The sequence below is a fragment of the Leguminivora glycinivorella genome, chromosome 18, assembly GCF_023078275.1.
Source record: "Leguminivora glycinivorella isolate SPB_JAAS2020 chromosome 18, LegGlyc_1.1, whole genome shotgun sequence".
Classification (NCBI taxonomy): domain Eukaryota; kingdom Metazoa; phylum Arthropoda; class Insecta; order Lepidoptera; family Tortricidae; genus Leguminivora; species Leguminivora glycinivorella.
Window position 1 is genome coordinate 7,095,644 of NC_062988.1, and position 288,358 is coordinate 7,384,001.

General features: G+C 37.7%; 1 protein-coding gene across 1 annotated transcript; it reads right to left on the reverse strand.

Annotated features, from left to right (window-relative positions):
- Positions 1-52,421: 52,421 nt before the first annotated feature.
- On the reverse strand, positions 52,422-217,313 carry LOC125235749 (head-specific guanylate cyclase). The gene is made up of 14 exons (XM_048142332.1): positions 217,096-217,313; positions 163,614-163,687; positions 150,750-150,832; positions 146,672-146,832; positions 144,445-144,656; positions 143,875-144,059; positions 130,106-130,284; positions 105,724-105,903; positions 101,649-101,787; positions 84,999-85,165; positions 82,375-82,518; positions 81,250-81,404; positions 54,315-54,456; positions 52,422-52,749 (listed from the first exon to the last, which is right to left on the reverse strand). Exons 1-14 carry the CDS (start codon positions 217,282-217,284, stop codon positions 52,675-52,677), a joined length of 2,085 nt encoding a protein of 694 aa, XP_047998289.1. The 5' UTR covers positions 217,285-217,313; the 3' UTR covers positions 52,422-52,674.
- Positions 217,314-288,358: the final 71,045 nt, after the last annotated feature.

Here is a 288,358-nt window from a genome sequence, read left to right on the forward strand (position 1 = left end):
CCAACCCGAAGGGTAACTAGACCTTATTGGAATTAGTCCGGTTTCCTTACGATGTTTTCCTTCATCGAAAAGCGACTGGCAAATATAAAATGACATTTCACACATATCTTCCGAAAAACTCATTGGTGCGAGCCGGGGTTCGAACCTGCGACCTCCGGAACGAAAGTCGCACGCACTTACCGCACGGCCACCAGCGCTTCTTCCGAGAACATGCAACTACCTAAATACAAATATCGTCTTCGCAACCAAAATCGCGATCCGGGTGCAGTGTATCGTAGCTAAAGATTGCTTTACTTTGTACGGCTATACAGTTTGCCAAATGGCCTGTACTGTATTTCGTAATCTACCATCGAATGGTTTTGTATGCATTAAATGGTGTCTCAGTAACTTGGCTTACAGAACTGCCGTATCTGTGCAACATAGAATTTTACGACGTATCGTTTCGTTAACATGTGTACTTTATTTGAAACGAGGTAGTTCGCTGTAACTGTGGAACTAACTATAGCTAGCGATAGGTCTAGAAAAATACAACTTTCAAAACGGGAAAAAGAGCGTAAGGTATATATGTACGGTACGGTAAGTATTTTACCTTTGACGAGTCATCTTGAACTACATAAATAGATATACTATATTATGGCGTCTATACACATCTTCCATTTTATCACGCATGGGGCTCCGAGGTCAAGTGCGTAGATGAAAGCGAACATATTTTTACAAAAGAAGCATAACAACATTACTTCGAATCAAAAGAGATATGAGTTTCTGATTCACTTCAGTTCAGTTCAGTTTTTAAAATTAAATGGCTTCAGTCCATTGGGACTATTTCGCCAGTGTCAAGGTGATATGAGCTAATATTAGTAATTTTTGTACAGTAAGTACGACATTGTACGGTGACTTAGCACTTGTAAATTGATAGCTAGATTTTACAAGAGCACGTGGACTACCGGCCGTTTACGACAAAAAAGAGGCTAAACGCGTTTCGAGAACAATTCTTCATCAGCTTCTCACTACACCATTAGTTTACTGCATAATAAGCTATCAATATTACACTTTAAACAACATTAATGAGTAAAAGAAAAATAAATTATTCACGACACGAAACCGCTAAGATGGCGTCCCAACCGGAAGTCCTTCTGATTCACTTATTTCTTCTATTGTTTTTTGTACTTGTAACATTTGACGCAATATCACTTTGTGACACAGGATTCCATTGCGTAGTTCATCATCTACCTACTTTCCCACACTTTTATTAAAATCAGAAGTCTTAGGTATCTAAACAGTAACGCGTCTACATTAAAAATAGTATTTCGAAAATAGTATATTACCCTCCTCTGCAGTGACGGGTCAAAAATTTTACCACCCCCTTTCTTATCATGAGTATCGTAGTCAACTGTGAGATATGGTGTGGGCGAGCTGCAATATCACAGTTTCTTTTACTTTCAACCCCTTAATTGCTAAGTGGGGCACTGAAATTTGAGAAGTTCCACGATTATTATTACCTAAACATATAATATTATCTTGCCCCACTTCTTATAGTATTCACGGCCAGGCCAAGTGCACGCCCGAAATATCTTCCTATCGATTTTGGAAGCGTGTCATCTGGCGAAAATACTAGAAGCCCCTAATTTCCTAACCGAGGGTGCCTAGTCAACGTCCCAATCACTTCCGCTTTATAGCTAGTTCTCTCTATCGCTCTTATGTAACGCAACAGAGCCAGACTGCGTTCCGATTGTCACGTAGCGTCAAGGATTCTCACTTAGGCTTGGCCGGTAAAATTCTTCGTAAAATAAATTTGAACTCTTGCATACTTCATTTAAGGTTCCTTCTTCGTCCCACTTGTAGATTGAGATATGGAGATGAGAGAGCAATGTAAAAATGGCGAAGACAGTGAGTGACGGGGACACGACGTCTTAATTAAGTTGTGGCGATGTTGTAACGCTATGTTTTTGCGTTATATTTTAAGAGGGTCTCTTGTGATGTTGGCTAGTAAACTATGGGTCCAAATTGGCTTTTGTTTTGTAAAAACTTTTGTTAAAATAAACCTAAACACTGGCATATGCATTTATGGAATCACCTCAGATTTATTATGGTATTCTAACAAGTGGTCATTTTAATATTATATATTTCTTTATAACTTTCAGTCATTTTGCTCATATTTATGTTTTACCTCGAATATTTATATAAAAAACTAGTGCTATTGAATGTCTCTCTAGCTCAGACTAAAAATAAAAACAAACCGACAAAAAATAAAAACAAAATTGCACCCTATGCAACGAAGCTGCATTTTTTCCGATCGTCGAATTCAATTCTAAAATAAAATATCTCTTTTCATAAATCATGTATGAATAGGTATTCTACCATTCTGCTGCAGAATTCTAATTTCAAATAACACACATTTCTCGGAAAGAACCTCCTATTACTTCGCTTTGGCATCGTGCCAGTTATTTTGAGATGCATCAATATACGGAAAATATGTTTCATTTTACGAAAAATATGGCACAAGGTTACCTGGCTGTAAGCCAATAAAGTTCTTGGATTTCAATAAAAATGTCAATCTTGTTCAAGAAAACATAAAACTACTGGCACTTGCTCTGTAAGATAAGATCTAGACTTCGCGCAATGTTTATATTGCTTAACTTATAAGTAAAGACATGCACAACTTAGAAATTCTCGTTAGTTGCAATAGGTATAACTATAAGTAAATATCAGTAGGTATGTTATGATAAATACTACTTAGTTATGTGTCTGGACAAGTGATGTCGCAAATAAAATATAACGATTTAAGAAAATCTTCAATAAAATCTTGATAAATGTTTGAAACAAATCTAAGAATTTGGAAGAAGGTTACGTAATATTTATTCCAAAATTACTTTCCAGCGCCCTTCTCCAGAAAACGGGTCCACGGTATACGGGTACCATAATATTGCAAGTTTTCAGTTTGATAAAATATTATCAAATAATGGGAACCAACGTGATGGAAATAAATAAAATCTCGCAAAAAGATACAGCAAAGTGTGAGCAGTGAGCGAGATTTTTCTTATTCTATTCTACTTTGTAGTGCTTCAGTACAATAAGTAATAACTATTTGTTGTTTTAATAACTTTACTGGATTTCGAAATCTAAAGAACCAAAGTTTTTTTATTAAAACTTTTCCAGTTTCAATTTATGTTTACAACTTGAAGAGATTTTAGCATTTTTAAGTGCTTGTTGGAGACTGACTAATCTGTTAGAAAAGTACTGAATTGTATAATTATTAAGACTTGCTCTGCAATGCAGACGGATTCACTGCAAACATGCGTGGATCCAGGGGGGGTGTCATTGGTGTCATGACCCCCCCCTGGAGCCTAAGTTTGCCATACAAATAGACCACGTGACCCCCCCTGGGGCCCCGGGCCTTTACCACGTGACCCCCCCTGGGCACGAAGCTGGATCCGCGCTTGACTGCAAAGATAACTATGGATAGTTGAGCGACTTTCGATGTCTGTCAATTTAATTAGTTTAATAAGGCCCACTTGCACCAACTAAACTCAGGGTTAGTGAGCTGTCAACTGTCAAATTCCATATAAAATGGCGGGTTAACCCTCGGGTTAGCCTTCCATTTTCATTACTGCAAGTGGTCCTAATATGTAGTACTTAGAATAAGTTGAGTAATACTTAAACACATTTAAATGACACTTCCTATAAGCAAGTACCTATAGCATGTATGTAATTATGTAAATAGGTTAAGATATACAATTTAAGATTGTTTAAAAAATGAGCGCATCTTGCCATTAAACGTAACAGTTTGGCAAGTTTTTTAATGTAAAAAATTAGTTTAAGTTAATTTTTCAAAATAAATTTTAAAAAAAAGAGTGAAGTTTGACAGCAATTCAGGTTCGAGTCGTGTTATCCCTTTCTAATGCATGTCACTATCTCTTTCAGTTAATTGTGTCGCTCAATTTCAAACTTGGGTAAATACATTCTCCTGTAAGGTTGATTGTAGCCATATGGGGGCCTTGGTCACTTTTTCTTTGTATATGACATTTATTTTAATGTTTTTAGGTTGATTATCTTTCAGATCATAATATTTTTTATATAGTCAACCTTGAAGCAAAATGCATGGGACCCAAGTTTGAAGTTAAGCTACACAATATAATTATTGTTCTATAAAAATATTTTTTCAAAAATAACTCACTTACAGTCAAACAATACTAATCCTAGTCGTCTGTAGAGCCTTTTCACAGTAAACGTGACAAAATTACTTCTATGGCAAAAAAAGTACGGCGTCAAAATGACAGGGTTCTAGAGTGGCCTAGGATTCGACGGGACGTTGCCAATAGCTAAAGTCGCCAAGTGTTCTATGTCGTAAATAATTGGAATGTTTTAAGGCCGAACTTTGTTGCTCTGTGGAAGTAAAATGAAACATATCATTTTCGAGATCGGACGTCATAAAAACACAATAAAATGTATTTTTAAGACAATAAATAGAGATTGCTGTACCGATTAATCCTGAGTCGACTTTGTGCCGAGGAATCGTGTTGTTAAAATAATAGTGACCAATATACATTGGCGCTGTAAAGTCTGTAAACCTGCCGCGAGGTTCTTAAAAAATGTAACAAAGCAGTCAAGTCACAATCGATGGTCTTAAGCCAAATATTCGCTTCTTATACTTCTATAGTCGTTCCTTCAATGCTGAGGATCGTGGCATCATGTCATTCTGTTGAAGACTAGGTCCCTCCATAGGCGTCTGTTCCTCGCCAAGCGCATGGCTTCGTGCAGTTTTAATCGCATGGGTGCAGTAATTTGAGCACACCATCTATCTAGTAGGGGGAGGTGCCTGAGGTCTCGTGCCTTCAACTTTGCCCGTCATAATTATTCTCTACAGGCTATCTGGCGGACGACGCCGACGTGAAATGTGACCGAAATAATGAACTAGAGTATGGTCCTGGCATATTGTTGACAGCCGGCGCTTTATGCGTAGCTCCTCAAGAATGGACTGATATATTCGCTATTGCCGCCATAAGTCCTTTATGGAAATTTCTACAATCGGAAAAAAAATCAGAAACTGGTCCGCCGAAACTTACGCTATCGCTCCGATCAATTAACAATCAAATGAACACTTTGTAGCAATAAAGAAATTGAATAATTTTAACAGCAGATTCCTTATCACATTTAGAGACTAAAATATCACATAAACTTTTCTGGATTTCGCTTTAATATAATTAATTTCGATTCGAAAAATAAAATACTCCTTATTTTATTTCTGTTGATAAATTTTGTTTGCATCAAGCGGAATTCAGTATTTAGAAAATGTTCTAGTGAGATAAAGTTTTGCTCTAAAACAGTAAATATCTGTCAGGTAGGTACTTAGCTTATTTATTGCGCAGTAAATCTTTTATCAGTGTATCCCCTCGAGCGAAAGCTTAGTGAAAGTTCAGAGCTAAGTAGTTCTAATACTTTTTTTTTTTAAATAAAAACTATCCGAATTTATTGAATAACGTAAGTAAAACAAATAACATAGGTAATCAATAATTTAAAAAAACCTGTTAGAAACACAAACGCTGTTTGTTTTAGTGCGCCTTGACTGGTAATGTTATATTCTTAAATGATTTAAGTAATTGACAATTCCCATTTGGTGACGGGTCATAAATATCACCACCTTTCTTCCCGTGGGTGTCGTAGAAGCTGACTGTGGGACATAGGTTCAACTGAGGTGTGGGAGGCCAGAAACCTGGAACTTTACAGCAATATGACAATTTGTTTTTCAACCCTTTCATTGCGTTTCTGCGACGCGGAACGCCGCTGAAATGCAGTCCATATGCAGTCTGCCTCTGTCGCGCCAATACGCAACAGCGATAGAGATAGATCGCATTTCAGAAATGTCATTCGGCTACAGGGCCAAAGCTCGAACATTTAGAATAGAATAGAATAGAATAGAATATTTTTATTCGAAAGCACACAGATAACAAACAATTTTACACTGATATAGAATAGTAATAAAGTGCCATGAAATGGCCTCACCTCAGCATATTGCTGGCGATTTCCAGCGCTGGTCTTCCGGTGAGACCATTAGGTGAGAAAAAAAAAATTGTATGCCATCTTGCACACAGGATGATCTAGTAAAGAAAATAAGATACTTAATAATAAGGCCAACAGCATAAAAAGGCCTACCTATATCATGTCATTATTTACAAGCCTTGCAAAAATAATACAATTGAAAGCTAGTAGCATATGTATGTATAGTATATTTAGGTTTATTTTATTTCCTATTTATGTATGTTTATTAGTATTAAGATAATTTGACGTTTTCTATCGCTCACTGCATCACCTACTCAAATCAGTAGTTTTTTGTGTCTTGTCTCCACTACCCAAAGGTTGTCTGGAAGAGATCACTCTTTAGCGATAAGACCGCCTGTTGCCTACCATAGTTAATTAAAGTTATGTGCTTATTTTTTTAATGTCATCTTGTTATATTGGTGAGCAACAAAGAATATTTGTATTGTTTGTGTATTGTAGTAGTAGTGTATAAATTACTGTAAATTTACAAAGTTAGACAAAATTGGCAATATAAATATTTATAATCTGATTTCAAATAGTTTTTTTTAAACAAATTGTTACTTTGTTGTAATAAAATAATTTTCATTTAGGCCTTATTTTATGAATACCTCTACTTGGGCCTTATTATCTCCACGTACCTCACTTCGCTTACCTGATCATCCTACAAATTTTCAAAGTGGTTGATTTGTTGTTAGTCTATTCATTTTCAAGTAGGCCTTATTTATAATATAGGCCTTATTACCTCGTAGTACGTCATTTCATATACAAGATCAGCCTGTGTGCTAAAACGACGTCATTTTTACGACCGCATTACTAGCCAAAGTCACAATCGTTTACGATTTGTCAGCGTACTCATCGCGTGGCTATATAGCTTTATCGCTCTTCTGTAGTGGCAGGACAGAGCCAGACTGCGTTTCCATCTACTTACTTACTTCAGCTAAGTCGGCAGTCAGGATATTTGCTACATAAATTCATCACTGCAAGAAGGGACGAATTAGTGTCACAAGAAAATATTTTTCGTGTAAAGTAAAATTAAGGCCCGCTTTGTGACTTTCATTCCAGAGTGAGACTCGGGAATCTGGCCTACTACTATGAATATTTGACGACAAGATTTGATTATATTTTGCATTCTGAGTGAATAATCAGGACCAAGTGCGGGTAGTTCGAAAAGTTCGTGCTAGAATCTTATACTCGAGCAATTCTTGTATATTTATTTATTTATTTATATATACCGACGATCTCGGAAACCGCTCTAACGATTTCGCTGAAATTTGTTATGTAGGGGTTTTAGGGGGTGAAAAATCGATCTTAGATCTATCCCGGAAAACGCGAATTTTCGAGTTTTCATGAGTTTTTCTTCCGCGTTTGTAAACGTAAAATATGGTCCTTAATTTCGCCGTGCGCGCATCGATTCCGCTTAGCTCAGTCGTACGAGGTCGGTCTAATGTACGCAGATAGATCGTAGGTGTCAGGGTTTCGAATCCCGGCCAGAAATTAAGTTTTTGTTTTTTGTATTTTTTTTTTGTTTTTGTATTTATAAGTTTTTTTTTATCTAAAGACGTGATATATTAAAATAGAACCCCAGATATTAATTAATTATTTTAGTTATACGCGATTTAGTCCCGTTTTTAAATTTTAAGCAGTTTTTGGACGCTTGAAAATAAACGATGAACCTGTGTTGTATAAATAAATTATTTTTACTATTATTTCTTCACAAATATTTTTTCTTCACATTCTTCATAGAATTAATGTAATTTTCCGTGACGTTTACGATATCTACTAACGTACAGTCAATCAATTGGAGCCTTGGAAGGAACCAATCAATTGGAAGATTTCTTACAATCTGATTTATAACATCACTTTGACATAGTTCTACAGTGGCCTAGTAGAACTATGTCAAAGTGACGTTATAAATCAGATTGTAAGAAATCTCTCACTGCTTGTCATTTTGACATGGTTCTAGAGCCTAGAGAGAGTGGCCTAGGGTTCCAATTGGTTGACTGTACCTATTCTAAAACGTCGTCATTCTTTGGCCCATCGGCGGAAAATTGACAGTCTGTCGGTGTTTTACAGGTTGCACTTCGGGGAGTGTGCTCAAGAGCTACACGGGCTTATTCCACCATCCCCATTCTACTATCAGACTCTTAGACGCACGACCAGTTTCCATCCTTACTTGGTAGATATTTCGCGAATTCGCACGAAGCGCTTTCCTTCTTCTTTTCTTATGCGCACTGCCAAGGGAACGTACCCAAACTACGTGACCATATTTGTGCCGTTTTTTGACCCCCTCTCCCCCCCTGCGTGACCAAGCGTAGTATATGCCAAGATCCCCCCCCTCCTCCTGTAGTTTTCACGTAGTATTTATAAATTAAGTTTTAGATAAATTTTTGCAGAAAGTTGGTAATAGATATTCGTGTGCCTATATCAAATTTAATATGTATTTGTTTAATAATAATAATAATAAAGTGTGTTTGGATAAATTTTCACAATTTTATTTATTTTTATAGTATTTTTATCGCCGTTCTTGGTTTTTGTGGTTCAGTTTTTGTGTATTTCTTACGCTACATTAAATCATGTACAACAATGAACATGCAACGGTACAATTATCAAAATACACGGATATCAGCATGAACTGTCAAACGGCGATAAGTGCATTGTGAAATTTGTGAAAATGATAACAAGGTCACGCACCAAAGCGGCACAAAGAAACGCACGCCCACCATCCCCGCCCGCCTCGTCCAGCTCCCCGTCCGCATCGTCGTCGGGCGACGAGTTCGCCACGGCGCCCGACACCGACGGGTCCAGCGACGAGAGCGGGCCGCCGCCGCCGCCGCCGCCACCACCTGCGCGACGAGGGCGGCCACCGCTGCCGGCACGCTTGGGGCCTGCGGGACATCCTGCCCCGCCCACGGCTCCCGCTGCCGGTGGTGTAGTGCGTCGCATGACATGGACTCGAGAAATAAACGAGAATGTCATGCGCGCCTATTACGGGGCCACAGAGGGGGGAACCCGGCTATCCGCGTACCGTTCGAGAATGCTGCCTCTGTTTCAGGCACTCGAGCCATCCACCACCGTATCGGAGCAGCGGCTATCGGATCAGGTGCGCGTCATTCAGCGGTCAAAGCGGTTGGATGACGCCACACTTGATCGGCTCCGCCAGGAGGCTCTCGCTACTCGCGCGGACCCTGCCTCGGGGCGGGATTTGCCCGCCATGTCGCCGGACCCGGTGCCCGAACGCGACCTGGCACCGGAGGCGCCGCGGGTTGATTCCGGTAACGACGGCGGGGACTTCGCGAGTCAGAGCGAGAGTGAGCCTGCCAATGAGCAACTGAGGAGGTCTTTGGAAGAGGCGATTACGCAGTATCGCTCCACAAGCAATCCTAGGCCACGATTACCACGTCTGCCTATGAATAGACGCAATCTAGCGCTAATAGGAGCCTTAAATGCTTTACTAGATCCATATATGCGGACTAGTAAAGATCTAGATGATACACACTCGATCATGTACTGCGGGGCCATCGCGGCGTGCCGTGTTGCTCGAGTCAAGTTTCCGGACGCTGACCGTGCAACTAGGACCGCCGAAGGTGTCCCTGCATGGCAAGTACGGATCGAGCGTCGTATCAACTCGTTTAGGACTCTCATTGCAAAGCTGATCTGCTTCAAAGGGGGTAATAATCGCCCCCGAGTAATGCGCTTTGTGAACCAGGCGTTCGCGGGGACGGACATCAGGCCCCGCGACTATTTGGCCAATGTCACAGAGCGCATCGACTTCCTGAAGCAGAAAGTCTATGCATGGGCAAGCCGTATTCGCCGCTACAGAAAGCGTGTGGACCGATTCCAGCAGAATCGTCTTTTTCAAAGCGACCAAAGGAAAGTATACCGAAGATGGGAGGAAACCGACCCTCGTGTGTCTGACGTGCGGCTGCCGGATGCTACTGCCATGTCTGATTTCTGGCGTAGCATCTGGTCGGTGCCCGTCGAACACACGGAGGGTGAGTGGATGACCGTTGTCGAACGCGAGTGCGAGAGCATCGAGCCTATGGGGGCTATCACCATCAGCCCCGACGACGTAAGTTGTGCTACCCGTACGGCCCAGAACTGGAAAAGTCCTGGACCGGACGGATTGCACAACTTCTGGCTAAAATGGTTTCGATGCTCGCACTCGCGTTTGGCAACGCAATTTCAACAAGCCCTCGATCTTGGTTCTCTCCCACCTTCCCTAACAACTGGTGTTACTTTCCTGCTCTATAAGTCCGGTAGTACCACGGAAGCAAAAAACTACAGACCCATCACGTGCTTGCCTACACTTTACAAGCTCCTTACATCCATTTTGAGAGCAAAAATTAACGCGCATATTGTCGCTAACAACATTCTGGCTCCCGCACAAAATGGATGTAGGGTTGGGTCCCGTGGTACTAAAGAGCTCCTCCTCATAGACATGACCATCTGCCAACAAGTTCGGCGGAACAAGGGGGCCATTTCGGCCGCTTGGATTGACTATAAGAAGGCCTATGATTCGGTGCCTCATTCATGGCTGAGAAGGGTATTGGAGCTGTATAAACTTGATGCAGCTTTAATATCCTTCCTGGCTGCATGTATGAGGCAGTGGACCACAGTCCTTCGTCAACCAGGAGGCAGGGATGGCCCCCCTGGCCCGCAGGACTTCATAAGGATTGAGCGAGGAATATTCCAGGGTGACAGTTTGAGTCCATTATGGTTCTGCCTAGCTCTGAATCCCCTCAGCACGCTGCTGAAGGATTCTGGGCTAGGTTGCCGGCTTCGGAGAGAGGGTGAAGTCATCTCTCACCTTCTGTACATGGACGATCTCAAACTATTTGCACCGAACACCCAAGACCTGATGGTGCTATTGAAAACCACAGAAGTTTTCAGTACCGCCATCAGAATGGAGTTTGGTGTCGATAAGTGTGCGGTCATGCATGTGCAGCGGGGGAGGTTGTAAATTCAGAAAATTTACAACTTTCTGAGACGATGTCGTTCAGATCTATCTCTGAATCAGAAACCTATAAGTACCTTGGTATGTCACAGTCGTTGGGTATTGAGGATGTTGGCATTAGACGGTCGGTGAAGGAGCGCTTTTTCAGTCGGCTGACAAAAGTCCTTAACAGTCTTTTGTCAGGAGGCAACAAAGTGCGCGCCTTTAACGCCTGGGTAATGCCTCTACTCATATACTCCTTTGGCATACTACGGTGGACCCAGACTGAGCTGGACGCCCTGGATCGGAGGGTCCGCTCACTGCTTACCACACACCGTATGTTACACCCGCGCTCGTCTGTTATGAGATTGTACATCCCACGGAAGTGCGGAGGTCGAGGCTTCCTAAACGCCAAAGATCTCCACAACCGTGAGGTGTACAATCTCAGGAATTACTTCCTTAACAACGAGTGCGGGATGCATCGTGATGTGGTGGCAGTGGACGGAAACCTCACGCCGCTCTCCTTGGCGAAACAGAACTGGCGCAAACCTGTGGTACTAAGTACTGCGGACCGCAAGGCGGTATGGGAGAGCAAGCAGCTACACGGGCGGTTCTACAAGGCCCTCACGGGACCCGATGTAGATCTGCTCGCATCGGTGAACTGGTTACGATTCGGGGACCTCTTCGGAGAAACCGAGGGTTTTGCCTGTGCAATTGCGGACGAAGTTATGATGACGAACAACTACCGGAAATATATCCTGAAGGACGGTACGGTCGACATTTGTCGGGCATGCCGCCGTCCCGGAGAGTCACTCAGGCATATTATTTCCGGTTGTTCTCATCTTGCTAACGGCGAGTACTTGCACAGACATAATCTCGTAGCCAGGATTATTCACCAGCAACTTGCTCTTCAATACGGCCTTGTGGACCGCGAAGTACCGTACTACAAGTACTTACCTGCGCCAGTTCTCGAAAATGGTCGTGCCACGCTCTATTGGGATCGATCTATTATCACTGACAGGACTATTGTAGCCAATAAACCTGACATTGTGATAATAGATCGACTGCAACGCCGGGCAGTGCTCGTTGACATCACCATCCCCCATGATGAGAATCTCGTGAAAGCCGAGAAGGACAAGTCCAGTAAGTACCTAGACTTGGCTCACGAGATAACCGCCATGTGGGATGTTGAATCAACGATCATTGTTCCGATAGTCGTTTCAGCGAACGGTCTCATAGCGAAGAGTCTCGACCAACATCTTAAGAGACTCTCGCTAGGTGGCTGGATCAAGGGCCAGATGCAGAAGGCGGTGATCTTGGACACAGCACGGATAGTTCGACGGTTCCTCTCTCTGCAGCCCTAACCACCGGCAGCTTGGGCCCTGCCCCGCTGCTGGCGGCACCCTAGGTTAGGTTTTTTATAATGTGTTTATATGTGTTTTATATTGTTTTGTATGTGTTTTTGTATTTTACTTTTATATTCATATTATAAACAGCCTAGCCTAAGAAAGAAAATAAATAAAGAGAATAATAATAATAAATCCGTTTATTTCAGACAACATATGGTCCAATTAAAATAACAGTACAATTAAAATAAATAAATCACAGTTCAAAATAAAAATACATAATTTACCAGTAATTTCAAAAATTAAAATTATACTTGCGACAATACTGACATTTTTTTCTGTTTATATTATAGCATTTTAAAAGATAAAATCATAAAAACTCACAGATTAAATTAGAATTACATATAGTCCTAGGCTATTTAAAATTCAAATAAATATATTATAATTATAAGTCAATGTATAAAAATGTCAGAAATGTCAGCAATAAATAAAATAAAATTAAAATTTATAAAATTACATTTGATTTCAATTATAAAATTAAATTTAAATTTAATTACAAAAATTAAAGCTAAATTAAATTCAATATACATTTACATTTCTACCCCTATTTTACATTTCTACTTAGATGTAAGGACAAGCAATTATTTATGTAAGGGCAATCAAACCTGTTGGATATCATGCTCAGGATGGTGTTGGGGCTAGCACGCACTCTGCTTAGCAAGGACGCGCACCGCCTGCGCAGAGTGGTATAGAAGCACGCGGTGCGCGCCTCCGCAAACATGCCCGATGCACTGCAGTAGCGCGGCAACCCCAGCATCACCCTGAATGCATCATTATATTGGACGCGTAGGGCGCTGATAGACCTGCGCGTATGATGAGCCCAAAGGGTGCACGTATATAGCGAGGTACAGTAAGCTCGGAATAGAGTCACTTTGACCTCTCTCGTACATCGCGCAAATCTACGAGCCAGCATATTCGCCCTGACTGCCAGCGCCCTACGTTCCCTCTCGATGTCAGCGTTATCCGACAAGTCTTCAGTGAGCAGATGACCTAGATATTTAAACTGCCTTACACGACTAAGTTCGATCCCGTTCAACCTAATTGGAGGCACATTTTCTGGTAACCGAGTCCCAGACCTAAAAACCATTACTTCACTCTTTTTCGAATTATATTTCCTCGCTTCATTGTTCGATATAATTATTAAGTTTACATTATTGTAGTTTATTTAATCTACTGGCAACATATTGCACGCTTATTTTAGAGATTTATAAAAAATAAGTATTTCAATTGGCTCTAAACCTTCCCCCACCCTCAGGTCGGTGTCAACCGGCGGTGGGATCCTCATTATTTTTTCGTGCACGGCAACAGACGCACGCGTCCACTGCACTATCTTTTGATACTAAGTTTATCTTGGTTGTTGGCAATGCCAAAGCGTAAAACGCACTAACCAAGAAAAACAGTGGACTAGTATTTTTATCATCATCTACGGATGATCACACAACGCGTACTTTTAACAAGACGCGAGCCTGGGGGTTGACCGTGAGTCAACACGAAGGCAGCCGGGGGTTGACCGTGAGTCAACACGAAGGCATAACTCATGTAAGACATGGTGATTCTATTACGAACACATGTTGATATGAACATTAGTTACTGAATGTTATCCGCGAGATAACACTAAGTAAGACGCGCATTCGCGCATATGGGTGAAATCTACACTGAGAGAAATTTGCATTGTGAATTTAACAAGTTCGACTTGTTGCGGTTTATCCGTTTGAATCAGCCAAACGTATGTTTAAAACAATATGTGTCAGGTTGTTTTTATAAAATCGACTTGTTGATTCAAATGACAAGTAGCTTGTTAATCGATGGAATCAGGCGTTACTTTGCGGAAATCCATGTTAATCGTAAACTAGAACTTTCCTTTGCTAATCCGCGAATAGATAACGTGCAAGTCAATCAGTGCTAACCTGTTATAATTACTTGCGTATTTTTTACATGCAATTAATTTTCCCACCCTCCCACCGCAAAAATAAAAATAAATACGCAAATAAATATAACAACCCACCACCAAAAATACAAAACTCGACACGTGTTTCGCCTCTCTACGAGGCATCCTCAGGAGCTGATGTTGACGGTCCGAAGTCCCGCAACTGACTGATCGTCCCCAGAATGGTCGGCCATATTTATACTTTGTCCACCCCCCCTACCAAGCAAGTTAGATGGAAAAATTCGTAATAACGGCGATGACGCAACATTCAACTGCTCATTAAGGATTAACCCCCTATTGTTGTACCTAATTATCTCCAACTGTTCTAGAACCCCCAAACGCAGGCCTTTCTCACATACATGTAAAACATCAAAAGAATGATTCTCTGATACAGTATGGTCACTCTCTATCAAATGCTTTGCAAAATTGGATCTCTCTGGATGGTTGTGCCTGTATGATGCCATATGCTCCTTATACCTAGTAGTCCAAACCCTACCCTGTCCTTATACCTAGTAGTGGGCCAAACGGGCCGCAATTTCACTACTAGGTATAAGGAGCATATGGCATCATACAGGCACAACCATCCAGAGAGATCCAATTTTGCAAAGCATTTGATAGAGAGTGACCATACTGTATCAGAGAATCATTCTTTTGATGTTTTACATGTATGTGAGAAAGGCCTGCGTTTGGGGGTTCTAGAACAGTTGGAGATAATTAGGTACAACAATAGGGGTTAATCCTTAATGAGCAGTTGAATGTTGCGTCATCGCCGTTATTACGAATTTTTCCATCTAACTTGCTTGGTAGGGGGGGTGGACAAAGTATAAATATGGCCGACCATTCTGGGGACGATCAGTCAGTTGCGGGACTTCGGACCGTCAACATCAGCTCCTGAGGATGCCTCGTAGAGAGGCGAAACACGTGTCGAGTTTTGTATTTTTGGTGGTGGGTTGTTATATTTATTTGCGTATTTATTTTTATTTTTGCGGTGGGAGGGTGGGAAAATTAATTGCATGTAAAAAATACGCAAGTAATTATAACAGGTTAGCACTGATTGACTTGCACGTTATCTATTCGCGGATTAGCAAAGGAAAGTTCTAGTTTACGATTAAGTAGCTTGTTGTTTGAACCAAAAAGCACGTAGGTGCTATTTTAACCAAAAAATTTGTTGAACGAACATGAAACTGGTTGTATTTTCTCTCAGTGTACCCACAATTTTGGTACTATTTTATTTTAGTTTTTATAAAACTAAATTATGGCTTGGTTTTTTGTTCTGTTCAGAAAGCATCGTTGCTTTCTCGAACAAGAAGTCACGGAGACCGAAATGGTACATTCCGGACAACCAACTCGATTACCAGGACTCGAATTCTCCATACATCGAGAATGTTCCGGAGATCTTACCTGAAGACGCAACACCTTGCGGGTACGGCGCCAGGCTCAACTCCTGAAAATTCAGCTCCAAAAGTACCTGATTTGGACCCAGACCTGGTTACCGTGTTTAGGTGAGGCTATATACCGAACATACACCCATACTTGGGGAAAAATTCACGGTAACTTAGCCTCCCTTTGGCTATCATTAGTCCGCAAGGGTTTACCAAATATTTGAAGGATAAGATATTAAAAGAATACCTTATCTCCGAAAATTGTACGCATTTAGATGCTTCATGCAGAAATTTCTGCGGCCATTACAGCCATGCTGTTTGTGGCAGCTGCCAGTTGGGTGTAGGCATTACAGCCATAAACCGAGCTATTACTGTTCTATTGACGTCTGATGATATATAAGATCACTGCTATCAAGCTGTTAAGCGACAGTTGTCGCATCTTATCAGACTTGCATTATTGCAAAACCCAAGCACGTACAAGGCTTGTCACACCCAGGTTATAAAAACCCTTCTTGACCATAATTCAAGATGCGGGCGATTTACTCTATGGAAGTAAACTCCCGGAAAACATAAAAGCCTCAAAAGTAATTGAGAAACAATGGCTACAGATAAAAAGTCTGTATATTCGGGAAAGAGCAACACGGCTCTATCAACTTCGACAACAACGTCGGCGCGCAACCAATACCAGTTTCAGGGAAACGGGTCAGGCCCTCCTCGTTACCAGTCGAAAGGCGGGGGGGCCCAGAGAAAGGACAGCAGTCAACCAACCCCGAACCCTCCAGCTAGACCAGCGGGCCAGGGCAAGCCCCGTGCCACTCCTCAACAATGAGTCAGTTACCTCACGCTGGTAAAATAAAATATTTTTTATGATTGCTGGTCAAAAATAACATCAAATGAAGTTATTTTAGATTCGCTTAAAAACGGTTGCTCTGTAACTTTTGAACGTCCGGTTTTTCAAGACGTTGTACCCCAAAAATAAATTGGAGTAGTGGAAAAGCCGTTATGGAGGTACGTCCAAAATTTAATTCAGCTGGATGCAGTTGTCCCTTGCATCCCACAGCATGACCAGTTTATTTCGAGAACGTTTTTGTCACAAAAATCTATGACACCAAACGTTTTATTCCAAATCTCGAAAAGCTGAACAAATTTATTCCTAGAGAACATTTCAAAATGGAAAACCACAGACCAACTGTTAAGCTTATACTTACCAACAGGTAGCTTCATGGCTACAGTTGATTTGAAGGAAGCTTACCCACTGATTCTTATTGCGAGATATTGCCGCAAATATCTGAGCGTCCATTTTGAAGATGAAAACCCTAGTTTATTAACTTAAATGAATTTACGGCTTTGTCTTATGGTCTTTTTTAGCGCGGTATTTTATGTGTCGGTACTCTTATGTAGAGTGTTTACGAAACGTAAACGTTAACCTACTAGAATGCTTGTGCTTTGTCATAAACTATACTAATAGGACATTAAAACCACGACAGGTTTGTCGAGACTTAGGTTTTATGTTCAAACTCAGTCGATTTTTTTACCTACGGGAAAAACGAAAGAAAATCAACGTGATGGTTAGAAAATCTCTGTCACTACACTCTTGTTCCGTTAGAGAATTATCTCAACTGATCGGAGTACTTATTAACGCATGCCCTGCAGCTAAATTTGGGTGGCTATATACTAAAATTCTAGAACGCCAAAAATTTCTAGCCTTGCAACGCGACCCAAACTATAGTAAGAAAATTAAATTACCGAAACTAATATTAAATGATCCGAACTGGGGGATGAATATTATATTCTCTTGCACACGGAGCGTCGAGATCCGAGGAAAAAGCTTTCCACATAAACCATTTGGAAATGTTAGCAGTATGTTTACCTCTTAATATTTCTCAAATGACCGTCGTTGTGACTGTTTTATATTAATTCGTATAGACAATACGAAAGCTATAACTGATATAAGCGATGAAAATCGCATGGGCAGCGTTCAATTTCGAAATTTGAACGACCCTTTCAGACGGATTTGGCAGTGGTGCGAAGAAGCGAAACCTTTGGTTCTTTTGCATCGTATATAAATATTAAATATACGAAAGACAATATAGAAGTAGACCGGGTATCACGAAATGTGAATCTCGATACTGAATGGTAACTATCTCATGAAGCGTTTATACTGCTACGCATAATGTATACTGCTGGTGAGCCTGATATTGATCTTTTCTCTTCTCGCTCCAATGCCAAATGTACACTTACTTATCATGGTGGAAATACCCAGATGCATCAGCTGTAGATGCTTTTACACTAGACTTTTATAGTTTCCCTCCATTGCCGATCATTTTAAAATCTTTAAAAAAGATAATTTATGACAAAGTAACAGGAAGTTTAGCTTCCCCGTCTGGCAATCCCAAGCGTAGTTTCCTTTGTTAATGTCACTAGTAAAATCCGATATTATTTACATGAGCCCCGAAGAACATAAGGTCTGTTCTGATCACAGCACCAGGAATCCGTTCCACGAGCGCCTTTTCCTGGGTGCAGCGGTGCTCTCCGGTAAAGGTTATCTGAGGAAACTTCATGTGATCGCATCTATTTCTAAAAATACCATTCAGCAATATAACGTTTCGTTTAAACGTGATTTAAACTATGGTGGACATTTTGATCACAGCAGGATCGTCATATTATGGATCCATAAACAATCATAAGGTCAGCATTATCCCTGTTTCTCAGGACCAAAAAAAAAAAAAAAAAAAAAACAGAACATGTTAAACGTTTGTTAAAACGCATATTTAAAATGAGACCTAATTTTCCAAAATATACTTACTCACTCTTGGGATCCAAAAATAGTATTGGATTACATTGATGAATGGTATCCAAATACGACTATATCTTTAGAGCAGATTACCTAGGTACTAAAAAGCTTGTCGTATTATTGGCATTATGCACTGCCCATCGCGTGCCAACATTCTTACTGATTACATGAGTGAATATACACTACCCAAATGGGGTAAAAATTATCGTGTCAGATATAACCATCTGCCCCGACATACTTATACTGTTCCTTTCGTACCTTAAAGAAACGTGTCGCGCGACTTCGGTCCTTCGCGAGTATCTCACTCTAACAAGCGATAAAAGGCCTCCGAACTCAGAACACCTCTTATTAACTGCGAAGCGCCCTCACAGGGACGCGATGGCACAGTCAATAAGCAGGTGGATAAAACAAGTACTAGCGGAGATCGGGATGGACGTGGCAACATTTAGTGCACACAGGCACTCGCCATACTACCACGTCTACTGCCGTTTCGGCATGGGTCAATGTTTGACATTATCAGAAAAACTGCGGGTTGGACCTCAACCTCGCAAATATTTCCTAAATTCTGCCATCGTCAAATAGTTGACGAAGACCTATTTGCAAGATCAGTTTGCTATAATTAATTATGAACTGTGTTACTGAATAAGACTGATCTTGTGTATAAATTACATAATTATGTAATTGCTAGTTGTTTAGTAATAATTATGTAACAAAATTTAATGATAAATATTTAATTTTGTTTTCACAATTGGCATCCGCAAAACTTTGTCTCTAAACAACTACAATAATGTAAACTTAATAATTATATCGAACAATGAAGCGAGGAAATATAATATATGATCAAACGAGCTTCGCAAGCGAAGTTCGATCGATATTATATGACTCGCTTCATTGGAAGATATAATTACCCTCCCCCCCGATACACCCAGATTCCAAAGTTTTGCTTAGAATAATCTCTGAAAATAATGAGGATCCCACCGCCGGTTGACACCGACCTGAGGGTGGGGGGGAAGGTTTAGAGCCAATTGAAATACTTATTTTTTATAAATCTCTAAAATAAGCGTGCAATATGTTGCCAGTAGATTAAATAAACTACAATAATGTAAACTTAATAATTATATCTTCCAATGAAGCGAGTCATATAATATCGATCGAACTTCGCTTGCGAAGCTCGTTTGATCATATATTATACATCAGACCGTGACTGGATGCATAGTCTTCACATGTCCGAAGCAACCTACTCAACCCGCAGACCGACGCGCTCAGCAGCGCCATGCCGTCTGCGTAACTCAGATTGTTCACACATACCCCATCTATGTGGCAGCCGACATGCTGGTTGCTGAGCGCGATGATCAGCGCGTTCACATACACATTGAACAATTTCGGTGAGGTCAAACCACCCTGTCTGACTCCACACTGTAACTTGTAAGGCTCAGAGAGCCTATCGGCCCACCGAACATTATTAATTTGGTTGTTATACCAATATTTAAAAATATTAATAACTCCGACCGGCACGTTAAGCTCTCCCAGCTTCTTCCACAGCAGATCATAACTCACTAAGTCAAACGCCTTAGATAAGTCGAGAAAACAGGCGTAGACAGGTGTTTTCCGTGTGGTATAATACTTAATGACGTGTGTTTATCATCTTTTTTTTCCGGCCTTTAAACAATGATTTTCATCCCATCACCTTCATCATCACCAGCTTATATAAACGTTCCTCTGCTGACCACGGCTGGGCCAATATTCCACAGGTTACGTGACAAGAAGTTAGACCCCCCCTCCCCTCTGTGACCAAGCGTAGTATTTTGACGACCCCCTCCCCCCCCTAAACGTGTCACGTAGTTTGGATACGTTCCCCAAGGAGTGGAATTCCTTGCCGGCGTCTGTATTTCCGAGCTGATATAACCCGGCAACCTTCAAATCAAGAGTGAACAGGCATCTTCTAGGCGAGCTCACTCCATCGTAGGCTACGATTTTGCCTTTGGCTAGTCTGTGGCCAAGAGTAAGCCCATTTATGATCTCGTGGTAGGGGCTCTGGGCAGCGAGTCTCTTAATCGCATCAACTTCCTTCTGCTTACTGTGGATTTATTTATTTGGCAATTTTCTACGCTATGCAGTAAATAAAGACGTATAATGAAAATGTTTGATTTTAAGACATTACAAACTGTCAAAAGGGATTTCATTATATTAATTATCTTCCTATCCGTCTTCGTCGTAACTTTCACATTTTGTCTCTTCTTTATTCTATCCTATTTAACCCTGCTACTCCCCGCTATCTTAAAAATCGCTTTAGTTATCTCTGTTCTACTAGGTGCGCCCAGAATTTAATTCTTTCTGTCCCCTCCTCTACTTCAAAATTCTATAATCATTCTTTTACTTTTCAAGCTGTGCGACTTTGGAATTCCCTACCTCATGACATAAGACGTGCTCAGTCTCCTAACTCTTTCAAGAGACTACTTAAACTCCATTTTTTATCTCTTCCGTAATATTTTTGTCTGATTTCTCCTTCTAAATAACCTGGTACTGTTATATGTGTATTTATTTATATATATTTTATTTATATATTTATGCATTTAGTTATTTATCTTTTTATATGAATGTTTATGTATGATAATTTTTTTTGTCTATATTGTGCGATAAGTTTATTTCTTCGAATTTGCTGACACCTACTGACATTATGTAAATTTATCAATTTCCGCTACCTTAAGGTTGTCTGGAAGAAATCGCTCTTTAGCGATAAGACCGCCTGTTGTTTACCTTTGTTCGTGTTGCTTCCTTGTTTTGTATTGTTGTATTTTATCAAGGTGTGCAATAAAGAGTATATTGTATTGTAATTATATTTCACAAATAATAAGCTGCCGGCCTAGCCAAAATGGCAATCGTTGACGCTAGAGGCCGATGAAAACGCAGCCAGGCTCTGTCGCGCCGATAGGGAAGGAAGAGCGAGCTATTATCGTAACCGTTTGTGCATTTGGCTACGTACCCTGAACTGAAACTGACGACATGAACATGACGCGTTAATGTATAAGTACTATCAGCTGCGTAAGTGCATGGCGAATTTATCAATGAATTCATTCATAATTGAGCATTTCTTTATTTACCAATAAAAATTTTGATTGTTTTAGGGAATTTTAGGTCAATTGCACTCAGAATCACGAGTACTTTCAATTTCACTGGGAGAAAAAAAGTGTCCCAGAATTTCCATACATTTTTGTTACTTTCCTCTTTTGTTACCCTATACAACATGTACGGAAAATGGTAACAAAATAAGAAAAAATCGTATGGGACAATTTTTTTAACTCTAGTAGTTAAAAATATTGAATAAGCTAGTAATTCTGAGTAGAAATAGCATTTTTTTTTTCAAAAATATCACATTTCATAAAAGTGGCAAAAAAAGGAAATGCTCAATTTCTCCTTGCACTTTTGCAGCTGATAGTACCTGAATGTTGTGTACATTACTACGTAAGATTATTAACTCCTTTTAATAAATTTGAAATACAAATATGTAATATTGAATTCCTTCCTTCAAAATTGTTATCATCTGCGAACCAATAAAGTCAAAAGCTTCAATAATCTGACTAACTCTAATCCTCGCCTTATCTCCGAGTTGACGACTTAAGATTTGAGCTTATAAATTTCTGATATTTCGCTATTCTTAGAGCCCTTTCACATTTGTCAATCAAAACGGATGGTATCATTTAGTCCGTTTTCACATTATCCGATCCGATATCGGATGTCGGAAGGATTTCAGTGAAAAAAATCCAAGATGGCGCCTGTAATGTATGGGATATCGGTCCGACATCCGATATCGGATCGGATAATGTGAAAACGCACTTAGGCTCATTGAGACGATGTGTGAATTCGCACGCGATTTTAGTTACATTGCGGACTAGTAAGGTTACATAATTTTATTCAGCACGCCAATGTAATTAAATTCGCATGCGAGTCCTCGCACCGTGTAAATGGGCTCTTAAAAACTTATAAGCGTGTGGTAGAGTAGACCGGTTCTACCTAACATAAGTAAAGTTTTTAGTAGACTTGTGCCGTTTCGTTCGTTGATCGGAGCGCTCCGATCTCGTTCAATCGCTCCCACGAACTAGTTCGCTCTTTTAGGTCTTTTGCTCATTTAGTTCAGACAGATCAGTGACCACTGCGGTGATGCGGTCGGAAAGATCAGAACGAATGGGACCAAATAGTGTCAAAATGATATGAATAGTCAACAGATAGTAACATTCCGGGCCGAAAGGTTGTAAGTAACCGAAGTTTAATATGAAAACTTGACTTTTTTTTGTTGCTCTGCTAAGTAGCTCTCGCTCTCGGTCGGCGCAGTCACACACTCGTTCTTGATCCAAACCGCTCGCGTTCGCCGATCCTATACTGAACTAAATGAGCAAAGACCGATTCTCAGAGCACGGAAAGATTCAGTTCATTTCGGTCATTGATGGGATTTTATTCCTAACAGTTCACAGTTCGTGAACGACACAAGCCTAGTTTTTAGAGGCTTCATCCCCTGCATTAGCAAAATGTTTGTTATACATAACAAACATTTTTTTGTTGATCACATACCTACCCACAACCACGTAATCGTTAGGCTGTGCCTTAGCAATCACGCTCACTAATTTTAAGTAAACTTGAATCATATTATGGCTACACATCCTCACCACAAAGAAAATGGTATCGGTTCCAATGCGGAAGCTGGCGTCAAATATCGGATGTCAGCTTATAGAAAAAAAATAGCTGCAAGAGGATGCCTTATACCCTAAATAAGCGTAATCCAATCTGCCTTATATCAAAGAGGATCAAGTATTATAGAGAGTTACTGTCAAAGTAAAATATGTAATCACAGTTTATAGACTGCCATCTCTCGACACAAACTTAAAACTTTTAAACGTCAGTTTGACAATTTGGCCCATATTCTTAGATATGTGTTAAAATGTCAAATATTAATATTAGCGCCATCTAGCCGAGCGTCCCCCAAAGGTGTAACGCCAGGTCACCGTAAATTTTCCTATATGGTTCTGAGGTACGTTTTTTTCTTAGACTGTAGCTGTCTATACGGAGTTACATATGTCTTTGCTTATATTAACACAGAAACATTTGTCTTAGTACCTCCGCCTTACAGAAGACCGCAGCCAAATAGCACTAGACCCTACTCATAGTGTTGTGTTCCTGCCGGTGAGTAAGGCTGCCAGAGCTCAACGAGGGTGCGGTCCTGATGACGGGAGGACTTACGGAACCCGAACCCTACTTGGAACTTGTACATCCTTTTTGCTGTGTACTTAACACAGAAAAAGGGAATGTACAAGTTTCTAATGGGGTGGCAACGCGCATGTGACACTGTTTGCGTTGCATGCGTTCATAGGTTACGGTGACCGCTTTCCATCAGGCGGACCGTATGCTTGTTTGCCACCGACGTAGTATAAAAAAAAAAAAGTTTTTACTTCCATCCGACATCCGACCGGATCGGGCAATGTGAAAGCACTCTTACTCAACAAAGCTCATTATTGGAATGACAATGTCTTTGTTTCAGCATTAAAATCAACTTTGCAGCCATAACAATGAGAAAAGCTTCCCCACGGTTGAATTATATTTTAGTATTCTATAAAATAATTCGAAACCGGGTTTGAAGGTACTGTACATTAGATATATTGATTTAGACTAACACGATTTGCACTCATAATTTTAGAACAAAACGGGACTTAATCGCGTAAACACTTACATTTATATTAGGCCCGACGTTTCGAACATCACATTATGTTCGTGGTCACGGGTGGCGAGGAATTGCATCAACATCTTCTAGCCGCGCGAGTTTCTCGATCTACCCGCACTTGTTCTTGCCTAATATAAATGTAAGTGTTTACGCGATTAAGTCCCGTTTTGTTCTAAAATTATTTCTGTACATTAGATGTTTTTAACCGACTTCAAAAAAAGGAGGTGGTTCTCAATTCGACTGAATGTTTTTTTTTTTTAGAAGACAAATTGTTTAATCCGGGAAATGGAATGAGAACTTTGTATGCGTGTTGGTTCGAGGCCATGAGGACAACGCTGTACTTGAAACGTCGGAGTTTAGTTCAAAATAATAAGTTATACGCGATTATGTCCCGTTTTTAGGGTTGCGTAGTCAACTAGGAACCCTTATAGTTTCGCCATGTCTGTCTGTCCGTCCGTCCGTCCGCGAATAATCTCAGTAACCGTGAGCACTAGAAAGCTGGTACCAATATGTATATCGATCACGCCGACAAAGTGGTAAAATAAAAATGGAAAAAAATATTTTGTTAGGGTACCCCCCCTACATGTAAAGTGGGGACTGATTTTTTTTTCATCCCAACCCCAACGTGTGATATATTGTTGGATAGGTATTTAAAAATGAATAAGGGTTTACTAAAATCGTTTTTTGATAATATTCATATTTTCAGAAATAATCGCTCCTACACGAAAAAAAGTGTGTCCCCCCCCCCTCTAACTTTTGAACCATATGTTTAAAAAATATGAAAAAAAATCACAAAAGTAGAACTTTATAAAAACTTTCTAGGAAAATTGTTTTGAACTTGATAGGTTTAGTAGTTTTTGAGAAAAATACGGAAAACTACGGAACCCTACACTGAGCGTGGCCCGACACGCTCTTGGCCGGTTTTTATGTATTTCAAAGAAGTCTGTGTGGATTCTGACAAAAGAGAAGTCATGAAAAGTATGGAATCCCATACATTCAACAACTAATATCTTTCCGTACAGATTCTATCCGTAAGGTTAAAAAAATCCATTTTCTTGAACAAGTTTGTACATGCGCATGTATTCCCAAAAGGATTTGGCAGAGCACATAATACTGCTCTTTTAAATAAACAACATAATGTACGAAAAGAACAACTTAATGTACGAAAGGCGAACTTAATGCCTTGAGGCATTCTCTACCAGTCAACCTTTGGGCATAGCAGAGAAGATTGTAGGCGGTGCATTAAGAGACCAATTTTGACCAAAACCTTAGACACAAAATACCCTTATTTATATTGTAAATAGGAAAGTGAGTGTCTGTTTGTTTGTCCGTCTTTCACGAAAAAACGGAGACACGAATTGACTTGATTTTTTAAGTGGAGATAGTTGAAGGGATGGAGAGTGACATAGGTTACTTTTGTCTCTTTCTAACGCGAGCAAAGCCGCGGGCAAAAGCTAGTATTTATATAACATAGGTACTGCTCTATTACATTTATTATTAACAGCCTCTTTCCCCCTATAGAAGCCTCAGGCGTGCGGTACGACTACAGCCCCAAAACATGATAAGCCCCTGATTACCCTTAATTAATGAGAAAATAGAAATAGTAATGTAATTAGAATTACGTCTATTCGAACTTAAAATATTTAAAATATTAGATTTTGATACGATTTGGTTCGGATTATGTGAGTTAAAAATTTAATTTGAACAAAGACCTTAACTTCGTAAAGACCGATAAAGTCTAAGAAAAAAACGTACCCCAAAACCATACAGAAAAAAGTAACGGTGAGCTAGATGGCGATACACCTTTGGGGTACGCTCGGCTAGATGGCGCTAATATTAATATTTGACATTTTAAAACATATCAAGCTAAGAATATGGGCCAAATTGTCAAAACTGAGGTTCAAAAGTTTGAAGCTTGTGTCGAGAGATGGCAGTCTATGCACTGTGATTACACATTTTACTTTGACAGTCATTCTCTATAATACTCGATCCTCTTTGAATTTGAAGAAACGTTACTCTTGACATATTAGATACCCATCGTATCTAGAGTTAATTTTTGGTGTATAATAATGTTCGAATCAGGTAAATAGTTCATGCTATATGGTTTCAGTGGCGGACGAAAAGGTAGGCGTGAAATATTTAAATCTATACAGATTAATTTGAGGAACTCAATTCTTACAAACAATTTTCAATAATATATTTTTTTAAGTAACGGAAAAACATGATTCAGCCCCGTTATCAAATTATAGCACTTTTTGCTACTGGTTCTAAAAAAGCGCTAGTGGCCTAGCGGTAAGCGCGCGTAATTTTCAATCCGAAGTTCGCGGGTTCGAACCTCGGCTAAGGAAGGAGGAAGGAAGGAAGGAAGGAGGAAGCCGGACTAATTCCAATAAGGTCTAGTTATCCTTTGGGTTGGTCGCTTTCGTAAAAACTAGTGCCCACGCCAAATTTTGGGATCAGTTATCACAGCGGACCCTAGGCTCCGGCCAGGCTCAGGGGATGTCGTGACAAATGCCGAGGTAACGCAAGGAGGATGATGATGATCTGGGTTCTATGTATGTATACATAGATAGTTCTACAGAGTAGGGCCTGTAACAAAGGCGAAGAATTGAATTCTAGGCTATTCTCCTTATACTAATCAACATTTGTTTGGCGACTTTTAAAAATAACTTGTATTTTGATTTTTATCACCCTTGAAAGTTTTTTCTAAGAGGTAATGTATTGCGAATTCTGTTAAGTCTAAAGTGTGACAGACAACGTCAATGACAACAATAATGGCGTACATTGAAGCTAATATTTATTTTGTATGAAAAATTAAAAATTTAAAGACTTCATGATTTTTAAAAGTCACTGAACAAATGTTGATCAGTATAAGGAGAATAGCCTGCAGTTCAATTCTTCGCCTTTGTTACAGGCCCCACTCTATAGATAAGTTCAAAAACAAAAGTTCATTTTGATAAATGAAGAGAATGTAAAGCAATAACTTTAAGGCGTTGATAGACCGCTTATTAGGGATCCGTGGACAGTGATAAAGTAACCATTATCAATTCTGATAGCGGGAACCCATAAGCGGTTAGGTACAGATAAATAACGCCATGCTTTTATTAAGGCACTTTAAAACATATTGAATATTTATGAAGCTGGTTATACCGTGAGTTAATGCGTTAGCTAACATTTTACGCTGAAAATTATACGAGAATAATGCTTTACGAGTATTCGTAATAGATAAATTGAAATAATTTATAATATAAATAAAGTCTTAGAAGAAAAATTAGGAAAGAATATCAAGAAAAAATATGCTCATTATTTATGTCTCTGTGCACCTAAAACAAAATTTTTAACCCGTCACCAGGGTGTTATTAAGCTTGTGTTATGTTATTTCCATACCTTACCCGCATAGTCTGTCACTCAACACGAAGAGATCCCAGAACGTAAGAGTATAATAAGTAAAGAAAATTATGAAATATATACACATTTATAATTACTTATCCAAATTACATTGAATAAATAACTAAAATTTGTTCAATAGATTTGGCTGTCAGACGTTCACGTCAATTAGAAAAAATCCATTTTAAATAACTAAATGACCTTTCTACGTTGACAGAAGTTACAGGAAGGTTGTTATAAAATCTAGGTATTGTGTCATATCCATACTGGGATTATTCGTGCACTTTGTTACACTCCTCCGTGCACTGCTTTTGACTTAAACTACTTGAATAACAATTCTAGATAATCGTATTTAGAGTACATTTGATTATTTGGATTAAAATAATATACACTTTGCGTAATGTATTTTTATAACATACATAATTAATGTCATTTGACGTATATTGTTTTAAAAATATAAAGTTGGTCGGAAAAGGCTTTGTACCGTACCTAGAGGTGTAATCCTAAGAAGGTAAGTATTTATTTTGTAGTTAAGAACAAAGTTAATATTTAAATATATTTGTTTTTTTTTTTGCCAACCGTACCATCTGCCACGAAAAATGCACCTTGATAACGATCTTTAATAATAAGTGATGATGGGAACCACAATTGTACTCGAAACGAGTTCATAATATTTCCTGCTAAAAGCGAATATAAAATAAACAAACATTATACTAAATAAATCATGTCGAGGTGATTTGTTAATCGCTATCGGCAATTCCCGTTTATTTCTTTTCCCGTTTTATAAACGGTTTAACATTATCCAAGTTAGAATGGAATATATGCCTTTTTTATACGCTACGTTAATGCTACACATGTTTTATGGTATAATGATGAACGGGGTTCCACGGTGGTTTTGCCTCTTTTGGCTAAGTATTTTATAGCTGTTACTTTTTTGCTTTTCAGCGATCGTTTATTTTACGCTCAATATTAGACATATGTTTTTAAATTTCTTTTAAATGAAGATTAAGGTCACCACTAGTTTAGGTAGGCAATAATTATCATTAAGTATTATTTTATTGTTATTTTTATTTATATTTTAGAGATTATTCATAGATTTCCATTTGCTACAATCTTGTCAAACAACTTTCGCTTCACTCACTTTCATATGTACTCCTATAATACTTTAATATGGACTGTTTGTCTGAAATAAATGAATACAATACAATACAATAACGTTTCTTGCACATGTTCGCCGTATCTAAATATTAATAATAAGAACCATTGAACTGCGTGGAATCGAATTTCAGTGTAATTTAAGTATTTCGTCACGCTTTAAACAAAGCATAATTCGCAATAAGTACCTAACCTACATTCAAGTTTTTATAATAAAGGAAAAAATTAAAAAAAAAAAAAATACGCTTCCGCCGGGACTCGAACCAGCGACAGCCGCAATCTAGGCGGCCGCTCCTAATCAATTGAGCTATGGAAGCCACGCTTGCAAATCTTTCCATTCCTTTCCTTATTAGCTTATCTTTTCTTAGTCAGCTGCAGAGAAAAGGATAGGATAAGAGAAAAGGATAAGGATATATGCATACAAATATCTATGTAGGGGGTATACTTTTCTCTGCAGTTGACTGTACACACACCATTTGGGTGGGTTTCTATTCCTACCTACATTGTTTCTTACAATAAACGTTGACATTTGCTAAAATTATAAACAAGTTCTATTTAAGTCGCTGATAAATGTTAGTTTGAGGAACACAGCCTACAGTTTATTTTCTGCTCGTGTCACAGCACCCCGATATAATCTCAAAGATGATGATGATTTTACAGAAATGTGTGGCCCTGAAGCTTTAGTAGTTTCATGTGCTCTGCCTACCCCTTTATGGGATACAGGCGTGATTGTATGTATGTTGTATGTATGTATGGCAAAAACTCAACGCACCGTACCCCATGATCGACTGCGCCGACGCTATCATTTCCTCTTAAAGATAAGACATGTTAACTTGTAGCAAAAGAGGTGATCTATAAAACGCGTCACTCCGGAGAACTCAGTCAAGCGGGAAAAACAGTACCAAGGGTTGCATTGAGAAACGATTTTTTATAGCAACATAATATAAATTTGATGAATTCCAATAAGGCAAGTTACTCTTCGGGTTGGAAGGTCAGGTGGCAGTTGCTTTCGTAAAACTAGTGCCTACGCCTAATCTTGGGATTAGTTGTCAAAAACAGTTGTCATGGGCTGAGGCAAATGCCGGGACAACACAAGGAGAATGATGATGATAATATCAATTTGATGGTCACGCTTTAGGTACATATTATCTTCCAAAAGATTTTGATCGAAGTTTTCATTTGTGCATTTTGCATCACTATATTCAAACATGTTTAGTTTTTATAAAATTTTGAATAAAGTATTATTATGTAGAATCGTATCAGGGTGCGTAGCCGAATGGCATAAACTCTCACGAAACGCTCACGAAACGAAACGATAGTATTGGGTTGGTAAGAAAGTAATGAGCGAATCATAACCAATATTGTAATTTTTATTTAATTTATTATTTTAATCATTTATCAAAAATATAACGGCCTTCGTTATCTACTACTTGTCTCCATCGTTCTGGTAAAGAATGAATAGCATCGGCGACGAAGTTCTTAGGTTTAGATTAAAAAAACTCAGCTATGTACTGTCGTAGATGGGCTTGATCATCGAACTTTTTTTCATTCAAGGTATTGCTTAGCGATCTGAACAATGCGTAATCCGTAGGTGCCAAGTCTGGAGAGGACGGTGGATGAGGTATCACTTACCAACCTAGCTCTAATAGCTTTAGCCGAGTCACTTTTGCAATGTGTGGGCGAGCATTGTCGTGTAAGAAAAAAACTTTAGCATGCTGTGGACGATTCTGACAGATTTTTTGGTTTAAATTTCCAAGCTGATTACAGTATACTGATGCGGTAACAGTCATTCCACTTGGTAGGAGTTCCCAGTGAATAATACCATGAATATCCCACCAAACGGACAGCATAACTTTTTTCGGGTGAGGCTCTGTTTTTGGTGCCTCTATTCCTTTTTCGTTTGGAGCTAGCCACTGACGTTTGCGTGTGTGATTTATATATAAGACCCATTTTTCATCTCCAGTGATAAGATGGTCCAACCAGTTGAATGTGCGGCGAAAAGATAGAAGTTGTATGCAGATATCGGCACGGCGGTTTAGTTGATCTCTATCAAGTTCGTGCGGTATCCAAACACTGTATTTGTAGTTTTTTCCCAACTCGTGTAAATGTGTTTCTATGGTGACATGAGAGCAGCCTAACTCGGTAGCAAGAGTACGACTCGTTAGCCTCGGATCTCCTTCAATTAAGGTTTTTAATTTGGCTACATCAATCTTCACCGGTCGACCAGACTTAGGTTGATCTGATAATGAAAAGTCGCCACTACGAAACCGCTGGAACCATCGTTTCGCCGTGGCCTCAGACACAACTTCAGGAGCAACACGCTGACATATATTACGCACTGCTTCGGCGGCTGAATGGCCAGACTGAAATTCATATAGTAAGCAATTCCTTACATGCACTTTTAATTCGTCCATTTTCTTCCTTATATTAGCTCGGCGACAGCTAGTGAATGACTGACGAGAAACTGTGCGACTCGCCCTTTATATACTTTCGACCATAGAAGATTCTAGAACTCTCTCAAAAATTTTATGTGGAATTCAATCGATCGCTCATTACTTTCTTACCAACCCAATACATACGTCGGAGAAATGCCATTCGGCTACGGGGCCAGGTTCCCGCCTTAATTAGATTATTTTTTAGTATAGATAGTCTGAATAAGGCATTAAAATAGGTGAGGGCGATGGAGTGACAGCGTGCACTGAACGGAACATAGCGCTTATTAAATCACAGTTTTCAGAAAATGATCCATTTCTTTCGATATACACCATTTCGTAAAAAAAAAATCCAAATCTCTCTTAGAATTAATATTTTCAGTTGTTAATATTTCTATTAATTTATAATATCTGTAATGTTGACATGTAAAAGTGCCCCTGCTGCTTGCTGAATAAATGATTTATTTTTGTATTTTTTTTCAGACTTTTTTTAATTGCACCCACTAGCCTATAGTGTCCATAAGTTGTAAATATTGCAGTATTTCTAGTATGTTGTAAAAGCAGTATTTCTTATGTGCTACCAGTCGTTCGTCCAAACTTACGATACTAGTCTACCCAGGGGTCCTCTTCGGCAAGAGTACGCTAAAATAAGTGAAACTTGTATACTCCCCACAGACTCGTAAATAGCTCGGACTGTTTCAGATATATTTAGTTTTTCTTTTGAAACAAATCGTAACACGTACTTTGAAGTTTTGGTTAAGGGATAAGAGGGGTTAAAGTGAAGCAAATGGATTTCACTAGACTGGACCGTTCAAAAATCTTTTCTGTTTTAAATATTGAGCGAGTTACAAAATTGAATATTTTTTACTAAAAAAATATTCATTCGACTTTCCAGCGTTTTCAGCTTGCGTTTAAAATGGCTACTAACATACAGTCGACTAAAAAGAGATGTATCCACTTTTTCACCTTATTGCATTGTAATAAGGTGAAAAACTGGATACATACCTTTGTAGTCGACTGTACATAGGTGGTTAGTAGTAGTAGCAGTACTACTACTTATTGTGTATTTCTATCGACAAAAATAGAAAAAAAAAATATTAAAAATATTAAATATTAAAAAATATCAAATGTTAATGTAATGTTATTAATGTGTGTGGGATACAGGCGTGATTATATGTATGTATGTATGTATGTATGTATGTATGTGTGTATGTAAATGTTATGAGTGTAACTTGCTCGAAATAAATGATTTATTATAATATATAAAACTCAAAATCATACTATAAAAAATGGAATGGTTACAATTGCCCCCCAGTCGAGAATTGCCCCGCTGTACCTTAATCGAATCACCGTTCAAACTGCCAATGCTTGAAACAGAAACACCAGACAGTTTCACGCGAATCGTCCCGACGAATTTTATCCAAATGGACTTTTTTTGTTATTGCATGTTACCTAATAATATTGTCTACCTACAATATAATTTGACCCATCTGTTACTCGCCCCGTGCATATTAAAGTGCCTTCAGACAGCCCAAATAGGGAGACATCCAAAACAGCTTAGCACTAACGATTCCAGACACTTCAAGTATCATTACCCTAATTCTACTTAATGTCTAGTGCTCAATGTGAATCCATTTTTGCGCCGGTGAACGAAACGACCTAGGCACGGGTATGGTTTCAGACACGTTCAGCATCATTCGAATTCAATTTAAATTCTAACTGTAAAATTATGTTTGTCACTATGTATGAGTAATTCCCGAAAAGTTTGTACATTTGGATCACGTTTCCAAAAAAAAAAGGAAGGTTTCATACAAACTATCTAGGACATTTTGGGAAACCTAGTGGATCTTGTTCAGCATCATGGACTCTATCAGCCTACCAATTTTTATTGAAATCGGAGACGTGATCCAAATGTACAAATTTTTCGGGAATTGGTGGTATTTGAAATCTACTCCTCTATTGAAGCTTAGATAAAGAGAAACTACGAGTTTTGTAGATTCACGGTTTTTTTTAATGGCTTTTGCTCCTCGGTCTTTTTTCCATGGTGGATTTTGCCAATGACGACGTTTCTCAACATACAACACACGTAAAAAATGTTCGGTGATCTGGAAAATGTCTGGAAATTTTGATTTTGGGAAGGAATGGGGTCTTGAAATGAACATGAAAATATTGTTATTTAGACATCACAGAAACAACATTTAATTATGAAGGGCATTGGAAGAGGATAGATTCAAAAGTTATAGACATGAAAGGAAGATTTAAAATCTAATTTTTGTTTTATTTTTTATAGAGCAATTATTATAGACCAGTATAATTTACCATATACTATAGACAACGAGAAAGCATGCGGTAGATACGCAAAAGAAACGAAACGTAAGATGCAAGATGGAGGTAAAGAAAAAAAGGTAGAGTCAGTTTCACTAGGCATGTATATATTGACTGAGACGCGCACGAATGAGGGTAGGCCGCGCGCTGTCTATGTAACTTTGACATGTACCCGCTATCTTCACTATTTTCAGTAATCAGTGTCTTTTTACCACACTGTCGCAAGTCGCAACTGAGATAATGGGAGCAACTGCTGCTCTCTCTAGGTATAAGTTCGACATTTTGCCGAAATTGACAGTATTGTGATATTCGTAATACTTATACAGATTAAGCTGCATCGACCACTCTTACTGGACCACTTACGTGAAATGCAGCGATAGATGAAACATACAGGAGACCTGTGAAAATACCTATGAGAACAATGACTCACAGGACAATTCGAACCTACAGAAATAGAATTACGTATGGCATCTAAAGAGTATCATTCAAATAGGTATCGTGCATTTGACGACCGGTCTGGCTCAGTCAGTAGTGACACTGCCTGCTAAGCCGCGGTCCTGCGTTCGAATCCCGGTAAGGGCATTTATTTGAGTGATGAGCAGAGATATTTGTTCCTGAGTCATGGATGTTTTCTATGTATATACCTATAAGTATGTATTTATCTATCTAAGTACCTATGTATATCGTTGCTTAGCACCCATAGTACAAGCTTTGCTTAGTTTGGGGCTAAGTTGATCTGTGTAAGGTGTCCCCAATATTTATTTATTTTGCTCGTGCTTGCGTTCGTTTATCCAATAGGTACAGCTACGGAGCTGGGGATCGAGTTTTGAATTTCGCCGTTCGAAAGTCTGTGGAAAACGGCGTAATGCTATTTTTGAAAAGGACGGCTAGTCATTTTAAAACAATGGCCACTCGTTTTCGATTCTGTTAGCAGAATTTAAATCGCTAGTAGTGGAGATATGTATTATTGAACGAATTTCACAAAGTCGAATTACAAAAATCGGCCCCCTGCTGTATGTACCTATTGGCGCCAAATGAAATCACTCGAATAACGTTCTGATCTCATAGTTCGTTCGAATGCACACACTTTTACTTTACATCTCATTGGGTATACATAAACTTATTTGTATTCACACATTTAATAACTCTCTAAACGACATATTATATCGTAAAAGCGTATAAGCACTTTGAATTTATGGTGGAGCAAGTTTATTACCTGTGGCTTATTGAATTTGCTGAATTTAGGCGTATCTGGCTTGTATTACATGTTGATTAGCCTCGTTATTGGAAGGATACAAGTTACACACTGTGTAACATGAGTGAACCTAATAATTTTAACCCTTAATCGGATAGACAGGTGGTCAAAATTATTGAAATTAGAACCATGCAAATTGTATGACAGAGTGCAAATGGTGGTGGGAAATATATTCCCCTTGTTTGATTAAGGGTTAACAGCGTCTTCTTCATCATATTTCAAGACAAAAACTCTCGGTAAGAGCATGAAACATATTTCCTATCATAGGTTAGTAACAATGTCAGAACAAAGTGACACCCTCGTCCCCTATACAAATAGCGGGTAAAAATGCATTTTATCCACTAGTAGATAAAGTAATTTGACCTTGAATATAGTCAAATGTTTGCTTTAAAATTGATAAAAGTGGGTGAATCTAGTGATAAAGATGATTTACCACCTGTGGAACTACTGGAAGCAGTGATAAACGCGTTTTTTGCGTTGTACTTTCCTCGCTATAGTCAGAGGAAAAAAATAGTTTTGTGTTGCAGGCGGGTGCAAATGTATTTTACTTCTCGTGTGTTGAAGAACTTGCCAAGTTCAGGATTCTATTTTAGAACCATTTAACTATATAATCCTTTCCCTTGCACGTTTTAAAATTCCACACTCGGTGTTAAAATACAACTTTGCACCCTTGTAAAACAAATAACTATTCTTCTATCTAAATATCATAGTTATGCATGTCCAAAGTATACCAAATTTTGTTGGTTCCTCGTTAACATCGCCGGAATAGTACATTACATCAGAAGCCGGGAAAATGAGGATTTCCGGCCAAGTGGGTATATATAGCCGGATAGGGATACGAGGCCGGGAATCTGTTTTCACGCCGAGGCATGTATAGTGCTTTTCTCAAACATACAAAGAAATAAAAAAAAATGTTCTAAAGGACAATATTTTATAAAAAAAAGTTACCTAAAAAATAATATGAAATCCCTTTACAGTCCTCTCGAGTTGTTGCGCCCAAAAAGCGATACTTCCCAGACCATTTTAAGGAACGTAAAGACAATATTTCATTGCATGTTTGAGAAAATGTTATTTTAATAACAGGTACCCAATTTATCTCAAAGTTTGGGGATTGATCCAAAATGGCCGTGTTTACAAGCCTGCTCGTTAGGGAATATATTTTTGAACGAGACTAGGGACGATGTTCCCGCAGAATCACGGAGAGATGAAAGATTCGGGAAACCAGATATTAAGCTATTTTTTAAAAATCTTTATTAATACGGAAAAAAATATAAAGTGGCATAAAGGAGATTTAATGCTGTCATCGACGTGATTTTCTAATACCTACATAAAGTGTTTATGGTTTTCGATGTATTTACTTACTTTTTCTATCTTTCGACCCTTGAATTGGCGTAGTCGTAGTCCAACTCCAGCTCATTTCAACGTCTGATAAGTGACATATCTTCCTATAACTTTGTACCAGCAGGAAACTACAGCACCCCAACTGAAAAATTATAAGGCGTAGGTCGTTCTGGCCCGCCGCGTGCAACGGCGCGTCATTCTGCGCAGACACATATTATCACAAATTTTGGGGAGAGCGGAGAGAACGACCACCCTTGAACATCTCAGACACAGATGTCGTATATAAGTATATACCATAGATCAAGCAAACGTATCTACTTAGCGTGTCAAATGAACTCCACTCCACTGTAGAGTTGTGCCTGCTCGTTCACTGAAAAGATCTTTCCCAACTAGTACGATCTCCGAAGTGTACTAGTTCGTTCTTTTAGGACATTTAGTACAGTAGTACACCGAGAGAGCGAGAGACAAATTGTGCATATGGATACCTGAATAGGTTAAGAATATCGAAATATACTGGTTTCAACCTTTTCGTTTCGCCAAAGCTTTGTAAGCATGAGGAATTTATAAAAAAAACAATGAATTAATTAAACATCGTTAACATGATATTCCTCCGCAGATTAATTGTTGAAACTTTTTTGGTCCGTGGTTCTATTAAACTATCGCTATTAACCATTTTAATAATATTTGCTTTTTACTTAACCACTGTTCAGAATCATACAGCGCACTTTCATAGGTTTAAACAAATCTGTTTATATTAAAAAAAAGTATATTATATGCCTCTGTAAGTAAGCAGTTAAAGTTGTAGAATAATCACCGAAAAATGTGTGGCCAGTTAACAGTGTGGTTACTTATTAAAAGCATTTTTTTTATTACAATTTAATTTATTTTTATAATGTTTAGTACAATGCAACATTTTTTTTAATTATCGTGAAAAATATAGACTGATAAATATATTGAATACTGCAAATTTTTTCTGTCAAGAGGTGGACCTTTATTATACCTAATTATGTACAAAAACTCCGGCATAGCCAAATCATTCCAAATAAAAATATTCCTTTTTTCCAAGTTGGCAATGGCTGGAATACCCCAAGGATGTGTAAACAAACAACATTGTACGAAAGAAACATTTTATTTTTATAGTTTTATCACTAATAGTGCATCGTATCGACTGCAAGGAACTTATAAACAAAGTACATAGCGTGATACAAAGAGCTTACATAGAAGACTGGCTCAATATACCCCTACTCTAAAAGTGACTATCACATACATACAATAATTAGAAGGCCGTGGTCTTAGGCATTAAAGACAACAATAAAATATTACATTTGGGGCGGAAAGGACCCCCTAACGACACAAGAGTATTTGGGTTCCCGTTTGGTATGTAAAGGTAACCCAAACGTTGATATTATACAATTTAGTGTTATCGAATTGGTGAATAATTATTTGGTATTCTGGTGGTATGTGTCACATAAACCATTGTTGGGATACTTTTTTACATTGAGAAAGACACAAGCATACTAAGAAGTCGAACTTTATGTCAAAAAGCAGAAACGTTGTTATGATCACGATTTGAGACATTTACGGCGTGTTAGTTTTAGTTACAATGTAGCACTTCAGGAACCATTACATAACTTTCTCCACATTGAATGCAGACCCGCAGGATGCATATTGCATACTATCGCGATGTGCACAACCTGAATTACACAAACCTGCAATGATCTAAACGCTCATTTATTTTACCCGTTTAATTTTGCAGAATAAAAAATGTTGATGGGTTGAACTTTTTTTATGATTGCTTAAGATGTTTTCGTTCGAAAGAAGCACGTATCGTACTTTTTATATATGATAACTTGCTCATTTTGGTTGCCTCATATTTCGATTACCCGCACTAGTCTCGGTCTTATTCTATTTGATAATCCAGGTTCTGTCGTACATACCATTGAAAACACATATAGGATCAGTTTAGTCGGTTTTGGTATTCATGTTACCTTACACACTCTTAAATTACATTTCGAAGTAACATGTATTAGGTATTTACATTTTTATTTATACTATATATTAATATACCTACTAATGAAGAAAATCTATAACAATGATTATGAGTATTACATTTTCTCACTTGAAAGGCATTCTATATTTATTTTTTTGATGTTGTGCACATGCCTATTTTAAATTTTATAGTTAGGACATGAAATTGCTTGTATCTGTAGTACTATGTAAAATAAAACTTGATGACTAAAATAATATTGTGCATGAAGTTGATGATAAATTCAAGTGTTATTATACTAGCCAGTACCTATAAGCAACTATAACTAATTTAATGAACGTCAATTGTGGGACAAATTTTGCAAATAATATTTATCAAAATCAAGTAGATTTTTAATCAAAAAAAAAGACATATTTTAAATCTTTTTCGTACTTTCTGATGTCAAACGTCATTCAAACGCTTGAAGGAATGTTCAAAAATATACAGAAAAGAAAAATTGTCTACGAATTTTGGATACACCATGGCTATTAAAACGATCTAGCTCTAAGTTTGACTTTGAAACTCGGTCAAATAAAGAAAATATCATGTCTAAATGACCAAAAAAATATTACAGTCAAAATACACAACAAAACGTAACTCAAGTGCTTCTAAATTCACAATATGCATAAACTATATAATATTTTTTTTTACTTTTCATTCTTTTTCGGCTAAATATTTAAGCAATTAGCCCAATATTTAATACATTTTATTGTCTATTATAATAGTTAATAATGTGTATTACTTTTACTTAGTGACTATTTAGATGACTAAGATCTGACTAAAATAGATTACAGAAATTAAATAAAAATACTAACTTTGCAATAAAAAGGACTTAAGCTTAAAATAATTGGAAACAGCAATATTTATTTCTAAAACTCTATATGTTAAGCTATTTAATGACTAGATGGGACCTAACCTAGGCGATATGTGCTGTAAACGCTTTAGACATAGCATATTGAAACTTATTCTAACAATAATAGGCTTTGTAATGCTAAATCACAACACTGCAAAACTTTAAACAGAGTTTTATCGGAATATAACAAAAGTTTATCAAACTGATTTTCAAAGGGAAAAGTAAAACTAATGAAAATTATATAAGGTACAGCGGGGTAATTTCGACTGGGGGACAATTGCAACTGATCCATTTTTTTTTCATGTTTCACAATGTTTGCATTATTAATTAGAGTGTCCACTGGTTTGGCACGCGTGTTCAGTGGATACATGTTGAATTCAACCTAATAGTGTAATAATGGAATAAATGGATCAGTTACAATTGCCTCCCAGTCGGGATTTGCCCCGCTGTACCTTACTGAAATCAATACCGTACACCAAAAGCTATCTAATACACTGCCTGTTAAAAAAACCAAAACAGATCAAGTAACTAATAAAGTAAATGAAAATTATCCACAGAAAAAATAATCCCTAAAATGTTTTATGTCCTTAACAAATTACTTGAGAAAACAACATGTTTCTCAAGAACTCATATTACATTAAGAACACATTTACACCAAGAGAAATGTGAAATTATTTAAGAGAATGAGGGGACCCGATTACTTCTGGAACTTTCTCAGGGAACTTTGATGGAGTTTCCAAATTTCTTCATTTGAATATTACCATTCCAAAGTTAGTATTTAAAATTTCTTTACGACAGGTCTAATGATCTGGGGTGGGTGTTTGAATTTCGGTTGCTGGGTATCGTTAAATGTAATCCCCAGTAAGGTATTTAAGACCTAATAACGGACTGAAAACGAGCGATGACTACTTGACTACTGCTATATACCTAAATACACATAACACGTCGCCTTTTCACACAGATTTTCGAGAGATGACGTCGAACGTTAAAAAATATAAATATTGGCCTGATGATGAAAAAATATTCTAATAGACCCTGCACAGACTATACCACTACTACTGGCCTTAAGACGATACGGTAGGGGTCAATTCTCCATACAAACGCTCTCGACTGTTTCCTCCCTGGTTTTTGAAGATAGAGCAATGATTTTTTCAACACAGATTGTTATTATTTTTATCTGTGTCGGACCGTTTTGATGTTTTTGATATTCTGCTTTTTAAAGACTCTAGAGCCAATCAAAAATTTCCAAAAACGGCCTTTTTCATTGTGGCGCTGTATATTTAGCTCCCAAGGCCACACATGCGAGTTTTGATAGCGTAGGCAGAGCGGTAGCGGAGCGTCAGCGGAGCGCAACGATAGCGGTGCGCCGAACGAACGCTGGCGTTGCGCCCAGCGGACGCCGGCGGGAACTATCAAGCGCGGATTGCGAGATCATTGCGCTCCGCTAACGCTACGCTATCAAAACGCTTTATGTATGGCGGTGGCTTTAGCGTCTATTTCAGACGATTTATGGCGCAATGTCCGAGAGAATCGCTTTTGATGATTAAAGAGACCTATGCGAGAGCGACATATTTTGCCACATAGCTGACAAGGGAAGCTTGCAACCGATTTCGACTTTTCGTTACGGTGTCTTCTGTGCACAGACTAGTATTCGAGTGCCCCATCACAAAGTACAACGAGCCCGCTGAAGATTTCAAAACCCTAACAAATAATGCGAGTTTTTATCTGCAGAATTGTAAATTTTAAATACTGTTTAATGTATAATACGATTTTTTTAACCAGTGTGTAAAAGCCATACGATAAATAAATCAAAAGTTCAAACATAAATTTAATTAAGTTTATGTAATTGAGAGACATCCCACTTCGTTCTGTTCCAATTTTGTGGGACTATATGTTAGATATGAGTTTGTCACTGTACTTTTATAAAAAAAAAATAAAAAAACTAATAGAGATTACAATAATCAGTAACTATTTTAATAAATATGAAAACATTCATTTCAAGTAAAATAGGTATGTTTAAGCCGTGTCGTATGAGCTAATGTCAAAATGTGTCAAAAGCTGGAATAAATTCTTCGTTTATCATGGAAAATGACATTCAGGTAATTTTTAATATTTCATTTGTTCCATATGTTACTTTATTGAAAATAGTGAATTTAAAACACACTAAAAATCAGGAATAATGTATTTGAAAAACATAACATGACCTTCATACATATATAATATAATATCATTAGGAAATCAACAATATCTGAAGCAGTAATTGGTAAGACTAATATTGACCGGAATATAGACCGTGATTACCTTTTTTGTGAAGTCAGAATTGAACAAACGTAGTGACACTGTGAGTGTGTTTGGACACACCATCGTTGAAAGTGAACGAAACCGACGCGCGCGAAGGAGGGTAGATCGCGCGCTGTCTACACAACTTTGACATCCACCCACCTTCGTCAGCTTTCCGTGATCATGATGCATGCGACTACGTCGAAATATCGACAAAAATCAAAAAGGTAATCACGGTCTATATCCTGGTCAATATAAGTCTAATGAAAATAACCGTGAATCATTCAAAACTCTCACAGTAATTGGATTTTATTTAACATAGTTGTGAGTATCAAAGTTTGCTGAAAGCATATTAACTACTTTAGAACGTACGCTTTTTCATACAAACCTACATAGATATTATTACTAATTATACTAATATATGTATAGATTAAAACTAAAGGCTTATGTCAACGAAATAAAATATTTTACTAGTAAATAACAATGGAATGTCTTTTATAACTGAATTATTAACAAATGATATAAATAACGATTAAAATCACTTAAGCCATAAATCATTTTTTCTACTCCCGTACTGTTATTCGTGAGTTACAAGGTCGTACATAGAACTTTAAAACCCTACATAAAAGATGTCAGGACAAGTCTCTCTAGTCTATACCCTGAAAACATTTAGTAGCAGTAGCACGATATAGCTGTTAAAGTTCTATAAAAACATTGCTACCAACTTAACAAACCACTCACTTCATCGTAGAAAATTAAAATATTGTATGAAATCGAATTCAAATGTATGAGAACTCGATTCGACGCGGCTCGATTCGTCTTAGTGGCCAGTATTTAGAGAACCATAACATAGACAGTTTTATTTTCATGTTTGCACTCAAACTGCATATTCAAAATGGTAGGTGGTGTGGTCCACTAGATAGCTAAGATGACTGAAAGTAGGTATTTGTTGAATTTATAATTTTCTTTCAAAGTAAGTGCTGGGTCGTAGAAAAAGTATTGTATGCAACGGTGTTTAACTTCAAAAAATGCTCGTGGCGTCTTTATTAACAATTTTCGGCTTCGCCTCAAATTGTTACCCACGCCACTCATCTTTTTTGACCTCTTTTAACCACCAGTTGCATAAAATACTATTAATTTCCTTGTAAAGTAACTTTATAAGTTTAATATCCAACAAAAACGTCTAACATTAAGAGGGGGTAGAGCAGGGAGAATTTTCAGAATCTGTCAAATTACCCCATTACACACACAAACACCCTTCACTCACACTACCTCAATTTACTGTGAAAGGTCAGTGACCCTTAATTTTTTTCAAGAGTGTTATTTTGAGTTTGTAGTCAACTACTGACCTCCTTTGAGAAATTAAAACTGTAAAAAAGGTAGCATACAAGAAGACAGAGAAAAAATACGCATCATCTAGCTTTCCTTCTCTGTTCATGTCTCATGTGACTTAAATTTACCTAAATATGTAGATAACGTTCCTTATTCAATTGATTGTTTATCTAGGTGTATTTCAAATTACTTTGCACTTCATTTTGCGTTACTTTTCTATACTTAGATTAAAAATCGTCAGCCTGCCTATCCCCGCAAACATTATTCAAAGACGTGTGTGAAGGGCTAAAGGCCGATACCTCCAGGCAGACAATTATGGTCGCGTGATAAATGATAAACCATCAGCCCTATCACACTATTTGTAAGTGCGATAGGGACGGCCCGATGTTATACCATTTATCGCGCGACCATGATTGCCCTGCCGGTCTTCGGAGGCCTGTGCTGTGCATTACGTATATGCGGGGTGTATTAAAGACTAACAGATAGGTACTTTATTCTTTTTGGTCGTTAGGTTTTTTATCAATTTATCATTTATTTTGATACAAAAATAAAGTATGTGTATAAAATAAAAACCTAATGAATAGAGTACAGCTAGCAGCAGTCATGTCAGAGACACAAAGAAAGACAGGGAATATCGACGCATATCTTATCTTATCCAATACTGCCATCGGCATCTGCATCAGACTCTTGATCTTACCCAATTTCCGAGTCCCTTCTCTTAATTTCAGTTCCTTGAGTTGAAAATGTTGAAACTCATACTTAGTATTAAATAAACCACAAATACATATAAAAATCACAATATAATTTTAAATTATGGCTTAGGCCCTGTACCAGTTGCAGTCGCCACGTCTGTAAAGCCCCTTGTAGTTTCTTTTAAATGGAAAAATACCTAGATGTCATGTCATACACATCTGTGATGTAACTGAAAATTAAAAAACATCGCTTAGAGATAAGGTTCAAATTAGCATGGCAAAAAATACAGTGCAGTCAAAATACCATCAAAATACGAAAAAGCATATGTCAATGTCAATATCACTGCCGTATGCCGTATTTCAGGCCATAAGGGCTGTTTTCTCAAATATGAAAAAATCTCAAAAGCAGAACTTTAAATAGTATTTTATGCAACAGGCGTTTAAAGGAGATCAAAAAAGACGAGTGGCGTGGGTAACAATTTGAGGCGAAGTCGAAAATTGTTATTAAGACGCCACGAGTATTTTTTGACTCAGTTAAACACCGTTGCATACAATACTTTTTCTACGACCATGCACTTAGTTGTTAATAGGTTTCTGAATAACTTTCGTGAAATTCACACTGTTTCCTGTATTTTGACGCAAAGGTTTGCACTGTCAGCTCAGCTGCCCAAAGCCTTCCCGCGCACGCGCGCCGTATCGTTATAAGGCGTTGCCATGGTTACAGAGCCAAACAATGCGTTTTCAGTTTTTTCGATACTGCGCGCATGCGCGGAAAGCCGGCGGACACTGGCTTTGGGGAATAGACTTTTATGTAGGGTTTTAAAGATCTATGCACGACCCTGTAAATGACGAATAATAGTTCGGGAGTAGAAAAAAGACTTTCTAGGAAAATTATTTTGAACTTGATAGGTAGAACAATTTATAAAAGTTGTACAAAAAAAATCTGAACTAAGTTTGTAACTATATGAAAAGCATTTTTTATCTTAGATTGCATATTTTATATACATATTATCGTAACGAATTTTCTTTCAAATAAAAAGAGAATTATTAGAATAGGTTGACGGTGTCTACCGTAAACTGGGGTTACATTGACCAATTTGGGAATTTAAACGTAACGTAACTAAGGAAGAAAAAAAATGGGACCATCAACTTTTTCAGTCTTTTCCTGCTAAAAAGCTAACAAGGTAACAAAATAAGTGATATCAGGATTATTGTTTTCTGTCACAATGCCTGCACGTATGAAATGTTTCTTTTTAACCCAGTGGTTGACTGGTAGAGAATGCCTTAAGGCATTATGTCCACCATTTGTACTTATTTTTTTATGTGCAATAAGAAATAAATAAATAAATAAAATAATGTACGCAGAAAAAAAACGATGTGATCAAACATAAACTGACATTGGGGTTACTTTGATACACTATATATTTTTTTTAATGATAATCGAATGTAATCCCTTACAAAAGTATTTTATGTCAAGAAAAGATAAAAAAAAATGGTTCGCAGTCAAATATTACAACTCTTGAACGCTATTTTGGGGTTACTTTGATCAAGAATAAAAATTAACATCTTCGAAAAACCAACTTTTTTTGCAATTATTTCAATATTTATCACAAGAAGCGATCAAATTATCAGCCTCAACAAGTACCGTGACAAAATCAGACAATAATTAACTATGTGTCATTATGGTCAATGTTACCCCATGCAAGTGATCAAAGACACCCCACAGAGTAAATCATTACTTAGTAGTAAATACCTAGTTTGACTTTATGATACAAAATTCAATACAATGGTATAGCTAAACACATTTCTGGCAACCTAATATTCACTGTGAACCTTTTACTTTAATACCCACTACGTTAGTTTATAAGTTTATTTAAACATGAAAAATAGCAATAAACTATGCTTATATTTTGACACGTTATCCGCACTGCCCACGACCATACTTACTTATTCACCGCGTCAGAGTACCATCTAACTATAAAGGTTGGTTAAGGGTTATCATAATATGTGTAGATTTCATTACCGACCACTCATAACATATTTAATCCTTATTTTTTGGTAAAATAAATATAATACGCTCGTGACAGGTCATATTTTGTTCGCAATCCGAAAGAGTCAACCCTTTTCCCTATTCACCCCCTTCCCGACCCTATTCACTCCAACGTTAAGGTGAGCGAAAATTACTAAATAAAACGACATATTTTCAAAGACAAACCGAAGTTCACACTGCCGGAAGATTTTTTTGTGTAAAAAATTAGCATGGCACATATAAAAAAACGGCTATCGACGTTCAAAAGTCGGTTTTGGCCCAATTCACCATAAATTACGTTAGTTATACCCGTTCCGACCCCATGAACCCAAAATCTTCAGAAAACGATGTACTATGTAGCCCAATTTTATTTGGTATTTTGGAGGTAACTAGTAAAAATAATTTAGTTTTACAATTGTGCGAAAATAAATTCTCATCTGGCCGGTTTTTTTAACCTGGCCTGGTGGCCTAGTGGTAATAACGTTAGCTGTGTAAGCTGAAGACCCGGATTCGATTCCCGGCTCAGCCACCGTGGGCCTTGTCGTTTTTTCTTTCGTGTATGATATCTATTTCAATATATGTATGTATGTATGTGAACACTTTATTGTACATAAGACAAGTTAGGGCATAAAAATACAGTATAGTTATGATGTACAAAGGCGAACTTATCCCTATAAGGGATCTCTTCCAACCTTTGAGCGAATTGAAAATGTATTATTTATATAAACTTGAAAAAGAACAAATCAAAAATGATTCAATAAAATAATTTTATTTCTTCCCTAGTTGTATAGTTTCATACTTATGATCTTTATTTTAAAGTAATCCGTCTATATTATAGCAACCATGGGTGATTTTTGCGGACTTAAGTAGAAACGTGGAGGTAGACAGAAGTGTGATTAACATTTCTAAGTGTTAATTTCTTGTATCTAGTCTAACTACGAAGCAATACATTGACGTATAAATTGCGTCCATATACAGAGAGGTCATTCATAAAAATACCACTTTAGGTAAGTTATTGTATACAATGTGACAAGCATTGACCACACATCCCAATTCACCCCTCTTCCGACCATAATCAGCCCCTTCGTAAACCTATTCACCCCTTTTGCGACCCGATTCCCCCCATTCCTGATCCCATTCACCCCTCAGGCCGCGGATATTTATTCATCCCGTTAAAATTCCCCAACACAGTTGCATTGCTTTCTTCATGAAAACCATTATAAAAATGAAAATATGTCTTATGATTTTCTGTTATACATAAACTTTAGAAGTGTATACACATTCAAAAGGATAATGAACGATTAAAATGAGTAAAAATCCAATAAATTTGAACGTCAACTTTGACAGACATGAAACTGTAAATAAAAATGTGTGGCTTGCACATTTTCACTGTAATTTTAAATATGTAACACATTTTTTTTTAGTAACATATTGTGTATAATACTTTTCATTCAACAGATAACTGTTATTGGCCTAAGACTATGTAAAAATACCTATGTAAGTTGAATATTTACGGCTGTTGTCCTAAATACCAATAATAATAATAAAAAAAAAACATAATATATTATTTTCCTACTTTGATTGCGGAATTACTATGACATGGGGTTCTTCAAGAAGCAGGTATTTAGGGTTCTTAAAGGTCGGCAACGCATAGGTGACTCCCCTGATGTTGCTTATGTCCATGGGCGGCGATGACTGCTTTCCATCAGGCGGCTCGTCTGCTCGTTTGCTGCCTATTTCATAAAAAAAAAAAAAAAAAAAAAAAATAGAAGGAATATGTCAAGAAATATAATAACATTATATACCCCCGGAACCCTTTTCACCCCAAATTACGGTATTTATTAAATTGTCAAGAGTGAACAGGCATCTTCTGGGCGAGCTCACTCCATCGTAGGCCACGTCTTTGCCTTTGGCTAGTCTGTGGTCAAGAGTAAGCCCATTTATAATAAAAAAAAAAAAAAACCGGCCAAGAGCGTGTCGGGCCACGCTCAGTGTAGGGTTCCGTAGTTTTCCGTATTTTTCTCAAAAACTACTGAACCTATCAAGTTCAAAACAATTTTCCTAGAAAGTTTTTATAAAGTTCTACTATTGTGATTTTTTTCATATTTTTTGAACGTAGGGTTCAAAAGTTAGAGGGGGGGGACGCACTTTTTTTTCCTTTACAAGCGATTATTTCCGAAACTATTAATATTATCAAAAAACGATCTTAGTAAACCCTTTTTCATTTTTAAATACCTATCCAACAATATATCACACGTTGGGGTTGGAATTAAAAAAAATCTCAGCCCCCACCCTAATAAAACATTTTTTTTCATTTTTTATTTTTGCACTTTGTTGGCGTGATTGATATACATATTGGTACCAAATTTCAGCTTTCTAGTGCTTACGGTTACTGAGATTATCCGCGGACGGACGGACGGACGGACGGACGGACGGACGGACAGACAGACATGGCGAAACTATAAGGGTTCCTAGTTGACTACGGAACCCTAAAAATTGTCATTATGTAAAATGTCGGAAACTACGAAACCCTACATTGACGCGCTCTTGGTCGATTTTTCGTCTTAATGCTATGTAAGAGATAATAAAAAATTACACCTCCCAATTTATAATAAGTTTTTTTTGCAAAAAAAATATTTATTGCTCTCCGAGACATTTTTAAAAACCCCTGACTCAATGGGTATACGACGTTTCATAACAGAGTTCCTATGATCACCTTTCTGCTCCATCATCAGATTAGCTCCATGATACCATAATATTGCATTGTCACTTGATTTACATAGGTGTGCAAAATTTCAGCTCAATTGGAAACCGGAAAGTGGGTCAAATTTAGCTTCTACGTTTTGACTCAAACTAACATACCTACTAACAAGGCAAGTTGAATAAAAGCTTGTATAAAGGCTCGTTTTCGTGAACTGTCAAATCACCTCATACAATTTACGGCTGTAAGACAACCAGGTAGGGTTTATTATTGCACTTTAATTACATATTAATGATTTCTAGCCCGTAAGATATATATTTGCTTTAACAATGGATAGATATTTATGCGGGTGAAAGTGTAATTTAGGTTTTTATAAAGAATCAAATATTTTTAAGCGACCCGATCAGATATGTATGCGGATAAGGACCCTCCCACATCTACCGTCTTGCGATCGTAGCGTCGGGCCAACTGTATGGCTAAGCCGCGCTGACGCGGCGTCTTTTTCCATACAGTTGGCCCGACGCTATACGCTCGCGAGACGCTAGAAAGAGAGACGATGTTTTTGCCGGTCACGGAGCATCACAAATTTTTGCCGGGAACATGTCGTCATATACTTATGTTATGGCCCACTATAGAAAATCAGATATTTTTGCACGGCTGTTCATAGTCATTTATGCTGGTCACCAGCTGGTGTTCCATGAATATTTGGTTTAGTTGAGTGGAGAAGTGCCATTCAAAACAAGCGCTTTGTAAACAACGATGTATTTAGGTGATTTATAATTATTATTGTTTTCAACTTACGGTTACGTGTTCGCGGTATGCACAGAGTAAATCTTTAATGAAATTGAGTCATTTTTTTATATATACAATTAAATTTGAACCAGAAGCACTATACCTATACCCGCTCGCATTCCCCTTTTTTCTATTCTAAGTAAGAATCGATTAATACGTATCTGAATATGTATGAATAAATTAAATTGTAATTGTTTACATACAACCTGTGAAGTTTGGTTGACAAAATTTGACGTAGGTACTGTCATATATATTTTTAAAATGACGTACTGTTAATACCAGCGTAATGAAAATGTATTCCAATGAGTAAAACAAAACATTAAACTTTTTTCAATTTAACCGAACTAGAATGAAATCATTTATACTCATTCGGTTGTGTTCGTTATTTTCTTTGATAATGTGATATATTTTTATTTATTTTTTATGCACAAGCCATGCACCTTTAAATTTTAAATGAGATTGGATCTCCACCTGACATATTTGATTTACCCTATTTATTTTGAGCACAGTTTTACACTGGTATGGTTTTTCGTGTACGTACACTATTTTCTGTCAAAATATTTGTCAAATTTAATTGTCAACGCGGAGCGACCGGCGACACGTCTGCCTCCGACGAGCCGCTCACGGCATCTAATCGAAAGGAGAATTCTGACAGCAATGGCGAATGTATGGAAATTTTACGATAGTTTAAATTTAAGGTAAAATTTCTTTGTTGCCTTTGAGAGGAAAAATATAAAAAACCTCAAAACTTCTAGTCCATTTATCTGGCTTTTAGAATCACTTAATGTTATAACTAAAGTATTGAATTTTTTTAACAAAGTTTACTAAACGGCGACATACGTTTTTCTCATTTTAGGTCAACTTTGCGTGGGTTTATTTATTATACCTTTAATAATTAGAGATTCTGAATAGTCAAAAGTTGTAGACACACTCTTTAAGATAATAACTCCATTTATTTTATTTCATTTAATTTAGAAATGTGAGCAGCATTTGTTAAACGCCGAATGCATTTTTCGAGGATTTCGTACGACCCCCTCTTAAATGTATGTAACATGTAGAAGAGGTGTAAGCTTTAGAAATATTTATAATGTAACATCTAATTTACTTAATAGCTTAAAATAATTTTGATATTTATCTTATTCAAGTAAGAAGATTTTTATTTTATTTTGATCCTCATTCTTATTTGAAATTATCACTCAAGATACTTCAAGAAAAAGACATTAAGAGTTCATATATTTGTTTTTCACGATTTTTCAAGAATTTATTGACTTCACCGAAGCGTCCTAGTTTGTATTTTAAGCAAAGAAGATAATACCATTTTTGCAAAATGTCTAAAATAACAGGCTTTGAACGTGTGCTGTTATGCGTTACTGTTTTTCCGCGAAAATATTAGCCAAGACGCTAAACATCTACCTGATCATTTTGATATCAAATTATAATCCGCGAATAGATCAATTGCTAGCCAATCAGTGATAAACCGTTATACTTACTTAGTTTGCGTATTTTATACATGCAATGTAACCGATAGACCAGGGCCCATTTCTCGAAACTACAAGTTACAATTTTATTTACAAGTGGTTGTCAATGTTTAATATGACAAGTTGGAAACAGACTTTCGCTTGTAAATTGTAACTTTCATTTACAAATTAATTTTATAGAATTTGATTGTCATTTTCCGTAAAGTAACGCCTGAATTTTTTGTAGAATCATTCTATATATTAGTGAACGTTCAAGTGTCAATGCTGAGTACACTTCAAAAGATGAATATCAAAATTATCATAATTCTATGCAATAATTATGCCTACGACCAAATGCATTAAAACTATGTAAGTCGTATTATCCCAGGTTCAATTTTATGTACAATTATAAATATACGAGATTGTAAAGCTTCACATAGATCACTATATCTTGAAATACAATTATATTTTTACATTTTGGTACTTTTATAAACACATGTAGATTTTACTCGGTTATAGGCTTTAATAGCTATTAATTATAAAAAGAGAGTCTAAAAGAGTATTTTTATTAAATTTGCTAGAAGTCTTATGAAAAGCTTCATGCTGGTATTTTGTTTTTAAAATTACATTAACTTTAACACTAAATAAATTATACAGCATCGTAAAACCAGTTGTTTACATAACAGGTACAACTTAGCGAATACGTTTAATTTTTCTTTATAAAATGTCATTTCATATAATTCTTTTTGAAACCTCATTTGTGAAATGTGACACAATTTTGAACAGTTCATCTAAGTATGAGTCTGATTGAAATTTTAAATTATAAGAGCGTTTACGCAATGTAAACAAAAATGTATAGATTCGCAACTGTACATTATTTTGTAACTCGTTGGGTGTTCTACAAATATAAATAGAAAATCAGACTAAACGCTTTCCAGGGGCCAAATTTTGAATGTTCAAAGCTTAAGTGTACTTTTTCAATCAATAATTTCTTAACTGGTAGATAATTAAATTAGACTAATATAATAAAAAAAATAAAGGTTCAAATGTATATCGCTCGATTTTACACAGATTTTAAAGCGCCAAAATCAAGCACTTGAAATTCAAATATCGGCCCCTTAGTTTTTAGACCCTCAGAGCCAGAACTAAGAAGAACCAAAACTAAATTTTGACAAAACCGTACATATACTATAATGGTACTGTTCGTTTCTATTGTAGCCGATAAATAATCCTAACTATATTTCCAGTCTACTTAGCAGTATCATAATATCTAATACACAGAACTGCCAAGGCTAAAAATATTAACAATAACTCTGGCGATATAACAAGCAGAAAATATCAACAAACAAACCAAAGGAAAGTACTTACTAATATCAAACTTTAGAGAATCTTGACATAGAAACGTTTGATCCGCAAATTTAAACATTTACAGTTACTGTAGGTATTTACACTGTTTGGAATATTCGAGAAATCTTGCTTACTTAGAAATGTGATACAGCTATTTTACCACAGATTATATACGGTGTTATAACCATTAAAAAAAAATAGGACTTCTTACACAGATTGATGAGTCTCACGGTAAGCTCAAGAAGGCTTGTGTTTAAAACGTACCTAGATTGTACTTCTCAAGTGATTATTTTGTTCTACTGAACAAATAGTTAATAAAAGTGAAATCTTTAAATGTGTTTTTTATACTAATATAAAATATTTTTTCAATGTAGTTATCATCAATGTAACTGACGTTGCTTGTCAGTCTTGTCATGCTCATAACTTACCGATATTTGAAATATATTGCTTGATAACCTTTACCAAAAATACACTCAAAATAATTTTTATAGATCGCTGATGTTGGTTTAAGAAGTACAGTCTACAGCTTAATCTGTTGCTTATGCCCAAGCCAGTGTTATTCTGCATGAAACCCGCTTTGAAGCTCAAAAGTAATAGGTATATTATTATTACTTAGCAACTACATCGCTGAAGGCTAAATTTTCCTAAGATTTTTATTCATTTAATAAAAAAACGCTTCATTTTGGGCGCGGCGCTGCGTGTGTTCAACATTATTTTTTAATCTGTGCTGTAACGCGCCTTTTCATGCAAATTTCTTTTGATGTAGATTCCCTGAATACTGAAATTAAATATTCTTTAGATACTTATTGCATTAATTAAGCGAAAATGGTTAGCCAATGGCAGTAGCGATTTTGCGTTTATTCCATTTTATTAAACAATTTAAAGTAATTTTATTTTTGCTACGGGCAATGAAGTTTCGTACTAGCTAAATGAACAGGTATTTTATGTTTTTCATGTTTTCGTTTTTTACACAATATGCTAGTTTGTCTGACTAAAAATGTATACTGAATCCACGTACTATAAACATGAATATACAGTGACATAATTAAACTCCTAAATCCTTGTTGTTCAGTTTACCTCGACTAAGTAGGCTCCTCGGTGACATCTTTCGTTTGCGCAATCCCGAAATCTTTCAATGCGTCCTCTATATGTTTGACCTGTCAAAGAAAACAAATTACTCAACTTCCAAAGTTACAAAGAATGGTTTTAACTTAGCAGCTCTTGGGAACGAGCCGAGGTTTTTGGGCGATTTTCTGACGTGATTTAGGTTCGGGACATTAGCAGAACAATGGGCAAGGAAAACTTAGATAATTTCAATGGCGACCCTAAAGTTTGATATTGACTTTATTCAGCCACAGATTAAATATATTTAAGGGCGGAAATTAGCCCATAAAATAAAACATCTCTTTCCCATCACGGGACAATGGTGTTCCGGACCTTTGGAGAGGCATGCGCGGAGCCGAAGCCAACACGTAGATACACTTTTGACACTTTAATTAAATGTACACTGAGCGGATGCTGCCCTTGCCCATGTTATGAGACGCACGCAGAGGCAGCACCCGCCAGGGTGTAAGGAATAAATACTATATTAGCTAAAATAATAACATATACTCTGTCAAACAAGTCTGTCACGTAAGAACAAAGAAAACTATAGGTATCCTTTTCTCTAGCACCCTACAGAAAAGGATGCATATAGTTTTCTTTGTTCTTATTTACTGACAGACTTGTTTGACAGAGTATAAATCAAATCACACGGGCAATTTCACAAAATGTTGTATGTGTTTACGTAAATGGTAAACGCTCGATTAATTTGTATGAATAAATAATTTTGTACTCCCATAGAGCTTTTCGTGAAAAATGTAATTGATCAAAGCCAAAATTTTACAGTTTCTGTATAAGTTTTTCACGGCAAATATTATTAATGAAATAGTACATTACATCAGAGGCCGGGAAAATGAGGATTTCCGGCCAAGTGGGTATATACGGCCGAGCGAGCGTGCGAGCGAGGTCGGTTAGGGATACGAGGCCGGGAATCCGTTTTCACGCCGAGGCATGTATAGTGCTTTTCTCAAACATACAATGAAATAAAAAAAATGCTCTAAAGGACAATATTTTATAAAAAAAAGTTACTTTGAAGGCCTAGGCCTGAAAAATAATATGAAATCCCTTTACAGTCCTCTCGAGTTGTTGCGCCCAAAAAGCGATACTTCCCAGCCCATTTTAAGGAACGTAAAGACAATATTTCATTGCATGTTTGAGAAAATCGTGTTTATTTAAATGAAAATAGAGTAAGAGTAAAAGCATCTTAACAAACAGCCAAACATACAGGGTGACTTAGGAGACGTCAGTAGGATCAACTCAATGGATTCAGCAAGTTATAAACTACATCTAGTTTTTTTTCGATATTAAAATCTGTTTATTATTAGTTGGGTAAAAGTTATTGTTTTATTTTTTTCTAACAAAGAGTTCCAAACAGAATAAAAGTCTGATTAATTTACGTAAATATGACCAAGAATGATCTTCTAAATTTTAGTGAGCACATAGACTCCTTTATCCCATTTATTTAAGTTACAAATTACAAGAAGAAGGTAACTTGTCATATTAGACAGGCATTACCAACCTAATTTGTAACTTGCAACTTTGAAAAATGTGTCAAGTGTCATAAATCAACCTGTATGTCAACATCACAAAAAGTCAATTCAAAAGCGAAAAAGCGAGTTACCTGCGGCGCGGCCGGGTCTGTTCCAGGGTGGTTGTACTTGTGTAGGAAATAACACGTTCCCGGGATGTCCTTGGGGAACGAATTGGGGAGACACGACCGTTCCCGGGGCTCCATCTCGAAGCCCGGGAATTTAATCAGCCACCTGCGAAAAGTTTAGTTGAGAATATGTTCTTATGGTTTATCGTTTTGACTTCAATTGCTTTTATATTCCTACTTGCTTTTTCCGCGTACTAATCTAATCTTGTTTTCCCATACAAACTTTGGACCCCCATTTCACCCCCTTAGGAGGTGAATTTTAAAAATCCTTTCTAAGTGCTCCTCTACACCTTATAAGGAACCTAAGTGCCAAATTTGGAATCTCAAGAACCAGCGGTCTCGGCTGTGCTGTTGATATGTCAGTCAGTCAGTCAGTCAGTTTCTTCTTTTATATATTTAGATTGGAAGGCAAAGCAGAGTGACATGTAGAGTTTGGTGAGTATACCGGGCGTTTCCTGTAATATTAGTTCAGCATTAAAAATATAACTATTTTTTTAATGCTTAATTTAAAAGAAATAATTTACTTTGAATTAGAAAATATGAAATCTAAAAGACTTCGTTATGTCTAATCAGTTACTGAACAATTTATTTTTCAAAGTTAAAGCCTGACCAGAAATATATGGACTACGCGCCATCTTGCGGAATTTCATTACAACTATTTTCTTCATTTTAAACTGAACTGTCACCGCATACATCAGAATAACGGCGCCCTCCTGCCGGCGTATCATGCTGCCAATTTATCACTTATCCACGTGGATAAGACATCAGTCACTCTCACACTGACATACTTGCTAAAGCGTGACGGATGCTTTATCCACGTGGATAAGTGATAAAATTGGCAGCATGATACGCCGGCTGATATGTTTCTGGTGAGGCTTTACTGAAAATAAGTTTTAATTATTTACGTGTTATAAGGAACACCCGGTATTTCCAATCAGACAGTGCGTTATGCACTGATTATGGTAGTAGTAGTAGTAGTAGTAGTAGTAAACACTTTATTATACAGAACAAATTACATGTACAGACAATTATTATAACGGTTAAATTATGTACAAAGGCGAGCTTATCCTTTTAAGGGATGTCTTCCAGCTATGGTTTTAATAGACCTTGTTTTGGAGTTGCCTATTACTCTGTAAGTGATGTAATGGTAGGTATGAGTATAAAAGTTTTTTTTTATGAGGAACAGGTAAATTCTTTGACCACAATCTCACCAGATGGACAGTGGCGATGCAGTCTAGGATGAAGCATGTTTACCCAAAGAATGTCTATTCACTCTTGATTTTAAAAAACATACATTTCTTTAATCCTATCGTCTCAAGTGATCCAGTAAAAGTATGATCTTCATTCAGCTTTACTTTTCATAGATATTGAGGAGGCCTACTTCTACTATCGATGATCAAAGTCAAGACAGAATGCGAGTAAGAACTAATAACGGAGCAAGAACCACTACAGCGAGTTTTTAGAATACGTTTCTCGACAGCGAGAATGTTACGGAAATACAGGGTGAAAATATTTAGAAACGAGTATTTTTCTTTTTTTTTACCGTTTTTTTGTGGTTAATCTTTGATTTCGTTGTAGTTTTAGTATAGTATAACATTTTTTAAAGATATTTAAAATAGTAAATGTTACAAATTTTAGTTTTAACAGTAAGCCTATTTATAATTTAAAAAAAAATAACTATTACAATTTAAAAAAAATACTAATTTATTTTTCTGATTATCTTTAAAAGATGTTAATAATATTATTATAAAATCAAAAAGAAATCAAAAATTAAGCACAAAAACCCGTAAAAAAATGTCTCTTTTGTCGCTTACACCAGGGACATTCAATCGTCAATTGTTGATAAAGAAAGAAAAACGTTTCAGTTAACGATTTAATTTCATCCTATATTTGTAATTTTTGGTGCTAGTAAGTATACAATGTATACATACATATAACCGTCTGGGGCAAGGAGGATGTAATACGGGCAAGAAGAAAAGCCCATACAAAAAAGAGTACCCCTGAAATGTATGGACCTTTTAGGCTTAAAACTAGATGGCGCTGTTTCGCAGCCTGGAAGTGACCAAAATCATATTTACCCCAAATATTTTTGCGTGTTTTTATTTATTATAAGAACAAATGATATGCTTCTTTATTTTAATATCATGATATGACGTCAATACACATTAAAAAAAATTATAGGCATCATCAGTGTAGTTATGATAGTACCTATTTAATAGGTGGCGCTAAAAATTCGAGGTACGATTCTTTGTACATTGTAAATCCATACTAATATTATAAATGGGAAAGTACCCGTGTTTGTATGTTTGTCCGTCTTTCACGGCAAAACGGACCGACAAATTGACGTGATGTTTTAAGTGGAGATAGTTGAAGGGATGGAGAGTGACATAGGCTACTTTTTGTCTCTTTCTAAAGCGTGCGAAGCCGCGGGCAAAAGCTAGTCCTATATAAATTATCCTTGATCTGGGGGCACCGTTCACTGTCTGTACGAGTAGTAAAATGAATGTCGTTTTCCCTGAAGTTTTCACTAAAGCAAAGTCACATGGTAGGGGCTCAGGTATGCTGGAGTTAGATTGAACTTTTTGTTCGGCAGTGATACGCAATCTAGTTCGATGCGTGGGTTTCTTTGTTTTGAAGTCTTTGTTATTGCCTTTGGGAGTGTTTTGTACGGAGTTGTGTCTCGATATATTTATTCGTAGTATGTTGTATTAACGCGATTCTGGTTTTAGGGTGTACGGAGAAATCAATTAATTATTGAATTTGTTTTGGAAGGTCGAAATAGTTGTAGAAAAACATCCGTTTAAGTATAAATTTATTTACACGTTAGGTACACTTAAGTAGGCTAACTCCTCGTAGGTAGTAGTAATAGGCTTAGATACGGGGCCGTGCGTGGGAGTTTTAATCTATTGTTTTTGGGACTACCTCTACATTCCTAATGACGTTTGTTCGAAAATCACTTGGCCTAACTCATTTGGCCGAATTATGAAATGCCTAACGCTCTTTTGGCCTAACGATCATTTGGCATAATTTAAATTTTGCCCCAAAAATGACATCACCCAGAACCGATTCGCTGTTAGAAAGGTTTAGGTTAGGTTAGAACTGTGACCTCACACAAATCCGAATCGCTTCTAAAAAAGTGGGTTTTAACGGCGTTAGGCGAAACAATATTAGGACATTTAAATTAGGCCAAATGATCATTATGCCAAAAAATATTAGGCGATCTAAAAATCGAAGAAAAAACTTTAGGAATCTAGATATACATCCATTGTTTTTAAATGTCAAGGTCACTTTTTAATAACACAAATTCAAAAGCATCATAAGAGGGGATAAATAAAGCACGCGGGCTAAAATCGTACGCACGGTTGAAATGCGCAAAAAATTACTTGATTTTTTTAAAGAAAGTCCTAAAACTGATGAAATTCCTTAACTTGCATTGACGGAAGATTAAACTCAAGCGCATTTCTACATACGAACATATTTCAAATGGCAAGAGCAATTAAACGAAACCATCGGAATCAAGAGACACTCTGTTTGAGGAGCACAGTGCACGAGTATTTGCGGTCGCTTATCGTGTCGGACTGTTTATCTTGTCACCTCATCTCGTCAACGTGTAACAGGGGGTACCATGAGTGCTCGCCTCAGCTACTATAGCTGTGATAACAGGACTATGGAGTAGTTATCTGTATAATAATTATACAATGACGTGATGGCCAGAAAAAATAGTTATTTGTTATACAAGGGGGCAAAGTTGTATTTTAACGCCGAGTGTGGAATTGAAAAACGAGCAAGCGAAAGGATTCTATAGTTGAACCACGAGCGAAGCGAGTGGTTCGAGAATAGAATCCTGAGCTTGCGAGTTTTTCAACACACGAGAAGTAAAATACATTTGCACTCGTGTGTAACACAAAACTTTTCCCCTCACTATAGCGAGGAAAGTACAACGCAAAAAACGCGTCTATCACTGCTTTCAGTAGTTCCACAGGTCGTAAAACATCTTCATCACTACATAAACCCACTTTTATCAATTTTAAAGCAGAAAATTTGCCTCTATTCAAGGTCAAATTACTTTATCCACTAGTGGATAAAATGCGTTTTTACCCGCTGGTATTAAAGGACAAAACACGTGTTTCCGAGCTAGTGAGGGGAAAATATAATTAATTCGACAACGTGTCGGATATTCAAGATATTTATGACTAATTTTGACCACGTAAGTGCGTTTTCACATTATCCGATCCGATATCTGATGTCGGAACGATATCCCATACATTACAGGCACCATCTTGGATTTTTTCCATTGAAATCCTTCCGACTTCCGATATCGGATTGGATAATGTGAAAACGGACTAAGGCTGATGTATAAGACAAAAAGGAACAAAACAATTTTATCATGATTTTAAAGACAACATATTGAGCCGTTTCGAGTAGGCTGTTACGTGGATGGTACAAAATGAAACACAGAACACTACCAATTAATCAATGGAATCAGGCGTTACTTTGTAGGAATCCATGATAGTCAAAATCCGCATACAACTTTACCAATTTTAAAGAGAAAATCAGCAAATGAATTCCTTTGTTTTAACTCAACTGTAACCTTTAAATAAAAGCACTCATCCCCTACATGAGCAGTGAGCATCCACATGACGAGAGCTTTTAAATTAAGCCATCAGAATGAAGAGGCACTCTGTTCGAGGGACCCTGAATGCACTCAGAGTATTTGCGGTGGCTCCTGGTGTTGGACTTGTAACAGACCGACCTCTACAGTCAATAATTTAACGTTTTAATTCAGTTAGATAATTTAACTTGTCAATATTGAATTTCGCGCGTTATCTTGGGATTGTAGACGAGACGCTCAATTGAACGCCATCTATGAATGGTGTAGGGAACTATTAGGTCGATTCGTTTTGATTCATTATTTGCTACCCTGCGGAATTTACGTAAACATTTAAAATAAATTATTTAATCTAATCTTTGTTCAACAAAATAATTACTGATCTGAAAATATTGGACATTTCTGTTTTACTGACTTTCTTATTAAAGTTATGCCGGGAGATCGATTAAATTGCGCGGGAAACTATAACCACCAATCTTATGTTAGCATCGAAGATATTGACCAATCAGGACACGGTATTTTGATAAGACCGATGAGGGATTGGTGAAAAACAACAGGGGGAAGCGGATGTAAGACCGAGTGAGGAATCGTTAAGAGAGAAGGCATAAAACAAAGGAAAAGGAGATTTTAGGGGCTTTTTCCGTCGGCAGAGCGTCGAGACAGTAGGGAATTCTGTGAGTGTTAGTTTGTAAGGAAAACGTGTAATAAGCTTGTTCACAGATACGAGGTCTAGCATCCGCCATCAGAAGATTCAAAGGATGAAGAAAACCAACGGCTGTGACGGGCGAGACATTGCATGCGGCATGTCGTGGCAAACTGAGCGTTGGCGCGAAAGACAGCATCATGCCGCCATGAGGTTTCAAAAGAGCTACGTTTCACTGGTTCCGGGGTTACTGTGAGTGTTCAGGTTCCTTATCTATTTCTTTTACAGCACACCATCTGTAAGATCTGGGTCACTGTTGAATAGTCTGCAGCCATGTCGGTTGAAATGTAAGTTACATAGTTAACTATGGGCGTAAATATCTACGTGCTACCTATTATCTTCGTGAGGAATTCCAAAGACAGCGTGGCTATCGAGGCAGCTTCCACAACGACTACTTATCATTAGCGTCATGATTACTGAGTATTCAGTATTCTTAAACCTGAAGGCATGCTGACCGAGACACGTCATATAGTCCTAACATGGGCGTGAGTATCTAATTGCTATCGCCTTGTGAGGGAGACTAGGACAGAGCTTGTGTCAAAGATGGACGGCACATGGTTGGGGCTTCTACATTCACGTGGGCGAGTGGAGCCACGTAAGTCTACCTACCACGAGGTGGACGTGACATTGGATAACACTGGCATGGTACGTTAATTTAAATATTTAGTTGTTGGTTGTTATTCAACTTTGTGCATACCCATAGGTTATAATGACCGCGTACTTATTAGTAAGATCATATATTGTTCGTATGGTTTCATAAGTAGAATTCGTAGTAGCATAAACAAAACATAATGGGCGTAGTGAAAACGGAACGTAATATTTGTCTTGAATGAATGGCGGGTAGTTCCATAGGTCACGTTAGCTTATACCTTGTATTTTGCAATAAATTAAATCTTGTTGATTGTTTTAGTTTGCCAGCTATGCTATAACGTTCGAAGTGAATATTCTCAGTTTAGTTAGATTTTTTAACAGTGTAACGGATACTTGTTTGTGTTTTGACGATTTATAAATAATATACGTGGGTCGGAGTTCGGGAACGATTATGAAGAGTGAACGTATTATTGGGTTAGTGCGTACAATCGGAGTTGAAAGTAAGTCTCAAAGTCATCATTATCCTCCTTGCGTTATCTCGGCATTTGCCACGGCTCATGGGAGCTTGGGGTCCGCTTTGACAAATAATCCCAAGATTTGGCGTAGGCACTAGTTTCACGGAAGTAAGTTTCAACGTCATCATTATCCTCTTTGCGTTATTTCTGCATTTGCCACGGCTCATGGGAGCTTGGGGTCCGCCTTGACAACTAATCCCAAGATTTGGCGTAGTCACTAGTTTCACGGAAGTAAGTTTCAACGTCTTCATTATCCTCTTTGCGTTATCTCGGCATTTGCCACGGCTCATGGGAGCTTGGGGTCCGCTTTGACAACTAATCTCAAGATTTGTCGTAGGCACTAGTTTCACGGAAGTAAGTTTCAACGTCATCATTATCCTCCTTGCGTTATCTCGGCATTTGCCACGGCTCATGGGAGCTTAGGGTCCGCTTTGACAACTAATCCCAAGATTTGGCGTAGGCACTGGTTTCACGGAAGTAAGTCTCAAAGTATGTATGTTTATAGTAGTCTGTCCCTTATACGCGTAGAAGCTGTAGAGGAATAGTACTATCATAAAAACCGGTCATGTATTTGCAACCTTTTTAGTATTACTAGCGATATGATTACCCGCGTGATTTTGTAATATTTACCAGGGTTTGTAGAAGTAAATTGCAATCATGTGTGTGTTATATTTGGTAATATGTTGTAGAGTAGGTGTCTATATAGTTACGTGTACAGATACGGTAGAAGTAGATAGTCTATAAATAGCGGCAGTATGCTTGCAGCTTGCAGCCTTCTGGTGCTACTAGTGATTTGTTTATCTGCGTGATTTTATAATGGTTACGACATAATTATTACATTCAATTTGATTATAGAACTGAGTAGTGGATGTATGGTTTTCGGTGGTTTACTTAAATTGTAGATGTGTCCGATAAAGTTTTAGGTATCGTTAAGTTGTTTCATTCAAACGTCCATAAATTTATCAAGTAGTTACTTTAATCGTAATATCACCTAATATAAATAAACGTAAATAAATAGTACCTATATTAGGATTTGAAATAAACGGACGTTGTAGGTAATTGCAATCCTTTATTTACTATATTATTTAAATTGTTTATTTCTCAAATTCTCGGTCCATGGGCGAGGAGAATCGACGAGCAGCTCTGTCAGTGGATTACAAGTTCTCCATTCTACCAGTTTATCGTCGAGGCCTTGAGGACCCTTCTACATGGACATGCGAGGATGTTCCTGGGCGCTCCAGCCTGCGTCACGTCATCGTCCTCTTGGCCCGCCCACAAAATACATCAGGCCAAGGTTCTCCCCGTCGGCATCTACCCAAGGCGCCGTGACTAGGACGGGCAAATGCAAAATGGAGTATTACCGAAGACAATACAAACGGTGCGTTGGTTCTGAATTGATATTTATCTTAATCATGATTGATTTGATTTCATATTTTGTGTAAAAATTGACATACTCCCCTAGGTCGTCATACTGAGCATAATCTAAGCCTGGATCGTGCTGTAAACGGTAATTTATTATTTCATTAATTAAGAGAAGTAATTTAATATTGAGGTCCCTTTTAAGGTATGATTATAATTTTAATTAAATATCGAAATGGTGATCACTCTAGGGTGTAAAGGCAATTTCCGTATTCTTAACAATCTTGAGTTTATTACAATGTGCAGTATTTATAGGATTTTCCTTTGATTTTAATCGGCACTATCAAATTATTAAACCAATAAAATAAAACAAACAAATAAATATTATGGTACACGTTTACAGGTTGACTAGTCCCAGTAAGCTGAAGGATTGCCTTGGGGGTACTCAAGACAATATATATATAAATACTTACATACATAGAAAATATCCCTGACTCAAGAACAAATATTTAGATATGTTATAAACATAATTATATTTCTATTTCCGGTTCACGAGCGGTTGCGGGTGCGAGCCTGATGCCATCGGCGACATGCAGAGTTTACTACGGCGCTACAACGGGCCTCCTCTGCCACGAGCCACGACGGGCGTCAGACGTAGGCTCCTTTACGACGAGCTACGTGCGAGTCACTCCGTCTCCATCGTCATGAGCCGTGAGATCTTCGGGCAGCCGTCAACCCGACGCTATAAGTCCATACGGTGACTTAGATGATTTGCTTACTTGCGTAATAATTATATTGCGTGTTCCCAAATTTTAGGCGTGGTAGTTTTGATGTTAGGTACGTTTTATTTACTTAAAATTATTAAATTGATTGCGGCATATTTGTTTAAGATTAAGACACGTGTTAAGCAAATTTGTATATTTCCATTATTGCGGTTCAGCCACACACGTATTTATTAATGATAATTATTGATTTACATGTCTAGTCATTGACTGTGAAAGTAGACGTTTCTCATGACAAATGAAGTTATTCCTGACTCTATTTTTGATATTACGAGACCTTTTGATTATCTGGTAAAGCCATCTGTTTGATAATTAATAATATTTGACACCTACTTAATGATCATGATAACGTATTCATTTTAGATGTAAGATGTTAGGTACCATATAGTTATGTAGGCGTTTATCCAAATATATTTTGCATCCAAGTTCTAATATAACAACTCGCATTTATTTCACTATAAGAACAATATTCAAATACACACGAGTACATACATAGCTTCAAGCTATTCATATATCTATATTTTGCACACGTTAATTCAGCTTTGGCTGGTTGCGAATCATGAATCATTTGCAGTGCATTCAATGACATCGCTAAGGTGTAATGTTATATTTATTATTAACGCATCATTCATTAAACAGATTGGCATAGATATCTATGGTCTTACGTAAAATTCAATTTCGAGTCAGCATGATTCGCAAACAGCTATTATGCTATGAAATTCAGGAGTCATGAAATGCTATTGTGGGTGTGATATTCGATCATTCGAATTTTATACGTACCCAATTCACGTGTCATTTTCAATCAAGTCATTCGTGCGGCCGTTACGTTCATTTGAAATAATATTATATTTATTTGCTAATTTGTAGTTGTTGAGACCGGTCACAGTGGCTTTATTATACATGTGGCTGTTTCGACAATGAGGTAATTTTAGTTATATCTGGAACTGTCTTCATATTGACTTATTCCAGCTATGACAAAGGTTTCGGTACTACCCAAATTTATATTCATGTAATATTAAGCTGAGCGATGGTTCTAGTCCAGGTTGAGGAAATACGAACCATGTGTTTTATTATAGGGCCCCCGTCTCTGTTTCATTGAAGAGGGCTTCTCCTCAGGTCCCATCCCCACTGAAAGTAATCCTTGAAAAGGGAGGGCTACGGTGGAGTAACACGTGTAGCGGAGCTGCTAAGTATCTTGTTTGTAGTAATCTTATGATTCATACAAAACGTTTACTGGCCTTCCCTCTAACTATAGAGACGCGTGTGATCATGGAGAATTATATGATCTTTTATCGGACTCTGGTCGGATACCACACATCAAAGCCGTCTAGAACCTATGAGAGATTATTAACCTCCCGTGGACGATAATTGTGTATTGTCGTTTACCGGTACAAGTCGTCTAAGACTCCTTTATATATTAAACAACTATATATTTTATATGGATGAGATAGTCTTGTATCGGGGCCAATGATAATATAAATTGTTGGAGGAGCGCTAACCCCTTTACCTCTTCAATAAAACTCAATTATTACTGAGTCTTGGTTTGGCCATACCTCGGTAATGAGGACAAAAATTAGTCAGTAAGATATTTAGTATGATTCAACCTGGAATTAGGCCTGTATTGAAAATGCTTGGCATTTTTGTGGTAATGGGTAATTTAATCAAATCCTTTTCCACTGGCTTTTATTTGTATTATTTCGATAATTCTAAATGATTTTCAGTACTTGTATCTGTAAAGAAATAAAGAATGGGTGGTTTCAGGACGTTGTCGGTCAGTTTTATATCATTGCTGTGTTTATAGTCTCTCTTGGACACTATTTGTCGATTAACTATCTACTGTACTCGCTACTGTATTCACATGAGGCACTTTCACGAAAAAAAAAAAAGGGTTTAGGGTTCATACTGAAACGTATTATAGCCAATTACACGTCTAAAAATACTCGGACAGTCGAGTAAATGGCGAATTCATTATGGTTGCATGATCGATATTATTACCCAAGGGTTTGCAAAATTATGCAAGTTACTATGTAACATACACCCGGGCTAGGTAGGGCCCATAATGATTGTATTTGTATGTAATATATTTCTGGTAGCGTGTGGAGTGCTTCATGTAGGACTTTGGTTGACATAGTTGTCTATAGAGGTGACGTATGCATAGTAATTTTATAAGAATCACAGCCTGGCCTTTCAGTGAATTGCAAACAACTATTCTTTGTACATAATATACAATTATAGTCTGAGTTACAAAAGCCAGATCCCTACCCAACCAACCAAGTCTAAACTATATATATATATTTTCATGATATATTTTGTTTGATCAATATAAGCGTGCTATAGATGTTAATAAAAACATCATGTCTAAATCACGTTTATAGATACTGGTCTTGTTTATCTTATGGTTAAAAAACCAGACTGAAAATCCCACAATAGCATTTTATAAGCAGGAATAATGGTTTATAATATTATTATTTTTGTCCTCGAATTTCATGAAATATCATGAAATTCCGTATTAACGTCTTATTCAACTGGCTTAATTTAATAAATAGTCGTATTTTAATTTTGCGTGATGTTACAGATGCATAATGAAATGGCTGATCTCATGATATCAAGGGCAACGCTTATATCATTGTCTTGTTTATGATCGTTTATGGGTGCTCATGTCATATACTTACTTATTTGGTCCCGGTTTCAGTACTCTTTAGTCTGAACCTTACGTGACGTAGTCCATGTAGACGACGCGGGTCTACGGTATTGCAGACGATGCGGGTCCAAGTGACTATAATACCATGCGTATGGATGCGTTCACGTAGGGGCTTGCGGCTAGACATATTTGTAGTACCCATAATAACGACTTATGCATGATAATTTTATGAGATTTCAAAGCTTGCCTGAACGTTGACTGCAACCAGCTATTTTATTTATTGATATAAATGAATATTAATTTAGTCATAAGCCAGATTTACCTGTCAGGTTTATTGATCTTATAACATAATATGTTATTTAACTTGAATCTCAACAAACATATTTTACATATCTCAATTTATCTCTAAATTTCACTATCGTTCAACAGTGTTTATAAACAAATATTTTAACCAAACACCATTAATAACTTTCATTATTATCATGGTTTTCTAATTATTAAATTATAAACAACAAAATCTTTTTATATACTTCTAGTTGCGTTAATTATGCCATTCATTTAGAAATATTTAGTTCTATATTTGTCTGTAATTAATAGATAATTTAGATCACTTTAAGGATACGAATTATGCTTGTTGGAACATATCACTGGTTGTATCACTAACATGTCTCACACACCTCAGGAGCTTTGGCTACTACTTAACATAACGTTAGTCTATATTACCCTAGATGATTTTGCCATACATTGTTTGTGTATTTTAATATGCTTTACTTCTTTATCCGTAACATATTTTATTATGCTTGTGTACAGGTTAAACTTGGGCAGTCAGGTTTTTGTTTCCGTCTACTTTTCCTGACGTAGGGACTTGGCCCTAGTAATGAAGGCGGTGTATTCAAGTAGATCCTAGTCAGATTTAATTGAATACAGAGTTATAGTAATTATTTTCTGATAAAAATATAAATGGTTATAGATACAATAAATCGAAATGTTTTAGTATCTAATCTTTTGTTTATTTTATACTCCACCCTCGTAGCTTACACCCTAATTATTATAGGTTCAACTTTTAGTTAATGGTAAGTATTAAAGCTTGAGTAGAGTCAATAATTTTATTGAAGTAGCTTTTATTATTTCTTTGAGCTTACCCTGGGTAAGACGTTACAATATGGTTTAGGCCGTGTCCAGGATAATAACATTTTATTTATTTTGTTTTCGTGCCTTTCATTAGGCACAATTTGATGTTCGTGCAATGGTCTGAGGTCTAAAGTGAGATATGTTATGTGGTTGTACTGTGTTCTAACAAGCATTTTCTTTTCAGATCTTATATCCTAATATTAATTTGGGATGAATACTGTCTTCCGTTTTGATATGTTTTGCACTGAATTTTATGTTTCCTTTTTCACAGATGGATGTTCTTCCAAGTTATTTTATAATGATATGTGTTTATTTCAGAATTCTGTTAGTTTTAGTAGAAAATTCGCCATTTTATTTATTTTATTCCGTTGATTTGCAGCATCATTTTATTGATTAATTTATCATTAAATTATTATAGAACTGGAAAAGTCGGTAGTGGAAATAAAAGGAAAGAATAACTTTTGTAACGGTTGCTAATTAGAATTCTATACATTTTTACATTTCTTTTTCAACGAGTTTCGCCTATTTACCTTAATCGTAGGATAATTATTTTAGTAGATTCCTAAATTCTTTCTTTTTTGCTCAATTCAAAGTATTTCTTTCATCGAAAAAAAAAATATTTTAATGTTATCAGTAGAATCTCCAAATAATTTGTTTTTGCTTAGTTAGTAAAAAAAAAAAAAATAAATAAAAAAAAATAAAAAAAAAAAAACTTTGTATTAGTATACTAGCGACAATTACTGAATCTGCTATTATATTGTGTGTGATAATACAATTTATTACTTTCAGCGATAATGGTTTTGTTGGTAAGTTCTTATGTTAGTTATCTTGAATGTGTAAAATTATATATTTCTTTCATTTAATTGATTATTCTGTACATAGTTTCCAACGCATTTCATTTATTGATTAATTTAAATTAATTGTTAAAATTAGTTCATGCCTCTACTCCCTTTATCGAGTTTTTAGAACAAGATATTTAACTAGTTTCTTCTAGACGGTTTATTTAAATTCATATGGGAACTTTTGTCTTTTCTATTCATATTTTTGATTAGATTTTAGTCTCATTTTACATTAAGTCAGAATTCCAAGTGTCTTCTACACGATGTCTTTTACATTCAGGAGTTCAGCATACATATGTTTTCAAACTTATCGTGTATTTATTATTATTTTGTAAAAAAAAAAGGGAGATATCTTGAGCTTCATGTTATTAATTTAAGGTCCGTATCGTGGGTTAGTTGTTATTGAATCTTAACGTGTCTACTTCTTTCTAGGTTGTTAAATTAATTCATAATATAAACTAAATAAAATTGAACGTATATTTCATATTTGTCCCACTTTCTAGGATAGTTCTGTAGGTATTTATATTATTTTGCTCCATTTTTTTTATTTTTGAGTTTGGCTCATTACAAGTTAAACTAAGAAACAAATCACTTTTTATTAATGATTTTATATTATGTATTTCATTCACGTGGCACTGCTCACTCCGCGAGCCTCTTTTAATTAGTTTTATATTTAACTGTCTATCATTATTAATTCTATATTATCTAACTGTCATTTTAATTCAATATTCTTTGGGTTCTTCATCTACGTCGGAACTTTTAACAGTTGTTACCTTATCATGTTTGTCATAGTCTAAAATTTACTATTCAAAATTAATAATGCATATATATAGACTTCTTCTTGCATTCTACATAGTTTATATCAGGACCTACATAGACGCCAATACATCTATTTTCATTGTTAATTTTGTTGTAAGTGGGGTTGTTGGTTAAATTTAGCAATTTTATTTTGTATTGGATTTTGTTGATAAAGGTAAAACAGTACTTAAGAGTCATTAGGGATAAGTCTTTTGTATCTATGCTTATAAAAAATAAAATAAAAAGTAAATTAAATTAAATCCATTACATAATATCATCAACTTAAATTGATTTCTTTCGTAAAATACGATGTTGATTCTTACTTCCAGCATTTCCAATTAAAATAGATTATATAGTATTTAAAATAGGTTGATCTATATTAATTACCAAATTATGTTCATCGTCGTACATTTTAGTTTTGTAAAATATAACAATTAGTTTCCATTTGTTCCAAATTTTAATTCTTTATTTTGCTTTGCGTTTAAAATTCTGTGTATTTTAGGTTAATTATATTCCCTTCACCAATTTTAGTTCTTAATAATATTTTGTAATGGGGTTTTTCTCTACATTATTCATTACTAATAGTCAGAATAGAGCGACATAGCGGAATCACGGTTAATTCGATTTCCTGTATAGTCCGGCTCCAGCAACTGTTTGTTTTCATATAATTGTCCTCGATTATTACGTCTCGCGTCCCATTTAAAACATCATTTAAAACTTATTGAGACTTAAACAAACAGAGTAGGTTTCATCAGATTCTATTTTATAATTAATATTTTGAAGTGATCATGTGATTTAGTGTGTTCGGTTTTAGTACCTCGTTCGGTTTAATTTCAATAAAATAAATTAAAGTGGGTTGACCTTCGTTACGTTACTAAATTTGTTTTAAAGATCTCTAGCATATATTTCTTTTATCAAGTCACATTATGTAGCTCGTTGCTATCTAGATATTACTTGCGATGTCAGTTGTTATATGAAGTTAGTATTATTACTCCGGTAAACTTCGTAAATATACTAAGGGCGATTGTAACAGACCGACCTCTACAGTCAATAATTTAACGTTTTAATTCAGTTAGATAATTTAACTTGTCAATATTGAATTTCGCGCGTTATCTTGGGATTGTAGACGAGACGCTCAATTGAACGCCATCTATGAATGGTGTAGGGAACTATTAGGTTGATTCGTTTTGATTCATTATTTGCTACCCTGCGGAATTTACGTAAACATTTAAAATAAATTATTTAATCTAATCTTTGTTCAACAAAATAATTACTGATCTGAAAATATTGGACATTTCTGTTTTACTGACTTTCTTATTAAAGTTATGCCGGGAGATCGATTAAATTGCGCGGGAAACTATAACCACCAATCTTATGTTAGCATCGAAGATATTGACCAATCAGGACACGGTATTTTGATAAGACCGATGAGGGATTGGTGAAAAACAACAGGGGAAGCGGATGTAAGACCGAGTGAGGAATCGTTAAGAGAGAAGGCATAAAACAAAGGAAAAGGAGATTTTAGGGGCTTTTTCCGTCGGCAGAGCGTCGAGACAGTAGGGAATTCTGTGAGTGTTAGTTTGTAAGGAAAACGTGTAATAAGCTTGTTCACAGATACGAGGTCTAGCATCCGCCATCAGAAGATTCAAAGGATGAAGAAAACCAACGGCTGTGACGGGCGAGACATTGCATGCGGCATGTCGTGGCAAACTGAGCGTTGGCGCGAAAGACAGCATCATGCCGCCATGAGGTTTCAAAAGAGCTACGTTTCACTGGTTCCGGGGTTACTGTGAGTGTTCAGGTTCCTTATCTATTTCTTTTACAGCACACCATCTGTAAGATCTGGGTCACTGTTGAATAGTCTGCAGCCATGTCGGTTGAAATGTAAGTTACATAGTTAACTATGGGCGTAAATATCTACGTGCTACCTATTATCTTCGTGAGGAATTCCAAAGACAGCGTGGCTATCGAGGCAGCTTCCACAACGACTACTTATCATTAGCGTCATGATTACTGAGTATTCAGTATTCTTAAACCTGAAGGCATGCTGACCGAGACACGTCATATAGTCCTAACATGGGCGTGAGTATCTAATTGCTATCGCCTTGTGAGGGAGACTAGGACAGAGCTTGTGTCAAAGATGGACGGCACATGGTTGGGGCTTCTACATTCACGTGGGCGAGTGGAGCCACGTAAGTCTACCTACCACGAGGTGGACGTGACATTGGATAACACTGGCATGGTACGTTAATTTAAATATTTAGTTGTTGGTTGTTATTCAACTTTGTGCATACCCATAGGTTATAATGACCGCGTACTTATTAGTAAGATCATATATTGTTCGTATGGTTTCATAAGTAGAATTCGTAGTAGCATAAACAAAACATAATGGGCGTAGTGAAAACGGAACGTAATATTTGTCTTGAATGAATGGCGGGTAGTTCCATAGGTCACGTTAGCTTATACCTTGTATTTTGCAATAAATTAAATCTTGTTGATTGTTTTAGTTTGCCAGCTATGCTATAACGTTCGAAGTGAATATTCTCAGTTTAGTTAGATTTTTTAACAGTGTAACGGATACTTGTTTGTGTTTTGACGATTTATAAATAATATACGTGGGTCGGAGTTCGGGAACGATTATGAAGAGTGAACGTATTATTGGGTTAGTGCGTACAATCGGAGTTGAAAGTAAGTCTCAAAGTCATCATTATCCTCCTTGCGTTATCTCGGCATTTGCCACGGCTCATGGGAGCTTGGGGTCCGCTTTGACAAATAATCCCAAGATTTGGCGTAGGCACTAGTTTCACGGAAGTAAGTTTCAACGTCATCATTATCCTCTTTGCGTTATTTCTGCATTTGCCACGGCTCATGGGAGCTTGGGGTCCGCCTTGACAACTAATCCCAAGATTTGGCGTAGTCACTAGTTTCACGGAAGTAAGTTTCAACGTCTTCATTATCCTCTTTGCGTTATCTCGGCATTTGCCACGGCTCATGGGAGCTTGGGGTCCGCTTTGACAACTAATCTCAAGATTTGTCGTAGGCACTAGTTTCACGGAAGTAAGTTTCAACGTCATCATTATCCTCCTTGCGTTATCTCGGCATTTGCCACGGCTCATGGGAGCTTAGGGTCCGCTTTGACAACTAATCCCAAGATTTGGCGTAGGCACTGGTTTCACGGAAGTAAGTCTCAAAGTATGTATGTTTATAGTAGTCTGTCCCTTATACGCGTAGAAGCTGTAGAGGAATAGTACTATCATAAAAACCGGTCATGTATTTGCAACCTTTTTAGTATTACTAGCGATATGATTACCCGCGTGATTTTGTAATATTTACCAGGGTTTGTAGAAGTAAATTGCAATCATGTGTGTGTTATATTTGGTAATATGTTGTAGAGTAGGTGTCTATATAGTTACGTGTACAGATACGGTAGAAGTAGATAGTCTATAAATAGCGGCAGTATGCTTGCAGCTTGCAGCCTTCTGGTGCTACTAGTGATTTGTTTATCTGCGTGATTTTATAATGGTTACGACATAATTATTACATTCAATTTGATTATAGAACTGAGTAGTGGATGTATGGTTTTCGGTGGTTTACTTAAATTGTAGATGTGTCCGATAAAGTTTTAGGTATCGTTAAGTTGTTTCATTCAAACGTCCATAAATTTATCAAGTAGTTACTTTAATCGTAATATCACCTAATATAAATAAACGTAAATAAATAGTACCTATATTAGGATTTGAAATAAACGGACGTTGTAGGTAATTGCAATCCTTTATTTACTATATTATTTAAATTGTTTATTTCTCAAATTCTCGGTCCATGGGCGAGGAGAATCGACGAGCAGCTCTGTCAGTGGATTACAAGTTCTCCATTCTACCAGTTTATCGTCGAGGCCTTGAGGACCCTTCTACATGGACATGCGAGGATGTTCCTGGGCGCTCCAGCCTGCGTCACGTCATCGTCCTCTTGGCCCGCCCACAAAATACATCAGGCCAAGGTTCTCCCCGTCGGCATCTACCCAAGGCGCCGTGACTAGGACGGGCAAATGCAAAATGGAGTATTACCGAAGACAATACAAACGGTGCGTTGGTTCTGAATTGATATTTATCTTAATCATGATTGATTTGATTTCATATTTTGTGTAAAAATTGACATACTCCCCTAGGTCGTCATACTGAGCATAATCTAAGCCTGGATCGTGCTGTAAACGGTAATTTATTATTTCATTAATTAAGAGAAGTAATTTAATATTGAGGTCCCTTTTAAGGTATGATTATAATTTTAATTAAATATCGAAATGGTGATCACTCTAGGGTGTAAAGGCAATTTCCGTATTCTTAACAATCTTGAGTTTATTACAATGTGCAGTATTTATAGGATTTTCCTTTGATTTTAATCGGCACTATCAAATTATTAAACCAATAAAATAAAACAAACAAATAAATATTATGGTACACGTTTACAGGTTGACTAGTCCCAGTAAGCTGAAGGATTGCCTTGGGGGTACTCAAGACAATATATATATAAATACTTACATACATAGAAAATATCCCTGACTCAAGAACAAATATTTAGATATGTTATAAACATAATTATATTTCTATTTCCGGTTCACGAGCGGTTGCGGGTGCGAGCCTGATGCCATCGGCGACATGCAGAGTTTACTACGGCGCTACAACGGGCCTCCTCTGCCACGAGCCACGACGGGCGTCAGACGTAGGCTCCTTTACGACGAGCTACGTGCGAGTCACTCCGTCTCCATCGTCATGAGCCGTGAGATCTTCGGGCAGCCGTCAACCCGACGCTATAAGTCCATACGGTGACTTAGATGATTTGCTTACTTGCGTAATAATTATATTGCGTGTTCCCAAATTTTAGGCGTGGTAGTTTTGATGTTAGGTACGTTTTATTTACTTAAAATTATTAAATTGATTGCGGCATATTTGTTTAAGATTAAGACACGTGTTAAGCAAATTTGTATATTTCCATTATTGCGGTTCAGCCACACACGTATTTATTAATGATAATTATTGATTTACATGTCTAGTCATTGACTGTGAAAGTAGACGTTTCTCATGACAAATGAAGTTATTCCTGACTCTATTTTTGATATTACGAGACCTTTTGATTATCTGGTAAAGCCATCTGTTTGATAATTAATAATATTTGACACCTACTTAATGATCATGATAACGTATTCATTTTAGATGTAAGATGTTAGGTACCATATAGTTATAGGCGTTTATCCAAATATATTTTGCATCCAAGTTCTAATATAACAACTCGCATTTATTTCACTATAAGAACAATATTCAAATACACACGAGTACATACATAGCTTCAAGCTATTCATATATCTATATTTTGCACACGTTAATTCAGCTTTGGCTGGTTGCGAATCATGAATCATTTGCAGTGCATTCAATGACATTGCTAAGGTGTAATGTTATATTTATTATTAACGCATCATTCATTAAACAGATTGGCATAGATATCTATGGTCTTACGTAAAATTCAATTTCGAGTCAGCATGATTCGCAAACAGCTATTATGCTATGAAATTCAGGAGTCATGAAATGCTATTGTGGGTGTGATATTCGATCATTCGAATTTTATACGTACCCAATTCACGTGTCATTTTCAATCAAGTCATTCGTGCGGCCGTTACGTTCATTTGAAATAATATTATATTTATTTGCTAATTTGTAGTTGTTGAGACCGGTCACAGTGGCTTTATTATACATGTGGCTGTTTCGACAATGAGGTAATTTTAGTTATATCTGGAACTGTCTTCATATTGACTTATTCCAGCTATGACAAAGGTTTCGGTACTACCCAAATTTATATTCATGTAATATTAAGCTGAGCGATGGTTCTAGTCCAGGTTGAGGAAATACGAACCATGTGTTTTATTATAGGGCCCCCGTCTCTGTTTCATTGAAGAGGGCTTCTCCTCAGGTCCCATCCCCACTGAAAGTAATCCTTGAAAAGGGAGGGCTACGGTGGAGTAACACGTGTAGCGGAGCTGCTAAGTATCTTGTTTGTAGTAATCTTATGATTCATACAAAACGTTTACTGGCCTTCCCTCTAACTATAGAGACGCGTGTGATCATGGAGAATTATATGATCTTTTATCGGACTCTGGTCGGATACCACACATCAAAGCCGTCTAGAACCTATGAGAGATTATTAACCTCCCGTGGACGATAATTGTGTATTGTCGTTTACCGGTACAAGTCGTCTAAGACTCCTTTATATATTAAACAACTATATATTTTATATGGATGAGATAGTCTTGTATCGGGGCCAATGATAATATAAATTGTTGGAGGAGCGCTAACCCCTTTACCTCTTCAATAAAACTCAATTATTACTGAGTCTTGGTTTGGCCATACCTCGGTAATGAGGACAAAAATTAGTCAGTAAGATATTTAGTATGATTCAACCTGGAATTAGGCCTGTATTGAAAATGCTTGGCATTTTTGTGGTAATGGGTAATTTAATCAAATCCTTTTCCACTGGCTTTTATTTGTATTATTTCGATAATTCTAAATGATTTTCAGTACTTGTATCTGTAAAGAAATAAAGAATGGGTGGTTTCAGGACGTTGTCGGTCAGTTTTATATCATTGCTGTGTTTATAGTCTCTCTTGGACACTATTTGTCGATTAACTATCTACTGTACTCGCTACTGTATTCACATGAGGCACTTTCACGAAAAAAAAAAAGGGTTTAGGGTTCATACTGAAACGTATTATAGCCAATTACACGTCTAAAAATACTCGGACAGTCGAGTAAATGGCGAATTCATTATGGTTGCATGATCGATATTATTACCCAAGGGTTTGCAAAATTATGCAAGTTACTATGTAACATACACCCGGGCTAGGTAGGGCCCATAATGATTGTATTTGTATGTAATATATTTCTGGTAGCGTGTGGAGTGCTTCATGTAGGACTTTGGTTGACATAGTTGTCTATAGAGGTGACGTATGCATAGTAATTTTATAAGAATCACAGCCTGGCCTTTCAGTGAATTGCAAACAACTATTCTTTGTACATAATATACAATTATAGTCTGAGTTACAAAAGCCAGATCCCTACCCAACCAACCAAGTCTAAACTATATATATATATTTTCATGATATATTTTGTTTGATCAATATAAGCGTGCTATAGATGTTAATAAAAACATCATGTCTAAATCACGTTTATAGATACTGGTCTTGTTTATCTTATGGTTAAAAAACCAGACTGAAAATCCCACAATAGCATTTTATAAGCAGGAATAATGGTTTATAATATTATTATTTTTGTCCTCGAATTTCATGAAATATCATGAAATTCCGTATTAACGTCTTATTCAACTGGCTTAATTTAATAAATAGTCGTATTTTACTTTTGCGTGATGTTACAGATGCATAATGAAATGGCTGATCTCATGATATCAAGGGCAACGCTTATATCATTGTCTTGTTTATGATCGTTTATGGGTGCTCATGTCATATACTTACTTATTTGGTCCCGGTTTCAGTACTCTTTAGTCTGAACCTTACGTGACGTAGTCCATGTAGACGGCGGGTCTACGGTATTGCAGACGATGCGGGTCCAAGTGACTATAATACCATGCGTATGGATGCGTTCACGTAGGGGCTTGCGGCTAGACATATTTGTAGTACCCATAATAACGACTTATGCATGATAATTTTATGAGATTTCAAAGCTTGCCTGAACGTTGACTGCAACCAGCTATTTTATTTATTGATATAAATGAATATTAATTTAGTCATAAGCCAGATTTACCTGTCAGGTTTATTGATCTTATAACATATTAATATGTTATTTAACTTGAATCTCAACAAACATATTTTACATATCTCAATTTATCTCTAAATTTCACTATCGTTCAACAGTGTTTATAAACAAATATTTTAACCAAACACCATTAATAACTTTCATTATTATCATGGTTTTCTAATTATTAAATTATAAACAACAAAATCTTTTTTATATACTTCTAGTTGCGTTAATTATGCCATTCATTTAGAAATATTTAGTTCTATATTTGTCTGTAATTAATAGATAATTTAGATCACTTTAAGGATACGAATTATGCTTGTTGGAACATATCACTGGTTGTATCACTAACATGTCTCACACACCTCAGGAGCTTTGGCTACTACTTAACATAACGTTAGTCTATATTACCCTAGATGATTTTGCCATACATTGTTTGTGTATTTTAATATGCTTTACTTCTTTATCCGTAACATATTTTATTATGCTTGTGTACAGGTTAAACTTGGGCAGTCAGGTTTTTGTTTCCGTCTACTTTTCCTGACGTAGGGACTTGGCCCTAGTAATGAAGGCGGTGTATTCAAGTAGATCCTAGTCAGATTTAATTGAATACAGAGTTATAGTAATTATTTTCTGATAAAAATATAAATGGTTATAGATACAATAAATCGAAATGTTTTAGTATCTAATCTTTTGTTTATTTTATACTCCACCCTCGTAGCTTACACCCTAATTATTATAGGTTCAACTTTTAGTTAATGGTAAGTATTAAAGCTTGAGTAGAGTCAATAATTTTATTGAAGTAGCTTTTATTATTTCTTTGAGCTTACCCTGGGTAAGACGTTACAGACTGGACTGTTCATCTCATTGCTTGTCGAGTGTTTGCCTCACCAATAATTAGATGGTAGTGTACTAGAGTATACCTAATAGATAAAAGTAAGATAACGGATCCACTGAAAATCAGCGGTTTGGCTTGCCGTGGCAATTAGCACGCCTAACGAAGACATTTAACTGTCCGTCGGCGGAAATAAGAAATAGTTGTAGGGAATGGTGTTCTAATCCACATACTCAAAGTACTGATGGGTAGGGGAGGAGCTAACGGGTGGAGATGGAGGGGGGTGTAAAGGTCCCTTTTTTTAGTTTTTCGCGAATAACTCTTAAACTGTGGCACATAGCAAAAAATGTTTTGAAACACAAGTAATCTTCATAAAATTCTCTACAAAAAAGTCTTATACACTTTTTATCTGGGACCAATCGTTCATGTGATATGGAAGGGAAAATATGGACAATAAAGGAATAAACTCATTTGTTTATGAACAATACGTTTACTCTTATAGAGACGCGGTAGCGTGTCAAGCCAGGTTCAAGTAACAAAAGTAGCAAGCAGCACCGTGTGTAATATTACACGAACCGTTTGGAGCCACATTTGACCCCCTTCGAACTCAAAAACTATTTCACATAAACGTGTTATAATGCAACGTAAAAAGAAACCAACGCGCGTAGTAAAAGTATGAGCTATAAGCGCTCCTCAATAAGCCCGGTACTAGCAGCCCGCCTTAGTGCGTTTTCACATTATCCAATCCGATATCGGATGTCGGAAGGATTTCAAAGGCAAAAATCCAAGACGGCGCCTTAAATGTACGGTTTCGGTCCTACTTCCGATATCGGATCGGATAATGTGAAAACGCACTTAACCCGCGCGCGCGCGCAGCCCTTTATAAGCCACCGCGCGGCCGGCGCTCGCTCATCCCAGTCGTCCTCAAAACGTCGATGTAAAACCGCCCCACAAGGATGGGGCGCGACCAGATACAGCCCTCACAGGGCGCAGGGCCCATCCTCGTGGGGCGGTCTTACGTCGACGTTTTGAGGACGACTGGGATGAGCGAGCGCCGGCCGCGCGGTGGCTTATAAAGGGCTGCGCGCGCGCGCGGGTTAAGTGCGTTTTCACATTATCCGATCCGATATCGGAAGTAGGACCGATATCCCGTACATTTAAGGCGCCGTCTTGGATTTTTGCCTTTGAAATCCTTCCGACATCCGATATCGGATCGGATAATGTGAAAACGCACTAAGGCGGGCTGCTAGTACCGGGCTTATTGAGGAGCGCTTACAGCTCATACTTTTACTACGCGCGTTGGTTTCTTTTTACGTTGCATTATAACACGTTTATGTGAAATAGTTTTTGAGTTCGAAGGGGGTCAAATGTGGCTCCAAACGGTTCGTGTAATATTACACACGGTGCTGCTTGCTACTTTTGTTACTTGAACCTGGCTTGACACGCTACCGCGTCTCTATAAGAATAAACGTATTGTTCATAAACAAATGAGTTTATTCCTTTATTGTCCATCTTTTCCCTTCCATATCTCATGAACGATTGGTCCCAGATAAAAAGTGTATAAGACTTTTTTGTAGAGAATTTTATGAAGATTACTTGTGTTTCAGAACATTTCTTGCTATGTGCCACAGTTTAAGAGTTATTCGCGAAAAACTAAAAAAACATATGGGACGCTTTTACACTCCCCTCCACCCGTTAGCTCCTCCCCATTTTTTATTTTTGCACTACCCATCAGTACTTTGAGTATGTGGATTAGAACACCATTCCCTACAACTATGCCAAAATTCGCCTATACACGAATTATTTCCCGCGAGATAGGCTTCATTGAGTGTGCTAAATATGCTGAGTGGGCTCCCAATTTAACAAATAGATTGTGTTGTATAAATAAATAAATATTATAGGACAACTAGGGAACAAATCAAATTATTTTATTGAATACTTTTTTTTTGATTTGTTCTTCTTTTCAAGTAGTCACACTACTATATATAAATTAAGGCAAGGCCGTTTTTTCTTTCGTGTATGATATCTATTTCAATTTATAATATTATAGGACAATTTTACACAGATTGACTGAGGCCCACGGTAAGCTCAAGAAGGCTTGTGTTGTGGGTACTCACACAACGATATATTTATTATACAAATACTTATATACAAAGAAAACATCAATGACTCAGGAACAAATATTTGTGCTCATCACATAAATAAATGCCCTTACCGGGATTTGAACCCGGGACCGCGATTTGTCTCTGTTATATTTGTCCAAACTGATGTTAAATAAAGAATATTCTATTATATTCTATTTTATTCTAAAAGAAAAACGGACACTGTCTCTTTTTTTACTAAAATAACATACCCATCAAAATTGAAAAGAAAGTATCAGAATAACCTGTTTAAAGTCGGATGTAATAGTTTGACAAGGTGCTATTCAAGGTACTTCGTTTGATAAGATAGCCTTTTTATAAAAGCTCTCATCGCCTACTACTACATGTTTTATTTGAAAGTGGTGGAGTATCCACATCACAAGAGCTTTTAAATTAAGCCATCAGAATCAAGAGGCACTCTGTTCGAGGACCCTGAATGCACTCAGAGTATTTGCAGTGGCTTCTGGTGTTGGACTAGACCGTTCATTTGCCTTGTAAAAATCGATTAAGGTAGTTAATGTTAGTGTAATTATTTGCCATTGAAATAAAAATACAAGTTACTTTTAAAAGTCGCTGAACAAGGAGTTTAATTTTTTGCTTTGGTTACATAGCGCACCCGGTATAAATCCATGTACCCATGTAGAAACATTTGTATTAGTCATGCTATTTCAGGCAGCAATAGGCTACTTGACCCTTTTTCAAAGTATGTCTTATTAATTACTGTCTAATTAAACGAAAAAAAATAGTATCATATTTTATTACGACTTAAAAACCTGCAAAAAAATTATTTAAAGTTTACTTTTACGCGATCAGGCAAAAACAACATCAGCCATATTAATCTATAGAATATCTATGACATGACGTCAGTATATTTAGAAAAAATATTTCACATTGTCACATCCGTCAACGACTATGAATTTTGCTTCTATGGAGATCAGATTACTACCTCTAATTTCCATAGTTGATCTGAATTATGTGACGTCACTCCATTGGCCAACACCGTTTTCGGAGTCCATAATTTAAAAAAAAACATAGACACATCTTTAATTAAAAATACGCAGTCATCACGCACTTTTAATCCCCGCAAGCTATAAATATTGATTTCATAAGTCAAATACTACAGAAAACAATAACTTGATGTGCTAAATTCGATACGAGTCTAGTAGCCTATAGTAAGTACATCTTGTACTGAGACTGACTGAAATAGCATGTGACGTTCGTACGTTTCCGCAAGAACGATTTAATACTGGACTGACAAAGCCCATACAAAAAAGCGTAGCCCTGAAATGTATGGGCCTTTTAGGCTTAAAACTAGATGGCGCTGTTTTACAGCCTGGAAGTGGCCAAAATCCTATTTTCCCCAAATATTTTTGCGTTCTTATTTTTTATAAGAACAAATGACATGCTTCTTTATTTTAATAAGTATCATGATATCACGTCAATAACATTTTGAAAAAAAAAAAAATTAAGCATCATCAGTGCAGTTTTTATTAATACTACGTCGGTAGCAAACAAGCGGTCACCGTAACCTATGTACGCCTGCAACTCAAGGAGTGTCACATGGAGTTATGGGTCCCCCATATCTAGCGTCTCGCGAGCGTAGCGTCGGGCCAACTGTATGGCAAAGCCTGACGCCGCGTCGGCGCGACGTCGACGCGGCGTCTTTTTCCATACAGTTGGCCCGATGCTACGCTCGCGAGACGCTAGATGTGGGGGGACCTTATGATAGTATTTAATAGGCGGCGCTAAAAAATCGAGGTACGATTCTTAGTATGCAGATTGTAAATCCTATAAAAATTATCCTTGGTTTCAACATTTCACCGTGTCCGACTCTAGTATTAAGTCCGCATACACACTGAGAAAAAATACAACCAGTTTTCATGTTCGTTCAACAAGTTTTTTGGTTAAAATAGCGCCTACGTGCTCTTTGGTTCAAACAACAAGCTACTTGTCATTTGAATCGGCAATATATTTGAATCAACAAGTCGATTTTATAAAAACAACCTGACACATATTGTTTTAAACATACGTTTGGCTGATTCAAACGGATAAACCGCAACAAGTCGAACTTGTTAAATTCACAATGCAAATTTCTCTCAGTGCACTATATACCCATTTACCACAGAGGTACACACAAAAGGAATACTAAAGGTACTTACTCGTAAGTGGTGGGACTGACGTTAATCTTCAAAGGTTCCGAACCGGACTCGAACTTGTTGGCCAGCGTGACGTTGTGTCCGAAGAGGCAGTATTTGAGCATGGTGCGTCCTACGACCCCGGCTAGTACGGTCCCGGTGTGGAGGCCTATGCGCATCTAGTGAGAAAAAGAAGATTCATGTCAAAAATATTGAAAATGGAACTCTAGGAAATATTATTGTAGATAATCGAAATGTTCCACAACTTTGCGATCGATTATATTTGAAAAAGGACTGAAATTTTCTTTTATAATGACCTCGCTTGTGGAGGCCTATGCGCATCTCGTGAGAAAAAGAAGATTCATGTCAAAAATATTGAAAATGGAACTCTAGGGAATATTATTGTAGATAATCGAAATGGTCCAAATCTATAGATTTTTGAAATATTTGAAAAAGGACTGTCTTTTTATAATGACCTGGCTTCGACATAAATATTATAATTATGATCATGTCACAATGGCTGGTGAATCTTAAAAATATGTATTTTTAACCCCCGACTCAAAACAACGGGGTGTTATAAGTTTGGCGTGTCTATCAATCTGTCCGTTTGTCTGTCTGTCTGTCTGTCTATCTCTGTGTGTCTGTCTGTGGCATCGTAGCTCCCGAACGGATGAACCGATTTAGTTTTTTTTTTGTTGGAAAGTTGAGTTAGTGTTCTTAGCCATGCTTCATGAAAATCGGTCCACTATGTCTGGGGTTTCTTCAAAATTTTAATTTTGTGGTTAGGTTAGTTAACGTTTTACTGTCGTAAACGGCACTTTTTGTGCCCCAAAGGTATCGAATACTGACAATGTGGGCGGTTATAAAGAAGGTCAACAAAAACAAAATGGCCGTTCAAAGAATTTGCACCACACAAATTGCACCAAACCGAAATATGATTCCATGGAAAGTTTGAAAAAAAAGAAGTTCACTGCTGATTAACGTTGTCACCAGTCTGGAAAATCTAGTATATACTCGTAGTCTGATCAAAAAGGGTAGAAATTAAAAAGTGGCAAGATCGTATTGTCGTCCCGTTTTCTCACACATATTGATTTGAAAGGGATGTTGCCACTTTTTAATTTGTACTCTTTTTGGTCAGACTTTATGCACCTTGATAGGATGCCCTTCGTGGGTGAAATGCTGCGCGCACGTCTCCACCATGCGCATGGCCATCCATGCGATCTGCGGCGCATGCGTGTCGATCTTTTTGTGCAACCCGCTTGCCACGCAGTAAGCGTCGCCTATCGTCTCCACCTGGCAAAAAAACAAAAATATACACGTGTAAAAATAAACTGTAAAAGAACATCACTACCGACGTGGAACATCCCTAATATCCCTGTGTGAGAGCAATGACGGTTATGTGGGAGAGCGGTCGTGACACGCGGACCGCTTGTCGCTCTTGAGATTTACTTTTGTTTGATCTTCTGTACTATTAACTGTATAATTTACGAGGTGATCTGGTGTTTTTACACAAACAATACACTACACACTTTACATACTTTATTACATAAATAAAAAATACGCACCCATGTAGTAGATATTCTTACAACTTAAGCCAGTCAATCAGTTTTTATATTTTAGTCAAATTACTTGGCATGTTTAATTTCGTGACTTTGATCTTGTTTGGGTCTGCTATTGACATAATGAGTTACTGGATCATTTATGGAAATTGAAAGAAAATAACATAAAAAGAATTCTGCCCAATACCTGCCCAATAACCTATATAACTCGTGAAAAGAGGCAGTAGTTTGAGATAGAGATTATCGTATAGTATCGAAAGACTCGACCACCAACGGTCATAAACTACAATGTCGTTGAAGGGGTGCTGACCTGCAGCAGTGAGTGTGGTCGCACATTCACGGCAAAAATAGGCTACATCAGTCACCTGAGAGCTGACGACCGTCGCAACCCCAGTCACCGAGGCCAAAACCGTCCGGGACAGGATGATCATGGTGATGATATTTTAGATCCGCTCCTTACAGTTATTTGTGACACAGTAAAACAACTGATTGAATATTGAAATTCTATAAAATTGTGCGAGAAAATCCTGCGGAACTCAGCAAAGCGTGGAGTGCATATCCAAGCAATTTTCCGCCTCGTCGAAATGCCAAAGCCCGCTGAAATAACAGACTTGTCTTAGCTTCGCGTGTTCGCGTCGTACAGACAAGTACAAAAGTCAGGAACACGCGCGAACATCGGTCTTAAGTTACGAAATAAAAGTAAAGTCTTTTGTTACTGTGTTCTTATTTTAGAGGTGCCGCTGTTTTATTGCGGATGACACAAAGTGTTACCTGAAGATATTTAATATTGTGTTTCGTTTTGAAATACAAATGTGATTTCTAGTGTTTTGGTGAAATGAAGCTTGTAAGCTTGACAATCGGTCTGTCCGGGGACCACCGGTTTCAGAAAGCCGCTTAACAAACCGATGGTCATTCGAAGACCGGTAGGGGAATTTATTTCTGTGATGATCACTGATCTGCGTGTAAATTGACCAACCTGTAGTAGTAGAAACGACTTAGATTAGAATTCGTTTTGCTACTTATATGTACATAATAATAATATTCACTTCGGCGAATTTAAGAAGATCATTATCTTTTATCATCCTCACTGTCTATTTCTAAATACATAACTGCGAAAGTTATACCAAAGAGGATCGAGTATTATAGAGAATGACTGTCAAAGTAAAATGTGTAATCACAGTGCATAGACTGCCATCTCTCGACACCGGCTTAAAACTTTTGAACCTCAGTTTTGACAATTTGGCCCATATTCTTAGCTTGATATGTTTTAAAATGTCAAGTATTAATATTAGCGCCATCTAGCCGAGCGTACCCCAAAGGTGTATCGCCATCTAGCTCACCGTACATTTTTCTGTATGGTTTTGAGGTACGTTTTTTTCTTAGACTTTATCGGTCTTTACGAAGTTATATAGGTCTTTGGTTATACTGAATGAGAATGTAAACAAAATACTATATATTTGTGTACTCGTACAATACGCAAATATATAGTATTTTGTTTACATTCTCAGTAGAACAATTATCATGCTTGAGCGTTTATTGTGAAGGCACCTAACGTATAGCTGAGCGAAGATTGTTCAAACACCTTTTCCAAAAGACTGGGTTTTGGCAATCAATTATTAACAAATCACATACTCCAACGCTTTCTAACCCATATCATGCTGCCTACCATCTTGCCCTGGTAAGTGTTTGAAGCAAAACTAGGTTTGGGTTCTAAGATAACTTATTGTAGACCAGGTACCTATAACATAATTATTTATATACATTGAGTCAAAAGTTTAATGATATACCCAAAATAAAAGATTGCCCAGTACCTACTCATATGGCTCGAATGAAACAGATGCCTTTTACAATTTCCAAAATCTGGGACGACAAAAAAAAAATTGAGTCATAGAATCTGGTCACAAAATTTCACACGAATCAGTTAAGAAATGCGACCTGTAGAGCGAGACATCCGGATATACAAACAAACGTAGTAGCCCTTGCTTCGCCCGAAGCCACCTGAGTGCATTCGGATAAGAATAACAAACTATGGTTCTACAATTAAGACATGGCCAGAGGACACTGTACTCTCGTAGCAAAGCGTGTTCAGCTATTTTCCGCGATCATGCATGACTTTCAACTCTGGCTTGCAATGAGAGGTCATGTTTTCTAGACGAGAAAGTGAAACTACATGTGCCGTGAGTTGGCGTTGTTATTTTTATTCATAATACTGACCTTGTAAACGTCCAGCTCCTCACAGAAGACGTCGAACACCGTGTACAGGTCTTCCAGCATATCGATGACCATCATTGGCGTGGCTGTGGCGCAAATTGATGTGAAGCCAACGATGTCGCTAAACAGCATTGTTACGTCATCGTGGCTTTTGGCCTCGATCTTTTCACCTGGGAAAGAAAAAACGATATTATGATACAGAAAAACTATAGTCATGACAATCTAGCGGGTGCTGCCGGTATGTGCGTCCCATGACACGGGCAGGGACAGCATACGCTCGGTATAATTTGATTGAAGTTTCAAAAGACGTGTCGTGTTTGCGTTCGTTCCTCGCACCTCAACTAAATAATAATAAATATGAATTAAAGAGAATATAACAAATAGTAAACGTTTATTTGTATAATTTCGATGATTTCGGAAACGGCTCTAACGACGTTGATAAGATTTGCAATATTAGAGTTTCCGACAAATAATAAATCGATCTTAAAATAAATTAATAGTTTAAAAAACACTATAAAACACGCTTTTATAAATGCACGTAAAAGCCAAAAATAAATTATGGATCGTTCAAGTTGTCTCTATTTGTGAGCTGAAGTTTAAAAACTATGTGCTTTTAATTATAATATTTGATTGTAAAAGCGTGGGGCGCTGGAACAGGAAAGACTTTTTGTTTAACTTGCTGATAAATCAAATTATGCTATGTTACGGGAAGGAGGTTACACAGATTGACGCGCTAACTGGAGTTGCAGCATGACTAGTAGGTTCTACATTAAACAGTCAAATCAATTAAAAGTCAGTGTTCAAAGTAGGTACCAGTTTGTCGAACTCAGACAAAATATGCGCTAGTAGCGAGGAGAGTCGACAGTCACCGACACTTAGAACGCCGCTTTTTTCCGGTAATCAAAGTACAAAAGGGGAAAGTGTCTACAGTGGCAGGATGCAGAGTTAAGGTTCGTGGACGAGATATCTTTGGTTCTCTTTGGTAACCCTTAGGCGGCATATGTAAACGTTATGTTCTTATGCAACTTCATTCGCCAGGAAGTTCGGATTAGTATTTGTTTACAAGAAAGTCTTTCCTGTTCCAGCGCCCCACGCTTTTACAATCAAATATTATAATTAAAAGCACATAGTTTTTAAACTTCAGCTCACAAATAGAGACAACTTGAACGATCCATAATTTATTTTTGGCTTTTACGTGCATTTATAAAAGCGTGTTTTATAGTGTTTTTTAAACTATTAATTTATTTTATACTTTTTAGTCATTAAAATGAAATACTTTTAACATTTATACATAAATTTATTTCAAGTAGGCGGATTTTACATGCCATTTGTGGCTTAACGTGTACTTATTGCTAATTGCTACTTAATAATAACTAGCGGCTACCTTCTTATTACGGTATTAACATAAAAATGTTAATACCTAGTAAGTTATACGTAAAAGATAGACAATATAGACATGTGCCATCGCGGACTTTTTGAAGACATTAGAGAGACATGGGCGTTTTCCAAATTAAATCCCGAAAATCGAATTTCACCAGATCTGGACGTGTTTGGGCTCATTCTACTCAGAATCACGAGCTGATTCGATCCCGACGATAAAAAAATGTGTCCCAAATTTTCCATACAAAATTCGAGTTTCCAATACGTCACGCTCGTAGTAAGTTCATACTAAAATCGTGACGTAAAAGGAAAAAATATTAGGACACTTATTTTTATCGTCGGGATCGAATCAGCTCGTGATTCTGAGTAGAATGAGCCCAGACACGTCCAGATCTGGTGAAATTCGATTTTCGGGATTTAATTTGGAAAACGCCCACATACTTTCGCCATACATTGTTTTGAAGCTCTCAGCTAGTGGGATTTTGTTTGACTCGATTAGAAAATATTGTCACATTTAAACTAATTCAAACAAAATTTAAGTATTTCTTTTTTGCCGAGCCCCCCTTTATTTGCTCTTAAGGGTCACAGGAAAACCATTACATAACTTATTTTAAATACAACGTTGATCTTTCTTTTGCGGGGGCTTCGCCCCCGAGCCCCCTTTTGTTTGCTCTTAAAGGTCACAAGAAAACGCTAACCCAACTTATTTTAAACACTACGTTAATCTTTCTTTTATGCGGGGGCTTCGCCCCCGAGCCCCCTTTTCGTTACTCTTAAGGGTACCAAGAAAACCCTAACCCAACTTATTTTAAATACAACGTTGATCTTTCTTTTATGCGGGGGGCTTTGCCCCCCGAGCCCCCTTTTCGTTACTCTTAAGGGTACCAAGAAAACCCTAACCCAACTTATTTTAAATACTACGTTGATCTTTCTTTTATGAGGGGGCTTCGCCCCCGAGCCCCCTTTGTTTGCTCTTAAAGGTCACAAGAAAACGCTAACTCAACTTATTTTAAACACTACGTTAATCTTTCTTTTATGCGGGGGGCTTCGCCCCCCGAGCCCCCCTTTTCGTTACTCTTAAACCAAGAAAACCCTAACCCAACTTATTTTAAATACAACGTTTATCTTTCTTTTATGCGGGGCTTCGCCCCCGAGCCCCCTTTGTTTGCTCTTAAAGGTCACAAGAAAACGCTAACCCAACTTATCTTAAATACTACGTTGATCTTTCTTTCATGCGGGGCTTCGCCCCCGAGCCCCCCTTTGTTTGCTCTTAAAGGTCACAAGAAAACCCTAACCCAACTTATTTTAAATACTACGTTGATCTTTCTTTTATGCGGGGGCTTCGCCCCCCGAGCCCCCCTTTGTTTGCTCTTAAAGGTCACAAGAAAACGCTAACTCAACTTATTTTAAACACTACGTTAATCTTTCTTTTATGCGGGGGCTTTGCCCCCGAGCCCCTTTTCGTTACTCTTAAGGGTACCAAGAAAACCCTAACCCAACTTATTTTAAATACAACGTTTATCTTTCTTTTATGCGGGGGGCTTCGCCCCCCGAGCCCCCCTTTGTTTGCTCTTAAAGGTCACAAGAAAACGCTAACCCAACTTATCTTAAATACTACGTTGATCTTTCTTTCATGCGGGGCTTCGCCCCCGAGCCCCCTTTTGTTTGCTCTTAAAGGTCACAAGAAAACCCTAACCCAACTTATTTTAAATACTACGTTGATCTTTCTTTTATGCGGGGCTTCGCCCCCGAGTCCCCCTTTGTTTGCTCTTAAAGGTCACAAGAAAACGCTAACTCAACTTATTTTAAACACTACGTTAATCTTTCTTTTATGCGGGGGGCTTCGCCCCCCGAGCCCCCCTTTTCGTTACTCTTAAACCAAGAAAACCCTAACCCAACTTATTTTAAATACAACGTTTATCTTTCTTTTATGCGGGGGCTTCGCCCCCCGAGCCCCCTTTGTTTGCTCTTAAAGGTCACAAGAAAACGCTAACCCAACTTATCTTAAATACTACGTTGATCTTTCTTTCATGCGGGGGGGCTTCGCCCCCGAGCCCCCCTTTGTTTGCTCTTAAAGGTCACAAGAAAACCCTAACCCAACTTATTTTAAATACTACGTTGATCTTTCTTTTATGCGGGGGCTTCGCCCCCCGAGCCCCCCTTTGTTTGCTCTTAAAGGTCACAAGAAAACGCTAACTCAACTTATTTAAAACACTACGTTAATCTTTCTTTTATGCGGGGGCTTCGCCCCCGAGCCCCCTTTTCGTTACTCTTAAGGGTACCAAGAAAACCCTAACCCAACTTATTTTAAATACTACGTTGATCTTTCTTTTATGAGGGGGCTTCGCCCCCGAGCCCCCTTTGTTTGCTCTTAAAGGTCACAAGAAAACGCTAACTCAACTTATTTTAAACACTACGTTAATCTTTCTTTTATGCGGGGGCTTCGCCCCCGAGCCCCCTTTTCGTTACTCTTAAGGGTACCAAAAAACCCTAACCCAACTTATTTTAAATACAACGTTTATCTTTCTTTTATGCGGGGGCTTCGCCCCCCGAGCCCCCCTTTGTTTGCTCTTAAAGGTCACAAGAAAACGCTAACCCAACTTATCTTAAATACTACGTTGATCTTTCTTTCATGCGGGGGCTTCGCCCCCGAGCCCCCTTTGTTTGCTCTTAAAGGTCACAAGAAAACCCTAACCCAACTTATTTTAAATACTACGTTGATCTTTCTTTTATGCGGGGGCTTCGCCCCCCGAGTCCCCCTTTGTTTGCTCTTAAAGGTCACAAGAAAACGCTAACTCAACTTATTTTAAACACTACGTTAATCTTTCTTTTATGCGGGGGGCTTCGCCCCCCGAGCCCCCCTTTTCGTTACTCTTAAGGGTACCAAGAAAACCCTAACCCAACTTATTTTAAATACTACGTTGATCTTTCTTTCATGCGGGGGCTTCGCCCCCGAGCCCCCTTTGTTTGCTCTTAAAGGTCACAAGAAAACGCTAACCCAACTTATTTTAAATACTACGTTGATCTTTCTTTTATGCGGGGGCTTCGCCCTCGAGCCCCCCTTTTCGTTACTCTTAAGGATCACAAGAAAACCCTAACCCAACTTATTTTAAATACTACGTTGATCTTTCTTTTATGCGGGGGGCTTCGCCCCCCGAGCCCCCCTTTTCGTTATTCTTAAGGGTCACAAGAAAACCCTAAACCAACTTATTTTAAATACTACGTTGATCTTTCTTTTATGCTGGGGGCTTCGCCCCCCGAGCCCCCCTTTGTTTGCTCTTAAAGGTCACAACAAAACCCTAACCCAACTTATTTTAAATACTACGTTGATCTTTCTTTTATGCGGGGGGCTTCGCCCCCCGAGCCCCCCTTTGTTTGCTCTTAAAGGTCACAAGAAAACGCTAACTCAACTTATTTTAAACACTACGTTAATCTTTCTTTTATGCGGGGGGCTTCGCCCCCCGAGCCCCCCTTTTCGTTACTCTTAAGGGTACCAAGAAAACCCTAACCCAACTTATTTTAAATACTACGTTGATCTTTCTTTTATGACCTTTGTTTGCTCTTAAAGGTCACAAGAAAACGCTAACTCAACTTATTTTAAACACTACGTTAATCTTTCTTTTATGCGGGGGCTTCGCCCCCCGAGCCCCCCTTTTCGTTACTCTTAAACCAAGAAAACCCTAACCCAACTTATTTTAAATACAACGTTTATCTTTCTTTTATGCGGGGGGCTTCGCCCCCCGAGCCCCCCTTTGTTTGCTCTTAAAGGTCACAAGAAAACGCTAACCCAACTTATCTTAAATACTACGTTGATCTTTCTTTCATGCGGGGGCTTCGCCCCCGAGCCCCCTTTTGTTTGCTCTTAAAGGTCACAAGAAAACCCTAACCCAACTTATTTTAAATACTACGTTGATCTTTCTTTTATGCGGGGGCTTCGCCCCCGAGCCCCCTTTGTTTGCTCTTAAAGGTCACAAGAAAACGCTAACTCAACTTATTTTAAACACTACGTTAATCTTTCTTTTATGCGGGGGCTTCGCCCCCCGAGCCCCCCTTTTCGTTACTCTTAAGGGTACCAAGAAAACCCTAACCCAACTTATTTTAAATACAACGTTTATCTTTCTTTTATGCGGGGGCTTCGCCCCCCGAGCCCCCCTTTTGCTCTTAAAGGTCACAAGAAAACGCTAACCCAACTTATTTTAAATACTACGTTGATCTTTCTTTTATGCGGGGGGGCTTCGCCCTCGAGCCCCCCTTTTCGTTACTCTTAAGGGTCACAAGAAAACCCTAAACCAACTTATTTTAAATACAACGTTGATCTTTCTTTCATGCGGGGGCTTCGCCCCCCGAGCCCCCCTTTGTTTGCTCTTAAAGGTCACAAGAAAACGCTAACCCAACTTATTTTAAATACAACGTTGATCTTTCTTTCATGCGGGGGGCTTCGCCCCCCGAGCCCCCCTTTGTTTGCTCTTAAAGGTCACAAGAAAACCCTAACCCAACTTATTTTAAATGCTACGTTGATCTTTCTTTTATGCGGGGGGCTTCGCCCCCCGAGCCCCCCTTTGTTTGCTCTTAAAGGTCACAAGAAAACGCTAACTCAGCTTATTTTAAACACTACGTTAATCTTTCTTTTATGCGGGGGGCTTCGCCCCCCGAGCCCCCCTTTTCGTTACTCTTAAGGGTACCAAGAAAACCCTAACCCAACTTATTTTAAATACAACGTTTATCTTTCTTTTATGCGGGGGCCCCCGAGCCCCCCGAAAACCCCCTTTGTTTGCTCTTAAAGGTCACAAGAAAACGCTAACCCAACTTATCTTAAATACTACGTTGATCTTTCTTTCATGCGGGGGCTTCGCCCCCCGAGCCCCCCTTTGTTTGCTCTTAAAGATCACAAGAAAACGCTAACCCAACTTATTTTAAATACAACGTTGATCTTTCTTTCATGCGGGGGGCTTCGCCCCCCGAGCCCCCCTTTGTTTGCTCTTAAAGGTCACAAGAAAACCCTAACCCAACTTATTTTAAATGCTACGTGGATCTTTCTTTTATGCGGGGGCTTCGCCCCCCGAGCCCCCCTTTGTTTGCTCTTAAAGGTCACAAGAAAACGCTAACTCAGCTTATTTTAAACACTACGTTACTCTTTCTTTTATGCGGGGGGCTTCGCCCCCCGAGCCCCCCTTTTCGTTACTCTTAAGGGTACCAAGAAAACCCTAACCCAACTTATTTTAAATACAACGTTTATCTTTCTTTTATGCGGGGGGCTTCGCCCCCCGAGCCCCCCTTTGTTTGCTCTTAAAGGTCACAAGAAAACGCTAACCCAACTTATTTTAAATACTACGTTGATCTTTCTTTCATGCTTCCCCCTCGAGCCTCCCCCCTTTTCTGTTCTTATCTTCCGGCACCATCATCAGGCCTTGAAACCTAATCATAGTGATAGTTCATTACAAGACTTTTCTAAGAAGCCCAAAAACAGCTATGATACGATGTTCCATCATGTAGTTCCAGTTCATATCTTCCGGCTCCATCATCAGACCTTGAAACCTAATCGTAGTCAAAGTTCATTACAAGACTTTTCTAAGAAGCCCAAAAACAGCTATGATACGATGTTCCATCATGTAGTTCCAGCTCATATCTTCCGGCTCCATCATCAGACCTTGAAACCTAATTGTAGTCAAAGTTCATTACAAGACTTTCCTAAGAAGCCCAAAAACAGCTATGATACGATGTTCCATCATGTAGTTCCAGTTCATATCTTTCGGCTTCATCATCAGACCTTGAAACCTAATTGTAGTCAAAGTTCATTACAAGACTTTTCTAAGAAACCCAAAAACGGCTATGATACGATGTTCCATCATGTAGTTCCAGTTCATATCTTCCGACTCCATCATCAGATCAGCTCAACAGTACCATATTATTGTATTGTCATCGGAACTACATATAGCTGCCAATTTTCATTACGCTACGACTCCTGGAAGATGGTTAAATTAGCTTCCTTAGATTCCATTACATACATAGTTACATACACGACGACCTAATAAAAGCGTGTTAATAAAAAAATATTGCATTTTATTTATTTATTGGGGACACCTTACACAGCACAGATCAACTTAGCCCCAAGCTAAGAAAAGCTTGTACTATGGGCGCTAAGCGATGATATACATACTTAAATAGATAAATACATACTTATACATAGAAATATATGTACATAGAAAACATCCATGACTCGGAAACAAATATCTATGCTCATCACACAAATAAATGCCCTTACCGGGATTCGAACCCAGGACCGCGGCTTAGCAGGCAGGGTCACTACCGACTGAGCCAGACTGGTCGTCAAATCTAACTAGGTTATACGTATCTCTGGGAAAATGCACGTTTTTAAATTTAGTAAGTAGCTACGTTTTCCGAGAAAACTTCGGTCTCCCAAATTACAGTGGGAATAGTTGCACCCGCCAAAATCTAATCAGAAACCATGTACCTACTAAACATCTTCAAACTCCGTTCTTCGACGTCGGATTATCACGCTAAGTAGCCCCGAAGCACGTAACTCAAGATGCAGATGGGATTAACTCTAAGTAAGATGAGAGGTTAGCTACGAACCGAACTTCACTAACACTTTCGAAACCGGGCTCTACGCGGCGCTACGACATTTTCGCTACATACGGGGAAACCCATGTAATCGGCTACGCTTCTACGAGCGGTGTACCCGACAGTCGGGTTCTTGGTAGCGAAAGTGCTAATTGATGCAGAAATATAGCTTTACACACAACAAGAAACGTGTCGGAAGATTTACATTATCGTTTTAACATTGGAGTCTTTAACATGACGCTTTACCTCTAGAATACGCTAGGTACTCGATAATAAAAGTCACCAAAAAATGTATGTAGTTTTTGGGTTAAGTTGGTCGCCATAAAACGTCGATCTTGTTTTAAATTGAGCATTAGAGATATCTATACACTTGTAAGTGTGATACACTTAGAAATAGAGCAATAGGGACGGCCTGAAGTTTTATCATTTATTGCGCGACTATGCTTGCCTGTCTGTTGTTAATAAAAATAATTTGAAGGCAACAATTTCGGCGGTATACGAGTATTTGTTAGTTATGTAATTTTCTCCTTTGAAAATATTTTATTGTCCTTCAGAAAATCTTGGGAACTTGAATTTTTCCTAATTATATTACAAAAAGTCTTACAAATGACAAACATAATTTAGTTTTCCCCTCACTAGCTCGGAAACACGTGTTTTGTCCTTTAATACCAGCGGGTAAAAACGCATTTTATCCACTAGTGGGTAAAGTAATTTGACCTTGAATAAAGTCAAATTAACTGCTTTAAAATTGATAAAAGTAGGTGAATCTAGTAATAAAGATGATTTACCACCTGTGGAATTACTGGAAGCAGTCATAAACGCATTTTTTGCGTTGTAGTTTCCTCGCTGTAGTGAGGGGAAAAAAATTGTGTTACACTCGGGTGCAAATGTATTTTACTTCTCGTGTGTTAAAAAACTCGCAAGTTCGGGATTCTATTCTCGAACCACTCGCTTCTCCTTTCACTTGCTCGTTTTTCAATTCCACACTCGGCGTTAAAATACAACTTTGCCCCCTTGTATAACAAATAACTATTTTCGTAACTTATAAACAAAGGTAAGGTGCAGTTGGACAAATTTCGACTGGGGGGCAATTGTAACTAATCCATTATTACACTATGATGTTGAGTTCTACATGTATCCACTGAACACCCCTACCATATAAGTATATAAACGCTACTCTATTTAATAATGCAAACACTATAAAACGTGAAAAAATGGACCAGTTACATTTGTCCCCCAGTCGAGATTTGTCTTGCTGTAACTTAAGTAAACATTTCAAAACACCAATTATCTCTTTCATAAAATATTAAAATACTGACAGACCTAGAACATAATGAATGTTTTAGTGTGATACCGTAGGGATGCCTATAAATACGGTGAACTTACGGAACCAATTTATATTAGTTAGCGTTATTAAATCGAGTCGGGAAGTAGCTTAAATTGGTGCCAAGGGACGCACGTGTTGCTGCTATATTGGGCCAGTTTACACGAAACTTTGGCCACTCCCAAAAGTTACGTGTCGTGATAATTAAATCGAATAGTAGGCATTTTTAAATTTAAAAAACCGGCCAAGAGCGTGTCGGGCCACGCTCAGTGTAGGGTTCCGTAGCTTTCCGTATTTTTCTCAAAAACTACTGAACCTATCAAGTTCAAAACAATTTTCCTAGAAAGTTTTTATAAAGATCTACTATTGTGATTTTTTTCATATTTTTTGAACATAGGGTTCAAAAGTTAGAGGGGGGAGACGCACTTTTTTTTCCTTTAGAAACGATTATTTCCGAAAATATTAATGTTATCAAAAAACGATCTTAGTAAACCCTTATTCATTTTTAAATACCTATCCAACAATATATCACACGTTGGGGTTGAAATGAAAAAAAATATCCGCCCCCACTTTACATGTAGGGGGGGTACCGTAATAAAACATTTTTTTTTCATTTTTTATTTTTTCACTTTGTTGGCGTGGTTGATATACATATTGTTACCAAATTTCAGCTTTCTAGTGCTAACGGTTACTGAGATTATCCGCGGACGGACGGACGGACGGACGGACGGACGGACGGACGGACGGACGGACGGACGGACGGACGGACGGACGGACGGACGGACGGACGGACGGACGGGCGGACGGACAGACAGACATGGCGAAACTATAAGGGTTCCTAGTTGACTACGGAACCCTAAAAAGGGCGGAGGGGAGCATTCACACCTGCGGCAGGACGGTCTTGCGGTTTTTTGAAACACCGGTCCAAATTAATGTAGGTAGGGTGTTTTTTTCCAATTTTCTTTTAATTTAAAAATACTTTCCTACCTACTATTCGATTTAACTTTTATTAAGAAGTTGTGAACATTTTCTGAGCATTTTAAGTTTACGTCCTATCTTTTTGATAGAGTTCCTTAAGCGTGTTTTTTATCGAATTGTTTTTTTAACGAAGATTTCTCAAAATGTACATTGCTTTCTACCTACTCCTGCTTTAATTTACCTTAGCCTTTTCTGTTACAGAAGGCCCCCAACTCTAAATTAAGTGTATCTACCTAATTGATAGGTATATGTACATCATAACATTCTTAACACTCAAAACCATAATAGGGTACTTGACCCTTTTTTAAAGTCTGTCTTATATGATTCAGTACTGTCCAATTAACCGAAATAAAATATGACCATATTTTTTTATGGCTTAAAAACAACTAAAAATATTTTTAAAGTATACTTTTACGTAATGAGGCGAAAATAACACAGTCATGTTAATCTATAGATTATTTGCGCATCATGTCATTCTACTCGAAAACAACATTTTCTGACTTTTTAAGTATGAAGGCATAAAGTTCCATATGTCAGTGATTGTTTTGACATTCAGTAAGGTTCGAATTCGATGACGTCACTACATCGCTGACAGCGTTTTCGGTGGTCAAAGTAAATAAAAAATTACACACAGTTTTAATCGAAAATACGTAATACCCAAAATCTATAAATATTGTTTTTTATGTCAAATACTACAGAAGACAATAATTTATTGTGCCAAATTCGATATGAGTCTAGTAGCCTATTATGTTACAAAACAAAAAAAATCTTGATTTTAACCTTACTAACGTGATAAATGTATCGTATCACAGAATATATAATAGTACAAGTACAGAAGACCCACTGCTTTGAAGTTACGAAATGCCGCCTTTTTAAATACCTACAAAAAATTTACAAAGAAACGAGCCGCACGTGCGCAGAGTCGGACGCTAGGGTATGTATTAAAAAAATAATAATACTCAGATAAAATGTTATGCTATTATATTCAAGTCTTGGGTACTTTCTAGGTATATACCAGTATTTATATATTTTTGTCTAAATCCCAACGTCACAAGCCTGATTGAACGTTTCCGTGGGCCATAAATGACATAATCAATAGTAGATCTGTGTAAGATTGTCCTATTTTATTAATAATATTTGTTAAACTAAGCGTTATTAGCCATTCCACACGTGGATATCGCGTTTGAACCTTTAAAAAAACTCGCGACGTATAGTAACAATAGAAAGTGCGAACAAGCGTTCCGTGAGAATGCGAACCACCCCTGATTGGGCCGCGAACTCGCGGCCGCCCGCATGTACTTGTAGCGCGGCGATGGAATCGCGGAGTGAGCCGCCCCTGATCGTATTTGATACAAAGGGCAGCATAATGAGCATATTAACTCCGCGACATATTATAAAAGGTCAGAGAGCACGCTTTCAACGTCGGCTAACTTCGTTATGTACCTACTCAAAAAGGGTGTGTAATGATTGGTATAACTTTTTTTGGTATAGTAACATTTGATATAACAACATTTGGTATATTTTTAAAGGATATAATCACTCATTTGACATAATTAACATTTGGTATAACCTCAAAAAATCTACTTTTATTTTGTATAATCATTATTTCATATAACAATTATTTATAATAACCGCTATATGGTATAACTATCTATTGATATACGACTAGTATAATATAACTAGCAAACAGTATACAACATTTCATGAATTAATTTTATTCTTTTTTTAAGGGATCACAGTTCTAACCTAACCTAACCTACTTTTCTGACAGTAAATGTGTTTAAGGGTCACAGTTCTAACCTAACCTAACCTATTTTTCTGGTAGCAGCGCGTTGTGTGTAGGGGTCACAGTTCTAAGCTAATCTACTTTTCTGGTAAATGATGGATCTAATTTATTGTACATTTTTATTTATTCTAACTGTGCTTTAGAAAGAATTAATTTGTGTTATACAATTTATTTATTATCGTAAATAAGCATTATACTAAAAGTATGTTATAATAAATGTTTATCGAAAAATGATCATTATATTAAATAAGAATTATACAATTTGTTAGTATATTATTTGTTGTTATATGATTCAATAATTATATCAAATGATCGTTATAACGACTAAAAATATATCAAATAAAGTTATATCGATCGATACGCACCCACTCAAAAACACCTCAGTGCACCAAAGGCTTTATTCAGTCTAAAACATGTAACTACATGATTGTGCTCGTACGCATATACTCATAGGTACCCAAAACCAAACTGGGTGGCTAGCCGAATGGCACAATCGCTCACGAAACGCTCACGAAACGAAGCGCTAGTAGATATCTATCTCTATCGCGCTTGCGTATTGGCGCGACAGAGCCAGCGGCGTATCGCTTTCGTTTGGCGTCGGAGAAATGCCATTCGGCTACGGGGCCTGGATACCACTGTTTCTAAAAATAGGACTTTTAAAGACATGGTTTCAAAAATTTGTTCTACAAATAACAAATTACGACTGCTTATTATTTATTTCAGATGTAACCATTTTAACAAATAGGTAATTTTCTGCCAAGTATTTTATTTTCAATTACGCACATATTTTTTCCGACTTTGTATATTATCAAATAATTGTAAGTCATAATCTCTGTATTACATTATTTTGGTAGGTAAAATAATAATGCGTTTAAATCGACTTATTAAATGATTGTATTTCGTCATCATAAGTAAAATGTAAAAAAAAAATTACGTTAATAGTACCTACCTACAGTCAAGTGCAAAAAATTGTATCGAAAAAATCGTTTCATAGATATGGTGCTACGCTCTTACTACACCGGATTAAGATGCTATGGGACATATTTTTGAGTAAAATGTGTACACCCATATTTTTAGGGTTCCGTAGTCAACTAGGAACCCTTATAGTTTCGCCATGTCTGTCTGTCCGTCCGTCCGTCCGTCCGTCCGTCCATCCGCGGATAATCTCAGTAACCGTAACCACTAGAAAGCTGAAATTTGGTACCAATATGTATATCAATCACGCCAACAAAGTGCAAAAATAAAAAATGGAAAAAAATGTTTTATTAGGGTACCCCCCCTACATGTAAAGTGGGGGCTGATATTTTTTTTCATTCCAACCCTAACGTGTGATATATTGTTGGATAGGTATTTTAAAATGAATAAGGGTTTACTAAGATGGTTTTTTGATAATATTAATATTTTCGGAAATAATCGCTCCTAAAGGAAAAAAAAATGCGTCCCCCCCTCTAACTTTTGAACCATATGTTTAAAAAATATGAAAAAAATCACAAAAGTAGAACTTTATAAAGACTTTCTAGGAAAATTGTTTTGAACTTGATAGGTTCAGTAGTTTTTGAGAAAAATACGAAAAACTACGGAACCCTACACTGAGCGTGGCCCGACACGCTCTTGGCCGGTTTTACACTTGACTGTACAAGGTAACTTCAGATCCAATCTGAAAATATCTGTGACATTTACATAAATAACCTAATTCTAAACCTCATACATATCTCTCCTAAAATTGGGAAGCTTATTATAATGTTACGCCACAGTACATTATTTTAATTAATTAGCGAGCGTTGTAAAATGGCGTCAACTGAATTATCTACCCACGGCCGCGTGGTTGTAACTTTTATGATACAATCTGAACTTTACACCACACCTGAGATTATACGCTCTGCTTACAGAGCTTTTTGTTTGAGTGAACCAGTATTTTGTACCTTTTCTAGCAATAGCCACATATTACTGTTTAACTCGAACCAAATGTTAACAGTTGAAGACAAAAATGACTTAAAATCCTTTAAGAAGAGCACCTATCCAATACCATAGACGCTGTAGGCTGGAATTTCTTTTTCTTTATTTTCTAATTAGTAATGAAATTAATAATTTCTCATATTTTGTTATGAAACAAAAGAGTTACCAAGTTATACAGATTCAGATTCAGATTCAGATATATTTATTGATAAATGTACATCTCATTTACATGTCAAAAATAAGTTATAATAATTAAATTAAAATTAAAATAACAACAATATTACAATTAGAAATAAAATACAGTTATAAATACATTACATTTTTGTATCAACATTGTGATTATTATTTTTACTTAATAACATGGTTCCAGAGTGTTAGGGTCAATGATCTTCCTGTAGAAACTCGTTTATACTGTAGCACGCAAGATTAATAAGGAGTGCTTTTAGTTTATTAGAAAATGAGGCGTTAGTGTCTTGGTTTTTAATGTGTTCAGGAACACGGTTATATAGGTGGATCCCCGCGACGCCGAGGGCCGCTCGAGCCTTTGCTAGACGCCTGCGCGGAGGCATCAACAAGTGCCGACTTCGTGTGGGCCTTTGGCTAGGTTCCCCGTATGTTTTATACTTGTTTAAGTTACTACGAATGTGTGTACATGCAGTCAGTATATAAACACTAGGTAAGGTAAGAATCTGTTGGCGTCTGAATATGTCTTTAGCGGGATGGTCTATAGGTTTTCGGTCTATGATGCGCAAGGCTCGCTTTTGAACTCTGAAGACCCTGTCTGTGTGTGTTGTTGACGTTGCCCATAAATCTACCCCTTGAATTAAAATTGAGTGAAAGTAACCGAAGTACGCTTTCCTCAAGTTGCTGGGAGATAGGGTGGGCGCGAGTCTTGACATTGCGTAACACGCTGCGGACAGTTTGTCGCATATATAGTCGATGTGTGACGACCATGACAGCCCCGCATCAATTACGAAGCCTAGGTACTTAGCTGAGTCTACCTGAGGTACAGTGGTGTTCTTTGAGATGATATTTAGAGGACTATGTTTCTTTTTTAAACTAAAATGTATAATGTTTGTTTTTTCAACATTTAATAACATGCCGTTGGAAGAGAACCATTGAGACATGTGTTTCATGACTAGACTTAACTTTAATTTCAAGGCCTCCGTATCATCAGCATGGACTATGATGCACGTGTCGTCAGCAAAGATCACATATTCCGGGTCGTTACAGGCAGTCGTAATGTCATTAATTAAAATCAAAAACAGATTATTTCCCATAATCGATCCTTGGGGAACGGCACAGTCTCCAATCGGTTCGAGATCTGACCCCGTATTGAGGACATAGGTGCGCTGTTTTCGATTTCCCAGGAACGACGCGATAGCACTGTGAAAACTACCTGTAAAGCCATAACATGCGAGTTTTGCGAGAAGAAGCGAATGGTCGATCATCTCGAAGGCGCGCGAGAGGTCGCAGAACACCGCCGCGACCCGCCGCCGCCGGTCGCAGAATACCATTAGTCGCGCACCTATTTGATGTCACAGGTGACCAGAGGGCTGCCAATATTTTACTTAACGCATTAGTATTGCCATCCAACGTGGTAATGCGGCCAGCCTTCTAGGCGCACTGCCGAGTGGCAGCGACTTGGGCAAAGTTTTTTTATTTATAAGTTAATTTAATGTCATTTATTTTTATTTTTATTTATAAGTTTATAGTTGTACATTACATATTGTTTGTTTTTCAATAAAAAAACTCTTTCTCAACAAAAGATAAACAGTCATTCATTCTGACATTAGCTACATCTTGCAAGTGGTATACACAATCCTTTTGTCTTCAAGAAATTTAGGTCACTAATATTACTGGAGTTGACTGGCATGCCACTCAAAATGAGTCAATAGGTTTGCCAAAGACATACACAAGGGGCTCACACTTGAAAGTACATTAAGGGAGCGTAGGCGTATTTCTGTAAATCAACATTCAGTACAAATCTAAATATGTATTGTGCGGGATGACAGAACTAAGGCGTGGATTTGAAGAGTAAACAATAAACATAGCAATTTATGTTCATATATTTAATATAGCGGCATTGTTTTTGCCATATGACATACCTACGCTTTTGTCAGGATAGTTATGTACTTAGTGTTTCAAGTTTCCTACGAAAATACCTCTACATTTTGTTACGTCATTTCACTAGATTAAACATGCATTATGTGCAAGTCTATTTCATTTCGAAAATAAATGAGCGTTTAATAGAAATTAATAGAAAAACTTCTTATAAATAGAAATCACACTAGAAAAATCAAAATGTCCTTTGGATGTCATTTATGAAGCAAGTAGGTAGGACCAAATTTTATATATTGTGAAGAAAAAGTCTGACATTGTAAATAGTTAAGGTACAGGGCAAATCTCGACAGGGGGACAAATGTAACTGGTCTATTTTTCCATGTTTTACAGTTTGCATTATTAAATAGAGTGTCCACCGGTTATATATGGTAGGCGTGTTCAGTGGATACATGTAGAACTCAACATCATAGTGTAATAATGGAAAAAATGGCTCAGTTACAATTGACCCCCAGTCGAGATTTGTATTGCCCCGTTGTACCTTACGTTAATTTAAAAAAGGTCGATGTTTGTTTTCTCTACTCACCTAACCACAGTCTCTTTGCGATGTGCGGTGGGAATATCAAATGCAGAAGGCTGACGTTCTTTTCTCTCTCTTTGTCCACAGCTTTACTCGCTTCTTCTATTCTGTTCTTTAACTTGTCCATTCTTCTCCGAAGACCATCCTGTAACAGATTATTCTTTACGACAAACTCATAAAACTGGGGTAATTCAACTTCTATTTCTACAGTACATATAGTCAGTTAAAGCCAGGACGACGTGTGACGACTGATGACGGGGTATGAATTTCACCACCCCCTTTCCTCCCACTTTTGTCGTAAAAGTCAACTGAGATTTGAGTTCAATTGCGATTTGGGCGATGGGCTAGCAAGTAGAAATCTGTGATGAGATTAGATTTAGATTTCTTTCAACCCGTTTCTTCTCTAAAACTGTTGTCTCTTTCGTAGCTATCTATCTCTTTCGCTCTTGCGTATTGGCGCGACAGAGCCAGACTACATTTCTGCGGCATTTCGGTGGCGTTTCGAGTCGCAGAAATGCCATTCGGCTATGGGGCCAGAAACCACCTTAAAAATATACAAAATGATAAACTGCGAATCGTCACAACTTTCATTCGAATTGAAACAACCAAAACTGCGAGTCTAAAGTTTTTCAAGTTACTTTTTCATTCAATAGGTAATTTAAATCAATTTTAAAACTTTTGGCACGGCAAAAGCATTAAGCGTTCTCCGGAACAGATCAACAAGTGGACTCTAGAAAAACCATTGACAACTTTAACTAGCCGTGAGCGGTTTTAACCGGTATTCACTGAAACGGACGCTCCGGATGGAGGTTTAAATCCGATTAACTGGAATGCGCTCAATTTTAAAAACTTTTGGGATTGTGTTGTAGTTATTAGTCCGATGTCGAGCTGGAAACGTTTAAAAAAAAAAACTATTTTTCTGGAATCCTATTATCTGCGTAGGTATGACACAAATCGAATAAATACCAGGGTACGCAGCCGAATGGCACAGTCATAGGCTCACGAAATGCTCACGAAACGAAACGCTTGTATAGATATTTATCTCTATCGCTCTGGCGTATTGTGGCGCGACTGAGCCAGACTATCTTTCGCGGCGTTTCGTTTTCGTTTCACGTCGCAGAAATGCCATTCGGCTACGGCACCTGTACCTTATAGAATTTGCGCGGCATAAGCATAAAACTTAAAAAAATGCTTAAAACATTATCTAAGATGCTCTTTGCTTTATAATATTACTATAAAATCTGGGCACGATTGCTTTTTTTTTAATCTGTCTGAGACCTTGCAATTGAAAAAAATACCAAACATCTGCATTTTTAAATTGTAGGGACATCATTAAAACTGATAATTTTCTCTCCGAGCCCTCTCGGCCTTTGGCCATTAAAAACTTCTGAATGAGCACGGCTGCCCTACGCAGAAATCAAGTATCTCAATTTTTTCCAAAAAATGGTTTTTTACATCATTCGATTCATTTTTTCAAAATACATCTTTCAGTATTTTTTTGAAATTTTTATAATGTATATTTTTCAAAATACAGAACTTTAAAAAATTCAAGTATCTTTTTTTAACAGGGTATTCTACGCTAAAGTCAAGTATCTACCCTATTTCTATCTTGAAATCGAGTATCTTGCCAAAGATACTTGGAATTCATATTAGATGGCTAAGTTACTTGACTTCAGAGTTGAAATATTGATATTGATTGCGAAGTTACTTGACTTCAGCGTAGAAATATTGATATTTATTGATAAGTTACTTGACTTCAGCGTAGAACTATTGTTATTGATTGCGAAGTTACTTGACTTCGGCGTCTATCATTTTGTGATAATTTCAAAAGCTTGTAATTACTCATACATGTATTACAGACCAGATGTAAACAGTAAAAGCACGAGGAACTTGTTTTATTTAATATGTAACTTCTTTTATACAAAATACGAAAATACATATAACGAACATACTTAATAATTATTGCATGTTGGTTACTTGATCAATAGGCTACCTACTTGCCACCTAGTCAAATCAGCTTCTTTTTAAGAACTGTCAAAACGAATTTGAACGACTTGCTAATATGGAATTTATATGAAATTGAATTGAGTGACGTCACGGTCAACTCAGTTACTTTATATATTTCTACCTGACTTATTAAGTAGAAATTGGATTGAAAAATAACTGCTGTCCTGCATGTTTTCTCATAATTATCTGAAGCTTTATTTCGTGCATGGTATAAAATATTTTATTTTAACTACAGTCAAGTTCCCTATTAGTATAATTAAGGAAGACTATAACTTTCATTATTTGTTTCTGTCTTCGAGTATTTAGGCACCTACCTACTTAATTAATATTGTGCATTCCACGGGAAATCGCTTTCGAGGTTTTTTTTGTTAAGTAAATAGTCTCCTATAACGTAAGTAATTGATTAAGTTTAATGAGTATTTTTGAACTCTTCGTGACAGAAAAACCTCTTAAACCTAATAATCTTAAGAAAACTTGCATTCAAACACAACCTGAGCTTCTTTTCCGTGGATTACTGCAATATTGCATTTATATTAAAACCTAATTTACACAAGCATGACATACACTACATTAAAGGCATCTATCTAAAATGTATACATTTTATACATATACTAGCGGTCCGCCCCGGCTGCGCACCGGGCTATCATAAAAATGGTTATAGTAATTTATCCTAAAAAGATAGACATATGCTATTACAGACTTTTTTGTATGTCTATGAAAGCTACACAATTTTGCCATACATTGTTTTGATATAGCTCAAATAGTTTGGGCAGCGTTTTCGATTAAAGCTCTCAGCCAGCAGAATTCTGTCCGACTTGATTATCAAAAATGGACATATTTCAACCAATTCAAACAAGATCTTAACAAATTATATACCAAAATCTTTGCCAAGAATCATTCTATTCATTGGTGAAAACAGCATGAAAATCCGTTCTGTAATTTTTGTTTTAGATACAGTTAAAAATAACAAGCCTACCAAAGCTAAATGAAAACAGTTCAAGATACTTGCTTTCTTGTAGAAAAGCTTTAAAATTTTCTTATCGCATTCTACGCAGAAAGCTGTTTTTGTATTTTAAAATGATTGTGCTAATAATTTTGAAAAAATAATTATAGTACACTATTAATGATATCTGGTATAATAAAGTTCATCTGTTTTAAAGGCTATCAATTAATTAATAAGCATATAATCAGGAAAAATAAAAAAAAAACGTTTTTTCGCTCTACTGTAAAATTTGACAAAACCCAGATACTTGATTTCTGCTTAGGGCAGCCGAGCAGTCCTCTCTCACGTCTTGTTAAGCAATGCGTTTATATATCTAAATATTTACAACTTGTACTAGTTGATTGACTATTTTTAATGATAAATTGTAAAATGAATACCATCAATTCACTTGCCGTTATCAGAAATTAAGAGTTTGAAAAAAGAAATACGATTTTTTTCTATTTATTTCAGTGATGTGTTGACTTCTACCTTCTACGACAAGGCGGGAGGAAGAGTGGTGATGAAATTCATAAGTCGTTAGTATCGGCACGAACGCGTGATATAGCCTATCGCGTCGGTGCGTGTTTTCGCAATTTTTGTAACTGTAAGACCGTTTTCACATTATCCGATCCGATATCGGATGTCGGAAGGATTTCAATAGAAAAAATCTAGGCCTGAGTGCACGCTCATATTGGGCCAGCGCCGGCGGGGCGTGAGGCATATCAAACAATTGAAGCACATACTAGTGTCCTGAGTCGACGCCGCATAGTGTAGACGCATGCTCGCCCGCCCTGCTAGACGCCCTGCCAAACGCTCTAAGCGGCCACTCAGGCCTTTCACAACGAGTAAGCAGGTCATATCACGCAACCATGATGTTACCACACCAGCACACGGGACACAAGCGCGGATCCAGCTTCGTGCCTAGGGGGGGTCACGTGGTAAAGGCCCAGGCCCCAGAGGGGGGGTCACGTGGTCTATTTGTATGGTCAACCTAGGCTCCAGGGGGGGGTCATAAGACCCCCATGACCCCCCCCTGGATCCGCGCATGACGGGACACTGGCACTAGACTAAGGTATTTAGTTGTTTAGGTACCTGAGCTCTAGCTTGTTCTCCAACCAGGATGACATCTCTCGTGGCATCATGCAGTGGAATGTCAGAGATGAAGAGACCCCGTCCAGTGAGGCCTTCAAGGCCATCCAGGAAGGGGGAACCGACGAATAGCAGAGAGTCGGATTCCGGACAGAACACCATCTGACCCTTGATTTCCAAGCCCTGTGGAAGAATACTGCCATTAACAAAGGAACTTGCATCGTAATTATACTACTACTGTCCTTAGAGTCTATTTCAGACGATTTATGGTGCAATGTCCAAGAGACATCGCTTTTGATGACTAAAGAGACCTATGCGAGAGCGACATATTTTGCCACATCTGCCAAACATTGCTGACAAGGGAAGCTTGCAACCGATTGCGACGTTTTGCTAAGGTGTCTTATTTCCCTTTTGTCAGCAAGTGCCGCAAACCAGGTCTCATCGACGAACTTGCGACCATCTCCAACGCACTTTCGCTACTCCGTCCGCTTCTCCGCAAGCTTCTCCCAGTTTTGGTAGTCGATTTTAAAGGCTGCCATAAGTCCCTCTTGGCGCAGTCTTTGAAGCGGTTATAAAGTGTAACATAATATTTATTAACATTCTAGTTTGACTGTGGAGTCAATTCAAATTTGGCCGTGCCCAAATTGTCGCGTTAAAGGAATATGTTCGAAGAAATAGGGAGTTACAGATGTAGTGCGAAAAGATTTGCCTTCGTATTGTCACGGAAACGTACGAACGTATCGTGCTATTTCAGTCAGTCTCAGTACAAGATGTACTGACATTGACAGAAGCATGAAAAATACAAACGATTCCGGAAAAATACGAAGGAAACCCTTTTACTACATCTATAATTAGCAACAGTAAAATAAGCCTTAATTGATCAAATGATCAGGGGGGTTACCATGACGTGCTAAAACCGTTCAGTTTAGGTTGAGAGAGAGGGACGGAGCTATGTAACTGCTATAGCTGTGTCCCTTTCTCTCAACCTAAACTGAACGGCTTTAGTACGTCATGGTAACCCCCCTGGTCTACCTAGAAAACACATGTATGAATTCCTTTATTTCTAGCATGCTGCTCCGAATAAGATTTATTTGTATAACACAGGTGTTAAAAACGGTCTTAATATACAAACAGAGCCTCTGTGTTTTGCCTTTGGGCGTACAAAATTTGTTTCCTTAACTAACTTAAAACTAGTTACGGCTAGTAATTACTACACATGTAATTACATGGGTAGTAAATTATTAACAAAATAAAAATCATTTAAAACATCACAACATTGAATAAGAACATTAAATAACCGAAGATCTACACAATTCAAGTAACTACACATAATGCGAAATTTCTGAAATGTCTGATTATGTCTAAATATTATAGGTATTATTGTAGGTATTTGAATGAGCTTTCTGATAAAACCGGTGTTTCAAAAGATTGCAGGTCCGAGTCCTGCAGGAGGTGAATATTATAGAGGTAACTATGTTATTTAAGCAATGTTAAGTGACCTTGTTTCTACTTATATTTTATTTATATCATAATAATAAATTTATTGGCAATTAGCATTAAATAGTTTGATGAATGTCCATAGTCGCTGAGCGAGACGAACTAATTATATGGTGTGAAAGCCTGCTAACATCCGCGGTCGTGGCAAGCCTCCTCTTAGATGGAGAGATGACATCTGCCAATCTGCCAACTAGCTAGCGATATCTGGATGCGGATGGCAATGGACCGACAAGCGTGGAGGAATGGAGAGGAGGCCTATATCCGAAGACGGGCGCTTTAAAGGCTGCTGTAGATACATTAAATAGTTTACAACCAAATAACAGCAAACGCAGACTTCGTCAAGAGGGTACAACCATAAAACAGCAACAGGCGTCGTCCTTACACACAAACAATAAAGCTCGTCATTTACCTATTTATTTATATATAATATTTATCAACTTATGTGAAAGATAATTTCCTTTTTGATTTTCTATCTAACAAACTATATCTAATCTCTACAAATTACTGTCAGAAGGTGTGTTGCTCTTCTTATAGAAGTTGCTAAAGCTAGTACATAGTCAAGTATTGCCCCAGCAAAGTTGGCTTTTCACCGCGAGTTCAATATAGTGTGGAAAGTACTTACGTAGCAGTTTAAGTTATAGTTGAATAGCGGTTTCGCGCCCGCTACCGAAACTGCTTAGCGCAAACACTTTGTGAGTAATGTTAGTTTTACCAAGTTTAGTTACAGTGAACTTTCGTAGGTGTTAATTTAGTAATTTAGTAAGGCGGTCAGTAGAGAGGAGAATCTGCTCTTCTACAAACTCGAATGTCGTATAGCCGGCTTGCCGGCGGCTATATTTCCGCATGCATATAACCCGGCAACCTTCAAATCAAGAGGAACAGGCATCTTCTGGGCGAGGAGCTCACTCCATCGTAGGCCACGTCTTTGCCTTCGGCTAGTTTGTGGCCAAGAGTAAGCCCATTTATAATAAAAAAAACAAAAAAAAATAACGCGTGTTGGTTCTGAGGACCATATTATATTGACAATCGAAATTCCGTAAGCGTGATGTGGAACTTACTAGCGCCATCTGTGAGAATATTGAGGCACAACGTTGTCAGGACTGTACAGACGCCACACATAGATTGTGCCGTTCTCGAGGACAGTCTCCTGTTCATATGGAGAATGTTTTGTTAGAATATTCTCCTTAGTAAAGTGAGAAAGTTAACGTTATCGAGAACGGTTCTACTATGCTCACATTGCCGTAATCTAAACCACTGATAACCAAAATTGGATGTTAATCTAAATTTCTACAGATAACCAAAATTGGATGTCTGCTTTTATAATAATTCAGTTACCAAAGTCTCATTACAGATTTTGATCACAACAGAAAGAGAGACCAAAGCCCTCCTACGTGTATACTTATATTATTGTCACGCCTGCAAAAGAGTCTTTAAAACCAAGTTTAGAGCATTTAAATTAATTCATAATCTGCTGAGGTCGCCGAATGAACGCCGGTCGAAACCGATGAGGAGGACTATATATATATATACAGATTTTGATAACAGGTAACGGCATTTAATGCTAAATTCAAACCACTTTGATAAATTACTAACTGATTAGAGCAATTTGCTTATAGTCATGTATAATTTAGTTCGAATTTTCGATATTGAGTATAATGTAGTTCAATAATATGTATCAATATTGATAGTATAACATTCCTTAACTAATTTGTCATTAATCATTTTATCGATGTAATTTCGATATGTTTTAATCGAATGGTATATCCTACGTAATTTTAATAGCTTTTGATGATGAATACTTTATTCATTGTTGATATAAAGTCATAAGGTAAAGGTATAAATGAGAGTAATAAAATTATATATTTGAACTTAGGGCCAGTTGCATCAACCATAGTTAACAGACACATCAATGCCACACGGAAGAAATCTATCACACAAAAAAAGTCGAGAACGCTCAATTTGGTAACGTACGGTTTGATGCAACCAACCGTTACTTTTGGTTTTATGTATTAAAACGTTATTTTTTTTATATTTAGGGTTAAAGCGTTCGTTAATTTTTATTGTAAGGGAAGTTCTATAGTCGTCTGCTGTGTGACGAATGTGACGATGATGTGTCTGTCAAATGTGGTTGATGCAACTAACCCTCAATGTAAAAATCAGAACAAAAGTATCTATAGAAGATAACATTTCCATTTTTTTATTTGACACGCTCTCTAATCGCTACCTGTTCTAAGTGCTGGCGCTTTTACGTACGTAAATCTTCAGCTTACCTCTCCTTCAAATGGCATATATGTGCATAGAACTCGCGCACATACGACTTTCGGTTTATCACTGTTGTTCGAACCTCAGAGTTTAACATCTTTCTGCTATTCCGGAATTATTTGTTCCGAGTCAACAGAATGCTTTTAGCATCGCGTATGTTTTGCTATCTATATTGAAGCTTATGTATGTGGAAGCGGTGTTCTTGTTTGATGTTACGTATAGGTATCTATATTATTTCATATACACCGTGGATAAGAGTAACTCGACAAATTTTTATGGATTTTTCTTGACCACATTTAGGGTGAGTTGCACCAAACCACATCTCGGACACTGGCGATCAAATATATGAAAGAGGTGCGTTACTAGCACACATTCTAAGCTCGTGTAGGTGAACGCGTACCCTTCTTGTATGAGTGAGATATGACAGGTCAACTGTTCGCGTTTTTGACAGGCGGTAACTGTGAGGTAACCGAGCGGGGGTGGGCGGCACTTTCAGCGGGGAGCGGGAGTGGCCATACTGTACGATAGTACTCTTTATTATACTGTGACCAAACCGTCACCTTTTAAATTTTTTTAGCGAAATTTCATATTTCATGTTAGGTTAAGTACGAATGGTGAAACTGGCACTAAGAGACTAAAATGTCATATGAAGTTTTTTAAATGAATATTGTTTGAGAGTCTTGCGAATATACACCGTGTTTCCGGTATCACTCAAAACCTCAGACACCCCAACTGATTTTTATTTTTCTAAACGTACCTATCTAGAATCTTCCTTTTAATATGACGATTATTTTCTTTTTAAATTGAATTTTTAATTTTCTGTACAGCTCTACTCGACTTTTAACTCTACACTCAATAAATAATTGCTAGCTACCATCATAAACCTTAAAACTATTTATTTGTGTACGTTACTGCAACGACATAAGGTTTACCAATAGACAGCTATGTCACTGTAAAGCAATTTAAAGCTTTGTCACAGTAAATTTCAAATTGGACAGGTGACGCAGTAAGCAAATTTAAACCCAACATTCAAAATGACAAGGTTGTAATTAGGTACGAGTTCAATTTGTTATGACGTGTGATAAACTTTAAAATTAAAGTGACAAACAACGTCAAACTCGTAGCGGAAAAAATAATCGTCCAAGTAACCAGCCATTATTAATACCCCTAAATACTGAAAAAGGTATACAACCTCTAGCAATGTGATATGCACAATGTTGTATTACGAATTTTTAGAATGGGCACGTAAAAAATAACTAATAATACAAATGAAAACAAAAAATATTACCCCCATCAAAATATAGCTCAATCATATTTAAAGTCACACACAGGTCGAACGCGATTAATTAACATTATTTTTACCTTTTTTCCCAACGTTTCGGCCAGGTTGCACTGGCCGTGGTCGCGGAAGACTGACGTCCCAGCAAAGTGTCACGGGTAGATTATATTTATTTGTCTACCCCGAACATTTATATAAATTAATATCGGGTAGTTTTGTGTTGTTTACATCTCCGGTGACACTTTGCTGGGACGTCAGTCTTCCGCGACCACGGCCAGTGCAACCTGGCCGAAACGTTGGGAAAAAAGGTAAAAATAATGTTAATTAATCGCGTTCGACCTGTGTGTGACTTTAAATATGTGTACAAAGCGCGAGAACTTAGTGTTATATAGCTCAATCGATTCTACTCTCGATTCTGAACAAACGGTTTTCAGGTTTTTAGTGTTAAGTGAAACACGGTGTATATATATATATATATATATATTTAAATGCAGTAGGTAAATGCCAAAAGTGTGTATGCACCTAAGACCATCATTAAATAATGACTCGAGGAAGTACATTCGATAAACTTAATGTTTCTAATTATAGGTTTACTAAACATATTGTAAGGTCTACAGCTCACAGAAGTCACAGAGCGTTAATCAATTTCACCAATTCAATTTGTTCTTTATTGAACAATTTGTTTTTCATCTTCACTCTTTCTATTTTTTTGTACCGTGGCGGCGAATAAACGTTCAACCAAAATAGCAACATGTTGACCCTCCCACTATGGGCGCAGTAAAGTGCCGCCAACTAACGAAGTCCGCCGTTATTGCATCGATATTGCATGGTGGGGAGCGATTCTGTACAATTCGATATGTTTTTTTATACTACGTCGGTGGCAAAGCAGTGTACCTTCAATCCGCCTGATAGAAAGCGGTCACCTATGGACGCCTGCAATTCAAAGAGTGTCACATGCGCGTTGCCAATCCGTTAGAAACTTGTACACTCCCTTTTGGGAGGAAAAGGAGTGTACAAGTTCCAAGGCGGGTTTGGGTTGCCGACGACTCAAAGGACAATAGACGGAACGAATTAGTTCCGTAGGTCCTTCCGTCACCAACGCACCCTCGTTGAGCTCATATATATTTAGATGCAACCGGCCCTAATTCTGATAATTTTCACGAGCAAAGTAGTATCAAAACGAAACTCATAAACAGAATTGGCTCCTCGGTGTACCAAACACCGGGATATTGAATTTCACGCATGAATCGAGTTGAAGGGAGAATTAGTAGGTTAGCTGCCTGACAGGTCAGTGACAACTTTTGTGCTCGATGCGTGTTTGAGTTTTGTTCGGAAAGCGATGGTTTATACGAATTATTCTTATGTTTATTTCCTAGAGCATAATTCAATTTATCATCATCCTCCTTGCGTTGACCCTGCATTTACCATGACTCTTGAAAGCCTGGGGTCCGCTTTGACAAGTAATCCCAAGATTTGGCGTAGGCACTAGTTTTTACTACGGCGACTGCAATCTGATCAGAGCATTCATTTTATTACTAAATGCCGATTTCTCGTTAAGGTGGTTTGATTTTCATTAAATAATGGACGAAAACTGGACTAAATAGGTACTAATTCAATAACTTTTGGAAGCGCTGTTCAATTTCTCCATACAATGAATGTAATTTTACGTTTTATATGGCTTATATACTCGGTGTAACATGTGGAACCCGATAAAATAAAAAAAAACTGAAAATATGTTAGGCCCACGGTAAGCTCAAGGCTTGTGTTGTGGGTACTCAGACAACGATATATATAATATATAAATCCTTATATATACGTAGAAAACATCCATGACTCAGGAACAAATATCTGTGCTCATCACACAAATAAATGCCCTTACCGGGATTCGAACCCGGGACCGCGGCGTAACAGGCAGGGTCACTACCGACTGCGCCAGATCGGTCGGTATTTAAATGTAATCAGACTAATCAGGAATACGCTGTTAAAATTACTCGGTTTCCTTATATTACACCGTGTATACATAAATGCTATCAAAAATGTATTCTAACGTTAAAATCTCAAGGAGGAGGCTTTATTCGTTACATTATGCATACTTTTCACTGCAATAACACACTGCCACGCCATCTGTTATTTCAGACAATATTCTCGAACCTGAACCAACAATGGGCCTTAAGTGTTGAGCACATAGATCAATACGTGTACATATTAATGCCCTATTAGACGCAGTAGTTGATTAACAGTAGGTATCTCACTTCATTGAGGAGCGTTGCTGTTCAGGAGCGTTGAGAAAGAGCTGAGGGAATATGGACTGAACTGGAACGAGGCCAAGGCGGTGGCTCAAGATAGAAAAGCGTGGAAGGATCTTGTGGAGACCCTACACTGAGAGAAAATACAACCAGTTTTCATGTTCGTTCAACAAGTTTTTTGGTTAAAATAGCGCCTACGTGCTCTTTGGTTCAAACAACAAGCTACTTGTCATTTGAATCGGCAATATATTTGAATCAACAAGTCGATTTTATAAAAACAACCTGACACATATTGTTTTAAACATACGTTTGGCTGATTCAAACGGATAAACCGCAACAAGTCGAACTTGTTAAATTCACAATGCAAATTTCTCTCAGTGTATGCACCTATGGATTTTTTTTTTATGGGATAGGAGGCAAACGAGCAGACAGGTCGCCTGATGGTAAGCAACAAGGTGCGTTGCCGGCCTTTAAGATGGGTGTACGCTCTTTTCTTGAAGATTTGAAGGTCGTATCGGTCCGGAAATACCGCAGGCGACAATTCATTCCACAGTTCCACATTTTCAACAACAACAACAACATCTTACTTCATAAACTGTAATATACCATACATTAAAGAAAAAGCGATCAAGCCCAAGATGCCGAAGCCTGGAATTGAACCTGGGACCCGGTGTTAAACCATCCCGACCGCCAAATATTTTACTTCATTATACTTAGCATTTCATAATTATTACTTACACACCGTGGGCCCCGAAAAAAGTGAAAGGACCATATAATACGGGACGGAGAAAGTCCATACAAAAAATTAATAGTTTAAAAAACACTATAAAACACGCTTTTATAAATGCACGTAAAAGCCAAAAATAAATTATGGATCGTTCAAGTTGTCTCTATTTGTGAGCTGAAGTTTAAAAACTATGTGCTTTTAATTATAATATTTGATTGTAAAAGCGTGGGGCGCTGGAACAGGAAAGACTTTTTGTTTAACTTGCTGATAAATCAAATTATGCTATGTTACGGGAAGGAGGTTACACAGATTGACGCGCTAACTGGAGTTGCAGCATGACTAGTAGGTTCTACATTAAACAGTCAAATCAATTAAAAGTCAGTGTTCAAAGTAGGTACCAGTTTGTCGAACTCAGACAAAATATGCGCTAGTAGCGAGGAGAGTCGACAGTCACCGACACTTAGAACGCCGCTTTTTTCCGGTAATCAAAGTACAAAAGGGGAAAGTGTCTACAGTGGCAGGATGCAGAGTTAAGGTTCGTGGACGAGATATCTTTGGTTCTCTTTGGTAACCCTTAGGCGGCATATGTAAACGTTATGTTCTTATGCAACTTCATTCGCCAGGAAGTTCGGATTAGTATTTGTTTACAAGAAAGTCTTTCCTGTTCCAGCGCCCCACGCTTTTACAATCAAATATTATAATTAAAAGCACATAGTTTTTAAACTTCAGCTCACAAATAGAGACAACTTGAACGATCCATAATTTATTTTTGGCTTTTACGTGCATTTATAAAAGCGTGTTTTATAGTGTTTTTTAAACTATTAATTTATTTTATACTTTTTAGTCATTAAAATGAAATACTTTTAACATTTATACATAAATTTATTTCAAGTAGGCGGATTTTACATGCCATTTGTGGCTTAACGTGTACTTATTGCTAATTGCTACTTAATAATAACTAGCGGCTACCTTCTTATTACGGTATTAACATAAAAATGTTAATACCTAGTAAGTTATACGTAAAAGATAGACAATATAGACATGTGCCATCGCGGACTTTTTGAAGACATTAGAGAGACATACTTTCGCCATACATTGTTTTGAAGCTCTCAGCTAGTGGGATTTTGTTTGACTCGATTAGAAAATATTGTCACATTTAAACTAATTCAAACAAAATTTAAGTATTTCTTTTTTGCCGAGCCCCCCTTTATTTGCTCTTAAGGGTCACAGGAAAACCATTACATAACTTATTTTAAATACAACGTTGATCTTTCTTTTATGCGGGGGGCTTCGCCCCCCGAGCCCCCTTTTGTTTGCTCTTAAAGGTCACAAGAAAACGCTAACCCAACTTATTTTAAACACTACGTTAATCTTTCTTTTATGCGGGGGCTTCGCCCCCCGAGCCCCCCTTTTCGTTACTCTTAAGGGTACCAAGAAAACCCTAACCCAACTTATTTTAAATACAACGTTGATCTTTCTTTTATGCGGGGGGCTTTGCCCCCCGAGCCCCCTTTTCGTTACTCTTAAGGGTACCAAGAAAACCCTAACCCAACTTATTTTAAATACTACGTTGATCTTTCTTTTATGAGGGGGGCTTCGCCCCCCGAGCCCCCCTTTGTTTGCTCTTAAAGGTCACAAGAAAACGCTAACTCAACTTATTTTAAATACTACGTTGATCTTTCTTTTATGCGGGGGCTTCGCCCCCCGAGCCCCCCTTTTCGTTACTCTTAAGGGTCACAAGAAAACCCTAACCCAACTTATTTTAAATACAACGTTGATCTTTCTTTTATGCGGGGGCTTCGCCCCCCGAGCCCCCCTTTGTTTGCTCTTAAAGGTCACAAGAAAACGCTAACCCAACTTATCTTAAATACTACGTTGATCTTTCTTATATGCGGGGGCTTCGCCCCCGAGCCCCCTTTGTTTGCTCTTAAAGGTCACAAGAAAACGCTAACCCAACTTATTTTAAATACTACGTTGATCTTTCTTTTATGCGGGGGCTTCGCCCCCCGAGCCCCCCTTTGTTTGCTCTTAAAGGTCACAAGAAAACGCTAACTCAACTTATTTTAAACACTACGTTAATCTTTCTTTTATGCGGGGGCTTTGCCCCCGAGCCCCCCTTTTCGTTACTCTTAAGGGTACCAAGAAAACCCTAACCCAACTTATTTTAAATACAACGTTTATCTTTCTTTTATGCGGGGGGCTTCGCCCCCCGAGCCCCCCTTTGTTTGCTCTTAAAGGTCACAAGAAAACGCTAACCCAACTTATCTTAAATACTACGTTGATCTTTCTTTCATGCGGGGGCTTCGCCCCCGAGCCCCCTTTGTTTGCTCTTAAAGGTCACAAGAAAACCCTAACCCAACTTATTTTAAATACTACGTTGATCTTTCTTCCCCCGAGTCCCCTTTGTTTGCTCTTAAAGGTCACAAGAAAACGCTAACTTTATGCGCGGGGGGCTTCGCTTCGCCCCCGAGTCCCCCTTTGTTTGCTCTTAAAGGTCACAAGAAAACGCTAACTCAACTTATTTTAAATACTACGTTAATCTTTCTTTTATGCGGGGGCTTCGCCCCCGAGCCCCCTTTTCGTTACTCTTAAACCAAGAAAACCCTAACCCAACTTATTTTAAATACAACGTTGATCTTTCTTTTATGCGGGGGCTTCGCCCCCGAGCCCCCCTTTGTTTATTCTTAAAGGTCACAAGAAAACGCTAACCCAACTTATCTTAAATACTACGTTGATCTTTCTTTCATGCGGGGGCTTCGCCCCCGAGCCCCCTTTGTTTGCTCTTAAAGGTCACAAGAAAACCCTAACCCAACTTATTTTAAATACTACGTTGATCTTTCTTTTATGCGGGGGCTTCGCCCCCCGAGCCCCCCTTTGTTTGCTCTTAAAGGTCACAAGAAAACGCTAACTCAACTTATTTAAAACACTACGTTAATCTTTCTTTTATGCGGGGGGCTTCGCCCCCCGAGCCCCCCTTTTCGTTACTCTTAAGGGTACCAAGAAAACCCTAACCCAACTTATTTTAAATACTACGTTGATCTTTCTTTTATGAGGGGGCTTCGCCCCCGAGCCCCCTTTGTTTGCTCTTAAAGGTCACAAGAAAACGCTAACTCAACTTATTTTAAACACTACGTTAATCTTTCTTTTATGCGGGGGCTTCGCCCCCGAGCCCCCCTTTTCGTTACTCTTAAGGGTACCAAAAAACCCTAACCCAACTTATTTTAAATACAACGTTTATCTTTCTTTTATGCGGGGCTTCGCCCCCGAGCCCCCTTTGTTTGCTCTTAAAGGTCACAAGAAAACGCTAACCCAACTTATCTTAAATACTACGTTGATCTTTCTTTCATGCGGGGGCTTCGCCCCCGAGCCCCCTTTGTTTGCTCTTAAAGGTCACAAGAAAACCCTAACCCAACTTATTTTAAATACTACGTTGATCTTTCTTTTATGCGGGGGCTTCGCCCCCGAGTCCCCTTTGTTTGCTCTTAAAGGTCACAAGAAAACGCTAACTCAACTTATTTTAAACACTACGTTAATCTTTCTTTTATGCGGGGGCTTCGCCCCCGAGCCCCCCTTTTCGTTACTCTTAAGGGTACCAAGAAAACCCTAACCCAACTTATTTTAAATACTACGTTGATCTTTCTTTCATGCGGGGGCTTCGCCCCCGAGCCCCCTTTGTTTGCTCTTAAAGGTCACAAGAAAACGCTAACCCAACTTATTTTAAATACTACGTTGATCTTTCTTTTATGCGGGGGGGCTTCGCCCTCGAGCCCCCCTTTTCGTTACTCTTAAGGATCACAAGAAAACCCTAACCCAACTTATTTTAAATACTACGTTGATCTTTCTTTTATGCGGGGGGCTTCGCCCCCCGAGCCCCCCTTTTCGTTATTCTTAAGGGTCACAAGAAAACCCTAAACCAACTTATTTTAAATACTACGTTGATCTTTCTTTTATGCGGGGGCTTCGCCCCCGAGCCCCCTTTGTTTGCTCTTAAAGGTCACAACAAAACCCTAACCCAACTTATTTTAAATACTACGTTGATCTTTCTTTTATGCGGGGGCTTCGCCCCCCGAGCCCCCCTTTGTTTGCTCTTAAAGGTCACAAGAAAACGCTAACTCAACTTATTTTAAACACTACGTTAATCTTTCTTTTATGCGGGGGGCTTCGCCCCCCGAGCCCCCCTTTTCGTTACTCTTAAGGGTACCAAGAAAACCCTAACCCAACTTATTTTAAATACTACGTTGATCTTTCTTTTATGAGGGGGGCTTCGCCCCCCGAGCCCCCCTTTGTTTGCTCTTAAAGGTCACAAGAAAACGCTAACTCAACTTATTTTAAACACTACGTTAATCTTTCTTTTATGCGGGGGGCTTCGCCCCCCGAGCCCCCCTTTTCGTTACTCTTAAACCAAGAAAACCCTAACCCAACTTATTTTAAATACAACGTTTATCTTTCTTTTATGCGGGGGCGCTTCGCCCCCGAGCTTCGCCCCCTCAGAGCCCCCTTTTTGTTTGCTCTTAAAGGTCACAAGAAAACGCTAACCCAACTTATCTTAAATACTACGTTGATCTTTCTTTCATGCGGGGGCTTCGCCCCCGAGCCCCCTTTGTTTGCTCTTAAAGGTCACAAGAAAACCCTAACCCAACTTATTTTAAATACTACGTTGATCTTTCTTTTATGCGGGGGCTTCGCCCCCCGAGCCCCCCTTTGTTTGCTCTTAAAGGTCACAAGAAAACGCTAACTCAACTTATTTTAAACACTACGTTAATCTTTCTTTTATGCGGGGGGCTTCGCCCCCCGAGCCCCCTTTTCGTTACTCTTAAGGGTACCAAGAAAACCCTAACCCAACTTATTTTAAATACAACGTTTATCTTTCTTTTATGCGGGGGGCTTCGCCCCCCGAGCCCCCCTTTTGCTCTTAAAGGTCACAAGAAAACGCTAACCCAACTTATTTTAAATACTACGTTGATCTTTCTTTTATGCGGGGGCTTCGCCCTCGAGCCCCCTTTTCGTTACTCTTAAGGGTCACAAGAAAACCCTAAACCAACTTATTTTAAATACAACGTTGATCTTTCTTTCATGCGGGGGCTTCGCCCCCGAGCCCCCTTTGTTTGCTCTTAAAGGTCACAAGAAAACGCTAACCCAACTTATTTTAAATACAACGTTGATCTTTCTTTCATGCGGGGGCTTCGCCCCCGAGCCCCCTTTGTTTGCTCTTAAAGGTCACAAGAAAACCCTAACCCAACTTATTTTAAATGCTACGTTGATCTTTCTTTTATGCGGGGGGCTTCGCCCCCCGAGCCCCCCTTTGTTTGCTCTTAAAGGTCACAAGAAAACGCTAACTCAGCTTATTTTAAACACTACGTTAATCTTTCTTTTATGCGGGGGCTTCGCCCCCCGAGCCCCCCTTTTCGTTACTCTTAAGGGTACCAAGAAAACCCTAACCCAACTTATTTTAAATACAACGTTTATCTTTCTTTTATGCGGGGGCTTCGCCCCCCGAGCCCCCCTTTGTTTGCTCTTAAAGGTCACAAGAAAACGCTAACCCAACTTATCTTAAATACTACGTTGATCTTTCTTTCATGCGGGGGCTTCGCCCCCCGAGCCCCCCTTTGTTTGCTCTTAAAGATCACAAGAAAACGCTAACCCAACTTATTTTAAATACAACGTTGATCTTTCTTTCATGCGGGGGCTTCGCCCCCCGAGCCCCCCTTTGTTTGCTCTTAAAGGTCACAAGAAAACCCTAACCCAACTTATTTTAAATACTACGTTGATCTTTCTTTTATGCGGGGGCTTCGCCCCCCGAGCCCCCCTTTGTTTGCTCTTAAAGGTCACAAGAAAACGCTAACTCAACTTATTTTAAACACTACGTTACTCTTTCTTTTATGCGGGGGGCTTCGCCCCCCGAGCCCCCCTTTTCGTTACTCTTAAGGGTACCAAGAAAACCCTAACCCAACTTATTTTAAATACAACGTTTATCTTTCTTTTATGCGGGGGCTTCGCCCCCGAGCCCCCTTTGTTTGCTCTTAAAGGTCACAAGAAAACGCTAACCCAACTTATTTTAAATACTACGTTGATCTTTCTTTCATGCTTCCCCCCTCGAGCCTCCCCCCCCTTTTCTGTTCTTATCTTCCGGCACCATCATCAGGCCTTGAAACCTAATCATAGTGATAGTTCATTACAAGACTTTTCTAAGAAGCCCAAAAACAGCTATGATACGATGTTCCATCATGTAGTTCCAGTTCATATCTTCCGGCTCCATCATCAGACCTTGAAACCTAATCGTAGTCAAAGTTCATTACAAGACTTTTCTAAGAAGCCCAAAAACAGCTATGATACGATGTTCCATCATGTAGTTCCAGCTCATATCTTCCGGCTCCATCATCAGACCTTGAAACCTAATTGTAGTCAAAGTTCATTACAAGACTTTCCTAAGAAGCCCAAAAACAGCTATGATACGATGTTCCATCATGTAGTTCCAGTTCATATCTTTCGGCTTCATCATCAGACCTTGAAACCTAATTGTAGTCAAAGTTCATTACAAGACTTTTCTAAGAAACCCAAAAACGGCTATGATACGATGTTCCATCATGTAGTTCCAGTTCATATCTTCCGACTCCATCATCAGATCAGCTCAACAGTACCATATTATTGTATTGTCATCGGAACTACATATAGCTGCCAATTTTCATTACGCTACGACTCCTGGAAGATGGTTAAATTAGCTTCCTTAGATTCCATTACATACATAGTTACATACACGACGACCTAATAAAAGCGTGTTAAAAAGCGTACCACTGAAATGTTTTCGGCTTAAAACTAGATGGCACAGTTTCGCAGCGTGTGGCCAAAATCATAATTATGTTCCCGAAATATTTTTGCGTGTTTTTTTATAAGAACAAATGACGTGCTTCTTTACTTTAATATCGTGGCGCTAAAAAATGAGGTACGATTCTTAGTATGGAGACTGTAAATCCTATATAAATTATCCTTTTTTTTTTGTAAGTATATTATTATAATACTAACTTTGAAACTGTAATGCAATGCATGATCTCAATTAGACCTAACTCAATTAGAATCTAAATAATAATAGATTAAGAGTTGTGTTTGTAAAATTCTATAAAAAATGACTGAAATAAACAGTTTAATATTTTTTTTTTTAACCAACGATTCTAAAACCTAAGTAATGTTATACATATAACATGTAGTCCAAGTACTGGTACTTAAACGGATTATCTGTTGGTTTTTTGTATAACATAGTCCGCAAGTTACTACGAGTATATTTCACTAACAAAAATATGGATCATTTAGTCTAATAATTATATCTAATCAAATATTTTTTTTTTAATTTTTAAAGAAATTTTATTTAAATATTACTGAATTCGCCATGTTTCGTGTGATATCGGAGTGATTCGTGAAGAGTAATGTTCGTTCTTAGTTTCTCAAATTGTAATTAACTAAACTCGCTCACTCTGTTAGGTAAAGATTCGTCTACAAAAAATAGAATAGTAGTTTAATGAAACACATACTTGAACCTAAATGTATTGAATATAACATTATTTACACAGTACTGTCGTCATAAATACTTGGTTAAAACCTTTGGATTTTTTCAGGCCCACGATGTATACTATAAACATACACACTAGAGACAACAGATGTAAATGGACACACAAAACAAGCTTAGTAGGGTTAGCTTCGGGTCCACAACCAGAGCCCACAAATGCCCACGCATTTCAGGGTTTTAAAGGACGTTGCCCATGTAAGCTGGAGACCCGGGTACATACATACAATCATACATAGCTTTTGTTATTGCTAAGTTAGACAAAAATACACTTAAAACTCTCACAGTAACTCCGCCAAAATACGAATAACCTAACCACAAAATTAAAATTCTGAAAGAAACCCCCGACTGCGACATTGCAGACCGATTTTCATGAAACATGGCTAAGAACACTCCCGACTAACTTCAGCGTTCAAAAAAAAAAAACGAAATCTAAATCGGTTCATCCGTTCGGGAGCTACGATGCCACAGACAGACACACACACACACAGACAGACATACAGACAGACAGACAGACAGACAGACAGACAGGCAGACAGACAGTCAGACAGACAGACAGACAGACAGACTGACAGACAGACAGACAGACACGTCAAACTTATAACACCCCGTCGTTTTTGCGTCGGGGGTTAATAAGGCCACACTATGCTCCTCGCGCGATTAATCGCGACGCTTCGGAGTCCGAACTAGGTTGTTTCCCTAAACTATGCCATATTATGAACGTCGAAACGGTGGCAGCGTTTTTCTTTATTCTTTAGTGTATGGTCGTTCATAATATCTATTTTTAATCACACCCGCACTTTAAATGTGCTATTACACGCAGGCGGAGCGTGAGTTATAGAAAAATCGTTCTCCCAAGGGAATAATGAAATTTCTTGTACCGTACTTAAATTTTTTACATCTATTTACATATTTTTGACATTGCGAGTGTGATGAAAAATATTGTGTGTAACTCGGGGAGTATGAATAGTACTAACACGAGTCTTTAAATCGCTCCGGCAAGCCGTCGCGATTTGACTTACTCTCGTTAGTAATATTCAACTTCCTCCCCTTGTTGCACAATGTACTATTATTGAAGTTATGTAGACGTGATCAGTAAGAGTTTTATACATTATGAGTAATGTTTAAATACTTCATAATGTATTATGACACAATAAAAATACTTAAATACTTATATGAACTTACTGTGTATGAATTTACTGTTGTCATGATAATTAGATTTACGTTGATACACGGCTCACACCTGCATTATCAGACTAAATTACACTAAGTTGTCTCGTAAAGCCCAATGTGCATTATAATGTACACACCGTTTCAATCAAATTTGAACCTTTTACAAACGAAATAAAGCAGCATTTCAAGTACTCGTATTTTCATTGTCGAACTAACAAAAATCATTTCGAGGATGAGAATGAAAATTGGAATAATCCATGGAATCAGGCGTTAAGCGGAAATCCGTAATTAAAATTTTGTCAGTTTTGTAGTTTGTGGTTATTAACTTTTTTTTTTTAGTATGAATAGGTAGACGTTTGACCACGATCACACCTGATGGTAAGTGATGATGCGGTCTACGGTGGATCACGAGAATATAGAACTTTAGACGGATTTACACATATTTCTGGGACACGTCTTGTGCTTTTTTTTGTAGTATCAATTTTATATCGACTGAATTTTTCAATTAAATATATCCCCGTGTGGTGACGGGTTAAGAATTTCACCACCCCCTTTCTTCCCGTGGGTGTCGTAGAAGTCGACTGCGGGATATGGGTTAAATTGTGACGTATAGGCGAGAGGCTGGCAACCTGTCACTGCAATATCACAATTTGGATTACTTTCAACCCCTTTTTGCCAAGAGTGGCACTGAAACTTAGTAGTTCATGTGCTCTGCCTACCCCTTTATGGGATACAGGCGTGATTATATGTATGTACATATGTGTATATATCGACCGAATTTTTTGTTAAAATTGATAATAGCAGTCTCATAGCAATTAATATAATAGCTGCTGCCCAATTATTTAACTGTAAGAGCATTTCTGAATTAGGTACATCTTTACGTATTATAGGTATAACTACATTGAAACTCACCACTTTTATACCTGTGTTCTTTTTTTATATGTATTCCGAATCTTCTTACATTTTGGCATTATTGTATCCACTTATATTTTACAAATTTCGGTCACGTTTCGTCGCCAATTCGCCGTTTCTTGTACTCAAGTGAAATAAGTAATGAAACTTGTGATAAGATTTAAGAGCATATGAAGCAAACGTAGGTAAGCTGCAAAAACTCAACTGGCAAACTAAATAACTCACTGATCGCTGCTTTTTTTGACTCTCGAGGGCGTATTCTGAATGTAATATTGTTTAATACTTAGTTTATTAATTTTTGAGAATCATTATTGGCATTGACGGAGTAGAGCCACAACAATTCATATAAAAATTAAATCCTTGGAAATGGAGCAAAACATATCGAGCGTTATATTGACTTAATACGTGAGTAACCCGCTCAAAATATTTTTAATCGCGTGCAAATCGGACAACAGTCTAAAAATATAATAATACCAAAATACCTAGTATCGACCGCTACTAAAGCAAAGTTTCATCGGACGTGAATTAAGGAATCCTTTTGTTTGGATTAGAATTTGAAATGGGTCTGACACTCAGAAGTTAAAACTAGTTTTTGTAAAATAATAAGGACGAAAAAACCGCCTGTTCTTGCAAACGTAATTCATATTTTCCTTCTTCGATATTACTTCACCGATACTACCGATTTTTAAAAGTTAAAATGCCTTTACTTTTTTTTTTTTTTACGTAACGGATATTACTCAATTTTAATGTGCTTTGTTTGGTTACTTGTGACAGGCGTATTTCAGTACAATCTCCTTCCTTCGTATGTCTGTGATTTACCTATAGGTTACGTTTTACTTAACTTTTCGATTATTCTATATACGCATACAAGCTATTTGCTAGGTTCACGACAATCACGACTGGTGCTGCCGTTTTGTAGGATAATAGACTCAATATTAATCTTGAATATTCCACAAGATTTCATACCATGTGGCCAAATTCAATAGGTACTGTAAACATATATACAATCAACGCCTGTATCCCATAAAGGGGTAGGCAGAGCACATGAAACTACTGAAGCTTCAGCGCCACTCTTGGCAAATAAGGGGTTGAAAGAAAACGAAACTGTGACATTGTAGTGACAGGTTGCCAGCCTCTCGCCTACGCCACAATTTAACCCATATCCCATAGTCGCCTTCTACGACACCCACGGGAAGAAAGTACTGTAAACAACTAGCCAAATATTAACCAAACCCAACATAAGACCACTTTACCCCACAATAGTATACGCAAAAATCTCATATTTCCTTTCACAAATAGGACATGGACAGTTTCTTTCATCGCGGTACTTTCCCCTTTCTTTGTAGTCCGCCGAGGGCTCGCAAGGCCTTTTGTGTAACTTCGCACTGTTTCCATAACAAGTAACACGTCTATGATCCAAGGGTTCCACTTGATTGTGTATTCTATTTGAAACGTCTGAACATTTTACTATTTATATTTTACAAACATTTTGCATGTGTGCTTTGTGATGACTGCTGATTTTGAAACTGTTAAGATCAATTGTATCTTTTTTACCGCCTTCCAAATCTCAAGGGAAGGTTATTAATTCGTCTGTTTTTTTTCTTTTATTGTTTGTTATTGGATATCTCTGTCATTACTGGACCTATATTGATTTTTTTGGCTAATAATAACGATCCAAGAATCCGTTCCAAGAGAGATACAAATAGGTCTATCAATTTTAGAATTAGCAGTCATCATAAAGTACACATGCAAAATATTTTTAAATCATATTCAGCAATAAATAGTAGTAGTGAGGAAATGAATGATCATTATGAGGTGGAGCGTGAAAAGACTAAAACATTTTTTTTATTGCTTGAACTAGTTAGAATCAATACGGCCTTAGCCTGAAAAATGGGACCTTCAAACTCCCTTCTTCCCTCCACCTGGTACGGTCGCTCGGTCGTATATTTGTTAAGTTCCTTAAGACGATACGGTAGGGGTCAATTCTCCATACAAACGCTCTCGACTATTTCCTCCCTGGTTTTTGAAGGTAGAGCAATGATTTTTTCAACACAGATTGTTATTATTTTTATCTGTGTCGGACCGTTTTGATTTTTTTGATATTCTGCTTTTTAAAGATTCTAAAGCCAATCAAAAATTTCCAAAAAACGGCCTTTTTCATTGTGCTGCAAAAAAAAGGTGTGATACTCAAGAATGGTAACAAATTAACAATTAACCAAAAAAGCTAAACGGTCCGACATAGATTATTTCATTGTTATTCAGATTCTCAAATTTCGTTCCGATTGATTAAGTTTTGAACACAGATGTCATATATACCATAGATCAAGCAAACGTATCTACTTAGCGTGTCAAATGAACTCAGTGAAATCCACTGAGTTGTCCGTCTTTAATCGCAGCTTGCAGCTTTTGGGCGTCAATTTTTGTAAGTTGAAGTCAACAAAAACATTAATAATGCCTCTTTAAGTAATATTAATTGCAACAACACTAAAAATATGAACACTCAAGGGCCTGAGACATATTTAAAATCATAGGCAAGTAACAAAATCTGACACGCTCGGCCGCCATACAAATGAATGAACTTGTTTCTTCTATCTAAATCTAATTCTGTGGTTTTGAAGGAGGAAAGAGTCGAGAGCGGAACCTCGATTTTAAAGATTTTTTTGAAATATCTTTTGACTGAGTTGTTCTTAATGGACAATTTTTTTTCGATAAATCTAGTTAATAACGCTTGTATATTTAACTAAAATTCTCAAGTTGAAAGGGGGGCTCCTTTCCATTTTATCATTTTCGCTACCGTATCCTCTTAATAAAGATACTAATTCAAAACTTGTTTTCTAAATATTTTTCTCTATATCTTCGCATTCTTTGACTTAGTAAGGTAGAACGAAAGATAAAAGGGTCTTAAGCTCTCAAAACAGAATATATATTTATCCCACAACACATACCCTTAAGTATCCAAATATTTACACCCCATATACTATAATATAAAAGCCAACGTTATTTGCTCACTCGTAACTAAATTCAGCTTAACCTGATCCAACCTTTTCGCCCGGAGCTCAATGCCTCGCCCAAACATAGTTAAGAGACTGGCAAATATTACTGGCTCACTATTTATTTACATTCCCCAACAAATCTCGTGTAACGAGCTCATCTCGGCCCGTACCCTTTCCACAGATTAAACAAACAGATGGGTGACGGACACACATGTTCGCAGCTTGGAAGACAGTGTCATGATTCGCTAGGTTGGCTGTGGTTTTTAATTTTTCATGCTTAAAAGGAGAGTCGTTGTTCAGAGTATAACAAAAAACTACCCTCAAACGGCTTTTTAAATCAGTTGAGGGTAGTTGGAAAAATTACACGACCAAATAAAGAGGTTAAACACAAATTCCTCAAAATGTACAAAACAAATTATTTGTTAACGTTTTTTAAGTACCTAATAATACAGAGTAAAGAGCAATTCATCAACTACGATTTTGTTAAATCTACGACTAACCATGAAAATTTTCATTTAAATGAATTTGTTACTTAATTTGTACCTACCGCCCTCAACAATCTGTGTTAAGGGTATTCACTGTATGTTACAGTTAATTCTGTTACGCGATAATTTCTGCAGGTTTGGATATGGAAATTTTACTTATTAAATGTTTGCCGGATGGGTTGCGCGTCAAGCTCTACGGTTTAATATTGTATTCGTTAGTGGTTGGTCAATTTAATGAAACTTTTGAATACCTATTACTATTCTGGGAAATTGTGTTTAATTTATAGATAAAGTCTCATTTTTCACTCCATTTTTCACGGCTCATGAGGGCTATTTTTCTGTTCTACCAGGGGCGGCTCAGTCCGCGATTTCATAGCCGCGCTACAAGTACATGCGGGCGGCCGCGAGTTCGCGGCCTAATCAGGGGTGGCTCGAATTCTCACGGAACGCACGTTCGCACTTTCTATTGTTACTATACGTCGCGAGTTTTTTTAAAGGTTCATATGCGATATCCGCGTGTGGAATGGCTAATAATGCTTTGTTAAATAAACATCATGAATAAAATAGGACAATATTACACAGATCTACTATTGACTATGTCATTTATGCCCCACGGAAACGTTCAATCAGGCTTGTGAAGCTTGTGACGTTGGGACTTAAACAAAAATATATAAATACTGTATATATACCTAGAAAGTACCCAAGACTTGAATATAATAACATAACATTTTATTTGAGTATTATTATTTTTTAATCCATAGGCAACCCTAACGTCCGACGCTGCGCACGTGCGGCTCGTTTCTTTGTAATCATTTTGTAGGCATTTAAAAAGGCGGCATTTCGTGAACTTCAAAGCAGTGGGCCTTCTGTACTTGTACTATTATATATTCTGTGGTTCTACGGAGGTAACTTCGTTTAGTGAAGCGGCCTGAAAAAGCGGCCTGGCCCTTTCCGGCTGGAGAACAGACAAATTATTTATTGCTGTGCACATTCTGGCGCTATGACCTTTTAGGCACGGATTTCCACGTCTGCAGCTGTGTATTAATAGACTTAAGAAGGTTCCGTATAATCCAGCCACTTCAATATCCAGCGGCAATGGCTATGTGTAGCTTAAAGTCTCTTAAGTTGTAGCCACTTCTCTTAATTGGATTCAGGAAATAGTACACTGAAAATTATTACTTAGCTAGTTACATATACGTGACCTTTTTGAATGAATCGCATATTTTATGCAATACCTAACACAAATAATATTATGCATGTTAGTTTTTCAAAAACCGGCAACCGATATTTTAATGATACGAAGTACGGTCCAAGTCTCCGGCCCGACCAATACGGCGACAGATTAAAATAAAGTATAGATATCATTGTGTTCGTAGGACCATACCGAAAATAAAAATAAATTTGTAACGACATTAAGAGAGCGTACATCTATGTTAAAGGCCGGCAACGCACCTCCAACACCTCTGGTGTTTCGGGTGTCCATGGGCGGCAGTGATCGCTTACCATCAGGCGACCTGTCTGCTCGTTTGCCTCCTATCTCATAAAGTATAAAAATACATGTAAGTCCTGTTTTTGTTAGGTCCGAAACTTTTGGGACCGCACCTCGTACATTTAAATTAAGAACGTTCTGTTCAGAAAAAAAATCATTTCTTTATGGTTGGACTTCATCGAGATATCAGTGATTTGTTTCGTTTCAGTTATCGAACGTTTTAAAAGTGAAGTTGCTTATTAATTCTTAAACCTGAATTTAGGCAATATCGCATATTGTAGAAAACTTTCATACATATATGAATGTTAATAAAGTTGCGTATGACAAATGTATATATATAATTAGGCATCAAAACACTCGTGTTTCAATGCCTCTTATTACACACTAACGAATGCAGATTTTTTTTTAAATTACAAATTGGTTTACTCTTTATGTATTTATTAAATTAAAGGAAAAATGAAAAAAAAATGAAATGGAATGGGTTTACTCTTGGCCACAGACTAGCCGAGGGCAAAGACGTGGCCTACGATGGAGTGAGCTCTCTTTCTCTCTGGATTTGAAGGTTGCCGGTTTATATGAGCTCGGAAATACAACCGCTGGCAAGGAATTCCACTCCTTGGCAGTGCGTACAAGAAAAGAAGAAGCTTCGTGCTAATTCGCGGTGTATCTACTAAGTAAGGATGGAAACTTGCAGTGCATCTAAGAGTTCGATGGTAAAATAAGATAGGGACGGTAGAATAAGCTCGTGTAGCTCTTGAGCACACTCCCCGAAGTGCAACCTGTAAACACCGACCGACTGGCAACTTTCCACCGATGGGCCAAAGAATAGCTGCAATCGGCCGTTTTTGGTTTTTGTAGAGCTTGAATTTTTTTTTTCCTGTACCGTTTAATTTTTTGCAGACTTATTTCCTGACACACTTTTTAATGGATTAATCCGTCTGAAAAATGAATTAAGAAATTAATCAGTTTCCTTTTATATAAATAAAATTTACTGGAACATTGTTCCGCTTCCAGTCAAAGTTAAATCCAATAAACGTTTAATAACTGGTAGAGCACAAAGTTGTTTTCCTGTTGCGAAGCCAAGCGTAGCTATTCAGAGGTTGTGGTGTTAAAGTATTAAAACTGGGGAAGTGTTGTTTAAAACATATACACTTTTGTTTCATTATAAACTGGTCCTGATTGGCTGTTGGCACATCTGTGTTGTTGTGGCGCTGGAATTAGACTCCTTTCAAGGGGGGCAAAAACTAAAATCTGTCGAATTTGGTGGCGCCATAAAAAAATGTTTCACTCGAAACATCTGAAAATGTCGTAAAAAGTGGCATCTTCACTTGTTTCCTAGTCAGATTAGAACTTACCTTAGCCGCAGTGACAGCTCCAGGAATGTTAATCGCTAACATGAAAGGTGTATTCACACTCTTCAGAATCTCGCGTGTCTAGAGGGACGCCACGTGGCCGCAGCAGTCTAAGTACATTTATGTTTAGAACGAACTTAACTCAGCTGCAGTGACAGCTCCAGGAATGTTGATAGCGAACATGTAAGGCGTGTTCACACGCTTCAGAATCTCGCGGAAGTCTAGAGGGACGCCACGCGGCCGTAGCAGCCTGATGTGCTAAGACTGAACTTGCTTCAGCCGCAATAACAGCTCCAGAAATGTAAGTCGCGAACATGAAAGGCGTATTCACACGCTTCAGGAACTCGCGGAGGTCTACAGAGACGCCACACCCCTAGATACCTAAAGTATAATATTATGTTTAGACTAAACTTACCTCAGCTGCAGTGACAGCTCCAGGAATGTTGATCGCGAACATGAAAGGTGTGTTCACACGCTTCAGTATCTCGCGGAAGTCTAGAGGGACGCCACGCGGTCGAAGCAGCCTGAAGTATGTGTTTAGACTCGACCCGCGTGACGCGAGCTCCGTGCCGAAGAGACGCATGAATCCTGAGCCTGTGGATGAGAAAATGGAGTTAATAATAGGTTATAGGTAAAATAGGTTATAGGTTTCCCGTGTGGTGACGGGTTAAGAATTTCACCACCCCCTTTCTTCCCGTGGGTGTCGTAGAAGGCGACTGTGGGATATGGGTTAAATTGTGGTGTAGGCGAGAGGCTGGCAACCTGTCACTGCAATGTCACAGTTTCTTTTGTTTGAACCCCTTATTTGCAAGAGGGCACTGAAACTTGAAAGTTTCATGTGCTCTGAACAAACATGGAATACAGGCGTGATAGTATGTATGTATGTATGTATAGTGTAAAATGTATGAAAATAAGATAAAACCTTATCTGATTAACTTATAATATCAATTTAACATTCTCGTTTGATGCGTTGGTGAAACGCTGCAACGCGATTAGAGAGTGCATCACGGGTGCAATTGGTCGCATAGACTATCATTTTTATAATATAAAAACAAAACAAAACATCAAAAGAATGATTCTCTGATACAGTATGGTCACTCTCTATCAAATGCTTTGCAAAATTGGATCTCTCTGGATCGTTGTGCCTGTATGATGCCATATGCTCCTTATACCTAGTAGTGAAATTGCGGCCCGTTTGGCCCACGTACACTTTGTTACAAACATCACAGCTCAACTTATAAACCCCAGATTTTTTCCCTTTCTCGATCCTATCTTTGCCGTTACAAAGCTTGGAGTGCAAAGTGTTATTTGTCCTAAAGGCCACAGGAAGGCCGTTTGACGTTTGGGGGTTCTGGAACAGTTGGAGATAATTAGGTACAACAATACCACCTGCATCCAGGACGCGCTTCGCGAAGCCTCCACCACGGTCCAGAGCGGGGGGAGACGCACCCTCCTACCGCAACGTATCCTGGACATCATCAAGCAGAAGCACGAGCTGAGACGCAGATGGCAGATCACCAGATGTCCAACTACAAAGGCAGCACTAAACGACCTAGTCAGGAAGGTCCAAAAAGAGCTGCTCAACCACGACACCGAAAGTTGGGAGAACCACATCGCGTCGCTGGAAGGAGACACCCCCTCCATCCACCGCCTCTGCCGCCAACTAGGCATGACGCGAGACTCGGTTCGCCCTCTCACCGACCCCCAAGGCCAGCCCAGGTACAAGGCGGAAGACAGGGCCCAGCTCTTCGCGGACCACCTGGCAAACCAGTTCCGGCCCAACCCCAGCCAAGACCCAGCTCACCACCAACAAGTCGAGGAACACCTGGAGAGGTTCCTAGAGCAGCCACCAGCACCAGAAGAGGACCCGATCTTCTTCTCACCTGGCCAAGTGCAGCGCCTCCTAAGACGCTGCAACCCAAGGAAAGCCCCGGGCCCGGACCAGATCCCGAACGCAGCGCTAAGTCACCTGCCGCTAAGATCCATAGTGGCGGTGACTGGCCTCTTCAACGGAATCCTGCGCTCGGGCCACTACCCGTCCGAGTGGAAACTTGGCCGGGTGATCATGATCCCGAAACCCAACAAGGACAGAAGAAGACCGGAGAACTACAGGCCCATCACACTGCTCAGCACCCTCTCCAAGGTGTTCGAGCGACTCCTTCTGGGCAAGCTCCTCCCACACCTGGAGATCAGGCCAGAACAATTCGGCTTCCGAAGCGGCCACAGCACTACACTGCAGCTCACCAGGGTGCTCAACTTCATGGGGGAGACCATGAATAGGCGCCGTCACACCGCAGCCGTCTGCCTGGACATGGAAAAGGCCTTCGACAGAGTATGGCACGAGGGGTTGCTATACAAGCTGTCGAAGACCCAAGTACCCCGGCAAATCGTCAGAGTGGTGGCATCATTCCTGACGAACCGCCGGTTCCATGTCCAGGTCGAAGCAGCCACCTCAGGAGAGCGCACGATCCTCGCGGGCGTGCCACAGGGCAGTGTCCTCTCTCCAACGTGCTACTCAGTATACACGGACGACCTCCCAGTCACAGGCGACACAGAACTGGGACTGTATGCGGATGACGCGGCACTCTACACCGCGTCCATGAACCCGCGCCACGCTGCCGTCAAACTACAGAGGTCCCTAGATGCGCTTCCCCCTTGGCTGGCAAAATGGAGGATGTCAGTCAACGTGGGGAAGACCCAAGCCATCATCACCGGTGCCACTCAACTACCACCACCTCTCCGCCTCCTGGGAGAGGAAGTCCAATGGAGCCCCCAAGTCAAGTACCTGGGGATAACCATCGACAGGAAGCTAAGCATGAAGCCGCATGTGGATGACGTGGTGAAACGTGCCAAGACGGCGCGTACTCTCCTGCGTCCAGTCCTAGCCAGCAGCCTCCCTCGTCGCACGAAGCTGGGGATCTATAAAACATACATCCGGTCCCGCCTGACGTACGCAGCTCCAGCGTGGTTCTCCATGGTCTCCGAAACCAACAAAAAGAGACTGCGTGCGCAGGAGAACCAGGCCCTACGCACCATCGTCAGAGCCCCACGCTACGTGCGAAACGACTCCATTCAAGCCGGCCTAAAGTGGAAAAGACTGGACGACTTCGTCGGAAGCCTGACCGACCGAATGTTCGACCGCGCCGACCACTCGTGCCACCAACACCTACAGGGCATAGCGCCCCTGCACGCGCGCCCACCGGACGACCGCAGCAGCAGAAGAACCCGACAGCTACCAAGAACACTGATGACCATAAAGGAAGACCAAAAAGAAGACAGCAGTTGAAGGAGCACCACCCGGAGGCGGAACACCCGCTCCACCACCAGGCGGACACTCCACATAAGAAGCCAAGCCTAGATGGCAACTAATGACCCGCCCGTAGTCACGGGCGGCGACACCAAGCCGCCAAAAATCTTCACAAAAGATGGAAAGGCGCAGTTCCATCCCCCAAAAGGGGGGATGTGACTTGATGTTACGAGGGGACGATCAGTCAGTTGCGGGACTTCGGACCGTCAACATCAGCTCCTGAGGATGCCTCGTAGAGAGGCGAAACACGTGTCGAGTTTTGTATTTTTGGTGGTGGGTTGTTATATTTATTTGCGTATTTATTTTTATTTTTGCGGTGGGAGGGTGGGAAAATTAATTGCATGCAAAAAATACGCAAGTAATTATAACAGGTTAGCACTGATTGACTTGCACGTTATCTATTCGCGGATTAGCAAAGGAAAGTTCTAGTTTACGATTAACATGAATTTCCGCAAAGTAACGCCTGATTCCATCGATTATTTAAAAACAAAACACCTAACGAAATAGAAACCAGAGTTACTGAACAGTGAACACAGAGTACCATTGCTTTTCCGCTTTTACGAGTATTTTATTTTCTAGTTTGTATAACTTCCGAAGTCCGTCCGCCGTCCTAGCCAAAGTACGTGGCGGTCGAAATGCAATATGGCTCTGTCGTGCCACTACTGAAGAGCTAAAGAGCTAAGGTATGATACGCTTATGGAGCGTACAATTGTGACGTTGGCTAGGTACCCTGTGTCTCCATTCAGCCGTGGCTAATATCAAAACATTTCCACGACTCTGCACAAAAAGGTCTCATTAGTTCTTCTCTGTACCCCAGAACCAAATGGTATTATCTTTCGAACAACTACTATAGGAAACCTGACAGTAGTGACAGTATAAATACGAGTATTAGGTACCTACTACAAATTTATGTTCCACAATGTCACAAACAAAATGTAAAAGCGTAAATTTGATTTTGAAATCTGCAATTCTGTACCTATATCGTCAATTTCATTTGAAAACATGGCGTAACGGTAACATTACGGTAAGCATTACATTTAAAGCCTCCGCCACACATAAAGCGTTTTGATAGCGTAGCGGCTGTGCGTGCTGAATGCGCGCGCGTTCCGCTCACAATCCGCGCGCATTCCGCTCGCAATCCGCGCTCTTTAGTTCCCGCCGAGAGATTTTCAGAAACGCCCCAAGCGACACTTTTGGAAACATTGTTTATCTTATAAACTTATTCAAAAATAAAATTTACACTATGATATTTAGGTAGGTACTAATAGTTCTATACACGCTGACATTTTGAACCCGCGTCAAACTTTGAGAAACAAAATCTTAACAAATGACAACTTATATTAATAATTTTATGTAATACCTACCAAAATATAGGCAAATGAATATAAACAAAACAACGCAGTAAACTAGTGAATTTATGTTCATTCATTTACTTTGAACAATGATAAAAGACTATATTATTTCATAAATATCATGATTCTAAGTAAAATAAATGTAAATCCATTAACAACTTTCAATAACAGTTTTCCAAGTAACTGTGGGTAGACAAACTTTTTATCATAAGCATTTTCGTAAAAGCGAGAACATTCAGAATATAAAGTAATTTTCTCTCCCCTTTGTTTTTAATTCACATAATTAATTAAGGCTAATTCAAAAATAACCCTTTTAACCTTTTTACTAACGGAAGCTGCATGGTAGGTCGCCCTTGGGGCTTTCGTGTTTAAAAATAAAGCTGAAGGTCTTAACATTAAAGTTAACCTAAATTTCCTCGCTGGGTCATTCGGAGCCCATTGGTCGTTAAAAAGTGTAAGCGTTTTTGATGATGTTGATACCTGGGGGCCGTTATTTGAATGTGGACTATTCGATTTCGTCAATTTCGTTCAAGAACATCTTCACTACTAGCGATTTAATTACACTAAGTGCGTTTTCACATTATCCGATCCCAAATCGGATGTTGGACCGATATCCCATGGATTTTTTTCTATTGAAATCCTTCCGACGGAATCAGAATTCTTCCGGGAAAACGGTCTAACGGAATCGAAAACGACATCCATTATTACTAGATTTAAAATGACTTTTTCCACAAACTTTCGAACAGAGAATTCGTGCGTTCGAAATTCAGAAATCGGGCCCCTGTTTGCTGCAAAAGACTTGCGGTGGATTATTTTTACTCGAATTTTAACAAACGTTATTTTCATATCAAGAATATTACTTTGCTTATACGCGAACAATATACTCGTATTCTTATGGTATGTTTTGGTTTAGTGCTGCTTACTCGTACTGATCGCAAAGTAGTACTTTATGAGCCTACAATGTACTGTAAAACGTCATACGATACAGCACGGGAAGCATGGTCGCGCGATAGACGATAAAATATCAGGCCGTCCCTATCGCACTTACAAATAGTGCGATAGGGACGGCCTGCTATTTTATCGTCTATCGCGCGACCATGCTTCCCGTGCAGGTGCACATAAGACGGAATTCGTAACTCGTGTCCAGTTGCGCGTACTATTTCCTGTGGTTATGGTTTTATTTATCAACACTCATATCAAACTGTTGCGCGTACTATTTCCTGTGGTTATGGTTTTATTTATCAACACTCATATCAAACTTGTTTTTTATTAAATTCATCTTCATGACTGCAACGCGACGATTATGTAAAAACTTCCATATAAAATAATAATTATTATTATTTTACGCACATAAGTAATGCGAGTAATACAGAATACAGTAGATACGATCACGACCAAATCAGATCACTATGGTCATACAACATAAAATATAACCTAATTATAAAGATAAAAAGTAAACGTATGGTCTTTAATCCACCAGGGCCTATAAATAATTATAGTCCACCTAAACCCGGCCGTTAAGGGGGCTATTTCACAGACGATGTACGTACACTACCTTCTCCAACGTCGTATGTCGCGTCAGGTTTACCTTTCAAAATCAATCTTATACCCTTCAACTTAACGCTCGAATTGAAATACTAATACTAACAGTTACGTGAGGTTCAGGAAATGAGACTAGATAATATGGCCTAAAATAAATGAGACATAAATAAACCAAAATGGATAGGGAATACATAAAATTAATTGCACACCAGCCGGCCTAGCCAAAGTGGCAATCGTCGAACGCCAAATGGCGATGGAAACGCAGTCTAGCTCTGTCGCGCCACTATACAGGCCCCGTAGCCGAATGACATTTCTGCGACGCAACGAGTAGCATGCAGACATGCAATCTATCTCTATCGCGCTTGCGTATTGGCGCGACAGAGCCAGACTGCATTTCTGCGACGTTTGGCGTCGCAGAAGTGTCCCGTCGCAAAAGTGTCCCAGAATTTCCATACAAAATGTACGGAAAATGATAACAAAATAAGAAAAAATCGTATGGGACAATTTTTTTAACTACTAAGATTGAAAAGGCTAGTAATTCTAAGTAGAAACAGCATATTTTTTTTCAAAAATATCACACTTCATAAAAGTGGCAAAAAAAAAGAAATGCTCACGTAGCCAAATCGTAGCTAGACAATCGCTTTTCCGTGTTGGTGCGACTGAGCTAGACTGCGTTTCGATCGGCGTCTTGCGTCAACGAAAGCAAAAGAGCAGTAGGAAGAGCTACGATACGTTTACGAAGCGTAAGCGGTTGTGGCGTTGGCTAGGTACACAGGATAAGGTTGTTTAATATGGTATTGTTTTGAGTCGATTGGTTACAGCGGATTTATCTATACCTATTTATCATGATGTATGTATTAAAGCGAGATAGTGCAACAAACAACAATAAACAAAATTAAGCCTTCTTGAATCCATGCAAGCATAATATGGATGGCCTTCCATGATAATTCGGATTTATATTTTTAGATCTATATTCGATAAAATATCTGATTAATCAGTGTCAAAATTGACGTTTTTGCGTTTAAAAAAGAATATGTTTTTTTTTACTCTTCAACGGTGCTACGACATTTCAAAAACTTCTTTCTGAATCTAAATCACCTTAACCAATCGTCGCTAAGGTAAGGTACATCTTGTAAAAAAAAACCTGTAAACATCAAATAAATATTTCATCCCCGACTTCATTACTATATTATTTATCACGTTTCTCATTTACTACCCTCATAAAATTAAGCACATTTTTTATATTGGGAACTACCTAGGGATATTTTTTTCCGAAAGGTTTACGATGTTTGCTTTCTTTGACCTCGATATTATTTTCTTCGACAAATACCTCGATGGAAACTCCCAAAAGAAAATAAATTACAAGGTTGTTATTTATTTTTGTTTGTGATATTTTGTTTATTATATACTGTGTAATAATATTTTATATCATAAAGTATTATTACAAATAAAATCACGTAAACAGAAAAGTAGGTAAACTGGAATATAATATAATATCATACATTTAGCTTCTTGCTGAGGAAAATTTGTGCGACAAGAACGACTGCAACTTCATGAGTAACACTCATAACTTTTTTCTGGTACACCAAAAAAAATTGAAAAATATATTTTGACAGGTACCAAATAGGTAGTAAATATTGACTGAGATGTCTCTCAGGGACATGACATGACATTAGACGTTATTGAGACTGTAGGAGGTTTTCTCAGGAGGAAAATGGAAAACTAGTGTAATTACACTAATTACTTTTATATTTCGACTATATTAATGCCACTAGTCAGTAGAGATGATGTGCGAGTGCCTAAAAATAAATTCCTATTTAAGTTGACGCGTAGGAAGGCATGCGGATTTGCCTCTATTCTTTTGACAGGCGCTACATACTTCAACGCCACGGCTGGGCTCACAACTTTAAATTCCATCATAACTTTCAGGTACGCCAAAAAAATTTGAAAAAAATATATTGACTGGTAACAAATAGGTAGTAAATATTGACTAAGATATCAATTAGTAGTGTTGTCTAGAACTATGTAAACCAAAAATGGTCCAGACATCCTGACGTCAGAATGTCTGGCCACTTTATTCGCTCGATTTTTCGATATCAGTGGAGGTACCAAATATAATTATGTACTCAGGTACCAAATAGTATCAAATAGGTACTAAATTTTAGTATGTACTAAACATCAAATATCTGTAGTGGTCCAGGGGTCCTGACGCTCACGCAACTTCAGCGGAAAAATTTAATAAGAAATCTCAATAATCTATATTTATTTCACTTGATTGTTTCTTGCTTCTAAGCCAATCGTCACGTAATCTAGGAATCTACGAATCACAGCCTGTATTGTGTTTTTGGCTAATTGATGTCAGTATTGACTTTCTTTGTTTCGTTCTCTTTGCAATTCGCATTATATCAAATTAAAATGGTAACACGATATTTGTATTTAGGTCCGTTTTTCCGAATGGTAACCAAAACCCTGATCACTTGTAATAATATAATACTTAGAGTCCATTGAAAATTACCAATCACGTGAGAGGGTTGATCTGATACGTGTAATAAATACTGTCTTATTAGAGCATACCTATAATCTCGTAGTAAATTTTAAAAATGACTAATTTAGGAATTTGTATAATGATAAGAAAAATTAATTATTTTTTACGAAATATTTGACTATACTTTGTTATAATATTTAACACGTGTCATCATAATACATATTCCATTTGTTCCATAATTGAACAATGGCATCCCGAGAACGACCAATTTAAAGTTTCGTTTGCCGTTTCTACATCCACATAACAGTTCTATATAAAGACCTGATCTAGGTCAGTCTGACTGCAATGCTGAGATAGCGGGGCTGCAAATTTAGATAATCTTGATAGATTGAAGTTTCAACCGCGGAGAAATGATGTCAATTTTGCCAAAGCCATTATCGATGGACTTTGAGAACATTGGATTTTATTTGTTTTATGTCATTTTAAAGTTTGCTTTTAACAACAGGATTTTTATAGTAGTTTTTTTTTATTATTATAAATGGGCTCTTGGCCACAGACTAGCCATGGAGTGAGCTCGCCCAGAAGATGCCTGTTGACTCTTGATTTGAAGGTTGCCGGGTTATATGAGCTCGGAATATAGCCGCCGGCAAGGAATTCCACTCCTTGGCAGTGCGCATAAGAAAAGAAGAAGCAAAGCGCTTCGTGCGAATTCGCGGAATATCTGCCAAGTAAGGATGGAAACCGGCCGTGCATCTAAGAGTCCGATGGTAGAGGTAGATGGGGACGGTGGAATAAGCTCGTTAAATTATTAAGTATAAAATCTCTCACTAAATAAAGCATGAGGCTAAACTTTGCATTTGTTTGGTCATATTGAGCAATTATTACATTCAATATTCAGTATTTAAAAATTAGACTCTATCATATTTTTCGAGATCATGATTAAGAGCCAATAATATAAGAGTATACCACACAACATTAACTAAAGAGAACATCTTTATGTGATCAAAGTTGAAATAATAATCTTTATTATAACTCAAAGTTTTCTGTATTCAGGTACAGTCAACAACACAACTGTAAATAGAAAGTGCCAAAAATATGCATACAGAGCATTATTGCCTGTGCGTTAAGGTGTGTATACATATTTTTAGCACTTTGTCTATATACACAGAGTTGTTGACTGTACTTTGTTCTGGATATTCAGCCAACGAATGTATTTCATCCCGGAATCACAATAGCTGTTACTGCCGTAAACTGGATGAAGCCCAAACGGTTCACCATTCGCATGACGATGCGATCTGACAGTGAAATGCGACTAACAGTGCAATGCCGGTCTTAGCCAATTTTGCGAGTGCGATTCTGTTAACAAGTTGAACGAGCTCTGTACGTCTGTCACAAAGTGCTAAATGAACACTTTAGTGGCAATCGACCCAGTAAATCTCTTGATCAGTCGCAGGGGCTTTTCAAAAAGGCTCATATTAAAACAATTCGACCCTAAACTGCTGTCAAACTTCGGTTTTGTTTTATAACCCGCTCCCTCCTTGAGTTGCAGGCGTCCATAAGTTACGGTGACCGCTTTCCATCAGGCGGGCCGTATGTTTGTTTACCACCGACGTAGTATAAAAAAAAATCACCAGCCGCGTTAAAATTTTCGCAATCGTTAAATTTTACTAGGAATTTTTTTGTTTCTTTGGTTTTGCTAAAAAACACATTGGCGCCCAACGTGGGGCTCAAACCTACGACCCTTAGGTTAAGATTATCATGCTTTACTGACTGGGCTAGCCTATTACAATGAAAGTACTTCACCATGTTAAACAAGGCGTTTGTCAGTATTCAAGTACCAAGAAAACGCCTTGCAAAAAATTCACGCCAATCCGAAACAGTTGTTTTCGTTTAACTTCGGCCGCGATCGCTAAATTTACTACTGAAATATTTTCTCTCTCTGGTTTTGCACCAAGATACATTGGCGCCCAATGTGGGATCCAAACCCACGACGCTGAGATTTAAATGTCATGTCAATTATGAAAACACTCAACAGTTCATTATACAACTTTCATGAGACATATTCAAATAATTAATGAATCTACGGTTGTACTCACGTTATTATATCGCTATTGCTGCGACATATTTCGAGTCCATTCGGAGGCCCTTCTTCAGGCATATAGGAGTTCACGTGACGGCGGAGTTCTATATGCCTGAAGAGGGGCCTCCGAATTGGCCCGAAACATGTCGCAGCAACAGCGATATAATAACGTGAGTACAACCGTAGATTCATTAATTAACACTCAACAAAATTTATTTTTAACAAGCAGAAACGTCTGCTAACGATTCTAAACATTACAAGATGTAATAGTCTGTCGGTAGATGGCGCTAGACGTCACCCCAAGACGTGTGTACATAATGAAAGGCATGGAAAGATTTGCGATGTCCGGCGCGGCTTCCGTAGCTCAATTGGTTAAGAGCCTTGCACGGATTGCAAATGATGCGGGTTCAAGTCCCGCCGGAAGCGTAAATTTTTCCATTTTTTCCTTTAATATAAAAACTCAACAAAATGCACAAACTCAAGGCATCGGTTAGTCGAGAATTGCCAAGAAAACGGCTAGAGCCTCTGTTCACCGCAATTTTTACATTTACAACCAATGTTATACTTCTCTCGGAATTTTGATAAAATTCAGATTGGCGCCCAACGTGGGGCCAAACTCTAGACCCTGAGATTACGAGTTCTAAACTACCAAAATAAAAACAGTTACCATGTTGCACTAGTCAAAGTGTCTGTCAGTCACAAAAAACCAAGGAAACGCTTTTCAGATGCTTAGCCACGACATCCAGAAGTCCGTGCTCAAATCAGCCACGGTTCTAGTCTCGTACAAGCCTTTGCTGTTGTCTTAATTTGACTTCGCCTCAATTGTTACATTTACAATGGAGTTTTAATTCTCTCAGGTTACTAAAATTCAGATTGGCGCCCAACCTGGGGCTAAACTCTTAGGTAGTTTTAGACTCCTATGACTGAGCTAGCCTACTATGATGAAAGCGATGTACTTAGGTTCAAATCATTCTTGCAGTTGCAGAAGTTCAAGGATTCTGTCGGTCACGAAGTGCCCCGACATCCGAACGACATTTTTTAGCAGTTGTTTTAATTTGACTACGCTGCAATTGTTACATTTACAATGGATCTAAGTTTTTGCTGAAATTTAGATTGGCGCCCAACGTGGGGCCAAAACCTCGACCCTAAGATTACGAGTTTTAAGCTTCAATGACTGAGCTAGACTACTATAATGAAAGCACTCACAAAGTTGTACAAGTTCAAGGCGTCAGTCTGTCATGAAGTGCCAAGGAAACGCCTTGCAGAAACTAGCGACGACATTCGAATAACATCTTTTAGATGCCCTAAAGATAACAAGTGTAAGCTAGAATTGGCTTGTAGGTAAGTCACTGTGTGGCGAAAACTACTACAATTAGAGCATCAAGTTGCACAAGATCTAGGCGTCTGTCAGTTACGAAGGGTCACGTTTAAGCCTTCGTAGTTGTCTTAATTTGACTTAGCAGCAATTGTTGCATTTAGAACGGGTTTTTAATATTCTCAGGTTACTAAAATTCCGATTGGCGCCCAACGTGGGGCAAATCAGCCATGGATCTAATCTCGTCACAGCCTTCGAAGTTGTATTTATTTGACTTCACGCTATTGTTACATTTACAACGGATTTTATACTTCTCTCAGGTTTTTGTTAAAATTTAGATTGGCGCCCAACGTGGGGCCAAACTCTCGACCCTGAGATTACAGTTTCAAGCTTCAAAGACTGAGCTAGACTACTAAAATGAAAGCATTCAAGAAGTTGTACAAGTTCTAGGCATCTGTCAGTCACAAAGTGCCAAAGAAACGCCTTGCAGAAGCTTTCGGTTACATCCGAATGACATTTTTTAGACGCCCTAAAGATAACAAGTGTAAACTAGAACTGGCTTACTGTGTGGTGAAAACTACTACAATTAGAGCACCAAGTTACACAAGATCTAGGCGTCTGTCAGTCACGAAGTGCCACGTTCAAGCTTTCGTAGTTGTCTTTATTTGACTTCACGCAATTGTTACATTTACAACGGATTTTATACTTCTCTCAGGTTTTTGTTAAAATTTAGATTGGCGCCCAACGTGGGGCCAAACTCTCGACCCTGAGATTACGAGTTTCAAGCTTCAAAGACTGAGCTAGACTACTAAAATGAAAACATTCACGAAGTTGTACAAGTTCTAGGCATCTGTCAGTCACAAAGTGCCAAAGAAACGCCTTGCAAAAGCTTTCCACGGTTACATCCAAATGACATTTTATTTTATTTTACGCACCTAAAGATAACAATTGTAAACTAGAACTAGCAGCTACAAGTGTGGTGAAAACTAACAATTAGAGCACCAAACACAAGATCTAGGCGTCTGTCAGTCACGAAACCTGCCCTACGTTCAAGCTTTCGTAGTTGTCTTTATTATACTTCACGCAATTAATACATTTACAACAATTTATTCTTCTCTTCTAGTTATGTTTTTTGCTAAAATTCAGATTGGTGCCCAACGTGGGGCCAAACCCTTGACCTTGCCTCCTGAATTACGAGTTTTAAACTTCAATGAGTGAAGATATCGCATCTTACTATAAAGAAAGAACTCACCAAGTTGTACTGAGCTAGCTTACTATACTGAACAAACTCACCTAGTTGCACAATTTCAATGCGCCTGTCAGTCACGAAGTGCCAAGGAGACGCCTTGCAAAAACTAGGCACGACATCCGAATGACATCTTTTAGATTCTTTAAAGATAACAAGTGTAAGCTAGAATTGGCTTGTAGTTAAGTCACTCTGTGACGAAAACTACTACGATGAGAGCACCAAGTTTCAGAAGATCTAGGCGTCTGTCAGTCACGAAGTGCCACGTTCAAGCATTCGTAGTTGTCTTAATTTGACTTAACAGAAATTTGACTTAATAAAAATTTCAATGGATGTTTACTTCTCTCAGGTTCTGGCTAAAATTCTGATTGGCGCTCAACGTGGGGCCAAACCTTGATCCCGAGATTACGAGTTTTAAGCTTCAATGAGTGAGCTAGCTTACTATAAAGAAGAACTCACCAAATTGTACGAGTTCAAGGCGTCTGTCAGTCACGAAGTGCCAAGAAAATCCTTACAGAAATTAGCCACGACATCCGGATGACATCTATTAGATGCCCTAAAGTGTAAGCTAGAATTGGCTTGTAGGTAAGTCACTGTGTGGTAAAAACTACTACAATGAAAGCAGAACCCCAAGTTTCACAAGATCTAGGCTTTGTCAGTCACGAAGTGCCACGTTCAAACCTTCGTAGTTGTCTTAATTTGATTAGCAGCAATTGTTACATTTACAACGGATGTTAACTTCTCTCAGGTTTTGCTAAAATTCTGATTGGCGCCCAACGTGGCCAAACCCTTGACCCTGAGATTACGAGTTTTAAGCTTCAATGACTGAGCTAGACTACTATATTAAAAGCACTAACCTAGTTGCACCAGTTCAAGCCGTCTGTCAGTCACGAAATGCCAAGGAAACGCCTTGCAGAAGCTAGCCACGCCGATCCGAAGGTCTGTCACTTTGCTCGAGCTAGCCACGGCTCCAGCCTCGTTCAACCCTTCGCAGTTGTCCTCGTTCGACTTCTGCCGCAGTGGTACCGCGTTTATTTCATACCTAAAATGACAAATTTCATTTTATTTACATACCATAGGAGGGCAACAAGCAACATGCTTTATATAAAATCTACGTTTTTATTTTTTATTATTGCCGCGAAAAACAACTTGCCCGTTATTGAAATTTTGCCGAGTCAGGATTCGAACCCGGTTCTTGAGCTTACGTGGCTAATGTCCTTACCAGTAGACCACATGGCCGCCGTGGTAAGGGTCTGAAATTCTCTGGAGCATGTTATCTCTGCCAGACTAGACGCCTTTGACGGCTTTGACTGTAACTAACTGGTAGTGGACTAGTGAATCAGCAAAACATTGAAATTTCTTTAAAATTAAAATGTTATATTCACCCACTAACAAGCAAAAAATTTACAAATTTGATGTAATCTCACCTAAATCTTCTAGGATCATTAGTATAACTGGTCAGTCTTATATCGGTCTGTGTGTCATACAGCCTCCTGGCGATTGTCCTTAGGCTTCCCACGAGAAGGTATGCCACCGGTTCGCTTTCCGTCGTCAGGTGTAACTCGATCTTGTCCTCTTTCGATGTCGTGCAGACGAAAGCTGCCTCGTAGTCTTGAGACTCCTCTTTTTGCGCGTCGTCCTGAGGAATGAAATGTATGTACCAAAGAGTCTTCGAACAACGGCTAAGCGATGTAGAATGGTTCAAATAATTCTGCCATTTTTTGAAATGAGAAACGTGCAAATAACCGTGCAACATAGGGACAAAATCCAATCTGTAATAACGATACACATTACACATGAGTAGAAAATTGCCACACGTTATAGACGAATGTCGTATCGTATACCTTTTTTTACGGTGTACGGACGAGTCCACAATACGCATACCGCACATGCGACTTTCGCATGTGCTTCGGCAGAGTGCAAATATTGCGAATGACGATTCTCTACCGTGATACTTGAAGCAAATAGCAATCACGATAAGGCTGTTTAAAAACACGGAAAAATCGCAAGATTACCTTTGCTACACGCTACACGAACGTATGTCTATGTTGTTTGACTATCAATAAAACAAAAGAGAGCAACACGGCACGTCGTGTACGGCCATATTGCACGGATTTTGTTTTTCTTTTTGTTAGTTACGACTTGGCTACGGTGAACAAGCAGGTGGCCTACTTGATGAAATATTTTCCTGGATATAGCTAGATTGGAAATATGTACGTATTTCCTGAAGTAAAATATTTCCAGTTATTTATAATTGCACGTTACGAGTACAATAAAATGAGTTGTAAAATATAAATGACCAATCTAAAAAAAATAAGCGTTGAATCTTTCTCGATGAAGCCTATAAGAATATTTCAGTGCTAATGCTAAATCAAAATCAAGTAAAAGACATGGACAATGAAAAAATAATGTTCGGATATTTAAAAAAAAACTATTAACTTTCAAAGTTTATACATATTCCTTTTCTGTATAATTTTAATACGTAGCATTTCAAATTTAATACAAAGTCTTGTTACTTTCAGCCAAGAAGCTTTAGTCCAAGCTGCATCGTAAAAAGAGACGGAAATTAAAATATAAATTGAACGTCATTATTAAGGAGACCGTCATAAACACTGCTTCAAACGATCAAAAACATGTACCTACTTTTTAATGAATGTACAAATTTATTATGCCCGTGGCTCTATGTAATTTTCCCTCCCTCGCTCCAAAGGTAAAAATAAAATTATCATAATTAAAAACAGGGAAAACTTTATAGGCAACGGGTAGCATATTTTCCCTAGAGGGTAATATATTTTGGTACATTTATATTGTTAAAAATTTTTGAATGTTTTGTGCATAGAAAACTTATGCAATTTAGATATCTTTGCTTCCCTTTTGTTCTCATTATATTCATAAAGTTTGGTCGTACCATAACTTGTACTATAAAATGTTGGACGACACTAGCACCATTTTTATTTAGTTTCACTTTGATAGTAAAGACAAGCTATCTTATATTAGCGGAGCTGTTATAAAACTTCACGGAGAAAAATACGGAATAAGATTTAAGTCTCAGTTTTTATTAAGCGCTTTCAAACTTCGGTGTTAAGAACTAGAAGCTCTATTCGCCTCTAAATCTTGCCTTACGGCGCCACTTTTCACCGTATTTCCGAGTTTATTTCTTTTTCAGTTTTTGCAGAAAAAAAATAAAAAAATATGTAAGTACGTATATAACTTTAACGTTTCCTTTTCTTCTGTAGCCTATTTCACAACAGTGACAATTGTCTCCCGACAGTGACACTTCGCAGTTAATTGCCTATTCTACAAGGAAATATTGACGTTGAGTAACAATGTATGTAATGTAAATCATCACTACCTACTTTGAAAAAATCTCGTATCTCACGCTGCTCCTCAAAGTTAAAACGCAGTAAGTCTATATGCACTTCATACATACTTACTACAATTTTCTTTTCATTGACAGACGAAGATACCAGTTTTTTTTAAAGTAGTGACGAAATGTATTTATCAACCCCGAAACAGGCACAGAATTGTCAGTTTCAAGTGTCGATGTCACTGGAGTTGCTGGCGTCCATAGGTTACAAAGACTGTGTTCCACCAGACGGGCCACATGCTTGTTTACCACCAAAGTAGTATTAAATAAAGTAAGACCCATCTCACCTGATCATGCAGCACGTCGTGTACACTGTCGAGCGTATGCAGAAATTCGATGAGATTGGTGCCTAGACATTTATACGCGCGTTCTATTCGACAATTGTGAGAGAAAGCTGTTAGTATTAGATATTCCCCTAGTTTCGCCATGAAGTCTTCGGTGCTTACACCTGTAACAAGGAAACATTATTAGTATTAATCATTGAGCACTAGAATCGTCCTACGATAATTCTGCATAATTAGATTTTAATAGCCCCGCCTCTGCAAGGGTTAAGTGAACATCATAACATAACTTCATCAAAGTTTGACGTTTAAAATAACATCTGCACTGTCGAGGCTGTGAAAATCTTTGCAAACTTACATACATACATACATACATACAATCACGCCTGTATCCCATAAAGGGGTAGACAGAACACATGAAACTACTAAAGCTTCAGTGCCACTCTTGGCAAATAAGGGGTTGAAAGAAAACGAAACTGTGACATTGCAGTGACAGGTTGCCAGCCTCTCGCCTACGTCACAATTTAACCCATATCCCATAGTCGCCTTCTACGACACCCACGGGATGAAAGGGGGTGGTGAAATTCTTAACCCGTCACCACACAGGCAAACTTATCGTGAATTACCTATAGAATCAGGATGCAACGAGATCACCCACTTCTGAAAATTACTAATTATTAACGAGATTTTGCCCACAATTTCGCTAAATGCAATTGGGAATTTGTATAGTGCCTGATAAAAAATTAAGGCAATAATTACTCAGTTGGAGCAAAATTCTTAAATCAATTATTAGGCGCTGTCTCAGTTATAAGATCATTTTTAGTATTTTTGCTACTAGTCTACCTATCTGTAGTTGGGGGGTTGAAACCACTTAGAAATAAATATAAAAGTTCTACAGAAAAAAACATCAATGTCATATATTATTGGTCGGCACTGTGACTGAAACTTTATGACATCAAATTAACATTATTGTCTTCAATTTAGCCTTTATTGTTCTAAAAATACCCTAAAGGTAAGTAAAGTTACGGGCAACTTTTCCTTTCGCGACGCCTTGAACGGAAAACATCTTATATGCTATGGAGGTTCGAAGGTTCTAAGCCGTCCTTATTCATTACGAAACTTTCTACCAAGTCAACTGTGAATTGACTTAATGACAGTAATTTTGTTCTTAACAGACGTTAATATAATAAGGAAGAACACGAGTTAATTTGTTAAGTAAAAGGTCACACAAGTTTGGGAATAAAGAAAATTATTTGTATTAAATTATATGAAAAAAAAAATAGGTACAAGGGGCCAATTTTTGAATTTTGGCCATTCGATTTCGTGAAATTCGTTCAATAATATCTCCACTACTAGCGATTTAAATTATACTAACAGAATCTAAAACGAGTGGTTATTACCACTAGTTTTCAAATTACTAGCCGTCCTTTTTCAAAATAGCATAACGTCGTTTTCCACAGACTTTCGAACGGCGAATTCATGTGTTCAAAATTCAAAAATCGATCCCCTGTTCTACAGCAAAATATTATGTTCATATCTTGTCAAAAACGTCAACTCTTACTGTAATTTGCAATGGCTCTGTTAATAATTGAATAGTTATTTGTTTTACAAGGGGCCAAGTTGATGTTTAACCGCACGTGTCAATATCGACCCGGAGAGTAGCGAGTGGTTCAGAATGTAGAATCTTGAGCGTTGCGAGGATTTCAAGGCACGTAAGTTAAACAAAGTTTGCCACTGACTGAAACCGAAATTTTTCACCACAAATAGCTGTTACTCAAACTATCTTTTAAACTCGATAACTACTATAGAAGATATATGGACACCAGATACGAGACGACGGTGATATCATTATGATGATAAAATCTTGCTCTATCGTGGATCGCTGTCGCTATTCGGGCGCGCTATTGTCATCACTATTCCGATATTAAGTGGAAAGTGAATGAACCAACTCATGGCTAAGCCCTTCAATATAACAATGTAATAAACTACCAGGAATAGTTTAGGAGAAATCACGACATCCAAGATGATGAAGTTGCGTTTCCACTCAGTGTTATGAACAGTTTTGAGCGAGCATTCGTTCGTTGCTGCGCCGCGCACCGATAAAGGTATGGAAGTTAAGTGTTTTATCTGCGCACGAACGAACGAATGCTCGTCAGAAATGTTCAGACCCTTTAGCACAACTTGCCTTGTCCCGCGCGAGTCCATACATCAAGCGCGACTTCAAGTATGGACGCGCGCGTGACAAGGCAAGTTGTGATATGGGGCAGAACACCAAGGGATAACGCAGCTTGAGACAGCACGACGGTATGCCAGACTTCTTTCGATATGGCATGACACAATACTCTTCGACGGGGAACATATGCGTTGTTACTATCCTTGGCTAAATTGTGATCGAAATTGGACTACTGTCTCTAAAAGACACCTTCATTATACTGTGTAAGTGTGTACCAAAGTAAACCTTATTTACTTACTGTGCTGGCTCAGCGACCAGTGTGCGTAGCCGAATACACAACACGCTCACGATAATATCTCTTTCGTAGCTATCTATCTCTATCGCTCTTGAATATTGGCGCAATAGAGCCAGACTACATTTCTGCGGCGTTTCTGTGGCGTTTTGCGTCGCAGAAATGCCATTAGGCTACGGGGCCTGAAGTGAATCTTGGCCTCCGACACTAAACTTCGCCATTCGCTCCTATCCTGTGCGATTTGATGCTACTCGGTCACTTTAAGGTCACACAGGTCTTTCTGGACCTCATCCATCCATCGATACCTGGGCCTAATGTACCTATTTAGAAGAAAAGGTTTAAAGATTTCTTTGTGTAAGTGCTTAAGTATAGTGTTATGTTTAATTGTCTATATTTCTATCAAAGTCCTGTGATCTGATGAAGTGCTGTTAAACCACTCGGTATAATTGAAATGTGGCGAGCCGCGATCGGTTACGCAGATTTTCAATGGGATTTAACTAAAGCTTTAATTGATTTCGATTCGTGATTTCCACATGACAACTTCGACGAACAAAATAATAATTGGATAGCTCCGAATGGCGCCATGTACATACAAGCCCTTACGATAATATCGTTGTTGTAGCTATCTTATATCTATCGCTCTTTCGTGTTGATGATGAAATTGAGGTACACTTTTTAATCCCCGACGCAAAAACGACGGGGTGTTATAAGTTTGAAGTGTCTGTCTGTCTATGGCATCATAGCTTTCAAACGCAAACCGCTTTAGATTTCGTTTTTTTTTATTGTGAGTTGAATTGGGAGTTGGTCTTAGCCATATTTGATGAAAATTTGTCCATAATTTCAATTTTGTTGGTTGGTTTATTTAGTGATTAAACCTCATATACAAATCACCTTAATATTGTCTGTAATAAAAATTACACCCTGTGTACTCCAAATGCCAAAAAGCTTATAAGGTAACATAACATCTTTATTTAATCACTTTATCCCCAAACTCTAGATGTAACTCCTACGCGAATTGGTAAAGTTTAATTGTACTGATTTAGATTAGATTCCAAGTTGAAGGGCTACCCAATATTGAGCTCAATTTAGGACCTCTTGTTTGAATCCTATATCTTATTATATATACTTGTATCATCTTATATTGTTTATTTTGTTTTAATTTTACTTCTAATTTAATTTAATTTTAATTTATTTTGTTTGTGTTATTTCAAGGTCTGAAATAAATGTTTTTTTATATACGTATTGGCTTTAGTACGGCCTAAGCCATCATATAAGTACATTTTGAACTCCTTTGGATGCGCTACTGTGCAGGCTCTTAAATATTTGGTTTATTAAATCGTCATACTTTATGAAAAAAGTAGGTATCTAATCATGATTAATTAAATATTTATAGTGATATTAGTTTATCACTCTATGTAGGTAGTAGATAAGTAAGTACCTAGGGTTAGAACGGGTAAGACAAGCTCTAGGCCATACTAATGCTTCTAGGGAATCCTCATACTGTTGCTTTTTACCCAAGTATCTATAAATTAAAAACTACATTTTGTATAACTGCTCACCAACATTCCAGGATTTCTATTTCCGAATAGGCTCTATAATCCCATTAAAATTATACTTACTATCAGTCGCTCGTACGGCATCATATATTTCTTGTAAATACGCATAATTTCTGCATGTTCTGACGTCATCTGGTAATCTTCTTCTGCGAACAAAAATAGAAGATTAGGATGGTTTTAATGGTTATTTATTTATATGGTTATAACTTATAGCTAATTATTGAAAATATACATACATTTGTACATAACACTCAGTATTTAAAGTAAGCGGATCAAACTACGCTTCAGATTTTTTTTCCGTTATTGACTATTCTGTAACCACTTAACAAAAGAGGAGATACATAGAAATTATATTTACTAAGTTACGAGATTTCTGACTCCGAAGTGTAGATTTATCTAAATTTTGGTGTGTTGTTTTATCCGCTATTATTGAAGCTAACTGTATAAAAATAAATGTATAATATGCTCCATCGCCATCACATTAACAATATTGAGAACGTTTCAGACACATTCAAAGCGCACAATATAACCCCAAAACACTTGCATAAATTATACCTACAAACTATCCTCTAGAGTAAAGCTCCACGCTCGTGAAAACCGCATTAAAGTCCATACTGGGCCTATAGCCAAGAGTGAAATCGTTGAGGCTCCGTATAGCACTTATCTCTCTCTCTCTCTCTCTCTCTCTACCGCTTGCTCTGACGTACTAAGTAAGGCCTGCACGTTCATATTGGGCGTGCAACGGGACGGGGCGTGCGGCATGTGTCAGAATCAGACAATTGAAGCTCATATGTGTTCTGACTCGCCGCTGCAAAAGCGTCCACTCAGGCCTTACACGGCCCAGCCACGACATTGGACTAAGCGCGACAGCGGTGAGCGGCAGCCATACGTGCGAATGAAAAGTCCCATCGCTGTGTCTCGCTCCAATGTATGGCCGCCGCTCACCGCTGTCGCGCTTAGACCAATGTCGTGGCTGAGCCGTTAGGGCGCCAGCAAGCCTATAAAACCGATGTGACAACCGTTGACGCTACGTGGCGATTAGTGATGTGCAAGTCTTAAATTTCTTGAAAAATTCACGAAAAATAAAGGGAATTTAAATTTATGACATAGAAAATTTCCATTCATGCAATTGTCCATACAAATTATGGGAAGTTTCCGAAGTCCGTGTGAAAATTTCAGAATTTTGGAAACTTTCCGTCGGCACATCAGTAGTGGCGATGGAAACGCAGTCTGGCTCTGTCGCGCCACTACAGAAGAGCGATAGGGAGAGCTAGCAAACGATACGTTTACGAAGAGTAACGCCGTGTCATTCGTGGGCGACGGTCGCGCGACCGTCGCCGTCGCGTCTCATACTTCCATATCGATAAGGTTTGATTTCGTATGCGTCGCATCGCCGTAGCGCGACCATCGCGCGACCGTCGCTCACGCAAGCCACGGCGTAAGCGATTGTGACGGTACGCTGAACCAGTCGGGTTTTGTTCGTCACTGGTTATAAATTTGGCTAGAGGCCTTATGCTTCTGAAGTTTATCGCCGGCGAACAGGCGGCCAACGACTGTTTCATAATAATTGTATTGCTGTCCCTAGTGTCCATAAGCCCTTTCCATTCACAAACATTATTTGGAATTTAGCTGCTAACTTGATTTATAATGTCGAATGTCCTCTAAGATAGTTACTATTTTTATGAGCATTAGCAAATTTGAGGCTGGTTTGCCTGCAAAACGCTCAGCACATTAATTTTTTTTGTCTATTTCAAATTCGGGTTTAGAATCTTTCTAATTACGACCTTAGTTCGGAAAAATAAGTCTCCTTGAAAACCTTTTTGGCAGATGCATAATGGCCACATCTTCACAAAAACCGTTTCCTACCTTACCGTCACAAATGAAAAAATCCCGTTATAAAATCATAATTAAGTATTTTTGATTTGTGGCGGTAATGCAAACATGTGGCAAAACTTTGACACGCAATTTATAGAAGAAATGTTTTTTTGAGATGCGGCCGTTCGGCAGTCATTGGACGTAGTGGATGGTAGTGATCTTGCTCTTGGTAAGGACTTTATTTGTGTAACAGTATTTTTTTTTCAGTCATCATCATCATCATCATAATTATCAGCCCTTTATCGCCCACTGCTGAGCATAGGCCTCTCTCTTTTCTTCATTCATTGGTTCTTTATAGTAATACATTTTTTAAATAATAAAATTATATCATATAATAGTAAAATAATAAATAAAATAAAATAGTAAAATAATAAAATTATATATAATCCATTCAACGCATGATTTGACTATTTCGTGTAAAAATGTCCTACTCGTAGGTATTTATTTTGAAAAAGTGTCGCTTGCAATTTTCACCAATCAATTCAACGATTGTTAGAGCAATATTCTCTGCGACTACCATTAAATTGACGTATCCATGTTGTTCATACATATAATACCAACCTAAATGACGTATCAGTGAATGTTCGTTAGTTCGTATTGAACTGAAACGTCGAAATAGTTGGTCCACTCCAAATGTTTAGCGAGCGAGCGAAAATTCTCTCTAGCTCTCTTGATTCTAACACTACAAATAATTTCTGCAATTTGTGTATTTCAGAGTCCAAATTAGGTCTTCTGAAGATCCTCTAACAAATACTTTCCACTTAAGCTTTCGTTCAGATTAAGTTCACTAACACAAACGCTAGACCTCCACAAACGGTTAGACATCTAAGACCTCGGTCGTTCTAACTCTAATCTGCCGCGGGCGGTGTGTGAAGACCCGTCGCTCGCAGTCTTTATGGTGTGTTCTCATTTTCAAACATGCCTACTAAAGTTGCACTGCATGCGGGTGACGGGACGCGGCGGTTTAGTACGATTGAGGCCTTAAAGTCGAACGCTATAAGTAAATAAGGTCCGACCGAGATTTTCGGCCGCGAATAAATTGTATGAAGTCTCGACCGGCCGAGATTTTCGGCCGAGACTTCATACAATCTATTCGCGGCCGAGAATCTCGGTCGGACCTTAGCTATAAGATTCAGTCAGCCTTCGCACAAATCATGTCAATGGAATATCATGTCTGAAACGGTTACCTACGAGACAGGCTTTGCCTAGTGTAGAAACCAGAAAATCCTAATGATAATGCCTAAAACCTACATAACTGTCAGTTGTAAGACCAGATAACTCAATTTCTGTTTAAGTTTGTTTTTTGTGTGTACAATAAATACTTTTTACTTTACTCTTAGGGCCTGGCCACATGGGCGCGTTGCGGCGACGTACCGCAAAAATTCTGCGTTGCGTTGCCGCGCCGCCAGTTTTTGCGGCAGGAAATCTGCGGCGCGGCACCGCGACGCAAGAACTCGCGGTGCGTCGACGCACCGCAAAAACTCGCGGCGCGGCACCGCAACGCAGAATTTTTGCGGCGCGTCGCCGCGCCGCCAAAACTGGCGGTGCGTTACCGCTGCTCGCAATTGTGAACTGTTGTGTTCGAATTAAACTTCGTGTCGTTTATATTTAACCCTTCTTTACTTGGTGATGGTTTTTTTCCAAGCATCACGAAAATTGAATCAATAGTAGATTTAGTACAGTTTTTCACGATAAAATACTAAGCAATATTCGAATTTTTCAATATGCTATTAATAATCATCTTTTTTAGTTACGTTGTTTCATATTAAAAAAATGGTGATAGATTTTTATCATTATTTTTCCAGTGCTCAGCATATATACCACCATGGTGTCATATATCTGTAAATTGTTAAAAAAAGTAAAATCATGCAATTAAGGGTTTATTGACAATGGAGTGCCTCTCTAATTTATATTTCCGCAATGGGTACATCGATGGGTAGATTTAAATAATAACATTTTTAACCCCCGACGCAAAAAACGAAGGGGTGTTATAAGTTTGACGTGTCTGTCTGTCTGTCTGTCTGTCTGCCTGTCTGTCTGTCTGTCTGTCTGTCTGTTTGTCTGTCTGTCTGTCTGTCTGTCTGTCTGTCTGTCTGTCTGTGTGTGTGTCTGTCTGTGGCATCGTAGCTCCCAAACGGATGAACCGATTTAGATTGATTTTTTTTGTCTGAAAGCTGAGTTAGTCGGGAGTGTTCTTAGCTATGTTTCATGAAAATCGGTCCACTATGTCGGGGTCGGGGGTTTTTTCAAAATTTAATTAAATAAATAATTTTATGACTTTTATGTAATTCCCAAAAGATTTGACAATTTGTAAATACATAGGTAAAGAAAATATTCGTTCTATCTGAATATGACGATAGGTACCTACGTTAAAAATAGAGCGCTTTCGAACTACGTCCGAACCGAAACCGATAAATTCGTGAAAATAAAATTACGCACAAATTTAGATAGAGAACAAATAAATCTTTGAATCTTTGCACTATTATGGACTATGGACGGAAATCTGGCAGGATTTTGGAGTAGGCCCTTGAGGCAACCTGCTAAGATGCTTCTCTTATCATAGTAAACCTCAGGTCCGCAAGCTGGCAGCTGGGGAGCGGGGCTAAATCGACAATCGATTATATTTTTAAGACGATACAGGACGGTTCAATTTCCATACCAACGCTCTCGACTATTTCCTCCCTGGTTTTTGAAGGTAGACTGATTTTTTCAACACAGATTATTCTATAAATTGAAATAGACATCATACACGAAAGAAAAAACGACAAGGCCCAAGGCAACAATTAGTGCTTGCACCTCCTATATGAATCCATTTGCAGCATTACGATATAGCGAAAGACTTTTAGTAGGAGGTAGGGCATAGCGAATGATATTCCGCTTTGTGTGGTAGGGCACAGCACAGCGGATATCGTCTCGCTCGAATCTAGAGCAGAGCCCAACTGGGGAAGTACCTCCGCCTTACAGAGACCGCAGCCAAATAGCACTAGACCCTACTCATAGTGTTGTGTTCCTGCCGGTGAGTAAGGCTGCCAGAGCTCAACGAGGGTGCGGTGTGCTGATGACGGGAGGACTTACGGAACTAACTTGTTCCGTCTATTGTCCTTTGAGTCGTCGGCAACCCGAACCCTCCTTGGAACTTGTACACTCCTTTTTGCTGTGTACTTAACACAGCAAAAGGGAGTGTACAAGTTTCTAATGGGGTGGCAACGCGCATGTGACACTGTTTGAGTTGCAGGCGTCCATAGGTTACGGTGACCGCTTTACATCAGGCAGACCGTATACTTGTTTGCCACCGACGTAGTATAAAAAAAAAGACTATTTTTAACCCCCGACGCAAAAACGAAGGGGTGTTATAAGTTTGACGTGTCTGTCTGTCTATTTGTCTGTTTGTCTGTCTCTGTGTGTGTGTGTGTCTGTGGCATCGTAGTTCCCGAACGGATGAACCCATTTAAATTTAGTTTTTTTGTCTGAAAGCTGAGTTAGCCGGGAGTGTTCTTAGCCATGTTTCATGAAAATCGGTCCACTATGTCGCGGTCGGGAGTTTTTTCAAAATTTTAATTTTATTGTCAGGTTATTAAAAAACAAATCAAAAAAATATTCAATAAAATAATTTGATTTGTTCCCAGTCAGATTGTTAATAATTATTAATCTTATCTGTGTTGGAACGTTTTGATATTTTTAGGGTTCCGTAGTCAACTAGGAACCCTTATAGTTTCGCCATGTCTGTCTGTCCGTCCGTCCGTCCGTCCGTCCGTCCGTCCGTCCGTCCGTCCGTCCGTCCGTCCGTCCGTCCGCGGATAATCTCAGTAACTGTAAGCACTAGAAAGCTGAAATTTGGTACAAGTATGTATATCAATCACGCCAACAAAGTGCAAAAATAAAAAATGGAAAAAAATGTTTTATTAGGGTACTCCCCCTACATGTAAAGTGGGGGCTGATTTTTTTTTCATTCCAACCCCAACGTGTGATATATTGTTGGATAGGTATTTAAAAATGAATAAGGGTTTACTAAGATTGTTTTTTGATAATATTAATATTTTCGGAAATAATCGCTCCTAAAGGAAAAAAAAGTGCGTCCCCCCCCTCTAACTTTTGAACCATATGTTTAAAAAATATGAAAAAAATCACAAAAGTAGAACTTTATAAACACTTTCTAGGAAAATTGTTTTGAACTTGATAGGTTCAGTAGTTTTTGAGAAAAATACGGAAAACTACGGAACCCTACACTGAGCGTGGCCCGACACGCTCTTGGCCGGTTTTTATTTTTAAAGACGCTCGAGTCAATCAAAAATTTCCAAAAACTGCCTTTTTCATAATGGCGCAAAAAAAGTGATACTCAAGATTGGTAACAATTAGCCAAAAAACCAAAACGGTACGATATAAATTTGATGAAAAACGTGTGACCTGTGCCTTTAAAAAGTAAAACAGAAAAACGTACGTCGTTTTCGTACGTGTTTTCACTACGATCAATATGCAAATGGATAATTTAGTAGGCAAGTTTTATTTAAATCGATTAAATCGTAAATAGTGGCTTGCAGCTAAAAATAATGTTCAACTGGAAAAACCTAGGTACGTTTTTTCGCTAGAATCTACATTTTAGTAGGAAATTTTCTTTAAAATAGATTAAAATTAAACTGGTACAGATTTTTTTAATTAGCCCGTTATAGTGCCCTACTGCTGGGCAAAGGCCTCTCCCCTTGATTTCCTCAACTCCCTCTGGTGTTATTTTTCCGGCCATGCAGTCACTCATAAAGGCGTCCAAGTCGTCTCACCATGCATGCGACAGACCAGACGTGGCAAGCACAAATACACTTCAGCATGGCGGTTTTGTTCCCTACTTACTTTAATATGTACAGATCATTTCTGTCGTAGATCAGTTTTAGCTGTAGACCACCGTTAACGACTAACTTACGAAAAACTAAAAAATGTTTACAACATGTCGGTGTGTACCTTAAACAAACCATGAAAAAAAACCGCTTCCTAAAAATAATAGAATAGAATAGAATAGAATAAATTTCTATTCTATTATTCTATTCCTAAAAATAAGCGCGTTAGAAAACACGGAGAAAAAAGAAAAAAATAATTTTACATTGCAATAATATTGATGATTAGATTTCCTACCTAAACCTTTGAAATCAGATTTCTTAAGACGATACGATACAGGTCAGTTCTCCATACAAACGCTCTCGACTATTTCCTCCTTGGTTTTTGAAGATAGAGCAATGATTTTTTCGACACAGATTATTATTATTTTTTCTGAGTCGGACCGTTTTGATATTTTTTGCTATTCTTATTTTAAAAGATGCTAGATCCAATCAAAAATTTCTAAAAACGGCATTTTTCAATATGGATCGAAAAAGGGATACTCAAGATCGGTAACAATTGTCCAAAAAATCTAAACGGTCCGACACAGATTATTTCATTTTAAATTATTCAGATTCTCAAATTTCGTTCCGTTTAAATAAGTTTTGAAGGAGGAAAAGAGAGCGGAACCTCGATTTCAAAGATTTTTTCGCAATATCTTTTAACTGAGTTGTTCTTAATGGAATTTTTTTTTTCGATAAATCTAGTTAATAAAACAAGTATATTTAACTAAAATTCCCAAATTGAAAGGGGGACTCCTTTCCATTTTAGCATTTTCGCTCCCGTAGCGTCTTAATGTATTGCAATAATCTAAACATCCAAATTATAGACTAATCAATTATTTTTGTTAGTAATTAAATTCCGTTAGGCCGTTTTCACATTATCCGATCCGATATCGGATTTCATAAGGATTTCAATGGAAAAAATACAAGATGGTGCCTGTAATGTATGGGATATCGGTCCTACATCCGATATCGGATCGGATAATGTGAAAACGCACTTACGATTCATTAAGTTTTGAAGGAGGAAACAGTCGAGAGCGGAACCTCGATTTTAAAGAATTTTTCGCAATATCTTTTAACTGAGTTGTTCTGAATGGACAATTTTTTTCGATAAATCTAGTTAATAAAACAAGTATATTTAACTAAAATTCCCAAATTGAAAGGGGGACTCCTTTCCATTTTAGCATTTTCGCTCCCGTAGCGTCTTAATGTATTGCAATAATCTAAACATCCAAATTATAGACTAATCAATTATTTTTGTTAGTAATTAAATTCCGTTAGGCCGTTTTCACATTATCCGATCCGATATCGGATTTCATAAGGATTTCAATGGAAAAAATACAAGATGGTGCCTGTAATGTATGGGATATCGGTCCTACATCCGATATCGGATCGGATAATGTGAAAACGCACTTACGATTCATTAAGTTTTGAAGGAGGAAACAGTCGAGAGCGGAACCTCGATTTTAAAGAATTTTTCGCAATATCTTTTAACTGAGTTGTTCTGAATGGACAATTTTTTTCGATAAATCTAGTTAATAACACTAGTATATTTAACTAAAATTCCCAAATTGAAAGGGCTCCCTTTCCTTTCCATTTTCGCTCCTCTAGCGTCTTAAATACCTAAAAGTACTTAAACACCTAAAAGTACTTAAATACCTAAAAGAACAACCAGCGAATCGTGTCATCACGCACGCACACAAGGGTAGCTTAGCTAACAACTGCGACACGGCCGGCCGCCGCGGCACGTTGCTGTATCGTGCAAATGCCACATTGAGCGGTGTAGGCCGTTTTCACATTATCCGATCCGATATCGGGTGTCGGACCGACATCCTACATCCGATAAACGCTTCCGATAGTGTCGGATGTCGGTCCGATAAAACGCATTGTTCCAAATCAATGAAGTATGATTTTGTATCAAAAAATATTTTTAAAAAGTTTTATATTTAATAATTATAAGCACTATATTTAAAATATTTTATTGTAAAATTAAAATAACGAGCATAAAAATACTCAAGAGCGGCAAGTAAAATAAATACTTATATTTTTACATTTAACTATATCTACTAAAACATGAAAAAATTAGTATCCGCCATTCGGACCGATGAATTACAATCTTTTTGTTTTCAACAGAAATTCATCATTAACAGCAGCTGTTTAATAGACGCCATTTTTGTCACGCACACTACACTACAAACGTATACCTACATTATATACGCACACACACAAATATTATCGGCCGACAGCTGGCGGGGGGTCCGGCATGCCAAAAATGTCGGAAGCGTCCTGCCGATATTGGCAGTTCGGTGGTGCCTCGGACAAAAAGTGTTTTCTAGGAGAGTGCCATCTACATTAAATCCGCAATTTTTGCGTTTTATATCGTTTTTTAGTAATAATGATCTATTAAATACATAAATAAAAACCTGGAAGCGCATAAATCTTACATTTTACATCCTTCCTATATCCGATATCGGATCGGATAATGTGAAAACGGCCGTAGGGTTGCCAACCGTAGGTAGTATACACAAAGACAGGAAAAATGCTCTGAGGAAAATGATATGATATATAGTATTGTAAGTAATATATTATTTTGGTTCAGCGTACTGTAATTATTTTTAATTTCTGTACCATTTTTTTTGTAGGTACTGTACTGCACACAATTACACCGTCATATTTAAAATAGATACCTAACTTGGATAAGTACTCGACACCGATAGCAATAAGAAGTTGCAGGGCAATCATGGTCGCGCGATAAATGATAAAACATCGGGCCGTCCCTAGTCCCTATCGCACTTACAAATAGTGCGATAGGGACGCGGACGGCCTGATATTTTTATCATTTATAGCGCGACCATAATTGCCTGCCTGCTGTCTATAAGGCTGTCCTTTCGTCCTTTGTCCACATTAGAGATGGGCCGAATATTCGGTAAATATTCGGTATTCGGCATATTTAGTTAATCTCAGCATCTCCAGAGGTCCGACAGGTTTTCTAAATATATATTGTTTTTTTATTCGAGGTGAGATTTTAAAGACCAGTTCTTCGAAACTCGCTATTGTCATTCTGAAATATTCTTTGAACTTCACTTCACTTGTCTTTAATGCCGCATATTTCCTTTCAAAATGAGTTCCGTCATTATTCATTTTATATATACAGGGTGGCCCATTCAAATCGGTCAGTATGGGAAAGTCTGAAACTATAAGACATACGAAGATTTGTTCTTAGGAACCATGTCACCGATTTTGATAAAAAGAAAAACTGCATTCATACAATTAAAAAAAAAAGTGTACCCAGCTGGGGAATCGAACCCGGTTGTTTTGAAAAAATAAACTTACACTATTTCTATTCAGATATCGTTTGTGTAGGTTTTAAGCAGTAAATATCTCTAAGAAACATAATGTCTAAAATGAATAAAATGCATTTTTCTCACATACTTTAATTTATCATAGTAGGTGTTCAAAGTGACCACCGTCTTTTTCAATACAATATTCAACACGTCTAGGTAACGATCTTACTATTGCATTTTGTATCTTCATGTGGTGAATCTGCGTTAAAGTTGACTCTATGGCTACTTTTAGGTCTTCAACGGTGTTATAGCTATTTTTGTACACTGTTGTAAAGATGAAGTGAACTTGTTGAATATTGTAACGGTGGTCACTTTGAACACCTACTATGATAAATTAAAGTATGTGAAAAAAATGCATTTTATTCATTTTAGACATTATGTTTCTTAGAGATATTTACTGCTTAAGACCTACACAAACGATATCTGAATAGTGTAAGTTTATTTTTTCAAAACAACCGGGTTCGATTCCCCAGCTGGGTACACTTTTTTTTTTAATTGTATGAATGCAGTTTTTCTTTTTATCAAAATCGGTGACATGGTTCCTAAGAACAAATCTTCGTATGTCTTACAGTTTCAGACTTTCCCATACTGACCGATTTGAATGGGCCACCCTGTATATGGGTTGACCCAGCATCTTCTTTTCGTCTCCTTTTTTTTAAGCGCCTCCGTAATACGAGCAAGAGCAGAATGCGCGTAATGGGATCCATGTCTGGATAAAGACTGATCGTGAAGTTCTGCACTGTGTATAGTTATCGAGGCGCGGCGACGCACCGCCAGTTTTGGCGGCGCGGCGCCGCGCCGCAAAAATTCTGCGTTGCGGTGCCGCGCCGCGAGTTTTTGCGGTGCGTCGACGCACCGCGAGTTCTTGCGTCGCGGTGCCGCGCCGCAGATTTCCTGCCGCAAAAACTGGCGGCGCGGCAACGCAACGCAGAATTTTTGCGGTGCGTCGCCGCAACGCGCCCATGTGGCCAGGCCCTTACAGTGTAGTACAAGATCCCCGGACGAGAGTATTATTTTGTACCAATAGGTACCAGCGGACACAAGATTATTGCAGAAATAGTGAACCGTAGGTACGTCAAAACGTACCTAACTTCTAACCGAAGACCTGGTAATATACAGGGTGGCCTCATTCAATTAAATTCATACAATTGGCATTCATACAATTAAAAAAAAAGTGTACCCAGCTGGGGAATCGAACCCGGTTGTTTTGAAAAAATAAACTTACACTATTTCTATTCAGATATCTTTTGTGTAGGTCTTAAGCAGTAAATATCTCTAAGAAACATAATGTCTAAAATGAATAAAATGTTTTATTCATTTTAGACATTATGTTTCTTAGAGAATGCAGTTTTTCTTTTTATCAAAATCGGTGACATGGTTCCTAAGAACAAATCTTCGTATGTCTTATAGTTTCAGACTTTCCCATACTGACCGATTTGAATGGGCCACCCTGTATATAAACACTTATGATAATGCACTTTAAATAAGGTACGACGACTGAAATAATACATACGTCCTTGTTGCTTAGGATAATTTAAATTGTCTCACGGTACTTTGGCCACCGGACCAATTGTGTACTACGGAATAAATATAATATTGAACATGAAAGTCAAATAATACTGTAGCGAGCTAGTATAACTACATACTTTCATGAATAGCCTGCCCAACTGTCCGCTTAATTGGTTAAATTTTGCTGATTTGTCGAATCAAGTGAACTTGATTCACTGCAGTGTCAAATTGGGACCACATTTAGAATTGTAAATTCGATAATGTGCCACAATTTTTCATTTAAATCTGTGATTTGTGTGTGGCGGTTCATGTCGGGAAAAGCCTCCTGTCAGGATCTTTAGGTGTACGTGTACACATACAATTACATTGTCCGACTCGATTAGCAAATACCGTCATATTTCAAAAAAATCACACAAAATTTCAACAAATTATATACGTAAACCTTCCTCAAGAATCACTCAGACACACACACACATTAGAGGTTGGAGGTTAGCGGAGGTTTTAGTCGGTATTAAGGATTGGAGTCCGACATACGCAGGCAAGCCTGATCACGCGTCAACGAATTTCCTTCGCTGTAGAATAACCTAACCACAAAATTAAAATTTTGAAAAAACCCCCGACTGTGACGTAGTAGAAACTTCATGAAACATGGCTACGAACACTCCCGACTAACTCTGCTTTCAGAAAAAAAACTAAATCTAAATCGGTTCATCCGTTCGGGAGCTACGATGCCACAGACAGACACATACACAGACAGACAGAAAAACGGACAGACAGACAGACAGACTCGTCAAACTTATAACTGAACAACCCGTCGTTTTTGCGTCGGGGGCGGGGGTTAACAAAAGGGAATGTACAAGTTTCTAATGGGGTGGCAACGCGAATGTGACACTCTTTGAGTTGCAGGCGTCCATAGGTTACGGTGACCGCTTTCCATCAGGCGGGCCGTACGCTTGTTTGCCACCGACGTAGTATTAAAAAAAAAGAACACATACACACACACACACACACACAGAGAGAACACTCAGACACACAGACTCCGTTTAATAAGGGCACACCTCGGACACTGGCGATTAAATATATGAAAGAGGCGCGTTCCTAGCACACAGTCTAAGCTCGTGTAGGTGAACGCGTACTATGCTTGTATGAGTGACATATGACAGGTCGACTGTTCGCGTTTTTGACAGGCGGTAACTGTGAGGTAACCGAGAGGGGGTGGGCGGCACTTTCAGCGGGGAGCGGGAGTGGCCATACTGTATAATACTCTTTATTATACTGTGATAAGGGTGTAGTGTAAGTGTGTGTAGATGTACAAAGTACTTTTACATACTTACAGGCAGTTATATCTGTCATAGTGCTCCGCTTGATTCTTCGTTAACGACGTCACAGCTGCGTGGAGGGACTCGTTCTGTGGACAAGGAAATTGCGACTTTAGCCTCATAAATGCACGGCGCTGATTCGTCAGCAGGCGTTGACCTGGTTTTGGAATAGTGTAAACAAATTAAGCGAGACCCTTTAGATGCCTCGTTACGGGGCTATGTTTAGAAAGGTGTGAGAGGTATTTCCATCATAGACACCTTAGGTGCTACGCCGCTTAGTCAATTAATTTTTCAAGAAAGAAAACAATGGAAACGGATTAAATCGCGTATAATGAATTTATAATTCATCCCGACTTTATTAATAGTGTGTGAACCTGCCTTAAAAATCTATATTATTTGTGGCCATGGTTCATTAATATTTTTTGTATCTGGGTAGCTTTTGGACATTGTAATTTTTCCTCAGTCACCCGTTGACCACGAATGCCGTAAAATGTTCGAAACGTCGGGTTTCGTTCGTTATACGGGATTTAATCCATTTCCATAGTTTTATTTCATGAGTAACTATCGCGGTAACCGAAGACAATATTAATTTTGCAAGATTAATAGCTCCGTGACCGATAGGATTAAACATGCAAAAATAACGATTTTATAATTATGCGAAAGATAAAACTTACGAAAATTCATCATCATCATTCCCTTGCCCTCTTCCCATTATTTGGGGTCGGCGCAGCAGATAATCTTCCTCCATTCTGCTCTATTAGCTGTCATTTCCATACTAATACCTTTCACTCTCATATCATTGTTCACACATTCCATCCATCGTTTCTTAGGCCTTCCACTACCATTGTATCCATCCACCTTCATATTTACCACTCGTTTTATAACATTGCTTTCATCCCTCCGCATTACATGCCCATACCATGCTAATCTACTTCCTCTCAACTTCTCTGTCACTGGCGCTACTCTCAGGCTTCCTTTTATATACTCATTCCGAATCCTATATAAAACTTATAAAAATTATAGGCTCTTTTTGGATTCTTAGATAAATAAGTTTTACTGAACGCGTCTATAACTTACCAATCGTTCACACTCAGGGCGCATTGTAATAGGTATAAATAAATAAATAAATTTTAAAGGACTATCTTACACATATTGACTGAGGTTCCACGGTAAGCTCAAGAAGGCTTTTGTGGTGTGGGTACTCAACAGACAACGATATCTATATTATAATATATAAGTACTTATATACATAGAAAACATCCATGACCCCAGAACAAATATCTGTGCTCATCACAAATATATGCCATTACCGGGATTCGAACCCGGGACCGCAGTTTAGCATGCAGGGTCACTACCGACTACGCCTGACCGGCCGTCATTTACCCGTCTACTTATCACTATCGCTCTTCTGTATAGCAACAGAAAGAAATAACGCGTTGAACGGTTGGTATCTTGTCTAGGCAGCCCCCTGACATAGACAAATAATGTTGACTAATAAAAAACCGGCCAAGAGCGTGTCGGGCCACGCTCAGTGTAGGGTTACGTAGTTTCCTGTATTTTTCTCAAAACCTACTGAACCTATCAAGTTCAAAACAATTTTCCTAGAAAGTCTTTATAAAGTTCTACGTTTGTGATTTTTTAAATATTTTTTCCCCTCTCTAGCTCGGAAATACGTGTTTTGTCCTTTAATACCAGCGGGTAAAAACGCATTTTATCCACTAGTGGGTAAAGTAATTTGACCTTGAATAAATTCAAATTAACTGCTTTAAAATTGATAAAAGTAGGTGAATCTAGTAATAAAGATGATTTACCAGCTGTGGAACTACTGGAAGCAGTGATAAACGCATTTTTTGCGTTGTAGTTTCCTCGCTATAGTGAGGGGAAAAGTTTTGTGTTACACTCGGGTGCAAATGTATTTTACTTCTCGTGTGTTAAAAAACTCGCAAGTTTAGGATTCTATTCTCGAACCACTCGCTTCGCTCGTGGTTCAACTATAGAATCCTTTCACTTGCTCGTTTTTCAATTCCACACTCGGCGTTAAAATACAACTTTGCCCCCTTGTATAAAAAATAACTATTAAACATAAGGTTCAAAAGTTAGGGGGGGGGGGACAAACTTTTTTTTTCCTTTAGGAGCGATTACTTCCGAAAATATTAATATTATATCAAAAAATGATTTCAGCTTTAAATACCTATGGTTGCAATGAAAAAAAAAAATCAGTCCCCACTTTACATGCAGGGGGGGTACCTTAACAAAATATTTTTTTCCTTTTTTATTTTACTACTTTGTCAGCGTGATTGATATACATATTGGTACCAAATTTCAGCTTTCTAGTGCTAACGGTCACTGAGATTATCCGCGGACGGACGGACGGACAGACAGACGTGGCGATACTATAGTTGACTACGGAACCCTAAAAAAGGCACTTACTACGTGACACGTGAAGAAAATATAAATAAAGATAATATGTTTTCAGAAAACGTCGTTACATTGAACGTGTAGCATAAATATGTAAGGCTGGGGCCTTATACTTAGCGATTAGCTTTACGCTTTGATAATGCGAATGGTAAGGTTGTCAGCGGAAGTTTTTTTCTTCTAAAGTAAGGGCTCTGTGCTCTAATAATTTCGTATTTTTTGTCTTGTACGTGGATCTATTTTGTAACTATTTCATAAAGGTAATTTTGTCACTCACACGAAACGAAATATTCCGTGACGCGAAACAAGTCGCACTAAATCACATGTAGTGCGAAATGCTTTCCTTCGTATTTTCATTGAAACTTGCGAACGTGTCATACCATTTCAGTCAGGCTAAGTAAAAGAAGTACCAACTTTGACCGAGCTAGCACGACAAATACGAACGTTTCCGAGAAACCACGACGTAAAACCCTTATGCACTATTTCTGTACAGGACTGTGAGTGTTAGTAGTAATATTCTTCCAATCCTATTATGTCTCACGACAGTTTAAAATCTACGTACGTCCTGGAAAAAATCATGGAATCACATAAACACGTCTCGTTGTATTGCAATGTTGCTATATTGTGAGAGAATGTTGGCCTACTTACTTTCATCCTCCTTGCGTTATCCCGGCATTTGCCTCGGCTCATGGGAGCCTGGGGTCCGCTTTGACAACTTACTTACCTGACCCATGAAAGCTGCCAGACAAACGTACACTGAGAGAAATTTGCATTGTGAATTTAACAAGTTCGACTTGTTGCGGTTTATCCGTCTGAATCAGCCAAACGTATGTTTAAAACAATATGTGTCAGGTTGTTTTTATAAAATCGATTTGTTGATTCAAATATATTGCCGATTCAAATGACAAGTAGCTTTTTGTTTGAATTAAAGAGCACGTAGGCGCTATTTTAACCAAAAAACCTGTTGAACGAACATGAAAACTGGTTGTATTTTCTCTCAGTGTACCTCACCATTTCAACCCTAAAAGCTAAAATTCACCTTATTCTATTAAGAACATAGATTGTCTCAATCTCTGTTGATTTACAACTCTAAATTAGATGGTATTATTTGTAAGCTACGGTCAGTTTACTAGGCAATGTCGGTCGTATTTCATTGGTTTGGGGAGCCATTAAATTCAAAGATTAATATTCATTTCTTACTACCATTACGTTCATCAATCATAGACTATTGTTTACTACTGAAACCATCATTCATAACGATATCCATGATAATTTTTGTTTAATGTTTGGTTTTGAAACAGATCATGAACAAGTAAACAAGGACTATAAAGTTTTATTTGTATGTGTGAACGAATGTCAATTATGATCGTTTGATACTTCAGTGCCTTCATCTTCATCACTTTTAAATGAAGACAAATGTTTGAGAAATCTTTTCAGAGCTGTTCTAGTCACTGAGTCAGACGTATTTTTCAGGTAACACCGAAGGTTGGCACACATTCCATAGGTTACCAACAAAATCCAAAACGTACATCATACGTGAAGGCAATATACTATTGTTTTACCCCGGGTTTGTCTTTACTCAATTTATAATTTTTGAAATGTGATCGATGAGATACGGTGTGAACAACGGATAGATTGATTGATAGACGGCTGGGTAATTTATGACGGTATTGATTTACGAATTGGGGACGTTTTTGATCGACTTCCTTAAGATTATCTATAGGACTAGTAGCTCTTTTAACTTTAAAATATATTAACCTTTTAAATCTTATATTGCACGACGTACAAAATGTTGAACATTAAGCTTTTGAACTCCTATTTAATTTTATTATTTAATTTTGACGACGGTCAGCTGGCTAAGTTATGTTGTGACACTTTTGACCCTACCTGTGAAATCATTGGTTTTTGGTTCAACTGTCGGCAAGATCATTTACATACTTATCTAGTTTTGTTTCTGTTGGGACTCTCATTGTCTCCCCCACAACACGATTTTTTTTCGTTTTGTTACTTTACTAAGTCTGATTTTGAATAGGTATTGTAACAACATTTTTTTGAGTAATCAGTAATAAATACTTCCCATAGGTACATAAGTTGGTACATTTCAGTATAGCACAGCTATGAACCCTGTAAGGGCACTGCAAATATAATTTTTAAGAAATAAAATTCTTAATACGCTTAATAAATGTTTGCTTATTGCTGTGAGATCATTTTAATGTTGTAATATATTTTAGTTTTCAAAGTATTCTTTCATGTTATTATAGCTATTCTCTTAAGTATTTCGTAAGTTTCTTGTTGATTGAACTGTTATTTTTTTCTTGTCTAATGCTTGTTGGTAGGTTATTGTAGATTTTGATGCACATTATAAATTGACTGGAGCTATGCATATTTAAATTTGAAAATGGCACAGTACCTAATTGTATTTCGAGGGCGTTTTACAGCTATAAGCCAATTGGATTCTGATACGCAGTAATGTGTCATCCCACATGCATTTTGCATTAAGGTGTCAACTCAAAAATTTGACACCTGAATTTTGCAATAAGATGTCAACTCAAAAATTTGACTATTAAAGTTGACATTTTATTGCAAAATTCATGTGTGAAAACACATTATTGCGTATCAGCACCCAATTTTACTTGACAGAATTTCTGCTACAAGCGATATGTCGAGAAGACCACAGCCTTACTTTACGTAAGCTTAAGCGAAGGTCAAAGAAGCCTTACACACGACACTTTGCACTGTCATCCTTAATATTGATCACGCTTACCAACGTGGAAATTAAAATAACTTGAAACACGATACTGCCTAGTGTCTGCCCTAGTTTAGTTTACTATCGACTTTTTATTTCACCGATGTATTGGCACTACTGCTTTAAATTCCCGGTTGCGCCTGACAAAGAAAATAGTACATTGTGTATTTAGGGTGGAAAGTGAAAGATTACGAACGAGAGGCTGTTGGAAGCCCAACGCCGAAGGCGCTTAATAACTCGAGTTTGTAACATACACAATGTTTTTCATCACACTCGCGAAGTAATAACCAAATTTTAAACTAAATGTATTGAAATACCTACGCTGAGATTTCGAACATTCGTCTCTCATCAACCATCCATCTTGTAATTTTTGACAGGTCGTGGAAGGTATTTACCGCCATAGAGCGGTAAAATAGCTCATTACGTATCAGTTTGGAGACATATAATAGTTAATACCGTTCACGAGCAAGTGTGATGAAAAAAATCTGTGTAGTTCTTCCTGCCTCTGACAACAGAATAACGACAATGTGTCTTTACGCGCCACTTTACGTCAAGATTTTGAAGCCTAGATTATTGCCGATAAGTTATAAATTACTGGCAGCTTTCAAATAACTATCTCAGAATTATGGGTACAGTCTATATATACTTTTAGGAAATATGATATCAGTGCTTTTAGGAAAAATGGATGATTTTTTTCAAATTTGGAATTAGATTTTTTTGTTATTTTATTTATTCTTATTTCTAAGTTTATTTATAGTTGTTATATTGTTTGTTTTTCAATAAATAATTTAGTTTATTGATGTTTGAACGATTTTTTGTAACAAAAATCCCAGGATACCAATACTACATGTACATGAGCTTGTCTGGAAATAAATGTAGATTTTGGTGAGATACCTCATGTCATTCCTCTGGATGGCTAAAGTATGAATTTTCTGAGATGGTTTTTTGGCTTTTGCCGTAATCTGTTGAACAAAAGCCTTTGTTTATATTATTCACGGCGGCTAGCTCCCGTCTCCACGGCACGCGCTATAGTCTTAGTGTATGTAAAAAACAACTATCATGATAGTAATAAGGTTCAAATCCATAAAAAGCCCTTTCGGCGATAACACGTTTTGTCACCTTAAAAAAAGTTACCTGCATACTGCAGACTGTTTCATAAATTTGAACCTTATTGCTATCATGATAGTTGCTTTTTAACTACACTGAGACTTTAGCTCATGCCGTGGAGACGGAAGCTAGCTGCTGTGAATAATAGAAACAAAGGCTTTTGTTTAACAGATTACGGCAAAAGCTAAAAAAACATCTCAGAAAATTCATATACTATACCGACTAGTCGGCTTTTGTGTGGCTAATTTGTCTGGTAGTGGGCGGGATCACAACGTATGTGTAAATTCAACAGAGAACCGATACGTCTATGATAATATTTATATGATTTCCGCGTATTTATTTATTTCGGCGACCTGTTAGTCAAATTTTATAATATCAGTGATGTCAATATTTATTACGAATCCCGCTCAAATTTTCAATATAACATCATAACTACATATTATCAGTGATTAAATTATGTCATTATAACGAATCACGCCCAAAGAAACCTTAAATAGCCGAAGGGTAACGGAGACCTTAAGTGAAATGACGTAGTTCGGTAAATGGAACGTTTTTGCGGGTGTCGGGTGTCTAATGGACGAGATGTTATTGTTTGCTAGCCGTCAATAAAATGTTTACAAAATGTCTTTAAAACAGATTGAAAATTGTGAACAACACTTAAGCGAGCAAAATACGGATTTTGTAGTTCACGTGATATGTAATGAGTTCGAGTGTGAGCTAAACAGTATTTTTTGGCTTAAGTTAGGAGTGACGACGCATTCGAAGATGTCCGCTTTTAAAGAAATCCGTTCTGAGATTTTATTGCTGACTGTAGCAATGATATAGAGGTATATCTTTTCGGCGATAGAGACAACGCGAGGAATCCTGAGATCTGCGAATAAATTTAAAGTTGTGTAAGTTTCCAACCAATACTGGGATAGCGTGAGGACTGTAGTCCGAGCCCTCTCACGTGTGATATAGGTATGTATGTGTAAGGCCCTTTCATATTGGGCGAGTGGGATTGCAGCGGAGCCGGGAGTGCGGCGTGCAGGCCTACGTCACTCTCTCGCGGTTGCGCGTTAAGTACCTACACGCTAGTCGTTTATTGGAATTAACAAATGGCCGAGGGGCGCTACGCGCCCGCCTGTGTAGTCGAGCAGTACGTACCTACTATTCTTCTTAGTTTTACGTAGTGTTAGAGTAAAAACACCAGGATACCACTATAAATTATACAGTTTATTGAACGAAATCTCAAAATACAAGCTCAATGACAAATGATCCCAATGGACGCTACGAGTCCGTCTGACGCCATTTTGACAAGCGATGCGTAGGGAGGGGACTCGACTAGTGATGTCCTTACATTTTTATTTTTTTTTTTTAGTATGAATAGGTAGACGTTTGACCACGATCACACCTGATGGTAAGTGATGATGCGGTCTACGGTGGATCACGCTTACCTATGAGATACCTATTTACTCTTGCTTTAAAGAGACCAGGATTGTACTCATGTGGGAACACAGACTCAGGCAGGGCATTCCACTCCTTGGCGGTTCGCAAAATAAATGTTGAAGCGAAACGTTTAGTGCGTATTTTTGGAATACTAACCGTGAAGCGATGTCGCATTGCCGATTGTCTGGTGGTCCTAAGGTGAAATGGGGACGGAGGAACAAGGTTGTACAGTTCCTCAGCGCACTCTCCGAAATGTATCCTGTAAAATACCGATAAGCTGGCAACCTTCCGACGATGCTCCAGGCTATGAAGTCGGGAATTGGTTAGCTCGTCGTCATTGATGATTCTCTTGGCCCTCCTCTCGACTGACTCGAGCGCCGCAAGCTGGTATTTCGCTGACCCATCCCACAGGTGAGAACAATATTCTACACACGACCGGACTTGTGCTTGGTATAGGTCGAGCAGCTGCCTAGGTGTAAAATAATGCCTCACCTTATTGAGGATGCCCAGCTTTTTTGCAGCTAACTGAGCTTTCGACTCAATCTGTGGGCCGAAGTTAAGTTTCGAAGTCAGTGAGATTCCGAGAAGCTCAAGATGGTCGGTAATCTGAAGGGATACATCTCGGAACGTAGGAGTAAGGTGGAATGGACTCCTTTTAGCAGAGATAAGACACGCCTGAGTCTTACTAGCATTGAACGTAACCAAATTGGCTTCACCCCAATCGGAGACTGCCTTCAGTGATTCGTTCATGCGTTCGACCATTGCCTCCCTGAGCGACTGAATCTGGACTCCACTAGCTCGTGAGTCGGGTATGTAGCTTTCTACAACCGTCGTGTCATCTGCATATCCGAACGTACCTGGCTTCAGCAGGTCGTTAATATGGAGCAGGAAGAGGGTCGCTGAAAGCACAGATCCCTGAGGAACTCCGGCGTTTATTGCCAATTGATCGGACGAGCAGCCATTAATGACAACCCGAATCGATCTATCCCTCAGGAAGTCAGATACCCAGTTACAGAGACTAGTGGGAAGACCGAAGGACGGTAGCTTGCTAATAAGACCCTCATGCCAGACCCGATCGAAAGCCTTCGATATATCGAGAGAGACAGCCAAGGCCTCTCCATTTTTCTCGATGGCCTCACTCCAGATGTGTGTGGCATACGCTAACAGATCTCCAGTGGACCGGCCACGGCGGAAGCCGTACTGTCGGTCACTGAGGAGGTCGTTCGTTTCGAGGTATGCCAGGAGTCGGTTATTCAGTACACGTTCCATACTCTTACAGAGTATGGAAGTGACCGAAATCGGTCTGTAGTTGGCCGGGTCTGCTCGGCTACCTTTTTCGGTACTGGTTGCACATTAGCAAGCTTCCAAGATTTCGGAACTTGACCGGTAGTCATAGAGAGGCGGAAGAGGCGCGTTATGATGGGACATAGCTCAGGTGCACAGGTTTTAAGAACTATGGCTGAAATACCGTCAGGGCCACTTGCTTTGTTCACGTCCAGATTTTGCAGCACTTTGCGAACCTCCTTCTGACGTATGCGTATGTCCGACATTGAAGTCTCGCAAACTAGTGGACTAGGAGGTTTTGCGCCACATACATCTAGACGCGAAGATTCTGCGAAGATAGATGCAAATAAATTCGCTTTCTCTTCAGCAGTGTGGGCAAGTGACCCATCTGGTTTCAGCAGTGGCGGTAGTGAGGGGCGGCAGAAGTTCGACTCGACTGATTTCGCTAGGGTCCAAAACGCTTTACTACCAGTAGGGTGAGCAGCTAGTTTGTTCCCGGTCCGGCGTATATGGTCGAATCGAGCCTTCTGTAGAGCCTTCTTACTGAACTTGGTTGCCCTATTATAGGCTCTCTTCTTATCCGATATGTCACTAGCTTTGCGGTGTCGAGCATCAGCCCAGGCAAGGAAAGCCTCGTGTTGCCGTGCTTCAGCACGTCGGCACTCGGCCCCAAACCAGGGTTGTGCTTTGCTAGATGTGCTTGCATCGGAAAAGGGAATAAAATATTCCATCCCTTGGCGCAGCACATCTGTTATAGCATCCGCACACGCTGAGGGATCACCTGTAGAGAAGCACAAGGGCTGCCAAGGATAGGATGCAAAAAACGACCGCATCCCATCCCAGTCTGCTGATTTGTATCGCCACAACCGCCTAGTGCCTGTTGGGCTAAGGTCGGGTGGGGAATATACCGACACAGACTTCACTAGACAGTGGTCAGAGTTACCTAAAGGTGACGACACTGACACTGCGTAGTGATCCGGGTCGGTAGTCAGCAGAAGGTCCAGGCAGTTGGCTGTATGGCCGTCAACATCTGGAACCCTCGTCGCCCCTTGGACCAGCTGGGTGAGGTTCAGAGCTAGAGCGAGTTTCCGCATCTCTCTCCCGGCATGGTCAGTGTGTTGGTATGGGAATAGCCACTCTTGGTGGTGGGCGTTAAAGTCCCCCAGCATCACTAGTTGGGCAGTCGGGTATTTGTGTTGAGCGGCTTCCGCCGCATCACTTAGGTACTGCGTGAGCCTGGTCGTCTCCTGATCTCCGCTGTGCGACCGGTAAACACAGGCATAGAGAATCTTTTCCATGCCTGTGTCTATCAGTACCCATAAGGTGGAAAAGTTGCGGTCTTCAAAGCATCGGAGACGCCGACAGCAGATGTCATCGCGGGCGTACACGCACACGCCGGCACGGGGTTTAAAATTGTGCTCCAGAGAGTACCCCGGGTAGTGAAGGTACGCTGCGTCGGCCGGACACCCTATCTGCGTCTCCGAGAGAAATAAGAGGGCGGGTTTTTCAGTCTCAAGGTGGTGGTGGACTGCATTGAGATTTGAGTGCAAACCTCGAATGTTTGAGAGGTGCACTTTTAGTGAGAGGGAGTGCAGCCGCTGTTTACCGTTTCTCTTGTTTCTCTTTTTCATTATTTATGAGGGATTAGGTATGTTAGAAGACGGCAGTGAATTTAGGGCTAGAACTGCTTACCTTTGAGACGTACACTGCGGGACCACACTAAGTGCGGGCTGGTCTGGAGACTGCGGGGACGCCCGAGCCCCCCCGAAGTTGTCCATAGGGCCCTCTCGTCCGGTCGCCAACCGGCACTATGGCGCAACTCGGGATTTTTCGCTAGTTGGCGGGGCAGCCTTTCCCAAGGGGCTAGCTTGGTACTTGGGCCCCCTACTACCTGCGGTCGGCCAGCGGTGAACCGTGCCTCGGATCCCGCTACCCTCCGCGACCAGCAGCACAGTGTGGGGAAAACAGTGGACGTCAGACCGGCTTGCAAGCTACAAGCATTCAATTCGACCCGTCCTCCTTACTAGAGGCATCACCGACCTTCGTGCCGGAACACGGCTAGGCCATTTGGCGACACGTCTTAGATCGATGGGTGGTCATGAGCCGCGACCGAAGCCTACCACCATTTTAGTCACCTGATTAGCACCACCCGGGGACCACGTGTAGGGATTCATATTTCGGGTGTTCTCCTACGGACGTGGGTAACTCGGCCCCCATGTACAGTAGTAACTCATTAGTATTAGAAATAAAGCGTAGGTATTTGTCGTTTTACGGGCAAGTGAAGGATCTGTTACGTTAGTAACTTAATAATCTGTGGCACCATATGGAAGAACTATAGAGAAACACGATACGCTACGGAACGTCCAAAATTGTCACTTCGGCTTGGCCTGGATGACCAGCAAGATATTGCAGTGTCACCCAACTTACATAAATGGTACATACTATGTGCCTTAGTATGCACTGTGGTTTTAGTGTAGTAGTTTCCGGGTTGCGTATAATTACCAAGTTTGTCCAGACAGGATTAACATCTCAAAGTCAAAGTCTTGCGAATAGGTAGCTTTGAGAGCAGATGGATTTTGGGAGAGCGCTTTGACTAGATGAAGAAGGAAGTAAGTTATTTATAGGTACTAAATCAACCACCGATACAAATCGGATTTCTGATAAACAATCGAATATAAGTTGAAGTCATTTTTGACATGACACGCACATTGTATCTGTGACATTTGAAAGTCCTTATTGTGTTGACTGTTGGAATAAAGAATATCTTGACTAGACTTTTGACTTTCATATTCCGATGATTTCAGATTCCGATGTTCACCGTATATTTTGATAATATTTGTCGTATCTTAGCATTCCGTATAGTTATGAAGGTCAGAATACTGCTTTGCAACGCTGCGCAAATTGCAAGATGTTAAGATACGCCAAATATGGTTGTCTATAATGACTACGTAAGAAGCATAGTCAGAAGTGATGTTTTTTAAAGAAGCGTCATTTGCACCTTGATATCAATCAATATAAAATACAATTTTTTATCATCATAAATTTAAGAGCTGGGCTCTTGTCTGTAAAGCAATCTCCAGCTATGTCTTTCCTGGGCTTTTTCTTTGACAACCTTGGTCCTCGGCTTTCCCCTCTTTCACCTTTCTTCTTCTTTCCCTTCTATGATGATCTTGATGAATTTGTTGTGTCGTACAGGACTACAGGTGCCCCAACATATTTCCTCTTCTGCGTTCAACAGTTCTTAAAATACACCTCTTTTCTTTCACTCTGTTTAAGACTTCTTCGTTTGTGACTTTCTCTGTTCAACTTATTTTCTCTATCCGCCGGCAGCAACAACCAGCGCCACAATTTTTAGTGCTAATATTTGTCGTATTTTAAAATCCCGTATAGTTATGAAGGTCAGAATATTGCAGCTGCCCGACCGTCTGCAGTGCAAAGCCGCGCAATTTTTTTCAAGTCGTTATGAATGTGCTGCGAAGATACGTCAAAACATGTCTATGTGACAAGTGACGCTTTGTTTAAAGAAGCGTCATTTTCACAATATCATCGATCCATATTGTAAACTATAATTTTTAGTGATAATATTTGTCGTATCTTGATATTTACTATATTTGTTGTATCTTAACATTCCGTACAGCTATGAAGGCCAGAATATCGCAGCTGCCCGACACCGTCTGCAGTGCAAAGCCGAGCAAATTGCTGCGAGCCGTACTGATTAAGCACAGCTCAGCTGGAGGGGATTAATTTATTACGGGTGCCGTTGATTAAAATAGCAACGATTCTAGTTCGATTAAGGAGATTAATACTGCGATAGCTTTTTGAAATGCGCTAGATTTTTTATTTGCACGTAGAAAGCGTTTAATTATCACTTCTACCATGAGCATTTTACGTTTTAGAATCCATATTAATATTATAAATGGGAAAGTATGTGTGTCTGTTTGTTTGTCCTTCTTTCACGACAAAACGGAGCGACGAATTGACGTGATTTTTTCAGTGGCTACTTTTTGTGTCTTTCTAACGCGAGCGAAGTCGCGGGCAAAAGCTTGTACACTATACGATAGAGTGAATGTCACGGAAAATAAGTACATACATACATACATCAACTCACGCCTAAAAGGGTAGGTAAATTTGTTCTAAGAGAGTTTAGCCATTAGAGGTTGAAAGAAAAAGAAATTATGAGTGATATGTTGATGGTAGCCTACTTATCAACCACGCTAAAATTGAACCCGTTTTCCAAACAGTCAACTTCTACGCCAGCCAGCTAAGAGAGTGGTGAAATTGGTAACCCGTCACCACCTTTTTCTGTATTAGTACTTAATATTTAACCGACTTCTTTACTGAAAGTAAAGAAGAAGGAGGTTATATATTCGGGTTCATTTTATGTATGTCACCGGATTACTCCGAGAGCTGTGGTTCGATTTCAATAATTATTTTTTTGTTTGAAAGGAGCTACCTCTTAGTTGGTCCGATATTAATCTGGAGCTGTTCCGATGATGGGATCCATGAAGAATTGAGGGAACTCCTCAATTTGGGTATGGTGATTTCGGTGTTTTCTTAAGCAACTCGAGTAGCATCTCTTCAAAAAAATTGTTCTTTTTGAAGTCGGCTGTATGTTTTTGTAAAAAGTTTTTATTAGTTTTTGTCCTTATGATTTTTTTCTATTCGTATTCCTATTGTGTTATAAGTGATAAATAAGGGTATCGTAATCGTATCATATTTTACCAACATAGGCAGATCTGAGAGTCCTTAAGCCAAACGGGATTCGGATATCCGGTAATGATCACACGCGCTAATGGCCAGATGTTACCTCAATGTTTGTATGGGATGCCACAGAGCGTCTTAGTTAGGCAACAGCTGCGTCCAATTTGCGATAAATAAGTGTTTGATTTATTTATCTATATAAGACAGATGTGTAGCGAAATAGTATGTGGTAGAATGATATACAAATAGGTACTTCATTGAGTGGAAGCCAGAGTTGAAATGAGTGCCTCAGATTGAGTTAGCATCATGTAGGGGTTTATCTTAGCGTTATTTGTTAAATTGAATTTATTTTATTCAGAACATGAAGTACTATTTTCAGCAACGATACATGATAATTACGGCTACTACTGACTTTCATAGCTAACCAACTGAAACAGGAACACGCATACTACTTATATTTTAGTACATATGGTGCTTGTTGCCCGCACTAGTGCGCAAAATGGTTATTTTTTTGTCAGATCGAAACTTAAGAGGGTCATCTGTACTGAAAAACGTCGTACGATACACATGCGAAAAATACATTCGAAACTTGTGTCGATTTAAAACATTTCCTTCGGCCGTGTTTTAATTTATTGCCACTCAACACAAAGGATGTGTTGCTACTTTATGCTCTCTGGATAACTCAAAACGTTCGATGCTGGCTGTACCTCCTATACTATGAATGCCTCATTATAATCCTTTCATAAATTCTCCTAATTTACCCATATAAACTTCAGTTGGCTGCAAAATTAGCTCACAATTCAGACCACTGACTCTGAATCACCCCGAGGTGCATAACTTAATTTACTAATAGCTGACCAAGTTAAACTAGCAGATATTAAAACAGTAAGCGGTTTAGACAAAGATTTGCAGTTGCAATTTGGCCGTTTAGCTTAATTAGGTCGGGCATTATGATTTCGTTTTACCTAGTTTCGAAACTGTTTAGTGGAACATCGTGCCATTGGTGAAGACGAGCCTTGAATCGGAATTTCATGTTATAAAGGCTAGATTTGACAAATCTGTACGTCGTCTCGGATGACGAATTGGGTCAAACCTTGGACAGAGTAACATGAGTCACGATTTTATGGCATGTTCCATTAATTCACGATGCAAGTTTGAGTGATAACCTATCTCTAAATAAGTGTTACTTTCCTGATATATGCATATCTCCTTTCATTTGCAGTTGTAGTTCAAATAAACACTTACATCGTTTGTCATTAAACAATTACGGCAAACATGTGGCACTTCCTTTAAGAAAAGATTTTACTTTGTTTTTGATTTTGTAATTAAAAAACCATTAAATACATTTGGTTCGTAATATTTACATTTTTGAAACACATCCCAAATAAATTCACAAAGTTATTTTTTATTGTAGCAAAAATAAGCTACAGTTGCCCATGGACTTAAGGGGAGGGAACTTAGGTCTCGACAGAGTCGTCAAATTTATGCGACGCTGACAGAAAACTGCCGTAACTTGTACTTCCTCTGTATCATAGGTACGTAAATTTCGCGTTCTCTATTCTCGCGTACCTATGCATCTCACTCTGTATAGCTATTTGACTCGATCAAAATCACCCTGTATATTTGTTTTGCGGTAGGAAGGTGAGAAAATCAATTTCATGTATATGCAAGTAGCTAGTTATCTTTCCGTGGATTAGTAATATATTCTTATTCTAACATAAAATATATATACAATAGGGATGACGACTACATAAAAAAATGGCATTCTGCTTAGTCCGTCAGTTAGATCGCCCAAAAATACTGAACACATTGTATTTTTTTTATTAATTATAAAAAGCGAAATTAAGATATAGAGCATCAAAGTTCCGGAGTGGGGGCTTGTGACGTCACTTCTAAGTAAAAATAGTACCTAGGCGTGACGTCACGCGAAACTTCAACGCACTGTCATCATCATCGGCCTTCAAGTCTCTAACAGACTATTCAAGCAGTGTCAGGTAGGGCAACAACGTTTTTCGTGGCTGTGTAAGCCAATACGGGAGCGGCAAACACGACCACAACTCTGGCAGGTGTAGTGTGCCCGTGGCGAAGAGGTATCGCGCTGATAACGCTTGGCTCGCTTACTTGCGAGTGACGCAAACCAAGCATTGTCGTGGATTGTACGTCCATCAAACACCAATTTGCGCCACCTGTCTCTATCTTCGGCAAGCTCTTCCCATTTGTAGACCGGGATGTTGAAGGCGTGCATGTCTCGCTTGGCGCAATCTTTATGTCGTAGCATTGGCCGGCCGACGCTTCTCTTGGCATCAGCTATGGCACCAAGCAAGACACGCCGCGGCAAACGAGAGGGTTGCATGCGATGCACATGCCCCAGCCAGCGTAAGCGTCTCTGCTTTAGCATCGCAAAGAGGCTGGGCAGCTGAGCAATCTCAAGCACCCTCTCGTTCGTTACTCTGTCCTTCCAGTGTATGCCCAAAATGTTCCGGATGCAGCGCATGTGGAAAGCGTTAAGACGACGTTCGTGCTTGGAATACGATGTCCAGGTCTCAGCCCCGTACAAGAGTATGCTCAGGATGCACGTCTGATAAACAACCATCTTGGTTTTCCTAGTAAGGTGTTTATTTTGCCATACTCTTGCACTCAGCTTCCCAAACATCGTCGCGGCTTTACCAATCCGAACATCGATTTCTGCATCCGGTGAGAGATTGTTAGTCACTGTCGACCCGAGATAGCAAAACTTGTCTACTGACTCAAGTGGGGCTCCATCCAACAGGATCGTGGGCCTTTCCGCACACCCTTGAGCCAGTACAACAGTTTTTCGGGGATTTATGGACATGGAGAACAGAGCACATGCACGAGAAAACTTGTCCATAATGGTCTGGAGCTCAGGCTGCGATGTGGCGACGAAGGCTGCGTCATCGGCAAACAGCAAACTGTCAACGAACAGATCGTCTCGTTTTTGCTTAGACTTTAGTAGTGCCACATTGTAGAGTTTTCCGTCAGCCCTCGTATGAAGATGGATACCCTGTTGGTCGTCACCAAATGCAGTTTTTAGCAGTAACGAGAAAAATATACCAAACAGGGTAGGCGCCAATACGCAGCCCTGCCGAACACCTCGACGCATAAAGAACGAGTCAGATACGGTACCATCGAACACCACTGCACCTTGCATACCTTCATGAAACGACTTCACAAGACTCAGAAGTTTTGGTGGGCACCCAATGTGTTCTAATACGGAGTAAAGCCCTTCCCTGCTGACGGTATCGAAGGCCTTATTCAAGTCAACGAACGCAACAACAAGGGGTGTTTTCTGCTCTCTACACTTCTCTTGAATTTGCCGAAGTGTAAAGATCATATCTGTTGTGGAACGCTGGGCACGGAACCCACACTGGCTTTCGGGATATACGCGATCGGCAAGGTGCTGTAGCCTTGAAAGCACTACCCGACCAAATAGCTTGCCCACGATGCTAAGGAGGGAAATGCCACGGTAATTGTTACAGTCACCGCGATCTCCCTTTCCTTTGTACAACGTGACGATGTTAGCATCGCGCATATCCTGTGGGAATACTCCGTCCTCCCAACATTTCAACAACAGACTATGCAGAATTGGGCCCACACACTCGAGTTTTATGATGTCGGCTTGCGTACCATCACTGCCAGGACGATGCAGTGTCTGTGGAGAGGAACGCACTGTACCGTCGTCATTATTCGTTTACGAGAAAAAATAAAAAATACGTGTCTAATATTCTTTGATAAATAATCTAATTGACATACTAATTAGTTTTTTTTAGTCGTCTCGCCTCGGTCTCACACAGAGTCCGCAATAGAAAATACCTAAAAAGACCAACTTAATCAACTTATAGCCAGTACCTCAACTTTAGTCTCCCTCAAGTCTGTAGAACTTTTATCAATTCTTTATCTGAAAGGTTATTCGATAGATTCAATTTATTTCAGCCCCCGACCTTTTATATTATTCTACACTCGAACACTTCGTTTGACGAGCGTATTAGGGCCTATTTAGACGGAACACGAACTCGCATGCGATTTTATATCTGGACAAATAAGATCGTCACAAGAAAAAGGGCAGACATAAAAAATCTATCGGACCCTCTCTTCGCTCGAACATTTTTTAAGTTTTCTACTTTTTATAGACAGAAATAGCTTATCAGACTTTATTAATTATATAGACTACTTTCCTTCTAGTCAAACAAGCTTCTTTTTTAGAACTGTCAAAAGGAATTTGAACGATATGCTAAGATGGAATTAATATGAAATCGGTCAACTCATTTACTTTATATCTTTCTCTCCGACTTATTAAATAGAAATTATAACTTACTATATTTTTTATAATAACTGTTTTAATTACATGCATGCTATAAAATATTTTATTTACAGGTAATTTGTCTATTGAAAATTGTTGCCGCATGTTATGTAGCCACATACAATTCAGCACACCAATACAATGTTGTATGACTGACTCTTACAATACAGCCAAATTAAGTTGGAAACGATTTTGATTCAGATTTAGTTTTATTTTGTTTGAAAGCCGAATTAGTTGGGAGTGTTCTTAGCCATGTTTCATGAAAAGGGGCCCACTATGTCGCGTTCGGGGGTTTTTTCAAATGTTTTAATTTTGTGGTTATTTAACGTCACTTGGCTCAGTAGTGCAGTCTACTCTCATGCGAGTTCTCAAACCGTGTAAATGAGCCTTTAGACGATAGTTTGTCCGAGACTGACACTTCATTTCGATGTCATTTACCTTCACAGTAATCGATTTAAAATGGCAGAAATATTACGAGGAATTTTTCGTAACAATTTATCGAACAGTTGTTTATTTCTTAACAATGTATCGCAAAATAACAGTTGTTGGAGAAATACTCGTACGTAGGACGGAAAAATATTTTTTGAGACAATTTATGAAACTTTATATTTAACAATATTGTTTTATATTTTAACTGTTAGATTTTGGATTTCGATTATAGTGGATTAGTGGATGTGCGCTGGACAAGTAAGCTGACTGCTTGTTTATTACCTAGTATCCATACGAATTATTCATACTATATTTTTTAATTTATTTAAAATTCCCCCGTATGGCGGTGGGTTAAGAATTTCATCCTTTTCCTTCCTTGGGAATCTTAGACGTCGTCTATATTTAGCACTATAGCTATAAAACAAAGTCGCTTTCTCTGTCCTAGAAATGATGCTTAAATCTTTAAAAGCCTATGTCACTCTCCATCTTTCAACTATCTTCACTGAAAATAGATTCACGACAATTTACATTGCTTCGTTTTGTCGTGAAAGACGCTAGTTTACAAACAAACAGACACACACACTTTCCCATTTATAATATTAGTATAGATAATAATAGAAGTACAGCAAGTGGACTTAATGACTTTAGACATTCTCTACCAGTCTTTTCAAAATTAGTACCAGATCGAATGAAAAAAAATTAAATCAGCAATGTTTTCCAAAAAACAAACTCCGAAGAAAAACAAAGTTCTTTCGTAATCCCCACAGGAGACGTCAAACACTGCAAAGTTTTTTTTGTAATATTCAAATGAGATCTCATTAAGCCTTGTTAAACGCGAAAAGCTGAAAAATCTGTAATATTCCCGATTCCCTTGTAACGCTGTGGTTGCTGTTCGGAATCACAATTTTGGCAAGACGTGACCGAGAAATTGTCGTTAAATCTACATTTTTGCTATGATCGGACCGATTTGAACAATAATATACGTGAAATATTAGATTTAGTAACTAATCATAATATTTTAATGTCAAAATGAAGTTTTCTTTGAAATATCTTCATGTTTGCCACGAATCTCGTATTAAATAACTAATTTCGAAAACACGTAGATGGCTATTGACAGATCTCGCAGGGTCTAAATTTAATGTTTGACAATAAATCTTAAATCACGAGTATAAATACATTTTTCAAATATCATTTCACTAGGGGCAGATGTGAAATATATCAAAGTTTTTCATAGATCCCCGATGTTAGTTTTATATTTTGTTACATTTAAGAAAAAAAATATATAATGATTTTAAGACATTTCTAGCGACTGCCATGTAACCTTCATGCTAATTTTTACCTATTAACTCATTGAGATAAAAGGGTTGATATTTTCTGTATTTACACTTAACTTAGAAATAATCTGGAAGATCTCAGGAAATAAACAAGCTCTTGAATTATAAAAATAAATCTTTATCCCTACTAAAAAGTTATTTTTCAAGTACCATAAATACCACAAGGAAGTGTTCTTGGCCCTCTGCTGTTTTTACTTTATATCAATGACCTTCCACGAAATATAAAATATCCCATGGTCCTATTTGCTGATGACAGTACTGTTATTATAGAATGTAAAGATATTAATCACTACGAATCTGAAATTAATAATACAATTGCCGAAATAATTAAATGGCTTAATATAAATAATTTATTGATAAATTTAGATAAGACAAAGATTATTCATTTTTACCAACGAAAAATACCTCCTCCAATATGCTGCAACTATAATGGTCAAAATATTGATTCTGTTACCAATACAAAGTTTCTAGGAGTGCAAATAGATGAAAACTTATCTTGGAAAGCCCATACAGAAGAGATGTGCAAAAAACTTAGTCAGTATGCCTATGCCTTACATATACTAGCCAAAAAAGTAAATCTACACGCAGTCTTAATAGCATATCACGGCTTTGTAGCTTCAAAGTTGCGGTATGGGATCATCTTTTGGGGTAATTCCACAAACAAAGAACTAGTTTTTAAGGCGCAAAAGAGATGTATTAGAGCTATGTGCGGTCTCAAAACAATTGACAGTTGCATACCATGTTTCAGAGACCTAAGAATTTTGACGATGCCCTCGCTTTTCATTTTTGAAGTGATTATGTTTGTCAAAAGCAATCCAAGTTTGTTTACAAAACATGTTGACGTTTCTCAGAGAAATCTAAGACAGAGGCATGTTCACAATATATGCCCTATTCCAGCAAAAACATCACTGTTGAGAAAGAGTGTGTATTGCTTAGCCAGCAAAATATATAATAAATTACCAAATAACTTGAAGTCATTAACTATATTAGAATTAAAAAACAAACTAACAACATTATTGGTTCATAAATGCTACTATTCTATTGAAGCTTATTTAAACGATGACCTGGAATGATAATTATGCATAATTACTTTGCTCTCTTTTTTTTTCAAAATTATAAGTGACATAAATAATATCTATTGATTTTAATTAATACAAATTTATATTTTAAAATGATAATGTTAATTCAAATTTTAATTTAGTAATTTTGTGATTTCAATTTTATATTTTATTATCTGTCATATAGAATAAGTATTTAAGTACCTGATATTCATTATTGAATTGCCATAGCTGTAAGATTGTGTTAATACTTGTACAGGAGCATGATAGTCTAATTTCTAGTATTAAGTTTAATGTTTTTGTACGCCAACTGGTAAAATATAGTGAAACTGTACCATATATAATAACTGACCACCACTGTAACCTATATTTACAAATAAAGCACTTACTTACTTACTTACAATACAATGTTTATAATTACTTTAAAATATAAACAGCTAGTGGGTGTACGGTTTCGATTAAAACAACAAAGGGTTTGGGTTTTTTACGGATATTTTTGAAGTATAATGTAATCACGTTAGAGCAACATGCGGGTAACCGTTTCTGGGCCTATTTATAATCCATTGTATTAATATAAACAAACACAATATAATATAACCTATATGGGTCGCTGATCGTGAGGTACGGTAGACTAGAAAATTCTTTGACATATTGTGACACTTGGAAATCGTCTTCCTGAATTTTGAGTGGACGAAACCCCGCACAGAGGGGCCTCAGGCCCCGTAGCCGAATAGCATTTCTGCGACGCGAAACGAAATCGAAACGCCGCAGAAACGTAGTATGGCTCTGTCGCGCTAATATGCAAGAGCGATAGAGATAGATAGCTACGAAAGAGATATTATCGTGAGCGTTTCGCGAGCGTTTGTGCATTCGGCTACGCACACTGGAAAGTTTTGGTCATGAGGTGGGCAAGCATGATTAAGTTTATCGTGTTCTGCATCCTTTTCCCGCATTCTGTAAGTGTGAAAGGGACGCACCACCGCCGCGTAATTTTTTCCATTTTTCCTTTTATTTAAAACATGAAGTATCGTAAGCGGACGTTTCCACTTCTTAAGAAAAGATTACATAAGTACTTAGAAAGTTTACTATTTGCCAGGTCTTACGATCGATTGCTAAATATAAGACTATATTGAAGATGCTCAGGATCAGGATGTACATAAGCGGAAAATATATTTATTAAGCTTAAATTGAGTATTATAGCTTAACTTCAAATTCGGTAGGTATATTCATTCTGCTATAAGCTTGATTATCTTTCAGATAATATTGGTTATATTTATTATAAAGTCAATCTTAACGCAGAATTTAAGTGTGAAATTAAGCGACACAATTTTATACTACAGGAATACGATATCTATCTCATCATCAATAAGTTGTCAAGGTTTCCAGTAATAGAGGTATATCTTGCCTACAAACCAAACAACACTCAAATTAACCGAAATACTTGGCATAAGTTAAATAAGTTTCCGTAAACTCGCGACCCTAAAACGTTTAGCATTTAAAACTAAGATTACCTCCTGCAAGATCTTGTAAGTACTTTAGGAACTAGTACTGAAATTGCGAAAAGAACGAAAATTGCGTCAAGTCAACACGACATTATTACAATATGGTACAAAAAGCATGTCGTACTCGTTACCGAGTAAGTAGGTAAGTGCAATAAATAGTTTTTATCTTATACTAGCTTTTGCTCGCGCTTCGCTCGCGTTCAATTTGAGAATTGCGGAATGCTCTATACATTTTTCCACCTCACATTTTAGGAAAGTGGGGAGTTAAAAAGAGACAAAAAGTAGCCTATAGGCTGACGTGATTTTTTAAGTGGAAATAGTTGAAGGGATGGATAGTGATTAGTTGAAGGGATGGATAGTGATATTGATATCACTATCCATCCCTTCAACTATTTCCACTTAAAAAATCACGTCAAATCGTCGCTCCGTTTTGCCGTGAAAGACGGACAAACAAATAGACACACACACTTTCCCGTTTATAATATTAAGTATGGATACGTACCGCTATGTCCGCTGTAAGTAAAAAGCTCACCCCCCCTCTCCCCCTTTGTATGTGTGACTAAAGTCCTAAAGTGTCCAATAGAAAAGTTCAATTTTGTGTAGGTATTACAATATACTATGCACTTGCAAACATACATATTTTCACCTACAGACCACATCTTGTATTCTTATAATAAAAATCGTCATTACAAAAAAAATATAAATATCATTTTTTTTTTGATGTTTCTAAACATCAAATTGACTTCAGCTAAGCAAGTAAAAATATATGAGACGACTTCTCGGCATATCTCATAACATTCTTTCTTTTCATCTTAGGAACACGGGGTTAAAATCTTTCGGGTTCGCAGTATATTATATGCTTTATCTAGTGTGAAGCACTGATGTATGGGTAGAAGACACGAGTTCGTAAAGTTCCCACTGGAATGTTCTATTGAAATAGTTGGAATGTGCGCCGCGGCAGGTGGGTTTTGAATTTTTATTTACTTTACGAACTTTTAGTTTGCAGATTGCGAGGGTTTCGACCGGCTTCCAGCTTTGTTTTGAATAAGCAATTAATGTTTGCCGATTATACAAGGGTTTATCATAGTTGGAGATTAGATATTAGAGTATAAAGCCAGACGGTCACATTCCCGTAACATACGCAATTATTTTACGCATCGGATATCAACTGCTAGATATTGAGGTACCTACTTACCGCGCGGATCAGCGGACGCACTTGTGTTATTTTCGACAAAAAAAATTATAGTAATTGTACTAACTTTCTCCTATAACTAAATTAAATAAAGTTCCTACTAATTCAAAATATTACTAAAAAAACTTTTTCTACCATTCTGCGAATCCACGAATCTGGGGTACTGTCAAAAATGAGTATTTCTGACTCGCAATTGGAGGTTTACTCAAAATATTTTATTGAATCTGACAACATTCTTTTATTACATTTTTACGAAGCTTCGTTGTCAGATTTTTTGTCGGATATTACCGAAAATACCAGGAAAAATCCTACCCAACCGCATCCCTAAAAATTAAATTGGATATTATTCAAATAATTTTATGTATATAAACGATCCAGGAATACGTACCTACCTATACAGAAGCTGTCAACATACAATTTGAATTTATGTAAAATGTAACCTGTAGGTATACCTACTTGTTCAGTCACTAAGGTTATTTTTCGAATTACACAATAACAGTAAGACTCTTATCTCTCAGAAAAATTATATAAATTAAATAAAGCCTATTCTATTCTATTCCAAACTATTCTATCTATTCAACACTTTCATCCTTCACCTACACTTCAAAATCCTTCCTAGTAATCGTTGATTAAAACTGCTATCTAAATTAATACTTCATCAATACCCCGTATTACATTAATTATACCCAAGGAAATTCCGCAAAACTGAGCAAACAAATGAAATATTACTCCCGACCCAATAATTTGGACCAATCAGAACGCTTCTCAGATTTCCCGTAGCTTTTTGGTATTATAATTTATTTTCTTTTTATTTCTGAAAAAAAGGGGCTTTTCAACGATAGGGTGAATTCACGTAAAAGTAACGTGAGTCACGACTTCATTGAGTGTTTAATTTGAACTACAGCTGCAAATGAAAGGATCTATGCATATATCGGGAAAGTAACACTGAGATAGATTATCACTTGAACTCGCATCGTGAATAAATGGAACATGCCATATAATCGTGACTCATGTTACTCATGCCGCGGATTGACCCGATACAGAATAAAAAGTTCTCAGAAATATAAAAATACCTACGTAACTTACCTATCTCCTACTTGAATGTATAATATCAGTATATAAATAGAGGAAGAAGCTCTATTTCCACTAATTGAATTGATTAAAAACGAATTGAGAATGCAAAAATATTTGAGATAGGTAGGTTACATGTTAGTTACGACATTAATAAATGTCACTAAAATAGTAAATAGTACATTACGATACAAGTGCGTAAAAAAGGAAGTTCTAAACGAGTGGCGAAAAATAAAACACTACCGAAGGGAGTGTTTTAAATCGACACGAGATACGAATTTCCTTTTCGCACGAGTATCGTACGACGTTTTTCAGTACAGATGGCCATCCGAAGTTTCGACCTGCCATATAATGAACCACTTCTCGCACAAGTGCGTGAAAAAAACACCATCTGTACTGAAAAAATAGTTTTGTCAAAGTTTTTATGCAGTGCTCATTTAGGATCGTAATCGTAAGAACTGTTTATTTTATTTCAATTCTAGTCTGGACTTCTATGAAATGGAAAACCATAGACTATCTAAGTAGGTATTATCCATGTCAAGCTGTACTTAAATTATAATATCATGGAGGAAAATTGTAGTAGATAGACGGACGCAGCGCATCATCGTCATCATTTACTTAAATTACAGAAAGGAAATCTCCCTTAAAGAACTAAGTAAGTAATACATACCTATACATTTATATATACCTATACGCAATTTATATATGTAGCAACTTTACATGCACTTTGTACTTTACACACACATACATAATATATCTATATTTATACACACACACACACACAACACACACACACGCGCGCGCGCACGCGCACACACACACACACACACACACACACACACACACACACACACACACACACACACACACACACACACACACACACACACACACACACACACACACGCACGCACGCACGCACGCACGCACGCACGCACGCACGCACGCACGCACGCACGCACGCACGCACGCACACACGCATGCACGCACGTACGCACACACACGCACAATAGATGGGGAAGATACGGGGTTCTGTCCTATGCATCCCGAAACTGAACGACCGACCCGTAGGAAAAGGGGCCCATCTGAAAACCAGCGCTGGATATATGTACCTATATATCTGGCAACAAGCTGAGACGGGTACCCATTGCCTAAGCCTACCAAATGTTTATCTGTAAATATAGTTTAAGATGTAGTTAATGTTAATTTTAGGTTTTTTTTTTTTTTATTATTCTTATTTCTACTGCTACATTGTTTAAGTTTTTTTTATCCATTTTGTTTCTAATTTTTTCTTATGTATTTGTGTTGGTAGTTATGGCAATAAAAATATTTTTATTTATTTATTTATTTATCACTATCACTATCACTACATAGTATAAAACAAAGTCGCTTTCTCTGTCCCTATGTCCCTATGTATACTTAAAACGACGCAACGGATTTTGATGCGGTTTTTTTTAATAGATAGATTGATTCTAGAGGAAGGTTTACATGTAGGTATAGTACCCGTGCGAAGCCGGGGTGGGTCGCTAGTTTTCAAATATTATCAAAAGAAGACCTAAAATCATCTTGTTAGGCGTGCCTTCAAATATAACAGAGAACGAAGTTTTCGACTGCATTTATGAACAAAATATTGTAGATCAGCCAAATATTTCTAAGGACACATTTATGAGCTCTATAAACCTAAGTCATAAATCTGGCAAGAAGGACCAAGCCACATGTAACTATATATTAGAGTGCTCTGCCGACATAAGACGGATACTCATTCAGCAACAGCGCGTTTTTATCAATTGGACTTCCTGCCCAGCACGAGATTATACTATGTTAACGAGATGCTACAAATGTCAGCAATATTGTCATTCTGCTAAATACTGCAGAGAAGCTGAATCCACATGCAGCCACTGCGGATTATCGGGACACACCAACAAAGAATGCCCTAAGATACTTGAACTACCAAAATGCGCTACATGCATGCGATTCAAAAAACCAGCTGACCACCAAACTGGAGATGATTCGTGCCCGGGAAAAAAAAGTGCTCTTATAAGGTATTTAAATACCATAGATTATCATATGACGGCACCTAATTATGCTTCCTGATAAAAACCTACCCTGTTATTTATACTATGTCTAAGGAGAAACGTTTTATTACCACTTATTTATGTTAATGTAAACCTAATTACTTACAATTTATAACCTTTATTTGTTTTGCTCAATAAGCACCTAACTACATTACACTGACCTACTAACACGAAATGCCTAAGATACAAGTATTAAGTTACTTAGTTTAGGTATTGGCGTAAAATAATATTATGTTGACCTGCTTACAATTTTTTCATACAAGATTTATTTGTTATTTATGTCTTTTCTAAACCATGTTTGTACCTATAATTATAGTTTTTAAGCATTATTTTATTGTGATCGTTTTAATTTTAGACATTTTTCTATGAAATAAATTTTATCTTATCTTATCTTAAATACGGAACGAACGAATGGAATAGCCAATTAGCCAGTGACAGTTAATAGTTATTTGTTATACAAGGGGGCAAAGTTGTATTTTAACGCCGAGTGTGGAATTGAAAAACGAGCAAGTGAAAGGATTCTATAGTTGAACCACGAGCGAAGCGGGTGGTTCGAGAATAGAATCCTGAACTTGCGAGTTTTTTAACACACGAGAAGTAAAATACATTTGCACCCGAGTGTAACACAAAACTTTTCCCCTCACTATAGCGAGGAAACTACAACGCGAAAAATGCGTTTATCACTGCTTCCAATAGTTCCACAGGTGGTAAATCATCTTTATTACTAGATTCACCTATTACTTTTATCAATTTTAAGCAGTTAATTTGATTTTATTCAAGGTCAAATTACTTTACCCACTAGTGGATAAAATGCGTTTTACCCGCTGGTATTAAAGGACAAAACACGTGTTTCCGAGCTAGTGAGGGGAAAAAATAATTTCGGTAAGACATAAGGTACATTGAGTAATATAGATACCTACCTATAAAGTAACAACAATATAGCTAACTAAACTATAATTCGTATAAAATAACATAGCAATCGGGGCAAATGGGTACATATTTATTTTCCTTATAGAATATTTGTTAGCAAATAAATCAGGTCAACATTAACCGTTTCATTCTATCTTCCTTCTAAATTTTGTTGGTAAAATATTTTCTTGGCTTTGTTCGCATTTTTGTTTTACTTACTTAGATTGTCACCATAGATTGTAGATCTCTAGACGGCCGGCCGGTAAAGTCATCATGGCACCACTTTTCTATTACGACAATATAATTTTATTATGACTGATGTCCAGCTGGTGAACAAACATGCGTATAATTTTCATACAAATACTTATTTAATTGTTGTGAGAAAAAGCTGTACCACTGTACTAATTGAAGACCGAATAGAATAACTATATCTGTCTTTTTCAGTGTATGGATTGCTTCATGAGAATGTATAGGAAGACAATGCATAAGGATATCTAGATCCTGTTGTATCTAAGTATATACTATGTAATCATTGACTATCTGTTTGTATTTTTTTTAACCCGAATCATTAATACCAGTGAATGCCAGAGAGGTTCGAACTTTCGATCTTCCATGTTTTCTAGCAAAGGCAAGCCTAATCTTCCGTCTATATTTTTTTCTGTCTACGGTCAACGCTCTGATATCTGTCTGTGTTATTTACGCGGGTTGTCAATCTTGTAAACAATCTAGTTTTAGCAGTATTTGTCACAGATTCAATTTGTGAGATTGTTCTTTTCTCTTCGGCTTCTTTTGTTCCCTATTTACTTTGTTCCAGTGTGATATTGTTAGGTTAGCTGTCTCACATTTTTGCTATTAGAGAAAAAGAGAATGTATACAGGGTGTAATCGTTAAGTGTAGCCAGACGATAATTCCGTAAATATAACAGACTAGCTTTTTCCCGCGGCTTCGCTCGCGTTAGAAAGAGACAAAAAGTAGCCTATGTCACTTTCCATTCCTTCAACTATCTCCACATAAAAAATCACGTCGATTCCTCGCTCCATTTTGCCGTGAAAGACGGACAAACAAAAAGACACACACTTTCCCATTTATAATATTAGTATGGATATCTAAAAACTTCTAATAGATATCGAAAGTGCGTTATCCAATGAGTAAAATTATATTAATATCTTGTTTTAAACGAAAAGTAGTAATAGTAGATACATTTGTAGTAATTTGCCTACTACCGGTTTTCGACACAGGATTAAAAACTTTTGAGACTCCGATATCAGTGACCTATATATTTTTAACTGATAGGTACATATACTTGTAAGTATGTTCAGTCGCCATCCAATCGAATATCAAACAAAGCAGTGGCGCCATCTGTACAATAATATTTTTATCTTGATGTTTCTGAGGCACATTTTTTCTCACTTCATTTATCTTAAACGGAAATATAAATATATTATATTTGTTACAGATTCTATCTCCCCATTTCTATAACAAACATAAGCCATATTGAATTCTTCCATAACACGAAGGTAAACTGACGGAATTACCCAAGTTCGTTTGAATATCTTCCGAGTCAAATCTTAATTACTTTCAAGATTCCCTTTGAAAAGAAAAGAGCCTAAGAAAAACAATTGCAAGGAGAAAATAATGAGGAAATACGGATAAGTAACACTACGTATAAAACTTGAATGTTTCTTTGAAGACGCCTCGTATAAGCTTTTTAATTCTTTAAGACTTTTCTTATGTTTCATTTGGGAAGAATATAATTTGATTTTTCTAGTCGAATTAAAACGTCAGAACAAGCTTCCGTATAATTTCTTTATTTATTTAACATGTTTTGATACTTGTTTACTTGGCTGGCGCAATGACTCAAAAATAAGTCTTTGCCTCGTGGCGACATGGAAGGTCACTAAGGACACTTCGCAACGTCTCCAGGTCATTGTCAACCGCTGTCTTCGCCGCATTCTCGAAGTGCACTGGCCTGAGAAAATCTCCAACTCAGATCGGTGGGAACGCTGCGGTGAGACTCCGATCGGGTGTGTAATGATTGGTATAATTTTTTTTAGTATAATAACATTTGATATAACAACATTTCGTATATATTTAAAGGATATAATTACTCATTTGACATAATTAACATTTGGTATAACCACAAAATATCTACTTTTATTTTGTATAATCATTATTTCGTATAATACTTATTTATAATAACCGTTATATGGTATAACTATCTATTTATATACGATTAGTATAATATAACTAGCAAACAGTATAAAACATTTCATGAATTAATTTTATTCTTTTTTGAAGGGATCACAGTTCTAACCTAACCTACTCTTCTGATAGCAGTACATATGTTTAAGGGTCACAGTTCTAACCTAACCTAACCTATTTTTCTGGTAGCAGCGCGTTGTGTGTAGGGGACACATTCTAACCTAATCTACTTTTCTGGTAAACGATGGATCTAATTTATTGTACGATTGTTTTTTATTCTAACTGTGCTTTAGAAAGAATTTGTGTTATACAATTTATTTATTATCAGAAATAAGCATTATACTCAAAGTATGTTATAATAAATGTTATTCGAAAAAATGATCATTATATTAAAAAAGAATTATACAATTTGTTAGTATATTATTTGTTGTTATATGATTCAATAATTATATCAAATGATCGTTATAACGACTAAAAATATATCAAAAAAAGTTATATCGATCGATACGCACCCACTCCGATCGACCAGTAGATCAAACGCTGCAATTGGAACTGGATTGGCCTTACGCTCCGAAGGGACCCCGACCACATACCGAGGCTAGCCCTAGACTGGAATCCTCAAGGAAAGCGAAAACATACCCGCCCTAAGCAGTCCTGGCGGCGGACGATCACTGCAAAAGCGAAGGTGATAGGGAACACTGGAGCGAAGTAAAGCCCGAAGGTCAAAACCGTTCGGGATGGCGACGAACTGTGGACACCCTCTGCCCCATCTGAGGGACATAGGACATTGAGTCAAGTAAGTCTAGTCTCGTGGCGAACCTCTTTTGAAGTCTTTGGGATAGCTTGTACCCCCTACGAAAGCAGGCCGCTAAGCTTATTTTTATACCTTGTTTTCAAAATTGACCTAGTTATTCTAGTTTTTAGATTTGTCAATAAAATCTCTTCTTCTTCCTCGTTCCCTCAATGCTGAGGATCGCGACCACAAGTAGCGTGTCTCCATTGAACGTGGTCATAAGCCATGTGGACTGCACGATATAGGGCTGCCGCCAGTCGACTTCTTCACACAGTTTGACCATCTCTTACGAGCCCCACCCCAAGCGCGTTTACCATTCATTTGCCCCAAGATGATACACTTCTCATATTATGCATTGGTGATCTCATGATGTGACCGAAAAATCTAAGGATTCGCTCCTGGCATATTTTGGAGAGGCGTGTGGTGATATTAAGTTCTTCCAAAATAGAGATGTTAGTTCTATAAAATCAATAAAATACATGCGTTTAAGTTTTTTTGCTAATTGTTTAATCCAAATAGTAGTCCCAAAGCCTCATCATAAGGCCGTTTTCACATTATCCGATCCGATATCGGATGTAGGAAGGATGTAAAATGTAAGATTTATGCACTTTCAGGTCTTCATTTATGTATTTAATAGATCATTATTACTAAAAATCGATATAAAACGCAAAAATTGCGGATTTAATGCCGATGGCACTTTCCTACAACAGTTTTTGTCCGAGGCACCATCGAACTGCCGATATCGGCAGGACGCTTCCGACATTTTTTGGCATGCCGGACCCCCCGCCAGTTGTCGGCCGATAATATTTGTTTGTGTGCGTATATAATGTATATATAAGTTTGTAGTAGTGTGCGTGACAAAAATGGCGTCTATTAAACAGCTGCTAATGATCGAAGATCAAATTAGTTGAAAATTCCCATTGAAAAAAAAAAAAAAGGTTGTAATGCATCGGTCCGAATTGCGGATACTAGTTTTTTCATCTTTTAGTAGATATAGTTGAATGTAAAATTATTTATTTTGCCTGATACTGAGTATTTTTATGCTCGTTATCTTAATTTTACAATATAATATTTAGGATATAGTGCTTATAATTATTAAATATAAACCATTTTTTAAATATTTTTTTGATACAAAATCATACTTCATGCAATGCGTTTTATCGGACCGACATCCGACACTATCGGAAGCGTTTATCGGATGTAGGATGTCGGTCCAACATCCGATATCGGATCGGATAATGTGAAAACGGCCTTAGAAACCAAGCAATTTTGTTTATATTTTTCTATGAATATGTTACTACATAAAAGTTACAATATAGCGTCTGTCGTTTTAGGTTGGTATTTGGCAACATGCTGACGAAACATGTCGAAAACATCAATGCTATCGGCATCCGTTGGAGCTAATTTGACTGCATGAGATTTAATATAGAATAGATTAGAATAAGCCTTCAAAGCGAGGGCAGCACAAGATTATGTACGCGGATAAGTGTAGTTTCTTATGAACATTTCCTGTATTTTATTACCTACTCGTACGTAGACTTTAAAAGAAGCAGCAATACAGTAATATTAGAAATCATCCATGTTCGTGCCTTCAAAATGTAGCTAGAATTGAATTCAACACAAAGCGGGAAAATTCATGTGACATGCGGCCATATGACGGCTGCAGGCATAGGGTTGTGGTATCGCGCTAGACATCTTTTTATCGATAAATATTTTTTGTAATAATGGCTTAGTTGTATAATTTAATTAAAAAAGGGGCTACGAATCACAGTATAGGTACAGCAGGTATTTGCAACAAGCTGTAATCGAAATAGTCGGAATTAATTTAAGAGTTAACATAGTTTACCTCATGAAATAAAACTATGGAAACGGATTAAATCGCGTATAATGAATTTACAATTCATCCCGACGTTTCGAACACTTTACAGCGTTCGTGGTCAACGGGTGACTGAGGAAAATATACAATGTGTAAAAGCTACCTACATACAAGAAATATGAACTAACCATGACCATAAATAATATAGATTTCTAAGTCAGGTTCACACACTATAAATAAAGCTAGCTATAAACGTTGTAGTGTTAGAAACGTCGGGATGAATTGTAAATTCATTATACGCGATTTAATCCGTTTCCATAGTTTTATTTCATGAGTAACTATCGCGGTAACCGAAGACAATATTATAGTTTACCTCTTTAAAAAAACTTGAAGGTTTTTTCGCTCGAACTATGTATGTTTTTCTAAAGTTGACATCACCATCTTCTCTCTGCACGAGTTTTTCGAACTCTCCGCACTTGGCATTGATGTCAACTTTAGCCAGTCTGCTCCGAGACCACGGTGACAATGTCGTCCTTGAAACGTCGGAGGTTGGTTTAAAAACATAATTATTTCCCGATTAAGTCCCGTTTCTATTTGAAGTAAATTTTTGCTTGTTTAATATACAGTGTGGAAAGATAAGTCAGGCCCTGGAGGGAAACTACCTAAAATCTTAACCTGACTCGTTTTACTTAAAGGAGACATTCATCAATTTTTAAAAGAAACAAAACTGCATTCAAAGATTTTCTAAGACTAAAATTTTAAAGTGTTTTTCGCGGGAAGACATAAGGTAGTTTTTAGGGTACCGTAGTCAACTAGGAACCCTTATAGTTTCGCTATGTCTGTCTGTCCGTCCGTCCGCGGATAATATCAGTAACCGTTAGCACTAGAAAGCTGAAATTTGGTACCAATATGTATATCAATCACGCCAACAAAGTGCAAAAATAAAAAATGGAAAAAAATGTTTTATTACATGTAAAGTGGGGGCTGATTTTTTTTTTCATTTACAAAAGTAGAACTTTATAAAGACTTTCTAGGAAAATTGTTTTGAACTTGATAGGTTCAGTAGTTTTTGAGAAAAAAAACGGAAAACTACGGAACCCTACACTGAGCGTGGCCCGACACGCTCTTTGCCGGTTTTATTATCAGATTATCATTCTGCGCAGTTGAAGTTGATGAAGAAATAATATAACTAGCACATCCCTACAGGCAACTAAATGTACATTGCAGCGGCAGTCCTATGACGTCTGAATTGAGAACTTATTCGATAAAGGAGCAGGACGACTGGTATTCAACGAGATCCGAACCTTTATTGAAAACAGAAATTGAAAAATTTCAAATATTATCGTGTTACAATTTGTATTTTTATTGGAAAAATATAAATCGTAACAAATGCCAAATAGTAGTTGCTATCAGCTAACAGTAACAATTATTATTAAAATATAAGTACGTATTTTTTTTATTAGCCTGCATTAGTGTCCCGCTGCTGGGCAAAGGCCTGCCCTCTCTTCCTTCGCTCGACCCTATCACTCGCAATCTCCCACTAAAATGTAAGTAGGTACCTATGGCTTTAAAATAATTTTATTAAAATCTGCAGTAAGAATGACTGATTTTCAACAATTTGTTTAAATAATTAAGTATTTATATATTATATATATCGTTGTCTGAGTACCCACAACACAAGCCTTCTTGAGCTTACTGTGGGCCTCAGTCTATCTGTGTAAGGATGTCCTATAATATTTTTTTTTTTTTTATTTAATTACCTAGTTTTATCAAAACATATTTAGTTTAGTTCGTAACAGAATGGTTCAAATTCGTCACACGTAACGACCATAAAATTAATTATGAAAATTAACCATAGAGAAGAACATAAAGTCATCAATAATTCATCAAAACGAGTATTATATACATTAATATTTTGACCACATTAAAAAGCATTTATTCAAAAGTCATCGGTACATGTAAAACTAACTTAAAAATACTAATTAATATAATACTACTCTTTTAAAACTAACATTACTATAAATCTAAATTCTATTTACAAAACTCGTTCCGAGCCCTCTCAGATGCAAAGGTGCCCATCACACTCGATGCGTTCCCACGCTGAATTGCGATAGACAGCCTTTGCATCAGAAAAGACCCGGAACGAGGGTCATGGCCTCTCTCGCTGAGCCGCCGCCGCAATTCGATCAAAAAGGCTCTCCCCTCCGCACACCAACACCCCGACGTCTCCACTGCCAACGGGACAAATAGATAGCGCGACAGCAGCGCCGAATATTTGTCGCGCTTCCGTGATGCTGCTAGTTCAGCCGCTGCTCCAGCAGTCCGGACTGTCCGGCCGATGTGCGAGGCGGCAAACGTGCTGACACACGTAGCGTCCCAGAGTAGGCACTTACCCTTCTCCCACGGTACGAGTGTCAGCCCGTCTGGCCTTCTTCCATCGGACCGGCTGAGGCCTGGAGGTTCTAACATGCACGGCACATTTGCCGACACAAGTGCTCTCCTAATTTATTACCTATTTATTATTATTAAATTTGACCACATAAGTTAAATTTTGCCTATTTTCGTAACCCAGACTGTTTTAAAATTTTGCATTCCTTTCCCTTTACATTCTGGCGCGGAAATTTGATTTGATTTAAAACCACATAAGTTAAATTTTGCCTATTTTCAAGTAATTTACAAATCAAATCACCCTAATTCCAAAAACTGCATTTACCTCATTTCCCGCTGTTATACTTTGGTACAGTCAACAACAAAAATATGAATTCGAACCGAAGTGCAAAAAGTATGTGGGTATACACGTTCATAATGTACATGCAATAAAGTCTTGTAAGGTACAGGAACGATTTCAGCTGGCACATACGGTTAATAGTACATTACGATACAAGTGCAAAAAAAATCAGTACAGATGACCCTCCGCAGTTTAGACCTGACAAGAGATGAACCTCTTTTCGCACTAGTAAACATCTGTACTGAAACACTACAAGTGCGTAACGTAAAATAGTACATTACGATACAAGTGCGTAAAAAAGGAAGTTCGAAACGAGTGGGGATAAATTAAAACACGACCGAAGGGAGTGTTTTAAATCGACACGAATTACGAATTTCCTTTTCGCACGTGTATCGTACGACGTTTTTCAGTACAGATGAGCCTCCGAAGTTTCGACCTATCATAATATAATGAACCACTTCTCGCACTAGTGCGTAAAAAAAAATACCAGCTGTACTGAAAAAGGACTTTCGAACTGAGTGGTGATAAATTAAAACACGACCTAAGGGAGTGTTTTAAATCAACACGAGTCCAGTAAAACCGGCCAAGAGCGTGTCGGGCCACGCTCAGTGTAGGGTTCCGTAGTTTTCCTTATTTTTCTCAAAAACTACTGAACCTATCAAGTTCAAAACAATGTTCCTAGAAAGTCTTTATAATGTTCTACTTTTGTGATTTTTTTCATATTTTTTAAATATATGGTTCAAAAGTTAGAGGGGGACCCCTTTTTCCTTTTGGAGCGATTATTTCCGAAAATATTAATATTATCAAAAAAACCGGCCAAGTGCGAGTCGGGCTCGCGCACAAAGGGTTCCGTAGCAGCAAACCAAAATTACAGTTAAATCAACCTATCTCAAAAACTATAAGAGATACTTTGATCAAACCAAAAATCGTTGAAAGAGTTAATTAGCATGCATCACCTCTATTTTTTTTAGAATTTTATACCCCGTAGTTATAAAAATAGAGGGGGGGGACATACTTTTTACGACTTTGAGAGCTGATATCTCAAAAACCGTTCACTTTAAGAAAAATGTTTTTTAGAAAACTTTATATCATTTTAAAAGACCTTTCCATTGATACCCCACACGGGTATGTACATCGAAAAAAAATTTTCATCCCTCAGTTACATGTATGGGGGCCCCACCCCCAATTCTTTTTTTTACTATTTAGTGTCATAATTTTGTAGCGGTTCATACAACACATATTCCCATCAAATTTCATCACTGTAGTACTTATAGTTTCCGAGTAAATCGGCTGTGACAGACGGACAGACGGACAGACGGACAGACGGACATGACGAAACTATAAGGGTTCCGTTTTTGCCATTTTGGCTACGGAACCCTAAAAAATGTACTATTTTATTACAGTAAAAATTTGTACTATTCACTTAGGTAAAATGAGAACATAAATTTCAAATAATTGTTTGGTTTTCACATATCGCTTGCTGTGTGATTCAACCTCGTATAGTTTTATGTTCGGTCTTACCACTAAATCTCATAAGCGATCTAGTATAGAGATCGATTGCGATACGAGATTGAGTCATACGATGTCACTTAACTTTAAGGTACAGCGAGGTAAATCCCGACTGGGGGGCCATTGTAACTAATCCATTTTTTCCATTGTTACACTATTAAGTGGAGTTCCACATGTATCCTCTGAAAACGCGTGCCATATACAACCAGTGAACACTCTAATTAATAATGCAAACAAAAAACATGGAAAGAAACAGATCAATTGCATTTGCCCCCCAGTTTTAATTGCCCCGCTGTACCTTAAAAGTTTGAGTCACACGACCCTCGAGACACACGTTTAGTGTTCATGTGGCACTCAATAGTGTAAAACATGGAAAATATTTCCATCAGTTGAAATTACCCGCCAGTCAAAATTCGCTCTGTACCTTATACACCGTGTTTTTATTTAATTTCGTTAACTTCGGCATATAGTTACGTCCATTACAGGAACAGAATGGCATAGTTAGTTTTCTTAAATTCGTATTTTTTTGTAAAAAAAACATACACCTGCGTTAGATGTTACTTCAATTGCTGTTGAAAAAGTTTCTGCAACTTTGGATGTATCCACATCTTTGTCTCTGACTGTACCAAATTATAGCGAACAAAAAGGCCATTCCGTTTCATTGTTATTGCCCATTTGCGTGACGATAATCTTTAGTTAGGACATGCTTTGCTTTTAGTGTGGCCCATCAAGATCAAAACTACACAAAACGCGGATAACTAATAACATTCAATGGCTCCTGGCAAAACTTTTTATGCTTAATAGCCTTAGAAACTTGTTCTTTGCGCTATCCTAGATCCTGGCATTTTGCCTCGAATCTTGAGGGTTACGGTCCGTTGTGGCAACGAATGCCAGGATAAACAGTATATTTACGAAAGCAACTGCCAACTGGCCTTCCAATTCAGAGGGTAAACTGGAATTCGTTCGGTTTCCTCACAATGTTTTCCTTTAACGAAATGCGACCGGTTAATATCAAATAACATTTCGTAAATAAGTTCCGAAAAACTACAAGAATTTAACCCGGCGCGGCGTAGAAACTTAAGGCCCAGTAGGTTTGTGTTTACCAGTAGATGGCCGCGAGAGTATGTCGCCGCGAGATAGATGACACGTCTTCTTCTAACTGTATTAATGACATAAGGACGGGTAGTCTATCTCGCGGCGACATACTCTCGCGGCAATCATGTGCTAAGACGCCCAGAGACGCGAATGTTCTGTTTTGATAATTAAGTAATCGATATGCTTCAGTCATGATGCCGTCGACTTTAAGAAGCAATTTTCATAGCAACGTTTCCATCTCCATCACTTAAATGGCTGGCAGTCCTAGACAGTGTTTTCCAGAAACTTCCTGCCTCGCACAGCTAAACTGATGGAGTGAATTGACGACATTTAAACTTAAACCTCTAAAAAAGGCCCATCATAAAGACCGGAAACGAACCTCCAACCCTTCTGGTGTTTTGGCTGTCCATAGGCAGCAGTGATGGCTTACAGTACCGTGTACTCCTTTGCTTCCTATCGCATAATAACCTAACCAGAAAATTAAAATTTTGAAAAAACCCCCGACCGCGACATAGTAGACCGATTTTCATGAAACATTGCTAAGAACACTCCCGACTTACTCAGCTTTCAGACAAAAAAACTAAATCCAAATCAGTTAATCCGTTCGGGAGCTACGATGCCACAGACAGACACACAGACAGACAGACACGTCAAACTTATAACACCCCGTCTTTTTTGCGTCGGGGGTTAAAAATAGAATACCTATCTATAGCTAAAATAAATACGAGTAGAATATCCTCAATTTCCTCAAACATACTATATTCAAAACCTCTGCTCATGACACACCCTCTAATTGCTTGAATAACAACTAACTTGATGAAACTAAATACATACCTACTACGTTACATCATGTGTAATTAATAAGCTTAAAGTACATTACAATGATTACAGTACATCCAAATGATAATGTTACATCAAAGGGAAAGTTTTGAGGGTAAGATTATTAACAGGACTTCGTAAGACAAAATGACCTAAGCGCCGTTCTTTTTCTATAGTTTTACGCCTTTTAGTTTCAACGATGATGGCTGTAATGTAATGTGGGCGGAAACGTGTGTTCACACAATATCGTATTATGGCCGAGGAGAATCTTCTACTTACCTATTTATTTTTAGTCCAGTGAGTGCTAAAAGAGCGTGTTATTTTAGTAAATAAGTTCTTAATATTGTCTTCGGTTACCGCGATAGTCACTCATGAAATAAAACTATGGAAACGGATTGTATCGCGTATTGAAATAAGTACTTCATTAGGTAACTATATAACGTTGCAATACTGATATTTTCATTATGATAAAGCTTCACTTTTACATGCTAGGTAATTTACCTACTCACGCATAATTAATTAATTATGAAATCAACAGAATTCTTCATCGGATCTTAAGGTCTTAAGAGCGGTAGGTTAATAATTATTGCATCCTTATTAATGTTTTTAACTATTATCTTTTGAATCAATACAGTACCTACAATTTCCCACGAGGGTCCCAAATAATTATTTTTAAATCGGGACAATAGTCTTAGTCTTCTCCGAGACCACGGGGACAACGCCGTCCCTGCTGGAACTTGGAGGTCAGGTTAATAAGTAGTAAGGGATTAAGTCGGAATTTCAAAATAAATTACGTATTGTAAGAAGTGAAAGCTTAAATCAGGGTCCCAAATGTTCTAAAAAATATTAGTCGTTACATATTCTACCGTACCGCAGTGCGCTGCACGTTTTGATAATGAATTTCAGCATGATACCTAAGAACGCGGTTTTAGTAAACGATATCAATGACACATTTGAAATTTCTTTGGTTTCCGCATCCCTGTCTCGAGGAAATGCGGAATCCAAACAATTTTTGACACTGTTTAGGCATCCATCTTTTATTCAATTTTCCTTATCATACTCACAATCATACTTACAATTTGGGTAATTCCATGAAAACGCAACGAAAGTTACCGTTTCATAACGTGTTATTCATTTATGACGCTGTCTTTATTTGTCACAATTATTGAAATGTAGACGTGAATTTACATCAATCGTAAATTGGTTCCGGTAGTATTGTTTCCTCATAAACTCTACTTTAGGTACCTAATTACCTTTTAATTTTTAATTAGGTACATTTCAATTCATCTGGGGCGTATATAAAGCAAGGCGTTTGAGGGGTTAATAATCGGTTGAATAACGAAACAGCTTAATTAGCTATGAAAGGTTAATGATTATGGCCTTAATTAAGCCCATTTCAACCACCGCTAGCGATGAGCGAAATTATTAAAGGGTAAAATTAATAGAGAATCATGTTAGTTTCTAATAAATGTACTTACTAGTTATTAGGATTTTACTAGCGACCCGAGCGGGGGTTGTTCCGATACAACCCCCGGTTTTTTAAGACGCTACGATACCCCTCATTTCTCCATACAAACGCTCTCGCCTGTTTCCTCTCTGGTTTTTGAAGCTAGATCAATGGTTTTTTCAACACAGACTTTTATTATCAATATCTGTGTCGGACCGTTTTGCTTTTTTTGATATTTTTGTTTGAAAAGGAATTAGAGCCTCTCAAAGTTGGCCAAAACGGCTTAATTGAATTTGCCAGAAAGAAAGGCGTGGTATTCAAAACTGAGATCAATTATCCAAAAAAACGAAACGGTCCGACACAGATAATTTCCTTGTCATTCTGATTTCCAAATTTCGTAACGATTGGTTAAGTTGAGGAGGAAACAGTCGAGAGCGGAACCTCGATTTTTGCAGTTTTTACGCGGGATTTCGCGCCTGAGCTGCAGTTGTCCCTATCGCACCAAATTTAGGGGCGGGGCTAAGTTTTTATATACGTACACTGAAATAAAGTGATGGGAAATACTCGACATCTAATGTCGATAATCTAGTGATGTGAAAAGTTATCGATATACTACGTCGAAATATCGACATACCGTGTTTGACGAACTTTTTAGTTAGAAATACGTACTATTATATGTTCATATTTAAAATTGGTGGTCCAAAAAGACCAGTCTGCTCCGATACCACGGGGACAATGCCGTCCTTGAAACATCGGAGGTTAGTGTACTTAGTGTTTAAAACATAGTAAATACGCGATTAAGTCCCGTTTGCAATTTTAAATATGTGTAAAAATCGTGAAAGTTTGAATCTGTATTATATATTCTGTGGAAATACTAAGTCCATATTTTTATAAGTATAGGTACGTAACAATTGCATACAGGTATAGGTTTATTTTATACATGCATAACAATTATAAAGTTATGCTGTATTTTACGATAGATTCCACGAATATTAGGCAACTATTTGGTATTCGGTCTTTTCAGCCATTTTGCCGAAAATTTGGTATTCGGTCATCATTGTTTATTTATTACTATTCTGCCGAACACCAATTAGGTAAGTAGTTATATTAGTCATATTATATGTACTTATTTACACACAATAAAAACAGACATAATATTAATAATTTAAGTCATGTTTTAAAATATTTAAAAAAAACGATGGGCCTTATTTAGTAATACATAGTTTGTTCAGGTTGGTACCAGTACCTGCCCTTAATAAGGCCCAGTGCTTATATTTCTTCTAAGTTTTATCAATCATGCCGTTTTGTATATTTTCTTCGCAGACATAGAATCAAAAAATGCCCTAAATAGTTACTTCTCTAAATAAGGCCCATCGCTCGCTTCTTAAGTTTTATAACTTTGTGTAAACATTGTGTTCATGAATTCAATCATCAATTTTTGTGATAAGTATTTATACTACGGTCTGTCGTCTAAAACACATTTATTCAGGACTATGCATTTAGGATATGGCACTCTAAATTAGAGAGGTTCAAGTCTTAACAAGCAGTGCGTCAAGGTCAATGTGGTCAAGATAGGCAGACTTTATTTCATATTAAGTTTAAAGGGACAAAATTAGGTACTTAATTAAAGTAGTGTGGGGTAGCCTGCTGTCCTACGGGGCAATAAATATTATAATATATTGTGTTTATGTGTATTGTGCATACATACAATCACGCCTGTATCCCATAAAGGGGTAGGCAGAACACATGAAACTACTAAAGCTTCAGTGCCACTCTTGGCAAATAAGGGGTTGAAAGAAAACGAAACTGTGACATTGCAGTGACAGGTTGCCAGCCTCTCGCCTACGCCACAATTTAACCCATATCCCATAGATAAATACAAAACCATACTTAAATAGATAAATACATACTTATATACATAGAAAACATCCATGACTCAGGAACAAATATCTGTGCACATTACACAAATAAATACCCTTACCGGGATTCGACGAACGACGAACGATGACGGGAATCGAAAACAACATTAAAATTAGGTAGTTAATTAAAGTACTTTGAAGTAACCTGCTGTCCTACGGGATAATAGTACAAGTGCGTAAACGAACGAACGTTTCGCACGTGTATCGTACGACGTTTTTCAGTACAGATGAGCCTCCGAAGTTTCGACCTGCCATATAATGAACCACTTCTCGCACTAGTGCGTAAAAAAACACCATCTGTACTGAAAATATTATAATATATATAGGTATCCATATATTTTTATTCTTTTCCTTCTGGCGACCGTCCTTTGTCACCCATGTTTCACAACTAAAGAGTAAGACGAAATTGACGAGTGAAGATGCTCTGACTGAAACAATTACTTTTCATATTATTAATGTTTACCATTACACACAGAGCACAATCTCATCGGTAAATATTGTCAATTTTACTTTATTTCGACGTACGTTTATCATAGCGCTCTTGAATAATACGATTTTGTAAAGAAAATATCTCCTAGATACATACTATCAATTGTGTCGCTTAGTTTCAAACTTGGGTACTTAAATCCATTCTGCTTTAAGATTGAATATATTAAAAATATATATTAACCTTGTAGCAGAATGGATTTATCCAGGTTTGAAGTTAAGCGACACAATTACGCTTAATTCGGTATGTAAAAAATACCTTATTTTTTGTTAAGTTACTGATGGGCCTTATTTCATACATGCAGCAATTTGGGAAAAGTGCACCTACTTAATGCACAATTGCACATGGACCCAATTTTTTGACCCATTTACACTTATCTAATTATAAAATGTACATAACATTTCGAGACTTTTAACCGGGCCTTATTTGTATGTAGATTACAGATGCCCTTAGTTGGTAGATGAAATGAGTGTTATATACGTTTTAATTCTATGGTAACAGAAATGCTGATATGTAAGTATAAATAAGTTTTAAATAATAAAAATATCAAAAGTATCTATACGTTTAAGTACCGATACCTAGGTTTAAATTTAGCTGGCAAATTAGTTAAGCATTTTTATGGTTGGTCTTGTTCTGTGCTAAGCCTTGTATTTCTAATGCTAGGTAGGTAATATGTATACACAACCCTAGAAAATTAGAAATATAAGATGCATATGTAGCTTTCCATCTGAAAAAGGTCCTTATGCTTCATATGCAATAAGATTTTGTTTGGCAGATTTTTTGTTAGAATTCTGCTAAAAAGTTCTAATTACCTTGGAACATAATCCGGTGTCTGGTAATATAATAGGTACCAAATTGTTACCTAGTTAAATTTTCCTACGCTGTCACTTCTGTCAAACATGTGCAAAAAAAAGAATAAGATTCACATACATTTTTGGTAGGTAGATACTGTCAACCAATTATGTAGAATCCTAGGCCACTCTAGAACCCTGTCGTATTGACACCGTCATTTATTTGCTACAGAAGTCAGTTTTACTTTTACTGTGAAAGGGTCTAGATTGGCCAATGACCTAGGATTCAGATTAATTGGTTTTTTACATACCGAATAACTTTATTTCGCTAACAATGTGACTCTTAAAAGAAATCATCTTTTAAGATAATCACATTATGTATAAGATAAGGAATTGTTTCTACCATTCCTTAAAACATTACAAATTTGCATTTTAGTCAAATCAGTACACTTAATATCTTCACGGAGTCCAAAACATGCATCAGAAGTCCGAAACTAGACAAATATAGAGAGCGCTTGAGCGCGAGTAAGTACTTGCGCCGACGGCGGACGCGGGTGTGTGCGTGCGCGTGGCGCACGCACACAGGGGTGGCTAGCCGAATGGCACAATCGCTCACGAAACGCTCACGAAACGAAGCGCTTAGCGCGCTAGTAGATATCTATCTCTATCGCGCTTGCGTATTGGCGCGACAGAGCCAGCGGCGTATCGCTTTCGTTTGGCGTCGGAGAAATGCCATTCGGCTACGGGGCAGGGCCTCTCTGTGGGTGCCGCCCCCGTCAGCGCGACGGCGATAAAGACCTAAAAATCTCAAATTTGAATTCGTGCTTCGGTATCGTATCCTCTTAATGCTGTAAAGCATTAAAAAACCGGCCAAGAGTGGGTTGGGCCAAGCTCAGTGTAAAGTTTCGTAGTTTCCATAAGAGAAGCGCAAAGTACATACAGCGCTATATCTTTCGGGAAATTGGGTTACTAAAATAATTTATACAAACTAGACGGGTCCAGATGGTGTGGTGAAAAACTAGTTCCTTAACTGAATTAAGGATGCATGGTTTTCCTTGATACTGAAGCGCTGGGTGGCCTAGCGGTAAGAGCGTGCTACTCTTATGCTTATGCGGGCGCTTAGGCTAGGCTGGGTGTGCGTGAGTTCGAACCCCGGCTCGTACCAAAGAGATTTTTTCGGAACTTACCTATGTGCGAAATGTCATTTGATATTTGCTAGTCGCTTTTCGGCGAAGGAATCAAACATCGTGAGGAAACCGGACTAATTCCAATAAAGCCTAGTTACCCTTCGGGTTGGAAGGTCAGATGGCAGTAGCTTTCGTAAAACTAGTGCCAAATCTTGGGATTAGTTGTCAAAGCGGACCCCAGGCTCCCATGAGCCGTAGCAAATGGTGGGATAACGCAAGGAGGATGAGGATGGTTTTTCTTGATACTCTCTTGAAGGCAAGCAAATATTTCCTCAATTTCGCAACTAGCAATAAAATGGCAACGAAAAACGGCAAGTTATTTATCATTGGCTACTTCATGCGCCTTGGTGTAAATAATAAATGTTGATCCTCGACGATATCGCGTGTGTGCAGGTTGATATACTGGATGCTGGATGTTAGTCTGGGGAAAAGTTTTTTCGGAAGCTGTATGTGGTTTTCTAGTATAAAAGGGTCCTTATGCTACATGTGCTATACAGCGTTTCTTTCAAAATGTCACCCTAATGTCATTATTCCATTCAGTGATATCATCTTGTAATTACAAGCTTTTATTTATTGTTTCTTAGGGGCGTATTAGGTCAGGGCGCTACCACACCTCGGACACTGGCGATCAAATATATAAAAGAGGCGCGTTCCTAGCACACATTCTAAACTCGGTAGGTGAACGCGTACCATGCTTGAATAAGTGAAATATGACAGGTCGACTGTTCGCGTTTTTGACAGGCGGTAACTGTGAGGTAACCGAGAGGTGGGCGGCACTTTCAGCGGGGAGCGGGAGTGGCCATACTGTACGATAGTGACTCTTTATTATACTGTGAAGTTACCTAGGGCATGGAAAGGAACGCATGAAGAATACGGAACCTTTTGTGATGGAATGTGGCTTGTATAATATTTTAATGTTTATGCGGTAGGGCCCATGCGTTATACCCATGTCAGATGCATTACGGGCAACACGTTGAAAGTCGGGGTCAAGTCGAGGCTTCATATTTTTCATGTTTTAGGATTCTTGATTGTCATGCTTTCTTTGGAAAACTTAACAGGAAAGAGGACGGCCGCCTTGAAATCGGGTTTCATAAAAAAGTACTCCGTTTTGATTCTGGATGTCACTGACATTATTGGGATTCTTTGAAGTTTACTTACTTACTTCGCTGGCTCAGCGTCCCGAAGTGGATCTTGGTCTCCGACACTAGACTTCGCCATTCGCTTTTCCCTGTGCGATCTGATGCCATTCAGTCACTTGAAGGACACACTGGTCTTTAGAGTTTGATGTATTTTAATATTAAACTATAGATTGAACGAAAAATATGATATAACGAATATAAGATTAAATAACAGAAAAAACAGAAGGCTACTGAACACCAGGCGTACACATAGCGAATAATGTTCAAGTAGTCAAAACATGCCCTGTAGCCGAATGGTATTTCTGCGACTCGAAACGCCACTGAAACGCCGCAGAAATGTAGTCTGGCTCTGTCGCGCCAATACGCAAGAGCGATAGAAATAGATAGCCAACGAAACAGATATTATCGTGAGCGTGAACTGAGGTTCAAATGTTTTAATCCTGTGTCGAGAGATGGCATTCTATGCACTGGAACTACAAATTTTACTTTGTCTATAATCTATACAGTTTAGAAAGAGAAGTCGGCCCCAAATCTTTGAATGCAGTTGTTTTTCAAAATAAAGGAGTCTCCTTTAGTAAAATGAACCATCTTACGGATTTAAGGTAGTTTCCCTCTACTCTGTGGTAGACGTGTTTGGTGGTTAAACACGTATATACCTTTCTGTTTTCAGTCCGTAATTAAACGATACGATAAGGAACAGTTGGGTGCGTCGGTTGTCTTTAATTAGGCCTTCCTTCAAAGGGTTGCCGCACCTTGTCTTGAAATGTTTGTTGTCGTGCCGTAAATTAATTGCAGATTTTGCCCCTTAATGCAATGGACCGAGTAAAGGTTTAGGAGAAGATTAGGATCTTAAGTCTACATCTCCTTAGTTTCAAAGAACAGGAATAGAGGAATTTTGTTATGGTAAAACTTTGTAGTAGTAGTACCTAGCATTAACTGCCATCTATCGATGAAAGCAGTACGTTCGGACCGCATCTCCTATTTTGATAAAAACTGGTAGGCTGTCTATGATGTCGAGCAAGATCAAGCAAGCAACCTTTTTTAGGGTTCCGTAGTCAACTAGGGACCCTTATAGTTTCGCCATGTCTGTCTGTCCGTCCGTCCGTCCATCCGTCCGTCCGTCCGTCCGTCCGTCCGTCCGTCTCAGTAACTGTAAGCACTAGAAAGCTGAAATTTGGTACCAATATGTATATCAATCATGCCAACAAAGTGCAAAAATAAAAAATGGAAAAAAATGTTTTATTAGGGTACCCCCCCTACATGTAAAGTGGGGGCTGATATATTTTTTTATTCTAACCCCAACGTGTGATATATTGTTGGATAGGTATTTAAAAATAAATAAGGGTTTACTAAGACTATTTTTTGATAATATTAATATTTTCGGAAATAATCGCTCCTAAAGGAAAAAAAGTGCGTCCCCCCCCTCTAACTTTTGAACCATATTTTTAAAAAATATGAAAAAAATCACAAAAGTAGAACTTTATATAGACTTTCTAGGAAAATTGTTTTGAACTTGATAGGTTCAGTAGTTTTTGAGAAAAATACGGAAAACTACGGAACCCTACACTGAGCGTGGCCCGACATGCTCTTGGCCGGTTTTTTGTTACCAGATTTCTATAAATTTTCAGTAACAAAAAAGGAAAGTTTCATAGAAACTACCTACGAAATTGTGGAAAACTTAGTGGATCTTGCTCAGCATCATGGAATCTATCAGCCTACCAATTTTTATCAAAATCGGAAAAGTGATCCAAATGTACAAAAATATGTTCGGGAATTTCTGAATTAATGTTATTTTATTAATTTCAGTAATTTTATAGTCTATAATACGAAACAATAACGCAAATGCATTCGAATAACAATGAAAATTATTAATTCCAAGGCAAAGCTATTACTTTAATAGCGTCCATATATTCCCTGAGGCAATTCAGACAATAATTTCAAATGAAATATTCCTTTAACGATGGCTCCACAGGAAATACTAGCTTTTATATTAAAATGGTTGTTTCCCATTTTTGAATTTGACTGTAAATTAAAAAAAAAGCTACGGTGTTGTTTCTTTTTGAACTCAGTCAAGGGAACAGATAAAATAGGTTATCCGTAAATTATTATTTAGCCCGTGTGGTTCACCAACCCCTTTATTCCTTAAATGAATTGATGGATTTGATATATTTTCCTTGTGTTGGTGTGGCGGTTCCCTCGGTGGCAAAATTTGATTAACTTTCGTGCCTTGAAACCCTTGCAATACTCAAGATTCCACATTCTGAATATTGAAACCTTTGGCTTGGTATCTTGCGGTTAAGCAACATATAACAAAACTTGTGAAACAAATAACTACATATCTACATATTGTAGGATAGCACATCGGTACTGGTGAATTACCAACATGAGTTGGAACTCCGATAACCGTTACGGAACTGTAAAAAAATTACAGTAGATGTCGCTAGGGGCGCTTAGACACCCATAACCATATCGACTATTTGCACCAGCAAATAGTCGATGTGATCGATTGAGCCTTAATAGATCAGTTCTTGGAAGAACACTAGACTAGCGATCTAGTAGTCGTGACTTCAATTCCCACCCAATACAAAGTGTTCCCCGTTTAATTTATCCCTAAGCATGGGTATTTCGTTTCGCAGAATTCGGCCTTGACTCTTCGCCGGTCGCTGGTGACACAGCCCTTTATTTAGAATCAAAACGATGAGTCATTCAAGAAACCTATTCAAAGTGAGTCACAGGTCCATTCTAACATACACTAATATCATTTAATTAGGATATCTAAAGTAAATCATTCAAATATCGTTAATTTTGGTCAAACGTGCGTGGGCACTGTGTGCGTAGCCGAATGCACAAACGCTCACGATAATATCTCTTTCGTAGCTATCTATCTCTATCGCTCTTGCATATTGGCGCGACAGAGCCAGACTACATTTCTGCGGCGTTTCGGTGGCGTTTCGAGTCGCAGAAATGCCATTCGGCTACGGGGCCAGAAGGTACTCGTATATGGGACTATTACGTAAAACTCCGCATAGAGGGCGCCGCTAGCACATTGTGAAGGGTCTACCACGAACGAATATGTCCGGCGTCTTGCGCCTATCTCGCGCTTGTAAATTCGCACTGTGATAAGTCAAACATAGTACAATCGCCGGCATAAATAAGTGATGATTTCTGTACCTTGTCGCTTTAATCGTTTGACAATTCGTATGACATTTTAAACAAGACGTTACTGTGACAAGGTATAGAAATAATCACATATTTATGCCGGTGACTGTACCTACATCGTAGGCCACCTGTAAACAAACCGCTTTGATGCATCAATGTCATAATCAAAACTCTTTAAAGCATGTTACCTACCTATGCATTATTTTCTTTATGGTTTAGTATTTTTGATAGCGTTGCAAACTTGCAGAATATTGCCTTACTATACCCTATTCGCTACGAGCATGGCTGGTGCTGCCCTCATATTGTACCAACCTCCGCCGCTAGCATTAATGTTGAACATGCCCATTATATATGACATGTACTTAAGTATTTGTGACTATCAGCGCCACTTTGTACGCACGTTGCCAATTGGCGCGAGTGAGGCGCAATGATAACAAAATGGAATCTTTGTGATATCGTTCTGATGTAAGTTATCTGACGTTTGAATTGCCCTCCGGGCTCATTGCTTTAGCCCTGTTACCACCAAGGTTGTTTCTATCATTAACGTTTTTCTTTAGTTCATTTTACGTGGGGATCTTTAACAAGTTCCGGGATAAAAAAACAAAGGGAAGGTCAAAAATGTTCCGGGAATTGGGAAAGTCCGGAACGTTTTAAGTGCGTGTTTTTAGTAGTTTGGTACTTGATCTCCAATTTAATTTATGTTTCAAATAGTAATGGAGATTTAGCTCATATAACCATAACCAACGAACGAATTCTCGCTCAGAACTGCTCAGAACACGAAGTGAGAACGCAGCTTTAAAAACAAAATAAGAATAGCCGCAATCGCAAACTTGAAACTTACCTAACCACGAAGGCAAGGCCTAAAAGGCCTTCAGACTAAACTAAACAACTGAATATAGTTGCAAGTAGGAAATCATTTCGTAAATAACTTCACTGCGGACTTATGGCCCGCGGAATCTTTCCTTCTCCAGGAAGTTATACTGCCGTATTATACGACTATTTGATGATTATTCTTATTTGATTCTAGTTTTAGTGCGATACTAAGCACTTAAGTGAACATTAGTGCTCTAGTCACGTATAACTTTGACGATCATTATTACGCGCTGGGCCCGTAGCAAAGAGCACAACAGTTTCGATTGTTTCGAACTTATCTATATCTATTCGTTCTTCCGTATTGGTGCGACGTGCGATATTCATTCATATTCATATTCATTTATTCATAAAATTAACAATTTTACATGTCAAAGTTAAAGTTAAATTATCATAATTAGGGTACAATACAATATTACATTTTAAAATAGAAAATACTCTCAAATAAATTCAATAATTAATTTAAAAAAAAGAAATAGATGTTGAACAATAATTAAAAAAAATAATAATAATAGTATGTGATCGTATTGAACATTAAATTGCATTATTATTATAATATTCTGAGATGTCATAAAAAGCATTAATAATCAGCCATTTCCTTAATTTACTATAGAATGTGGCTTCATTTTTAATATTTTTTATGTTGTCGGGTAGTTTATTATAGATACCTGGTCCCGCAATAAGAACCGTTTTATTCGATTTCGCGAGTCGACAACATGCTGAGTGTAAGATGTTTTGATGTTTTTGTGTGATACGTGAACTTTTAAATGTCTTTATTGGAAATAGTTCAATGTTACTTCTAATATATTTAATCATGTGATACAAGTATTGAGATGTCAGTGTCATTATATTGCTGTCAATGAACAGTTGCCTAGCCGGGGTCCCGTGTGGCACGTTGGATATAATTCGCACCGCACGTTTTTGCAAAATGAATACGCGCTGCCATTCAGCAGCCGTGCCCCAGAATTCCAAACCGAAGCACATCACCGAATGGAACAGCGAGAAGTAGCTTGACCTAAGTTGTTGGTGTGGCAGGATACGTGCCAACCTACTTAACGCATAACATGCGCCAGACAATTTACCACACAAGACATCGATGTGTACGTTCCATTTCAAGGCGGCGTCCAACGTCACTCCTAGAAATTTGGTACTAGTTACCTGCGGAAGCATGGCACCGTCTACGTTAACACTAAGGGGACGCGGGGCCTGCCCCTAGGCTTATATGCATCACTTGTGTTTTGTGTAGATTTAAAACTAAACCATTAGCGGAAAACCAATTTTGTAGCTTGAATATTTCCGACACTATAATGTTTTCGAGTGCCGGAATTGTATCAGCGGTTATGATGTCGCAGGCATCATCAGCTAAGATGTACATTTCTCCATTCACGACCTTTGGTAAATCATTTACCTGGATCAGAAAGCACAAATTCGCTAACGAAGACCCCTGTGGCACGCCAATATCAATATCTCCGCTATCGGATTTCGTTCGGCCGTTATCAATAGCAACGCATTGGCGCCGCTGCCTCAGGAAGTCCAGCATTAGCTTAAGGCTTGGCCCGCGGATACCTATATGATGGAATTTTTTTTCAAGGACATCATGATTGCAAAGATCAAAAGCCCGTGTCATATCACATAATAATATTGCAACGTGACGTTGATCTTCTTTAGCTGTCATTATGTTTTTTAGGGTTTGGCGAATAACATCTAAACATGATTTATGTTTCCTGTAAGCGTACTGCCTGTCACTTAGCAAGTTAAAACTCTCAATGAAGTCTCGTAATCGGTTGGCTAAGCCGTATTCAAATATTTTAGCGAGTGCTGGTATAATGCTTATAGGTCTATAACTTTGAAGGTCGTCCTTATTCCCTTTGCCTTTATAAATAGGCACTACTTTTACATTTTTTAATATACTAGGATATGTTCCAGATTTTAATAAATGATTAAATATATATACTAATTGCGATAAAATTGTCGGTATGATTAATTTAATTAATTTTATTGATATTTCATATATGTCACAAGTATTCTTACAAGCGACACCTTTGGTTACGATATTATATAATTCTACCTCTGTAAATAATTTAAACCTTAAGGACACCGCGCTAGGGTCGGTCGATTGACATAAAAGTAGGTATGCGGCGTTGGGGTCAGCGGTGGGGGCGCGCACTGTGTCGGCTGCACTTAGAAAAAACTTGTTTACATCATTGGCTAGGCGGTCGCTTGAGTTATATAATGCACCGGTGTCATCCCGTACCGTACTTATATTTTGTTGGGATTTCAATGATTTCCTACCAGTGTGGCCGTTGACTATTTGCCAAAGTGTTTTCTGTGGATTTAAAGAACATTTTAACAAGTTTCCGTAGTAGGACTTTTCCGCACACGATAAGGATTTTTCAAGTTCCAATGACTGACTTAAAATTATGGGACATAAAAGTTGTTTATCATGAGTATTCGTGCAACTATTAAGTAGTTGTGTGAGTAAATATTTATGTGTTAGTATGTCATTCGTTAGCCAAGGACAAATGTGTTTGGTTCTTTCATTCCTTTGCTTCTTATATGGAAAACAAGTCAAGCTTGCGTTATTTAAAATGTTTACACATTTGCGTATCGTTTGTCAATGAGCGTAAATGTGAGCTGCAAGCTCTATAAGTATTAATTAATTTAGGACCACCCATAAAACACAATGGATCGTTTGTATGTAATTAAAACGTCTAGGAATATTAGTCATAATAGTAGGATAATTATAATGTTTCTCATTTTGATTGATGCTTCGACTATTTATTGTTGTTGAGTAGGATGAATATTTTCGCTTGATTGCCGTGATTGCTGACAATCTTTTTCAAAACGACGACGTCATTTACCTATAGAAAAAAATATTGCAAAAATCCCATTTGTATGTTACTTAAGAATGGTAGTTAAACCTAATTCTTCTGAAAACAAAAGAAAAATGTTAATATTCCTTAAAATTGTGATTACTTAGCGTAGGTAACATTATTGAGCATATTTTGCGCGAAAGTATTTCAATTTGAGGCAAGAAATTTTCCGTCAACGGTATGTTTTATAGCATTTTTACGCCGACTTGGCGACAAGAAAATAAATTCTAAATATGTAGGCACAAGTGAGGTAGGTATTTTATTAACTTTAATAGTAGAATATATTATACTTTGATGTACCTAATATACTTAATAGTCTCTCGCGCGAGTTTTGAAGACATTTGTCGGAAACTTTGTCATTTAATTAAACCTTGTAAATAGATTGCAATGATTCTATTTTCCATGGGACTCTGCCAATTAAGATATCATAGAATACACGGACACTAGAGTGATGAAAGTGTCATACAAATGCATGTATATATATACTACTTATACCGCCACAGAAAGTAAGGTAAGTCCCAATTCAACTATAAAAGTATACAGCGGGCGTAGCACACTACTTGGATAAATTTTATCACATCGGTTCTTCCCTAATCGCACTTACAAATAGTGCCAAAGGTTGGCCTCGCGTTATATCGTTTTCCCTCACTAGCTCGGAAACATATGTTTTGTCCTTTAATACCAGCGGGTAAAAACGAATTTTATCCACTAGTGGGTAAAGTAATTTAACTTTGAATAAAGTCAAATGAACTAATTTAAAATTGATAAAAATAGGTGAATCTAGTAATAAATATGATTTATCACCTGTGGAATACTGGAAGCAGTAATAAACGCATTTTTAGCGTTGTAGTTTCCTCGCTATAGTGAGGGGAAAAGTTTTGTGTTACACTCTGGTGCAAATATATTTTACTTCTCGTGTGTCAAAAAACTCGCAAGTTCAGGATTCTATTCTCGAACCACTCGCTTCGCTTAACTATAGAATCCTTTCACTTGATCGTTTTTCAATTCCACACTCGGCGTTAAAATACAACTTTGCCCCCTTGTATAACAAATAACTATTATCATGCGACGGTGCCAGGTAAAAATCCACTCACCGATGGCGCAGTAAGCAACTGCAGCGCCTCACTAAGATGTTTCAACGTCAAAGTATTCCTTTCCTCCTCCTCTTCATTCCCAGGGTGGTGTATCGAGGACTGTCGGGACCTGAATTCGGGCTTCTTGCCCCCCGAGCCGCCGTTCGCGAACTGGTGTTGCGAGGACGCTCGGCGGAACGAGCACGCCATTTTGAATCTGTGGCGCGTTCACCTCATAGTAGGTTGCGTTCTGTAAAGAAGAAACATATATTTAACTATTGATAATAACATACCATACCTTTATGTAAATAAATTGTGGCGTGTAATATATAATCGTATTGTACATAAATGAGTATGAGTAGTCTAACGAGCATTTGTTAATGAGTCGCTTAAGCAATCACTGCCGCTCATGAATACCTGAAAGACGAAAGACCAGGCCCCGTAACCGAATGGCATTTCAGCGGCGCGAAACGAAATCGAAACGCCGCGAAAGGTAGTCTGGCTCTATCGCGCCAATACGCGAGATCGATAGAGATAGATAGCTACGAAAAATATATTATCGTGAGCGTTTCGTGAGCGTTTGTGCATTCGGATACGCACACAGGGTTAGAGCGTTGCCAGCCTTTAAAAAGGGAGTACAGCGCTTTTTTCTTGAAGGTAAACGGTTGTTGGGTTACGGTTTGGTTTTGGTATGAAACAGTATTTTCTTAATACCAACAGTATTTTGAATTATTGTATGCCCTTTGTATAGTATTTAATGATCGTGTCAGCAACGAATTATTAGATTAACTTATTCAAAATAAAATAAGTCAATGGACGAAAAATAAAAAAAAATTGACTTTAAGTCTCGTCCCTCTCCTTCGTCTCAGAAAAAAACTACAAACAGCAACAAAAAAGGGTTTGTATATTAGGTACTTACACCCTTTTTTAGAGATTTTGTTTTTACTATATATAATAATGTATGTAATATTGATTTGCGCTAAAGTACTAGGTCAAGTGTGTAATAAAAGATAACATATGTATGCACTCTGCCAAGTTTCTTCAGATCTCGGTCAGAATCTATTCTAGATGAAAACTACTGGTACCGATTCAGTTATATAACTAACAGTAGTTCAAGTTTATTGACTTGAACTATAAGTTTGCCAATTCAATTATTCGCTGGCATATAACTAGGTTACATAACGTCTCGAAGTTTTGAATAAGTTCTGCTTAAAGTCAGATTCATATCAATAGTTGATGAACTCGTGGTTCGTGTCCATTCCTAGGAAAATGGCTTTTATAAATTGTTTATTTGATAAATATCAATTTGGATGAAATTTTGTTTTAGTTTGACAGGTAAAGAATTTCACCACCCTCTTTCGACTCGTGAGTGTCGTAGAAATCCACTGACAAATACCTATTGCCCTGAGGGATACCTTGCTTTAGACAATTTAAAGTATGACATTTGAGTCACCAAGTTCTTAACAGTGAAATTTTCTACTAATATAGGTCGTCCCATTGACCTAGCGATCTACGCATCTTTTTGATTTCTCCAAAAAACTTGAGTATCGCAATTAGAAATAAATAATTTGTCAAGTAATTCTCAAACAAGTAGCTTCGCTGGTTTCGCTGTAAGTTAAACCGGCACTTAACTACCCACTACACAACATAGAGCTTTGCTGAGAAAATCAGAATTTACTGCAACTGCGAACTGCTGTGCTCATTAAGCGTTACCTTGTACAACGACTGCATTCAGTTCGTGGTAACAATTTGCTGTCTGTACCATTAACCTCGTAAGACCCAATGGGCATTACAATGTATCTACGTGTCATCTCAATTGTAGAACGTTTCACAAATAAAGTAGAATCTCTTTTGTTTTATAGTTTTCTTAAACAAATGAAATGTATCCCAATCGAATGTAGCCAACCCACACTACAATGAAACTTACTAGCCCCGATGCAAAAGAGTTCGTCTAGTAATACAGAAATTTTTTGTTTATTCTAATAACGTTTACACATGTAGGTATATCACGTCACAGTAATGAGAATTGTAAAAGTACTATAATATAGTTTAATTGGATTGTAAAATAAAATTGCATGTAACATATTGTAAAAAAAAATATTTCATAAAAATGTTGTTTTAATCAGGTTCTCCTCTCCTATGGCAGTTCTGCATGCATAGGCTTGAAGATTTGTTTTTAGTTTATTAGCAAAGCTTAGTTACTTCCTTTGGGCCCCCTTACATCTGGCATGTATTGTACTACCCATCCATAAAAGATAAAATAAAAATCGTCATTTTTTTCCTATCAGTATCAATGATATTTCTTGTGTTTAGATTTAGTTATTGTACAATACTGCCGTAAAAACAAAACTAGATTAATATTAGCATTAAATATTAATGATTTTTGAACTTAGACATTATTTTTGTACAAACTGGAGAACCTCAAAAAATGGTCTGACTAGACGAAAACATATGCAGCGGGCTAGTATAGACTGCATACCAGGCGAAAATTCCGTCAATATTCTTGTCACGCGCGATACTTTACGTAGTAGTTAATGGCTTTCAATAATTAATGAACCTTCATTAAGCTCAGCTGGCTCTTTGTTGGTTGGTTAACGTAAAACAAAGTAAAATCGGACATAGCCTCCCCATCAATTCATACTTTGATAGATGAAAAATAATCGGCAGCCGGCTGTATCGCGGTGTTTCCACAGAGGATTGACGATTTTTTTACGACCTTTCGGTCGCAGCTGGTCGTAAAAATTTAAGTAGGTACATATGATAATTGTAGTATCAAAATAAAATAGATATTAAGAGGATACGGTAGCGAAAATGCTAAAATGGAAAGGAGCCCCCCTTTCAACTTGGGAATTTTAGTTATATATACAAGTTGTTATTAACTAGATTTATCGAAAAAAGATTGTCCATTAAGAACAACTCAGTCAAAAGCTATTTCAAAAAAATCTTTAAAATCGAGGTTCCGCTCTCGACTCTTTCCTCCTTCAAAACTAACCGTTTAGCTTTTTTGGTTAATTGTTACCAATCTTGAGTATCACACCTTTTTTTGCGCCACAATGAAAAAGGCCGTTTTTGTAAAAATTTTGATTGGCTCTAGAGTCTTTAAAAAACAGAATATCAAAAAAACCTAAACGGTCCGACACAGATAAAAATAATAACAATCTGTGTTGAAAAAATCTTTGCTCTATCTTCAAAAACCAGGGAGGAAATAGTCGAGAGCGTTTGTATGGAGAATTGACCCCTACCGTATCGTCTTAATAATGGTAGAGTAATCTGAAAATATATTATGACTGAATAAATTGAGAGATTTTAATTGTGTTGCCAATATTTTGTGGGTTAAATCCATGCAAACATAACTACATATTTATAATGTTAATTATTATTGACCTACTTACATACTTTTTAGCACTGTAAATTTAGCTACATTGCTAGTGTACGTGTTTAAGTGTTTTCTAAATAGAGAAAGAAAAAGAAAAAGCGAATCGCCTAGCATCATAATACGACCATATGGTCATGTGATGTGAAAGGATGAAGGTCATGTGACGAGAGAGGTGGAAAACCGAGGAAAAGATGGTTGGACTGTGTGAGAGATATGAAACGAAACCAAGTGAATGATGAAATGAGGACGCAGGAGTCCGCTGGATGCGTGTAGCGTGGAACAGGTCATTGTGGCAATCTTTGGGCCTATGTCTAGCAGTGGACATCTTTCGGCTGATATGATGATGAATAGAGAGATATGGAAGACATGCTGCGCTACCCCAAATGACCGGGAAAACGGAAAATGATAATGTATGATTTAAAAACGTACGTACGTTAAATTCAACATCCAAAATGCTTCATAAGAGCACTTGTTTGACTTGTATTACAGAGTCCGGGAATTTTTCCTCCATATTTTGGAGCACAATTCAGTATTTAAATTTATTCAGCTCAGCTCAACGAGCGCTTAGTATGTTTGTGGTCTAAACATTTGCTCAGCTCGCAGCAGAGCAGATGGTACTGCATTATGCACAGTTTAGACACGGTTTGAATCAGATGTGCATACTTAAGTTGGAGTGGGATTTGAGTAATTCACTTTTAGATTTAAACATAATAGGCAATTTTCCTACTAGCAATCAGTTTCTTTTTAAGAACGATTACTATGTAATACTGAAGGGTGACGTCACGGTCAATTCATTTACCTTATTAATATTTTTCTCTTTGACATATTAAATATAAATTATGTTTAAACATAACTACTGTCCATATTTTTCTTCTAATTATGTGGTGCTTTATTTCGTGCAGTGCGTAAATATTTTGTTTTAAGTATCTATAGGAAACTAGCCTATTATAATTATGTGGCTTTTCAGAACAAAATAGCCCATATAATATTCAAATGCAATAAAAATGTTTTTATCCTAAAGTTCAGAAGAAATTCATCCTTCATCATCATTTCAGCCGTTAATCGCCCACTGCTGAGCATAGGCCTCCCTTCGTGTAGCGTATAAATGCGTAGCCAAATGGAACACACGCTCACAAAACACTCACGAAACGAAACGCTAGTAGATATCTATCTCTATCGCTCTTGCGTATTAGCGCGCTATCTTTCGCGGCGTTTCGTTTTCGTTTTGCGTCGGAGAAATGCCATTCGGCTACGGGGCCAGGACTAGTCTTTTAATAATTATTAGACAGCGTGCGATCTGACATGTGATTTTTAACCCCCGACGCAAAAACGAAGGGGTGTTATAAGTTTGACGTGTCTGTCTGTGTGTATGTCTGTCTGTCTGTCTGTTTGTCTGTCTGTCTGTGGCATCGTAGCTCTCGAACGGATGAACCGATTTTGATTTAGTTTTTTTTTTCTGAAAGCTGAGTTAGTCGGGAGTGTTCTTAGCCATGTTTCATGAAAATCGGTCCACTAGGTTGCGGTCGGGGGTTTTTCAAAATTTTAATTTTGTGGTTAGGTTATTAGTTACCTACATCGCGGATTGTTGAGACTCCATAAACTTCAGCATACCAAACAAATACCAATGAACAACGGGGCTTTAAGCATCGAACTCCTTACTACCCGACTACGGCAACGCAAAAGGAGGGTTATGATTTTGACCGGTATGTATCCACATACATGTGGGTATATATGTATGTATGTATGTTCATCTGTTCCCTCATAACTTTAAAGTACTCATTAGAATTTGACAAACGATATGTCATTCGAATCGTCTTAATCGTCCGCTGGTTATTGGCTATATGAAGCCACCGAAAATGAAACATGGTGCCCTCTAGAGGTCATAATGTAACGAAGAAAAAAAAAAATGATATACCTGGGTCGACCCGACAGTAACATACGACGTGTAATTTTTAGTTTATTCGATATCATCATATGTTTTTTATTATTGGAATTATATTTTCTATCGTAATTACGAGAGTATATATACCTATATATACTGGTATGGTAAACTTTAATCACAAAATCTCGTCCATACAGCTCTCGTTGCAATACACCATTACACGCCGGCATCACAATTTATTGTTGAGACCGAATAACAAGTCCATCTATATTCATGGGTGTATTGCTCAGTTGGCAGAGCGCATGCCAATTTTTAAGTTACTGCCACGAAACTCAATCATTTTTATGTACGCTTTTGTAGTAACCGCATACCAGTTTGAGTTTGCTATATCTACCTTGGCAATGTCGCCAACGTTAAGGCTCTCAATAGGACCAATCGGGAGAAAGCTATCGATCACTGATCAGATCGTTTTTTTAGCAGTCAAGATATATCTAAGTCCGTTTTCACATTATCCGATCCGATATCGGATGTCGGAAGGATTTCAATAGAAAAAATCCAAGATGGCGCCTGTAATGTATGGGATATCGGTCCGACATCCGATATCGGATCGGATAATGTCGGTCGCTTGGTGATAAACGGAGTTAACTCAAAATTCTCAAAAAAACGGTTTTTGTATTAAACCAGCCTATCACCGAGAGCACTATACGATTTCTTTCTTAAACAGGTTTAAACCGTGCGTTAAAAAGAGATAGCACACAATGCCCCCTTTTACTTTTACAGACAGGGTATATTTTCGATTTATGCTAAAGTAGCCTTCAGATTGTGAAAACGCACTAAATAATAATAAGAAGATCCGTCATACCGTTTTATTAGGCAGGCGTCCGGTTTTTTATCCATAGCCCAGTATTTAGTCCATCACTTTCATCAAAATAGCCCAGTTCATTTTAGATTCCATTAACTCTCAAGTAGTCCTTACACCCTGGCGGGTGCTGCCTCTGCGTGTGTCCCATGATACGGGCAAGGGCAACATCCGCTCGGTGTACCCCTTACATTTCATTAAAGTGTCAAAGGGCCTCTACGCGTTGGCTTCGGCCCCGCGCACGCCTCCCAAAGGTCCGGAACACCATTGTTCCGTGATGGGAAAGATCCCTCATAGCCATAGAACTATGTGTATCTTAGGTACTTTACTAGGAACTTTAAGTATATACCTACGTTTCATATTTTGCATAATGTACATTTAATATTCTGTGCACTCCACAGTCAATAATTTCACCCTTCCAATAATTGAAAGTTCTCAAGCTAGATTACCATTTTATTAATCGTAGTGGGCATTCGTTTAATTCCAGAGATATTGCGCAGTTAAGTGTATAGGAAACCCATTAAGGCGGGTGGTTCGCTAGGAATTTATATTATGGTTCCGTAGACATTACAGGCATGTTGTCAAAGGCATTGGGGTGATAGTGGATGAATACTAAAACCTTTTTCTTGGGTAGTTTAATGACATAACCTGAAGGACGTAAATGGGCCACTTATTTTGTAACATGGGTATTTTTTACGCGATTCATACTCAGAATCGAGAGCTTCCTGATAGGAGAAAAAAAATGTCCCAAGATTTCCATACATTTTTTCGAACCTTCCATTCCGTTACCGCCATACAAAATGTATGAAAAAATGGTAATGGAATGGGAAAAAACCTTGGGACACTTTTTTTCTCCTATTAGGATTGAAAAAGCTCGCGATTCTGAGTGGAAAACACATAAAAATTTCCAAATCCAAATAAAAGTGGGGTCAAATAAAGTAGAGGAATAATCATCTTCCTTGTGTTATACCGGCATTTGCCATGGCTCATGGGAGCCTGGGGTCCGCTTTGACAACTAATCCCAAGATATGGCGTAGGCACTAGTTTTACGAAAACGACTGCCATTTGACCTTCGAACCCGTAGGGTAACTAGGCCTTATTGGAATTAGTTCGGTTTCCTCACGATGTTTTCCTTCAACGAAGTAATAGAGTAGAGGAATGAAATATAAAAAATACTATAATATTAATACAAGTAAAAACTACTTAATAATTAAATGAGTTCGTCTGTTGACCGATACAGACTGACTGACACACATTTTTATTGTATTTTTTTATGGGAACTCTGCACGCCAACCAAACGACATTATCATTTTATACCTAAAAAAAAATTATATACAATGTATACTTGAAAATACAGAAAACCTTATTAACTCAGGGACAAAACACAAAAAACTCACGCTTGCGTTTCCAAAAGGGGTGAGCACAGCACATTGAACTGCTGTTTCAGTGCCACTTTTAAATAGTCACTGATTTGAAAGTAAACGAAATTGCGATATTGCAGATATAGGTTGCTAGCCCTTCCGCCCACTACATAATTAAACGTACGTGTAAGGTACAGCGGGGCAAATGTCGACAGAGGGACAATTGTAACTGATCCATTTTTTCCATTATTAGACTATGATGTTGAGTTCTATATGTATCCACTGAACACGCCTACCATAATGTATAGGTAACCGGTGGTCACTCCATTTAATAATGCAAACATTGTAAAACATAGAAAAAATGGACTAGTTACATTAGATTTGACCCCCAGTTCAGATTGAAACGAAAATATCTGCTCCCTTGATGTGAAAAACGACATGCGACATTTACTCCCCTTGTAACATCCGTTGATGGTATCTTCGCACCTCAAATGTCTGCCTTCGTGAAACATCTGGGTGAAGCAATCGCCGAACGATGGGACAGATCCCTTAGCGTGGTTATGGGCTGGCTAAGATCGAAAATTACAATTTCCATAATCCGTGCTATACCTACAAGCAGGTTGTCTATTGTTTGCCCGACAGTCATTTAACATAATATTCATTTGCCCGAATCTAACTTGCCTGAATTTCATTTGCCCGAATGATTTGTTTACCATAAAAATCATATGACATACTCGTTGTTTATCCGAATATTACCTTCCATAATCATACAATGCCATACTATTTGTTAGCCATATTATTAAGTGCAATAATATGGTTTCATAGAATATTCAAACGCCATAAGCAATTATTGCCATATTAATTGTTGCCCATATTATTACCTAACCTAACCTACTTTCTGATAGCAGTTTCATTTTCCAGGGGTCACAGTTCTAACCTAACCTAACCTACTTTTCTAGCAGTTTCATTCTCCAGGGGTCACAGTTCTAACCTAACCTAACCATACTTTCTGATAGCAGTTTCATTTTCCAGGGGTCGCAGTTCTAACCTAACCTAACCTACTGTCTGATAGTATTTTCATTTTCCGGGGGTCACAGTTCTAACCTAACCTAACCTACTTTTCAAGCAGTTTCCTTTTCCAGAGGTTCACAGTTCTAACCTAACCTAACCTACTTTCTGATAGCAGTTTCATTTTCCAGGGGGTCACAGTTCTAACCTAACCTAACCTACTTTCTGATAGCAGTTTAATTTTCCAGGGGGTCGCAGTTCTAACCTAACCTAACCTACTTTCTGATAGCAGTTTCATTTTCCAGGGGGTCACAGTTCTAACCTAACCTAACCTACTTTCTGATAGCAGTTTCATTCTCTAGTCCTTCTAGTACCTATTATAGTAGTTTTCGATTCTGCGAAAGCACATTATGGAAATTGACTTTTCTGGACGCTAATTTGTATGACAAATGATGGTATGGAATGTGGTAATTACGGATTTCGATGATTCTGACAAATGACATTATGGAAACTGACTTTATGGGAAACAAAGTTTCTGGCACTAGATTAATATAGTAAACAATGATTATGGCATAAGATGTTATGAGAAACAATATTATGATTGTTGAATAGGATGGCAAATAAAATTATGGCAAATGAAATTCTGGCAAATGGGGGTATCCCCTACAAGCATCCGGGGTACGCGCCACAAATTTAAAACGTTCAAAAACTTCTTTGGCCTAAATGATGGCGCAGCCCTACCCAATCCTTCCTCCACTTGATAAATTTCCCTGTTTTGTTGATGCTTGATAAATATTTTATTCTTATGGTTCAGATTGGCCCCGCTGTACCTTATCACATACATACAGTCAACACAGACATAATACATAGGTAATACTTATTACAAACACAAAAATAAATGCCCAATGGATTCGAAACACTTTAGTGCTTCGTATCTACAGCGCTATCCGACTAGAAGGTCGTTGAACCTAAATTTGTTTTTACACGAGTACCTAGTCAATATATACGACACCATTTGCACAAGCTAATGCAAATCCAATGGCGCTTATCAGATCTGGCGCCAAACAGGCCTATTAACTATAAACTGTACGGCTTGAACAACGTGCTGACTGTTCCGGGCACCGTTCCGTCTAGCGGAAACTAGGACGAAATAAAGGTGGGTACACACGGAATATTCCCTTATAAAGTGAGGAATGTACTGGGTGGGGTGGGTTTCGCCGTTAAACGTAAGTTTAGCGAAAAAACTAGAAACTGTATAACTGTAATCTTTGTTTTCAATAAATAAAAAAAAAGGACCGTTCAATTTTGCATAGTGACTTTGGCGGTCATAATCAATAATCGGAACTATGGGAGCAAAACTTTAAAAAAACTTGCTATGTGGACATTTTAGAGTTACTTACAGCCATGAAAATAGAACCGTTTTTCCCCCGAAGGGTAAAAAACGGATATTTAGGTTCCTGCCGAAGCTTGAACCACTAATGAGATTAACACCTTCATAACTCGGCCCTAATCGAGTGAATTCCTCGACTAGTAGCGCCATCTGGCGCGCCAGTCAAGTACTAGTGTCGCCCGGTTACCAGCGCTCGGCTGCTTTTTCCTCAGTACCTTTAGCCGGCAAGGCCCTTAAGGGTGGTTCAAGCTTCGGCAGGAACCTAAATATCCGTTTTTACCCTTCGGGGGAAAAACGGTTCTATTTAGGTGTCCGTGCCTTCGCTTGAACCACTAATGAGACGTGTTTAAACCTCTGCCGGCGCTGGTTAGGGCGTACTGTGACTGATATACTTTATTTATACAGAAATGTCATAATAAGAAATAGGAAGGTATACAAAGGGATGTTTCAAAATTTAGCCACTAAGGTTTCATGAGTTGAAACTGACTCCACACAGCACAGCACAGTTATCCATTATGACTCTATGATGGTGGTGAATCACTTAATGTATGTATAACATAAAACCGACAGGAAGCCAGTAGTTAATAGATCGGTATTACAATATTTACGGAAATAAAACCTGTTATTTCAATAACATTTTTGTGAGAAAATATCTGTAGCAACCCAAACTCTGAAGAGCTTCCCCTTCATCAATGGGTGTTACATCAACGTCGGCTAAATTTGTCTCGCGTTTCCCTTACAACAGTCCCTAGTCAGAACAAGATCATATACATGTTTTTTGTCTTATAAATTCACCAAGATACTAGTCTTCTTCTGCTTAAGATAACTATAATTATATCATGTAACTATAATACACAAATTATATCATAGCACTGCCATGAGCATTATGACATTATGTTTAAATTTTTATTTTTCATGTAAATTGATTACTGTACCATAAGTAATGCGCCTATATGTATCTCCGAATATGCACATATTATTGTTAGTATACTGAGTAATAAGCAATATTGACATAGCTTAAACATTGTCTTACATAGCCCACTGCCAAATGACAACATTTCCCATAGCATAATGTGTTATGAATTCTGTATATGAAATATACATTTGCCAAAACAATTGAAATGAACGTTTGAGTTGGAAGAAATTGCACGCTATCATATGTTAATTTGTAATTTATACCCACATCACGATAATGTATGCGTTACTGCTGGACTGGTAGCAAAATTGCAAATAAGATGATAATACATTTTCGGCTTCTGACTGAATTGACAATACCATGGCCATGGTTAGCTAAGGATCCATATAATAAAAGGTAAGCTCCTACTCAAAGTCTTTACGAGAACGGAAACTATGCAAATTTTTCCTATTAAATTAAAATGGGTCAACTGAGCAAAAAGCTTTCTGATACAAGCGATTGAAACGAATCAATGATTTAATGAGTCACACATACTTAGGCGAAGATCAAATGAAGGCAATTATTTCTAATTGAATTGATTTTGATACTTCCATGAATATACATGAATGTTAATGCGGGAATCCTCTCTACACTGTACGCGTCAACATTATTTAGTCTTTTACTATGTCTAGCTAGTATGCTTTTTTCGATATTTGAAATATTTAATTTGTGTTTGAATAATTATAAATATGTGATGCATATATTTTTAGGCTTATCATTTTTATGACTTATGTGCTGACTAGCCGAATTAATAAAGGCAAAATTGTACGATTCGTGAGCTAGTAATTCTAAAACATTACGACTTATGGCTCTTTAGTCCATTTCGATATTCTAATAAGACTGTAAGACGACAGATAACTCTTCAAATAAGGGTTAATGATGTACGATTACCCATTTATAATAAAAATTCAGTCATCAGCTTAAGATAGTAAATAGTTTTCTTTTCAGAACTTTCGTAATTTATCACCAAATTGCAAAGCAATATATTATATATTGCTCTTTTGTGCGAATAATATAAATGTCTCACGTTTTTTATAAACTGATGTATACATATAAACATACGGGTTAATATTTACTGTATTCTGGCTTATTTCCCAAAATCCATATGCAGCGGGACTTCCCACAAACAAGACGCAACTGTTATGTAGGGTAATACCTGATTCTACAATTATATCGAGATGACAATTATTTATTTATCGTATGGCATATAATTAGAATTTTCTTTAAAGTCGTACGTGCACACGGATGTAGCATGTAGCGCCACGGACGATGACAATGGTATTTACACTTGCCTGTCATCCGAGACCAATAGGTCAAAATATCGTAGCTATAAGTACTGCGTACCTTAAGCGCTGAGCTTTTATTTTTCATTTAGGTTTCAAGACCTTACTTCTGATAAATATAGTTCATCAATATCTGTTTAAACGGCAATAATTTTAAGTTTTCTGTTACCACTAGAAACCCATTTTGCCTAGAATCTGCGCTCCCTTTTATGAGTGTCCTAACAAATTCTTGTATGTCGGGTATATTAGGAGTCCGAAGTCTTCTAAATTAAGTCATAAGCACAGTAATGTTATAAACATCATATTTCTAGTTCCTTACACTAAATTCAATTGGGACCGGGACTCGTCCTCTGACCTTATGAACCGTTTTTGAATAAGTTGTGGCGTCTCCTCTGTTACTGACAAATAGTCGACCCGCAAAATTCTAATAAATGGCGCTTAGTAAGCAACTGCGGAAATGTGTATCGATCCTACAACGCGCTAATGGAGTTCCAAAAGTTAATTGTATATATACAACTTCTGTTAATCTCTCTAGGCCCCAGAAACCTATTCAGAGAACATTTGTCAAATGAAATAAACGGGAACTTTCTGTTAGTAATACCGCAGTAGCGGGCGATAATTTTAGGATGCGAGCGCCTCTTTATTTGTAAGAGGAAACTGTGTTCTAAAATCGAAAGAGATTCATCCTTCATTCCGTTTAATTTATTATTTCAGAAACAGGCCTCCACATTCAGTGACTACCTTTCAACATGTTATCCATAAGAGTGCCTTAGCAAATTGTGAAAATCGGCTTCTCTCGGAAAATGTATTGCCCTATTGGTTTTAATGAGCTTAAAGTGTTTTCGATATATCATACTCATACAACAAATAAGCACTTTGAATACAATTTACCTACACGGTTTATTACTTTGTTTTGTGTAGTTGTTTAAGTTTAGGACCAACTTCATTTACTTCGGTCAAGAGATGTAAGCCATAGTTCTTCGCTGTAAATAGTTTGAGAATATTGTTCGGTCGTCTCTTTAATCTAATTCGTTAGTTATTTATAGAAACATAGGATTCGTAACATTGCGCCATCGAACTGGGCAACCGATAAATCCTTTTACGGCGAGAGTCCGTCCTGAGTAACAATGCAACAAGGCATACTAAAATGCTATTGTACTAAAGAACATATCCTTTAAGTCATTTTGCCAAACTATCCACAAAATATCGTATATATTTGGGAGTCAGATTTCCGGTACGAGTTTGTTGTCTTTGTAATTAACCTCTTCAAGGATTGTCTGTAACCTTGGTCTAGCTAACGTTAGTAATAATGCATGATTGAGTATTCTAACCGTTGGTCGATTAACGGCAGTTTGAGGTCAATTTGTAGTACATATATGTATATATCGTACTTAGAAAACTTTCCGAGCTGTAGCTTTTTATTTCTAAATTAATTGGTTCAGAAGTCTCTACTGGGTCGATTGTTACAGAAGTAATACTTTTGTCAGTTCGGTATACTGAACAACATATACTGGAACATTATCCGCCATTAGTCCGACTGGATGTTTCAGCCGGACAGCTATAAGTTTGCTGAAATACAGACGAATATCCAGGTTTCACAGAGTAATGAGCCTAGTACAAGAATTTTCCTTTGCGGTAAGTTATTTTGTAGCTAATAGTCAACATTTGCTAAGTACCTGAGTGGTTCTTCTGCATTTCTAAAGTCCGTATCAAGACCCAAGACCATGCGTCAATTATTGACGCCCGTGAGTTGATGAGACTAGAGCTCTAATCATTTATTTAAAAGAATTTGCACTCTAGGAATAGCGTAAAACAGTGGCATAAATTAATGGATTTTCTTTTTTCCATTGGTATCTTCGCCGCCCCCTCTCCCTTTCTGATTGGGCAAGAAGGGCTTTGTAATATAAAGTGGCTTTTCAGTCTGTTTAGCATTACTATTATGTATATTTCTTAATTCGCTTAGTATCTGGCAACAAAGTACTAGTTAATTGCTACCGAAGCTCCACCCACACGTTTTTAGATGTGGAAGTGGATTTTCACAACGTCAAACCTGCTAATAAACCTCTATCATGACGAGCATTCTAAAAGTTGACATGACAAATTAGGTTGGCAATAACGGCGTTGCTTTACAGTAATTGGATCACACATTCGTCATCATTATGGCCGTTCAGATATTCACGAGTGAGATAAATTTGGACATTCCTCACAATCATTCATCTGTTGGTCAGGTGACCACGCTGATTATGTATTAGCTAATTAGGCAATTGAGACGACGCCGTTGTCGTTCACTTTACCTGTCTAAAACGACCCCACTTATGGGAACCCATCACGTGATGATTTTTGTCTAATAAGACAATGACTAAACTGTGTAATTGTGTATGTCTCAGGTTAACACGTACGCTGTGGTTCTGATTCAAAAGACCTTCTACGAAGTACATATGGTTAGAAATACCTTATACAAAGTATGTTTAGCTAAGAGTTGTGCTAATTACCGCAAAGTAGATGTTAAAGCGACATAATCTCATTGAGATTCGAGTACAAATACAACATTTTGCCTCGTGATCATAACGCTCGTCTCATGACACGAAAGGTGAATTAGTGCATAGCATGTAATAACCCAATGGGTTCTCACAGGATGTCGTAAATCATCGCATAGGGCAACGAAATCCAAATTCCAAGTCGCTGCAAAGTTTAATCTTTTACGGGGCGACGCTTGTCAATTTCTATGACAGTGTACTTTTTCGCACAGCACAACTTTACTCATGTTGTCTCTAATGACGAATCATGTCTGCACAATGAATGATCTCCTTTGTCATATCACGAGGCGATGCCCTATCGGATCGTGGGCCCTATCTTTTCATAGGCCAGGTTATCTAATGGGACCTCATCTGTCGTTTCAAAACATCTCTTGTGTCCTGTCACCTCACGAGGCAAAGCTATGACTTTTCAAGGGACGAACCTATGTCGTCTCACGGGACGTCGCTCTGTCTCGTCTTACGTGAGCGTGGCATTTGTCCCTTATATTCTTTATGACGGTGCATAGAATTACACTGCGTCCCATCGCTGTCAATTTTCTTCATCGTCTCCATGCCACCACACAGGAACACACCCTGTCGTCTCGCGGGACAATGCAATGTCGTCTCATTGGACGACGCCTGTCGTGTCACAGCACGACGCCATGTCGTCTAACGGGACGACACCTGTCGTCTCACGGGACGATGCTTGTTGTCTCACGGGACTACGCCATGTCATCTCACTGGACGACGTCATGTCGTCTCACGGGACGACGTCTTTCGTCTCACGGGGCGACGTCTGTTGTCTCACGGGACGACATCTGTCGTCTCACAGGACGACGTCTGTCGTCTCACAGGACAACGTCTATCGTCTTACGGGACGACATCTTTCGTCTCACGGGACGACGTCTGTCGTCTCACAGGACGACGTCTGTCGTCTCATGGGCCGACGTCTGTCGTTTCACGGGACGACGTCTGTCGTCTCACGGGACGACGTCTGTCGTCTCACGGGACGACGCCATGTCAGTCTCACGTGAGTGAGGCATATGTATCCGCGTATTTATGACGGTGCCTACAGGAGGTCACTGCGTCTCGTCGCTGGGCCAAAGGCACCGAGCGGAATATCACGAAGTTAGAAGTAATCATAATCTTTTCGATGTTTTAAATTTCTCGAACTTTTTAAGACTTGCTTTTGTAAACGTGTTGCTCGGCCGAGTTACAAAAGCGTACTGAGGAAAAAGCAGCCGAGCGCTGGTAACCGGGCGACACTAGTACTTGACTGGCGCGCCAGATGGCGCTACTAGTCGAGGAATTCACTCGATTAGGGCCGAGTTATGAAGGTGTTAATCTCATTAGTGGTTCAAGCGAAGGCACGGACACCTAAATATTAATATTCTTGTAGTAGTGTAATAGAAATCTTTCAGGTATAAAATCAAATTTAACACTGATCTAAAAATAATAATCTTGGTTTTTTTTTTATTTATGTCAGCTCTAAGGTTTTATTAAAGTTTTACTCCCATAGTTCCTATCACGGGTCATAATGAACAACTTTTATTATGGGACAAATGCTGAAATCGCGAAAAAAAAATGTGGCTGTTCCATAGAAATAAGTGGCATCACGACCATCGAAATGTATAAAATAGCCAATTTTTTTGCGATTCCAGCATTGCTACAATCACCGGCATTTCTGTACCTTGTCATATTAACGCCTTGTTTGAAATGTCATACGAAATTCAAACGATTAAAAGCGACAAAGTACAGAAATCATCATTTCTTTATGCCGGTGACTGTACCATAAATATTGTTCATCCTATTAAAGTATTGTACATACCTAAGTAAAAACACCAGTGTGTACCAATCCTGTATAGTATATATTGAATTATACTTACGACAGCTTTAGGGTTGGATCACATCAATCATGTAAATTATGTGGTTGGACTCCATAATTGAGTCCGCTCTCGTTAAGCCGGGAGCAACGTGGGCGGGTTTTGGCAGGATGGAGACATGATAAAAGTTATCTTGTGATAATCTTAAATGTGCGAAGATAAGATGTATTCGGGTAGCTAACATCATCCCATAATTATACCATTTAGCATCTAGTTTGTGTTGAATGTACCTATCTATCTTGTATTTGTCTAATTTGATGTTAAATAAAGTATCTTCTATTCTATTCTAACAAATTCTACATGTTTAACTATTTTCTAAATGGAACTAATTTATAAAATAGAACCTTTATCGTGAGTTTTTGACGGTTTATAATACATTTTTATAGTCACTCATGGGTCGAACGCGATAAAATATCATTATTTTACCTTTGTCCGACGTTTCGTCCAGGTTGCAATGGCCGTGGTTAGTGGTCACGGAGGACTAATGTCCCAGCGAAGTGTCAATGTCTTTAAAAAAATTGATATCGTAAATAAAATGGAAAATGTATGTAACTTTTGGCTCTAGTAAAAGTAAACGAAAGAGGCCGTAAGAATTAGGTACCTGATCCCGTAGTTATTTCTGTCCGTTTCCATAAAATAGCTTTATGACGATAAAGTTTTCGGCATTGTCTTGTCTTTATTCAATGTAAATTTTGTAATGACTGTTTGTGCCTAAATAAAGAAAATAACAATATTTTTCCTGTCGGTGTATACTATGCCTAACCCGCCCGGAAGCCAGTGAGTGCTCGCCTTTACCGAGTGCGAAATTATTCCTATCTCACTTACGCACTGCGGCTTAACTCAAATCCTGTTGAATAATAATGTACTTTGACCACAGATTACTTTCTCGTCAACTATTCACATAGAAATAAAAACACGTACCCATATCATGATTCATATTCATACACGTGCGTACACTGAGAGAAAGAAAAACTAGATTTCATGTTCGTTCAACATTTTTCGGTTAAAATAGCGCCTACGTGCTCTTTGGTTCAAACTACAAGTTTGATTTTGTTAAGTGTAAACTTATACATTCTACAAGTTTTTTTTTAATCAACAAGCCGATTTTATAAAAGCAACATCTCACATATTGTTTTAACCTTATGTTTGGCTGATTCAATCAAATATATTTTAACAAATTTTATCTGGTTGTTCGTACAAATTCGACTTGTATTATCAATATTTCAATATTGTGATTTATCCCGTTTACTAAAATAGGTTCTTTTATTTCAAACACACCCATACAACACACATACGCTCACACTCTCACTTAGGGTTGCAAAAAAAACGTTTTTTTTTCTAACTTAAAAAAAAAAACATGAAAAAAACCGTGAAAAAAAAAAACTATTTTTTTTTCTGAATCATGTTTTTTTCTAAAGTACGAAATCTCAAAATTTACAAAGCAATTAATACTTTTATACAGTTTTTTAGACTTAATGGTAACTATTTAACACATTTAATCAAATAATTTTAATTTCTGGTCTTATATAAGTAACATTTACGAAATCTGTAGTTGGTAGTTATCACTATTTACTGTTGGCAACACCACCACCTCTCCGCGTTGCACGCCGCATCGGGGATTTCCCAATAAACGTTTGTATACTGAATGTTAATCGAATTAAAATGTACGTTATTATAATTGAAGCACGTTACAATTCACGAAAAACCGTTATTGTCGAATTATTTGTTCAACTGAAAAAAAAAAATATTTAGAAAAAAAACAAGGGTGCTCGGTTTTTTTTCATGTTTTTTTTTCAAAATTCTGGAAAAAAAAAACATTTGGTTTTTTTTCTATTTGTAACCCTACTCTCACTATCTTACATCAGATTTAAAATAAAAATACTTAATACTGTAAATAGAATATAACAATATTTTGTATTAAGTCTTTAGATTAGTATGAACTTTGCATGTTTATTTCATTTTAATATCTTCTTCTTCTTCTTTTTCTTTTGTAATGTAATAATTATCTAAAGGATAGGATACCCCTAAATATATTATGTAGAAATTCCTGTAGAACGGTCACCACGACACAGGCCTCGCCTAGTGTGGGACCACGGATATAGTTGTAAAATTTTATGTCATTTCTTCTAATAATAGTACATTGTGCAACTAGGAGAGGGAGTTGAATATTACTAACGAGAGTAACTTAAATCGCGACGGCTTGCCGGAGCGATTTAAAGACTCGAGTTAGTAATATTCATACTCCCCGAATTACACACAGAGTTTTTCATCACACTCACAATGTAAAACATATGTAAATAGATGTAAAAAAGTTTAGTACGGTACAAGAAATTTCATTATTCCCTTGGGAGAACGAATTTTCTATAACTCACGCTCCGCCTGCGTGCAATAGCATATTGAAAGTGCGGGTGTGTTGAAAACAATTTTTTTAAACAGATAAACACGCAACAAGTCGAACTTCTTAAATTCACAAGGAAAATTTCTCTCAGTGTAACATTCTCTACAAACTTCATTCTATTCTTTAGCGTATTTTCGAGCCATACGTTCCAAATTCAAAACGGGAATTTGAATAGATGGCTGTACGGTGAAGTAAGCAACACATTACGCTTCCTTAGCAATTTTAAGTTAGTGTAACCGCTTGTGGTCGCTCGTGCGTTTGGGTACAAATTTTCGTCAAATAAATTACAATTTGGAGACACTTACACATGAGTTCCTGTGGTATAGGTACGTTACTGGTAGTAGAGTAGGGTAGGGGTAGGGCATGGTCGACAGTGAAGAGTCATGGGCTGCTGTGACCTCCTTCTGTGTCACCGTAATGACGCAGAAGGAGGCAGCAGAGCGATTGCGCGAGGACGACGCGGATAGTCTTCCTCAGCGCCGCAGGAGGCTGGGCAGGCGGCGAAGAGCCTATGCAGGCAGAATGCTGCCGCCCTAAGGGGAACCTGCGGGTGGTGGGTCGGGAGTCCCATCACTCGTTTGAAGAGGTTCCGAGCTGGAAGGCCCTCCAGTGTTCCGAGGTGCCTTCAGCGGAGTAGGCTATCAGAATAGTCTGAAACGACGGGCCTCAAGGGCAACGCTGGCGGGGTATCGGAAGCCTACAACCGAGTGCCCGAAACCCTGCTAAAAAGCGAGCGTCGGAACACCCCAGGGGGTTTAGTCCGTGGGAGTCGGACATACCCACTGGCTTTCTCCCGGGCCAGTGGGATCCATAACGGATTCCCCCTGGGTAAAAAAAAAGGGTAGTTAATACAGTAAAGTAGTTCAAGGAGATAATAGTTTTTATTGGTTTGTTAATAAGTGAAAATAGGTACCTATTTTTAGATATTTATTTATTTGTAGTTTGTGATTTGTTGCATTTCTATGTTAAACTTTATACGTGTTTTTTATATTAATATTGACTTTTTACCAGCTTGTATTCATTTTTAAAGTTTATGAACGAAATTACGAATGTGTGTAAAATACATAAAATAAATAATAACTAGGTAAGGCGCATTAGGGTAATTCCGAATGGCAGAAATGCTCTGATAAATCATAAAGGGAAATCTTAATATGATGGAAATAATGGTGATTTTTGTGTGACTTTCGGAATTACCCTAATGCACCTTACACCATGTTATAATAAGCAGCAATAGCTACTTTCAACAATAGGGTATTTGAATGGGAAAAATAAAATTGTGATATTTTTTCTGACTTCGCTCGGCTTTCGGTTCTAGGTTATCTTAAACGCCTATATACCAAATTTCAAGTGATTTGGACGTTGTTTAGAGGTCGCACTGGATGAACAGTTTAAAAAAAGTCGCTAAAAAGTAATGTTACTCAATTTTATTTTCAAATAAAACAATAGAGTAGTTGCAACTTATTTGAAAGTAAAAGTAAACTTATTAAACTTAAAATACAACAGTTGTAACATCCATTCTTCATAAAATAAGTCATCATCATCATTTAGCTACATGTGTAAGCCGCAACCTTATATTTTGTTCGCTTAAGTATTAGTAACGCATTTTCTGTGATGTTCGACGACTTTCAGCGAGAACCGTTTTGCTCTTCATCTTTAACTGGAGCGTTAATTTTTATTATTAAATATATAGGTAAAGGTATACTTACTCTTCTTTGCAGTATGATAGACTATTGATTGACTATCGACCAAGTCTGGTGTTAGGACTACAATAATCGCTAACATCCTGGACATTAAATAGTTCGAAGACAAAAATCAAAAAGGTAAGTACGGTCTATATTCCGGTCAATATACTTAAGTCAAAGAACGATCATGTTTTCTTCTTTGTCGTCACACTCTTAGCAGAGTGGCCGTGGTCGTCACATCAGGGGTGGTAGCAAGCTTAACAATGCATCGACATTCCTTACGCATTCGTAGAGTGGGCCACTGAGTGCAGCCTTGACTTGGCCGGTCAATCGCATTTTTTTTTTTTTTTTTTTTTTTTAATTTATTGAAAAAAGAAAAACCTTAAAGTCTAAAGTTACAAATTATCGCCAAACTGTATAACAGTTTGTTGGCGGTGCGCTCTTGTATATGTATCTATTATATTTCACTATAAGTATTATGCTATAGTATAAGTAAGAGTAAACACAATACAATAGGTTAACGGATATCAATAAAAACAGGTTGTATAACTTGTTAATTAGAATTACTGAGGCTAACGAAGACTGCTATGGTGATTATTTAACATTATTTCTTTAAGTTTTGTCTTGAGACTGCCTATTTTTAATTTATTTTTCTCCAGTAAAAGAGGGTATTTGAACCTTCTCCATGATACTAATAGCTTTCTTCTGCAGCACCACATTTCTAGGAAATCTATCTTCTTTTCCCTTGAAGTCCACGTCTCAGCACCGTAAAGAAATATGGGAAAATTGGGAGATACATGTCAGTGGCATTTGTAATGTTTCTGATTCTCCATATTTTGCTGAGCCGGTCCATGGCGGACCTGGTGATAGCCAATGTGCCGCTTGATATCATCCACCTATCCTGCTATCAGTGCCCCGAGAGGGCCGAGAGACCACTGCTTCATGCCAAAAACAGGACAAAAAACCAAAAAACTTGTTCCTTAGAAGGAAGTCGAGCATCCAAAAAAATACCATAAGGAACCTTGCCTAGAAACTAAATACCACGTCAACTAGTATTTTTTTTTAAAGAACTTGCTTCAATATAAAAACTTCTCATTAAAATCACTTTTAAACCACCTACTACAAAAAGTTACATGAGTTTTGTTTCTAGCCTTTCCTACGCCCATACTAACTTCTTCAGACAAAAGTTGCCACAGAATGCGACCTCTAAATATTGTCCGATTTCCTTCAACAATCAAAAGAATAATCAATTTCCAGTAATACTAATATATAAAAAAGTAGGTAATTACATTTCTTTTAGTATTATTTTTCGAATTAAGTATAAAGGCAACTTGAAGGATTAGTTATCGCTGTCATCATGGATGATCATTTGGCGCGTGTGCTAATACAGCGTGTGTATTCCATACGGGCGAATATCTTAATAACGATTAGTATCGGACCTGAGGAGCCTAACTACATGGTATTTTTGAATAGATTAGATTTTCTATTCATACATAATAATTCAGCACGCAATGTATTACGTTCACATCAATAAGCGTACCTACCTAAACGTCATTACGACATGACGTTTATGTTATGTCAAATAAGTTGGATGGCGTAGATTGCTACTTGGTCAGATTAAAAAAAATAATTACTCTTAATTTAAACTTTTTAACAAAATGATTATCCTATACGATTCGTATGACCAGATACTATAACTGGATACATTATGGACCCGTATGGAATCCTCACGCTGTATACGTAGGTAGATACATTATGCGGAGTCTATATGAGATCATCAGCCCATGAGTCTAACTTTGTTCAACAATATAGCGGCTCAATAGCCCATTTCGTCCGCGATTTATATCAAAACTAAGCTTTGTTTTTATTTCACTCGTCATATTTTCTGAATGGATTACGTTTTGACTGTTTTGTTTACGTTTTGGTTGAATAAGTGATGATTCAGGTCTGTTTATACAACGAAGATGGAAGATATTAAAGAGGGGTTGAGAGTTCACAAGTTTCATTTCACATCTTTTAAATGAATCTGAATTCTGACCTACACCGAAATCGACATAGAAAGAAAACAAAATCATCCGTTTTCCGTAATTGCCCTATTTAGAGGCAAACGTCAGTACTTCCTCTCTGACCTAAAAAGATTTTTTTCCTACAGCTCAATTGACAAAATAATAACATGGTCATGTTAATTCGCATATACCCGTACTCTGAGTTCTAAAAACATAAGCTTAGCATAGAAATGGCGTATCTCAAAGACAACATAAAGTACTCTTTCTAAATATATTAACAAATTAAGACCGCAGGTGAGACACAGTACTCTTCTATGCTAAGCCTACTGGTAGTCTTAGGTACCTATTACATCATCATTAGCAACAAAATAGATATAATCGTGTTGCACATTTTAGATTCAGGGTCTAAAGTCAAAATACATAAAAGTAATTTATCGTTTTTGAGAATAATTTCAATGCTTTTTGCAAGCTCTAATGCGGCTTCGTACATAATTTAGTTTATCACACGGCGCTACAGACATCATGTTTTGAGAGTGGCAACTGAAATGTCACGGGAAAGTACACAGATACATCAGACACCTTGATTTATAGCCAGCGATTTCATGCTTTATCTCGATATTTTATATAAGTACTGCCTTTAGGTACTTAAGTAGCTAGGTACTCTCTTCATATAATTTCGTTAATGCATGTAACAGATAAATTCTGTTGCTTTTTGCTCATAAAGACCTTGATTATGCCATAAAATAAGTTACTTCGTATTAGTACCGAAGTAAAATTTTCGGTGGTAGGCTGTCCACAATGTACCTACCAGTGGCGCCCTTTATATCTCGTTATAGCGAGAGAATAAAATGGCTAGCGTGGACCACGATCACATCGCGCGTGGCGTCGCATCGCAACACCTATCATCCATAGTACATCGATGTCGCGCACCTAAGACACTTCCATAGAGATCGAAGGTTTGATTTCGACGCGCCGCGTCGCATCGCGTCGCCGTCGCGTGCCCGTGGTCCACACAAGCCACGGCGTAAAGGCGCACGAGGGAAGCTTTTTTTTTGTATATGGGAAAGGAGGCAAACGAGCAGACAGGTCGCCTGATGGTAAGCGATCACCGCCGCCCATGGACACCCGAAACACCAGAGGTGTTGGAGGTGCGTTGCCAGCCTTTAAGATGGGTGTACGCTCTAAACTGACGCTCTAAGCTTTTTAATAAAACCTTAAGGTAACTCCTTTATAATTCCATTTCTTATGGATAACGTTGTCCTATAATCGTGGCCTTCTTCTACGTCTTTCCTATACAAAATGTACTGAGGAGACGTTTTTTACTAAAATTACACTCGGGCGGAGCGACGCTGGCGTTCGTACCGCATCTTACGACGTACGTCGCCTGTGTGTGGTGTGGGTTGCCGCTAAGACACTTCCATAGAGATCGAAGGTTTGATTTCGTCGCGCCGCGTCGCATCGCATCGCCGCTACGGCGTAAGCTAACTCCTATATTCATTTTAATTCCAATTTTCTATAGGTAAATAATCGTGGCCTTCTTCTATCGGACCCTAGGCCCTCGGCCCTTAAATCCCCTCCCAACGGGCGCTGGCTGTCGCCGCCGCTATTTACGGTAATAAGGAGAAGGGAAACACCAAAATGCTCGGCGACCATTTCTCATCCGCGAAGTCTCATTAGGGGCGCGGTATTCCCAGTTGTACAGGATTGTGCCGCTTTTTATGGCTAGAGTGAAATTTTTCCTATTCCCATTAATTGCTTATTTCCCATTTGCCCAAAATATATTATATAATTTGATTCAGCTAATAACTCGCATTTGTTACTAGCGGTTTGTACCTAATTTGGATGAAAATGCAAGGTCTATGGTAGTAAGCGTACGTAGGTATAAGTAATAGAATTACCAATGTACCAATACAACATAATATATCCTATTTTTGTCGATTAGTAGGTTTTAGTTGCCCGTTGAAAACAAAAAAAAATACTTTCAATTTGTAGAGATTGACAATGTTCATAACTATTCCAAATTTCAAATCCATAGCATAAGTAGTTCTCGAGTATTCAGTAATGTGACTGACATACAGACGGACAGAGTCGGTGCATAAGGGTTCCTTTTGTACCTTTTTGGTACAGTAGGTACTTTAAACACATACGTGTTTTTCATTTATACAAATAATTTTGTAGATATCAAAGATAGAATAATTAAATGAAGTCAAGCAACAAATATTTCAAAACATGTTTGGATATAGTTATTAACAGTATCTTCAATTCCAAAGCCAGTCTTTACGTAGTGGTGCGAAATTAGGGGTACTTACATTCTTACAATGGCAGCTACATTAAAGAACTCAGTAGGCGCCATATATTCACTTAAGCACTACCAAAAATACCTCGTCTACGGCACAATAGACAAAAGGGAAAAATGTCTCGTGTGAAGTTGGTCCTTTTGTCCTGGAAATTGGCTACATCATTGCCGAATGGAAGTGATAAATAGTTGTATATGTATACCTACATTGTCTATTTCATTCGCATTGTTTCAATATGTCAAACTAGGCTCACAGACTTCACAGAGAGATTTTTAACGCAGCGTCGCTGGTGCGGCCAACAGTCTCAGTAAATGGGGCTTTCTGGCAGTACTGGAGTAGCCTACATGTTCACAATAATGTGCCAAGTTAGTCAAAAGGTATAAAATATACACCGTGTTTTTTTTTTGTTTTCCGTTAACATGTGGAATTTCGTTAGGTTCGTTATCAGGAACCACTCTGTATAACACTCTCCCCTCTGTAATCACCCTGTATCACTTTTAGTTAAATTCGCAAAAAAATATTTTTCATCGTTTTTATACATAATAAATGAATTAATTAGTGTGAGAATAATATAAATAATATTCAAGTTAGTGACAAGTGATTGACGGCACATGTCAAAACAAATAACATTGGTAAAGGCTGTCACACACGTGCTCAGTAATTATTTTTATTTTTTTAATAACTCGATAACTGTCAGAGTTAAGATGCTAGTTTCTTAGAGAAATTGATTGTATTTAGTCTAAAGAACCATCCCTTAAAGTTAACGGAATTCAATAAAAACAGGGTGTAGAATATAGAAATTGTTGTGTTAAAAATTGTTGTGGTTAACTTTAAGGGGTTAAGTTACTAATACAATATGGAAATTGATTTCTGAATAATATTTATTTATTGATATATAACATAATAAAACATTAGGGACATAAAATTATCTTACAATAAAACTAACTATTAAATCTAAAATTAAACTTAAAATAAAATAAAATAAAAATTAAATTAAATTAAACTAAATAAAACTAAAATTAAACTAAAGTAAATCTAAAAATGGCCCCTGTGGCATAGTACCGAAGACGCTGGCAGCATTTCCTCGCTGGATGGTCAAGCTAATACGCTGAGCGAGGAAGCTGCCAGCTCTTCGGTCGCCGGTGGCGTCTCTTAGTCTCTTCGATAAGTCCTTGAAGAGACATTTCTGAATTAAATGATATTTAATTTAATTTAATCGGGTGAATAATCTTATAGGTTCGGTCTTTATAACCTCAAAATACCAGCTGATATTTTGAATTATTGCATTCTCTTTGTAACCCCCAAAAACGACGGGGTGTTATAAGTTTGACGTGTCTGGCTTTCAAACGGGTGAACCGATTTAGGTATCTTATTTTTGTTTGCTGTAAGCTGAATTAGTTGGAAGTGTTCTTAGCCCTGGGGGGTTACCATGACGTCCTAAAGCCGTTCAGTTTAGGTTGAGAGAGAGGGACGGAGCTATGTAACTGCTATAGCTGTGTCCCTTTCTCTCAACCTAAACTGAACGTCTTTAGTACGTCATGGTAACCCCCCTGTTCAATGAAAATCGGTCCACTATATCGGAGATTTTTTCAATTTTTTTTGTAAATATTTAGGCAACAGCAACGTATTAGCAGATTGTCCCATTAAAAACAAATAACGAAATAGAATTAACAATTACCGATTTTTTTCTAATAAATAGATTTCGGTTTATTTACTTAAAAAACAATCTAGCTACAACATTTACAGCGACACTTTCCTAAAAGCGGCAAGTAAAGATAAAGTTCAGTCGATCCTTCAGCTGTATTATATCTGCCAATTTTATTTATAGGCACCGTCATAAACGTTGTTTACCTGTGTAATAAAATGGAATGTGGGTATCGCATGCTCCGCTATATAGTTTTTTAGGGCTTCACCTGTTTTTTACCGATAAAAGGCACCATACAGAGTTTTATGGGAAGTATTGTAGCGATACCTAGTGCATAAAAAAACACAGCTTGATTTCCATGGAAGCTTAGCACGGTATCATCTTAGATCATTTTTTGTTTTGTCAAATCCTGAAAGTCCTAGTTATATTAGTCTTTAATATTTTTCTTATTGTCACATTGTTAGCAAAACTAGTTTTAAAGACAAATTATTTACCTATTCATAGCACCAAAGGGGATCGAATATTATAGAGAGTTACTGTCAAAGTAAAATCTGTAATCATAGTGCATACACTGCCATCTCTTGACGCAAGCTTAAAACTTTTGAACCTCAGTTCTGAAAATGGCCCCTATTTGTTAGCTTGATATGTATTAAAATGTCAAATATTAATATTAGCGCCATCTAGCCGAGCGTTCCCCAAAGGTGTAACGCCATCTAGGCCACCGTGCCTTTTGCTCTAGGGCTTTGAGGTACGTTTTTTTCTTAGACTTTATCCGTCTATACGGAGTTACATTATGTCTTTGATAGCACTTTCTAGAATTAATTAAACTCAACGATTGCCAATTAATTAAACTTGATAGTTAATCTCTAACAATTCATAAAGATTTTCCAAGAAATAAAGTGACCTATTTATATAGTATTGAAGGATTTTAACGTAAAACATAGAAGTCAATTCAAGGAAAATGAACAAGGGAAAAAGATACCTTTAATGAATACTCAAATCGTATTTTGTCGAAAGTAATCATTCGCTTGGCTTTACCGATTAGTTGAGGTCAGCGAAGCGTGTTTTATTCCTCTATACCTTTTTCTCGTTTACCACCATCAGGGTATCTAGCCAACGTTACAACCACCACAGTATAAATCAGTAATAATTCTTCTAACAAACGTACGCCGCGCACAAGCGCGTCGTGTACGTACGCAACACATGCAAGCGGATTTGGATAAACGTGGATAAGAATAATACTTATAGTTAATAGTATTAAATAAGAACATCTTACTTTGGACGATGTCGAGTAACTTTTATAGCAATTTTGTTCAACCACGTGCGTTTGAACGCAGTAGGTACCTTTCGTGTCGCCGCTGCCGGAGAGTAACTTCTAAGTTGTCCTTAAACTGTGCAACCGCTTACCTTCATGTCTCATAACTTACATCATTTCGAATACTATGCCCCGAACTACGCTAATGGATTTGACATTATTTATAAGGTTCAGGGGGCAATTTAGACTAGTGGGTAATTTCAACTAGAGGTAATATTAATATTTCTTAGGTTTTGCTACATTTTACTACACATGGTGTTTTATATGCGGTCACTGAGCACGCGTTCCTTATGCGTGTGTCTTAGTTGTATTATCTAAAGCTATCCTAAAGTAAAAATGAATAATCGTCTCGTTTATTCCTATATTCAAAACTTCCTAAATTGCTAATCTTTTGTTTACCGAGCCATGATAGCAAGAGCAACACGAAACTGAATTTAAATGAGTTTCCACTTAATACTGAACAAACCATAACACCCAAAAGGCTTTTGATGGACATAATTTATAACAAAGAGCAGTCTATTTGTGTTTCGGCCTCGGAGTTTAGTCCAATAAAGACATTCGAACAGTCTGTAGAACTTGGAATATTTTGCACGAAAATTTGGTACAGAATCACAAGTATTCTGCCAACGAATTTCATGGTCCATTTGAACGTTGTTTCGCTAAAGTTTTGCTGAGATTTTAGGCGCTTTTATGGAATAAATTTTCATTGAGATAAACTAGCGGTACTTTTTTCATGAAAAATTTGCTATTTCGTTTTTCTTTTTCTACATGTTTTAGAAGCTTTTGTTTCAAAAGTGCCTACGCGTACAATGATTATTAACAAATATAATATGTGACACAGCAAAAAATTATATGCAAAGCAAATATACATACTAATATACCTCAAGTTGTTTAAGTGACAGTTCCAATTTCAATTGTTTGTTTTTGAGATACCGCTAAGGCCGATAGTACAGTATCATATTATATATGATCATAGGTCTGTATGCCTCCCTTTTCTCGAAGAAATAGGACGGCGTGTTGCCTATAGTATGATCATATTTTTATGATAGTGTACTATCGGCCTAATTGCTTTTCCGGGACAATTATATCCACTCAGTTGGTGAGAATCATACACATAATGCACGAATCACCCTTGAGATTGGGCTAGAGTTACACAAGGTAATTTAATACAATGCCAGGAATGCAAGGTACACGTTTAGGGTTTCTCGAACAAATATCAGACTGTAGTAGTCAACGCCCTCAATTCAAATGCTACGGTAACCGGATACAAACATCAAAGAGGATCGAGTATATAGGAAATTACTGTCAAAGTAAAATGCGTAGTCACAGTGCATAGACTGCCATCTCTCGACACGGGATTATAAATTTTCTGTGGGAATGGTCCCTATACTTTCAAATTTCAATCCATTTTTAGGGTTCCGTAGTCAACTAGGAACCCTTATAGTTTCGCCATGTCTGTCTGTCCGTCCGTCCGTCCGTCCGTCCGCGGATAATCTCAGTAACCGTAAGCACTAGAAAACTGAAATTTGGTACCAGTATGTATATCAATCACGCCAATAAAGTGCAAAAATAAAAAATGGATAAAAATGTTTTATTAGGGTACCCCCCCTACATGTAAAGTGGGGGCTGATATATTTTTTCACTCCAACCCTAACGTGTGATATATTGTTGGATAGGTATTTAAAAATGAATAAGGGTTTACTAAGATCGTTTTTTGATAATATTAATATTTTCGGAAATAATCGCTCCTAAAGGAAAAAAAAGTGCGTCCCCCCCCCTCTAACTTTTGAACCACATGTTTAAAAAATATGAAAAAAATCACAAAAGTAGAACTTTATAAAGGATTTCTAGGAAAATTGTTTTGAACTTGATAGGTTTAATAGTTTTTGAGAAAAATACGGAAAACTACGGAACCCTACACTGAGCGTGGCCCGACACGCTCTTGGCCGGTTTTTTTTAGTACCAAGTTTCTGACCGTCTATAAATGTCTCTATTAACAATTAGTAGTCTCCGAATATGAACGATAATGTTTCACTCCATCAGATTTAATTACAGTAGGTACTAATTTAGATGTGGAATATTTAAATAAAGAACACAAAGTTCCTTGTTATTCAAAACGGGAAACATCATCAGTGTGGGATAGCTTTCAGTGTAGTTTATTTTTCAAATTTTCAATGTAATTACAAAATTTAAAGAGTTTGTAACAGTAAGACGCTTTGCTGCAAGGAGACTTTCTCGATCCACGTGCTTGGATGAGTGTCAAGGGGGGCCAGGCTCCCACGATACTATGGTAAAATAACAATTCTATGAACATTATGATCAATTCTTAGTAACCTAAGTTTACACTAATACCTTAATCAAGACACACATTAAGACGAAATGCTTTAACGTCTTAAAGCCTTAGCCATAAGGGGCCTAAATATACATACATGCCTAAACAAACGTTGAATCTGTGAAATCCCTTAATAGTCACAAGTTTTGACTAAGAAAATTGGTTAGTCCTGAGTCTTCATTCTTTCCAAACTATTTTATGACTTTCGATACGAAGGTCGCGGGTTCGAACCCCGGCTTGCACCAATGAGTTTTTCGGAATTTATGTGCGAAATGTCATTTTATATTTACCAGTCGCTTTTCGGTGAAGGAAAACATCGTGAGGAAACCGGACTAATTCCAATAAGGTCTCCCATGAGCCGTGGCAAATGCCGGGATAACGCAAGGCAGTTTTTTTTATTACATTTGAACATAATATTTAAGTACGTATTTATATTTAATTACATTTTACAACACATTGATTATACTCGTAGGTACTCATATAATTATTTATATGGGTATATGAAGTTGGTAATGTAGGTAGAATTGCAATTTACTTGTTTAAAATTTTTGCTGTACTTGGCGAGGGCTCGCCCTCATATCTATATACATACATAAAGTCGCGCATGTATTTCCCAACAGGGTACGCAGAGCACACGAACTCGTTTCAGTGCAACTGTTGGCAAAATTATGAAGGGGTTGTCAGCCTATTCGTCCAGACCACAATGGAACCCATATCCCATAGTTGAATTATACGACTCCCACCATGTAAGGAAATGGGGTAGTGAGATTTTCAACCCATCACGACATCGGGTATCTGTATAAATTTACATAGACAGGTACACGGATTTATTTACTGTAAATCAACTGCAAATATTGCACTGCAGATTACAAAGTTATTTATGCAGTTGGTGTATCTGAAAACCTGGAATGAAATTGCAACATTTTTTAATTTTTGTGTGTTTTATACACTGAACACTAACTGTATTCTAAATTTGAAGCTTCCAAGTGTACTAGAAGTGTCTTATTATCATTGATGATCGTGTGTCAGTCAGCCAGTGAGTGACAAAACTAAGAAACTTTGGCTAGTAATTATTCCTAAACTATTGGTTCAAATTTAATGAAATTTGGAATATACCGTGTTTATACAATGACTACTTGGGTGCTGAAAATTGAGGCTTCTAGTTTTATCCAGAACGGAGTAACAGGGGGTTGAAAATGGTCTGAAATGCTTCGAGAAAAGGATGGTACGGCCGTGCCTCTTTTTGCTCGACTTGGCGGGGGCACTGCCGTGCCCCCAGATATCCAGAACGGAGTAACAGGGGGTTGAAAATGGTCTGAAATGCTTCGAGAAAAGGATGGTACGGCCGTGCCTCTTTTTGCTCGACTTGGCGGGGGCACTGCCGTGCCCCCAGATATCCATAACGGAGTAACAGGGGGTTGAAAATGTTCTGAAATGCTTCGAGAAAAGGATGGTACGGCCGTGCCTCTTTTTGCTCGACTTGGCGGGGGCACTGTCGTGCCCCCAGATATCCAGAACGGAGTAACAGGGGGTTGAAAATGGTCTGAAATGCTTCGAGAAAAGGATGGTACGGCCGTGCCTCTTTTTGCTCGACTTGGCGGGGGCACTGCCGTGCCCCCAGATAGCCTATAGTGTACTAGCTATCGTCTTTAAGACGAGCTTAGTCTCAAAAATATTTGTTTAGTTATTTGAATATGTTGAATACTATCTGATAGCGACATTTTATACAACTGTTTTTTTTATTTATTTCAGTTAACTTTAAAGGAAGGTTCTTTAGGAGAATTACAATTAATTTCTTTAAGAAACTAGTGTCCTAATTCTTACTGTTATCGAGTTATTCAAGAAAAAAAATTTAATGACTCTAGCTTTAGTTATTAATAAATCTACCTTCCAATTCAAACATTATTACGTGCGGCGTCTTCGTGTTTATCAAAGTTGTGTAAAGCCATATGTAGGTATCTCCTGTAATTTCGATACCCGACATAAACACGGGAGTCCAAACAACTTCAAATACCAAAATCGTAAATTAAAGGGAACACGTTCCAGAATATCAAACGAGCCATTCAAAATGAAACCCTACGGCAAGTTGCTAAAATATAAAGTAATATCTTCTAAGTATTTATGAGCTTGTCGAAGTTACTGAAATTCTGCTGAATAAAATATTTGGAAAAGGTAGATATTCCGTTGTAAGCTTGCAAGATATTGGCTGCTATAATTCGGTATTTTGATACGCCATTTTTGAATCAAGGCTACAGTTATCTGAGTTGTTGCGTATGATATGCAGTATTTTTAGAACTCCAAGCCAAGTAAAGTTTAGAAACATTTTCTTGACGTGGAGTTTGGTTTTTGGTAAATGACATGACTTTGCTATAAATACTTGATGAACTTTCTAAATTGTTATTGAAAAATATAATAGATCTACATCTTTCATGTTGTTTTTAAGAAAATTGACAATAGGCTAGTTTCCTATACTAAAATACAATATTTTATGCAGTGCACGAAATGAAGCACCACAAAGTTACAAGAAGTATGAAGTTGAACTACAGTATGAAGTTCTTCAAAAAAGGAGTGTACAAGTTTCTAATGGGTCGGCAAAGCGTATGTGACCTTGAGTTGCAGGCGTCCATAGGTTACGGTGACCGCTTTCCATCAGGCGGGCCGTATACCTGTTTGCCACCGACGTGGTATAAAAAAAGTAATATATATGTACAGTTGTTATGTTTTTGTTTAATCATCATTTCTATAATAAGTCATAGAGAAAGATAATAATGTAAATGAATTGACCGTGCCGTCACTCCTCAGTATTTCATAGTAATTCCATATTAGCAAATCGTTTTGACAGTTCTTTGAAAGAAACTGATTTGACTAGTAGGAAACTAGCCCATTGCTAGCTTACGTAAAATCGACGTCAATAGAAATTGTCAACAACGTAAACAAACCATTCTATAAAATATCAATATTCTAGCACAATTTTATTATTTTAAAGGTTGAGGATCATAATGTGATATGAATTGATTAAATAACATATGGATTTAGTCAGTATCTGATGAGTTAAAATGGAAATTAAAGACATTTTGACTAACAAGGTTTGTTTACATACATACATACATACATACAATCACGCCTGTATCCCATAAAGGGGTAGGCAGAACACATGAAACTACTAAAGCTTCAGTGCCACTCTTGGCAAATAAGGGGTTGAAAGAAAACGAAACTGTGACATTGCAGTGACAGGTTGCCAGCCTCTCGCCTACGCCACAATTTAACCCATATCCCATAGTCGCCTTCTACGACACCCACGGGAAGAAAGGGGGTGGTGAAATTCTTAACCCGTCACCACACAGGCTAGGCTAGGTTTGTTTACATTGTTCGCAAATTCTATTGACAGCAACTTTACCTAAATACCGCAACAGCAATGCATCCGCAGTTACCATTTTGTTGTTATCTATTAATATTTCCCTACAGAAAAAAAAATAGATATTGGATATATCTACATACTTAATAAGAAGGAAATAATTGAAGGCTTCGGTTGATGGATGGACCCGAATTAAACAGCGCCTTTTTTGCGCGTCGTTATCAATGTACCTAAGTGGGGAGAACTTATAAGCTTCTATACATTATTAAGGCCCAGAATGAATGCACGCGACGCGCGGAGCGGTGAGCGGAGCGGCAAGCGGCCGCCGCTGTTACTCAAAACAGCTCGAGTCAAGTATATACATAATTATACAATCAAAGATGATCGAGTATTATAGAGTTAATGTCAAAGTAAGTAATCACAGTGAATAGACTGTCATTTAATTTAATTTCATTTCATTTATTCATAACAAAAAAAATTGTGTTGAACATTAGCTTAAGATTAGAACTAGTACTAGTACATATAATATTATACAGAGTGGGGCCTGTAACAAAGGCGAAGAATTGAACTGTAGGCTATTCTCCTTATACTGATCAACATTTGTTCAGTGACTTTTAAAAATTATGAAGTCTTTAAATTTTTAATTTTTCATACAAAATAAATATTAGCTTCAATGTACGCCATTATTGTTGTCATTGACGTTGTCTGTCACACTTTAGACTTAACAGAATTCGCAATACATTACCTCTTAGAAAAAACTTTCAAGGGTGATAAAAATCAAAATACAAGTTATTTTTAAAAGTCGCCGAACAAATGTTGATCAGTATAAGGAGAATAGCTTAGAGTTCAATTCTTCGCCTTTGTTACAGGCCCCACTCTGTATTTATATTTGGAGTTAAAGCTTAATTAGTAATACCAAGCTGATGATATTATTAAACATCAAGGTACCATACTTATATATAATTTAATCAGTAATTGTAACAATGTCAGTCGAAATTAGAAATAATTGTACAGTAAAAAAAAAAATCATCAAAATGTCATTTGTCGACATAGGCTTAAAAATTTTGAACATCTGTTTTGACGATTTGGCCCATATTCTTAGCTTGATATGTGTTAAAATGCCAAAATATTAAAGGTGTAACGCCATCTAGGCCACCGTACCTTTTTCTTTATGGTTCTGAGGTACGTTTTTTCTTAGACTTTATCTGTCTTTACGGAGTTACATATGTTTTTGATAATTGATCATGCCGCGCGCCGCGTGTATCCAGTTCGTCGCCTGACTACTTTGACGCATTGTTTGTTGTTTGACATTACGCACTGATTAGAACTTGACATTTTACAACAGCTTTAATTTATCAGCCATACGATATCAGCTAATCTCATCGCTTAAGATAAAACCAGAGCCATAAATGACTCATCAAAACGTTATGGCGCTCCACTCGTAACGGTCCCCATAAAGAGACAAATAAAATATAAAATAAACCTAACATACTCGCATGGGCCGCGGTGTCGTATGAACAATATTTGCACGGTTTTATTTGCCGTTCCGGGATTTTGATGGTGTATTTGTACAGTAAAATGGTTAAATGGATTTAATGGTCGCGTTTGTAATCGGTTTTTATTATTTAAACTGGTTATGATGCGTGGTTTTTATCCCCCGACGCAAAAACGACGGGGTGTTATAAGTTTGACGTGTCTGTCTGTGTGTGTGTGTGTGTCTGTCTGTCTGTCCGTGTTATATCCAGGGACCGGAAAACCCCTTTTTAGGCTTAACTTCATCAATTTGCTTACCCAATCAATTTTCTTACTAAATAAAACGGTAAGCTTTTTTAAAGGTAACCTTTAAAAACGGTAAGCTTATTGAATCTGTTACTATGAGGTTACCATAACTACTAACTAAGTTAACTCCGAAACCCTATCGCGATAGGGTTTTTAAAACCTGTTTTCATTGAGTTATGGTAAGCTTTATCCGTTCCTTGTTGTCTTTCTACATTGAAACTGGTTTGCTATAGATAGAGCTTGTCTCAGACGCATGCACTCGAATTTGCGTAGTTATTACCATTTGACATGTACGTCATTTAGTTTCTGTATTTGATAGTACAATTATTGACCTACTCGTACTCATCAGTATATTATAAGGGAATAAAATGAAGTAGGTTTTTACAGCAAGCAAGGTTTTGTACCTACTTTTAGGGTTCCGTAGTCAACTAGGAACCCTTATAGTTTCGCCATGTCTGTCTGTCTGTCCGTCCGTCCGTCCGTCCGTCCGTCCGTCCGTCCGTCCGCGGATAATCTCAGTAACCGTTAGCACTAGACAGATGAAATTTGGTACTAATATGTATATTAATCACGCCAACAAAGTTCAAAAATAAAAAATGGAAAAAATGTTTTATTGGGGTACCCCCCCTACATGTAAAGTGGGGGCTGAATTTTTTTTTATTCCAACCCCAACGTATGATATGTTTTTAGATAGGTATTTAAAAATGAATAAGGGTTTACTAAGATCGTTTTTTGATAATATTAATATTTTTGGAAATAATCGCTCCTAAAGGAAAAAAAATGCTTCCCCCCCCCTCTAACTTTTGAACCATATGTTTAAAAAATATGAAAAAAATCACAAATGTAGAACTTTATAAAAACTTTCTAGGAAAATTGTTTTGAACTTGATAGGTTCAGTAGTTTTTGAGAAAAATACGGAAAACTACGGAACCCTACACTGAGCGTGGCCCGACACGCTCTTGGCCGGTTTTTTACTTTTAATTTTTATTTATTTTGAACTTCACTATCAGTCTCATAAAAATAACTATAACAATGCATGTGCTCAAAAAGTGCGTTTACAATGCATGTGCTCGAAAAGTACGTTTTTTACGAAGCAAAATCGTGCAGCAAGTAGTAGGTACTTTTAAAGTAGTACTTTTCCACACTAGTTCTTTTTACTTTAAATTTTGAACTTCACCATCACTCCCATAAAAATAGCTATAACAATGTATGTGCTCGAAAAGTGCGTTTTCTATAAAACAAAATCATGCGGAAAGTAGTACTTTTCCGCACTAGTGTTTTTTACATTCCAATTTTATTTAAATTTTGAAGGCCACCATCCGTCCCAGAAAAATCGTTCGGAAAGTTGTACATTTTCGCACTAGGGTTTTTTACTTTTTTTTTTTTTTAAATTATGAACTTCGCTATCAGTCCCGTAAAAATAGCTATTATAATGTATGTGCTCGGAAAGTGCGATTTATATGTAGCAACATTGTGCGGAAAGTAGTACTTTTCCGCACTAGCGCTTTTTACTTTTCAAATGTTTTTAAATTTTGAACTTTACTATACGTCCCAGAAAAATCGTGTGGAAAGTAGTACTTTTTCAAACTAGTGCTTTTTACTTTAATTTTTTTTTTATTATGAACTTCGCTATGAGTCTCATAAAAATAGCTATTATAATGTATGTGTGCTCGAGAAGTGCGTTTCCTATGAAACAAAATCGTGCGGAAAGTAATACTTTTCCACACTAGTGCTTTTTACTTTTCTTTTTTTTTACATTTTGAACTTCACTATCCGTCCCCGGAAAATCGTGCGGAAAGTAGTACTTTTCCGCACTAGTGTTTTTTACTTTTAATTTTGAACTTCACTATCAGTCCCATAAAAATAGCTATTACAAAAGTGCGTTTTCTATAAAGTAAGATCGTGCGGAAAGTAGAGTACTTTTCGGCACTGGTACTTTTTACTTTTAATTTTTTATTTTATTTAGGACTTCACTATCAGTCCCATAAAAATAGCTATTACGATGTATGTGTTTGAAAAGTGCGTATTCTATGAAGCAAAATTGTGCGGATAGTAGTACCTACTTTTCCGCACTAGTCACTAGTGCTTTTTACTTTTAATTTTTTTTTAAATTTTGAACTTCACTGTCTATCCCAGAAAAATCGTGCGGAAAGTAGTACTTTTCCGTACTAGTGCTTTTTACTTTTTTTAATTTGTTACTTCTCTATCAGTCCCATAAAAATAGCACTGTATGTGCTCGAAAAGTGCGTTTTCTATGAAGCAAAATCGTGCGGAAAGTACTTTTCCGCACTAGTGCTTTTTACTTTTCATTTTTCTTTAAATTTTGAACTTCACTATTAGTCCCATAAAAATAGCTATTAGAATGTATGTGCTCGAAAAGTGCGTTTTCTATGAAGCAAAATTGTGCGGAAAGGAGTAGGTACTTTTCCACAATATTCACTGGTGCTTTTAACATTTTTTTTTATTTTGCTTTTAACTTTAACTTAACTGATGACTGGGACTGATAGTGAAGTTAAACTTAACTTTAACTTCACTATCAGTCCCATAAAAATCGTGTGAAAAGTAATACTTTTCCGCACTAGTGCTTTTTAAAATTCAATTTTTTTATTTTATTTTGAACTTTACTATTATAAGTCCCATAAAACCAATGTCTTTCAAATTCGAAAATTGTACTAACATAACTTTTAATTTTAATAATTACTAAAGTATTTTGTCTTATTATGTTTTTTTATTTACTCGCACAATGCAAAGTAAAGCATTGTTTGAAAACTTTGAAACATGTGCGCAAAGATGATTTCCGAAATTCCGACTCGTATCGGCTTATATGACACTCATCAGAAATCACCTACTTTCCGCACTTGTTGCATAAATAGCTATTTTGACATTTTTAACAAAGCCCAATTGAGAAGATGTTTTCAATTATCTAATCGTAAGATATCGATATAATTATTTGCTTTGTTCTTTTACAATATTTTTTTTAGTTAGTTCTTTACTAAAATTTGCTCTCGAGTATGAGCGTCTTTGGTGAGATGGTCCGACGGCCAAACAAAAGGTTGATCTTTAAAAAGCTTGTTCGGAAACGCACAGGTAAGATAGATAAACAATAGAACGACCCGGCGCGCGCTACGAATGCATTCAATGTCAAAACACACTATGATAATTCAGGTCAGTTATGTTTTAAATTTTAGTGTAAGGTTTTAAAGTCCAATATTGTTTGAATCGACATAAAACTACGTTATTTGAATCGACATAAACTTGTTTAGAGACGATACGTATGAGCTTGTACTCGCTATGGTTATTCAATAATAAGTTGAATTTCAATGTGCGCAGAGATTAAAGTTGCTTAAACGGTTTAATAATTAAAATGATAGGGTAACCTTTAAGACTGGGTTTGGTTTTCGTTAGAGGTTATTTAAGTTAACTGTATCAGATAGGCTTACCCTATCAAACAGTCACCCTTACAAAAGGTTACCATTATGGTTGGGGTTTTTAAAACAACTTCTAAAATAAGCCTATGAAAAACCCCGGTTATGGTAAGCGGTTCCGGTCCCTGGTTATATCATTCTGTTATTCCATTGCTGCATTCAAGGAAAACTAATTACCTACTTACAGTTTATTAGAAAAAAGTGCTCAGTACGGAATGGCTCAATATTTTCATATGTGTATACTAAAATAGGAATAAAGCATATCTGGTGCCGTAGCCGAATGGCATTTCTGCGACGCGAAACGAAAACGAAACGCCGCGAAAGGTAGTCTGGGTACGTAGCCGAATGGCACAAAACGCTCACGAAACGCTCACGAAACGAAACGCTCGTTATATCTATCTCTATCGCTCTTCCGTATTGGCGCGACAGAGCCAGACTACCTTTCGTTTTCGTTTCGCGTCGCAGAAATGCCATTCGGCTACGCCAACTGGCTCTGTCGCGCCAATACGCAAGAGCGATAGAGATAGATATCTACGAGCGTCTCGTTTCGTGACCGTTTGTGCCATTCGACATTCGGTTACGTACCTTGTATAGAAAAAGAACAAAAAAACATGTTCCTAATTGCACCACAAAAAAACACAACCCTAATAACAAAATACACTGTACCATGTACCTATATAAAGGTATGTAGCAACATCTTTGAGTTCATCCTCCATTAAAAGTATCAAAACGTACTTACTTAAAATACCTATCTGAAGATCTTGTTTTTCTCAAAAATGATGATGATGATGATGATGATGATGATATCCTGTTATCCCTCATCAGGGACATAGGGCTCTCAGAAGGGATTTCCATTCAATCAATCAATCAATCAATCATTATTTATTTGCAATAGAACATAAATGCATGCAAATACAATTATAAAATGACACACAAGAAAATCAACAGAATATAGTAAAACAAATACACAACAATTATTATAAATGAAATAAATATAGCCTAGAATAGCACAGTCAGAAATGTCAGAATCACAAAAAAGATACAATACAGATGACAGGTACAGATTTCATGCTTATTACTACAATTAATATTAGAAATTTAAAAGTCACATTTTTATTAATTTAATTAATTTAAAACATTTGCATAATATTCATTGATCGAATAATAAGGTTTATTTATAAAATAGTCTTTTAATTTAGATTCAAATATCTTATAATCTTCACATGATTTTATGTTACCGTCCAAATTATTGAAAACTTTGACTGCTGTGTTATGTAGGCTTTTATCAAAATGTTGGAAATTAGATTTACAGTAGAACCCGGTTAAAACGATCACGTTTAATACGATTTCCCGCATTATACGCCATTTTATGCCGGTCCCTACAATTTGAGACTTGTTTCAAACATTTTTTCACGGTTAATACGACTCGCGTCCCCGCTTAATACACCATCTAAAACCACTCACCTTGCATTACTTTACAACTTTATTTATGCGGGTGACAATAATCGGAACTAATTGTACTGTACTAATTACGCGATTCTGGCGACACCGCCATGCGCCACCCGTAAAGATTAATTTGTAATTTGTCATCCTAGCTCAGCGGTTAGTGCGATAGTTCGTACCTACCTACATACACTTCGCTCATTATCACTGCTGCGGTGTTGAGTGTCGGTGTTGTCTCTGAGTTCTTTGTTCCATCTTTGGTTCAGTGATGTCAAAAATAAGAAGAAAAACATTAAAGCTCCAAGAAAAAGTAACCATATATTATTAAAAGTTTACGATGAAAAATCACAATTTTTTCTCGTTTAATACGATTTCCCGTATAATACGCTTTTTTGGCTGGGTCCCCTCAGAATCGTTTTAAGCGGGTTCTACTGTAATTGTCAATAGGTCATGCTTTACTCTTAAATTTCTAGAAGTATTTTGTCTACTTATTTGAAAACGGTCCTTGTTTTTAAAAACATATAAACAAATACAATAAAGGTAGAGAGACACCACAGTTAATATTTTGTATTCAACAAATAATCCTCTATGAGTGACGGGCACACGTGAACACCCAGCCAGATATCTTAAAGCTTTTTTCTGTTTCAAGAGTACCTCATTTATATTTCCACTATTACCCCACACTTCAATGCAATATTTCATCACACTTTCAAAATGAGCAAAGTATACTGTTCTTAGTGTCTCTCTATCTGCTATATAAGAAAGACTATTCAAAGCATAGCAGGCACTGCTAAGCTTGTTAACAATTTTGTCTACTTGCTTGTGCCATCTCAAAAACGGATCTAGTTCCACGCCTAAAAATGTTACACAGTCGGATTTGGCGATAGGTATGTTGCAGATAGGATCAGGGCTATTAAAACCACGCCGAAAGATCATATAGAAGCTCTTGGTAGAATTAAGTCTTAAGCCATTCCATTGAAACCATTCATATAGTTTAGACCAACAGTCTTGCATTTTTAATTCAAGATCGTTTTCTGTATGAGCTTCTATTACAATACTGGTATCATCGGCGTAGAGGTACGGCATTCCATCGGTTAGACATTGTGGCAAATCATTGATAAATATGATGAAAAGCAATGGGCCCAGTACGGAGCCTTGCGGAACGCCGTACTTTATGACCCTTTCTCTCGACTGCACTGCATCTTCAGTTCCTTTAATCTGAACATATTGAGTTCTCTCGCTCATTGTTCGCGGTCCAGCGCGGCCTCCTCCAGCTCCGCCCAGCCGAGGCAACTGATGCCGCCTCTTTTTCCACTGTGCTTCTCCAGGTGGTACGTGAGCGACCTTGCCCTCTTTTGCCGGGAATTTTCCAGGTCAACCCTTGCTTGGATAGGTGGTTGTTTGGCCTTCGTAAAACATGACCTATCCAGCGCCATTTCCGCAGCAGAATTTCTTTGTCTAAAGGGTTTTGACCAGTCAGTTCCCATAGTCTAATATTGGAGATGGTCCGTGGCCAGTAGACTCCTACGATTCTCAAAAATACTTTTTTTTAACAAAAAATCGAATCTCATTCAACAAATTGAATTTCATTTCATTTACTAACCCACTTGTAAAAACGATTGATACTTGCCTACTGAGATAGGCACTCGATGAAATAAATTCGTCTCTAGTGCTGATCCTATGGGCCTCGCCACGTGTCGTCTGAAAATATCGATACCTACTGTAAGTGCTAAAAATCTGGACATGAAGGTCGTGATAAACATGTTAAATTGGATAACTTGTCGAAGATCGCTCGACATGTTTCGCGCCGTAACGAGGAGCATTTTCATTGAGCACGGGCGATGGTATCCGGACACAGACTACGGTTACGGAGCGAAACATCTCGAGCGATCTTCGACAATTTTACGCGAGTTACCCGATTTTTTATGTTTAATAATGTCAGTGTCTCAAGGTAGTTTTATTATGAAGGTCGTGGCATAATTTTTGGCGCTAATCTTGTTATAAGTATCGATATTTTCTGACATGACTTTACACGTAATACACTGGTATTTTATTACTGAAATGCCAATTTTAGAGTAGTAACGGGAGACGGGATACGTTATTCACCGGAGACGCGAAACGCCGAAATACAATCCATCTCTATCGCTCTTGTACATTGGCGCGACAGAGCCAGACTGCATTATTCGGCTACGAGATGGTCATATTTATCTTTATTTTCTTGCAACGCCATTGAGAAATTAAAAAAAACAAGATCTGACCCCAGTTAATAGGATAAGAAGAAGAAGATTAATATTATATAACATCTCTGACGAGGCTTGAACTCAAAACCGTTCATCTATTTTGCCAATCTTGTATTTATAAAGTTAAAAATACTATGTCAACAGATCTATACAATAAAATTGTTGACAATTTAAAAATGCTTTTTGTAAGTCTAATACTAGAGTAAAGAATATATTGATTAAAACACTATATTTATTTTCACATACGAATTATACATTCTTCATACTCCTAGCGTTATCCCGGAATATGACACGGCTCATGGGATCCTGGGGTCCGCTTTGACAACTAATCCAAAGATTTGGCGTAGGCACTAGTTTTTACGAAAGCAATTGCCATCGGACCTTCCAACCCGAAGGGTAACTAGGCCTTATTGGAATTAGTCCGGTTACCTCACTATGTTTTCCTTCACCGAAAAGCGACTGGCAAATATCAAATGACATTTCGCAAATAAGTTCTGAAAAACTCATTGGTACGAGACCCGGGGTTCGAACCCGCGACCTCTGGATCGAATGTCGCACGCTCTTACCGCTAGGCCGCCAGCGCTTACGAATAATGCCAGAAAAAAAATACCCAACTCAAACTTTCGGTAAGAAACACGAAGTTAATATCACAGCATTCACAGCTATTAAACTTTCCCTAAATACAACTCGAAATCTTATTTCTATTTTATTTGCACATCCCTAGTCCCAACGGGGACAGATTACTTGGTCGATGTAGGGTGACGTCGTAAAAGCTGTTACTACGAATAGAGTTAATTGAGTTTAGGAGTTTTCTGTCCTTTTCTATAAACTAACAACATTATCTACGAGAGTGAGATGGCGATTGTTTCGGGAAAGATGTTGGTGTGATTGTCTCATGGGTTATTAGGGTTGGCACTTAAGGAAAGGTGATTAGACGATGTTACATGAAAAAGCTTGGCCGGTTTGGCAATTAATGAATAGGAAAATTGCAAGTAAAAGGTTACGCTTAAGATTAATAAGAACAAGTAGGTAATGAAGCTTCAATTGGCCGTGGGCAGGTCCCTTTATAAATAAAACCTCTAGGTATAATAAAAGACACTTTGGATGAAGACAATAACTCTTACAGAGAATCGACCTACGCTTTTTAATAAGTGCCCTTTAGTAAATTCCGTCTGGTGATTTTTAGGTTCCCCTGAGACAAATTTAGAATCAAGTAGGTATTTTTTGTTACAAAAGACTTAAAATGGATTTTTGAAAGTTAGTTAAGTGGGTGTTCTTGCTGAATTAAGATTTTTTTTTTTTTTTTATTATCGAAATATTTTGAATAATCTATCTAAAAGCTACGTTTTCGCTAGGTCGGGATACATTTAGGGCCACTTGCACCAAGGAAAATTGAGGGTTAAGGGTCCCCCCATATCTAGCGTCTCGCGAGCGTAGCGTCGAGCCAACTGTAGCCGAATGGCAAATCGCTCACGACGCTCACGAAACGAAGCGCTCGTAGCGCGACGTCGACGAGCCAGCGGCGTATCGCTTTCGTTGGCCCGACCATTCGCTACGCTGACACCGCGTCGGCGCGACGTCGACGTCTTTTTCATTGGCCCGACGCTACGCTTGCGAGATGCTAGATGTGGGGGCACCCTAACCCTTGGGTTAACCCACCATTTTATATGGTATTTGACAGATGACGGTGAGAGACCAAAAGGCGGTGTTTAAATTAAAACTTAGGATATAGCAACTAGAAATACTTGGTGTCTGCCTAATTCTGTATTCAATATGACTATTATAAACATAAAAGTGAGACTGTATATAAGTTTGTATGTACGATTGGTTAATAAGAAGTTATAAAAGACAGGATGCTCATTTCTAACAAAATTGTAAGTAGGAATATATTTCTATGAGAGCGAGTAATATTCAAAACTGCTTACTCTATTCAATATCATTTCAGAAAATAATACCATCTCTTGGCACGACGCCATGGCATAGGTAAGCGAGTGATATCATATCTTTTTCATATCAGAAAAAATGTCAAATAAAAATGCTCACATTTCAATAAAATATATTCCCATTGAATACGAAAGAGCAAATACCGTACCTAAGAAATAAGTCAGTGGAATGAAAGGAAGAAAATCAGCGAGGTAATACCCATGCAGGAAGATTGACGAAAATATAAAATGCAATATTAATAATTGATATTCTTAAAATAGTTATGTGTTTTACAAGGGGGCAAAGTTGTTGTTTAACCGCACGTGCCAATATTGAAGCCCGTGCAAACAAAAGATTCCAATATTGAACCGCGAGTGTAGCGAGTGGTTCAAAAAGTGGAATCTTGAGTTGAGCGTTGCGAGGACCAATGCACGAAAGTTAAACAAACTTTGCAGCCAAGTGAAACATAAAATTGTTCACCACACCAACTCGACTACAAAACACTGACTGCAAAACATCAAACTAAATCAAATCTATCAATTTGTTCAATATTTACAATTCAAAATCATCATTTATAGGTAATTTCTACCAGCCAGCTAAGGATCAGGATAAAATGCAATTTTGCTATCTGTTTTCGAATAGTCAAGTAAGCCTTTATCAGTTGGTGTGGTGAAATTAAATTCTAGTAAGGTTCTACCGGAATAACAGAATCCCGAAAACCATTATATTAAGCAAAAAGCTGAGTTTGTATCCGGTTTTTAACTTCCAGCGCAAGAACTTGTTTCTCGAAATTTGGTCAAAAACGGCAAAATGTTGATCTGAAATCGGACATCTACTTATATACTAACAACTAGTTTCCAAATTATTAGAATTTAAATAGCTACCAGAGATATTATTGGACCGAATACACAAAAATCGAGAGGTCAAAGTTCAAAAAACCGTCCCTTATTTTGTTTACTCTCAGTATCTAAACATACAAAAAATGTTACAACAAATTTTGCCTATCGCAAACTGAGCCCATCCATCCAACCCTCTTTAACCCAACCCGACCAATGCCGGTAAATATAACTGTATAAACGCTCCAAGTTTGCCTTTACCTGACATATTTTTGTGATCAAAAGAAAATGATGCTGGAGTCTCGGCCATCCTACGCGTATTACCAAAACACTTTCCACGGTATTTTCGTTCGTTCATTCAATTCAATCAGATGGATATATGTTTGCGTCCTTTTTTCCCAGATCACTTCACTGTTAGAGGGAGCATGCTTTGCCTTGTATGGCAGCCATTTCAATCAAATCCGTGAAACTCGAGAAAATACTGTCAGTTCGTTATCTAAGGTCATGAAAGGTTGTCAGACACAACTTCGGTTTCTTAGGGTCTTTAGAAGTACTAGAAGAATTACACGATTAAATTAGATTAGATTAGATTTCTTTATTTCATGATAAAAATTACACTGCTACATGTCAAAATTATGTTTATCTTCTCATCATGATCGTCAAAAATCACGTAATAAATTCCAAATAGAAATAATTGTGTCTCCAAATAAGGATCTTCATTTACAAAGAAAGAAAATACACATGCCAAGCTAAATAAAAGGTCGTAAGGGACATTCCCTACGTATGCCCCTCATTCTTAGCAGTCTTCTTCTGGATATTTCATTAATAAGCGAAGATATTTTATTATACAAGGAATCATACTGAGTAAAGTAGCTGCTAACCGTATCTTTCAATAGTTATTTAGGGCAAAATTGTATTTTAACGCCGAGTTCCACACTCGGCGTTAAAATACAACTGAAAAACGAGCAAGTGAAAAGATTCTATAGTTGAACCACGAGCGAAGCGAGTGGTTCGAGAATAGAATCCTGAACTTGCAAGTTTTTTAACACACGAGAAGTAAAATACATTTTCACCCGAGTGTAACACAAAACTTTTCTCCTCACTATAGTAGTTTCAGTAGTTTCACAGGTGGTAAATCATCTTTATTACTAGATTCACCTACTCGTATCAATTTTAAAGCAGTTAATTTGACTTTATGCAAGGTCAAATTACTTTACCCACTAGTGGATAAAATGCGTTTTTACCCGCTGGTATTAAAGGACAAAACACGTGTTTCCGAGCTAGTGAGGGGAAAATAAAGTTACTCTATAGTGAGGACGCAGTAGAAAATATTCAGTAAAATGTATTAATTCTGATTTTAGTGATTGTTTAAGTGCGCTATTCACATTTTTCATACATTTACGTGATATTCTCGCTAACAGTGAGTGACATATATTATTATATAGGTACTCATGGTAGCTATATATTGAGAATATTTTGAATCCGTTATTATTACTTTTAATGAAATGTCAAAACTTCTAATAAAATTCGTTCGTCGTTGCAAAGTTTACAATGGCATGAATGACTTCGTTGTGTATTAATAACCTCTGGGGGCGTAGCCGAATGGCATTTCTGCGACGACAAAAGCTATACCATCGCCATCGAAACGCCGCAGAAATGTAGTCTGGCTCTGTCGCGCCAATACGCAAGAGCGATAGAGATAGGTAGCTACGAAAGAGATATTGTCGTGAGAGTTTCTGCATTCGGCTACGCACACTGACGTCGTTTAGTTGTTTAGTTTATAATGTGTTAAAAATAGGTACCTACTCGTGCAAAAGAGTTTGATTTATTCTGTGTATTTTTGTTGATTGTCTTGCCGTTGAGTGGTCGAGAATTTATTTTGTTTAAACTCAGTGTTACGTCTATGTTTATGATATTATGAACCTACATACTTTTTAATGCATATTATCAACCTGACTGCATAAAATGAAACATGTAGGTACTTTAGTAGTATAAGTAGATAATAGCTACTCGTTATGAAATAGCCTGACTTTTTGACGTTAATCTTTTCTTATTTTGAGAGACTACTGAATATTTTACATCTAGCACGGGGCTCAAAAAAGTTGCGTCTTTTGTACTCAAGAGCATTAACCAAATCGAATGAAAACTAATGTCATAATGTGGACTATGATAATATTACGGATTGCGGAGTCTATAGGAGATAATCTCAGTATTTCGGCCAGTGATAAAACGGACTGCAAAATTGAATAGAGCTATCGGTGAACGGTTAGAATTTTTTGCAGCGAAACTTTTATCTCAGTGGGAAACTACAAGAGGTTAGGTTTTCTTAGATGGATTGTAAATTGCGCCGGTGTATGGATAGTCGAATACATGGACATTCAAAACTTCAACAACAATTTAAAATAAAATTGAAATGTAAAATTAGCACCTTGGATAAGACTTGAACTCACGGTCTGGATCTATACTCCAGCACTCTGCCAGCTGAGCTGAGCCACCAAGACCTCAATCATAGTGGTCCAAGAGCTGGCAGGATTTTGGAGTAGGTCCTTGAGGCAACCTGGAAAGGTGCTCAGATGCTTCTCTGATCATAGCCAACATCAGGTCTGCAAGTCTGGCAGCTGGGGAGCGGGGCTTTATCGAGCTATGAATTTTTAAAGATTTAATTTTTTGAGGCCCAAAAAAGGTGTTTGAGGCAACCTGGAATTATTAAAAAGTGAAAATAGAGTTCCTCAGAAGTCGCATAGTATTTATGCCAGATCATTTGGCCGGGTCCTTCACCGTGCCAGAACGGTACAAAGTGGTAAAAAAAAAAATTCCAAAAAAGGTTCTTGAGGCAGTCTGTCATTTTTACCAGTGAAAGATGAGGGTCTAAATAGCCATGGAAAAATAATGCCATGACATGAGGTGGGGTCCGTACCCTGCCATTCGATCTTGAAAGTCAATTTTTTAGTTTTTCGTAAATAACTCGTAAACGGTGGCCCACAGCAAAAAAATATGTTAAACAGAAAATATCTACATAAAATTTCCTACAAGAAAGGTTATGTACGTTTTTCGATAGGATCAATATATAAATGGATAATTTAGTAAGAAAGTTTTTTTTAATCGATTACATGCTCCGTTTTTCGTCAATACCTCGTAAACGGTGGCCCACAGCAAAAAATTATGTGAAACAGAAAATATATACATAAAATTTCCTATAAGAAAGGTTATATAACTTTTTTCGCTAGGATCAATTTTTTAGTTGGAAAGTATTTTTAAATAGATATTTGGGCCGTTTTTTGTTGATAACTCAAAAACGGTGGCTCACAGCCAAAAATAATGTTAGACAGAATTAATCTACATAATATTTCCTACAAGAAAGGTTCTATACGTTTTTTCGCTAGAATCAATATTTTAGTTGGAAAGTATTTTTAAATACATTTCATGGGCAGTTTTTTGTTAATAACTCGAATTCGGTGGCTCACAGCCAAAAATAATGTTAAACAGAATTAATCTACATAATATTTTCCACAAGAAAGGTTCTATAACATTTTTCGCTAGAATCAATATTTTAGTTGGAAAGTATTTTTAAGGAGATTACATGGGCCGTTTTTTGTTAATAACTCGAAATCGGTGGCTCACAGCCAAAACTAATGTTACACAAAATTAATCTACATAATATTTCCTACAAGAAGGGTTCTATAACATTTTTCGCTAGAATCAATATTTTAGTTGGAAATTATTTTTAAATAGATTTCATGGGCCGTTTTTTGTTAATAACTCGAAATCGGTGGCTCACTGCCAAAACTAATGTTACACAGAATTAATCTTCATAATATTTCCTACAAGAAAGGTTCTATAATATTTTTCGCTAGGATCAATATTTTAGTTGGGAAGTATTTTTAAATAGATTTCATGGGCCGTTTTTTGTAAATACCTCGTAAACGGTGGCCTACAGCTAAATAAAATGTTCACGAGAAAAAAATCTACATAAGATTTCCTACAAGAAAGGTTCTATACGTTTTTTCGCTAGAATCAATATTTTAGTTGGAAAGTATTTTTAAATGGGCCGCTTTTTGTTGATAACTCAAAAACGGTGGCTCACAGCAAAAATAATGGTATACAGAATTAATCGTCATAATATTTATTTCCTACAAGAAAGGTTCTATAAGATTTTTCGCTAGGATCAATATTTTAGTTGGAAAATATTTTTAAATAGATTTCATGGGCCGTTTTTTGTAAATACCTCGTAAACGGTGGCTCACAGCTAAATAAAATGTTCACGAGAATAAAATCTACATAAAATTTCCTATAAGAAAGGTTCTGTACGTTTTTTCGCTAGGATCAATATTTTAGTTGGAAAGTATTTTGAAATAGATTACATGGGCCGCTTTTTGTTAATAACATCAAAAACGGTGCCCCATTACCAGAAATAATATTAAAAGGAAATTATCTATATAATATTTGCTACAAGAAACGTTATGTATGATTTTTCGTTAGGATCAATATTTTAGTAGGACAGTATTTTAAATAGATTACACGAGCCGTTTTTTGCAAATAACTCGAAAACGGTGGTCCACAGCTAAATCACTCTTCAACGGGAATAACAAACATAAAATTTGCTACAATAAAAGTTTTGTACATTTTTTCGCTAGGATCTATTGATCCTAAAATTGATAATGATAACGTTAAAAAATATTATTATATTTAAATAGATTTATTTATTTATTTACACAAAGAAAATTACACAGTATGACAGTATACAAAACTAAAGCACCGTGAATTTTAAATAAACATTACAACAAGTAACACAAAATTAAATATTAAATAAACAGCAAAATCAAAACATTACATACCATAACATAACTAATAAATAACAGATGAAGGCCTAGCATCCAATCCCACACAAAACCTCATGCATTCGTCACGTATAAACGCCCATCTGCTCGCAAGAATATCAACATTAGGTGCCACGTCTAAAAACTCATTCACTATTTGCAGTGCACGAACTAGCGGTTACTTGCGGCAAAACACGGTTCGAGCGGCCGGCACCGCCAGTAGGGGTTATATGCTTTTCGTGAATGTAGGCATCACGAAAAGCATATTTCGTCACAGAAGGAACAAATAGACGGACCAGCTGGGATACTAAAACCGGGCAATCTGACTATCCCCCTTCAAAATACCACATGCAACAGACATCAGCACGACATTACGCCTAACTTCTAACGAGAAGAAACCCAACGTCCCCAAATGGAATTTTGTTGGGTACCTACAAGAATCGGTAATACCCGTACATTTTTTTATAAAAGAAACGCAAAAATGTTTTTTTGGACCTTTTCGAGCAGCAGGATGTAGGGCGCTTCATGGGGATTCCAAACGGCTGAGGCTGTCTCAAGCTTACTTCTCACGAGGGCAGTATAAAGAAGCTTTATGTCCCTGGGATTGTCAAATTCTTTGGCGTTGCGGACAACAAACCCAAGCCTGCGGTAACAGTCTGCAGCAAGCATTGTCATGTGCTCATGAAAGTTAAGGTGGGAATCTAAAACAACCCCCAAGTCCCGTATCAATGTGACACGGGCGATGGGTTTCCACCCCCTGATACTGCCTACACAGGGGACTACGCGCTTTACAAAAAGTAATAACCGCACAGTTGTCAACATTGAACTGAAGTTTCAGAAGTTTGTTTACAAGACTCAATTCATAAACCCGATCAATATCACTTTGTAAAGATTGTAAGTCAGAATCTTCCTGGACCCTGTAAATTAGTTTCAGGTCGTCAGCATAGAGTAGGCATTGCGCATGCTTAGGCACCAAGGCCAGATCATTGACCATAACACCAAAGAGCAGAGGACCCAGAATAGAGCCCTGACTGACCCCGGAACGGGTGGGGTAGGCACTCGACACAAAGCATCCGTGCTGCACATATTGCCGTCTATCACGTAGATAACTAGCAAAAAGGCAAAACAGTTTAGGCGAGACACCAATGCTGCATAATTTGCTTAAGAGTACGTCGTTATCTACGCGATCAAAGGCTTTTTTTAAATCAAAGTACAGCACGTCCACCTGCATCCCTCTATCTACGTAGCGCGAAACGGAATCAACCAAGGTTAAGAGGCCTTATTCCTAAAGAAGAGCGTTTTTTGCAAAATGGTACATTTTTCATTCAAAACTATAAAGAAACTATACTTAAGTGATTATTAAAAAACTGATTAGATAAACTGATATTCTGCCTACCCCTTTATGGGATACAGGCGTGAATGTATGTATGTATGTAAAAAACTGATAATGTTCCTAAAAGAACATATCTTAAGCTAGTTAATCATAATATAATATTTTAAAATATGTCTTTTTATACTTAAAACAAATCAGTTTTTTCGGTAGACGTTTTCAAATTTCGTAGTGGGATCACTCGTTTAGAATCGTGATTGTGCTGTTAAATATGTTATTTGGGGTAATAAATGATCACAATCCTATTTGTTATATCCAGGCAGGCAATTATGGTCGCGCGATAAGTGATAAAATAGCAGGCCGTCCCTATCGCACTATTTGTAAGTGCGATAGGGACGGCCTGATATTTTATCGTCTATCGCACGACCATGCTTCCCGTGCAGCACGGGAAGCATGGTCGCGCGATAGACGATAAAATATCAGGCCGTCCGGATATTGCACTTACAAATAGTGCGATAGGGACGGCCTGCTATTTTATCGTCTATCGCGCGACCATGCTCCCCGTGCTGTACGAGGTAATCATAGTTTGACATTTTAAGATTTATTTGAAATGGTGGATTTAATAAATAACTTTCCGTATCTTCCCCATTTTTTCGATAAAAAGAGGTTTACATTATGTATTTTTCCTGGGATTCCTGCATTTATTGTAACTCTTAAATAATATTATCCTAAACTAGAACTTCTTGTTGACATATAAGAAAAAAATTATACATATAGGACATACCTTTCTGTCGACAGACATTTTTGACGTGTTAACGTCTAATAACTCGTTACTACGGGCAGCATGCACGAAAAAGATGACGTCATTGTCCCGTTTCCCAATATAGCTTAAGCGCCATCTATTGGCGCGCGTTGGAACTAAGCGGCTGATCGATGCGCTCGGTATGGTTGTAGCGTGTGGCCTGAGTAAAGCACCACAGCTGCGACAGATGGCGCGCCCGTGTTTATTATTTTTGAGTGTTTGTAATTTAAAAACATGAAAGATTGCATTAAAATAAGCATCTTTTATAGAATGAAGTTGTTTGAAAAACCTACTTATTTAGGAGTTAGAGCAGTACGAAGTTGCGAATTTTCCCATAGTATTTACTAAGGCGCCAGAGACTTAATAAATTTACGATGTTTTTTTTACCAATATAACCTATGTTAATATTGATAAATCATATAGAACACGTTTAAATAAGGATGTTTTGTTATATAAACTTTTTCTTCTCCATTAATATTTACTGAGATATTAGGGTTCTAAGATTAGTAAATGGCACTAGCACTTTAATAAAATTAACGCGTGTCTCGCAAACGGTCTAGGATACAAAATGACGACTTTTATATAGGTAGGTATAGGTTAGGTTCGTTAGGTATCTTCAAACGGCGGAAGGCTCCTATTCTGTGCAGTTTCTGTAATAAGCGGGGCTCCGTCGATATCGCTTTCTGTCTCTGGCGCCTTAGTAATGCTACGGGAAAATTTTGCAACTTTGCACCACACTAACTCCTAAATTAGTAGGTTTTAAAAAAAAACTTTAATTTATAAAAGATGCTTATTTTAATGCATTCTTTCTAATAAGAACAAAACACTATGCTAGAAAGAGTGCAGAGGAAGTTCTGTAGGCACATTTACAAACGACTGTACGGATATTACCCATATATGTATCCATCTCTATTCGTAACAGGAATGGTTGGTCTTCAAACTCTAGAAACCAGACGGAAACTGCTGCATATTATGCATTACCGCCAACTGTTTCACCATAGAGTAGATGACGCATCCGTGCTTGAGAGAATGGGGCTGCAAGTGCCAAGAGCGAATGTGGTGGTTGGCATGCCGGGCGCGGTGCCGGCGCGGCGGCGGCGGCGCCTGTTCGCGGCGGCCGGCGCACCGCTCGAGCCCGAGCTGCTCTTAACCGCATCATGTTGGAGACAGACGATATTGACATATTTGCTGATAGTGTTGGTGTGTTTTACAGAAAACTCTTAAGGTTCATAGACTCTACACTCCTTAGGTGATTAATGTAATAACCATAGTTTAACTTTTAAGTGTGTTTGCTTTTATTTATGTCAATTTAACATGTACATAATTATATTACCACATAAGTGCTTTGGTGAAATACTGTTAACTTTTGTGTATTTTTAATAAATACATAAGGCGTCATCCATATATTACGTCACAGTGTAAGGGGGGGTTAAACTGTGACAATCCCTGTTAAAGGGATACAAAAAAGCGTGACATAGGGGGGGGGAGGGGTCCAAAAACCTGAAATTTGGTGTGACGTAATATGTGGATGATCCCTAAATAAATAAAAAAACGTGAAAAAAGTCCCAGAATCGGGCCCCTTTTGCTATACTCTGACCGCCCCTGTCTATACTACTGTAATGTTTGACGTTATCACGTTAAACTACCGTCCGTAAATCGACTTTACAGACAACCAATTTTTTTTAAAGCACCTAAAATTCAAATAAAATACACTGTGTTGATACGGGCCCGCTCAGTCTGCCTGCGCCGAGCGCTCGTAGGTCGTAGACAACGGACTTGCGTTCGATCGTCCGGCGCTCCTTGCTTTCGTAAGTAGCTAGTTCCGAGAAATGCTGTATACTGCGACTTAACAAATCTTGATCCCGTGGGTGGCAAACAGGCATACGGTCTTATATATAGCTGCAACCCCACTGATTTCTAACCTCTCCTTATATCTGGAGAACGGCTAAACCGATTTCGACGGTCGAAGTGTCTTTGTATAGAGGGAGCGGGGAGACGTGTGGGAAAAATATGGAATCTGGTCTGCGACTCTTGGGTCAAAAAATGTTGGACGGCCTGGCTAAACGGGGGGAGATATTGGGGGGGTGCTCGACCAAATGTCATAGAGGACCCTGGGCAGTTTTTGAGGCCGCCATTTTTTTTCAAAATGGCCGACTTGTTTTTTGTCGATTTTTCAAGTTTATCCTAGAGTGCTCAAATTTTGGTCATAGAATCTCTCTAGTGTCTAGATTAGAATGATATAAATAAAATTTGAAAAATGCTTCAAATGGGAAAAAAAATTCCACTTTTTTTGTATGGCAACTTTTAAACCGTAAGAGATAGGCTCCCCACAGACAGTCTTAAAAATTCATAATCTTAAAAAAAACTTGTATGCAATCTGACAGTTCAAACTGACACTGACAAGACACTGACAGATCTGAACTGTCAGATTGCATACAAGTTTTTTTTAAGATTATGAATTTTTAAGACTGTCTGTGGGGAGCCATAGCCGGGGGGTGCTCGATCAAATGTCATACAGGAGCCCGAGTAGAAAAAAGTTGCATCAAAAAAATTCAAAATGGCCGACTTTTTTTTTTCAAGTTGGTCCGAGCGCGCTGAAATTTTGCATGCGGAGAGGTATGGGCCCCTAGAATACAAATGTCAAAAAAATTTTTTCGAAAATCCAAGATGGCCGCCGTTATGGCAAAATAATTTTTTCAAGTATTTTCGCGAGCCCGAAGGGCGAGCTTCAGGGTGGGAGGCCGAAGGCCGACCCCGCGGAGGGCCGCAGGAACGGAGCTCACCTTTAGGCTCCCACCCGGGTCAAATCAAAGTAATTTCACTGCGGGCATAAAGTGCTCCCATACAATTTCCTTACAAAAGTGTCTTAAGCAAGCGTAACCGGCGGGCCGAAGGCCCAACGGTGGAGCTTCGGAGCTGAGCGAAGGCCGAAGGCCGAGCTCCGCGTAGGGCCTAAGGCCCGGAGCGTCCCTGATGGACTCGCCGGCGGTCCGGGAAGTTGGAAAAATACTTTCCAACTAAAATATTGATCCTAGCGAAAAATATTAAAGAACCTTTCTTGTAGGAAATATTATGAAGATTAATTCTGTGAAACATTAGTTTTGGCTGTGAGCCACCGATTTCGAGTTATTAACAGAAAACGGCCCATGAAATCTATTCAAAAATACTTTCCAACTAAAATATTGATTCTAGCGAAAAATGTTATAGAACCTTTCTTGTAGGAAATATTATTTAGATTAATTCTGTATAACATTATTTTTGGCTGTGAGCCACCGATTTCGAGTTATTAACAAAAAACTGCCCATGAAATCTATTTAAAAATACTTTCCAACTAAAATATTGATCCTAGCGAAAAATCTTATAGAACCTTTCTTGTAGAAAATATTATGTAGATTAATTCTGTCTAACATTATTTTTGGCTGTGAGCCACCGTTTTTGAGTTATCAACAAAAAACGGCTCAAATATCTATTTAAAAATACTTTCCAACTAAAAAATTGATCCTAGCGAAAAAAGTTATATAACCTTTCTTATAGAAAATTGTATGTAGATATTTTCTGTTTAACATATTTTTTTGCTGTGGGCCACCGTTTACGAGGTATTGACGAAAAACGGAGCATGTAATCGATTAAAAAAAACTTTCTTACTAAATTATCCATGTATATATTGATCCTATCGAAAAAACGTACATAACCTTTCTTGTAGGAAATTTTATGTAGATATTTTCTGTTTAACATATTTATTTGCTGTGGGCCACCGTTTGCGAGTTATTTACGAAAAACTAAAAAAATGACTTTCAAGATCGAATGGCAGGGTACGGACCCCACCTCATGTCATGGCATTATTTTTCCATGGCTATTTAGACCCTCATCTTTCACTGGTAAAAATGACAGACTGCCTCAAGAACCTTTTTTGGAATTTTTTTTTTTACCACTTTGTACCGTTCTGGCACGGTGAAGGACCCGGCCAAATGATCTGGCATAAATACTATGCGACTTCTGAGGAACTCTATTTTCACTTTTTAATAATTCCAGGTTGCCTCAAACACCTTTTTTGGGCCTCAAAAAATTAAATCTTTAAAAATTCATAGCTCGTTAAAGCCCCGCTCCCCAGCTGCCAGACTTGCAGACCTGATGTTGGCTATGATCAGAGAAGTATCTGAGCACCTTTCCAGGTTGCCTCAAGGACCTACTCCAAAATCCTGCCAGCTCTCCGTCTATAGTCAGACCCGATGCTACGAAAAATCACTTGCTTCAAAGCCATAGAATTATAATGATATGTGTAATTTTGAAAATAAATTATTCCACTTGAAGCAGTTATGTAAAGTATCAAGAGAATTTAAATTTTCCTTTCTATGAAATGTCATCAGTTTATCACAGTTTGTCCCTTAATATTATAAATGGGAAAGTGTGTGTGTCTATTTGTTTGTCCGTCTTTCACGGCAAAACGGGGCGAGGAATTGACGTGATTTTTTTAGTGGATATAGTTGAAGGCATGGAAAGTGACATAGGCTACTTTTTGTCTCTTTCTAACGCGAGCGAAGCCGCGGGCAAAAGCTAGTATCTATTAATTAATAAAGTAGGTACTTTGATAAAGTAAGACCGCAAGCCTGCCTTACAAAGTGCCTGCCAACGAAATGTTTCCTGCCATTTTGTATTGGAAATATGCCAAATTCTCAATTATTTAGCGTAAGTTTTTTTTGCAAATGTACATTATTTATTTGGCCTTAAACTTTGTTATTCTTAATGTCTATCAGTTGTCATATTATTGTAAGATGAGTTTTATTCGATGGGTGAAACGGATCTGAAAGGTGTCAATTTCCGTAGGACAAAGGTTCCGGATGATTTTTGACGGTTAAAGTTACTTTCAATCTAAGATTAACAAAAATATAGGCATGAAAAGAGGAAGAATGTGTACAAATAAAAAATAAAACTTACAGTAGAAGTAACAGAGAATAGTACATTTCGTTATTAGTTCATGAAGAATGTCATACTTTATTTTATTTTATTTTGAATTTAAAAAAAAATGAAAAATGAAATTTATGAGCAATAATTGGCTTGAAATAAATGAATTTTATTTTATTTTTATTTATTATTTTATACTTCGATATAACATTTAATAACGGCCCAGTTTGAGAGCACCATCATATTAGGCTGACATACACAAATGCTTGAACAACAAATAACCCGACTAAATTAAATACATTATGTTTAGTAAGTTAGCAGGAATGTTAAACGCGTATTTTATTTATATTATAATTTTATTTTATGCCTCTTATTGTATGTTTTTTTTAAATTCCAACCACAACACTTTAACCAACTATTTTTGCGTAACATTAACGCAACAATGTACGTATATTAGGCACTGTCTATCACTCGGCGGCTGGTCAATACAAGCCGATTCCCACCGGCTTGCCTAAAATTTATTACTAGTAAAGTACCTAATGTTAAGGTAGGTTTCTTTTTGCTCAGTGTTGCCTAGCAGACATTTTCACTAGCCGCCACTGCTGTCTATTTATATGAGCGCTACGGTCTATGTATGTGGTGTACTTCAAACATAATCCAACTTTAACGTTATTTCATTTCCTCGTTCATTTATAAACAGAGGAAAAACGTATCGCATTGTTCTTATCTGTTTTTCCTTGATCATAAATTGATTTGTCTTTGTTCGACTAGGACATCGAGGAGTAGGTAATCAAATAAAGGGAACTAACTCTCTGTGAGTGAATTCGATTTGTTTCATTCCTATTCAATCTGCTGAACGCTTATCATCATGTGGGCATTGTGATTATTTACCACCGAAGTGGTGTTGACAAAAAAACTTAAGGTAAGGCGTGATTTTGACGGCGTGTGAATTAGCATGCGATTTTAGTTACATTGCGGGCTGTGGAGGTAACATACAATTTTGCACAGCCATAAAATACCGCGATGTAATAAAACTCGTACATGCGAGTTCTCGTACCGTCTAAATGGGACCTAAGTGTGCCTGGCCTTCATATTTGGCCTGTTTCATCCAATAATAAGACTTCATACGTTTACCACTAATCGCGAATAGCAAGTAGCAAAAACTTGAACTCTCAAAAACACCGGTGACAATGAGTAAAAATGTCAAGTGAAAAGTCACTTCCCCTTATAACACCTTACACTAGTACACAGACTTGCATAAAAAAATTACATTTGAGATACTATTCGTATTTGAAATTACTTACCTGTAAAGTCAGAAAGAGAAGATTTCAGTAATTAAAATTTTCTGTTAGTAGCATGGTAGCATAACACAAATTTGGAGTGAAAGAAAGAAAAAGTTCTGTCTTCAAGTGTAACAGCTGAAGATATTATTTTATGCATACACTTTGTCACATACTTAACACATTATTTTAAATATCATACAGGCGTAAATTGCAACGGTTGAGGAACAATCAATACGATTTCAATCGACCAACGCGTATCATTTGAGAATTGACCTCTTTACAGCACAAAGAAGGTTGGAAAACCGGCCAAGTGCGAGTCGGGCTCGCGCACAAAGGGTTCCGTAGCAGCAAATATTTAACCAAAATTACAGTTAAATCAACCTATCTCAAAAACTATAAGAGATACTTTGATCAAACCAAAAATCGTTGAAAGAGTTAATTAGCATGCATCACCTCTATTTTTTTAGAATTTTATACCCCGTAGTTATAAAAATAGAGGGGGGGGGGACATACTTTTTACGACTTTGAGAGCTGATATCTCAAAAACCGTTCACTTTAAGAAAAATGTTTTTTAGAAAACTTTATATCATTTTAAAAGACCTTTCCATTGATACCCCACACGGGTATGTACATCGAAAAAAAAATTTTCATCCCTCAGTTACATGTATGGGGGCCCCACCCCCAATTCTTTTTTTTACTATTTAGTGTCATAATTTTGTAGCGGTTCATACAACACATATTCCCATCAAATTTCATCACTGTAGTACTTATAGTTTCCGAGTAAATCGGCTGTGACAGACGGACAGACGGACAGACGGACAGACGGACAGACGGACATGACGAAACTATAAGGGTTCCGTTTTTGCCATTTTGGCTACGGAACCCTAAAAATAGGCTATATCCGGTGCCGACTCTTTTACTTTGCGGTAAATATGAAAGAGATGGGGCATATTTACACCGGATTATTTTTGTATGTTATATAATAGAACTATGATATTTGTTTGTTTATGTTATTTTAGGTTTAAGGTCAAATCACGTTAAGACAATATTAGGCTTGTTTCCTATACTTAAAATAAAATATTTTATGCAGTGACCGAAATAAGTACTTTATTTCGGTCACTGTAATTAGAAGAAAAATATACAATTTAATATGTCAAAGAGAATACTACTACTATACATAAAGTAAATGAATTGACCGTGACGTCACTCCTCAGTATTTCATAGTAATCCAAATCCATATTACCAAATCGTTTTGACAGTTCTTAAAAAGAAGCTGATTTGACTGGTAGGAAACTAGCCTATTATTTACATCAATAATTTGTAGGCAGTTCAACAAAAATACTCAAAAAACTTAAAGGATAATCGTTTTTGTTAATAAATTGTGGAACTATTGTAATATAGAGATAATTTGAATGGAAGAAACAAAATAAAATAACAAAACTATAAATTCCAATTTATTTATTTATTTAGACTTTATAACAAATTTACAAAAAAAGAGTACAAATGGCGGACTTAACGCCTTGAGGCATTCTCTCTCAGTCAACCATTGGGCTAAACAGAAAGCTTAGTTTGGTGCAGGATTTTAAAAATTAAATAAGAAAACACAAGTCATTATTCATACTTCGATTCATAACGTAATAAAATGCTACAGTTTTTTCTTCAAAAATAGTTTGTTATTTACATCAAACACCATCGATATGCAGCACAAAAATACACATACATAAACTCACTCCCGTATTTCCAAAAGGGACTATTATATAGGCACATTGCATGCAAATGCTCAAATTTCAGTGTCGCTCAGTAATTGAGGGGTTGAAAGTAAACGAAATTGATATTGCTGTGACAGGTTGCCAGCATGTCGCTCACAACAAAATTAAATCCGTATTCGACGGTCGACCTCTTCTACTCCCATGGGAAGAAAGGGAGTGCTTGGTACGTAGCCGAATGGCATAAACGCTCACGAAACGCTTATGAAACGAAACGCCCGTAGATATCTATCTGCGATATCTATCGCTCTTGCACATTGGCGCGACAGAGCCAGACTACCTTTTCTTTTCGCGTCGCAGAAATGCCGTTCGGCTACGGCACCTGAAATTCTTAGCTCTTCACCATATGAGACACATAAACAAAACAATAGGTAGTGCTTGTAGTCCCTCCCCGCGGAAGAAGTGAAACTTCCTAAGATAACCTCAAAAAACATTTTGTTAAGTGACCATCACGTTTTTGCGTTTAGTTACCTCCATTTTTTTGTTTTAAATATTTTACATCGCTAATTGCTGAAATTATTAAAAAAACAAACACAAACTTCAAAGATGCCCGCATATTTTTGGTATACTCCTAGCATCAGTCTAGCATTTTTTCAAAATTCGAGTTGGCAACACTGAGCGTTAAAAGTTTAACGCTATCAGTTGAAACTGATGGAAGTCGCATAAGAAGTTTCACTTCAAAAATTAATTTTCATTGTCAATTATTTTGCATCAACTTGTTGGTACAAAAGGGCCATCAGAATTTCAGAGAAATTACTCATCCATTGCGGCTCGACCGACCGCATCGTTTTTTCCCAGTTTTTGCTGCGTAATGACTCGGCATCTGGGTTCCAAGCCAACGTTACGCTTCATAAGCGTATCGTAGCCAGCTCTATCGTTCTTCTGCAGCGGCGCGACAGAGTCAGACTGCGTTTATCGCCATCGATTGTCACTTCGGCTAGGCTGCCCTGATTGGAGCAAGTCTGTGTTTTATTGCTTTGGCCATCGACCTGATTAATGTATGAATGTTAACGACATGTAGGTACGGTAGGTCTTTCATTCCAATAGTGCAGAAGAGCTGTAAAAAATGGGCTAAGTAAATTGCTCCTATGTCAAAAGTGTTATTTCGCAAATGTCAGGGATAAAATTTTGAGCGATGAAATTGATTCAAAAAGAACCCCAAAGAGGCGAACTTTGAACGTCGACCTACCGCCGATTGACCTACCTATAAGTTAAATATACTTAAAAAACTGGATATCTATTGTACGAACCAACACGTGAAAAGTCATGCGTACTTAATCTATGTTTCTACCTTATTTTAGAAGTTTGCCTTAGTTTAGTTTAGTAGTTTAGCTTAAGAAATTCATTCCTGACTTATTAACAAATAAACTACATTGTTTCATATTTGTTTATAATTAAAAATAACATAACATCAAACTGAAAATAAATAACATCTCGTCAACTCCGTTCTTTCATGACACAAACTAAAATAGTTCACAACTTATGTACACTTTTTAATTTATTAAGCACAAACCACTCACAGGCCGAAGTTAAGTAGAACTTCTATTTTCCGTACACAACCAATTTCATTAGACCTCAAGCACCGGCTCTGAACTACAAAGGCTTGACAAGTTAGCAGAGCTTGCCGCTTTAATTCCGTTGTTCGACCAACTATTTTATTTTCTGGAAGTATGAAAAACTTTCGTTTTTAACAGTTTGCTGGCGAAGTATATTTTCTTTCTTTCAGTGTTTTATGACGTTTAAGCATTGCTAGTTTGTCTTTACTATTTGTATTACTCTGAACTATTTGACCGAATTAAGTAGCTGCAGTGGATTAATCATTACAGTTAATTCTTTCCGTAATATGCGATTTTCAAATGGCTATGACTCATGTCTTATGGCATAAAAGCAACCGGCCAAGACCGTGTCGGGCCACGCTCAGTGTAGGGTTCGGTAAATTCCCGTATTTTTTTTTTCAAAAACCGTTCAAACTATCAAGTTCAAAATAATTTTCCTAGAAAGTCTTTACTTGTGGTTCAAAAGTTAGGGGGGGCGATTTTTTTTTTCTTTTGGAAAAACTCATTGTTGCGAGCCAGGGTTCAAACCCGCGACCTCCGGAACGCAAGTCGCACGTACACGTACTTACCGCTAGGCTGCCAGCTGTTCTAGATAAATATAATGTCTAGAAAAAAATGCTACCTTGAAATATTGCATTTATGTAACTAAGCAATAAGATACCAACACGATACCATCACGTCGGGGTCACCACTTTAGAAGTTATCGGTCCGCACTTCTATATTATAAGAGGTGGTATATTGGTGTGGAATAATAAGCACTTTATAATTAACTCCGTATATTAAAATAACCAGTTAACATTACAATGGTCGGAGTGAGACTGGCGTCTCGTTCTCACATTGAAAGGATATTGCTTTTGGCTAGTCAGCTCATATCGCGGTGCGCACGTAGGTACTTGAATATGAGCTGACATAGCTATACTGTTCCTACATGCATATAAATCATTTTGAAACAATCCATCAATATTAGTATCCATAATTCTAGGCGGATTCAAGCATCCTTCAAATATGTCATGCGAAAACCAACGCGCATGAAATTACATTGTGGAACGATTACCATCCGTGCGTGCTCATGTCAGTCAAATGCTGGATTTACCGGTGTATTTCGGTTATGTACTATTTTCATTTTGTTGAATAAGGTACAGCGGGATAAATCTCGACTGGGGGACAATTGTAACTAAACCATTTTTTCCATTGTTACACTATGATGTTGAGTTCTACATGTATCCACTGAACACGCCTACCATATAATTATAACCGGTGGACACTCTATTTAATAATGCAAAGATTGTTAGGGCCTGGCCACATGGGCGCGTTGCGGCGACGCACTGAAAAATTCTGCGTTGCGGTGCCGCGCCGCCAGTTTTTGCGGCAGGAAATCTGCGGCGCGGCATCGCGACGCAAGAACTCGCGGTGCGTCGACGCACCGCAAAAACCCGCGGTGCGGCGAAAAAACTCGCGAAGCGTAAATAAAGCGTAAGAGGCGCGTATAGTACCTATGTGTAGCGTATGTTTTGGATTGATACCATCCGTGCGTCATGACAGTCAAATGCAAACTAAATGAGATTTATCGGTGTGGCTCGGTTGTACGGTATTTTTTTGAAGAGACGCCGTTTTAGAGTATTGCAGGATAAGGTGCTCAGCACTCGGAGCGTAACGAAAGCGTAAGAGACGCGTATCATGTGCGTTGGATTTATACCATCCGCGCGTATTCATGTCAGTCAAATACTAAGATTTATTGATATGTTGCGGTGACATCACGGTTATACGGTAGTTTGCTGAATTGAGTGCGAAATTGTTTGGTCTTGTACGTGCTCCTACAGCTAGCAGCTCCTAATGCTAGCCGCGTGTGGTTGGGGCAGGCCGCAGTGTTTGCGGCTCCGGTCTCATAGATTCCTACGCACCGCTGTGCGTAGCCCAATCACTCTCGTTCTATGCGCGTATTAGGATACGTCACCTGCATTTCTTTTACGGTTACGCTCAGTGTGCCGAGGGCCTAAATATTCTGTAATTTGGGAAAATAAGTGTTTTAAACTAGTATAGTACGAAACAATGTTGAATAATATTCACTAGCTAATGGACTATTATATTAATCTTCATGATGATTACCCTATCATAACTGCGCCAGAATGCCCGTACAATGTAATGTACATATAATAGCATTACTACAAAGTTTGAAACAATAGTCGAACTAATTAGGCCGATCTTGGAGCGTAGACAAGAGGACAATACCTAAGGTATTACTCGCCTCGATATCGAAATGCATTTTCTATCACTCTTCCATATTAGCGCGATGGAGAGTAAACGTTTGGGACAGTAGCTCAACCACCTTTATCAGAATGTCCCATGATTACCCTTAGACAAGTAGTCAACCGCGCACGTTCCTCGGTAGCTCTTCTATATTATTACAACACAGAACGTAGCATATTACCTTGCACTTGCACATACCTTGGGTGCGTACCTAGACAAGTTGCAAGTCTATCTTTTCGATATTTGTTCGACATACGGTATAATATTTTGGTTAAGATGGTAGGGATTAAAATACTTTTTTTTATAGGACATTCTTACACAGATCGACTGAGTCCCACGGTAAGCTCAAGAAGGCTATATAATAAACAAATATTTATATACATAGAAAACTTCCATGACTCAGGAACAAATATCTGTGCTCATCACACGAATAAATGCCCTTACCGGGATTCGAACCCCGGACCGCGGCATAAAAGGCAGGGTCACTGCGCGCTAGGCCAGACCGGTCGTCATACAACATTGTTTAATACATTTTCTCGATTTAATCCATTTCCCCCAACAAAAACAGTTTACAAACGGTGTCAATTATTTCCGCGGCAAGCTTCATTTTTCATCGAAATACCGCGATGAAAGCATTTTATAAACACGGTGGAAAGTCAGCTATCGATGCCGATGTGAGGGCGTCAACCATTACAATAAAAAAGGCGTAAGCGCCAGTGAAATATATGTGTCTTATTACCTTCTGTAACTAACGAAATCGTCAACAGTGTGTACAAAAAGCGTAAGTGCCAGTGAAATGAATGTGAATTAATACTTTTTGTGACTAAACAAAGCCGGTGGGCGAGTTCTGTAGACTAATTAAACTGGTATCACATTTGCGTAGAAGTTTGTCGATTGTCGCATGTTGTCGGATTTTGTTGTCATACATAGCCAGAAATGTATTTTGTTCGGTCAAATTTAATTTTTTTACAGGTGAGGTTTTCGTCGCATAGACTTTGCTTACTGTAAAACTAAGGCGATTTATATAAGAATGTTTAGCAATATTTTAATGGGTCTAGTAGGTATATTTTATCATATATTATATATCGTATATTATATTTAATTTATGATTTTATCGACTCAAATCGGTCAGCAAATTTAAAACTTCTATCTGACCGCAAAATTTAGTATACATATTACATCATGTAGGTAGTAGGTAATAGCTACCATTTATTTTAAGTACCTATTACTATTAACACGGAAAATATTTAAAAATAAAGATATAATTTAATTAGTTGTTCTAAATAGTCTTGTTAAGTGTTAGGTTTTTTACGTAATACTCTACACCCTGTTTTTACTGAATTCCGTTAATTTTAAGGGAAGATTCTTTAGTTCAATTACAATCAATTTCTGAAACTACCCTCTTAACTCTTACGAATATCGAATTATTAAAAAAAAATTATTACTGAACACGTTTGCGGCATTCCTTATCACTTCCTAATGTTATTTGTTTTGACATGTGCCGTCATACACTTGACAATGACTCTAATGTTATTATTAAGGTCACACTAATTAATCCATTTATTTATGTATGGAAACGAAAAAATATTTATTTCGAATGTAACTAATTGCGATATACAGGGTGGTTCCTAATGATGAACCTAACTGCGTGTCAAATTTAACGGAAAACAAAAAAAACACGGTGTATAGACACTACTTTAATAGAAATACTTATTATGGACATCGAACAGTTTGCATGCTCAAGAGATAACGGCGTGTCAGTATTATTAAAATAACATTTAATTTGATAACTGTTCATAATAGCAATTAAACCAAAACATTTATTAACCAATCAAGTTAATAGGACTGTTCATCATAAATCAAAATACGAATGAATTCAACTAATTTTACAATGGAATTGTCTGTCTGAAATGAAACAAGCGTTCGCCGTTTATTTCATTACTTATTGTATTATGCTCATCAAGGCATATCAAAGGTTATTACGTTTTATTTTAATATTGGGCCTTATAAAATTTTGCTTTAATTTTAAGATGAAAACTCAGAAATTAACTATTTTTTCTTGTTAAGGCTTAAGTAATAAATGTAAATTTTATGACTAGATAGATTATTAGTTTTAAACCAAAACAATTAATATTTTTGCACGAATTTAGTAACTTTTCGGAGAAATAAAAATGGTAATTCAACGTTTCCACATTTCAAAATTTATTACTTATTCAACAAATTATCATCATCATACATACATACACATATACATGCAATCACGCCTGTATCCCATAAAGGGGTAGGCAGAACACATGAAACTACTAAAGCTTCAGTGCCACTCTTGGTAAATAAGGGGTTGAAAGAAAACGAAACTGTGACATTTCAGCATTGCTGTGCATTTGCATTGCATCATCATATTAGCACTTTATCGCCCACTACTGAGCATAGGCCTCTCTTCCAGTACGCCACTTCAACAAATGACAAATGCAAACTCTACAGGGGCCACTTTTTTATTTTAAAAAGTAGGAACTTTGACATAAAGTTTATTAGTAAGCATATTAGTTTTACATATATGTACTCAAACAAAATATTCGGCATTAAACAAAATAATAATATATTTAAAAAACCGCCCAAGAGCGTGTCGAGCCACGCTCAGTGTAGGGTTCCGTAGTTTTCCGTATTTTTCTCAAGAACTACTGAACCTATCAAGTTCAAAACAATTTTCCTAGAAAGTCTTTATAAAGTTCTACTTTTGTGATTTTTATCATATTTTTTAACCATATGGTTCAAAAGTTAGAGGGGGGGGGGACGCACTTTTTTTTCCTTTAGGAGCGATTATATCAGAAAATATTAATATTATCAAAAAACGATCTTAGTAAACCCTTATTCATTTTTAAATACCTATCCAACAATATATCACACGTTGGGGTTGGAATGAAAAAAAATATCAGCCTCCACTTTACATGTAGGGGTTAGACCCTAATAAAACATTTTTTTCCATTTTTTATTTTTTCCACTTTGTCGGCGTGATTGATATACATATTTGTACCAAATTTCAGCTTTCTAGTGCTAACGGTTACTGAGATTATTCGCGGACGGACGGACAGACAGACATGGCGAAACTATAAGGGTTCCTAGTTGACTACGGAACCCTAAAAATATGTGGTCCCTTTCTGTGGGTAAAAGAAAATAACAAATGTTACAGAAAAGAATTCCTTTCGACCATCGCAATTTATCACAAAAAGAAAAAATATGATGAGCATCATTATTCACAGGTAGACAAAGAGATATTTATTATATTTCTTATTTTCATTAATATATTTCCATCTCCTAGCTCATTAACATAAATAATTAACGACGTAATATTAATTATATTCTTGAAAGCAACTTTCCAGTGTTGAATGATATGCAAATTACGTACTTGTATTTTCCTATTAGGAGTTAGGTTATTTAAACTTTATTAATTTAAGGAAAAAAAACAACACCACTAGTTCGCATGACGAACTTGCAACCTCTTAGAATTCCGGTCCAATCTCTCTGACTCACAGAGCCCTATCAGATGTGTGCGATTTTTTCATTGCCTTTTATTGATTCGCCAATTTATTGAATAAAATATATTTTTTGTAGTATAAAACATTTCTCTATTTTTTTTATAATTAGCCTCGTTTGTGTCCCACTGCTGGGCAAAGGCTTCCCCTCGCTTTCTCCACTCGACCCTGTTGTTTTTCCCAGACTGGGACCCGCGAAACACCATAGACGGGGCAGGCCAGGGTGCAGGCAGACCAAAAAGGAGATGGCGGGACGACCTGGACGCATTCTACCCAAAATTTCTCTATTATTAATGGTTTATTTAGTTTTCTTATAAGTGGATAGTTTAAGCACATTGTAGTTTTCCCCAGTCACCCATTGATCGCTGTTAAGAGCTCGTTTTCATATTTAGTTTAATTTAATTTTATGAGAACTAATTAGTGATCGGAGCTATGGGAGCAAAACTTTAACAAAACCTTAGAGCTGACGTAAATTAAAAAAAAAACATGATTATTATTTTCAAATCAGTGTTAAATATGATTCTATACCTGAATCTAAGATTTACAATACTTTACTACAAGGATATTAATATTTTCAGGGCTGTAATAAGCACTCTATAATGTCCACTTAGCAAGTTTTGTTAAAGTTTTGCTCCCATAGTTCCGATCACTAACAAGGTAAGTTTTTTTTAGTGTCTCGATCCTTTAGTTATAAAATATTGCTATTTTTAAACACAATAATACAAAAAGTCGCGTGTATAGTGTCGATTAAAAATGCATGACAGTTGGTAGGTATAGGCTCGGCTCTTTTATAAATATCACCAGCCTAGCATTAACTGATATAACCGTCCTTACTTACATATTAAAATTATAATTAAAAACTATATTTCATGCGAATACCCCGCAAAATCTACCCATAGACACGCAAACAGGTCACGCCATAGTAAAAGGTGCCCATTAAAAAAAGAAAATTATATCTTCAATTATACGAAATTACTATTAACTTTATTTCTATGTGAAAAGGTTTAAATTAGTTGAACTAGATGATAGACTTAGTTCACGTTAGTTGTAAATATGGTAAAGTATTTAAATGAGAGTTAAATATAGAAGTAATTACTATTTAATATAAAAATTTAACGCTATATACTGTAATATGTTTCGTTACTGTTGGTTCATATGTTCTGTTAATTTATTCTTACAGCCAATTCATCTACTTATATGTATATGACTTTACATTAGCAAAATCTACACGTTTGTACTTAATGATGTGGAGTCACCATGGAAAAATTTTTAAAGTCAAAGTCAAAAAATGATCTTAAATTTCTTTAAAACTTCACATCGTCAAGTTCATTTTAATCAACGTAGTTGATTTTATCCTAATAGTATTTTTTTGGTATTATTATAAATTATGATAGTTAAAATGAACTAGTTCGATTAAAATGAACAAACGTTGTCCATATGTATAAATATTTATATTTAATATAACATCATACTGTTTTCCTATGTGAAAATTTTTCAGAATTTTAGAAACTTTCCGTCGGACACATCAATATTTGTACTTACCTATATAAGAAAAAGTTGACCTTTTAAGTAATAAACAATATCTTCAAAAACTTAACGATAAACGTGTGAGCTTAGGGCTGATTTACACGGTACAGGATCTCGCTTGCGAATATCATGACAATGCGGCATTTGATCGGCCGGCTAAATGGAACACTCAATACTAACCAAAATACCATCCGAGTTTGCGCACCGTGTAAATTGGCCTTTAGGTACATAAGCCCGTGTCACACTTGACTGTCATCTGTCAGGGAAGCCGCTAAAAGTGGGTCAGCGCTCAGGCGAATTCTTCTAGGCATAGACGCAAAAAAATATGACGGACGGACGGTTTTAAGTAGGATCTGAATATCCTGTACACTTTCATGAAACATATGAAAAGGGACATAATAATTTATCTACTGTACTCGATCTTCCATCTCTATCATAGTACCGCTTTTTCTCACCAACTTCAGGAAAATAATACGTATTTTTGGAGACCAACTGTCAGTCATAAAATATGTACAGTTATTGTCGTAATGGAAGAGTGGTGCCATGATGACGTCACATTGCCGTCGTCTCGGCCTCGACGTTTCTACAATCTATGCTTCTAAGCGATTCTAAATGTACCGCCTAGTTTCCGTATAGGTAAACCGATATATAAATAAAAACCGGTCAAGTGCGAGTCGGACTCGCCCACCGAGGGTTCCGTACAAACTTTCAAACTCTCCAGTTAAAATAATCTCATGTTTTCACATAACTCTAACAACTTGATTAGAAGACAAAAGTATAGGTACTAATGAGTATTATTGTGTATAGCGCCAACTCTCGGTGAATTCGCTAACTAATTTGCGCGACCATAGTATGTTGGTTTTTCAGGGATTATTCTTTATAATGTTAACCGATTTAAACAATTTTTACTTTATTGGAAAGAAGATGATTTATGTAACATCTCGTATTAATTTGAAGTACTATATACATCCGCAAAGGTGGGTAAATTAAAAGTAAAAATCTGAAAAGTTTTTTGTAAATTAAAAAAAAAGTTTTCAAGATACAAACACGATTATATTTTTCCTGTAATATTTAGCATAAAACCAATGTTTCCTAAAATTTTCATAATTTTTCTTTGGTAAACTTCGAAAATAAGGGGGGGGGGAACGGTATTTTTTTTTACATTTTCCTTCAAAATTCTTTTTTTTTCCACAACAAAAAAATTATAAAAAATAGTTTATTTACGTTCAATTTGAGCTCTTTCTAACGATACCCCACTTGACCTAGTAACTTGAAATTTACAGTTTGCCCCCCTTTCATTTTGGCCATTTTCTACAATTAAAATTAATAAATTTAAAAAAATTATACCTTCTATTTGTAGAGGTTCACAATGTTCACAACTATTCCAAATTTCAAGTTGATAGCACTAGTAGTTCTCGAGATATTTAGGAATGTGACAGACGGACAGACAGACGGACAGAGTCGCACCATAAGGGTTCCTGTTGTACCTTTTTGGTACGGAACCCTAAAAACGTATTTCTAGGCAGTTAAACGAGGTGAAGCCACCATTAGATATGAACACGCACATAACGCCTCACGATAATCGTGTTTTCAGATATTTCTGAGCACCCTGTCCGCTCCCGATATATCTGTAGGTACCGAAAGTTCTACTTGTTTTGTACATTCCCGGAAGGCACGGTTAGACCTGAATGTTAATTTGTTCTGGGACTGCTGCTGGCCTAGCCGAAGTGGCAATCGCTGGCACTACGTTGCGATCGCAACGCAGTCTAGCTCTGTTGCGCAACTACAGAAGAGTGACAAGGAGAGACAGCTACGATAGGCTTACGAAACGTAAATGCCTGTGACGTTGGCTATGTAGGGATCCTTTTTTCGGATATTTTTTTCGCGAACGGACTCAAGTTTGCACAGGGGTTTAAAATACGAGACAACAACATCCGTCCTTTGTTATCTGAATGAATGGCTCTTGGCTCATAAATACAAATAAAATTCTGCAGATTTTTTGTTTCTATAATAAGGTCAACACGGGAAAGTGGATATGAGTGGGAAATGGCCTGTTTCCAGTTCCAAAGGTGTTTTTTGTGTGAGTTCCTTCGATTACTATTTGTAGATTTAGTGTGAAAAGATTTTTCTTCGTATTCTTGGGAAACGAACGTGTCATGCTATTTCAGTCAGTCTCAAATACAAGACGTACTGACGCTGACTGAACTAAGCATGACAAATATGAACGTTTCCGGAAAAATACGAAGGAAAAGTTTTTCGGACTACATTTGTACTGTACTCGCAATTAGTGGTTCGTGATTGAAAACAAAAACAATGATTCAAAATATCATCAAAT

Coding starts and splice junctions, on each gene's coding strand:
- LOC125235749 (XM_048142332.1), bottom strand. CDS start 217,284: ATGGCGTGCTCGTTCCGCCGAGCGTCCTCGCAACACCAGTTCGCGAAC. Junction 130,285..143,874: donor GCTTGAACTGGTGCAACTAG/GTTAGTGCTTTT, acceptor TCTCATCCACAG/GCTCAGGATTCATGCGTCTC. Junction 105,904..130,105: donor GAGCTGTCACTGCAGCTGAG/GTAAGTTTAGTC, acceptor ATTCTTCCACAG/GGCTTGGAAATCAAGGGTCA.